The sequence below is a fragment of the Astatotilapia calliptera genome, chromosome 5 (assembly GCF_964374335.1).
Source record: "Astatotilapia calliptera chromosome 5, fAstCal68.1, whole genome shotgun sequence".
Taxonomy (NCBI): domain Eukaryota; kingdom Metazoa; phylum Chordata; class Actinopteri; order Cichliformes; family Cichlidae; genus Astatotilapia; species Astatotilapia calliptera.
In genome coordinates this window covers 31,024,707-31,313,064 of record NC_137426.1, presented here as the reverse complement: position 1 = coordinate 31,313,064, position 288,358 = coordinate 31,024,707, and the positions used below count along the sequence as shown (strand labels likewise).

At 40.9% G+C, this 288,358-nt stretch overlaps 6 protein-coding genes and 1 non-coding gene across 20 annotated transcripts; 6 read left to right on the top strand and 1 right to left on the bottom strand.

Annotated features, from left to right (window-relative positions):
• Nucleotides 1-54,181: 54,181 nt before the first annotated feature.
• lrrn1 (leucine rich repeat neuronal 1) lies at nt 54,182-68,672 on the top strand. 3 transcript variants are annotated; one of them, XM_080302060.1, is made up of 3 exons: nt 54,182-54,648; nt 60,119-60,177; nt 65,536-68,672. In XM_080302060.1, the coding sequence occupies exon 3, from the start codon at nt 65,683-65,685 to the stop codon at nt 67,834-67,836; it is 2,154 nt and encodes a 717-aa protein (XP_080158186.1). In that variant the 5' UTR covers nt 54,182-54,648; nt 60,119-60,177; nt 65,536-65,682; the 3' UTR covers nt 67,837-68,672. The 3 variants fall into 3 exon arrangements, with proteins under 3 accessions (XP_080158186.1, XP_026024659.2, XP_080158187.1); XM_026168874.2 differs by lacking the exon at nt 60,119-60,177; XM_080302061.1 differs by lacking the exons at nt 54,182-54,648; nt 60,119-60,177 and adding an exon at nt 55,252-55,380.
• A 12,996-nt stretch (nt 68,673-81,668) lies between these two features.
• On the top strand, nt 81,669-85,425 carry setmar (SET domain and mariner transposase fusion gene). Its single transcript, XM_026168873.2, has 2 exons — nt 81,669-81,827; nt 84,030-85,425. Exons 1-2 carry the CDS (start codon nt 81,669-81,671, stop codon nt 84,825-84,827), a joined length of 957 nt encoding a protein of 318 aa, XP_026024658.2. The 3' UTR covers nt 84,828-85,425.
• A 9,319-nt stretch (nt 85,426-94,744) lies between these two features.
• Nucleotides 94,745-179,072, top strand: itpr1b (inositol 1,4,5-trisphosphate receptor, type 1b). Of its 12 annotated transcripts, none has more exons than XM_026168865.2 (64): nt 94,745-94,948; nt 95,983-96,096; nt 102,161-102,231; nt 109,619-109,734; nt 109,859-109,945; nt 110,421-110,579; nt 112,764-112,862; nt 112,978-113,061; nt 113,329-113,475; nt 113,643-113,747; nt 113,965-114,009; nt 114,124-114,153; nt 114,648-114,802; nt 116,867-116,966; nt 117,044-117,204; nt 117,350-117,491; nt 117,579-117,737; nt 117,826-117,998; nt 118,974-119,093; nt 119,176-119,367; nt 119,451-119,702; nt 119,798-119,939; nt 120,033-120,186; nt 120,391-120,584; nt 120,664-120,802; nt 120,901-120,955; nt 121,066-121,231; nt 121,358-121,525; nt 121,611-121,673; nt 121,765-121,902; nt 122,033-122,158; nt 122,268-122,468; nt 122,562-122,813; nt 122,963-123,088; nt 123,239-123,367; nt 123,541-123,558; nt 124,051-124,077; nt 124,411-124,531; nt 124,617-124,801; nt 126,457-126,605; nt 127,257-127,368; nt 129,154-129,189; nt 134,842-134,877; nt 135,794-135,841; nt 136,609-136,738; nt 144,668-144,852; nt 150,656-150,839; nt 151,183-151,445; nt 152,547-152,747; nt 154,191-154,301; nt 154,662-154,757; nt 154,828-154,962; nt 155,329-155,436; nt 156,351-156,543; nt 159,928-160,050; nt 166,707-166,882; nt 167,146-167,310; nt 167,414-167,603; nt 167,908-168,000; nt 168,805-168,953; nt 169,941-170,106; nt 171,820-171,980; nt 176,273-176,434; nt 177,797-179,072. In XM_026168865.2, exons 2-64 carry the CDS (start codon nt 96,005-96,007, stop codon nt 177,881-177,883), a joined length of 8,352 nt encoding a protein of 2,783 aa, XP_026024650.1. In that variant the 5' UTR covers nt 94,745-94,948; nt 95,983-96,004; the 3' UTR covers nt 177,884-179,072. The 12 variants fall into 12 exon arrangements, with proteins under 12 accessions (XP_026024650.1, XP_026024647.1, XP_080158197.1 ...); XM_026168862.2 differs by having other exon boundaries at nt 156,351-156,582; XM_080302071.1 differs by lacking the exon at nt 123,541-123,558.
• A 1,850-nt stretch (nt 179,073-180,922) lies between these two features.
• bhlhe40 (basic helix-loop-helix family, member e40) lies at nt 180,923-184,726 on the top strand. The gene is made up of 5 exons (XM_026168872.2): nt 180,923-181,597; nt 181,692-181,755; nt 181,843-181,950; nt 182,350-182,473; nt 182,638-184,726. Exons 1-5 carry the CDS (start codon nt 181,521-181,523, stop codon nt 183,501-183,503), a joined length of 1,239 nt encoding a protein of 412 aa, XP_026024657.1. The 5' UTR covers nt 180,923-181,520; the 3' UTR covers nt 183,504-184,726.
• A 29,160-nt stretch (nt 184,727-213,886) lies between these two features.
• LOC113022924 (N-acylethanolamine-hydrolyzing acid amidase) lies at nt 213,887-219,825 on the top strand. Its single transcript, XM_026168861.2, has 11 exons — nt 213,887-214,141; nt 216,942-217,106; nt 217,189-217,312; nt 217,415-217,505; nt 217,582-217,667; nt 217,753-217,925; nt 218,019-218,081; nt 218,162-218,228; nt 218,321-218,349; nt 219,406-219,475; nt 219,583-219,825. The coding sequence occupies exons 1-11, from the start codon at nt 213,969-213,971 to the stop codon at nt 219,601-219,603; spliced, it is 1,062 nt and encodes a 353-aa protein (XP_026024646.1). The 5' UTR covers nt 213,887-213,968; the 3' UTR covers nt 219,604-219,825.
• Nucleotides 219,826-221,386: 1,561 nt separating this feature from the next.
• arl8bb (ADP-ribosylation factor-like 8Bb) lies at nt 221,387-228,165 on the top strand. Its single transcript, XM_026168859.2, has 7 exons — nt 221,387-221,631; nt 223,920-224,000; nt 224,128-224,201; nt 224,334-224,427; nt 224,844-224,911; nt 225,548-225,618; nt 226,242-228,165. Exons 1-7 carry the CDS (start codon nt 221,509-221,511, stop codon nt 226,289-226,291), a joined length of 561 nt encoding a protein of 186 aa, XP_026024644.1. The 5' UTR covers nt 221,387-221,508; the 3' UTR covers nt 226,292-228,165.
• A 23,444-nt stretch (nt 228,166-251,609) lies between these two features.
• On the bottom strand, nt 251,610-251,682 carry trnah-aug (transfer RNA histidin (anticodon AUG)). The gene has a single exon. It is a non-coding gene; the product is annotated as a tRNA-His (tRNA).
• Nucleotides 251,683-288,358: the final 36,676 nt, after the last annotated feature.

Genomic DNA, 288,358 nt, shown 5'->3' with positions numbered 1-288,358 from the left:
CACATAGGTTGCTCTCCCTGCTCCACTACTCTCTGTGTTTCTGTTCAAGTTGTGCTGAGTGGAAACACACCTGTGCTCTATATACAGCGTGGCGTCTATCTCCATACAAGGCCACACTGGTTTCATTTCCCCAATCACTGTTCAATGCCTTCTCTCTAAGCGTTACATCAGGCACCAGCAAATTTCTGGGGTAACCCAGGTGATTTTTTTCAGGTTCTCCAACAGTTGCAGTACGGCTGATTACCTATCTGTGGAGGGTGCAGTTGTATTGGCTTCAGCAGCTGGATATGGCGTCTTTTTAATTCTGGGGACTTGACTGCAGCCAGCCATAACCTCCATAACCGCGTTTCGGCCCAGTCAAATTAAAGGAAACACCTGCAGCAGCTGTTTTATGGCCCATCCTTTGCCTACACTCCTGTCTTGCTCATACTCCTGTTTTGTCCGTTATTGCCTGTGTGTCGTGATAGTGTTTAACTGCATCATTTGGTTATTTTTATTAGCTTGTTTAGTGATTCGCTCCAGTCACCACAGAGAGCATCGAACAGAAAGATCTTTTTGGAGTGTTTGAGCTCAGATTACCGTATTTCCCAGACTACAAAGCGCACCTGAATATTAGCCGCACAAGCTAAAATCAGTGGAAAATCCTGTTTTGTACATGCATTAGCCGCACCTGACCAAAAGCCGCAGGTGTTTCAATGTTGACTTATCATATGTAAGAGAATATGCACAAAGGGAATTGTCAGGAAAGAGATGGCTGTTTGGAGACATCACTTTTATTAATATTTTGAAAAACAAGTTATGGGTACATATTTGCATAACTTTTTAGGTATATGTACAAGTAGCGGTAATTACAAGTACGAAACATGTACTGTGCTTCATAAATGAGTAACAAATGTAGTACATAACCTACAGCACACCAGAAAAATAGATTCGGCCTACCTTTTAGGCTCAGGTGCAGTGACACGGCTTTAACAAGAAGAAAAGTCAGTCATTCACCACCATCTTCCTGCGCACTAAAACCACCAAAGTCCTCTCCTCCAGTGTCGGATACGAACAGGCTCAGGATGGCTACGTCATCCACTCTCAGCTTCTTTCATTCGTTGTCACTTACAAAACCAAAGAAATTCTCGTTGTCAGTGTCAGAGTCGAACCCCCTCTGAAGGGCCGTGGCGGTGTCTTCCTCTCCATAATGCAGCAGTCCAGCCCTTCGAAATCCGTTGGTGATCGTGGATGTTTTCACACTTTTCCACGCTGTCAGATTCCACCGGTGGAGTTGAGCATAACTTGCTTTTCGCAAGTTTATCGCCGCTCGTCATCCACGACTCCCGCTGAACGCATAGCGTTAATTTGAAGTTTATTTTTCGCGCTACTTGTACGGCACTATGTTGCCTGGCGGATGGACACGTGACCAACATACCACTCTTGAACCCCGATACTGTGTGTCTGATCACATGCCCTCCTGCCAGTCAACGTAGTGCCGTACAACAGCGGAACAAACAAAATAAATCCTCTTACGATATGACAAAAATCATGGACAATCCATAGAAAAGCCGCACCTGACTAAAAGCCGCAGGGTTCAAAGCTTGTGCAAAAAGTAGCGGCTTATAGCCCGACAATTACGGTAACTGGTATAACGACCATCACCGGTGCAGGAGACAGCTTGTGGAGTGTGTATCACTATTTGGCTTGTGTACTGTCTTTTATTGTTTTGTTTTTTACTGTGTGTGACATTTTAAGACTGTTTGTGGGTCCTTTTCCACACTCCTTTAGTTGTACAGCACTTTGGGGTTAAAGTTGGTTGGTTTGTATGTGTGCTCCTTATCTTTTCATGGTCCTCAGCTGCTGGTAAGTCCAGTTCAGTATTTCTCTGTTTTATTTAATCTAGGACACTACTAAAGCTGATAGGCTGTGCTACAGTCAACTTTTAGTACTGCATTTTTGAACCTGTGTATTTTTTGGTTATTTAAACACGTCATTTTGTATTTCCCAGGGGTGACATTCCCCTAGGTGGCGTTGTTGCAAACTAAATCACAACCCCCTGACCACCACGCCATACTACATTATAAGCCTTTAACATGTTTTCTTTTTTGAAGCTAGAAGGCGCCATATTTGGAGACTGAGCATCAGTTATCAGCTAATGCTAGCAAGCTTAGTTAGCAAGCTGCATAAATGTAATAATTAGTTCTAACACACAGACATAATAGTCGTTTAACAAAATTGAAACACAAACCTCTGACAGGCTGTACCTGACATGACACTCTAGTATTTACATGGAGGAGAAGTCCAGTTTGGTGACTTTAACAGGCCTAGCAGACTGCTACACCCACAGCTTCCTGTGTCAGGACATTTATCAATCAAAGTGGTAGGGCTTGTAACTCCAGCATGGATGGATGTGCTATAAAACAATTAAGCCCAGAGTTGTTACAAAGTGGGAAACTATCCACAAAAGGTACCGGGCCATAAACATGCTTTTTCTTGCTGCTTAGTCAAACACTTTAACATGGAAATCAATGGGGACTGATACCGGTCTGTGGCCCAGGGGGTTGGAGACCGCTGTTGTAGAGAGAAAATGGACTCTGCTCACATGTGGTATATAACATAAACAGACGATCAGCACTGACAGGATAAAAGTGACGGTAAAAGTGGACAATAAATCCTAACCATTAACTCAGTCCTTTTGATGAACTCAAATTCTAACTAAAAGCACATAGCTCTAGCTAATACCTAGGTCAGCTATTTGATAGTTTTATTACACAATTACATAGTTTTCAAGATTCTAATACATATTAGAAATAGGTTTTCCTCTGAAAATACAAAGGTAAACATCAGTTTTAGGAGTAACTACAGTGAACCCAATAGTTATTAAAGCTAGTCGGTGGTGCAGCAGTTTAGAAAAACATGATTTAGCTCTCTACAGTGTTTTCCTACCTAAATTGTTTAGTCACGCAGCTTTCCCCCCATTTTTGCGGCGCTGTCTCGTATGGAAACAGACGAGTCAAGCAGCTTTCTCACCTTTTTCCTGCCTCAAATGTGGAGACAGGAAAAACAACTCCCTATTAAAATCACCGTGGAGGGTCCCCTTTGGATAACTAAAACAGAACGCTTTCTCTCTTTTGGTGGAGCCACCGGAGATACAAGCTAAATTACATGTGGGCCAGAGTGAGATCACAGTGAATTATTTATGTGCTTCCCGCCCTGTGACCTGCTCATCTCAGTATAGCAGAGTCAGGCCAGAACATGCCTTCAAGCTGTTATGAGAACATAGTATTCCTCAGGCAGCCATCACTGCAATCGATATGGTCTTTCCCCGGCAGGGTTTTACTTGACTTCACAAGCAATACAGGGAGGGTGAGCTGCATTTAAAACAAAAAAGCTGCCCTTCAAAGACAGGTGTGGTGGTTTTAAAAAGGTAAGAATTGGATTGTAATTTTTTAGCCTGGAGCAGGTGACAAAGTCTTTGTTTTGCAGCTGTTTACCACCAGCAGTCAGATTAGCTATTTAGTGTGCTATTGAATTATAATTTCCAAGCAGTCCGTGGTATTTTAAAGATCACTGGCCACAAGTTTCCTCTCCCTCAGACACTGACACAGATGCATTGTAGAAGTGATTGGATTGTTGGATGTGGTTAAATTGGTTTGGCTGCGAGTGTTGTTTCCCCAGAGCAAAGCTGGAGGACAGACGCTGAGGGAAGATGATAAGGGACAATGGCACCTGATGAAGATGATGTCTGTGGGGGAAGTCTTCGGAAAGAACACAACATGTTAGGTTTGTCTCCTTGAGACCACGGCTAATCCGATTACTGTCTCCATGCACTGTGGGATGTCATCTGAGTTGGGTGCAATAACAGAGCCCAGATGTGCGCGGCTCAGGCTTAGAGCTGTCTTTTGATGCCTGCGTGTTGTTTGAAGGGAGTGCAGATAAAAAAATTTTAGACCCACGAGAAGACTTAATTCTCAAAGGGAAATTCTTAAGTAAACCAGTAGATTTGTGGGTAAGAAACTATTTGTTCTCATGATATCAGGTCCAGTAAAATGAATAAAAAGTAGGTGTGCATTTATAAGCCTTTTTAAGTGACTAATAAAAAAGTGCCATTACATGTTAGAAAGCTACTGGGGAGCAGTTTGAATGTCACTTTTTGAAAATGAGTATAAACTAGATGTTAGCCTAGTATGTAAATTAATTTAGCATAACTGTCTCTGTTCACTGGTATGGCAGCATATGGAAATTATATGTAATTTATAAAATTAAGTTTGATTCAAAGTTGCAAAATAAAAGTGATGATCTTGAGGGGTTTTTTTATTACCACAAAGTTTCTCTTTTAGAGTTCTGACTTTAATTTTGCAGTCATCATGATTGCTTAGTTTTTTGCATATTTGCAACATTTACATTTTTCATATCAAACAAATTTTAATATTTTAATTTTTAATTTTTATTTTGTTTAGTTATTTAGTTTTTATTCTTTGTTTGCTTTTTTATTATTATTTATTAAAGGAAAGACTTCCAAACACTATTTAAAGAAAATTAGATCAACTAAACTATCTGATGTCAAACGTCCTGTGCTAAAGTAAATTGTTAGTTAGAGATAATTATTCAGAATTATAACACAATTAATATTACAAATATTATATTATGAAACCTTTGAAAGCCCAGTTTCCCAGTCCACAGGAGACAGGAGTTGAACAGAAAGGGATCATTTAATGCTGATAAATTCAGCAATAAAGAAAGAAAGAATCCAAATATAAGAAAGCATTAGAGAAACAAGTTTAGCATAGGAAATACAGAGCTACACACACAAGACACAGGAGAACAGAGTCAATATATACATAAGAAGTAATGAGCGGGACTAAACATCTGGAACCCATGAAGTGTGAGGATACAAGGAGAGTAAAACCAGGAATAACTTTGGGTTTTTTTGTGTTTTTCATGAATTGCGTCCTGCATGATCACATTAGCACATGGGTAAGATAAGGGAAATTCTGTGGCCTCGGTTAAAGAGTCGAAATCTTAGTCGTGTTAGAGATGATGAGTTCTGGATTTCTGATTGACCTTCACTGCCTTCTTTCTTTTTTGATCTTGGCTCCACAAAGGGTGAAGTGTTTTCTGCATGGACAGAAAATAGTTGTGTGCAGAACTATCAAACAGTAACATAATTGCTAAAATACCAACCTGACCAATGACACGGGAGCAGTCAAAAGAAAGCTGCCGTTAAAGACGCTCTAAGCAATTTTTTAACATGCAGCGGAATAAATGATTTTAGAAGAAGTAGAGGTCATATGTAATGAACCACAGGTCCTCTATGATAGTGATAAAGCTGTGGCAAACTAATTACAAACACAACTATTTGTCACGGCACAGTGGCCCGTGGGAATGGGATGGACTCAAGTGCAGATGCAAAATCGGAGGCTCGAAGTGCGATGCAAAAAAAAAACTTTATTCACAACTGAAAACTCAGACTATTATGTAGAATAAACATAAACTAGAACTGGCCAGGAAAATTTTCACCTCTGCATCTCTGCTGAAAATCTCAGACAATGCTTTTTTCTTTCTATGGTGACCAGATCATTTTTTATTCCAGTTATATTTTCTTTGTTCCTATTTAATATTTTACTTTTAAATCCCGATTCACTAAATTTTTTATTCTTCTTTGTATTTATTTGATGCATTTCACCAGATACATTTAGAAAAAGGATGTTTACCTTGGGCCTGATGCTGCCTTCAAAATTCCCACTCTTTTTCTTACAGGATTACAGCTTGATTGTTCCTGTATCAGATTCAGACCTGAAAAAGTTGGATGGATGCATCCCCAGCCCTCCTGTTGTGTTTTTTTTTTTTCACCACCAAATTCAGTTCAATGGGTCATTCAGTGGGTTGTTCAGTGGGTCAGAGACCAAAGGGGTGGGTGGGGGTGGATTCATTTTCTTTGACCGGGAACACCACAGATGTAACAAAGTTGATTAACACACTCAAAATTCAACGAAAGAGGTGCTCATCACTTTTATATAAGTGCATAGTGTGGAGGATGTCATAAGGCCTCAAGGCAATCAGATGTAAAACACAATATTTATGAGTTTTTTAATTTGTAAATCGGTCAGATTTAACCCAAACATGACAGGAAGGCTGGTTTAAATAACAGAATGTAAAGGCAGAATATGAGCATATAGTCACATTTGTCTCTATTTGCGTAAGTTAAGTGCAGCTATATATGACTTATCTGCAACTTTGACGTTTATTTGGGTTTTGTTTCAGTTCTGTTTTTTACAAGCATAAAATGTTGCTGCTTCTTTACATTTACACAAATGGCGAAGCTTGAAAAACACACTCACACAAAACAAAAGCAAAACAAACTAAAGCAATATTTAGATCGCTTCAATTTCAGGGCGCTGACAGTTTTTCTTGTGTGCTCCACTTTCTTTGACTGCCTGTCAACAGATATTGCTATATTTGGCGACGACTCACATTGTGCTAAAATTGAAATGGTCTTTTTGATCCTTGAAATGTGCGGAGATGTATCAGAAGTACTGGCACAGTTCCCCTTAGTAGAAGAAAAATAAAAGCTACACTTTAAATGACTGACTGACATTAAATGATCCAATAAAGAGTCTTTTTTATTGTTCACACAATGAAGACGAATAAGAACAGACGAGAATACACAGCATGTATATAACACTTGCATTTATAGAAACATTGTTGCTTCATTTTCACTCATTTTCAAGGTTTTAGTAATTACCCCCAAAGATTTAATGATGCAGTTTTCCGCTGTTGAAAATTGACTATAGGAAGCCTGTCATACTTATTGCTTTGCATGAAATCAGCATCACTGAACAAAGATTTCAGAACAACACAGTGAAATCTCATTAAAACTTTTAACAAAGTGCTCTAACACTTCAACAGTCTACCACCCCGCAAAGATGAAAATTGCCAACATGGATCACATCTGCTGAATGTATTAATCAGCTCCATCTGATTATGCATGTACCCGCTACTCATTCACTTAGATGAATATGGAAAAAAAAAGTTCTGACACAGAACATTAGCTGTCACGGAGAAGAACATTTGCTCAAAACTTTATAATAAAACCCAAAAGTCTCTCAGACTCTCCACTGTTCTGATTACATTAAGTTCATTAAGCTAGTGAAAGTGAGCTCACCTTTGCAAAAAAAATGTGGTTAATCACAGTTAATTCATCAATCATCACACAGGGCCAGGGAGGTGTAGATAGCTTTCACCCCGTATAAAAGACATTGTTTCAAAACTGCATTATGTGTTTTCTCTGTTATCTTTGTTTAAAACCTGTTTGATGATCTGAAACTTTTAAGTGTGACGAATGTCCAAAAAAAGCAACAAATACTTTTTCACAACACCGTATACACCACAAACTGTTCAATAAGTTTGCGAGATATTGCAGACAGTTAAGATAAACACTGGATATATTGGAAAGTGTGGTTGCATCATTGCTTGGGTCTCTTTGTGCACAGATTCTCAGTGTGCATCTATGGCTAGCTTTTTGGGTGTTGTGTCATAAAGATTAGCACCCACAGTATGCTGCTATCAGACAAAACACTATGCCAGTATTGAAGTGTTAACATAGTAGAGAAGAAGCTAACAATGAGGTATTATTAGCAGTATGGCAATCTTCCACTCATTTTATGCTAACAAGTTCTGCTTGTTTGCGGTAGTTTAATACTGTGATTAAAGGCAGATCGTGGTCAAGTAAGTTACTGACCAAAAATCAGTGTGACTTTTTGTGTTGCCTGCTCCCTCTCACACTCTTCTTCACTTGTTATGCTGGCTTTAATACTTGTTTTACACTATACAACAGTGTAATGTAACACGTTACTGTACTAAGCTCAGTAATTACATGACAGTAACAATTATGTCGTTACTTAGGTTACGATCTTCAGTTTTCTGCAAGCCAGGTGGATAGAAAGAAGAAAACATCAAACAAACATGCTTTTTACTACTTGCGCACTTGTGCTACATTTAGTTTGTGTGCGTTTGTAGGAAAATTGCAGCTTTTATTGCGCAGTTGTAAAGTGGAAACTGTATATAGGACAGAAACAACTGGTTTTTACTGATAACACATTTTAGTTTCTTTGCAAGTTTCCAAACAGACAACATCCTGACACAAAGCTAGCAAAGAACCAAGAGTGGCGTTGTAGCTTGCAAAACACATTCTCCTGCAAGTAATTTAGTAAAGTGCTGCATTACTTCTAAGTAACGAGTAATGTGTAATGCATTATGTTTTTGACGACCGAGCACTGACACCACCAACGTGTTGCCAATTAAAACCAGATTTAGAAAATGCTCCGATCATAATCTTTGTGAATAAACAGAAAGTGTAGTGAATATGTAGTGAATATGAACAATACAGTTCACTCACGCATACGCACACAGACGACGCACACAGGTAAAGTTTGGCCTAGGCTCCATCTGAGAAGCCCCGGCTGACAGTTTTTCCAATTATAGCAACAGAAAGACTGGTTACAGGGGAGTCAACTCAAAAATTGCCTGGTGTGATTCAATGTGGCCCATGCGACATGTGTAAAACTGACAGTATGATTTCTGACTGGGCTCCCAACAGAGATTACATCCCACAGGACATTTCTTTTACAGAACCATGGGTTCTCAGCCAGACGGAGAATGTGAATATTGTATAGTACTGTGGGCTGTTTGCTTTTTCAGCTGAAATTTCTAATAAAAGCCTCTTAAAGCAGCGTGACTGATCTATAAATATAGAAAAACACTTTTGAAAGCATTTGTTGCATAAGGTGTGCTAGATGCTATCTGTCTGGATGTTAGCTCAAAGCAAAGTAAACAAAGCAGAAACAAAGGCCATGTCTGTGTGTTTGTTCACCAAGCCCTGATAAGTGGTCATGTGAGTGATTCGTGCGGAGCACCTCAAAAGGCCACGTCCACTGTCGTCTCTCTTCACTTGCTGTACAAACACTTGCATCTGATGCAACTTCCACAGTGATACAAAAAGTGTATGCTGTTGCCGAGCTGTATTATTGACTCTTAACATGTGTTTGACCAAGGGAAGCAAGCAGAGCCTCTCATAAACCTGATCTGTCTCTGTTTCCCCATTCAAATATTTATATTAGCTTTTCTATCCTCTTAAGATATTCACATGGTGCTGAGCAGCCCCACTCATAACTACTTGACGGTGACGGTGAGCAGAAACTGGTGCCGGAGTCGGTATCAGGCTGAGACTGATGGAGGCTGAATTCTTTTTGTCACAGCTGCCTTTGGTTACAAACTTCCACTGCAAACTAACAGAAGTTGACTTCTGGTTCTTGAAAGCAACAAACACGAAACAAGAATTATTTTTATGCAACTTGTGGCCTAGTCGGTTAATTAAAACAGTATTTATTTACTGCCATACTCCTAGTGAAGACCGTAAAAGAAACAAAAGGCGAGGAGTGAATGAATTACTACATTTTTTTCTTGTCACAAGCCCATTTAACTGTAAACAAGTGAAACATAGCTCGCGGTCCCACTGTAATTAGTTTGCATTCGGGTAATGGATGGGCTTGTTTTCAGCCAAAACAATCTTGAACTGGATTTTGAACAATCTAAAATAAGCCTTGACACAGGCATAACTCTTGTTGCAAACAGACTTCTTTTTCTCAAAGCCTGTGCAGAGAAGGTAAGGCCAAGGCCAGGAAGCAATTTCTTTCCATTTCCGCGGCTAACTTCTCTGAAGCAAACCGTAGAAGTTAAATGGACAAAGCACTGCAGAAAGACTTGGAAACACTCTGAAACGAGGTCATGGGGTCGCTCAGCACAGAAAATGCTGCTTTTGTTTTATTCCTGGTAACAGCAGCACCAACTTTTTTAAAAATACTAGAGATTGAAACCTCTTCCTTTTGGTGCAAGTTAAATTTTGACCCAATAAAACTTACCTAACTTAATAAAAGTCAGTTCAGTGCTATTGATTATGGTGCAGAAAGCGACTGGTTGAACTCCATATTGTTTCAGATGTATCAAAGTGCTCTTTCAGGTCAGCTTAACTGCCAAAACAAGTTTTATTGACCACAAATTCCTCTGTTTGTCATTCAGCCCTGTGTCGCTATCTTGCATTTTCACTGAAGCTGGGTGAAAGTTTAAAGAATGTACAAGCGACAAGTTAGACTGTTATGAAATGAAAATCCTAACCTGGCATATAATAACTCAGCAGCACATCTTCTGCGAGCTTCTAGAAAATGTACGAGTAGCTGTTCCAGCAGCTCCAAACTCCCATCTTCTTTGGTAATAAATAATGTGGTTTGCTGTGAGGCTGACATGCAGCAAGCACGGCTCACTTTGAAAAAGTGCTTTTTTTTTTCCTGCTTTAGTCAAAGTCGCAGTTGCCATGCAGAATATTCATCAGTTTGCCTCAAATATGACACCCCTTTTGATGTGCCTAAAGCTTACACTGATTTGCTGTGAAGACGTTCCTCTCATTAGAAATTCTTTAAACTCACGGCTTCAAATCGCATTAGCCGAGCATGACAGAATCCCTGGTGATGCAACCCCACGCAGTTACTGTACGAGTACACCTATTGTGCGGATGGTGAAGCACTATTTATCATAACAGGCCCTTAAGACACAAGCAAGGAAGTTTTACCCTCTCAAGGTCAGCAGAGTCAGACATCAGACATGCATATTGATGATGGACATGATAGGCTATCCTGTGCGTTGCATCTGCCACAGAGCAAGTAAAAATGAGTCTTGGGATGAAAACTAATTAGCTTGCCAAAATGTGTGGTGATTGACAGCAATTAAAGCATGCTCACTCACTCACTCCCTCACACAGAACCATTCCGTAATATGTCTTTAATATACTTTTCTGCAAAGTCATCCAAGGAAGCCCAAGTGCAATGTCTGCAGCTTTTTCCTTGTTTTTGTCATACAAACACAGAAAACAAAGTCCCAATAAATGTTCCAGCTTGCCGAGTCAATAATGCACGGAGCTGGGTAAATAATTGATCACACGCTTCTTATACTTTCTGTTCTTGCCTGTATTGAATAATTAAGGGAGGGGAATTGTTATCTTCTGGGGTACCCCAGGGTTTCTGCTTCCCTGCAGCGGATGGAGATGTAATTACATTTCCAAGTGCAAGTAGACCTGTGTTGGGGATTAAATGGCACCTCGTAGTTGGGAAGAGTTACATCACTGTTGGCAGAATGTGTGAATGAGCGTGGGTCAAGTAGAGTAATGTGACACGAGAGGATCATTCACAGCGAATTAAAAAGAAAATAATAAGGAAAACTACAGAAACCTCCAGATTATCAGACATTTCTCTTCCCAGCTTTATGTTCTTTTCTGCATTTCACTTGGAGTGTATGATGGTGAAGAATATTGTAGCTTCCAGCTGTGAGGTGTGCAACAAGGATTTGAGTGAATCTTTTCTCGTGGAGCACTTCAGTGAGATCCAGCTTTTTAAAGATTTCTTTATGCTTTCTTGTGTGATGAAAATTAAAGTTTCTGTGTTAAACACGACAAGCTTTTCGAGCTGTGCAGATGTTTCCTCATTGTGTAAAAAAAATCTGTGTAAATATCTCAGCTTGGCAGCCCATACAACTCATAGCAATAATCATAACGTTTCAGTCACTGTAGCCAGCTTTTCTTATCCAACAGTCCCGTAACCCTGTCTGATTAAAAATGCTACTTTTAAGATTTGTTTGTTTATTCATGTCTTTCTTTCTCAGCTTTCCTCCTGACCACACTTTTCGCTGTGTTTCTGGGTTTTTCACTCAATGTTTCCACTGTTAATTTATTATCGTTGTATATTTTATATCTCATCTTTCATAGCTCATCTCCTGTTTATCGTCTCCTTTTGTGCAAAATCTTGATTTCGTGCATGCAGACGAAAATTTGTAGATATGAGGCGAGTCAGATGAGAAACTGGATTTGTATAAATGAAAAGGGAAGGAGGGCATTTGTGTCCAGGAATGTAGAAATGGGGGGGAACTCAAGGATCAGACTGGAATGAGAGTGTGTTGGGTTTATAAGGTACTTTAGCTCACTGGGTGTTTTGAGTTGTGTTTTTTGGTTTTCTAATTTAAATATAAGTGAACTGAAAGGTACATTTATTGCTAAAAGGCACCTTACCACTTTATGCTTTATAATCAGACCATCAAAGTTTTTCCTTTATGTCCAGAAATCTATGTTGAATCATGATTTTAAAAAAATACCTCTGTTCAGAGTAGGGGTGGGTTTAAAAAACAGATTACCCGATTCAGATTATTCTCAGATCAGATTATCTGCTATAAAAAGCCAGGCCAGGAAAATCTCCTTCATGTTTTATCCTCAGTTACTTTGACACAAAGACATCTGCTGTGATGCTCACACCTCTGATGAAGTCTCCCAAGTGTCAGCTTCGTTTTTATACATAGATATAAAAATGTGGATATGATACTCCACACACAAAGGCCCCAGCCAGGTGGTGGGATTGAACTCACAACCTTCTTGAAGTGAAGCAACACTGCTCGTGACCGTGCAACTTTATGCTTTTATAAATATAATATTTCTGACGCTCTGAATCAAACTTGAATCACATCGAATCGAATCTGGATCTTGTGAATCAGAATAGAATCAGCTGTAGAAATCAGTGATGACACCCAGTCCTAGTTCAAGTGTGTGAATGTGTGTGTGAATTTGTGGATGACTGCATGTCACATCAACACCCTGGTTAAGAAAGCCCGTCAGCGTCTCTTCTTCCTCAGAAGACTTAGAGACTTCCATCTGCCACTGAAGGTGCTCAAGAACTTCTACTCCTGCACCATCGAGAGCGTCCTGACGTCAAACATCTGCACCTGGTTTGGGAACAGCACCAAGCAGGACAGACGAGATCTGCAAAGGGTGGTGCGCTCGGCAGAACGCATCATTCAATCAGAGCTCCCTGACCTGCTGTCCATCTACACCAAGCGGTGCAAGTCCAAAGCTAGGAAGATTATGATGGACCTCTCCCATCCCAACAATGGACTCTTCTCACTGTTGAGGTCTGGGAAGCGCTTCTGCTCCCTTAAGGCCAAAACAGAGAGAATGAGGAGGAGCTTCTTCCCCCAGGCTATTCGGGCCCTGAACCAGGTGTAGGACTGGACTCTCCCAAACACGTCACTATAAGACTGGACTCTCACACACGTCACCACACGCACCACCACACATTTCCTATAATCCTATAATTCCTATATTATAGGAATTTAATGGTCGGGCATTGTACAGCTACAAGCATTTCACCCCCATGTCATACTGTGTATGGTTGTGTGTGTGTGTGTGACAAATAAAATTTGAATTTGAATTTGAATGTGTAAAGGGCTTTGGGGTCCTTAGGGACTAGTAAAGCGCTATACAAATACAGGCCATTTACCATTTAGTTCAGAGTGATTACTGAGGGGTGTACATTGAATCAAGAGTAACAGTAGTTTATGCTTAACACAAAGCCTGGTTGGGTGCAGATTATGTTCTGAGTTAAAAATGGGCGGAGGCACCAAGTTTTCATTGATTCTTTTATTTCTTATGTAGAGTCCCCGCTGCAGGAACGAATGCAACGTGTTACTGTAAGTCGTACCACAGTAAAAGTATATATGGAATGAAGCTCAGTTGTAAAGATAAGACAGAACATCGGCGTTCCCACCGGAATGTGCATTTATTTGTTGGGTGATGCAGAAATTGTAAAAGTATTTTTATGCCTAATTTTAATCTGCTGCTGAATCTCTTTTAAACTGTTGAAAATGCAGCTGCTACAGCACAGAGAAGAAAATTGATCAGGAGAGAGGAGATGGTTATTGATTTTAAGAAGGGTGCATTTTGCCCTTACCCACAATCATCATTAAAGATCAGAAGATTGATATGCTTGGTGCCTACAAGTATCTGGGCACCATTATTGACAATAAATTGAATTTTAATGCAGGCACTGAGTCAATTTATAAAAAGGGGCCATCAAAGAATATATTTTTACAGAGATTACTTGTCTCCAATGTTGACAGAAAAATGGTGGCACTGTCTTTTATTGAATCTATGCTTTCCCTTTCTCTAATCCCTTGGTTTCCACCTGATTTCCACATCTCCTTTGTTAGGCTATGGGACTGTAACATTTAATGCTGTGTGAGAATTCTTCAATAAACTAATAAAATACATTTTTTAACTATGTGTGTTTGCTATATTAGTGTGAAGACTTCTCAGTGGGAAGATGGCAGCCACTAAAAAGATGCTTCTCACACATATTAATATCTACACTTTCCAACATATGAAATAACTCCTACTACCAATAGAATTAACTACAGTTGTGTTACGACTGCCTATTGTAGTACAAGTGATTAAGATTCTGCATCTTTCTACTATCAGTCTCAAGAACTGCTGCAGCACAGTAAAGTGCTTTATAGGGCCATATTGATCTATAATGTCATGCATTTAGAACCGTCTGGCTCAAATTTAAATATACAATAATAAAAGTTCCTTATTTTGAGTCATACTCATGTCTGGAGAGACAAAACAATTTTTTTTCTTTTCTTTTAATATACATATGTATGTATACTTCTGAGGATGTCACTGTATATTCTTGGCGCACCAATCACAATGTTGCAGTTCCAAGATTTACAAAAGCAGTCGACTTGGGAGGTTTCCAAGCACAGAGGCTTGTTTCTATTCTGTGAATTTATGATACGATACAATAAAACATTTTTAATTGGGTGCCAAAATTCATTGCTGCCTCTGTGATAAAACACTAAAAAAAACAGCTATTCTAAATCTAACTACATTGTCATAAAAACAAACAAGAAAACAAATTGTTATATATGGAGAGAATATTCAGCTTTTTTAACATCACCTGTGATGTTTGCAGCATTGAAGCATATGCCATAGGAACACAGCCTCACAGCAAGAAGGTTCTGGATTAGACTGGCAGCTGACTGAGGCCTTTCAATGAGGAGTTTGGATCTTTTACAGCGTGGGTGCTTTCCAGGTACTCTGGCTTTTCCCCACAGCTCAAAGGCATACATGTTAGTTTAATTAGCGCTTCTAGGAAGGTGAGCATGAATGGTTGCCTTAATGTGTTAGTCCTGTGATGGCCCGGCAACCTATGCAAGGTGTACCTAACCTCTCGTCTACTTGGGATAGGCTCCAAAGCCAATACGCACAAAAGCCTACGCTGATGGATGGAAATTGCACAGGTGCAGGTCTCGAGTTTTACAGAACATCCAGATCAAACTTCAGAACAGTCAAAGGAGAAGACCCAGACGTACAGAGAGAAAGTGTGATGGGGCTGTCTAGCACAGACCCACCGCTGGAACGAGGCAATTCTACTACAACAGCAAAAAGCATTGGACACCAAGCAGAGCTCTTTGTTTGATCTTGTGCACAAGGGAGAGAACTGTGACGAGCGCCGCTCTTTCCACTCGAACCCCAGTCGCTCTCGTCTGCTCCCTCGTAGCACTGCTCTTTATTGCAGTTACATGACTATGCATAAGTTCATTAACATATGACGTCTTACATAGGCATACATGTGAACAAAGAGTACCTTGTCTGTGTGTATGTATAGGCACGCAGACAAGGTGGGTGTGCGTGTGTGTGTGGGGTCAAGATGTGACCCTGTGAAGACTCCCCAAAGCTGGTGCCAGGAGTCCAGCGGTCCACCTAAACAAAGGGCTCTTATACTTAAACAGATACAGAGTAGGTGACCTCCTATAGTATAAGTCTCATGACCTTAGTGTGTGTGTGTGTGTGTGTGTGTGTGTGTGTGTGTGTGTGTGTGTGTGTGTGTGTGTGTGTGTGTGCATGCCAGAACACTCTGGAAGGCACACAGAGTCTTTACAGACTGCTAAGGATCAAACCTCAATCTACAAACATTTATATACTTCTAAGCATAAATTATTATGAATTTCTAAGCATAAATGACAATAATAAAACATAAACCCAACAACGTGCAAACCTAATAACGAACATGGGAATCAGTCTTCAGAAAGTAACTGTGGCGTGAATAAGACACGGCGGGACCACGGAGCAACGTTCAGAGTCATCTTTATTTACATCTCACCACACCACAACACCCCCAAACCCCTCAGTCCCCGTGTTTTTAACTAGGCGGGCGTGATTAAGGATGCCGTGCAGGTGCGTCCGCCCTCCCTGCACGGCACCGCAGACCACGCCCCACCACAGTAACCAAACTACCATATCTGACATCTGTATTACGGAGCTTGGGTCATCCAAGTCATGCGCTTTCTCTCCTTCGCAGCCCAAAGAACCTCTGTGTTTGCCTGCTTTCCATATTCCATATTATGGCGTTTGTCAAGAGAAAACTCTTAGGAGGCAAGAAACTCAGACTCAAAGATATTGCATGTACATGGGCGACGCCCCGAAACGATCTGTTCTGCACAAAAGTGTGCACTAGATGTGTCACGGAGTAATTGCGCGGGGCGTCAGTACATCCTTTATTTTATACTCAGACAGCCTACATAACATTAATAGGTGTGGCATATATAGAATTCAATAACAACTCCTTAATAGGAGAAACCGTTAGCTTAGCTGGTTTATGTTGAAACAGGACGTAGGCGTTTAAATGTCATAGCACATATTCTCTGCATGCAATGTCTTACTTCCCTATTCTGCAGTTGTACAACTCATAAGCTCTTCTTCCTTTAAATGAAGCTACAAAATAAACATGACACAAAGCTCAAAAAATCTCCCAACAGCGTTGGACAACCAAGGCCACTTTCTTAGCACTAGATTTACTAAACCTGCGCAAATTTGCGTAAATCCCCTGAACCTAAAACCTCCTAGAATTACTGACTTTTTTATTTTCTGGCGCAATTCCCAAGGTGTTATTCACCCCTGCTGAGATTTTCACAGGTCGTCAGCTCGATTCTCCTCCTGCTTTTGTTGTGCAAACCACCCATTATCTTTGAGGCCTGGCACATTTGCATTTGTTGACTCAGACTAGCTCAGATCCAAGGCAGGAGTAAAATCTGTGTTACAACCCTCAAAAATGCCTGCCGTATCTATACAAAATATCCCACACATTGACTGACCTGCAAATATGAAAGACACGCATTCACAATATATGGAAATACAAGTCTGTTTAATTTATAAAAAAATGCAATGACATGAGTGACATCAGAATCAGAATCAGAATCAGAATGGGTTTATTGCCAGATGTTGAGGTTTACAACATTAGGAAATTGCTGCGGTGCTTCAGTGCAGACAATAAGAATTAAAGTGCTATGTAGAAAGAAAGATATGTGCATGAGATATACATGAGATATATACATGAGAATAAGAATTATGAGTGCTACGTAGAAAGATATATACATGAGTGCAGGTGGTGATCAGTGCCAAACATGAAATGATGCAGTGACACAGCGTAGGGTCATGTGTTAGTGGCGGGGACAATCATGTGGTTATTGTTCATGAGTCCAACAGCAGAGGGGAAGAAACTGTTCTTATGGCGAGAGGTTCTGGTGCGAATGGACCGGAGCCTCCTGCCTGAGGGGAGCAGGTCAAACAGACTGTGTCCAGGGTGAGAAGGGTCAGCTGAGATCCGGGCTGCACGCCGCAATGTCCTGGAGGTGTACAGGTCCTGCAGAGATGGGAGTCTGCAGCCAATCACCTTCTCAGCAGAGCGCACAACACGCTGCAGTCTCTGTTTGTCCCTGATAGTGGCTCCAGCGTACCACACGGTGATGGAGGTGGTGAGGATGGACTCGATGATTGCAGTGTAGAATTGCATCATCGTCCGTGTTGGCAGGTTGAATTTCTTCAGCTGCCTCAGGAAGTACATCCTCTGCTGGGCTTTCTTGATGACGGAGGTGATGGTGGGCTCCCACTTCAGGTCCTGGGTGATGGTGGTACCCAGGAAGCGGAATGAGTCCACAGAGGTGATGGGGGTGTCAGTCAGGATGATGGGGGGGAGTGGGGCTGTGTGCTTCCTGAAGTCCACAATAATCTCCACTGTCTTCTGGGCATTCAGCACCAGGTTGTTGTGGCTGCACCAAGACACCAGACGTTCAACCTCCCTCCTGTAGGCAGACTCGTCCCCGTCCGAGATGAGCCCAATGACGGTGGTGTCATCTGCGAACTTGATTAGCTTGACAGACTGGTGGGTGGAGGTGCAGCAGTTGGTGTACAGGGAGAAGAGCAGAGGAGAAAGAACACAGCCCTGAGGGGAGCCGGTGCTGATGGTCCGGGAGTCCGAGACATTCTTTCCCAGCCTCACGTGCTGCTTCCTGTCCGTCAGGAAGTCAGTGATCCACCGGCAGATGGGATCAGGCACATTCATCTGGGAAAGCTTGCCTCGGAGATCTGCGTACATGTGTAATCTCTCCAGCTTTGCACGTTCTCTCCTCTGCCTGTTCATGTAAAAATAGCAAAAATAAAAAAATAAACTCTATCTCTCAGTTCCCTCAGTTCAGTTCTTTTGCAACACGGCAAAAGACGGCACTGTATGGGTAGAGGAGGACATTGGAATGCCCAGTGCAGTAGTCGCTCGTGTTTCACTGCGCAAGCTGGGCCCACAGAGGTCTGCTAAGGTTTGTCATTGCCATAGTACATATGATATTTATATAAACCCATTTAGAGTGAGGTTCATGTAAATTGACCATTCTCTATTTATTTATTTATTTACTCCCCATCAGGGAGTGTACGGTCAATCAATCCCACGGAACACAGCAGGACTGGAATTTGTCAATTAATGAACTGATGGCATTCATTTCAATTCTGTTTGTAAAAGCAATCATGTGTCCCGTTGGTGCCATTGTGGATTGCTGGTCAGAAAGATTTCTGGTGCCAGTAATCAAAGAGACAATGATAGATAGAGATAGAGTCAATTCAATTATGCGATTTGATGACAAGGACACGCAGAAAGGGTAAAAACAGAGAAATTTGTGGTGATCTCTGACATCTGGACACGCTTCGACGAAAACTTTGCTAAGAGTTTCACGCCAGGAGAACACATGACCATAGATGAACAGCTGTTCCCTCCCATATGGAAAAAATATATATAAATCTTACAAAGTTTGTATCTGTCTTGTGTGAAACTTGAATGAAAAGCATACAAGAGTGAAAACAGATATAAGATCCCTTGAAAAATTCTATAAATGAAACTTGTATGTTTTGGATACTTACTAAAACTGGCAGAGAACGTGGTCATCAAACTGATGGAGTCGTTTTTGGATGATGGGAGAAATGTCACAATGGACAATTTATTTCACTGTCAATGTCACACAGACTGTTGCAGCGCAAAACAACATTGCTGGGCATGGTGAATAGAGCCCGGCGTGAAGTTACTCAATTTGCAAAAGACACTGCACAGCGAGAGGTACTGTCTCCTTGACAATTTATGCACCTAAAAAAAAAAAACAAGACTGTGTGTTCTCAGTTCCATGCACCAAGACGTGACGATCGGTGAAAGAGGAAAGAGGAAACCTAACACGATAACAGACTATAACCACATGAAGGTATGTGAATGTGTGTATAATTTTACACCAGTGCTACAATGTTTTTTGATGTGTGCTATACAGGCCTATAGAAAAAAAAGCATATATACTCACGACTCTCTCTCTCTCTGCTTTTACAGTGTGGTGTAGACGTGTTGGACCAAATGGCACGGATGCATTCCATAAGAGCAACAAGCAGGTGGCCAGTAGCGGTTTTCTACAATATGCTGGACCTGGTGGCGGTGACCTGCCGATTCATGCAGCACAAGGAAATATTAGCACAGAGGCAGGCTGCTGAAGCTGCTGCAGCTGCTGCTGTGCCTGGGACTGTAAAGACAACGCAGTGCCAGGTGCAAGAGAGCTGCAACAGAAATCGCAGCAGGCTTACCTGTGCAACATGTCACAAATTCACCTGTGCCAAATGCAGGGATGATGGACACTGGCTCTGCAAACGCTGTAAAGTTTGAAACACTTTGAAATAAAACATACGTGTGTACCAATATATATTGTGAATGTGTGTCTTTTGTATCGATACAGCAGGAATTTCTGAAGGTTGTAACACAGAGGTTTGGCCTTGTTACGGCCGCTGGCCTCAGGTGGCCCCGCCTTCCTCCATGGAAGCTACAGTGCTCCAGGACTCACGGGGGATTGGCTGGCCCGGACATATGCCCGCCCCAACTTCATGCGGATCCGAGCCTGTCAGACTACGCACACCATTGGCTGCCGCAGGAGCCTGGAGTACGACGGACAAGTGACACAGCTGTCTGCAGTTATGACAAGTGACACAGCTGACTGCAGTTACCTGATAGTATAAAAGGCTGAGGAGTCTTCATTCGTCGAGGGACTTGTTGATTTGAACAGACTGTACAGAGAGTCCCTCCCTTTTCTCTTGCAAACTCCACATAAGTCTGACCCCCACTCCCAGGAACAAAGACCCCCTATGAGGGATCCCGGACGAGCCCCCACTTATGTTACGGCCCGGCTCTGCTAGGCGGCAGCGGACGTAACATAAACGAGCCCAGAGACCAAGGAGTTAGATAGCAAGACAAACATAAGGTTTATTAACACAACTGAAATCCGTTAGTGAAACAACTCACTAGGCAGCAGAGAAACTTTAAGCAAACACCACGATTAATAACACCAGTAGAGCACTGCTCTACTAAACGTCTCGCAGGAGGCAACACAAAACACAGGCAAAAGGCAAAAGGGAGGGACTCTCTGTACAGTCTGTTCAAATCAACAAGTCCCTCGACGAATGAAGACTCCTCAGCCTTTTATACTATCAGGTAACTGCAGTCAGCTGTGTCACTTGTCATAACTGCAGACAGCTGTGTCACTTGTCCGTCGTACTCCAGGCTCCTGCGGCAGCCAATGGTGTGCGTAGTCTGACAGGCTCGGATCCGCATGAAGTTGGGGCGGGCATATGTCCGGGCCAGCCAATCCCCCGTGAGTCCTGGAGCACTGTAGCTTCCATGGAGGAAGGCGGGGCCACCTGAGGCCAGCGGCCGTAACAGCCTGCCTTGGATCTGAATAAACAAATGCAAATGTTGCGCACGCACGCACACACACACAAACGCAGCAAATCTGCATTGATTAGTCCCACAAGTGGAAAATCTGCGTTGTCATTGCAGAAAAGTGGACAGTGCAAGACAAAAGCAGCAAAAATACAAACTGTACCAAGAGTACAGTATAAAAAGTGGACTATACAAACAATCTGGAGACATAAATATGGACACGTGCATATTGTGTATATGCACAACACTGTGTATATATCTTTATGGACAGGCATGCAATGTAGTGACAAAGATTGACAATAACTAATATTGCATATGAGAAATATTGCACATAGAATCTACCAAGGTGTATTGAAGGCTGCAGGTACTTTGAGTCTGACAACGATTGGAAGGAAAGACCTTCTGGATCTCTCCTGGTTGGGGGTTGGGAAGGGTGTGTTTGCACAACAAAAGCAGGAGAACAATGGAACTGAAGGCCTGTGAAAATCTCAGCGGGGTGCTAGGAGGTGTTAGGTTCAGGGAATTTACGTAAATTTGCGCAGGGTTAGTAAATCTAGTAGTAGGGACTTGCACCAAGGAAAAAAAGGGTCAGTAATTCTAATGTTAGAGGGGGAGTGTATAGTGGTAATGATAAAAGAGGCCGTCCACTAACAGAGTATCATGAGCATACTCCACCCAAAAGGTGTAGTGAGCTCCAGGAGTTGGTGTTACATGCAATAACACAACAGATGGACGTCACAAGGACAATGTGAGAGCCCATGTTTAGTTTTCCTTTAAGTCATAATATTTTAAGATGGTCTACAGAGATTTGTAGGGCAGAGTGTCTGCTGAAACTTGATGGGGGAAAGTTTAGCTCTCCCCTTCTGCAAAGCCTGAGGTAGAGTGGGCGACCGTGGTTCAGGGGGTTGGGAAGCTCATCTTGTTTCGATCCCCAGTTCTGTCTGTCTTGGTCGTTGTGTCCTTGGGCAAGACACTTCGCCTACTGTTGAGGGGCCGATGGCGTGATATGGCAGCCTCACTTCCGTCAGTCTGCCCCAGCGCAGCTGTGGCTACAACTGTAGCTTGCCTCCACCAGTGTGTGAGAGTGAATGAATAGTGGAATTGTAAAGTACTTTGAGGGTCTCGAAAAGCGCTATATAAACGTAATCCATTATTATGGGATACATTTTACAAATGGGGAAGATATCTAACGAGCTTGGGAATTCCAAGATTGTCGTCTCGGAGAATACGAGTGAATAACACATACAGGTGTCATCATAGAAAACATCCTGAGGAGCGATGTGGACTCTACAGAGAACACAGCCGCTCTTCAGAGATCCTGGTGGACATTTAATCTTTTAGTAGTACTGTCCGTGCCTTTTCTTAACCTCCATTAGCTCCAATGCTCAGGATTGCTGTACAGATAAGTATTGACTAAATCAAATCAAAATCAAATCAAATCAAATCACTTTTATTGTCACATCACATGTGCAGGCACACTGGCACAGCACATGCGAGTGAAATTCTTGTGTGCGAGCCCCACAAGCAACAGAGATGTGCAAACACAACAACACAAACGAGCAAAATACAAGAATGGCCAACCTGAAACTAATAAATATATGTACAATATATAATAGTGTATGCATTTCTGGATGTGTATACTAAATATTTTCCTACGTGTGTGTGTGTGTGTGTGTGTGTATACATTTTTACAAATTAAATAGTAAATAATAATAATAATAATAATAATAATAATAATAATAAAATATATAAAATATACAGAGTTGAATATGTGCAAAACAAGTGGCATTTATATACAGTGTGGAGTGCATAATGTTGAAGTTCCAGTAGTGAAGCTGAGGTGTCTATGACGTGTTCAGCAGTCTGATGGCCTGATGGAAAAAGCTGTCTCTCAGTCTGCTGGTACGGGACCGGATGCTGCAGAACCTCCTTCCTGATGGAAGCAGTATGAACAGTTTATGGCTGGGGTGACTGGAGTCCTTGATGATCCTCCCCGCTTTCCTCAGGCACCGCTTCCTGTAGATGTCTTGGAGGGAGGGAAGCTCACCTCCAATTATCCGTTCAGAGCACCGCACTACTCGCTGGAGAGCTTTGCAGTTGTAGGCGGTGCTGTTGCCATACCAGGTGGTGATGCATCCAGTGAGGATGCTCTCAATGGCACAGTGATAGAAGGTCCTGAGGATGCGGGGGCTCATGCCGAATCTTTTCAGTCTCCTGAGAAAGAAGAGGCGCTGCTGCGCCTTCTTCACTGTTTTGTTTGTGTGTACTGACCACGTAAGATCCTCAGCCAGGTGTACACCAAGGAACCGGAAGCTGCTCACTCTCTCCACAGCAGCGCCGTTGATGGTGATGGGGGTGTGTACTTCTCTGCACCTCCGGAAGTCCACTATCAACTCCTTTGTCTTTGCGACGTTGAGGGTGAGATGGTTGTCTTGACACCAGTGGGTCAGGGCGCTGACCTCCTCCCTGTAAGCCGTCTCATCACCGTTGGTGATAAGACCCACCACTGTAGTGTCGTCCGCAAACTTCACAATGATGTTGGAGCTGTTAGTGCGCTGCAAGTAGGGCTTTTATTGTTGTTATTTATTATTTTATTATTTCGTTAGCTCTGCAATATTTAAAGTTAATTTCCTGAACAATAAATTAAACACAAAGGATTGAAAGCTATTTTCCACCTCTCAGCTTCTGTAGCCTAGAATAAGTTGGCCAGTTGCCATGCCTGATTTTATGTGGATAAATGTAACACTTCATCCCCCGCAGCAGCTTGTCCAGGCCTTTGCTGTAAATAACAACTCCTTCTCATATTGCTTGGTTAAGAGTTTTTCTTTATCCTCCTAATCCTGCCACATCTGTTTTTCTTGGAAGCCACAAAAATGGCTGTTTTGCTTTGTTATATTTCCTTTGTTTGGGTCTGGTGTACAGTAAGCATGTTCAGTTTGACTGATGTTTTCTCAAATATTTTCATCACACTCAGGTACACTCTGTTAGATTACACACCATAAAAACAACATTCAATGTATATGTAACATATGTCTTTACAGAACTTACAACACCATGTTACGCTGGAAAAAATTAATTAGGAATTTGCATTTCTTCATGGCACCAGTGTTATAGTTCGCTTTACTCAACTCACTGAAGAAGGAAAATGATACACATTGAAACAGTGAAGTGGCATCCATGCAGGCTCACATAACAAATCTTTGAGTACTTTCTGATGTGTGTGAAAAATGCCAGTAATATGGATTCCAGAGGGTTTAAAGACAATATTTAGTTCAGCTCAGAGGCTCTCTTTCAGTTCTTTTTTCACATATCTCAGGCTTTATCATCATCTTATTTTAGTTTGACTGATAAAAAAAGGCAACTTCAACATCTGATTTCTCATTTGGAGTATATTCTACAACAGTCATATGTACCCTGTCTGGTCTAATTAGTCATTTGGGATCCATAAACCCGCCAAATTATCTTTGTTTTCATGGTAATGGATTTTATACTTGCCTAAGTATATTTAGAAAGGGCTAGTTAAGCTTTTCAATTTAGGGAAAGGGGCAGTTAAGTGTTTCCATGTGGTCTGCTTGACAAACTGTGTGCCATTACCAGCCACCAAGGGAGCTTTTAAGACACATCCCTCTGTGCTCATCATCTGCCACTCACAGCAAAAAGCTGATATATATTGCAAATATCTGTAAGACACGTTTTTTTGTTGTTGGAGATGGAAAAATGTTCTTCATTTTGTCTGTATTAACAAATACTGCTGCCTGCAACCACTGATAACATTTTGTTCATTGTTTATTTATTTGCTATATCTTTGTAACAGCACAATTGTAGCATACTTATGTTTACATGTATGTATACATCCCTTTAACAGACGGGCCAATCTGAACAAAACTTTGCACAAACATCATCACCAATATAGCGATTATTGACATCTATATGTTGTTAGAAAATCCAGTTGTTTTCTTCAACTCCCTGCAAATCTGATGTTACCTTCTGAATTTGTCTTTTTCTGTTTCACATGTCACCCATACATAACTTAACAATGCAAAAGTTGCATCTGCAACAGAATTTTGTTCGATACACCATTAAAGGCAGAATGAAGAATGTGAAAAAGTGCCACAGGCCTTCATAAATCATATCATTATTATGAACATGGGCATTTTAAAGAAGATAAGAAAGGCAGAGTGGCTAAAGCTAAAGCTACCCAGACCTCAGACCCAGCCACAAGCCAGCAAGCTTGCTGCTGATCAAGGGATTAAAGCAGTTCTAAGGAAAATTATGGAGATAAGTGAGAAGGTAAAAGGGTGGATGCCCTGGAAAATTATTAAAATACCTATTAATGAATGTGTTTTTATTCTTATATATATCTATATCGATATATCTATATCTATATCTATCTCTCTATATATACAGTGGGGCAAAAAAGTATTTAGTCAGCCACCAATTGTGCAAGTTCCCCCACCTAAAATGATGACAGAGGTCAGTAATTTGCACCAGAGGTACACTTCAACTGTGAGAGACAGAATGTGAAAAAAAAAATCCATGAATCCACATGGTAGGATTTGTAAAGAATTTATTCGTAAATCAGGGTGGAAAATAAGTATTTGGTCAATAACAAAAATACAACTCAATACTTTGTAACATAACCTTTGTTGGCAATAACAGAGGTCAAACGTTTACTATAGGTCTTTACCAGGTTTGCACACACAGTAGCTGGTATTTTGGCCCATTCCTCCATGCAGATCTTCTTGAGAGCAGTGATGTTTTGGGGCTGTTGCCGAGCAACACGGACTTTCAACTCCCGCCACAGATTTTCTATGGGGTTGAGGTCTGGAGACTGGCTAGGCCACTCCAGGACTTTCAAATGCTTCTTACGGAGCCACTCCTTTGTTGCCCGGGCGATGTGTTGTGGATCATTGTCATGTTGGAAGACCCAGCCTCGTTTCATCTTCAAAGTTCTCACTGATGGAAGGAGGTTTTGGCTCAAAATCTCACGATACATGGCCCCATTCATTCTGTCCTTAACACGGATCAGTCGTCCTGTCCCCTTGGCAGAAAAACAGCCCCATAGCATGATGTTTCCACCCCCATGCTTCACAGTAGGTATGGTGTTCTTGGGATGCAACTCAGTATTCTTCTTCCTCCAAACACGACGAGTTGAGTTTATACCAAAAAGTTCTACTTTGGTTTCATCTGACCACATGACATTCTCCCAATCCTCTGCTGTATCATCCATGTGCTCTCTGGCAAACTTCAGACGGGCCTGGACATGCACTGGCTTCAGCAGCGGAACACGTCTGGCACTGCGGGATTTGATTCCCTGCCGTTGTAGTGTGTTACTGATGGTGACCTTTGTTACTTTGGTCCCAGCTCTCTGCAGGTCATTCACCAGGTCCCCCCGTGTGGTTCTGGGATCTTTGCTCACCGTTCTCATGATCATTTTGACCCCACGGGATGAGATCTTGCGTGGAGCCCTAGATCGAGGGAGATTATCAGTGGTCTTATATGTCTTCCATTTTCTGATGATTGCTCCCACAGTTGATTTTTTCACACCAAGCTGCTTGCCTATTGTAGATTCACTCTTCCCAGTCTGGTGCAGGTCTACAATACTTTTCCTGGTGTCCTTCGAGAGCTCTTTGGTCTTGGCCATGGCGGAGTTTGGAGTCTGACTGTTTGAGGCTGCGGACAGGTGTCTTTTATACAGATGATGAGTTCAAACAGGTGCCATTCATACAGGTAACGAGTGGGGGACAGAAAAGCTTCTTACAGAAGACGTTACAGGTCTGTGAGAGCCAGAGATTTTCCTTGTTTGAGGTGACCAAATACTTATTTTCCACCCTAATTTATGAATAAATTCTTTACAAATCCTACCATGTGAATTCATGGATTTCTTTTTCACATTCTGTCTCTCACAGTTGAAGTGTACCTCTGGTGCAAATTACTGACCTCTGTCATCATTTTAAGTGGGGGAACTTGCACAATCGGTGGCTGACTAAATACTTTTTTGCCCCACTGTATCTCTATCTCTATCTATCTGTTACACATTCTTCAGTTTCAGGTATTTGTACATATTTCCAGTAGCATTTCAATTTCAGTTACTTCAAAGACAGAAGAGCCTGTAAACTATTGTAGTTTGAGGCAGTCAAACTGGAATCAGCTGAGAAATTTTAGTTTGAGGATTTCTTTCATTACTGACTTTAACACAAAACTGAAGAGGGCCTTTACTAAAAAGCGGAGGCCTCAAAAGAGGTGCTCAGGTGATGCCCTGTAGAAGTTCGGGACTTGGCAAAAGAGCATGAATCAAATGATTATTATCAGCATGTTAAAGAGGAAGAAAATGGATGATCTCAAAGATGAAACTTCTGATCCAGAAGCAGAAAAACTTGAGGAACCAGATCATGAAAGGTAGCCTCAGAGAGTTTGGAGCCTCTGTGAGGAATCAGGAAATCTTCATGTAATGCTGGTGGGTTGATCCACGGCGTTTGTTCATATTGAAATATATAGGCAATAACTGGGTGGATTTGACATCACTTATGTGAGGTTGCTTAAATGTAACAGCAGCTAGATTCCAATTCATCGCTCAGGTGTCTTAACTCTGAGTGTTCACAAAGTGTTCTGTTTCTGTTGTAATAGCTATTCTTATATTTTTTCCCTGTCACCCTTGTACTATACTCAGACTACACGATTCACAGATTCACAAGATTCACAGATTCACAAGATTCACAGATTCACAGAGCTACTAACGTGGGCATACACGTGTAGCAGTGTAACAGCTGTTTCCTATTTCGAGTATTACTAATATTTTTGATATTTGATAAATGCCACTTTCGTCTTTCCACCTCACAACTGTAAAGCAGGCAGGTAGCTGACAATACTGTGTAAAAAATAGCAGTTACAAAAATAGACATTTTCCTATACATTTCAAAACCTGCAACACTTCAAATATTATTTTGATGATCTATTTGCGTCTCTTTAGTTCGAAGCCATCATCTATTTTTGGGAGGAAGTTAATTTTATGTTTCTTTTCTCCTTCGGCTTGTGTCGGTCCCATCTCAGTTGCTCTCCTTTTATGAAAACTTTCAAAGCCATCAGTGGGACACAAAGTGGAAGACATCATTTGAATTTCAAAGGCCTGACAGAACACATTGCCTCTATCGGCGGAGTAAAGGTCCTCTTGACAAGAAAGTGCCTTCAAAATTAATCATCCACGCTGAGAGTCCTCCTGGATGCTGCTTCCTGTGCCAGTGAGGCAAACAGCCAAAGAGATTTTTGGAGAGTACAGGAAGCCATAGCCAGACTTGATAAAAAAAATAGCTGAAACCCTCCCACCCTGATAGCTGCCATTCACACAGAGACCGAACATGTGTTTTTTTAAAGGGGTGAGCAGCATGAGGTCAACTTGTTTTGTGAAGACGGGTCTTAAATTGAGTCATTTTCAATCCACCCCAGAGAGAAGTAAAATGACCCATGAAAACACAAAGCTGGAGGTTCTTCGCCTCCAGAGCTCCTCTTTAGGAGACATACGGCACCAGTGAGCAGCAGACAGCCTCCAGTCATCATTGCTATGAGCTAATTAGCCATCACTAATGTGAAGCAGCTTCCATTTTTACTCACGTTGATTTACAGAGCCTGTCTCCATTACATCACCATGGAGACAATGCAGTCTCTATAGAGTGTTGTGGGCTCTGCACACTAAATAAAACCATTGAAAGAGCTCTTATGGCTGCTTAGGAAAGATACCTGAATGTCCTCATCACCAGGAAGACCTTGTTGTGAGGGTTTGTTTTGAGGACCTTGTCATATAGGTGGGTCCATAAGTATGATGCAATTTTTGTAATCTTCCATCTATGCAGCAGTGCACTGGATTTGTTGAATCATCTTTTTTTAATAACAAGAAAAACTTTTTCTTAGATAAGGAGAATCACTGGTGAATTCTAAATATAAATAATGAGCCATTTTTGTAGTCCATCTTCAGGATGTTGTAGTTTGACCACAGTAACCAACATCATATTATTAAGTGCTGTCGGATCCTCGCTCGAAGCTTCTCCCTTCTCATCTTCTCCAGACCTCATTGTGTTTTTAATAGATGAAGGAAAAGTGATTAAGGAAAGGCGGTTGGAGGTGTGTTTTTTTATATATCTATTCAATTCAATTTTATTTATATAGCGCCAAATCACAACAAAAGTTGCCTCAAGGCGCTTCGTAGATACAGAGAAAAACCCAACAATCAAATGACCCCCTATGAGCAAGCACTTTGGCGACAGTGGGAAGGAAAAACTCCCTTTTAACAGGAAGAAACCTCCGGCAGAACCAGGCTCAGGGAGGGGCGGGGCCATCTGCTGCGACCGGTTGGGGTGAGAGAAGGAAGACAGGATAAAAGACATGCTGTGGAAGAGAGACAGAGGTTAATAACAGATATAATTCAATGCAGAGAGGTTGCTGACTGCGAAACCACATGCCTATTGGCTAACAACTTGCGGTTAAAATCTCATTAACCAATGAGAAAACCCTGGATAGTCCTCATTTCTGATTAATAATAACAATCCCAAAACAAGGGAATAAAGCTAAAGGACAATTTCTAAAAGACAGAACTGCAAGTGTGTTTACAACCACAGGGGTCACCTCCTGCTGGCCATTAAATATAATTCCAGTGTCGGGCTCTTTGGAATAACTGTCTGTGGTGTGTTTGCCAGCCACAAATGTTACACCACATTTGTGGCTGGCAAAGGGTCTCTTAAGACTGTGGGTAAGTTGTGGGAACTGTTTGTAGCACCCTCAAGAATTGACGTAGGCACGATGTTGTCACGGACCCAGTTCCAGGGATTCGGGGTCCGTGAGCAGTCTGGACTACTATTGTAGTTATTATCATTATTATTGTGGTTATTGTTATTATGGTTGTGTCTGCTGTCCTGTTTTCCGTGTTGGTGTACTGTCAGGTGTTTATGGGTGTGTGCATGTGTGTGAGGGTGCGGTCGTGGCAGGCACTTCTAGGCCTGGTGGGTGTGGCCCTGCCAGCTGACCGGTCCCACCCAGGAATCCACACACACCTGGCGCCGATCAAGCCTCGTCAGAGGAGCTTCAAAACAGTGTGGCTGAGAGCTCCTCGACGCTGGATCGTTGAGTGACTTCCCGTCAGTCTTAGTTTATCGTGCAAGGTTAGTGCAAGTCTGCCGTTAGGTTTTGTACTCACGACTGCCTTTTGTATGCGTGTTTCCTCAGGAGGAATTGTGGCGACCAGGAGGCAGCACGGAGCACGGGATAGAGCACGGAGCACGGGATAAAGGAGAAGACACGGAACGGGAGTTGGGATCGCACGGGGAATTTATTGTTGTTTGGATTGTCACCACTGTAAATAAACGCACTGCCTTCAGCGCCAAGTCCTGCATTTTGGGTCCTCATTTCTCACATCCCCACGGTCTGCCAGCCAGACCGTGACAGATGTAGAGTTATAAAACAGGGTTTATTCTGGTCTTGACAACCAGTGAGAACTGCTCACGGACAAAAACAATAAAACAAAACATTACATCAAAAAGCACTCTTGTACTTAGTGTCAATCAATCAAAAGTCCTTAATTACAGACAATAAAACATTTAAAATACACAAACCTCGTGAGCTGACATCCAGGAGGGGCTTAATAGTCCTTTAAGGCCTTCTTTCTCACTTATTTCTTCTCTTTGAACGATATTTTATCCATGTGTGGAGCTTAACGCGAGCTGCAGCATGGAGACACAATGTGCGCTAGCATAAAGTGGCTGGGTGGAGACCCAAACAGTGTTGCCAACTCCTCAGTAAGTAAAATCGCCATTGGCTGTCCTAAAAGTCGCTAGAAGTCGCTAAATGACGTCATCGCCTAATTTGCATAATTGGTCATGCTAATATAATTGTAACCTACGTTGTTGGAGAGAGAAATAACATCGTGGAAGAGACATAAAGTGAGTAAAAAACGTCCTAAATGCATTTAGAATTTATTTAGAACTACAAATTAAATTTATTTTAGCAATTATTGTATTTTAATATCACAATTCCAACCCTGCTCTTTTATCCGGGCAAAAGTGACCCGAAATAGGCACTCTGGTGGAATTACTTTGTGTGTGTGTGTGTGTGTGTGTGTGTGTGTGTGTGTGTGTGTGTGTGTGGGTGGGTGGGTGGGTGCAAAAGAGTAAAATCTGGACATACAGCTCAACAAAATATAAAATGCAAAAGGCCGTTACACTGTTCTTATCAGTGATTTATATTTAGGACATTTTGGAAAATAATTTAACTTATTTTTAATTCTTTCTTCTTCTATAAATATTAAAATTTATACCAAAACTAAAATGTAACTAACAAATGACAATACATGAATGCATTCCTGACACAGTTCTGAAACTATCACATGAGACTCAGACTTATAAAACACAAATCCAGCACTAGTGAAAACAAAACAGATGCTACCACTCTTGGAGTGTGATTTGTGCAAATATGCTGTAGGAAGACTTTATAACCCGCTTCAACTTAAGGCTAGCTGGTAGTGTTTAGGGAGAGGGTGTAGGGCAGGAGAGGCAGAAATGTTTCTCAGTAAGCCACACTGAGTTAGATACAATAAGTGATAGTAAAAATTGACACAAGTGAAATATGAAATATGCTAAAATCCATTAATTTAGTGCCATAGCAGATTGCTTTAAGAGTAAAGCCTTGTTAAGAAAAATAATAATGTGTACTTTATTGATTCCCGTGGTGAAATTACTCTCTCTGCATTTAACCCATTCACTCAGTGAAGCAGTGGGCAGCCGCAAATCAGGCGCCCAGGGAGCAGTGTGTGGGGACGGTACCTTGCTCGGGGGTACCTCAGGGCGACCTTCCGATCATAGGGCGACCACGCTACCTACTGAGCTATCCCTGCTCCTGGATACCCAAGAATGGTTTTACTAGTGAGCAATCCCCACACTCTTATTTTGAAAAACATTTACTCATTGGCTGTAGACGGTATTAAGAGGCCAACGTAGCTACCATGACGTCACACACTGCTTTTTCCAAGTGTCATTCTGAAGCCTTGAGATTAGCGATTTCACCATTGCCATCTTGGTTGCAACAAAACAGGATGTGACAAGGAAGGGCAGATCTGACTGGGAAACTTCTGACTGGCTAATGGCATCTGATTGACAGCTTGTTAGCCAATAAGCACGTAGTTTCATACCACAAATATTATATCCATTTTAAGCCTTTTATGAATACGATAGACTTTAATTTTTTTTATTCAGTCTGACCAAAAATGAATGACTGAGCCATAAAGTCAGCAGGAAGGTGTTTACGGGGTTCAGGTCAAAAGGCTGTTTTCTCAGTGACTTCTATAGGTATAGAAGTCTTTTTGCAACTACAGCTATCGCCATCTGGTGGCCTTCAGATAGGATACAGGTTTAAGACACTTCACCACTGGTTTCATTTGTCAGACCTGGAAAATACATCAATATTTATATTATATAGCCTGATTATATTTATGTCAGGCACACAGACTGCCTTTAAAACATTAGAAATGTTCTTACAGTTTTTAGTGGTGCTGACTAATCTATGAAGCTAATCGTATGTATATGCATCCATTTTGTTCTGCTAATCATCAATTAACCTAACCCCACTTATTAACAGACTTGTTAAGAGGAAGCCAGAATACTGGGAGAGAACCCGCACAGAAAACCCCTTGGCCAATAATGGATTTGAACCCAGGACCTTCTTGCTGTGAGGCAACAGTCCTGTCAAAAGGTCACTGTGATGGACCGAGCAGTGAAGGAAACTTAGGCACAGGTTAAAGTCCAAAAAAATGATTTTTTTACTTAACCCAAAAAACATAATTGGTTAACTCATGCAAAAAGAATCAAAATCTTGGGCCCATAAAAGAGGTCAAAATAACAAAACTCTACTCAAAGTTGACAACACAACTGATAACTCAAACAAACTGACCTAACTTAAAGAGACAAAGGGGAAACTTAAATAGTGGCTGATCAGCCCACAAAAACAGGAGAAGGGGTAAAACACACAAAACCTAACTAAACCAAGCATAATGAACTCCAATTCCCCCCATGGTCCTGAGTTATGGCATGAACCAATTTGTAGTCTTCCTTTAAAGCTCGCTCCGCCCGTTTTCCACCTCTTGGCTCCTTAATAAAGGGACTGGAACAGCTGCAACTAAGGTAACTCAGAAAACAAAAAATTAATCATACATAACAGTGTAAACTAAAATGTGCGCACTTATTTTAGAATGCAGCGTTATGTGGATATGTGAATTAACTCTAAACCAAAACCAGTTATTTATTGTGCTGTAAATAAATTCCCATATTTAAAGAAAGAAATGTGAATGCAATGTTACTTATAAGCCTCTACACTAACATGGTGGGTATTACCACTGTGTGGCTGTAAGTGCAGCCATCACAGTCACCTAGTGAGGAATGTGCAGAAAGGGCTATCTGAAGTGTAGCTGTCCATTGTATACAACAGCCTCAAAATTAAATCACTGGCCTTTATTTTGAAGCACGCTTAATCAAAACACCACAACTTTTCTAGCATGTGTAAAAAAACAAACCACATAACGCATCAGTTTACGAAATTTTTAGTTATTCCTACATATACGTGCACAACATGCAGATTTCAATGAGTAAAGTCCTCAAACTCTAAACCTACTCAGCTTCTTTCAGCTGAATCCATGTCATGTCTGGGGGGGAGGGGAATCAATCTACAGGGTCAGGGAAGGGGAGGAATGACACAGCACCCATCGCTCACCCACGCAGCATCGCTCTGCTTGTGACAGTAAACCCTGCGATGATGGGAGGAGTGTGTGACAGAATGGGGAAGAAAAGCGATAGGGTCTCTCCATCACAGCCAGGCCCCTGTCAGCACGTCTCAACTGCTTTTTTATACTCAACTTCAACTTTCTGAAATCAAGCCCCTCCCCCAGCAAAAAATAAACTACCCATTGTAAACCAGCCACGTCATTTTCTGTCTCTCTCCACCTGCAGATGTCCGTGCTAATGAGAAAGTATTTACTGTGGTAATCATTTCCCAAAGACAAATCTGGGCTGTCTGGTGAGATCTCACGGTGGAAGGTAAAAGAGCAACGAAGAGCTGATAATTCAGATAAGCTGGAATTCTTTCTCACTGCAGCCCTCATCACCCTATCCTAAATCCAATCTAATTTCAATGAGTTTTGCATTCTCACAAGCCTGTAACTCATCTAATATGTGCAGCACCCTCTCTTTTGGGGAGAGCAGATAATCATTTTAGAAGCACCATCATTTCATCTCTCACTTTTTCCACCCTAGTGACTTTGAGCAATATTTCAAGAATCTTAAATGCGTGGACGTGAGGGGACTCCCTATTTCAAGTGTGAACCTTTGCTTCTGCTGTTAGAACAACTTTTTTTCCGCACTCTGCCAGTCAGTGGAAAAGCAGGTCTTCAACAGCAGCAGCATTTTTGATATTGTGAGCCAAGGTGGATTCTTAAAATGTGATTAAAAAAACCCCCCCAAAAAAATCACGTGAAGCACCCTGCTTAGTACGATGCAAGTGATCAGAGAGCAGTCTTTGCTTCTTAGCACTTCTCTGTTTATGGGCAGCAATCCATAAGCCTCAGCTGAATACTAAGTGGTTATCAGAGATGGTGGCAGTCTAAGGACCAGAAAGAAGCACAAGTAGCAGCTGTGTTGTGCTCTATCGCGTCTCAATGAGTCACAGAGCCACTAACTTTGACCACAAACCCAGCACTATTGCTTCAGAGCGCAGTGCGTCCCTTTGTACAGCCATTTTTCTTCATTATATAAACCCCAGATATCAGACAGTGGAACCATGTCAGCCACAGCCTACAATTGCCTGGCCATCATAATTTATTGGCCTTAACAAAGAACTATAGCTACAGAAATTAATAACACTTAAAAAGAAGTGGCTAGAATGAGCCAAACCTTAAACTACAGTTAAAATGTGACTGAATATGGCGACCTAAACGTATACATTTAATCCAGATACTTTTAAAACCGTTAAATCAAAAGAACCCTGACAGAACGCGTTAACGAGCTAACCACGCTAACGCGTTGAGTTTTCAATCTTGTGGGAAACAAATTAAACCCTATGATTCCATAATAGAACCACCTTTACCAGAAACAACTTGAATTTTGTAGGACATTTGTCCCACCGTTCTTTACAATGTTGCTTCAGTTCATTGAGGTTTACAGACATTCATTTATGCACAGCCCTCTTAATTTCCCACCACAGCAGCCAAGTCCATCTGAGGTCTGGACTTTGACTGGATCATGTTGAGTCTTTGTTGGGATGTCCTCTACTGGGAAGATTGTGGGGTTGTGTTAACACATACCTGAATGCTCCAGACCAACATATTGCCAAACCTCCAGCTTTTATAGAGGTGCTCACACTTGCTGATGATCAGTTAATTAAGTGCTTTTGAACAGCAACTCCTGGCTGCTACTTAAGATCTAAACTTCCCAATGCATTTTATTCTTTTTCACATGACTGCAAATGTCATTAGCATCTGATATTTTTAAGATTTTCTTGACTCATTATCAACAGTCAAAATAAAACGTTACAAGAGTCTTCGATGTAACAAAATGAAATGCACGAGTGAACATGGTATCACAACAAAGAAAAGAAATATGTGAAAGGTCAACAGTGAATCAAGGAACAAGATGAAATCTAACATTACTCAGCATATAGTGTATGTCCCATCTTTATTATATAAATCTACTCAGCACAGTTTATAGGCTTCATTCATATCTGATTGCCCATCAGTAGTAGAAACCCATTTCAAATGCAAATGCATTTGATATTAGAATTCAAAAGGGTCGGTATAGTCTTACATGTCGTATGCAGATTTATTCATTTATGCTGTTTGGCTGGTGAATAGATAGATAATGGTATCCTTTCAAAGCAGATAACGCAACATCAGCATTACATTGGTTGCTAGGAGGAAAGTATGTGAATAGTTGAAGCAAAGAAGACTAAGTGGATGTAAGGTGGATTTAGGGCTCCAGGGAAATATAGAGCCTCGGGTCATAGGCTGATGAAACTAGGCTCTAATACTGACGGTCTTAGTTTGTATGGGTACAGTATGTGTTTGCAATTGGTCTTACACTCCTTTTTGAACCCTTTAGGCTAAAAATTGCGAGATTTATTAATTAATACATTACAGTGAAAAAAATGAATTTCTAGTTCTGTGTGTTGTAATTAAATGAATATAAAGACTTTTACAGAAACACATGCTCAGATGTTCGAGTCAGTGGTGTTTTCTGTCCAAGCATCTAGTCACGTGTAAGAAAATAGCAGTTAAAAGAAAAATTACATGGTGAATCAGTGCCTTTTTCCACAAAGATTTTTGTTTTATTTCAAAAAGAGTATCTGAGAGTGTGTGACCCCAATCTCAAGTGCCTCTAATATTTTTTAAGTAGCAGTTCTGGTTTTCTAATTTTGCAAGTGTGTTGTCATCTTGTCAGCGGTCTGTAAGGATAAAGAATAAAGAAAATAATCTACAAGGATCTTAAATTTCAAATTGTTTCAAGTTGGTCCAGGGCAAGGTTGACATTAGAAAGTTCAGCCCTAATACAGCCCATTTTTCTGGCATCGTTGTATTTTTACTCAGTTGTATATAGCATTCGTATTCTATTTTTATCTTATTGTATATTTTTATTCTATTTTATTCTACTGAATATAGTATATTATTTTATTCTATTCTGTACAGTTGTGTACTGTATTTATTCTTATTGTATTCTAATTTTTGCGTCATAACTTTTGCACTGTCCACTTCCTGCTGTGACAAAACAAATTTCCCACGTGTGGGACTAATAAAGGTTATCTTATCTTATCTTATCTTATTTAATGCTAAATTACATGTCTCAGTATGGCAGGCCAGTATCACACACACTGGTGGGCAATAAATGGCTGCAAGAACCTACTTATGCTGAATACTAGTTTCTAAGGCCCAGGACGGATATTTTTCATATAAAGTATTATATCCAATAATATTTTTATTGATTTTATTTTTGAAAATGCTTGTTTCTGGTGATGTTTTTTTTAAAAGGTTTTATTGCTTACTTTTAAAATCGTAAACAATATTGCACCTAGCTACTTAACTGAACTCCTCAGCCTGTATACCCCTAGGAGAGCCCTAAGATCATTGGGCCAACTGCTCTTGGTACAACCTAGGTCCCGGCTGAAGACCAGAGGTGACCGTGCCTTTGCTGCACCTGGAACAATCTTGCAGCTGACAATGTCAGAGTTGGCTGTGTGGCAGGCAGGCAGGCAGGAGTGGGGGACTTAAAATGCAGGACTCAACACGGAAGTCAAACTTAAAGCGCAGCTTTATTGCTGGGACAAAAATTCCAAACATAACTCAAAATAACACCTTAAACTGAGAACGCAAAACAAACACTTGGAGCCAAGAGACAAACGACTGGAAACACGGCAGCAAAACACACAGCTAGTTGAGGGTATGGCACAACAGGGAACACAGGGCTTATATACACAGGGGAGTAATCAGGGAATGGAAAACAGGAGGGAGACACAGCTGGGAGGGTTTGGGCTAAGGAGACACGGGGAGCAAAGCTAGACACACTGACATGAGGCACAACCTTTCACAATAAAACAGGAAACAATTCACAAAGATGTAGACAAAGAAACAGACTTTACAAGGGCAGAACGAAACCAGAATGAGCTAAAACCTACTAAATAATACTCATCATCATCATCATACCATAGATCAAGAAAATACCCAAAAACACAAAATCAAACCAAAACGTGAGAACTGAAAATAGTGGGTCAAACTGACCCAGAACCGTGACAGACATTCGCGCATCTGAATCTATTCAATCTTTTAAACTACAGTTGAAAACTTGTTTATTTAATCTAGCATTCTCGGCTAGTTAGTTTTTATCAGGTAGTATTCTTTGTACTTTGCAATCGCACCTATATGCAATTTTAACTTATATTATTGTATTACCGGAATAATCTTCCAGTTGATAATCGCGTGTGTGCATATATTCAGTCCTTTAAATTGCGATTAATAACTTATTTATTTAACTTAGCATTGCCAATTAATTAGTGCTGTTTCATCTGGCAGTGCATTTTGCACTTTGCCATCGCATCCTTATGTAATTTAAAATTAATTTAAAACTATTGTATTATTGAGAAGCACTTTGGTGTACCTCTGGTCTTTAAATGAAAAATAAATTTGCGTTGTATTGTTGTTAAAGGAAGTTCAAATATTAACGCTCACTGTATTTATAATGAGTATACGTTTCCTACATTGTTTCTACTGTGACCTGTTCACAGAGAAGAGAGAATATGAAGTACATCTACTGATGTTTGCAAAAGGCTGTATGATCTCTCCAGGACCACCTGTACTGATGATGCTATTTGCATTTCTTACGCTCATTTTTTATGCGATTGTGGAAGCACGTGGGCCGGACATTCTTGGCACCTGCCTGGATAGCATGAGAGAAGACGGTGAATCTGCAGTGGTTTAGAATGAAGCAAACTCACACTTATGCTAAAGGGAAAAGGCAGCTGGGATTTCACAAACTGTAGAAACCCAAATGCTTCGATCGACCCCAGCCCAAGCTCGGATGACTTCACCAGTCAGAACACCAGTCCTTCCTAGAGGAAAAACACTGACTTTGAATTAAGAAAGTAGGACGGTCGACAGATGGGTAGCAGTTACAATATGTCCTTCCACGAGGTAAGAAGGAGCTGACAGTGATATTATTGATTATCTTTGAGCTTACTTAGCTTCTCTCTTTGATAGAATAATTGCTATCCTGGCAGGTCTCCAGTCTGCATGGTGTCCATGGACTGTACTGTCATTATATACTGTATATGCCCCCTGTATGACTTTGTAACCCTGATAAGCATACGTGCAAGCAATAGCTGCTCATATAACTGAGCTGCAAATCTACAGTAAGTCACTCAGCATATACTCTACACTCCAAGCCTACTGGTTTTTAAGCACCAGTACACAAAAATTGATTAAAAAAAATAGTTCATTTATTTTAATGCAGCCAGAGTTTAGAATCTAATCTCTGAGTTCATTACTTCCCACTAACATGATGCTTATATAATTGGGGAGTAATAAGTAAATATTCCCACCTGTAGGAGGATGTTGGGTTGATGGATGGGTTGAAAGAGAAGGTAGAGATACGGGAAATGACACATCTCAAATAGGCCACCAAATTATGAGAGTGTGATTTGTATATGATGTGAGGAGCGTGATGAAAGTTCCATTCACGATGCAGAGACACGTGACGTATCCAAATGTCTTTACTTCAGTAGTTTGATGGAAAAAAGAGGCGAAGCTGAGTTATAACTGAGTTCAAATTTGCCATTAGTAAGAGCTTTTCTGGTTTAACAAGTTAAAGTTTCATTCTTTGAGCCTTGAATTTGAGGAAATGCTCAAGTCATTTAAAATGGTGGTGTGTTTGATTTTAAAAAAGGGCTTTTTTTTATAGTACATAACCTTAAATAGACAACAATTTAGTCATTAGTCCTATGATAAACTAGCTGTCTGTCTAAGTCTTAGCTTGCCTTTATGCTGGGATGGCTCACCTCCCTGTGACTTCACACAGCATACATTTAATAGATGGAATAGCTTGGAGCTTTAACTGCTGTTGCTCTGGAAAATACCCTCTTCCACACTTAACCTGCACAGTCTGGGTCTTACTATTTATGACTGCTGTGATGCCATCTCAAGATTACTGTGGTGCTGGTATTAAACTGTGACAGGTAAAGCCTTTAGATGATGTATTTATGCAAGCCAAAAATACCAGTAGCACAGCTTTTAATTTTCTTATTAGATTATAATTTGTTCATTATGGCAAGACACCTGAGATACTGGAGACGCATTTTAACTAAAGAAAGCAGAGTCATGCGGGTTGTGGTGGCGACAGCAGCTTGATGAGACTGAGCCACGGCAACTGCAGAGAGAGGGGAGCGCACATGTACGGATATTCAGACCTCCTGGTGCATGCAGACAGTGAAAATCCTATTTGTCACAGAACTGTGTGGAGGCTTTAATTAATAAGGCTTGCGCTGCTGGAAAATTGAATTAGGTGATTACGGTAAATAATGTGGCGGTAATTCAAGGAATGGAATCGTAATCTGGGATGCAAGGAGATCGCCAGCTATGCAGGAAAAAGCCACACAGTACTCAGAGACTCTGACTTGACAAACAGTTCAACCAGTTCACACTGAACCCTTCACTAGCACCTAGTTAAGATGTCTGCGATCTGACTGAAACCCTAAACACATGACCGCAGCTTACAAAGACTCACAACAAAGATAAAGTTGTTACATATATGCAGCTCGTGATGGGCTGGTCATTGTCGTCATAGATTTGGCACAAGCCCGGATGCACTAATATGACACGTCAGCACAGTTTATCTTACAGATCTTTACATTAATCTGATTTCAGCTGGCTTCATGTAAGATAAGGCCCTTGGTCTCTTTTCTTATTATTCTAATGTCACTACATCAGACCAAGAAACATTTATGTATCACTGACGTTATTATAGTTAACTAAAACTAAACTAAAACAAAAAATAAAATAAAAACTAATAAGAGATAAAACCTCCCTTGCTCTTGTGCCTCTGAGAGCCTTAACCTGGTTATATACCTGGTAAGTTGTCTAAGGAGCTTGGAAAGAAAAGTGTCTGGACTTCTTTTTTAAAGACGTTTCACTTCTCATCTGAGAAGCTTCTTCAATGTTAAGGTCAAATGGTGGAGAGTCCCAGATTTAAGTCCTAGGGGGAGTGTCCCCCAAGAGGGTCATGAACCCCATGTTTGTCCTCTACCTAATCACAGGTGTAGGTCACAATCAGCCAAGGTTCCGGGTGAACCTGCTGTGAAACCTAGCCCCACCCTATCATGTGATATCCTGAGGTCAAATGGCCCAGGATGTGAGTGGCCGTTAAGACGTCTGGGATCTCAAAACTGGATTATAGATGGCAGACAGTTGGTGTCGTAAACCACCGCCTCTGTTCAAAGATGGTCGTTCACAGTGGACATCGATGGCTTCTTTCACTCCTCTTTCAAACCGTCTGTCTTCTCTGTCCAAAATGTGAACATTGGCATCCTCATCCAAAGGAATGACCTATGTCCTTAAATGCAGATGGGCTGCCGAGTCTTGTCCTGTCAAGGTAGCTGTTCTATGCTGTGCCTCGCGTTTATGAAGTGGTTGTTTGGTCTCTCCAATATGGAGGTCTGGTTTAGACCTCCAGGACTTAAATCTGGGACTCTCCACCATTTGACCTTAACATTGAAGAAGCTTCTCAGATGAGAAGTGAAACGTCTTTAAAAAAGAAGTCCAGACACTTTTCTTTCCAAGCTCCTTAGACAACTTACCAGGTATATAACCAGGTTAAGGCTCTCAGAGGCACAAGAGCAAGGGAGGTTTTATCTCTTATTAGTTTTTATTTTATTTTTTGTTTTAGTTTAGTTTTAGTTAACTATAATAACGTCAGTGATACATAAATGTTTCTTGGTCTGATGTAGTGACATGAGAGGTGAAACGTCTTCAAGCAACTCAGAGAAGTCCCGACGCTTTTCTTTCCAAGCTCCTTAGACTACGATGACCTGGATGACTGAGAACCTTCACAGACATACCTGATAAGTTACACTCACTAATTAAGTTCTTCTTAAAGTCATTCTGTCTGTGGTTCAGTGTACTCCTTCTAATATACCAACATGTTACTGTCTCTTCATGTTGGAAGTGTAAATTCATTCCCCATGTCCCCCTGCTCTCGCCTCATGTGTGTAAGGCTGCACATGTACAGCTCTGCTAGTCTGAGTCACCACACAATTAGCAATTAGCGTTTGGAGATATGTAACGAAAACATGTGCAACATTAAATTGTACCACGAAACTACGTGCTGCGCAGCAGGTGCTGCACATTTGTTGGCTGAACTCTTTGACGCCTCACACAGCATCATAACCCAGCTTCTATTTGCTGTCTCTTTATTCTGCTTACTTCAGCAACATTTTCAAGGAGACACACTCTGGTTCTCTCTCTCTCTCTCTCTCTCTCTCTCTCTCTCTCCGGAGAACTTCTCCCCTATACTCGCTGCCATGCAAACAGTCTCATTTTGGCGTGCATGCCCTCGTTTTCCCAACCAGCTCTCCTCTGCAGGAGGATTTCCGAGCAGAAATACTCTCTTCCTCCACATGGGAATCCCTCTGTTACAGTGACAAATGTGTTGTCAGTGTCTGAGCTGGGAATACTGACAAATAGGTGTGCTCAAAATAGTGATATACTGCAGCGGTTAAATAAAGTTAAGTGTATGAATCAGACGGGGAGCTTCTATGCTTTATGTTGCATCACTCTGAGGTAAGTTATAGGTCTTCATTAATCACCACAGAGCTCTGTAGTGATATAAGGAATATGTATAATCCTGATGGATAAGCAGGTTCATTGTGTGCTTATTTACCTTTTGCTGAGAGATACAGGTCTGGATTGGTCTAGGTAGTAAATCCTGGTTTCTCTTCATAATTTAAAACTTTACCCAGCTACAAATTTACACAACATGAAATTTAGCCGGATGCAGTCACACAGGGACTGCAGCGACCAGCAGCTGTCTTTAATAATCCTGTAACTGTTGGGTAGCTAGCATATTTTCTATTCTGAATTCAAAACAAAAAGGCAAAATTAAATGGAAATTCAAACAAAATGAAAAAACAAAACAAAAACCACCGTGTGGAAGTGTCTGCCTTCCTTTTAATGACAAGCTTTCTTTCACGTTAATAATAGACCATTGAGTACATTTTGTGAATTGTAATAGTAACAAAGAAAGCTCATGCTCGTAGGGCTAATGACTTGCCAATCACAAATCTGTCGCCTCTATGAGCGAGTGCTTTCACAGAGACGCCCCCCCTCCCTTCATAAAATCCAGTTTCAGCACAAAGATGGCATCGAGACAGTTATGACATTACAGTGGCTTCATTTAGTGAATAACTTGACGCTGAGTTGGAAGAAAGATGAACACAATTCATGTCGCGACACCAGGTGCGTCAGTTCCATGTCTCCGGGATGTTAATGTTTTGTCATCAGCTGACACATTTCGATAGATATCATTAATTTCTCTGGCGTGTCGTTACAAAATGGCATGTCATTGTGTTTCCATCTGTTTTTTTATGCAAAGGTCACCTACATTGGCATTCTGAGGCAGAATTAAATTCCCATCACTGAGAGAGAGAAATCAGTTTTCGCACAAGGGACCAAACAGGCCCAAGACGGCCCTGTGAAAAGTTCATTTAAATTATGGATTGCAGTCATTCCTGTAGCATTTTTCAACATAATTGTTTTGAGTTTCCCTGGTACAGAGTAAAGGTTAATTGTATAATTAAATAGCTGTTACTGCCATTGCTATTGTCAGTATACCAAATGGGAAAGCACTGCATCGGTGTTCGATTTCAAATAAATGATGATGAAAGAGATATGAACCTACATCACATTTTTCCACCTATTAAAATATTTGCAGTTACATTTGGACGAACTTGTCTGTTTAACAATTATTGGGGACTTCTAGGGACATCCTTTTGAGAAAAGCCAAAAAAAGTGTTGTTGTTTTTTTTTGTTTTTTCCCCAGCGTTCACCCCTCTCTGAAAGCCGTTCTCTTTTCCAAGGCATCTGCCTGAGATACAGAAGTGTCTTTGTGACATTTTCGCATGTCTCCTCCTCCCATACATCATTTACTAACATTGCATGCACCAAGGCAGGTGTTGGGGAGAGGATAGGCATTCCTTCATAGGCTCAGGCCCAGCCTGGAATACTGGAGTCACTTTTCCCACCCAAGGAATAAAGCCTTGCCATCGCAGCTCAGACTGGTCCCATTCTCTTCCATTGAGTCTCAAGGTCACAATCCCATAGCAAGGGGTCAAGGTGATAGGCTGGCAGCCGTATGCCTCATGCATATGGATGGCAGATGCTCCATCTGCTCTGCTGGAGAATGCAAATTTGCAAGCCTCTTTCTCTGCTCTCTTTTTCTGCCTCAAAGGGCAACCCTGCCAGACCTTACATGGCATCAGTTCCACTTGTTGGTCGCAGAGTGACGATTTATGCAAAACTGTAATAGAAATGCAAGTCATCGCCCCACACCAAGTCCTCCAACCCTCCCACTATAGCTCCTTCGCAGGCAACTCTTATTCATTTCTTCCCGACAGTGTGTATTGTCGCTTCAGAAAATTAAATCTAGGTTGTTTTATTCTATTGCTGCACTTATTCTGGGGAAAAAGAAAAGACTGTTGTTCAGTAACAGTCATCTGATATTGATTGGTAGTCTGGGCATGAATCAGACATATTAGAAAGAATAATGTTTCTCTTTGCCTTGACATATTCTAGCAAGAAACATTAATCACAGCGTTTGACCCTGGTGCGCTAGATCTGTTCTTCTTTGTGTTTTAAAGAATGAGATGAAGAATTAGAACAAGCACCCTTTGTCAGGAATACTCTGCTGTTTACACTTTCACATTTAGAAACTCCCAAGGTCAAAAGTACTTTTCTCTGGTTTCTACCTCATACCTAAACTGGACTAGTTAGAGGTTAAGTGGCTTCCTCTCTGATGGGACTGTGGCTGCTCACGGGGAACTCTGAACAAGTATCTGCTGAAGAACATAAAGAAATAAAATGCAGAAAAAGCAGCATCATGTTTTGTGCAGTCAGGTTATTTCTAAAACAATCCATACCAGCACTTTTGAGCTCCAGATGGGAATGAGCATGCTCAGAGCTGAGGTTTGTGGGCACAGTGTTCTGTGGCTTTGTCACTAAAGCAGCTGATTGGTGCACCATTTGACCGATTGCCTTCAAGGGGTCAATACTGTGATTATTTCTATGCAAAGCTCATTGCGGACTGTGGGCACCGGGCAGCGGTTCAAAGGTGATATCTAGAGGTCACTGCGTGTTGAGGCCTTTGTTCAGGCTGCCCTCGTGCCACACGAGCGCTCATGGACAAAAACGTCACAAGAAGTGGGGCGTGTGTCTTTAAAATGCAATACGTCAATAACCAAGATGGGCTTCAGTGGTGAGATTTCATGGTGTTAGCCAAGCTGCCACTTGGTCCACGGATTCTTGATCCCCATGTGGTTTGTCTTTAAGCTCCTTCTTACTGGGTGGATAGGGAGGGGGCATGCTGAGGATTGGCTGGTGAGCATCGACTCAATCCTCTTTTGCAGTTGTCACCCTGATGTGTTTAAGAGGACTGCATTGTCTCATTCCTACCAAAGGACAGCTGGTGTAGGCTTTTGTGAAGCATTTTCAGCAGAGCTTTGCTATTAATCTAATACAACATCCAAACTGAGACTTTCATGAATGCCTCCCTGTCTGCGTGTCTTCATAAAAGTTCGAGCAAGTAAATGCGTCTTCTGGTTTTTGTTTTCTTGTTCTGCTGGCTGTTGATGGGGAGGAGTCACGGGCAGGGATTTTATAAACAATCCCATCTTGTCTTTTCCAGAAACCCTCTCATCCAAGCTGATGTTCTGCGATGGCTGAGTGTACAAGCAAAATGTTCACTGGAGGGGAAAATGACAATAAAGATGACATGTTGACTCTAAATGAAAGTCATCTGCAGTCAGGTGATAATAATAGGCTCAGGACAGTGAGATCCAGGCCCTGCGAAGGACAAAAATCCCTGGAGTGAGGGTAGATAAAGGCAGATGAGAAGATAAAACGTCCTTTTCCCTTTGGTTTAGTAAGTGTTATTGAATATGTGAATATGCATGATCTTGAGAACATCTCAATATCACTTTGTAACTTTAGCCTGCTGAGACAAAGTTGGTCATTTTCTCTTACAGTTAATTTCATGATGCAGACTATGTGTGCTACAGTGTGGCTAACACTCTGTTTTATCCCTCAGTCCTTTACTGTGGAGGCTCCATGCAATACTAAGGCCTTTTTAGTATCATACACTAATTTATATCATAAAGAAGTCTGAGGGGAGGTTCCTGGGTGGGCTTGAATCTTGCTGTGGAGAGTTTGCATGCTTTCCCTGTGCTTGTGTGGACCCTCACCAGGTAATCCGACAACCTCAAACAGAACAAGATGCACATTTGTGAATCTAAACTGATCATGGATGTGAGGTAGGTCAAGTGTTTGAAGTGTATAGAATAAAATACTGCATGAGGGTGTGGTTAAAATGTAACTTGTAGTTTAAAGCTCTTTGACAATAAAGACAACCAAAGAAAAAAATGTGAGTACATTGATCTATTTATCTCGCCTACCTCGCACTTAGTATGTCCACCAGTGAAAATGTGTCTGCAGAGGACTATTTCCTGTTGTTGGCCACGTTCGGTGAATGTCCTGTGTTAAAGTTGCTGTGTAGAATCCAATTTTTCCAGGGTCAATAGTCTAATATCTAAACCTAATATCTTTTGAGTGAGGCATATACCCCCACAATCTGAGTACAGAAGATAACAATTTCTGCCATTAGAGGTTCAACATACACATCTGTGGATTATGCATCAAATGTTTCTCTCTGTCTGTTTTAGCTCTGACAACCAATCCAGGCGCACCTTATGACAGTGGGATAGACTCCAGAATACCCATGACCTTTAAGTGATAAGCAACAAAGAAGATTGACGGACGGACGGACGGAGAGAGGGATGGAGGAGGGATGATTATAGCAGATACTTCACTCTTGATCGATTAATTTACATGAGTACAGGAGATTCAATACATATTATTGAGCACTAAAGCTGAAATAGATTAGCCTTGAATTCACCTTTAAACTTTTACTTTGCTGAATCATATTTTCATTAACTACCCTGTTTTTTCTTTTAAAACAGCCACAGGCAGATGAATAATACAGTATGTGCACACAATAACAGCACATGACTCTGCCAGAAGTTATAACATGCACTAACATCAAACAAAGCAACACTTACAACTGGAGTCTCGAGAGAAGCTGATGAGATTATATGGATTAAGGGCATGCTGGTGGGACATTTGTATGCAAACACTATGACTGAAGCATGTATAAACACTGAAGACTATTTTTGCCTGAGAATCCATCTAGGGTTTTTTTTTTCTCCCAGAGAGAACCCCAAGAGAATAAAATGTGAGAAGTTTGAGAGTCAGAAAGAAAGATGGCTGTCATGTCTAGCATGAAGGTTACACAGGCAAGCTGTTTTGAGTGGGAACACTTTTCAAGCTGGGAAGAGTTCCTCATGGATTTTTTATTTTTTTTGTCTCTAAACCAGCAACTGAAATCACCTCCGAGCTCTCGGGCTGCTGGAACCTGATTATGAATCTTCACAGTGATTCCCGGCAGAGTGTCCCAGGAAATGAATCCATCCATTCGCAAATCAGTTTCACTCCCAGCTTTACCCTGCAGGTGCTCAGTGGCCACAGGAGGTTATCCACCACTGTACTTACCAAGAAATGGCAGAGAAGGCAAGAGCAGATTCTTGATCCGTCTTTGATGTCGCCCTACCCACATCCCCAAACTCTCCACCTCTCAGTGTTCCCGCCATAAATCCTTCCATTTGACTGAACGGCTGACCTCTCTCTCAAACTTGGGCAAAAGCTGCAGAGGATTCCACGGAGAGCTCATGCTTGGTTACTAGGCAGATATCATTAATATTTAAAGACTGTGTTCTTGTGCATGTTGTGGTGTAAATTCATTTCTTTAGTGGTGCAAAAGCTACACGCTCTCTTGGGATAAAATAGGGAGACTCCTCGGGATGTGAGATTGCTCCGCTGAAATTGTCACACACAGCTGACAGAATACAGAGGAACCCACTTACTCTGTGTTTGCTTATTCATATCCTGAAGCCAAAAACCTTTGAGCACATACACAAAGACACTCTGCAGCCTGTGGCAGGAATGTTTCTCAGCTGTTGTATGTGTGCTAGAAGTCTGAATTTAGTGCATACAGGTAGACTTAAAAAAGGCTGATAGGCATGTGTCCTATTGTTGGGATGCATGACTGAAGACGGTGAAGGAGGAGCGAGCGTAATGAAACACCTCTCAAATCTGTTACATTGGAAGAAGGCAGCTAGACGGGGAGAGAAGGAGGTGGAAAAAAGAAAAAGAACATGTGAGAAAGTGATCAGGGTGTGTGAGCAAGAAAATGCTGCCAAATCTGCCCAGCAACCACTTTTAGTTTAGCAACCACCAGCTGACTGACTAAGAGCTTTGTTGCTCCATTTGACCTTTTCAACCTGTAATGTCAGTGTTGCTGGTAAAAGCTGAGCTGCTACATTAGCTCCAGGAGCTGACTGTAGACTGTCATGTCTCTCTCACACACACACACACACACACACACACACACACACACACACAAATATATCTCTATGTAAATATACACGCATACTGTCATAACAGGCTGTCAGAAAGAAGAGAGCGTCAAAGGAGCACTGAATGATGAGTAATTACTGTCACTGTAGTAAGAGAGAAAACTACACTACAGCATCAGACTGTACATTGCTACACTGCCTGACAGGACAGGGAAAACAAAAAGGGAATATATATTTTCCTTATAATTTCAGATCTGGAATAATATTCCACCTGTAATGAAAAACTCCATTGATGAAAAGTAGCCTTTTTGGCTAATTACGCAGCCATGGATTGTTTTGTCTTCTGCTCTTAAACAAAAATTTCCCCATATTTAGCTACTCTGCAGATTAGTTTTCTATAATCTGTTTCTTGTTTTTTGGCCACTAACTTGGGCTACACCCGTGTCTAATAGCCAAAAATAAAGCTTTATTAAAGTTTCCTCTGTGTTATCAACGGGAGATGAAAGTAAAACTGATTTGCAGCAGCACCACAGTCCTCAGGTGACATGTTAGAAGACAGATTGGTCCCTGCATCCTTTAGTGGCTCAGCCTTCTTGTGCTGGACAATGCTCCCTCACTCAAACAAATCTCAATAACAAAAGTAGGGAAGGAGGAAGGGCAGGGCAGACTGCGTGAAAGGTGGGGCAAAAGATGGAGAACCCGTCCTCTCGAGGCAGATAGTTTATAAAAAGAATTCAGTTCTGGGAGCACGATTTGGCAAAAGGTTTGATGCAGCGGTTGAACGGTGCTGGAAAAAACACACCTTGGATTAAAACCCTCACCTTTTTGCTTTATCAGCTGGGTGCAAAGTGGGCTTACGAATCTGTTTTCTTCATCATAGCAGGCGACTCGCACTTTAACGAGAGTTGGGAGTTTGGTTCGCAGTGGCTCTGGCCAGCCAGCGCCTCAGCCTGCTCCCCGCAGCATCACTTGGCTCGTGCTCAGCTGACTGTCAGTTGTCCTGACAGCCTGACCTCCCGGAGGCTCACACAGCCAAATGCCACATCACACCAGGCTCGGCTCCGGCCCGCAATCATTTTCACACACACACTCCCCCAACCCCTGCTATTGACAATACCTGGAAATGAGAGCTATTTGATTGTTTATCTCTGTTTCTGCAGTGTACAGAGAGTAGAAAGAATAAAATGTTATCATTACACACACTGCCTCCACCGGGAGATCATAAGTATTTGTTCTATAAATCTAAAGCACTCCTACAGCTGCACATTCCTATGACAAGAGCTAATTTCAGTGATGCTTACTTGTCTCTAATTCTCTGTGCACCTGGCAGTCTTCAGAGCAAAAGTTTTTTTTGTTCCGTCCAGCAGCTGAGACATTAAAGTTTGGGTTTGTTGCTTTACCTCGCAGCCTGTTTTGAAGCTGGTTATGTTATCTAGAGCTCAGCAGACGCAGTGTTTCATTCTGTGATGAGATGACAAGCCCTGATAAACTGCAGTGTTTACTGCACAAGTTAACAGAGCCAATCAATAGCAGCACTCGATACCTTGAATACAGAACGGCTGAAGTAAGAGTATATCATCACCTGGGGTAATGAGAAGAAACGGAGGTCTTTATAGAATACATTATTATGATAAACAAGAAAAAAAGAAAGAAAACAAAGGCTTTTCATTAAACTTTTTTTCTCCATCAAGTGCTATGATCTTAATAGGTTACTACTGGAATCAGACCAGGAGCACAAATGATACAAAAAGAGGGACAAGGACATGAAGGCAGGACATGATGTGGTAAAAAAAAAAACACACAATAAGGAAAAAAGCATGAACAGAAGCATCAACTAGTTCAGGCCATCAACCCAAGGTAAATTGTATCACACAGAGGTGACATGCCTCAGTCACCTCAAGTCATGTGCAAACACACGTTCACAATTTGGAGATCTATTTAAGCAACAAAACCTCTCATCTCTTCCTCTAACATGCCAGCACAGCTGCTGCCCAGGACCCTCAGCCCACCTGCAGGCTCTGGGGAGATATTTACTCACACTTACCCTTCCATAGTTTTATATGCAATATATTTGGTGAGAATGAAGGATAGTTCACCGCTCTATCACATTGCTAATGTGGAAAAGCAGAGAGTTCCCAGGGCATAAAACATGAGGTATCCAAAAACAAAACAAAAAAACAACTGCCAATGCCAAAGTGGAGATTTGATTGTGGATCATAGCGAAATGTATATGTTTTTATACTATTTCTATCATGTACTTTCTATTTTGAATATAATAACCATTCTATTATTTTGAAGTGCACTTTACACAGTGTCCCAGCTGTTGTTTTCACACGTGTCTGGCCACAGACAAAAATAAGCGCAGACAGATGTGGCACAGACAGAATGTGTTTTTTTGCTGCTGCACTTGGAACCCTTCACACCTCTGTCATGATATAAGTGTGGATTCCAGTACAACCTTTTGGGGGCTTAATGGAGTCGAGTGCATTAGGTACAAGTGCAGTATCAAGGCTTCTTAAAAACTTGGGCCAGTGCAGGAGGACTTTTTGGCACTCTGGAGTTGCAATATGAGCACTTGAGGAGCAGATCAAACATGAGGAGGAGTGAGAAAAGATGAAGCAGTGTTTGGTGGACTTCCAGGATGCAGGCCTTGGAGTCTGTGTACTGTAGCCTGGATGCAAATATTCTACGAAACAGCATGTGATAGAGCTGATTAGCATGAATTTAAGAAAGCAGAGTGAAATATTTTCCAATGAGTGAATTATTCTCTGGTCACGGTAAATCCAAACAAACATGTCACTTTAAGCATGCCAGTGCTTTCAGTATATCTGTCTCATCTTTGGCTCTTGGCCCATAAGAGGGAAATCAAATTCTTTACAAGCCGGTCCTGTTTTTGTTTTGATTTTTTAAAGCTAGATGTGTCGTTTTTATCAAGCGGGAGAAATGAGGCATCTATATTTAACTTTGGAGAGCTATTGAGCAGGATGGTGCATGCGGGACTGACTCAAAATAAACTAGAATGACTGTGTTTGTGCCAGAGGAGGAACGTGTCACACTGTGCAACAGTATTTCTCATTAATGCGTTTTTAATAGCTTTTGGAAACAATGCACTTTTGCTTCCAAAAGCCACAATGTGGGAGGAATCCAGGCTGCAGTGGTCACATTTTTCAACACATTGTTTTACATATGCAAACCGAAGCTTTACAGAGAGACATAAACAAAGGCTACGCACTCATCGGATTAGCCATGATTTTAAAAAAAGGTGAGGGATTTCATTGTGAGTCTACTGTTGGAGAGCCACTGTCTGTGAGCTCTCTGTGGCACTGAAGTCACTGCTGCTCAATAAAGAAACTTTGATCTGTAGATACTTGGAGGTCCTGGTTTCATTTAGGACCTAACACACGTTTAAACAACTACTTATTTATTTAGTTATATATTTATTTTAAATGGTAGAGTGGTACATTGAGCCTTTCAGAAGTGCAGAGGTTTTCTTTGGCTGCAATGACCTGACTCATGAAGATAACTTAAATCAGATGATCTGACGCCTTAGAGTAGAAAGTATCAAAAACCCACTTTTTCTTGTGCGCATCCAATATGCAGACATCCTTGTATTTCCCTCCACCTTCATTAAGCGACTTGGAGTGTGTAGGTCCAGCAACACAACCCATCTGTCTCCATCTGTCTATGAGGACCAGAAAAGACATATAGACCTGCAGATAAGCCCTCTTCTTCCTGCCTGCCTATCTACCTCCTAATTTTCTCTTCATGTCACCAAAGGTGGCTTTGATGATAGACGCTCCTGCTCAGCCTGCAGCACAGTATGAATCCTGGTAGACATCTACAGCTGCTTTGAAAATCAAACTAACAAGGTGCTTGTGCAGCTCCTTATGTGCTTTGCGCTCATGTGATTTCTACCTTGTTGGAAATTAGCATTTGGCTAATGTGTCGTGTAATGTATGAACAGATCTCACGTTTTCTTGCCGTTATCGCCACATAAGTCACAGCTAGAATAAGTGTAAAAATTAGTGCCTAGCATGAGTGCTTGCACTTGCCTCCCAGGCACCCGGCTCTCTCGTGTGAAGCCCTGCATTAAGATGTTGGCGCTTCAAAGTGAAGGACACTCGTGGAGCAAATTGATTTTAGAGTACAGTGCTCGAAGCCTTCCAACAAAGACTTTTCCAACTAGTGAAAGCGAGCAATCGCTAGGAATGTGCTTTGACCGCACATGTTTAGGGCATATTTAATCGCAGATTGCGACACTGTTGCGGTGGATTTAAGGGAAACTTGAGGTGTTACCACTCTCTGCGCGAAGCCTTGTGGAAAGTAACCATTTTTCATTTAGGGTCTCCTCTTCAACCCCTTTACATCTCTCTCGGTTTTTTTCTTTTCTTTGATGCAGTTGCCATGCACTCTGAGATGTGACAACAGGCCTGAGAGGGAGCGGGAGCAGCACGCTGAGCTGCTGCGCGTAACGCTGGCTCCATAATCTCCTTGTCTTGCTGCAACCGTGAGCAAATGGATTCTGGAAATGCTAATGCTTCATCATACACGGTCGCACAGATGCTAATGGAGCCAATGTGCTTTCCAGCCTGCAAGCCAGTTTAATGATTCTGCATCCAGCTAAATTTATATTTAAAGGTCGCAGCATGAGATTACTCCTGCCCTTTGCACATTCTTCCTGTGTGTTCTCGATGTCATTATTTCACATGGGTGATGTAGGGTCGGTTTGGAATATTGCATCAATTAGGCCCCAGTGACCGGTAATTGTTAAAGAAGAGCATGGTGCCAGTGTGGTGATATTTGGTGATTTTGTTTTCAGTTTTCTCTTATCTTGTACTTTTAGAGCACTGGCTGGAACTGATTTGTCTTATAGAATTCTGTTAATGGAGGTGTGGAAAGCTTGGAAGAAGAGCAAGTGTCAACATTATTAAGAGTCTGAAAGGGAAAACTGGCAAAGTACTGTCAAAGCAAGCAAGAGAAGCAGACCCATCTGCTTCTGAACAAGTTATCTACCTGATAACTATGACCAAAACCTTTAATGCAATGACAGGACAATTACAAAGACAGGTTCATCTCTAAAGCCAGAAAAAGACCATGAGTGACTTTCAGTGCTGGTATGTGCTCCTGACTGAGACTATTGGACCATTCCTTTTTCTTACGATCATGCATTTCATCCACAAAAACTTGTTTTGTTTTGTTTTTTTGTTTTAATGAAGGGATAGGGGGTTATATATAATTGATACATGATTGTAACAATGGAAACATCCATTGCATTTGGGTTACTACCTCCCTATAACCAAGCCTGTATGACGTCCACTTGTGCCAAGAGAGTAGTGCAGATTATAGTGAGGTTAAAGAAAACCAGTTGGCATCATGTGTGCTTCATTGTTTAGTTGTTTAGGTTTTTTTATGGTATCATGGATTGCCCAATTTGCTTATTCTTCGTGGAACTCTTTCATTGCCATCTTACTATCTCAGAATGAACAAAAATTGTTTTATCAGCACTGTTTGTCTATATCACAGTATGCTTTACAGTATGTTTTGCAAGCCACGACGACATTTTTCATGATGACGAGGCTCCCATCTTAATTTCTTCCATCCACTAAAATTGAAATATTCCTGAGTTTTCATTAATATCTGTATCATAACTTATTTTAGGAACTTTAGAATCCTTTTTAGAATCGAACATTCAACTCAGGAGTCGATGTTCGGATTTAGAACATAATAATAATAATAATAATAATAATAATAATAATAATAATAATAATAATAATAATAATAATAATAATAATAATAATAATAATAATAATAATAATTCTCCCGTGTCCAGTAACACATTATATTGTCTTCGAGGTTTGCATCTAAAGGAGGCTAAAAGGGGAAGTTGTAGGTCCACCACTTCACCCGCAAACCCCCAACCCACACACATCCTCCCCCCATACCCCACGCCCCATGCTCCGCCACCCCGCCGCCCTCTCCTGCCTTTGTTCTCATCACAAGCCCGGAGCAGATGGTGCTCTGCTTTGCGTTGGCCGGCGGTGACAGACAGGCGCTCTCAGCCAATAGCCTGCTGGGTAATCAGCTGAGCGGTCTGGACAGCGCCAGGTGTTTTTATAATTTTTCTTCTCCCATCCGTAGGAGGAGGAGGTGCAGGCTGTGGCGGTGGTGATAGTGGTTGTGGCAGAGCGGAGGAATATCGGAGCGACAACGCAGTCGGTGGCGGGTTGCAGCAGGTTCAAGATCTCTGTGCAGACCACACCATGCCTCTCTCCGAGGCGCCCTGGGACTGATCGGATACTCGGAGCGACAAATCGCTGTAAACAGCCGCCAGCTGAACCCACCGGGATACCGGAATATGTGTTAGGACGCTGTTTGATGAGCCCCGTTCACTTGGCACCGGTGGCGTTTATTGTTGTGTGCTGACGCGTGTGTCTGGATAAAGGACCCCGTGCGCTCGGGAACATCAGACTGGAATGCCAACAAGGTGAGACCCGACAGGAGGAGGGGAAGGAGAGGTTCCCTCTGCTTTATCGCGTTAGTTTCCTCTCATGAACTGTAATTTCTATAAGAAAGAAATGAAAGCGAAGATGCCAGAAAGAGATTAGTGATGTTTGATGTGTGTAGTGATTCACAGAGTGTGGATATCCGTCTCCCCCTGCAAGAGACACGCAACGAGTTTGGGTATATTTAGGATGCAGACGCACTCAAGGGCATTTTTTTATGCATGCAGTCTGGTTTCAGCCCATCAGTTCAGGTTTGCAGTCTTCTCTGAACACACGTGAGAGCGTTTAACCTTACAGTGCACGACACGTTTCGACTCTTATTACGCCTCGAATCTTATTCCACCGAAAACAAACTTTGATCTCGTTGCGGCACTTGCCGTGCCAGCGGGGGCTAAGTGCGGCGTGCTCGGCGATGCGCGTGGATGTGATTTGCATATTAATGTTAAAGTGTGTCGGCAGATGTCTCGATCCCTCCGGTTTAAGCGAGAAAAAAAAATAGTCGCCAGAGTCTCCTTATGAGGGAGGGGAGGGGGCCCACTGCGAAAGATGCTGTGCTGAGAATGGGGTTGCAATAGCGGGGGGTCCATTGTGGCTCACAAACGCTGCTTGTGTCGCTGCAGCTGTTGCGCTTTTGTGACGGGAGACTGCTGCCGCTTCCTTGCATCACTCAACGAAACTTCAGGCAGACGTGGGGTTCGCTGTAGAGAGTTCAGGTTTGTTTTTGAGTGTTTTAATGCGTGGAGTCTTGCGTAATCGCCTCACTTTTTCTTTATTTTTATTATTATTTATATTTCTGCTGTCTATGGCCTCTTCCCGAACCCAAAGCGCCCAGAGTCGTGTTTCCTCGCAGAGAGCTGTGGGTCAAATTAAAGTGCCGCCTCAGCAATTTAACATTAGAGGCTTCTCTGTGCAGTTTTTTTAGTAGAGTTAATAGTGTTTAAAGGTTGGACATTCGCTTGGCCTTCTTCAGTTGATTCTTTCACTCAGATTTGCAAAGCAAACAGAAGGTCAAATCGTTCATCACAACCGAGTGAGCTGGATGAGGCAGGATCACCTGATTGATTTTCTTTTTCATGCCAAGGGAGCATCTGGTCTCACATGGACAAAGTGCGCACACACCACCAGGCTCTCTTTTTCACACACACACACACACACACACACACACACACACACACACACACACACACACACACACACACACACACACACACACACACACACACACACACACAGTCTCCTACTGTGCATATGTTGCAGGTGTCTTTCTCTACATCTATCTCTGTGTAGGGTTTTTAGGAGACATCGAAACTCATGGGAGGGAGGTTAAAGCCCCCACCCCCACCACCGACAGTTAGGTCACTATTATTCCTGTAAGAAGGGCTGAGGCGTTGAAGCTTTGTCTTCCACAGACACTTTGGTAAAGACATTAGTATACAGGCTGCGTGCATGGTATGGTGGGAGGGCTTAAGTGATAGGTGGTAGTGTGTTATTAAAGTCCCAGTGTGGAGAACAGACGAGTGATAACAGAAGTTGGTTGGAGTGAATGGAAACTGAGTGCTAATCATAGTGAAAATCTGCGACAGCTGTTTTTGGTCTTCAGTGTCTCTCTTTCTTTTTTTAAACTTATTTTGTCCTGTTGTTGTTCCTTTTCTTCCAGCACTCCTCTCCGACCTGTCAGGGGCTTGACAGGAAAGAGTCTATTTGCTTACATAACACACTTAACTGTCATTCAACTAACATCATCTTTTGAAATAATTTAACTCCAAGTGCTGCAGGTTAGGTGTCACAGGTGCAGTTTAAGCTTTTAACTAGGCAGATTTACCAGCTTGGTGAAAGTAGGATCGTCATAGCAGGAAGCTCTGGGATTGCTTTCCAAATTCTAAAATAGCTTTGCTGGAGAGCTTCTGTAAAATTAACAAAAGCATAAAAGGTTGTATTTACTAGAATATCTGCCTTGCACCCAGTGCAGTTAAGGGAATTGGTGTAAAAAAATGATGGCAGAAAATGACTCTTCTGTTGACCTTCAGTCTCAGTTTCATGTGAATCAGCGCTTAAACCACAGCATCCTGCTTTTCCCAGAATGTAGCTTGATATCAGGGATTTTTTTGTGTATGTAAGTGTTCAAAAGCATGTTTCAGAGTTACAAAATATATTGTTTGCCACATTTCCCCAGCTAAGTAAAGCTTTTTGTGTCCATAAACTGAAATCCATGTGTAAAATTTATGGTGCGCACCTTTAATCAGCTTTGTAACTATAAAACATATTTTATATTTGCACGCTTTGATCATTTATGCTCTTATCACTTCCTCTTTGACCAGATAAATGGCATGTATTCCCACATGTAAGAGTTTAATAAAACATTTGTGCATCTGGTGTGATCACAGTTGAATAAGAAGTCTTTAGGATCATAGAGGAAGACCTGAAAAAAAAAAAGCTTTGACAAAACAAAGTATGAAAAAGGTAAAAAAAAAAAAAAAAGAGAGAAAAAGTTCTTCTCCCCCCAAAAAACCCTGGAATTTTTCAGGACAGTCAGGCTTTGATGTTATCCACTGATTTCCTTTATAAAACGTAGAACACAGCAGTAAGCAGCCCGCAACAGACGTGTGTAGTTTTGGCAAAGTTGACAGGAGTTGCCAGGCTAGAGCGTGCAGAAGGCAGCAATCCAACATCACACAGTCTTCGTACCAGGGACTTGGCTGATTAAAAGCTGATCCAACAGCACTGGACACTGTGTTCTCTCATACACCTGTCGGGTGATATTTAGAACATTTGTAGGAAGGTGTGTCACTGTGACTTTTGTGGAAATTAAATGAAAAGCACAGTCCTTTTTGACTTTTTTCAGTCAGCACTTTGAGATCTTTAACAAACACATTGCTGCTGCAGCAGTAGCTTATAGGAACATCATCCAGTTATAACAGGTCATCAGTCATTGGTGAATTGCTTTTAGTCTTCCCATAAATAGATACATATGTAGAGGTGAGAAAAAAGTAGACAAAAGTGACATCAGTAACTGAACAAAGATCATCATTAAAAATAATTATCAGCACTAATGTCCTTGCAGCTTTACTGTCACTCTTTACTGCTTCAAAGTTGATATCTGTCATTCTCTTTGCTATTAAAAAGCCCATAAACAGGCTCAAGTTTAATTCGGTCCATGGAGACGTTTTATTTTAAAAAATTTCTTCCCTATTATTTTTCTCATCGGCTGTTTTAAAAGTCAGGGGAAAAGCTGGTTTAAAAAGTGGCAATTATCGTTTTCCATCCTCAGAGGTGACATTGCTGATAATCCCATTTTCAGAAGACACTCCAAAACCCAAATATATTCAGTTAGCTAAGATTTAAATCATCACTTTGGAGACAGTTTCTGGTTAATTTTCTATTGATTGACTATTCATTTGACTGTTTAGTTGTTTCAGCTTTTGTCTGGGTAATTTATCCTGTACTGGGGGGGTTTTTTGGGATCAGTAGCAAGTTCAAACCGCCTGTTTTGTGCCATTTCAACGTCTGCATGTCCCGCTTACTATAAGATCTCACTCACTGTTGTTCCTCCGAGACTCTGTTGTGTAATTCAGACTTGCAGTATGCATCAAATGCACTAAATGCAGATTTCTACACACTGGAAATCGTGGGCTCTCTGGCTGAAGGTGAAACAATTTTAAGAAGTGTAGAAATGAAGCTGTTGTAAAATAAATAATGCGTACATTCCTGGTGATGAAGTAGCCCTGTCATTTCCAGCCAGGGAAACCCTAAAGTGAGTCATCTGCTATGAAATCACTTGAGCCTTCACACTTGCTCATATGTTAATATATGGCAGAAATCCAGCATGGTGACTAATTTGTCACAGTGCTCTCCAAAAATACATGAACGTGTACGTAACACCGGCTATTTGAGACCCTGCAAGGAAGGCAAGTGAAAAGTGCGGATGACCTCATCATCCTAATAATAATAATAATAATAATAATAATAATAAAAAGTTTACATTGCAAGAGCCGCCGAGGAAGGTTTAACCATTATTATTATTATTACATTATACAATATTATTATAATATATAATTATCATTATTTTGTTAACTGACATTTTAGGTAGATTATATTTTTCACTTCGACCTCTTGTTGTGTTATTTGTAGAACATATCGCTTCCCGTCACTCAGGTTCTCTCATCTAATTCAGGAGTGTTTTTGTCACCTCACTTTGGTTCCCTTTGTGTCATGATGTGTTTATAGCCACCCTGGGGTTGTTTATCTCACCTGCTCCGCCTGTAATTTGTTTTCCCTCATTTCTGTTTTATCTGTTTTTTTGTTTTGTTTTGTCTTTTTAATCCGTGCACACTAATAAAGTAAAACTTAAAAGGTGAACCTGGACCAGAAGGGAGAGTTCTATTTCAGGCTCCCGAGAGAGCCCTAATGCAAAACTCTTGTTATCCATTTATTAAATCTCCTTTTCATATTTTGCATGTTACGCTCAGTTGATGTTACATTTAAGGGGAAAAATGCAATCAGACAGACATCATAATTTAGTAGCTTGAACGTTTTCAGAGAGAGACCTTTTGTACTTTATGACAGCGGTCCCCAACCCCCGGGCCTCGGACCAGTACTGGTCCATGAGTCATTTGGTACCGGGCCGCGAGAGTTGAGGCTCAGGTGTGAAATGTATGGTTTTCAGGGTTTTTATCGGTTTTCAGCTTTATTTTGTTATCGTTTTTATCGTTAACTCGGTTTTCCTGGGTCTTTTCTCGTGTGTTATGAATAAATCTTCTTTTTTTCGGTACCGGTACTGGTTTTATTTTGTTGCATTTATCCGCGACACCTTAAAGGCCGGTCCGTGAAAATAATGTCAGGCATAAACCGGTCCATGGCGCAAAAAAGGTTGTGGACCGCTGCTTTATGACATATTCCACTGCACACACAGGAACCACGATTAAGTGCTCATCACAGACACGTTCTACAGATATTGATGCAGGGAAACTGGATGCATTATCAAACACAGTCTTAGCATATTAGCCAGGTCATGACCTGTGGCTCACCAGTTCCTGCAGACAAATGTGATATTTTTAGGGATGTGTGAGGTCAGATGTAAATGCCATGTGTCCCAGTTCCCATTAGAGTGTGAAATTTTAAGTATTGCATCAAAAGTTTCTAAACTGACCGGGGTCGGCTTTTACAGCATGACAGACTCTGTTGTACTGACAGACTCTGTACCTGCCGCTATCCATGCTAAGTGGATGAGCTTCGAAGTTAGCCAAATAAATGGGACCCATCATAATAACAATGGGGAAATTATTCGTTAAAATGTTTTTGATTTAGAGCATATGAAACAAATTAATAAATTGCCTGTTGGTTTCAGCTTTTCTTTTGTATGTTTTTTAATCTTTGAGAGCTTTTATTGAAGCACACATGTGCAGCTGGTGAAAACGAGCTGTAATTGTTTTTTTTTTTTCTTTCTTTTTTCAGATTTATTTTTGTCTTTTGCCTTTATTAAAAAGTGACAAGACAGGAAAGAAGACAGGAAGGTGAGGAAACAGAGTTACAAAAAAACATGATTTGGCACCTGCGTGTACTTATTAATTTAATTATGCATGTAACAATTTGAACAAATGTTATAAAAGCCTCCTTTTCACATTCTATGTAATCTACATGTGAGCTATGCGCCCTGTTGTGATGCTTGAGTATCCACTGAGGTATCAGTGGATTGAGGGCTAACTAAACGGCGGGGTCAGCTCACTTTTTTTGAAAGGAGGAAGCTGAGTAACCGTGAGATACTGTGATGCAAAAGATGGATGTGCTTTGCATTAGACACAGCTTAAATAACCAACAAATGCCTAAATTTCATCTTAATAATGTCTTGTCTTTGTGATGTGTCTCACCAGAGCATTGCACAGCAGAAATCAAGTCTTCCATAGATAATGTGCAGCTGTTTTCACAGGTGTCCGTTTGTGCCCACCCGGGGTAATTAAGTTAATTTCTTTTGGCACTATGAAAAAGTTCTGCCCTACCACGAGATGAGCTTAATGCATTTTGTCAAATCCCAGGAAATGAATCATTAAAGGACACTGCCAAGATCTGAAATTTAGAAAGCAAGCCACAATCCCCCATTAGCGTTAATAGGTGCATCTGGCTTCACTCTAAGGGCTGCTGTGATTACCATAAGATCACTTTGCTAACTGCGTAGATATTGTATTAATAGACTTAACCCACTAATGATGAAGGTGGCAGAGAAAATCATTCAGTTTCCTGTGGAAGGAATTGTGAAACTGATCTTTTTTTTTCTTTTTTGCAGTCATTGCATTGAAACCTATCTGAAGTGTGCCTGTGTGGGTAAAATGTGTAATTATACAGCAAAAGTAGTCATGAGAGCTGAAATGAAAAAGAGTCAAGCAGACTAATGAAAAATAAATGTGTGTCTGTCGAAGAGTTGAGAAGTTTTGCAGTTCAGGTTACCGATGCATTTCTGTGAGCTGTGATGTTAAAACACCTACCCATCGGTGTGATGAGAAGGTGACACAAAACACTTCATAACAAACTGCTATTAATGTCTGAGGTGACAGAGCTGAAATCTCAAGCTGTGGCGTTTGGTTCAAGTGTCCCATTCACAGGTTCAGAGGTACCTGTGGTTAAAACCTGGTTTTTCCTCTTTCCTGCCTTTGCTGTTGTGTTGTTGATTTTTCCTCCACCTCCTGGGTTCTTTAAGCTTCCCTGTGTATTTGTGCTCACAATTGACTTGTGCAACCTTTATCAGTTTTGGCCCCAGACATCTTTCACCCTGTGTTTGGAAAAAAAATCAGGATTCTGATATTTATGTAATTTTCACCTTTTACATGGTTGTAGGTGTATCAAAACAGCATTTAAAGTATTAGTTGTGTTTTATGTACAGTACCAAAAGGGATAAGAAACTTCTTAATCTTACATTGTATAAAGAGGACAAAGCTGACAAAGTTGTCAGCATTCAGCAGGCGGGGAGAATTTAAGATTATCCCCATTTGTGTTTGTTAGGGAAAATGTTCTAAAACACTTCTTCAGTAAAGACTCAGAGAAGAGAAACACACAGAAGTTCTTGCTAGCAAGGGCAGTCTCCACACTAAGAGACTCCAGTGAGAGAACTGCCCTGGTCTTTATTTATACTCTTGAGCGTATGTGTGTGTGTGGTGTGTGTGTGTGTGTGTGTGTGTGTGTGTGTGTGTGTGTGTGTGTGTGTGTGTGTGTGTGTGTGTGTGTGTGTGTGTGTCACTGCTGATCAAAAGGGTCATATAACATACAAACACAAAAGGTACATCCTTGGTCATAAAGAGGGTAGTCTCCCCCAGCAGTTAAAGCACTTAGACTAAAACAGACATAGCTACGTTAAAACAATAAAACAAGGTGCGACCTCTCCCACGCTCCCAGGATGTGGGGGGTGAACCAAGCCTGCAGCCTGCTAGAGATCACACATCTTGTCACTACACAATTGATTATATGCCTCTAAGTATACATGGTTAAACATTTCCTAATACAAATAACTACAAACAGCATCCTACCATAAGCAAACTTATATCACTAAAAGATTATACTGACTACTAAATACAATTTTCCATTGACAGTGTTAAATACAGGAGGGCAGACAATAATATATTCCTACATCTGCCTTATAATGTTGATGTGTGGCATATTTTAAACATGTTTTGCAGTCGTATGTCGTGGATATGGATTTAAACACTGCTTTGAAACACGTCATTTCATTAGGATGACACTGATCTAACAGTGTCAGAATGGACCTTTATCATTAATTGTGCTCTTTTATGCAAAACAATTTCAATATTTACAGAACAAGTTTAAAAAGGTTACATATACTGTCATCATCTTTATCCATGTTTCTGAAGATATTCCCATGAACTCAGCTAAATCATTTTAAATACTGTATAACAACAGAACATTTAGTCATTGACCAAGTGACAAACAAGCACTTAAACAATTCTTTCTGTAACGAGATTATCCGTGCATTAACGCTGCTCTCGCGCTCTCTAGTCTTAGATTCCACTGATGTGCTGCTATTAATTAAAGTGCCAAGTGACCTGTTTCTCTCCTCTGGGTCTGATTCCAGTACACTACACCCAGCTAATCTGCACTTCATCATCTCCATCTGCCAAACCCCGACTGCGTACGCAGCAATCGTCACAAAATACCAGCCTTTAGCTTAAAAACAAGATCTGTCTCACCAATGCTCCGCCCTGTCCAAGGGGAATCCCTGGTATAGGCGGAACAGAGTCGCGTTGCTGTCTCCTTGGTGCTGTTGCCAGGCAGTTTGCATTCAGATGTATTACTCAGCTTTCTTGCTCGAAAGCCTCTTAAGCGGTATCTTCTTAAGCTGGTGTTGACCACAAAGAAGGTGGAACCATTGTGAAGGCTGCTGTGTGGCTCTACACTGGGTGGGTGGAGTCCTAAATAGACCTAATTAACTTAGGGGGTAGCTTAAGTGTCTCTGTGGTTTACTGAAAAACCACTGAGGACAACCTAATATTACTAATTAGCATTAGTAAAGATACAGCAGTGACAATAGTTATTTGTGCTGTAAAGATGTAAACAAATCGAAAATAGAAGAAAGGATGTTGAATGTAAAGCTGCGCAGCATCGCTTTAAGCCAAGTGCTAAAGTTGATGTGCTTACATTAATAACAGAGACAATGATAATGTAGTATTATCATAGCTATCATATTGGTAAGCCTTCCCATATCTTAGTTTAGCTTTTAAGTATGTTAGCATTTGCTAACAGGCAGTAAGCACAGCTGAAGCTGATGGGAATTTCTTTACCTTTGTGTCTGATTTTGAGAGAAAATACTCGACAAATAAATGAATAAAAAAACAGCGTTGGATTTTAAAAAGTTGTGGCTGCACAAAAAATCTTACATTTCATCTCCAGAGGCAAAAGGGCAAGTTAGATATATTTTATTGGCAGTGCATCCAATGATTATTGAGACAATTCACTCAAAACAGCAACCGTGGGTGCACTAAAAGAACTGCCTGGAGCATCACCAACATAATCTGAATTCATCCAGTGGAAAAGTCAAGGAGTCAGAGTAAAGTTTCTGTAGGGTAGCTGCAATATTGAAGTCCACACCAAAGTCAGCATTATCAGTCCTAGATAAAAATGTAATGACTGTATTTCACTTGCTGTCATACACAATGAGGGGTCTAAAACGTGGCAGTGCTTTCAAGTAAAAGCTGCCAGATTTAATGCTCTATCTTCCAACTCCGTGAAGTAGGTGTTACTGCCATATGGGCTAGCAGATGCCCATCACACCACTTAAAGCTCCTACTCCTTAAACAAAGCGACTGCATGGCCAGATCAAGGTTTCTCTTCTTCTCACAACTAACAACCCACTCCTTGAATTTGTAGTCTTAAGCCTTGTTAGAGCTGAACAAATAAACTTTTGACATTCTTCTTTCTATATTCAGCTATTTGTGAAAAAAAAAAAAATCCTAGGCCCGCTGAAATCATTTTTTTTCATGTTTGCCCCAAATTCTGAATGCTGAAGACACTGCATTAAAAATTAAGCAGTGCATCTTTTTTTTGTTTTCTTTGAGGCTTGGCATGTACCAATATCTCACAGGGTGTAATGATGTTCGGAGAAGCTAATGATCGAGTCCTTATGGGCCTGTTGGAGAGATGAAAGCCCTCGATGGAATATGAGCTGTTTCCAAGTAGTTCAGAGCAGTGTTTTGTGCATGCATTGTAATGAGCTGAAATTGCATTTTCTCAAAACTGTTGATGCTGCACATAATGACAAGTCTCACAAGGATAGTGGAGAGGCAGTTGTTCTTACTTAATCTTCTGTCTTGTGTAATTGCTGCATTTATGAGAGACATTAACGATCTTTGATATTTCATTAATTCCTACAGATAACAAGATTAAGCAGAGGGTACATCCATGTCGGGGTAACTGTGAGGTGTACTGTGACACAGTAGCGCTTTGACCTAAATGCTAATATCAGCATACTAACACGCCCACGGCAGCAACAATACTGATCTTTAGCGGGTATAATCTTTACCATGTACCATGTTATAATATAGGCTCACTTAAGTTTTAACATAAATTTCTGTATCATGTTTCATCCAATAGTGAGTGAGATATGCAAAAAGAACAGTCAGAGAGGCACAAAAGTCATTAAGGATATACTAGGCTGGTCTCAGTTGCACCTGTACCTTGCCCAAGCACAATTGCTATCCCCTCCTCCCATCCCCCCACTGGTAAGTGCTCACACTGCACCTAATGATTCTGGCCTGAGCACACTTCACGTTGTCTCAGCATTTCAACCCATTCTCTCCCACGCACATTCACGCTTTTGAGAAGTGCTCTTGCAGAGCTTAAGGAAGTTTCTGATTTTCTTTTAACATTTTGTGGCTTAATTGAGTCCATATTTGGAAGCAGTGACACACTGTCCTCTCACATGCCTTATAGATTTGTTAATTACTTCATTTTTACAAGGGCAGCTGTCATTGAGGAAGGATTTGGGTTCTGTGTTTGGTTGCTCAGTAATCACACTACGTGTATACTATGCTCAAGTCCAACTGAACATCATCTGGGCCAACATCTTCAAGAACTCTGGAGTGCAGTACAAAGATCAGAGGTGCTCGGACACAGTACCCATAGTGGGGATACACCCTAAGATCCATTTTCGGGGCAACAAAGATATTTGTAAAGCTTGAATTAGCACCAGTGTCTGGATATGGAAATAGTTGCTATTCCAGTCTGGACAACAAACCGGTACTGGTGTTGTCTTTTCAAATCTTAGGGCCAAGATAACAAGCTAGCTAAAAAGTATCAATCCTTTATATTCTAAAAATGAGATGGAGATTATTTTCAGTATAATGACATACATGTTTTCTTCTTCTTTTCAGGTTATCCTGAAACTCAAAGATCCTGCTGTGAATTTCCTGAGCATTTGATTTCATGGACTTAAGGACATAATCTGTGGAAAGTCTGGTTGATGACTGTAACACACCGTTTTCCCAAGTCATTGGACCCACCTGCTGTCCCTCTCCATCATGGCTAGATGGAGGTTAGACTGCCTTTTTCTGGGCCAGGTGTTTATTGGCCTGATCCTGGTATCAGCAGGGTTATCTTTTGTCCAGAGCAATGAGTGCCCCCAGCTGTGCGTGTGTGAGATCCGACCCTGGTTTACCCCCCAGTCCACGTACAGAGAAGCCATCACTGTAGACTGCAATGATCTTCGTCTGACACGCATTCCAGGAAATCTTTCCAGTGACACTCAGGTTCTCCTCTTACAGAGCAACTATATTGCCAGGACCAGTGAGGAGCTAGAGCAGCTGTTTAACCTAACTGAGTTGGACCTATCCCAGAACAATTTCAGTAGCATTCGAGATGTTGGTCTTACCAATATGTCCCAGCTCACCACACTTCACCTGGAGGAGAACCAGATCACTGAAATGCCCGATTACTGTCTGCAGGATCTCAGCAACCTGCAGGAACTCTACATCAACCATAATCAGATCAACACGATCTCTGCCAATGCCTTCTCTGGGCTCCATAATCTGCTCAGGCTTCACCTCAACTCCAACAAACTCAAGACCATCAACAGCCAGTGGTTTGAATCTACACCCAATCTAGAGATCCTAATGATTGGGGAGAATCCTGTTGTTGGAATAATGGACTTTAATTTCAAACCACTGGGCAATCTGAGAAGCCTTGTATTGGCTGGAATGGATTTGACAGACATTCCTGGAAATGCTTTAGTAGGACTTGACAATCTTGAGAGTCTCTCGTTCTATGATAACAAGCTTGTCCGAGTTCCTCAGAGAGCACTTCAGAAACTACCTAACCTTAAGTTCTTGGATTTGAACAAAAACCCAGTGCACAAGATCCAAGAAGGAGATTTCAAGAACATCCTGAGACTGAAGGAGCTTGGTATAAACAACATGGGAGAGCTAGTTTCAATTGACCGTTATGCTTTGGATAATCTTCCTGAACTCACTAAGTTGGAGGCTACAAACAACCCTAAATTCTCTTACATCCACCGCCAGGCCTTTCGTGATGTTCCAGCTTTGGAGAGCCTTATGCTGAACAATAACGCTCTGAATGCCCTCTATCAGTCCACAGTGGACTCACTGCCCAACTTACGAGAGATCAGCATCCATAGCAACCCTCTGCGCTGTGACTGTGTCATCCAGTGGATGAGCTCCAACAAAACAACAGTCCGCTTTATGGAACCTCTTTCCATGTTTTGTGCCATGCCAACAGAGTTCAGGGGTATGCATGTGCGTGAAGTTTTGCAGAATAACTTAGCAAACCAGTGCTTGCCCATGATTTCTCACGATACCTTCCCCAGCCACCAAAATTTGGACATTGGAGTGACTGTGGACTTGGACTGCAGAGCCATGTCCCAGCCAGAGCCTGAAATCTACTGGGTGACGCCCATGGGAAACAAGATATCCATCGACACCATATCTGACAAGTACAGCCTCAGTAGTGAAGGTACACTGAGAATTTCTCATATCCAAGTAGAAGACTCTGGCAGATATACCTGTGTGGCCGAAAACTCAGAGGGAGCTGACACTAGAGTGACTGCCATAAGGGTGAACGGCACCCTGTTAGACAGCACGCAGCTTATGAAGATCAATGTCAAACAGACCGAATCTCACTCAATTCTCGTTGCCTGGAAAATAAACTCCAATGTAATGACCTCTAACCTCAAGTGGTCATCTGCAACCATGAAAATAGACAACCCACATATTACTTACACTGCCAGAGTACCCGTGGATGTTCATGAATACAACCTGACACATTTACAGCCAGCAACGGAGTATGAGGTGTGCCTCACTGTCTCAAACATCCACCAGCAAACGCAAAAGTCATGCGTTAATGTGACGACAAAGCAGGCTACCTTCGCCGTTGAAATGTCAGACCAAGGGACCAACACTGCTCTTGCAGCAGTCATGGGATCAGTGTTTGCAGTCATCAGCCTGGCCTCCCTGGGTGTCTACATTGCCAAGAGGTGGAAGAGGAAAAATTATCACCATTCCCTGAAAAAGTATATGCAGAAAACCTCATCAATACCACTAAATGAGCTGTACCCCCCCCTTATCAATCTTTGGGAGGCAGACAGTGAGAAGGACAAAGAGGGTTCTTCTGAGACCAAACCCAGCCAGGTGGACACCACACGCAGTTATTACATGTGGTGAGAGCAGCTTTGCAAGTGGGACACTGTTTTAGGAGCACAAATATACATATTTGCTTCTTTGTGTAAAAGTGAACTGAGCATTTTTTTTTTCCTTTTCCTTTTCTTGTTTCTTGATTTATTTATTTTTTGTTCTCTCAGACTGAAGTGGGCGATGAACCGCCATTTTCAAATCTCTAGTTTAGCATACTGCCTTTTTACCCAGTTTGACACACAACACGGCAGCTTTGTTTAGCTTCCTGGACTTAGTAGTCACTGTGCTTTACTTTTAGTACTCGTTTCGATGAACACAGCATGAGCATCGTCACGGATTCGGTACGCGTGAGCAAAGGAAAAAAAACTGAAATCCAAGATGTTTTTGATTCGTTTCTCTGGCAAAACTGTTAGAGACTGTAATCTTTCTTTCTCTTGTAAAACAGTTTCACCGTTGACTGTTGTGCACTGAAATATATATATATATATATACTAATTTGTCTATCAACTCAAATATAAGCTGACAAAGTATGTTTAGACTTGATATACTGTCTATTGAATAATGTTAGAAATTCTTCCGTAACGTTGTATCAGCTATGATTTAAGTTTCTTTTTGTCCGTTAAAATAACCATATGTTTAATTTAGAGTTTAAGTTTGCAGAGCCACTGCTGTAAGCCAGCAATAGAAATATGAATGTTATAAACTAGGTAACTAGATGTAAGGCTTTTTAACTTTCTTAAATACTTTGTTTCTTATTTTGCTATAATATGTCTACAATCACTGGTTTTGTTGTGGTTTACACACACCAACATGTTGTTCGTTGAGGAACAAGTTAAATAAAATCTTTTTTCCTCACATTTTCTAAACCATGATTTCAACACCAAGCCTTTTTTTTTATTGCAATACCATTCATTTACCATTGTGTGGTGCATGCAGCCATCGATTAATTGATGAATGACAGACCGAAGCAAAGGTTTAACAGCCGAAATTATTCTTAAAGGGGAAAACTCATCATCTATTAATATCCTATGTTGGGTTTTATTAATATCAGTATGATGAGAATAGCTGTAGGTGTTAGGCTGTAACCCAAGTCTGTCAACACTTAGACTTGGGCTGTGTTGATGGGAAGAAAATTGAAGATGCAGTTATCATAGAACAATTTAAATTCTTCTCTCAGAAGACTATAATTACTGCACAATATGCCTTAGAGTAGGTACAGTAACTTGAAAAACCAAGAATTTAGTCAATCAAACCCAAGACAGTGGATGTTTTTGTTGCCATAGCATTCCCAAGTCCATAATAGAAAGAAAACACCCCAGGAAGTATAACATAATCGAGACAAACCAAAGGAAATGGGGACTGTGGATAATCAACAATTACAGTAAAGGCTGCAGCACTGTTTTCCACCAGGCAACCGTTCTAATAATTACCCAACTGTCTCATATTCTCATTTTGCATGTTGTGCTTCATAAATTATACATCATTTCTCAGGCTGAAAATTATTAATCAGTGTGCCATGTTGGATTTTCATTCGCTGGAATATTATTAGCATCATCTGTGCTTCTCCGTCAGTAAAATTATGCAGTGCCCTTTCTGCAAAAAACAAAACAAAACAGAGAAATTCATGTTGAGTAATGTGCAGCCCAGCACTGTCCTAGCGAGGTCCAGAACTACATCGCAATGCAAATCCAAAATGGGATGGCTCTGTGTCTAGAAAAAGTGTCTTTCCGGTGGGAGTCCTGAAGCTCTGTTTGTTTCTGATGTTGACTGACAGCTCTGGGCCTTGTGGTGCAATCAGACGATCTCCGTTTAGTCTCCCCTGACAACATGTTCATTCTCCTGCATGCTCTCTCCGCCCCTTTTCGCCTCAATTATTGCTGCAATGGAGACAAATCTCCTACGCTGCAGGGGGAAAAACAATGGACAGTTCATCAGCCATTCATTACTTTATGTGTAGCAGCTGTTTCTCTGTCATCAATTATAGTTTTCAATGAACAGATATCATCACAGGACACTTACACAATCATTATAGATTGTGCAAGGAAATATCAGGAATGTTGTTCATGCTGCAAGAAGAAGACACCTCATGAGTGGTCGGGCATTTGTAAAACCTGAGCATTGAAAGTGCTACTTTGAAACATCCGCTGCAGTCCTTTAATCTGCAGGAAATGGGCGAGCCTTTATACAGACTCAGCGGGTAGCCTAGTAACAGACCGGAAATCAGCTCATTGGGACAGCTATCAATGAAAGCTTTTCAAAGCGTGCGGCGGAGCCTGCACCGTGTCCCATCCCAGTGGCCGGTTTCCATGACAACTCCTCCCTTCATCCACCTGCAGGCTGTGGCAGCCAAGTGAGAGAAGTCCCCGGAGCCTGAAATACCACTGACAAGGTCAACACCCTGCAGGTGGGAAACCACTAAAACATCATGTACGCTTTCAAAGGTGCGGAGCGAGAGAAGCTCAGTCTTTGCGCTGAAGGTGAAGCAAAATGACATGGGGGAGTCTATGGCTTCCTTTTTCTTTTGTTACACTCGAGGTGAACGATGTAAAACTCCAGCTGAAGTGGATGAATACTGTATGAGAACCACAATGTCAGTGTGCAAATATTTGTGCAGGTTCTAATTCTTTTGGGGGCCATTGGATGATCTCTGTTTCTTTGCTTGAAGAGGTTTTGTCTAATTTATTTTCCATATTACGTCAAGTATTGTAAATGGGTCTATCTTAAAGCAATGCACAGAAGTGAGCTTAGCTTTTGTTAGACAAGTAAAGTAAAGTGTGCGTGTTAGTCCCCATAGGGAAAATAGTTCCTCTGCATTTAACCCATTTACCCAGTGAAGCAGTGGGCAGCCACCAGTGCAGCACCCGGGGAGCAGTGTGTAGGGACGGTACCTTGCTCAGGGGTACCTCAGGGTAGCCGTTCAGTGGAGTCGAACCCCCGACCTTCCGATCATGGGGCCACCACTCTACCTACTGAGCTATCCCTGCCCTTTTTATTTACAGACACTGTGATTTCACATTCAAGATGAGAAGAAACACCATTTTTGATGTCTACTAACCAATGTGTTTGGAAAATGTTGAACATATTTCACAGCATATACTAGCTGTGAGAAATGATGGCATTGGGGATACATATACTTACAACTGAAGACATATGTTTTTCTTATGTGAAATTTCTATTTCTATTTCTATTTCTATTTAGCATTTCTATTATGCTAAATAGAAATCTCCACTCTACATGACTCCTGCTCACCTGGCAAATTAGATATGTTAGCATCATCCAGTAATGACCAAGTTTAACCCCAACGAAGGCCACTGTTGAAAGCAAAGTACTAGCATATATTGAGAGCCCTTAAGATAAGTGCAGTAAGAGTTCTCACAACCCAGGCTTCTCTCTGCCTGTATTTGAACAAAGTGATGAGCTCACAGGCATACATAACCACCATGGCTCCATGTTGGACGTTCTGGGGAGATTTTGGGTGTGACTTCACACCTCCTCTGGAAAGTGAGTGGCTCTCCTGCAGAGACAGCACCTGTGAGGGTTTTTTACTGCTATCCCCAAACTCTCAGACATGAAATTTTCACTACCAGTAAAGTGCTCTTTATCTAGATTGCATATGGCGAACAATGCTATCCAGCTGATAGAATGAAGCTAAGCAAATTAACAAAAACACATCTTTTATCCCTTATTACGACAGAACACTGGAGAGACGCTAATGGCAGTGAATTTAGGTGAGCTGAGGCAGGATTTGTAACAGTGGGGATGCAGACATTTAAAATGCATGTAGCTTGATAGTTAAGCTGCGATTTCTTTCATATACTAGATGCTGATTACATACACCTTGTATCTCACATTCAGTATTGGGGCAACTTGGGGTTCAGTATATTGCCCAAGGATAATTTGAGACATGCACAGGAGAAGCTGGGGACTGATGGCCCACTCTACCACCTGAGCCACAGCTAATTAGCCTGGGAGTTTTTAATATTAAAATGAATGCACTAAACTACGGTAAAGACACAAACAGAACCTTAAGCTCTCAGAACCTTTATAGAAGCCTATGATAGAAAAGAAAATCACACCTTACCCCTCAAGGATGACTGAACACAGCTAACTGCAATGGTTAAAAATAGTTAATTTATCTTGTGTTCAATAATTGTTCTTTGAAATTAATCTACTGTGTGACAGTAAGGGGTTTCTTGCCATGGACTTAATTAGTCATTCATTCCATCTGGATGTTTACTGTGTTATTCCTCCAGTCCTCCGCTCCCCCATTTTCCTCCTCCTGCACATAAACTGAAATCTGCTGATTGTAGCGCAAATACACAAGAAAAAAGAAACTTGTTTGATTGTTTTTTTCTTTCTTTCCACCTGCCACGGAGATAACAGAAGAACAGAAAAACGTAGTGTAGCAAATTACTTTGTAACACAACACACCACACTGTAGTTATGAACCCCTCACTGATATGAGAGTGTGTTATAAAGCCCTTTATGTTGAAGGGCTTTATAACACACTCCCAATTAAACCTTACAGGTTTTAGGGTGCTGGTTTAGCTCAGACAGATGCGCAGGCAACCATATGCCACATGGCCAGAGTTCGAGTCCAACCTGTGGCCTTTTGCTGCATGACTTTCCTGGCGATCTTTACTGTATCTATCCAATAAAGCCAGTTAAAAGGCCAAAAAATATATTTGTCCTTTTAACTGGCTTTATAGACCACATCAGCTTTTCTTTGTCCTTGTTTCTCTTGGTGCTAACATTAGCATGCTAACTGTATAGTGGTAAACATAGCTGATGAACTTCAGCATGTTCACAATGTCCTTGCAAATTCATAGCATACATGCTCAGTTTCATCATTGGTGCACACCATTAAATCAACATACTCTAAATTTCCATTTCTTTCTTCTACATTGAGTCACACAAAGCCTTTCCTTGTTAGGTAAACTCCAAAGAACATCCAGATCTATGTTTTCAATGCAGCTTCTATTAGTTTTTCAAATGGCCACGAACGGTCGCCGAACAGCAGAAATGAAAAACTGAAATTATGGTAAACAAATGCTGTCTCTGAAGTATTGGGGCAATGAGGCAATGAGCTCCACCAGTGCCAACACAATATCAATTTGCTCGTTGAATAGTGGTGAGAACATCGCTTCGCAGCCCGTACACTGATGTCACCGTGTGATGTTAAACAAACTGAAATTCATAATGCGGAATACAATCAACAAGAAAGAAAGTGATTTGCTTCACTTGTTCTTGTCGTGTACTTGTTGGACTCGACTGTGATGAGATTATTACTTCTGTAGTGTCTGAATGATGGCACACAAAAACACAATAACAGCGTGGAACCATAATGTATTTCAGTAATGTTAATCATCTGTTAAATGCATAATGAATTGTTGGATGGATTGTTCCGCTGTTTTCTCTGAGGGCCCAATTAAAGCGCTACGCTTTTTGCCTGCAGCCTACTGTGAGCATGAATGTGTGTTAAGTCTCGGGGCTCACACAGAGGATTCAAGCTCATTTCCATCTTCTTAGATGTAGCTCCTACTATTACAGTTGTGTCTTAATTCAAACAGGCTCGGCAATGAAAGTCAGCATCCATGTGAAAAATAGCCCAAAATAAGCAAATAACGAAAGCAGAGACAGATGAAACTTTGAGGGTCATGAAGGTGAAACAATGTGTATGTCATCAATGTACTGATTGCTTTGTTAAAACAATGTGAAATGTACTCATACTCATATTAACTGGTGTGTGGGAGTGGCCATTTTTATCTGTGTATTAAAGTTAAACTAAAACAAAAAGCAGTGGATTTCCACCTTGGTTTACATCTGACCTTACGCTGCTTCCGACTTTTCCTCCAGCACAACTCTGACATTAGAAAGCAGGTTGGAAAAGGTCAGCCATCTGTTGACTAACACAAACCCAAATGGGTCTCACCTTTATGAAGCTCCTCCTTTACTTCAAATCCTGAATGGTAAAGGGTAAAGGAGGTGGGGGTTTGTTACTTTATCAGGGCGGCAGTTTCAAGTTCTCCTGTACAATGACTAGAGGTTTACTTTTTATTGATAGGCATTTCTGTGCAAAGATTTATGAACACATCGGTCAGGCCTGATTATGTTGATGCCTACCTGACTAGTCCCTCAGGAATGAAAAGTGCGAAACAAACAGCAGTTCCTCTAGTAGCCATTTGAAGCTCATCCCAAAATGTTAAAATGCCCAATTTTGCAATAAAATTAGCAAATGTATCATCTGGTATCAAAAAGGAATTTAGTAATCTTTTTGGTAACACTTTATAACACCACCTGTGAATAATGCCTCTTTTTTAAATAACTCATCATGTGATCTGACACAGGCAGCTGTATCCTCTGTTACCTGTGCCACAGTTTTGGTAGGCAGGGGTACCTGTGTTTGTGGGATAGTTTGCCAACAAAGCTGGCCAGTGTTAAAACTTCAATCCTTCATCCAAATATGGGCACGTTTGGATTAAAAAATATGGCAGCAGCCAAAAATGCTAAGCTAAGCTTGGTAAGAAAAAGGAAATAGATGGGCCGTCTTGGTTTATATTATAATCTGTGGAGCCATTAGCACTGGTGGTGCAGCAGGATTAACATCACATATGAAGTAATCTAACATCTAAATTCAGTAATTACGTGACACTGACAATTATATTGCTGCTTGCTTAAAAGCAGGGGGGCTTCAGTTATCTGCACCGTGAGCGGGTTAAAAGAGAAAAACTGAGCACAATGAACAGATTTCAGTTTGTGCGCAGGAGGTAAATAACAGAGTGGCCTACAGTGGCAATATGAACATTACTTTAAACCAACAAGAGCAGGGTGGTGAAATCCAAACTGCATCCAGGACTGTAGCCTACGATTTATGTTGCTAACCAGAAATTATAGGACAGTTCAGTTCAACTCAATTTTACTTGCCATATAGTGCCAAATCACAATAACTGTCGCTTTTATATCCTGTTGTAGTGCATTTTGGATCGTTTCAGTGAATAACGAAAAATTATTGTAACAATCAGTGTGATAAATGACTTTCTCAGAGTAAGTAATTAAATAATGTACTGCTGTTATAAAAAAGATTAACCTTTTTTTTTTTAGCAATGGCCATCAGCAGGTGAAAGTGTCTGACTATTATGAATATATCAAAAATCTTTGTATAGTCACAGTTTCCAAGTGACACAGCATGATGGCCTCATGATTCACTGATTTCTTATTTATTTATTTTCATTGTATATAAGAGGTTGGCAGCCATGGTTTTCACTCAAATTAAAATTAAGAACTTTCCTCCAGGTCGAGAATCAGTTGGAAATGCTCTCATACCAGCATGTTTATATACACAGTAAATAATACACCTGGGAGATATACAATGAAGCATGTTTGACATAGACAAGCTTAAAACTTGAGCTTTGGATTAACAGTTATCACGATGGTGTTTGCCAGCTTTCATTTCGGACACACGCTTTCTGCTCCAGGTTATGTGCACTCTCACATAAAAGGGGGCACTTGACGTGTCATTTGACAGTTCTGCTGTACAAAATGGATTGATTGAGCACTCCTTACTCCAGTCAGAGACATTACCAGAGGAACAGCTGATAGAGATCTATAAAAAATGCAACTGTCAAATACAACACTATAAATAAAACAGGAGCGCAGACCTAATATTGCAGAAACTCAGCTTCATTGGCGATTTGACCATCAAAAGTGTGCACAGAGGTAAAATAAATATATTGATATCTTTATAGTAGTGCTCACTGTGCTTTTAGTGCTGCTTTTTATTTCTAAGATGAAAGCTGCACATTAAAGCTGTGAAAAAGGCATATAGTTGAAAGGTAAAGGTTAGTCTGTGTGTTCAGCTCTGATACCACCCCGCTGTCTCTAAAGGAGACACGAAAATCACTTTAGTCTGTAGCCAGCTCAAAGTTGAATGAATTTTATTGATTGAATAGGTATTCTTATTGGCCTACAAATGTAATTTATCAGTTTAGTAATCTGGGTTCTAATAGCTGAAATTCCAGCAGTGTAACAAGAAAAGTGTTGGCAGCAGATTTGAACCAAAAAAATGTACATTTTTTATTTAAAAAAAAATACATTTTCTGCATCACAATCTGAATGTGAATAAATGCAAATTCCAGTGACAAAGTGAAACACAGTTTATGCTGTAGTAGTTTTGCAGTAGTAGTTTTTAGTTTTGTAGTTTTTAACCTCAACAGGTTGCACCTACAATACATTTCTTCAACAGAGAATCTACATTGCTCTATATTAATAAACCTGTCACTTTCAGCTGATTTAAACTCTGAGCATAGCCTGCTTAAGATCAGGTAATATCTGCAGTATATGGAAAAGATATATATAAATCTTATAAAGTTTGTATCTGTCTTGTGTGAAACTTGTATGAAAAGCATACAAGAGTGAAAACAGATATAAGATCCCTTGAAAAATGATATAATGAAACTTGTATGTTTTGGATACTTACTAAAACAATATATGAAAGTAATGAGAAAGTGGCCACTTTCATGAGTAAATCATATAAGTTTTTACTGTTTCTTTTCCATATGGATTACTTTGGTGCTGAACACATAAAAAGAGAGCCTTTTCGTAGTGGCCAACGCTCACAGTTAGCATTTAGCTTACATCATCATTCCACTTAAGAACAGCTTTGCAGACTCGCATGGCTCGAGAGAGGCGTGCAGTCATTCGGCACTTTAAGTTTTAACATCAAATTCAATTTTACCAGCAAATATTTGCCGAGAATCATATAACCTAGCTTCTTTTTTATTCAAGGAAACAAGGCTAGTTTGCAACTGTTTTTTTCACTTGCTGTGATAATAACACACCATTAAAAAATATTCACTGCTGAGTATTGGATTCATTCTCTGCAAGCTGACATCTCACAGACAGCCCATTTCATGCCCGTGTGCATGCAAAGACAGCATGCATATGGCTTTCAGAAATATGGAGCCCGTTTGGCTGCATGATAGTTACTGATCAAGGACTGAACATCAGCAGTGAACAGTGAGCACACCCACTGTTTTATACTCTGACAGTTACAATTTACAAGGCAGAAGCTGAAGAAACGCAACATGTGCATAGACACGAGCTAATGTGAAATCTGCGCCATGGTATTGTTCTAATGATTTCTTTGAACTTAACACTGACACGTTCTAATTCCATGGACGTGAAGTGAACGGCTACGTTTAAGGGAACATGCTTTTAGACCCTTATTAATGTAGGTACCTACCTAAACTTTTGACCTGTCTGTCAAAGAAGGCTAAATGCAAACAAATCGTCTTCAGTGAGAAATTCTTTCTTTTCTCTCCAGAGTGGAAGAGGTCCTGCTGAGAAAGTGTCCACTGGTTATTACACCCATTTAAAACACAGGGACTGACCCCGTAGCAGGCTAAGTGGAAATTGACAAAGGGTATCGATTTGATTTAGAAGAATGGAACCTCTTGAGAGATTCAGCATCTTTACAGGGATCCTGCTTGGCTGAGTTCATTTGTGAAAGCTGTGCATTGATTGCAGTGCTCTTATTCCCATTTTTACTCTGTAAAACACCGAAACACTTTTGCTACCGCGTGTTATTCTTGAGAGTGACAGGAATTTAATTATAGTAACTAAATGTGACTACAATACAGATCTGAGTTCGTTATAATCATACTTAAAAGTCAGATTTCACTCTTTTACCATCTTAGCAATGTATTATTTTTCCATTTCTTTTTCTGGTGTAATTATTGTTATTATTGCCTCCTGTTACCTTTGTAATCATATCTTGCGTGATACTTTTGCTGGTCTGCTCAAACCAACATTGCACAGGATTAGAAAATGAAGAAGAATCATAAAGAATTAAAATAAAATAAAACTTTTATGTCAATATACTGATACAGACTGGTGCAAAAGTCTTGAGTCAACCCTAGTTTCTTTATAGTTCCCTATCTGAAAGTCTTAAAGCTATTCTTTGGCTGCTTTTTCACTCATTTTAGTCCAATCTTTGTACCTGAGCCAAAGTCATCTAACACTGACCTATCAATCATTCAATTATAAAAAAAAAGACACCTCACTCAAACTTATTCAAGAAGAGTAGGATCATCTTGAAATCTCAAATGCTCTTCATGAAACCTGGGGAACTATTCTTGAAGACTACCTATAGAAACAACAAGAAAGTCCGGGCTGTGATGATGAATAAAGGCGGTCATACCAAATATTCACTCTTAAAAACTCTGTTTTACCCTATATATTTTATTTCCAGGTATGTTTGCACGTTTCAATAATTCACGGCATCGATTTCTAATCGTTCTAACAAAATATAAAGAAATGAGGGTTGGCATGAGATTTTAGGACATTACTTTTTCACTTTTTCATTACTTTACTAGGCCGACACATCTGGGATCACTTTGACTTTTATGTGAATGAACTAAAACAAGTTTGACACCACTGCCTCATTAACAGGTCCAGTATTCTGTAAACAGAGAAAGTATTCAGTATTTAACTTAGACCAAGATTTTCTCTTATTTAATGCTGACAGTATTGAGGGTTTTAGTAAAGGCCAATTTTATTTATTTATTAACTAGTTTTAATCATTTTGGCCTGCGACATTCTTAATATAGCAGGTCTTGACTGTAATTTAGGATGACAGGAGCATCTTGTTTGTGCGTCTTTCAGATGCCTGCAAAAACAAAAAAGTTTCAATCAAAACCTGGAGCTCTGTCTAACTTATTGTCTTCTTGTAAACTTCTCACTAACTTTATTCATTCTTCAAACTCAGAGTGAAGAGCTAAATATGAAGCTTGCCTCAGGAGGCTGATGAACTCCTCTGACTCCTTGCTTAATTGGTTTTGCAAAATCTTGCCATTTGAGTGAAACACATTGTAACTGCTGTTGCCTGGCAGCAGAGGAAGGCACATCGAAGTCTCGTGGGATTACAGCTAAAGGGTGCGTGAATGCGACCCGAAGTTACCTGTTTTCAACCACCCAAATCCGAAAAAACACAAACACGACTCTCCCAACTGCCTCTGCGACTGATCCAAACACGCCGCTTTCCCTGTTTGCTTCACCGCCTTTGATGGCCTCTGAGTAACTTGGAGGAGCAGTTGGAAGAAGCCCCTTTGAAACCTCTCGGGTCAGCTTGTCATAATCACGCCTTCTCGCGCTGACACAGACAGATGAGGAAAACCTTTGAAAATTTCTTTGTTCTCCACTGTCAGAGTCGACAACAGGGCATCCAGCAGGCCAGGCCACGGCACAGCTTTCCTCGCAATCTGGAAGAAGGATCGCAGCCAATTTGAGGCCAAGTCAATCAGCACAGTATCAGAGGGAGTGCCTCACCGTGGTTGATAATCTCCCCGGAGAACATGCTCTTTTCAAGCCTTTGGTTCATTAACTCTCGAACCAGTTGCGGTCCAGCCTCGGCTCCTTTGTGTTGGGACGCGTGTGTGTTCTCATTAAAATCAAAGGATCCCGAACAATGGCGCCTACCACGGACCCCCATCAACCTGCCTCATCTGGAACAAGTGAAGCTGTTTCACTCCTTTATAAACCAGCACAAGTACAACCACAATGCCAAGTCATATTATGTCCTCCTCTGGATGTGAGAGAGAAAAAAAATACCACATTCATATTTAATTATTTAAAAGCAACATTTTTCAAATGTAAGCTTGGAGATATACAGCTTGTTGTTTAATTAGGGCATCAGACTATGCGCCCTATATACACTGCTCAAAAAAAAATTAAAAGGGACATTTTGAGAACAGAAGAAAAAAAAATCATGCTGATATCTGTACTGGTTAGGACTGGGTAGTGCTTTAGGAATGAATGAATGCCACAGTGTGTAAGCAGAGTTGAAAACTATCAGCCTACAAAGTGAAAAATAAACAAAAGTGATCACATAATTCGACCATCATTGATGCTGACAGCAGCCAAATGAAAAAGTGGTGGAATACAGTCAAAAAGTTCCTCAGAGGATGAATTATGAGTTTGTAATTCCCTGATTTTCACCATTTAGTCAAACGTTTTTTCTTGGCCTTTGCATTATTTAAACAGCAACAAGCTAACAATTGTGCCACTTAAAATTAATTGTAAGAGCACTGCTCTGATCCACTGCACTGTGGCCTTTTCAGCATCTCTTTTAGTGTCAAACACAAAGGTGTTTGTAGCAAATCCTATAAGTCCTGTAAGTTGCGAAGTGGGGTCTTTGTGGATCAAACTTGCTTTTCCAGCGTATCCAAGCAGTGGGGAATATGGAGGATAATAAACACTCTTAGAGCTCTTAGTCATGTTCTTCAGACTATCCCAGAACAGCATCTGCAGTGCAGCCTAGCAGATTATCCTGCAGCAAGACACCCCTTCCATAAGACAGTATTCATGGTCATGTAGACAGTAGGTATCAAGGTAATATACAAAAATCTCCCAGCAGAATATTGCACTGAGCCTTATTCTTGAAATACAGTCAGTGTGGACACTTGACTAGTATTTGTCTGCAGTCCCAAATGCTCTGCTCTGTTTTTACAACCTTTCCACAGGCTTGGCTTTCCTTGGACCGCATTTGGTACATCATACCAAAATAAGTGTTATATTACAGCATCTATCAGTGAGGTTTTTTTAACCAAAACCATTCATTTATACTCCACAATGTATGCTTGCCCACCACTGAAAAAGCAAAAGGGCCTCTTTGGTTTGGTTTGTCTGTTCTTGGGTACTTGAGAAACACGGCAGTGCAACACAGTCGACTAAAAGAAGAGAACCTGTTCCCTCCTTAGAAAGAAAGGACTCATTCAGAGGTAAGAGTAACACAGTGATTCTCATTCTCAGGTGATTACAAACTAATAAAAATTTAACTGAATATTAAATTAATTTTCTGCCAATATATTCTTCTAAATTCTGCACACTGGACCAAAATAGCACTTGCCATTGCATGACCTCATAGAGATCAAATGGATGAAAACTCATATATTTTGGATAATTAAGGGGAATTCTAAATCTGTTCAATAGAACTGATCAAATTGACAGATTTTACAATTTGCACAAATAAACAGATAAAGGAGATCTCGTGGTACATGTTTCAAAAGCTTTTATATTTGTCAGTCCCTCATGTTGTCCACTTAGTCAATTTGTCAATTAGTTTATTGTCAAAAGCTTGCATTTCACTTCAGTTGATTCAATATGCAGTCCCAACTCTTGATGCAGGCTTACTGACAGCACTAATTTCGCCCAAGGACAAAGATGAAGGCTGGTTCTCAAAGGAAAATCCTCGGTCACTTGTGTGCACCATGGAAATGCCAGCTGACAATGTGACCTCCCTCCATCTGCTTCTGATAACCACCACAGAATAAAGCACTGCATATCAATTACACATGCCAGTGTAACACCACAGAAAGGTTAAACATGGAATCTCTGCATGGTTGAAGAGATGGAAGATGAGGATGCAGATGAAAAGTCCCATCGCAGAAAACAGAAGGTATAGCACATTAAGCACATAAGGTTGTTCAGCACTTTAAATGCACTTTAAAATGTTTGGCTTCTGTTAAAACAAGTGCTTTCCTCTCTTGCAAATGTGTTGGAGATGAGGACTCAAAAGAGTCATACTAGTGCTTTCCTGGTGAAATACTGCCATCTGCAGGCAATACTGGAAGCAACTGTAGGATGAAGTGCAAAGGATGCAAGAACAACTGAAGACCAAAGACGGAAAGAAGTTTTTTTTTCTCAGTAATAAGAAAAAAAAATAATGTCATAAAACTGATTGATTTTGTGTTTGAACTCTTCATTTTCACGTGGAAAAATAAGTGTCCTTGTCCAGCTGGTCAATAATGGCCATCAGGCTTTAATTGCTGTGGTGTAATGCCACCACTAGAGGGCGAAAGTTGCTAATGAAGCCACCGGAAGTTGGTTTGTTGACATCTGTAGCAGATTCGCTGTTTCAGGCAGCTACAGGAATGAATGTGACTGACGCGCACGGCGGTGATCTGAGTCGAGGTCTGGAGGAGGTTCCCGTTTTATTTGAAGGACTGGCATTTCATACTTTTCAGGTAACGATACTTTAACTCGCTTTTCTCTCTATTTGAACACGTTTGAGCATTTCAAAACACTGCACCGATATTTTAGCCGCTATGTTTAGCTAGCTTAGTGTAAGGGTGGTTAAAATAGAAGTAGTTCTTGCCTATTAATGTGGTGACACTAAAACTTTAATTAAACGTGTTGTAAGTTAAGACAAACAGCAACGATACAGGCCAATTACTATTTTTCCTAGTGGTGTTTAGATTAATCATGGGACATCGGAATTTTTAATTAAACTTGGTGGGAACACAAAAAACATAACATAAAAAGCTTTTTAAAACATCTCAGATTAACTGTCCTGTGGATATGTAACTATAAATAAGTAGTACGTAGCTGTACAATATATGGACAAAACCGCCTGGGCAACTTTTATACACTATGATCCTCAGCACTTAGTGACGTGGCCTGTCACTTAATGGCGTTAGTAAGTTCCTAAACCCTTGCACTTTGCAGCATCAACACTACTTACAGTTGATCATGGAATATCTTTAAAAGAAGAAATTTCAAGAACTGACGTGTTGCAATGATGGTATCCTGTTGCAATACCACACCGGAATTTATTGAGGTCTTTACAAAGACCCATTCATTCACAAATGTTTTTAACAGCAGACAGCATGGCTAGAAGCATGATTTTTATACACCTGTGGTCATGAGATTCAGATATTAAGAGGTAGTGTCCAATACTTTGGTCCGTATAACGTATTTTGGATGAGACACACACAAAAATATGCAAATATAATCAAAATGTGAGCACTAATATTCCCTCCATTTCTCAGAAACTCGTCCTTTTAGTTTTACGTCAATGCTCGAGCCTGTGCCAGCTGTCATAAAGGCACAGGTACAACATGAACGCATAAAATAGTGTTTTTAGTTTGCTGTAACAGGTAGCCACACACCATTATCCAAAAGTAGTCATTAGCAATTCTAATCGCTAATGCTGCCATCAGCTGTTTACTGGGTGGTTAATATTTTAACACCTTGCAATTATAACACTTCATTTCAGTCTTGACACAAATGAAAAACTAATGTTACTGTCTGTGTGTCTTGTTTAAACCGAAACTGCTGGAACTACATATTTTTTAATAATAAATAAAGGGCCAGTAATTACCAGGAGTGGAAGGAAAGTGTTTTGGTCAAAATGTAATGATTAAGCCATCGTTAACATTAGCTTTCAAAGTTGAGTTCAAGCTTCATATTCACCACGCATCATACGAACAGTTGTATTCAGCCAACATGAGTGTTTTTATTATGTTCTAATCATCAGAAAGCTCACAAGATGTCCGAGTGAAGTGCCAATCACCGTATGTGTAGGTTGTTACATTACACATTTATATAGTGTACATGCTTATTAGATGGAATTTGAATACATTTGTATTACACTGGAATTACTTCTACAATTCCCCTCCCCTAATATTGACTTTGTGGCCGTGGCCTCGATGACAGCTCAAACTGAGATCACAAATTAAAACTGACGTGCAGTGAGAGTGGACTTTGAATCACAGCTCCTCTCTCTACCTTCTGTTCATGCCCTGTGCAAACATGGACATAAAGTAGATGCATGCCAAAGAGATGTATGGTGGTGCTGCTCCAGGTCACCAGTGTAACTCTCATTTATATGATTTTGAGTGTTGATACCAATGTTATGTTATTTTAGAGTTTCAAAAAAGACTAATACTGTGTAAACGGATCAGCCAAACAAACAGAAACAATGCTGTAATTCATTTATGCCATTTAAAAGATGAGTATAAAAGTAACCGAGTGATCTAGAAAACCCTCAGTGTCAAAAACCTCCTAAAATCCTGGTGGTTTTTAGCACTTTTAAATGCAACACATTGTTTTACCAACAGATGGCAGCAAAGCATCACAGCCACATTACCAACACGCAGTACAAGAAATAACTGCCTCCTAAACTTCAACTCCTTACTCGTGATGCTCCAGAGGACATATTATGATTGTGTGTGTGGATGTGGTTGTTAATGGAGGTTGACAGTTTTCAGATACTTAAAAGTCTTGTATGCTTAAACAAACTGTCCAAAAAAAACAAAAGAATTTGATTACTATCTGTGGATTGTCTTCTTCATCTGTATTGTTTTACACAATTTCCACAAGTTGTTGTTTTTTTTGTTTTGTTTTTTAAATTGCAACGCTCATTGTATCTTTATGTTGTCTTTCAGTACTCTCCAGATAACGTTCAGGGGCCAGGATCCACTGAAGACCCCAGTGAAGTTACCCTTCCTGGATGCTCCTGCCTTTCCCACTCGTGCTGCATTGACAGCTGTTCCTGCCTGCAGACCCATGGCCAGACGTATGACGGCACAGGCACGCTGCTCAACCTCAACAGAACAGACTTGGGTTTCTGCTCACCTGTATTTGAGTGTAATGCCCTTTGCACCTGCAGTGACGATTGCTCTAACCGGGTGGTGCAGAGAGGGCTGCGGTTTAGGTTGCAAGTGTACAAAACCCGGGACAGGGGCTGGGGAGCCCGGACACTAGAGAAAATCTCACACGGGGCATTTGTATGTGAGTATGCAGGGGAGGTGATCAGTTTTGAGGAGGCCAGGCGCCGACAGCTTGCCCAGAGGTCTGAAGAAAATAATTACATTATCGCTGTAAGGGAGCACGCGGGCACGGGCTCCGTCACTGAGACGTTTGTGGACCCCGCCCAGGTGGGAAACGTGGGTCGCTTTCTTAACCACTCCTGCATGCCCAATCTGGTCATGGTGCCAGTGCGTGTGCACTCTGTAATTCCCAGATTGGCGCTGTTTGCTGGACGGGACATTGAAGCTCAGGAGGAGCTGACATTCGACTACTCAGGAGGATACAGTAACCAGCGTCCTGCAGAGCTGCTGCCCATGCAAAGCGATGGCGCCGCACAGGCCAGGAGGACAGATGGACTCCAGAAGAAAGTGTGTCGCTGTGGTTCCAACAACTGCACACAATTCCTTCCTCTGGATTTATCCATTCTCAGCTGAAAGATTACTGTAAAACAAGAGACCTTCAGCTTTTCTTTTCTTTTGTTCTGATGCTTATTAATTCATGTCTTTGTGTTCTTAAAATCTTCATTAATTCAGCTGCTTGTTAGCACAAGACAACGCAGCATGTTGGTGGCTCCATGAACACAATGAGCTGGATGAGTCATGTCTGTGCCCATCTCTGCTTCCTTCCTGTTTGGTCCCCTGAGTGTCTGCTGACCTGCCACTGTCTTAATGCCGTCTCCCACTAACTGCGAGATGATGCAATGAAAACAAGAACAATTAGATTCTTGCTGACATTCTTATCTGTTCTTTCACTTGTATAATCTATTTCATGTATTAGGACAGGCTTGTTCCCAGGTGATTTACAGTCTTATAGTTATTGTCCTGTCCTGGCCCATTTCTCACACCATACATGATTCTGGAAGAAGTAGTGAAGTCATTTGCACTGGCAGGTGTGAAAGAATGATGTTTAATAGGTTTCCTTTTATAGTCACATAGGATCGAGATTGGAACCTCTGGTAGAGCTCAGTGCAAGTAAAGACGTGAGATGTTTTATTCCAAAAAGGAAAACTCACATAAAAGGTGATAATTGTCATTTGTCTCCATCTGCTTGACATGTCTCTGTTGTCGTTGTGCTACACAGCCACCTTTTATAGATATCCTCAGCTTCTCATAGCACTCAAACCTCAAGAGAAGTGGGACCAATTAAAAAGAGCCGCGGGGTATAGTTTATATAGAAACAGACCTTATTCCCCTGTCGGAGGGGGGGCAAGGTGTCCCACTTAAGTGTGACCATTCTGAAATCAGAACCTTCTCTCAATCTGCCCCATTTCTAGTCTAGACCTGCTTTCATCTTATTAATATCCACATCTGGGTTAATTAGGATGGAGACCATGTTTCATCCAGAAATGGGACCAGTACTCCAGCCACAGTGGGGCTGAGAAAGACTAGCGGCAGTGGTGGTGGTGGTGGAAGGAGTGGCAGTCTTCTGTTAATTGGAGACCGCTGTCAAGTTGATTGGTTTTCGTGTCACCCAGTGGAGAAGCAAAGTGCCGTATCAACCTATATTCCTTCCTCTCTTAGGGTTACCTGGAATTCTTTCTGTTCGTTGAGCCTAATCTGATCCACGTTCAAACTTAAAGGAGTCATTTGGATTTCTAATATTTTTCTTCCAAAGAGTTGGATGAGAAGATCCCTTGCATCAGTCTGGACATTTGAAAAACACCCCAGCTTTAAAGCATTTTTAAAATGTGCTAAATTAAACTTTGGGTATTATAAAAAAAAATACACAACATGTCTGACACCTCCCCTGTCTGACTCCAGTAACACAGTACAAATGTCCAGTGTTATACAGCAGATGCTAACATGTAGCATGTAGTCAGAAATAGCCAGGCAAAGTGTCTGGATGCTGCTGAGCCTGTGGCCTTGGACTCAACATTAACAGAGAAATGCAGAACAGGAGTAATTGTGCATATGTAACATAAAAGAGAAGAGTGTACAAAGTTATACATCATATTATATATCATTTGTATAACTCGTGTGTGCAGCATCTGCTATGTCTTTAGTTTAAGGTCAAGTCCTTAGAATTCTTCTGGTCTTTTCTTTGTTTTGCCTTTGTGAAAAATTAGATTCCACTGTCAGTGCAAACAAAAAAAGACAAAAAACAAAAAAAAGAACAGAGTGTAAGAAGAAAAACAATCGGTCTTCAAAATCATGACTCATGTCATTTTATTTTGAGTCAATGTCCCTGGAATCCCCATGGCAACCGGCTGTGTGTACAGGCGGTGGTTTGGACAGCAGCGGTTGGTTCGGAGGTGCACGATGGATGAGCTCAAATCCTGGCTGCTACATGTATGGCTCCTTTCCAGGGTTGTCACCTAGCAACCAGCAGTTAATCACATGAGGTGAACTTCCCTACCAGACACCCTCCCAGCTCCCTCCACCAGTCGGGGGAAAAAAATAAGCCAAACATGCTTTACAGTGCCATGTCACTGTGGGACTGGATTTTGACCGTAGACTGCAGTCATTGTTTCTGCATGTGTGTGGTAGCGGCTTGAATCAGTGTTCAGGACAAATCAAGAAACTGGAATGTCCAAAAAATTCCACAATAGGATGACGTGCTGTTTCATACCAGTGTGACTAAAATGTACTCTTTTGGATCTTTTCGAGAATTTTTGGTATTTATTTTATGAAATGTTACTTGGATATCTGCATAAAGAACTTCTGCTAACATAACTTCAAAGTGAGACTGTGCAACCTTTGACAGTACACATTCTTTTTTGTAGCGGGTCATTCATAAATTAAATAGCTCTGAATACTAAAAACATGCACTACAGCTCTATATTGGGTTTCTATGTGGTGTCAGAATCCTAAATTGGGAAATTTAAGAACATGTCAAAATACAGCATTCAAGTTATTGCTGTGTAACTGAAATTAGTTAACCGACTCCAAGAATTTATTGCTGCGTTAGAATGGCGCAGATAAACATGTCATGGGTTATCGCTGAAGTAAAACAAAAAGCAAACACTGTAGCTGGGTAGATGGCATGTTTGTACCTTCCTGTTTATGATCTTTGTTATCTCAGAGTGCCTCATGATGATGGATTTAGTAACGGTTAATTCATCATAGAAATAAGTTTCATGTCTTTTCTGTAGAAAGTTCAGTGACAATTTTAACACTGTCTCTTTTGCAAAGGGTAAACAAGCAGTTAGTCACCATACTTAGCATTAGGACAGAAAATGGCTTCCCGCAATGCACTATTTCTTCTTCACTCATCTCTTTGTCACTCTGTGTTTATACAAAACTCTGCTCAGAATCAGAAAGGGTTTTATTGCCAAATGTTGAGCAGGTTTACAACATTAGGAAATTGCTGCGGTACTTAGTGCAAACATACTGTCATATAACGCTTAAATAAACATAAAAATAAGAATTAAAAGTGCTAACTAGATAGATATATATACATGAGTGCAGGTGATGATCAGTGCCAAACATGGAATGATGCAGTGAACACAGTGTAGGGTCATGTGTTAGGGGTGGGAACAGTCATACGGTTATTGTTCATGAGTCCAACAGCAGAGGGGAAGAAACTGTTCTTATGGCGAGAGGTTCTGGTGCGAATGGACCGGAGCCTCCTGCCTGAGGGGAGCAGGTCAAACAGACTGTGTCCAGGGTGAGAAGGGTCAGCTGAGATCCGAGCTGCACGCCCCAGTGTCCTGGAGGTGTACAGGTCCTGCAGAGATGGGAGTCTGCAGCCAATCACCTTCTCAGCAGAGCGCACAACACGCTGCAGTCTCTGTTTGTCCCTGATAGTGGCTCCAGCGTACCACACGGTGATGGAGGAGGTGAGGATGGACTCGATGATTGCAGTGTAGAATTGCATCATCGTCCGTGTTGGCAGGTTGAATTTCTTCAGCTGCCTCAGGAAGTACATCCTCTGCTGGGCTTTCTTAATCACGGAGGTGATGGTGGGCTCACACTTCAGGTCCTGGGTGATGGTGGTATCCAGGAAGCGGAATGAGTCCACAGAGGTGATGAGGGTGTCAGTCAGGATGATGGGGGGGAGTGGGGCTGTGTGCTTCCTGAAGTCCACAATAATCTCCACTGTCTTCTGGGCATTCAGCACCAGGTTGTTGTGGCTGCACCCGGACACCAGACATTCAACCTCCCTCCTGTAGGCAGACTCATCCCCGTCCGAGATGAGTCCAATAACGGTGGTGTCATCTGCAAACTTGATTAGCTTGACAGACTGGTGGGTGGAGGTGCAGCAGTTGGTGTACAGGGAGAAGGGAGAATCATTAGTTATGTTTAATTCTTCGCTCCCTTCTTCCACGAGTCTTTTGTCCTGTCTCTCTCCCCTCACCCCCAACCATTCCCAGCTGATGCCCCTCCCTGAGCCTGGTTCTGCTGGAGGTTTCTTCCTGTTAAAAGTGAGTTTTTCCTTCCCACTGCTGCCAAGTGCTTGCCCATAAGTTGGGGTTTTCTCTCTGTTATTGTAGGGTCTCCACCTTACAGAATAAAGCAGCTTGAGGTGACTCATGCTGCGATTTGGCGCTATATAAATAGACTAGAATTGAACTCAGAGATGAATAGAAGAGTACAGTGCTGTCAGAGCACTCAGTCTTCCTTTAAGAACAATTCTTCATTCTTCTATATAATATGTCTGTTTTCATCATGACACCTCTGCTTCACTGCCCCCACTTTGATTTGGCCTGATAGGCTTTACCTAAATGTCTTGCCTGGTGTAGCTCGAAAGGACAAAAGATAAGGTACACCTTGATCCTTATGTGAGCAATGCATCACATTGATAAAGGAGCGAGACACTATTTAAGGGTGAATGAACAGTGGAGAAATTACAACTGGCAGTCCATTTGTTCAGAAGTGGGGCACCTCTCTGATGAGGGAGCAGATGTCCTTGTCTTGAATCCCGCAGCCAAATCAAGGGGAAAAGAAAAAATGACAGATATCTGCGGGGCCTCATATGTCAAAGGCATTTCAAATTCCAGTTTGGGACACATTTTAAAACTCTTGACTTTGTTGTTTCAGTGTTAAGAGAAGACATATTTTAATCTGCAGTCTCTTTCAACAACACGTCATTAATTCTAATGTGTTTTAAAGAACTTGACAACACCTGACTAGCTGTGCTCTCTCAGGTTGTAGCAGAACACATAAAACATTGGCCTTTGTGCTGACATAATTGTCGAATGTGTGAAATAAGTTGTTTTTTGTTCTCATTGAAGCCATCAGAGCAAAGTATCTCAACGTTCAATAGGACTGCTGGCTGCTCTTCTAAGGAGTCACAGTAGTTTTTTTCCTTCCCTCCCCCTGTCGTGCTCTGATCTAGCGGAGTAAATTGCAATTTGCAGTTTCACTTCAGTGTTAAAGGAAGGTAGCGTTAAAGAGGGTTTTCAACGTGGCTCCTCCCTTCACAGATGTGAAGTTAAATTTGGCCCAGGGCACCTGCAGCAAGCTCAGCAGGAAGTTCTGGAGCCCAAGAAGCACCCGCCTCCACAGCTGCACTCAGTACTGATCAGAACACCACATATGTGCATTTTTTCTACTCTTACATACAACAAGTTGTTAACCAGACCTGTTCTTTGGAGTGTATTATTACTTTAGGAAATGCTTCAGCGAAACGTCACACCATTATTAGTGTGACTTAAATTGAAGGGCGACTCTTGAAAGGATGGATATCAGTTTTAGAGAACCTGAAAATAACCGGTTTAATCACAACCTCACTTATGCCAAGGATTTCCACTGATATAATCACTGTCATTATTTTCCACTGCAATCACAAGCTTTGCTTAATGACCCGCTGTTTCACAGGTTTAAACGCTTGGTTGAGCAAGAGTGCGTGTCGGCATAAGACGACTCATCTGCAGGCTATTACACTTAAGGATATTTAAATCATGTGCAGCAGTTCACTGAAAAATATAAGCCCCAGTTCCATTATTGGTCTTGTCATATCTTTCCACCATATAACAGAGACTAAGTTTAGTAAGCTGCTACTTTATAGCATGCAGTGAAAGTGAAGCTGGAGTCCTCCCATCCTCCTGATCCTAATGATTACCCGTCTTTAAAACAGCTTATGGAACATGTTCTCCAGGTTAAATAAGTGACTTCAGACCACTGTCTCCTCCTCCAGATATTGTTTCCCTCAGTGGGACTGGGTCACACAGGAAACTCTGCTAACGTCCACCTGTGCACATCAGACGCCTGGGAGACATATGGATACGGAGTGTCATATTGATTATGCCGTAACCAAGGTGACGTGGTGAAGTGATCCTCTGGTCTGGGCACATTGCTTTTGAAGAGGAGACTCATCGGCCATGAAATATCCAAAGCACACTTCTATCTAGATGCTATCAGACTCACTGTTACATTTTTTTTTTAGAGTGAGTGGGTTACATTTGCTATAAATTGAATATAGATCCAGCACAAAATGATTTTTCTTATATGAAAAAAAAATCACAAGGCCTAATTAGAAAATCTCTGCAGCTGGTCTAATCAGACTATTTCCATTGGGGATATGCAGGCCATTATACCAGCATAATTATCTGGTATTTTTAGGGAGGTAGATCTCTACTTTATGCCCCAGTGTCTTACTAATACCTGTTGTCTTACAGGCTATAAAATAGCTAGGATCTGTATTTCTTTACAGCTTTGAGATGAAAAAAAATCTCTTATCTTATCTCCTTCTGGTTAATTATGTTCTCCTATTTCACTTCTTTTGCTGTCATTGGTCAACCACTAAGCACGTACAGGAAGCTTCCTCCGAGCAGCTTGCTTTCATGCATCGTTGGGGCTGCCAACTACCCTGCTTACCACTTGTCTGCATGTGGTTCTGTGTGTGCAATCTGACTAAAACTGAAGTACCATGTGTGGACTCGACTCCACGGGGGTGTGATGTCATTCACAGCCTGCATACGTCACGTACTGAAAAAGGCTGGGAGACCAGGAGAGGAAAGCAGATTGTTGTCTCTTTTCAGACTTTGCAAGAAGATCCTGTGCTCAGTTAGTGTGTTTTTACACCACATTTGTTTACGGCACATTTGTTTACGCCATCTGCCGCACAGTTGTGCATGTTGCATGCTGATATTGACTAAGCTATTGGTTTAGGAAGTCCAATAAAAATAATTTCCGTTGGGATTCAGAAGTAGTATTAAAAAAGCACCAGGAGTCAGCCAACCTAAAACAGAAATGAGCCTTTATAAGCTGATGCAACAAACTGAGAAACACAAAGCAAGAACCTGGTACAGGAACACTGGAGAGGCTACACAAAACAGGGTAAAGAAGGGACTAGTACATGCACACACATACACACTGGGTGACTGGTGATTAGGCATAGGTGGGAAATAAATACGTGAAGCTAAGACAGTGGGACAGGCAGTCATGGAGGATGGAAAGGAAGAAATAGTATCACAACAGGACACATAATAAAACATGCCGTCAAAGTAAAAACAGGAAATAACTAACTTCACTTCTTAGTGTTAGAAAATACCACTGCAAGAGAATCTCGAAACAAAACCAAACAAAGAAGTATAACAGGAACCATGACAGTGAAGTTCTACCAGTATTCTACATTTAGCTTGAAATTGCTAATAAGTCATTATCTGTGGTTCTTGCTCCCAGTGGCTTCAGTGTCCCAGATCCACAACACCAATAAGAGAGTGATAGGGTTACAGAGCCCTCCTTTCCTCCTTTTTTCAACACTGTAGAGCTGATGTGGACTTGGGAACTTAACGTTATAACAGTGAACACTCTGTCACCAAGAAATGATCTAAACTGAGCTGTTGCCTTTTAATATATCTTTTCCTCAATTTCCCCTATTTTGCTTGTATACCATCATTTCTGATGAATGCAAGGCTTGGTTTCGCAAGCGTGGCCCACACAGGGCCTATCAGAGGCTCAGAAGAGAATACTACCAGCCATTGTGCCTACACATTGCTGTAAAGGGAAGGCCTGGAATCTGCATGAGAATACTCGCTGTAACACATGCACAATGATGAGTCTCACAATCTCTGCTCCCACACAGATGGTCGCTGCATTTTGTCATCCCACTGTCTCCTTTGCACTCCCAGCATGCAGATGTTGTATTTGCTAATTTGATAGTCATTTGTAAATTTAGTGCATCTCCGTCAGCTACGAGATGAATCACCCGTCCTTCCAACCAATCTTGGGTTCTTGTCCACGACCCTTAAATTACACGAGAGATCAAGCTGTCTCCACACCTATCCTGCCTCATATCTATCTATACCGCGGAGTCTGTTGTGTTCATGCATCCTATGTGTGAGTGTGTGTGTGTCTTCCTGGAGCACGTGACTTCTTCACGTTAAAGGAGGCTACTAGAATTAAAACGCTGACCAAAGGAACCCAGAGAATAAAGAGGGCACTGTGTTAACCAAGCTACAAATCAAGCCATTTCTGACATCGTTTTCTGCAATTCACAAAACACAGCAGCAGTTGTGTCCAGTTTTATATTTATAAACTTCCTCCCTAGCCAGTCGTCTGTACAGTGTATCCATGACAACTGAGTACTCAGTGATTTGTGTTCAACTTCACTTAATGTCAAATTCAACCAAAGCTTCTAAATATTTTAGAGTAAAGAAAGGTTAGTGTCTGATGTCGTGAAGTCCTGACAGTGATGCTGAGAGACAAGTCACCCACCTCCCATCTGTCCCCCAATGATTCGGGCCGTCTGTTTTTACATTGTGGTTTTTAATGCTCTTTTGATCGAGATTGTTTCATAGTTGGGTAACGATGATGGATTGGACAGCCGTTAAGCTGGAAGAGCAATTCACTGTACAGAAAGTGACGTAACACACGCAGTAATAATAAGTGGTTTTGTACAAGTAGACTGCGAGATGTGGTCAACACAAAGAATACAGAGCATAAGAGCATGAATATCAGAGGGGTTTTGGCCTTAGATAGCTCTACTACATAACAACATGCAGCCATTTACATCTGAAAGACCCCAATGTGTGTGTAAAAAGCAAATGTGGAATGTAGAAAGTGAAAAGAAGCACTTTTATGGTAATGGACACTTATCCAACCCCATTTAGTCCTCTTACAATCTCTCCACATCCGGTAGCTAAGAAACCAAATCAAGAGCTAATTGATGGGCTTGGTTAATACCACTGGGCCCATTTTTGGGATGAAAGTGCTCTTTCTCCTCGTACATCTCTTGCTTCCTCATTGAAATTGCAATTATGACTCATTATGAATTAATCAAGCTTTTAAGGATTTTCAGATATTCGTGTTTTGGAAGAATTGCTAGGATCACTTTAAGGACTTTCTCCTTCCTATTTTTTTTATTAATCTTTGTAAATTTGGCATCTGGCAGTGCTTACAACTATTTCAGTGCACAGAAGAGTCTGTTCCAGTTCAGTAGCCTAAAATGACACACTGTGGTTTTACTGGGTCGCTGCAAAAAAAAAATAAAAAAAATAGATCACTCAAAATTGACTGAGAGAGACTGAGGTTGTGAGGTTGCCAAAGCTTACCTTACAAATTTAAAAACTTGTTGGCAAGTAGGCAGGTCCATCTCTGTTTCTAGGATGCATAGACCATTTAATTTAATGGAAGCAAAGCAAATAAATACATTACAAACCCAGGAATCTGACTGCTTGCGACTGAATCAGTGTTCCTGACAGGAGGCTGCCCACACAATGGATGTCTTTATCTCGTGTCCTTTCACTTTGGCATGCACAGCATGACCCCCTCTTTACAAGGCAGTGTGGTTGCCTCTGTTTTTGACATCATATACGTAAAATAATGTAGACACTAAAAAATCAAACAAACAAAAAAACAAGTCACATGGATGTGACCCCCCCCCAGAGATATGTTTACTAGTCCAGAACACGTGTCTATGGGTTTTATTTGTATTCAAAAGGCTTACGGCATGTGATATTACAGACGTTTTATCAGTGTTAGTTATGGGGTGGCTGTAGCTCAGGCGGTAGAGCAGGTCGTTTGCTTATCGGAAGGTTGTAAGTTCGATATCCTGACTGCTCCAGTCTACATGCCAAATGGGCAGGATGCTAACCCTGAGTTGCTCTCTGATGCATCTCTTGGAATATCAATGTTAGATAGAAAGAGTGTTTGTGTTAGGCAAGTTACATAATGTACTTTGAGTGCTCGGATAGAGTACCATTTATCTACAGAGTATTTAGAAGACACCATAGTTTCTTCATTCTTATGGCTAATTATACATTTTTAAAATATATACATATTTTACTTTTTTATTATTATGCCACTGGGCATGAATACATTGTATTTATTTACAATAATTAAGGTCACGTATTTCCGCTCCAGGTTGAAAATTGTTTCTGTTTTTGAGTTAAATGCCTAAAGAACTACATTACCCAAGAAGCACTGCCGTATTATAAATAGTAACGAAAGGGGCGTTCCTGCGGTGACATGTGGAGGAGGTAAGAAGAGGATTGTTGCCGAGGACGCATTCAGCTGTCAGAGATAACGTCGCTCAGGCTGCTCTTACCTGGAGTTTCACTGCCATGGACTTAACCGAGGATAGGACTGTGGAAATTATCCCGTGCTGACCCACTTCTTCCCGCGGTTCTCTCTGCCTCTATCCTTTGACGCCTTCATTTTAGTTCTGTCAGGTAAAGTCCTTGCCTGTGCGCGCTAGTTTTTTTTTTCCAGGCTCGGGCTTTGTTCATTTTGTCACTGAGATGCAAGCATCCCTGTCAAGGAAGTAGCCCACGCGCTCGTTTGTTTCTGTTGTCTTGCTGCAGCTCGTGCGACCTGACATGTAATGTAGCTAGAATGCTCGTGCAACTCGGTTCAAATGTGCCACGAGACGTTTAAATTAGTTTACGTGCTTTGACACAGGGCAGTAGAGAAGGGAATAGAAAGTTTACATGTCTAGCGTGGATTGAGACTTCTGATTTCATTTTTTAAAATTTTAATCTTTTATTATTTTTGTTAAATGTCTCTGTTCCTTCACAATCACATCCAGGACTATAAATATGTTTGCCCCTTAGTGATGTTTGATGCTACAGTGTTACAGACAATGAGCTTCTCAGTCTGAAATGATGGTGACATAGCTTTTGGGTGGTTCTTAGTAACTGCAAAAATCACAGATTATATAGACCACAGAAGGTATAGCTGGTGGTCTTTCATTCGAGCTGAGGTCTCGTAGCCTGAAAACAAACAGGTCACCTAAATACCAGACCTATTGCTTTCACCCAGCTATAACAGCACAATACACATGAAGCTTTTTACTGTTTCATTTCTAACAAATCTATGAACGAATATTGCATAAATATGTACAAGCTGTACTGTTAGGCAGAACTGGCAACAAAATAAAGCCATGCAAGGGGAATGGACGGCTTTGTAGTTCAGTTATTTGTGGTTAATGTTTATAATAGTAGTTTTTGTTATAGCCATTGGTGATTTTGCAGTAGGTGGTGCTCTGAGAATGGCCTAAAAAATCAAGTAGACAAACAATGGGTAGCAAAATCATAAAGGTAATAATAGTTTAAATAGGTGATCATAACCACTGCAGCTTACAGTATAGGTACACCTGAATTGTATTACTGCATGAAATGATTTAAATGTCTTAAATAAGTATGGCTTGCTTGTATTTGCTGTCTGTCATGATTCTTTAAATTCTCATGTTGTCAACTTTTTGCAGGTGTTATCACCACAGAGAAACCATGTCAGACAAAATGTCCAGTTTCCTCCATATCGGGGACATCTGTTCCCTGTATGCAGAAGGCTCCACCAGTGGATTTATCAGCACTTTAGGGTAAGCCTTCCTGTGTTTATCTTAATTTTCATGACTCCTCCACCATCTCCCTATTCCAACACACTGCAAAACGAACAAACTAACCCATGTAATGAATGAGTTGTTTCGAGCCAAGGCCAAAAGACCCAAGTGTTGTTTTTCTTTAAGTATCTCACCCAATTTTCTTTCATAAGCTTCACTTATAATGTACAACATGAATGGCGATACCAATGTATATATTGGCCTCTAACAAATATCAGATTGGCCAGTCTTTAGTCAACATAAAAAAGGTGATAGTGAATAACTGATTTAACCAAAATTAATGAAAAAGAAAGATGAGGTTTTTTCAGGTGTTTCCAGTTCAGTTGATGTATTGCAGAGACTGGGATAGAAAAATATTTGGACTAGGCAGGAAAACGTAACAGGGTTTGGTCCTTTGGAGGCTTTATTTTGCACACTGTTTAGCCTGTCTTGCAGATGGCCAGGCATCAATATTTTAGCTCAAATATTAGTACAGTAATGGGTAGAACTTGTTCGTTATGCTGCAGTTTTGTTGCTTGGTTTTACCAGCAGTGGCTGGTAAATGCTGTCTCTTAGTAAATTATTTAAAATAGAACACAGTATCTACCAGCTCTAGCAGCTTTTACAGAAGACGCTGATACACCGTGCTTGTAATCTTCAAATTTAAGGCCATCTATGCTGTGTGTACCTGATGTGTTGCAACTTATTTCAGTCAAATGTGTAGCTTTTCTTATCTATGAATACACAGCAACATACCATGTCACTCTGGATAACTGTGTCAGTCCAGTGTTCTCTCTGAGAAGTGCTAGGTCCTGTAGTTGTAGCTTTATTTATTTATTTTGTGTTTGCTTGCTGTTCTGTGCCTGAAATTACTCTCCCGGTACATGCTGAGTACCATGTTTTCAACTAGTTGACATCTCCACTCCTTCCTAATTGTAGGCAGTGAGTTAAAAGTGCATCTCATTATGTGGAAATTGAGAAAGTCTTGACACACAACTGGCACACAGAGGAAAAACAGAAGGCTAAAAGAGGAACAGCGGGCGATCATTGATGTGAATGTTCCTGTCCAGCGTCTGGCATCTTAGGCTTCAGCACCCAGAATTAGCCTGTTTCTCTCCCTCCTGCTTCTTTCTGTTTGCTGTCCTGGGGAGTTTGTTTTTCTTCTCCTGAGGTGAAAATGGGCACAGCATCTGTATTGTCCTGTCCTCCCTCTCCCTTTTAAGAGCTGCAGTTTTTCTGCTCTTGCCTTGTCACTATTTCAGTTTGCCGTTTACCAGAGGATGAGTCGAGCCCTTCTCCTTGCCTTCAGACGCTATGCTCTTAAACAATTTTAGTGTTATGCGTCACCTACCATAGCAACAAATGTGAGCACAGCTTTGAAGGCTACCACCATGACGGAGCTTGTCAATTTTCCTATCTTGTGTTGTTATGCCAAGTAATCCCCCCTCCCAGCCCATCCGCTTCTGTGAGCGCTCTCTGTTAAAGGGAATAGCTTAGAGGACGTACCTATAAATAGATTTATTGTATTAAGTGTTGCACTCCTGAGAGACAGGTGCATTTACCTGGATCACGACTGGTGCGGGAAGGCTGACAATCAATGATAGTGTAGCCCTGAAGGCCACTTTCTGCCCTTGGATTTCACTGACTCCTGAGTTTCATGTTTCTTTTGGAGCTCGGCCCATCGGTGCATCAGTGTGATCGAGGTGATCAGCTTTTCATTTCTGCAGCGAAGTTTCTCACGACATGTGACTTCTGCATCGTCACAGGGCTCCTGCAGTGTGCAAGTGTGTACAGAATGACCTATAAAAAGATGCACCTGAATCAACCTGCTCGTGCATCCTACACAAGTGTCCTCTTTGTGCCGATATACTGTCTTATAGTTATCCCAGGGGCTTCCCCTGAATTGTAATTATCGTACTACTGACTTTAAATTTGTGCTTTCACTGGAGGTTGATGATTTAGAAAACTATGATTCAAAGAGGAATAATGTTCCCAAAATAGAGGCCCTGAAAGACAGGAGAATTGCTTACAGCTTATAATTTTAAGCTACAGGAATGATTTCAGCAACTTCTCAAACCCCTTTGAAATGTGGTGGTTTACACTGTTTGGATTCTAAAAAAAGGCTTTCAGACACCTAATATCTGTCCAGTTCTTTGAACTCAGGTGTCACATCTGAACTTGGACAGATTTCTCTTTTGCAGCAAAGGGAGTGCTGACAGTAAGGCTGAAACTGTCAATGTACTGGTCAGTCTGTGTTCCCACCTTCACCTATGGTGATAAATTGTGGATGGTACCCCAAATGATACGATAAATAGATACAAAGCAGCAAAAATATCTGCAAAGATTACCTGGGCTCAGCCTTAGGTTGAGGAGCTTAGTTATTTGTGAGTGGGTAAGAATAGATTTGCTTCTCCTCTGCATCAGAAGAAATTTGAGGTAGCTAGGATGCCTCCAGGGACATCATCTAGATGAGGTCATTAAAGTGAGTCCCACTGGAAGGAGACTCTGGGGCAGACCCAAGACATGCTGGAGAGATTGTGTGTCTTTGCTTGCTTGGGAACATTTTGGGGACATCATAAAAAAGATTTGTCATGACAATGAAACTTGTATTTCTTCTGACTGACAGAGCTGTGACAGAGCAGAATTAATATTGCATATACTGTTGTGTCAGATTAATTCATCTATGATTGTAGAAGCATGTAAAATACGGAGGAAAGTAGCAGTTAGTAATTAGTTTCAAGCAACCAATTTATTTATATAGCACTTTCAGACAACTCCCAGCTGAAAACAAAGTGCTGTACACTTGACACACCAAAAAACAATACCTTGAATAAGTTAAAAAATTTGTATTATTACAAGCTACTAATGCTGGGATGGGGCTCCTCTGTTATATTTGAGCTGGCAAGACATTAAGTGTTTACACCTTGGACGTCTACTAGAGTTAACCTTGCTTCTCTATTCTGAACTGAGCAGTTGCTTTCACATTTCAGGTCTGCTTTCAGAACAGAATGATTGGGTGTGCATCAAAAGTCATAGTGAGAGCAGCCTCTGCCTATATACACATTATTGCCAAAATTATTCTCCCACCCATCCAAATCATTGAATTCAGGTGTTCCAATCACATCCATGGTCACAGGTGCATTACATCAACCTAGTACCTAGGCATCAGCTCAGTGAATTCCAGCGTGGTACCGTGATAGGACGTCACCTGCGCAACATGTCCATTCATGACATTTCCTTGCTACTAAATATTCTACAGTCAGCTGTTAGTGGTAGTGGGAGTGATTGGGAACAACAACAACCCAGCCACTAACTTGTAGACCACGTAAAATCACAGACTAGGATCAGAAGATGTTGAGGAACATCATGTGTAGAGGTCACCAATTTTCTGCAGAGTGAGTTGCTATAGACCTGCAAACTTCATGTGGCCTTCAGATTACTTCAAGAACAGTGTGTAGAGAACTTTATGGAATTGGTTTCCATGGCTGAGCAGCTGCATCCAAGCCTTACATCACCATTGCAATGCAAAGTGTTGAATGCAGTGGTGTAAAGCATGTTGCCGCTGGACTCTAGAGCAGTGGAGAGATGTTCTCTGCAGTAATGAATCACAATTCTTCAACTGGCAATCTGATGGCCGAGTCTGGGTTTGCTGGTACGAGGATTGGTATAAGAATAATTTCAGACTGCATTGTGCCAAGTATAAAGTTTGGTGGAGGGTGTGTTTTTCAGGAGTTAGCCTCAGCCCCTTCTGTAAAAGAAACTCTTAATCCTTTGTCATTTAGAGACATTTTGTACAATTTCATTCTCCCAACTTTGTGGGATCAGTTTGGGGATGGCCCCTTCTTTTTACCACAACACTATTCACTAGTGCACAAAGCAAGGTCCATGAAGACATGGATGGGTGAGATTGGTGTAAAAGACTTCACTGGCCTGCACAGAGTCCTGACCTCAACCTTAGAACACATTTGGGATGAATTAGAGCGGACTCAGGCCTTCTTGTCCAACATCAGTGTCTAACCTCACAAATGTATTTCTGGAAGAGTGGTCAAAAATTCCCAGCAACCCACTCCTGAACCTTGTGGAACAGCTAAGGCTGATATAGCTGCAAAGGTCGGACTGACAACATATTAAGCCCTATGGATTAAGAATGGGATGTCACTCAAGTTCATATGGCTGTGAAGGCAGATGAGCGAATATTTTTGGCAATATAGTGTAGATTACTGGAGCTATCATCTGGAATCTATTCTAATGGTCATCAAACAATCTTTATTGATAAATACAAAAGTGTTAAAACTCATCATTAAGGGTACAGTGGAGTCTAAAACAGTGTACGGTGAACTTTGACCGGTCAGTGCAGTACCCCTAAGTTAAGTCAATTTCAGGGTTTTGTTTGTGTGTCTATTTTTCTTTTTTCTTTTTTTTCTTTTTGATGTTCTGCGCATTCGCACTGAGGTGATTAAAGTTGGTCAGCACATGCTTAAGTATCCCACAAATCCAGGCCAGTGAGTCAACATTCACAGCACTCATAGATTCTGGATATTTGGTCGAGGGATGTACACTAGTAGTTAAGTCCATGTTTAAAAGTTGCTACCTTTGGGAGTTGGCACCAGAAATACTACAAATATAAACAAATTATTCTATAAATGCATAAAAGCATTAGAGCATTGGTTTTAAGATTTTATGATGCCACTGTCTCTATAAGGGGTTGCAGCCCTGACTGAAGGCTATGCCCCCTACTCTTTGTGTGAAGGCTTTAAACAAGCTAGGTGAAGAGTAAGTGCATGACACTTGTGTAAACCAGCACAGCTCTGCAGTACTTTAAATGAAGAAAATGAGAGCATCTATATAGGCTGTGTCAGGGTAAAGCAGCAATATGACCAGTCAACTAAAGCAATTCGTAACCACCTTTGATACAGCTATGTTGATGCTAGCATGCAAGAAAAGCGGGATACTGCTGCTAGCATTCCTTACATTTGCACACTTGGGGTGTTTGTTCCTGTGTGTGTGTTTGTGTGTGTGCGTGCCTGCATAATTCTGTGATGGCATAAACAGAAACATGTGTGGCCTATATTCCATACATTTAAAGCATTAAATTTGATTATTAAAGTATGTCTCTTGAATACTCATGCACTGTTTGCATGGTCAGTATTTAACCTTTTCCGGTAGATTATGCTTTTCGGTATTTTGAGTGTTTTGCTGTTAGACTTCTTCTCCATTTTTGGCTTGTTTAAACGATTTTTGAATTGTTAAGACATCAGAAAGCCTTTAATTGTCATTGTACTTGGCATTACAGTGAATTTAGGTGTTCTGCTCTAATGTGGTGCTTTAAAATAAACACATACATAAAATATATTTAAAATACATAAAATGACATGTGTTTAAGGGCACAGTATAAAACCGTTATGGAGCTATCTTTATTTGTTGGGAGCGATTACTGGATTTGGAAGCTGTGAGTGAATCTGGTACCTCTGGATTTCATGGATCAGTAACGCCTACAGAAGGCAGCAGTTCAAACAGATGGTGACCTGGGTGAGACGGTCTTTGATAATGTTTTGGGCTCTGCAGAGAATGTGGCTGTTCAAAATGCCTGTCCCAAGCAGCATCCCTAATTTTGACTATAAACAGTTAAGATACAGCCACAAGATTTGCATACCTCATTCCCATGAAACGCCAACTTGTGGCCAGACGTTATTGAGTTGGTAGCTATATGTTACTAGTTCAAGGCCACACAATAACCATTTTTGTCTCTACAGGGCTCCATAGAATATGCTACAGTAAAAAGTGTTGGAAACACAATACTTTGCTTATTTAAGAAAAGTTTTTTTTTGTTTGTTTTTGTATTCAGTCATATTTTGGGTACATGAGCTGCATGAATTAGAATAATCCAGATAGTGATGGGTTTTACCTGAATTATCGCCCTAATTTAATATGACTCTCTCATAATATCGTAATATCATTAGGAATGCTGTTATTCAAAAAGTTATTAAACCCTTCTGAGGATTAAAGCAAATTTCATTTGCATATGTCCTTATTGACTCACTCATAATGATGGCTGTCTGTGCAGGCTTGTGGATGATCGCTGTGTGGTACAACCAGATACAGGTGACCTCAACAACCCCCCTAAGAAATTCAGAGGTAAGGTCTAAAAATCACTCGCTTCTCTCTTGATGAACATTTCATGAAATGAGTCTGTGTTGCTGCCATTTTATGCTCACTGCTGCCTTACATTCAAACTGAAAGATGCCGTAGAAACATGCAGGAGAACGCATCAGTCTCACCTGTTACTCATGAGCAAATTGTTTTGTGGTCATTTGTGCCCATGCTCAGGATGGATTATATGCATACATTTTCTGCTTGGATCTTTTATTTAACTATTTAGAAAATGCAGAGTATAATACAACCCCAATAAGTTATATAAGCCCTGTTTGTTTTCAGAACAACTAACAATATATTTTAAATGGTTTGAAATAGTCTTTACTCTTTTTTTTGGATATTAACCCTCACAATTAAAGGTGACTAACTTGGAAGTTGTGTGCACAACTTTTTTTGTGCTTGTGAAATAATTTCGAGATGGAAAGGGCAATGGTTATACTAGGATGTCGAGTAGGGAAAACCTAGAAGGACTGCGTTGCCATAATTACCTGAAGCAGTTGAGTACTGTTCAGATATACTCTCTTGGCAGCAAAGGGAGTAAGAATACATTTGACATATCATTGTACAGCAAACCCTTTTTAGCTGTGATGGATTCATGAATTTTGCTGTTCATATTACAAATTCTGACCCTATTTTGAGTTGTTTTGCAAGTGAAATGGCACAGCTGCCAAGGACACATCCACTGACTTGTAGCAGTGCTCCTTCCAAACAGATTAAATTGGTCTCATTAGACATGAGAAGCCTAGCAGGACTTCAAGTGTCCCTGTCATGTCTCAATTGATGATCTCTTATGTCAGGTCATCCCTGAGTGATGATATCCAGGAGGAGAATAGTCTGTGCCCAGAGCCAAAAAGCCAAAGATAAACCTGCACATTATTTGACCAAAAGAAAAATCAAGAATGAATAAAAAGAAGTGTCATTTTGATGGTTATCTTCATATAGTGTCAGTACCAGGCAGCCAGAAATGGCTGATCCTTTATATCTACTGGCCTAGGGTAAGCAGTTTCCCGACTAGTACGCTGATGGTTTCAGATTCAAGTCTTCTAGTCTAGCAAGTGTTGTTGTGTGGACATAATAGCTTTGTCTCTATCACGTGTGGTTGTGTTATTGTTCTTATATGTAGTTTCTTTCAGGCAGAATGCCAGGCAGCTGTAAACAAAAAGCTTGTCACAGGAACTTGCCGTCCCTGCTAAATAGCAGGGTCTAAACTGACAGCGTGAACACATGCACAGATTAACTAGGAGGCATGTGTCTAAAAATACAATAAGACTGTGTTTTGCTTTTGAACACCAAGTATAGTTCTGCTTTTGATTGTATGCCAACGCTATCAAAGAGGATTTATACATCACCTTCCTCATTCATTGAGATCAGACTGGCTTTGTTAAGAGCTGCGTGAGCTCCAACAGTGTTTACAAAATATAACCAAAGCCTTTATGATGGGCATTCATGGGCCAACCTATTGTTAGGTACAACAAAAGACTTTCAGTCTTATCATATTTCTTTTTTTTTATGCAGATGGTGTTCAGTGTACCTCTCGGATGTAGATAATTTGTGTCACATGCTCTGAATCACTGAGTTTAGCTTCTTCTAGCTTCTCTTTCAGTTTTCATACACATTCTTTAATCGCTGACTTTATTTCTGTGTTTCCTGAAATTAGTCTTAATGCATAACTAAGATTTTTTTAAAAAGCACAGAATATTTTCACTTTAGTGCTTAGAACTCGTCCTGTTCTTCCTTCTAAAACCTGTGAATACCTGATTCAAACTAATTTAGTTCTTTAAATCATGGTATTCTTTTGAAAATGCATTATGCTTTTCATCAGTGTAGCTGTATTGTCTGTTTGGCACTGTGTAGGAAAACACCACACACCACATGCGTGAACCATTTCTTTGTTCAGTTATATTCATAGTTTAGCTATAATTGCTTTCCACATAGCATGCTAACCATAGACTGACCTGATTTACTGAAGCATCAGATTCAAAGTAGAACATTTGCAGCTGTGTGTGATGACATGGGGATCTGATTGAGTCACTATTGGGGGAGTGGAGCATTTTAGGTTTAATAAAATGGTGTAATTTTCATAACCACTTAGTGGGAGCAGTCAACCAGGAACTGCTCCAGCCACAATATAAAGTAAATTGTCCTTAGCGGGTCCTATTCATGTTTTTAACACTTCAGGAATCATGCAGATCTTTTGATTTCTTTACGACAACATTGCCCTCAGGCTACTGCAGTAAAAGTGGCCACAGTTCTGTGGTGGAAATGACAGCTTAGGTTCGGGAACACATTTTGTTTCTGTGAAGTTGGAAGTTAAAACTAGTACACAGAAAAAAATATCCAGAGACGCTGTCTTCTTCTCACAGTCTGAATTACTTTTGTCGTCAGCACACAGTTCAGACACACTACCCTTATGAGTCTTGCACATTTAAAGCCTTATATGCTGCTTTTCTGTACCAGGGAAAATTTGGATGAATAGCAGATAGGCAGCAGTCTTTTATGAGTTTAAACAAGGCCTGCTTTTCCAGCTGAGGATGCAAAGAAATGTGTTCATGTCTGACTGACCTATTCAAATCATATTCAGAGATGTGGTTAATGAATACACTGCAGTAACTGCACAGGGGAACTGTATAAATGTACTTCTGGTATCATGCTAGGGTTCCTTTTATGACATAAACTTACATATATTATCCTAAATAAAATGGTATATTTAGATTACAGATCATTTTTATGAGTCAAGGAAGCAATAAAGAGATTTTTTTTTTGGAGGGGGGGGGGGGGGGGTGGTATTGTGAAGTAATACATAATCCAGCCACAGACAGTAGTATCACCTCTTCTATTAAGGCGAGTGTTCAATAGAAACAGAGTGAAACCAGAGCTAAATCCTGACGTCTTGGTTTGGTAATAATAGAACCTGTAAGCTGTTTAAAAAGTCTTTATCTCAAGGATGTATGTAGGGAACCAGTTTTATTTTAAATCTACGTGTATGTCAGTCTATGTTCACATACAGGTTAACTCCATGATTGCATGTCATTTTACCTGTGCATATAAAACTTTGTGGGTACAGGAAAGCTTGGCGCTCAGCTCTGCTCAGTCGTCCTCTCGTGCACAATATTATGACTGTTTTTGTTGTTAGAAACACAAAATCCAGAAAACTGATAAATATTATATAATTTGAGATGCCATCCAAGCTGCACTTTGCATATAATTAGTAAAAACTGGAATGTGTTGTTGGACTCATTTGTTATTTACCTGAGAAAGAACAGGTAGCAAGATGCTCTAAGAGGAAAAAAGGCAAGAGCAAAAAGCCATGGTTAGCAGGGGAAACGTTTGGTTTTGGCATTTATGTGAATTCTATGCTTCAGACCGCATACTGCATGGGATGTTTTAAAAATGTAAATTTACCTGCCCTGCCACACTGTAAGAAACTGTTCATGACTGCTTTGGGAATTGATGTGATGTAGCATCAGCTGTCTGTGGCATGTGCTGGACAAGCAAGTCAAATCCCTGGAGGCCTCATCTTCTTCTTAACCACCGGACACCTTCAGAGCTCGTTGAGAAGTCTACAATGCAGTGGATCAGAGCTGTTTTGGTGCCCAAAATGTACGTCATGCACCAAATGTGCAAGTAAAATATTTGAAATAAATGTCCCCATTTCTGTTCTACCTGCTGTTTTAAATACAGCCAAATATTAACTAATGTGTAAGAAAACCCACAAAGAGCTTTTGGCCTTTTAGAATTTCATTTATTACCCTGACTTCTTTCACTTTACTGCTTTTTTTTTTTTTTTTTAATTAATTTACCATCAAGTCAGTTAACTTTTGAGCTATTTAACGGTACAGTTAAGTAGGAGAGGGGGTTTTAATCAGTTTCAGCTGCTTTGGTGTTAATGAAATTAACAGGTGCACTAGAGGGGCAACACTGAAACAACACCCAAAATGATTTAGAGCTGACATGTTTCCTCCTCATCATCTTTGACTGTTTTTGCTAGTTTGCATTTGGCTAGGGTCTGTGTCGCTGCTACATTTCTATCAAAAAATGTGGTATCTTTTAATTCCTAACACATTACTCAGTCCCTATCAGGATAAGGGAGTTTTTTCCCCCTATTGAGATGTTTTGAAAATTTTCCCTTTAATTTTTTTCAAGAATGTATGTATACCAATCTTGTTCTTTTTTTCCAGGCTCAGAGTAAACATATTATTTCTTCACAAGTATTTTCAGTAGGGCTTGAGTGCGCATGAGGAATGAAAAATGTGAATTTAAACCATTTAAATGAATGAAAAAGGTTGTTATTTATGACAGCTTTCAGTTGGGAATTAGGAAACCAAAGTCATGAAATCAAGCAAGAGATTGAATTAGAGATGTTTAAGAACCATCACTCAGGCACTGACATCTCCTTTTGAAGTTTGTCATGATTAGCTTGTTAAAGAAACAGGAAATGTTAAGTAATCAGTTGGGAAAACACCTACTCTGAGGGTTTTGTTTTGCTCTGTTACATTAGGATGCCTGGGGGAACTACACTGGTAGGCTTAACAGAGCTAAGGCAGAGAGACAGGGACCAATAAAAGAGAAAGAAGCAGTGGTCTTTATGAGTGGAAAAATTACTCACTTGCCCTCATGTTAGCGTAAAAGGGTAATGCATGGGTATTGTACTGGATGCACTGTGTAAGGCCTTCATTTTTTGAAAATATGATTCTCTGTAGAAGTCTCTGTAGCTTCGTCTTACTTCCTAAACCCAGATAAAATTCACAGTTATTACTATGAATCAGGGATCAGGGTTGCCTCACTTCACTCTGTTGGAGCAAATTGCGAGCTTTAAATCAGAGGCCAAATGTGAAATTCATTTTCTACAAAGCAGTATTTCTAAAACAGGAAATACTGCTTTACCTATTTTTTTTCTTTCATTATTCACTGATGTTACAGAGTAGAATGACGCTACCATTCAGTAAAATGGATCCACTTGTAGTTTTCTGCTATGACAACTCGTGATGCTCTCTAAAATGCCAATGATGACAGGAAAGTGTATATAAATGTCTTTATTTTGTTATTTCAGTGATTTTCCCTTAAAAACCTACATACTTATTACTCTTTGCATAATAATTGGTTAAGTGTGCAAAAGGTGTGCTTTAGAGTTTTATTGTTCAAAGATTGGATTTGGAGCAGTTAAAAATTCAAATTTTTAACTGCTCTAAAAGAAAGGACTCAATTTCGTTGCTCGTTAGCGATTGTAATGTGTTAGTTTCTTACTTCCATCTCTTTTTGTTTTTCTTTCGCTTTTGGTTGAGCCTAATTGTGGTAAATGCTGTAAAAAATGTAGTCTTTTAGGTAAATTACACTATTTTCTCATGTTATTATCGTTCCTTCAAGCAAATACTTCTCTGCCCGTAATATTTAGGTTCTTCCCAGTCTATTTTTGTCTTTTCCTGGCTGCCTACCCCATCAGACAGATGTTTTTGCCACAGCCCACTTTTCTCTGTTGGTCCTTGGCCTCCTGTCATCCTGTCCTCCCTCTTCTACCCATGCCACATGATAGATAACTCTGGGACGCTCCTGCAGTGGCTGCATTTCCAACAGCAGCATCCACTCGGGCTTTAAAAAAACTGTACCACATTTATAGCTCACTGGGTCTCCTGTTCCACTTAGCATATACAGTACAGTGTCTACAGTATACTATAAAGAATTGAGCATGTTTGCTTCTAGTGGGTAATTCAGTCTGACCAGATAAAAGACGATTAATTTACTTCATGTTGCAAACATTATCTATAAATACCTGCAACACAAGTAAATTTTATTTTGTTCTACTGTTATAATCATTACTATTTGTGGATTTAGTAGTTCACTGTTTTGAGGTGTTGTTTTTGAGAGACTGGCAAGTTATCCTTAATCTTGACATGAACAGCTAAATGTGAAGATGCTCAGGTCGTCGGTGTCACAGTGAAATCAACCACTGGTTCTTAGATTTAGCAATTTGCAAGCTTCTGTGTTAGCATTTTGTCCATCACTGTGTTACTTGGAGCCACAATTTACCATGTTTGGATGAAATGTTGGATAAGTCATCAGCCAATACTAGCAGCCTGTCCATGTACCGCACAGTCACACATAGCTGATTATTATTGCTATGTAACACTCTAAAAATATTTGTTTATGCCAGCTGAATCTGCCCATATTCCTAACTCTCACATTCTTTAGGAAGTAGGTGTCCATAAAATTCAAAGCTTTTTATACCTAAAGCTTTAAACATGTTTAATGTTGTAAACTTTGAGGGCACTTTAGTGTGTACGTCTGTAGGGATTAACTCTGTTATGGAGCCAAACTGTTTTGGCAATCGGGCCAATCAGCTGACCAGCATTCATTGTGACAGTGGGGGAAATTTATGTTCATACTCGTATCTTACATCAACCTATTGAGTTCCTGTTTCTTTATTCTTTGCTCCCTTTTAACCATTCAAATTTTAAACTGTTCTGTTATTTCTGCTAATGCCAGGTACATCTTTTGTTGCTCATAACTTTTATAGTTTTTAAAATATTAAGCTTTATAACATTTCAACTCGTCATATCTCTTAAACTCCAGAGACATGAGCCATGTGCCAGTATAGCTTCAGACACTACTGACACTGAAAGAACTTTTTTGATACCGTTTACCGTTTTTCCATGAATTACGTTTGTTTCAGGATAGGAAACCTGTCCTTCTCTCAGATTTCAAACTCTGGATTTGAAGCAGTTTTTTCTTTCGTCATATTTCTCTCTGGGATGAGTGCGGGTTTGCCTCATTGGGACAAGCAGGCAACCAGAGAGCGGGCGGTGCAGGTTCGAGTCCTACCTGCATGTTTTCCCCGCTCTTGCTCCCTCTGCTTTCTTGACACTCTTCAGTGTACCCTTTCAAATAAAGCCATCTTCAGCAGGCAGTTCAGCTTCTTCAGCTGTTTTCGGGACATGATTTCTGCTACACGGCATTTTAGCAGGAAATGCAACTTTTTCTAGTATGATATTGTATTAAGGTTATATCTTGTAAAACGAATGCAGGGTAAAGTACTATATTGTATTGAACATCTTGCACAAACTCTGGAGAGGAGTGTCCTGTGCCATTTGTGTTGACAAGATAACTTGTGTATATATATATATTTTTTTTTTTTTCAAAATTAAACTCAGGAGCGTACAGTGTTTGGTGCGACTCTGTAAGACTTCTAGTCTTTCAACATTTAAAACTATCAAACTAAATTGCACACAGGTCATCATTTTCAGTTCCACAGTGTGCCAAAACCTTGCTTTGTTCTACTGACACATTCCTCTGTTTGCTGAGGTCAAGCAGACCACTGCTGATATGAAAAGATGAAGTGTAACTTTTCACCTTCCTCTTCTTATTTCCCCCCTAGATTGCCTTTTCAAACTGTGTCCTATGAACAGATACTCGGCACAGAAACAGTTCTGGAAGGCAGCAAAACCTGGAGGCAACAGCACTACTGACACAGTCCTCCTCACTAAACTTCATGTAAGTCTGACATCACCATTCCAACATCTTGCAGTGCTGTGTAACTTTGTGCTGTTGTGTAGAAAATGTGCACAGACAAAAATGCTGCATGTTTCCATCTCTGTACCTCTGTTCTGTGCATTAGCATGCTGCTGATCTTGAGAAGAAGCAGAATGAGTCTGAAAACCGAAAGCTGCTGGGGACAGTTATCCAGTATGGAAATGTCATTCAGGTGCGTTTAAGGCCCAGTGAGATAAGGTTCTTTGCTTAACAGAAAAGCTGCAGTATTTAAGATTGAAGATAACTCTATTTAATGAAAGAGGCATTTTAAATAACTGCTACAGCACAAAGATGTGCTGTAAAGTTATCTGTTGCAGGCTCTATTATCTTTACACATTACAAAGGAATGTTTTGCACTCGAGTATGAGGTCATCGGCAACTAGAAATGTAGTCTATGACACCCACAAGGACTACAGTATATACAGTAGGTCATGGATAAATAGCTATACAGTGTATATGTTAGTATATCAGTGACTTGTTGGTTAACTGGTTTCAGGGGAGATCATTTTAAAAATATTAATAAATAAAAGGCTTTTGTATCAGTCAGCTTATATGATCCATGCTCTGTAATTCTTTCCACTGTCTCATTATGATAGTAGCTGTGGGGGTTGTGACCGTGTGATTCTGTTTTTTCTTGTTGCCAACAGTTGCTGCACTTGAAAAGCAATAAATACCTGACAGTGAACAAGCGCTTACCTGCACTGTTGGAGAAGAATGCCATGAGAGTGACGCTGGACTCTGCAGGAAACGAGGGATCCTGGTTCTACATCCAGCCTTTCTACAAGCTCAGATCCCTGGGAGACAGTGTGGGTAGAGCAGGGTGTGGGAGTCAAGTTAATTATGCTCAGCAAGAGAAATCAAGGATATATTTTTAGACTTTTAAAGAGGTTTGAAAACAGGAGTTACGTAGACTGATGTGTAGCGCAGAAAATTGGAACGCCAGAATAGGTTTACATTTAGCAATTGTACACTCACCTGCTGACTACTAAACTACTGATAAACTTTTTCAAGTCCTCCCAGTTTGTTTCTGGGTTCTTGCAGTTGTTTTTGCAGTATCCAAAAAAACAAACAAACAAACAAACATTCAGCAACCTGCTTTAGACGGCTCAGGTTTATTTATTTACTTATTTATTTATTTATTTTTAATGTATAGCCCCAAATTATGTCAGTACTGTAAACATTTGCTTCAGTTTTACTAGTTTACAATGATAATGTTAAATACTTAAAAGCCAGTTCTTATTAAATATATAACTACATAGTAATAAATTATTATATCCACTCACTGGACATTTTATTAGGTATCAGGCTGAACCCTGTTTCCCTTTGACCTACCGTAATTAATTGTGGCAGATATTCAGCCTGGTGAGGGACATTTCTTAGAGATTTTGGTCCTTATTGACATGATGGCATCACAAAGTTGCTGAAGATTTGTCTCCTTCCGCCACATCTTAAAGGTGCTTTAATGATTTAAGCCAAGATTGGTGCACTGTGCTCCTAAAGCTCATGGTCAGCAGCAATACTCAGGTTAGATGTGACAATGTTTATGCCAAATTCTGACCCCACTGTGCAAATGTTGCAGCAGATATTAAGACTCAGATCAAGCAACATTTTTCCAATATTCTGCAGTCCAATCCTGATGAGCGCTCGTTAAATGTAGCGTCAGTTTCCTGTTCTAGGCTGACTAGAATTTGGTCTTTTACTGCTGTAGCCCATCTGCGTGCTGCGTATTCAGCGATGTCCTGTTGTCTTCCTGTCAGCTCGAAGTTGAATGGTTTGAACATCAGCAGGCTGTGCTGTCTATGTCCATTGACTTGAGTTGCTAACATTTGATTGGCTGGTTAGCATTGTATTAGTGATTAGTATTACAGTTAAAGTGGTATACCTAATAAAGTGACCAGTGAGTGCATATCAGTTAATGTCCTTCTTTAAGTGGATTTAATGGAAAACTATAGATTTTATTGTTTTTGTATTTGTGTTTGGGAGTTTTAGGTGCAAGAAATCTGAAATATTAAAATAAAAAATATTCATGTAACTGCACTCAACCTCTTAAGAAGTCTGCAGGTTTAGGTGTGTGCAGTTAAATAGAAGTGGATTTACCTTACCTGGCCTTACCTGTGGTACACTTGCCTCTAGCAGCTACATTGGAGGCTACTGGTTTAACACACTTTAACTATTAGTAGTGTAGTTATGTTGTGGATATTGTTGGTGCCAGGTTTTGACCTGGAAAGTAAGATGCGGTGATATGGAAAGAGCACACACTACACTGACATAACCTCTAATCCTCCGGCTCCTTTTTCTACTCCTGGTGGATGGAAGCTAATAGAGTTAAGACGACTGATCAGCTAATTAAGTTGCATTTTATTAATCCTCTTGGACCAGTTTTTCTTCTGCATGATTCATCCTCCCTACACAGGAACAGGGGCTGCTCCAGTGCAGAACTTATACATTCCACCAGCGCCACCAGTGGAAATGACAGGAGAGGCTAAAGGCTTTAACTATTCTGTTTGAATATGAAGGTTTTTCTTTGAGGGACAAATGTCTCATACTTGTCAGCTGGACTGGTTGCAGAAAGTAGAAGTTTGTCTATTAAAGTTGATCTGGTTCCTTGCCTGAAAGGCAGAGATTTCAAACTTGTTGTGAGACTGTTTTTTAAATTACTTCACCTAATTCAAATTTCTTTTAATGTTCAGATTGTGTGCAGCAAAAACGAATCAGCTGTTGATCAAAAGATGTTTGTTAGACTGAAGTTTCTTTTTATTATTTTCTAATACCTGCTCTCATATGTCATATGTGGTGAATATGTAATGTTAGAGACAAGGGCTACAATTTCATTATTTTCCTCAGGCTCTTTCCCACACAGTATGGTCTACAGCACCACCTAGTGGTTGACTGGAAGCTTGTTTCAGTATTGCAAAATAATATACAGTAGTTATCCCAACCATCCTCCATTTAATGCACCATTTTCTTTGTTTCTCTTGTTGCTCCTGCAGGTGGTGATTGGAGATAAAGTAGTCCTTAACCCCGTCAATGCTGGACAACCTCTGCATGCAAGCAGCCACCAGCTAGTTGACAACCCAGGGTGCAATGAGGTACAAAACACACAGTTTTGTTAAACTTCATTTCTGTCCATCCAATTCTGGGTGAATGCACATACACTTTATTTTATATATATATGAAGTAAAATAAAATACTCCTATCTTTCAGGTTAATTCTGTGAATTGCAACACAAGTTGGAAAGTTGTTCTCTTCATGAAATGGAGCGACAACAAGGAAACGATACTCAAGGGGGTCAGTGAGCTCAGATTTCTGCATGTGGTTGTTTTTTTGTGGGGTTGTTTTTTTTTGTTTTGTTTTTTTTTTACATTAAGCATTTTTTCCCCAAATGTACATATAACATCCTTACTGGCTACAAAGCAGGCGTATTAGAACACATGAAACGCAGTTTAATAGGAACAACAATAACCTAAAAACACCATTTAGGTTTGAAAATAAAACAGTCAAAAGAGAATAAAAACCATGGTAACTGTCCACGTGTGTTTATCAATGTAACTGCAGGGCGATGTAGTCCGGTTGTTCCATGCGGAGCAGGAGAAGTTTCTCACTTGTGACGACTATAGGAAGAAGCAATATGTTTTTCTTAGGACAACCGGCCGGCAGTCTGCGACTTCTGCCACAAGCAGCAAAGCACTGTGGGAAGTTGAGGTCAGTAATTATGTAAATGCACAATGCCTTTGAAGCTCAGTTTTCTGATAATTGAGTACTTAAAACTTAATGTTCACCACTATCTTTGAGCACAGTAAAAGTGATGTTGCTCAAATAAATAATGCGGGTTTATTGTAATTTGTGTTTGCGTGTTTTGCCATTGCCAGGTGGTTCACCATGACCCATGCAGGGGAGGTGCAGGCTACTGGAACAGCCTTTTCAGGTTTAAACATTTGGCCACAGGGTGCTATTTGGCTGCTGAGATGGGTGAGGTGTGTGTCACCATGTTTACTTTCGTATTTTTGATTTGCAGTTATCACTTTGTACCCATGCTACTTTGTCATGAGCTTCCAGAACAATACTGTGAAATGTTTGGTTCAAAGCTTTGTTACTGTATATACACATGCTGGGATGTTGAAAGCACAGCAAAGGGACAGCAATATGAAAAGTAATAATGCTGAGGAGGCTGTTTTAATGTATGTTTGCCAGGTTAATCCCGACTTTGAGGAGGAGAATGCCGAGCAGCGGCCCTCTGTAAGTAAGCCTGATCGCTTCCCCCCTGAGTGCTCTGCAATGCCCTGCTGGTTGCCTCACCGTTATTAATCTTGCTTGTTAAAATCTCTGCTGGGTCTGTGCTTCCTGCTCTAGGTGGTGGACTTTACACCCTTTAATTTCCAGGTACTGTCACACAGTCTTTACATAGTTGCAGCAACGTATTTCAAACATTTCTTGTTGTCTCAATGTTGATCATGCATGCTTGTTGCCTTTTTGTTCGCTGCAGTTTTTGTGGCACCCTGTTCATTTTTTTTGTGTGTGTTTAGTTGCACTTGATAACCACATGGTGTCACCATTCTAGCATCCTACCTGATGCATGTCTTAAGTGAAATTGCCATTAGGTGTCAGTGTTGTTATCTATGGTTTGATCATGCTGTTGGTCCAGCAAAGTCCAGCTGTATGATCAATTGTTTGTTTTTTTTTCAACTTCCATCAGATATTAAATCTAATTTGTAAAATCAGATTAGCTGGTGATTAGTGGGTTGACGTAAGAAGACAACCTGGATATGCCTTTGCCTCAGTATAGTTGAATAGTGTAGCCATATTTTTTCCGTAAGCTGCAATCATTTTGTGTTTTAGTGGTTTGCTCCTCCTCACTGCATGCTTTCTTCCTTTAGCTGGATGGAGATAATGAAGCTTTACGTGGTCGCCTGCGGGGTCCACAGGAGAAAATCATGTACACTTTGGTGCCTGTTCCTGATGGTATGGATATTTCCTCCATCTTTGAGCTGGACCCTACCACTCTGAGAGGCGGGGACTCCATGGTGCCCAGGTTTGGCATTTAACACAAACTTTTTTATTCACATAAGCATGCCACAAATACTGCTTCTGAAGCCACTGAATTTATGCAAGTTCACAGTATGCAGAAATCAAAAGTAAAATGTTCCTAGTGTACAATCATAAAAGATGTTAAGATTAGTGTTCAGACACGTCCAATCAGACCAATAAGTGGTTTCATAGATGCCTCAGTAGAGTTTTTTTTGTTTGTTATTTCAGTGGGGGGAAAAAGCATCAGGAATGTTGTAAAATATGGGGGAAATATGCAGATGACAAATATCTCAACAACACCTTGGCTAATCAAAAAGACCGCAATGATGTCAAGACTTCAGCAGTTCAAACAGTGACAATAGTAAACTTTTGACTCATGTGCATTGTGAGGGGGAATTTGGAACGGCAGTGGAAAGGGAGTTTCTGAGGTGATGACTGCGTTTTGCAAGGCTGGACAAGGGCCAGTTTTGTTATGAGTGGTCTGACACATCTTTCAAACCAGAGACAAAGACGTAGTTGTGTTGTTTGGGTAAATTTTTGTTGTTGTTTTTTTTGTTTTATTTACTTTCAGAAATCATGGAGCCTGTGTGTGTGCGTGTGTGTGCGTGTGTGTGTGTCACACTGGTAAGCTTGAGATTGTGTGACACTTACCAAGGAGAGTTAGGAAAGTCCCAGTATGGCATGAAACAGGAAACCGCTGAGGTTTGGATAGTGTTCACAATAAGGGAAAAACTTTCAGTTTTCTAAGATGACATGCACTATCACTTAAAAACACACTTTAAAAAAAAAACAAAAACATCTGGCAGAAATGTTTTTTGGATTTATTTTCTTAGATTAAAATTTGATGATACAAAAGCAGTCGCACGATGCAATATATCATGTAGTTTCTGTCCTAAGGTTGGTGATAAGCCTCTGGCTTATTCGTAATGAGCCTCAGTTTGGTTTCTCAATTCCAGCTGACATCACTGTGTTAAAGAGAGAATGTGTCGTTCTAACATTACAATTGTGTAATCGTCATTGTCACTGCACATAAGGTGAGCTTAGATTCTCCCCACCTTCTATCAAAGCCTCTATTGTGTGGCATAGTCAGGTGTGTGTCTGCATGATGCAGGCTACTACTACGCCTCCCACTCCAACCTAAAATAACCTTGTCCCTCAAACTTCAGCCAGGGGACTAACTAATGCCTGGCAGAACCAGTACACAAAGGTAAGCCTGTTAGCCTCAGTAGGCGGTTATGTAATGCCTGCCAAGAATATGGCTGCTGTCTGTGCTGAAGACCTCTCTCTCTCACACACACACACACACACACACACACACACACACACACACGCTTACTCACTCACACACGTGGAGCTGGCTGGATGCTTTGAGAATGAAGGACGTAGTTGGCTCAAACTTTACTATGTGTAAAGGTTGAGTGCTTAATGTAAGAGAGATAATACTGTACAGGTCACTGCTGGCTAATCTGTACAAACAACACACTTTCCTGAGGAAGCCACTGTAAGCAGCCTTTTCCAGAACCAGGAAGCTTGTTTACAATTATCAGCTGCACGTTTGTCACATAACAGCGTCCAATAATAAATCTAATCAGAGTGCTTATGGTCTTCTGTGTTTTTTCAGACAGGAGTTGATTTATGGTCTTTTGTAGGTCTTAATTGTGAGCCATGTTGTGAGCTGAAAATGGAGGTCTTGGCCTGAGAGTGGAATAAAAGCTTGTTGAATGGAGCTGTCTGTCTTATTGAACGCTCAAAGCCTCCTTAAATCTGTCTAATATTCATAAAACACAACGGGATTTAAAACAGAAGATTTAGAAAGTTATTAAAGAAAGAAAATATAATGTGCCTTCGTATCTATTCTTGATCACAGAATGCCCACAACATTAAAACAAGGTTGCGTTTGTAGCTGTTGATAGCACCAAAGGCTTATACATGGGCTAACAATGATTTTACTCCATGATTAGTCTGATTATTGAAGCGCTATGCTAACTTGTCCCCATCCACTCCACTTCGCAGCTTCTGTTTGTCTTTTGTTTTATTTCATCACATCAGCTTCCTCTCTTATTTACAGGAGCTCCTATGTGAGGCTACGACATCTGTGCACCAACACATGGGTTCATAGCACCAACCTCCCCATTGACAAAGAGGAGGAGAAGCCTGTTATGCTACGGGTGAGTAGTTGCTGTGGATCAACATGCGAATGAGTCTTTATTAACAGTTACAGTGATTGATTTGATGTTTTTTCCAGATTGGAACATCAGCAGTAAAGGAAGACAAAGAAGCGTTTGCCATTGTCCCAGTGCCACCAGCAGAAGTGCGTGATTTAGACTTTGCTAACGATGCAAGTAAAGTGTTGGCGTCCATTGCTGGAAAGCTGGAAAAGGGTACCATTACACAAAATGAAAGGAGGTATGTATGACACCAGACTGCTAACTTTCTTATTGGGCTTTATATTTTATTTGTAAGTTGTTTATTTGGATAGTATAAGTATAGAAGGACATTTTTCACTGAAATTAAGACTAAACTGTTGAGTTGGAACTTGTACCCTCTCCAGGTTTGTGACAAAGCTCCTGGAAGATTTAGTTTTTTTCGTGGTAGACATCCCCAACAGTGGGCAGGATGTCTTGGAGATCATGGTCAACAAACCTAACAGGGAAAGACAGAAACTCATGAGAGAGCAGAATATTCTTAAACAGGTAGGCCTTAAACCTATGAGACAGTTTATGTACTGGTTTAAAATGTTCACTTTAGGCACTAAAACAAATCCCTGTTGCCTTTTACAGATTTTCAAACTTCTTCAAGCCCCTTTCACTGACAGTGGTGATGGTCCCATGCTGCGACTGGAAGAGCTGGGAGACCAGCGCCACGCACCGTTTAGACATATTTGCAGGCTTTGCTACAGAGTGCTCCGCCATTCCCAGCAAGATTACAGGAAGAACCAAGTAGGTTCAACACCACAGCTTCACTCAGAGCTTGGGTAGTGTGGCATTTTCTCTGCATTGATTACCCCCTCCTTTGTCTGATTTGCAGGAATATATAGCCAAACAGTTTCGCTTCATGCAGAAACAGATAGGATATGATGTGTTGGCAGAAGACACAATAACTGCTTTACTTCACAACAACCGGAAGCTGCTGGAAAAACACATAACTGCTGCTGAGATAGACACATTCGTCACACTAGTGAGGAAGAACCGGGAACCAAGGTAAGGCTTACAGAAAGACACGCCCTGGCTGCTCTCTTCAAACTGTAACACAAGGAGCCCCTGTGGCTAGACTGGGTCAGATTTGCTTATTTAGCAGCTCTGAAGGAATGCAAATCTATGTAAACGTATTCAAATGAGTGAAGTACGAATATGAGTGGAATTGCTTGTGCAGGACCTCGGTACTAGAGGGAATATGCTGACAGCTAGTGCGTAAATGTATTTTGTTTATGTCATGTAAATTGCTGTTAATGATGTGTGAATGAGGTGGATCCAGTGGTTCAAACAGAGAGGACTGTTTGAAATGTTAGAGTACTGAGGCAGGGGGAACGGCCAAGAACATTTTAATATACAGTAGTTTATTTATTCTTCCTCACATAGGATAGTATGTACAGTGGCACCCCGGCTTACGAAGACCCCATTTAACGAAAAATTCAAGTTACGAAGGCACTTAACGGCAATATTTTTGCCCGTGGTACGACAAAATGCCCGTGTAACGAAATCAGTTTGCGAAATGCGTTTCGCTGTTCCACGTGAAAGACGTATTGTTGTTTGCAGTGCGCTATTTTGTGTGCTTTTCGTTTGCAATTAGCCTATCGTTCATTCATAATGGGGCCGGCATAAGGCATAAATATGAGCGAGTTTAAAAAAATGTAAAAAAAATGTCATTGCACAGTGTACGTACGTACATTAATTAACGTAAATGTAAGTTTTAGTTTTGATGTTTAGAATTAAATTCCCTAATGTTATGTACATATGCACGTACGTATGCATGCATGCATACATATGCTTTCTTCAGCCTCCACCAAGACCTTCGTCTTCAGCCGCATCGCCTCACTCAAAAGGTGCTTCGACTTACGAAACCTTTGACTTACGAAAGACCCTCTGGAACGAATTAATTTCGTAAGTCGGGGTTCCACTGTAGTCTGAAATTTGTTTCTTTATTTTTTAATTTAATATATTGTCATCTGTCACCAGGTTTCTGGACTACCTGTCAGATCTCTGTGTGTCCATGAACAAATCCATCCCTGTGACACAGGAGCTCATCTGCAATGCTGTGCTGGACTCTAGCAATGCTGACATCCTCATTGAAACCAAGTGAGATGCTCATTTTCATCAGGTGCTTTAATGTGGTAAACTGAAATGAGAGCTTACAAAAAATGTTGGTGTTGTGTACCAGATTGGTTCTGTCGAGGTTTGAGATTGAGGTGGCGACAAACGAGGACAATCCAGTGGAGGCGGAAGATGAAGAGGAGGTGTGGCTCTTCTGGAAAGATAACTCTAAGGAGATCCGGAGTAAGAGCATCCGGGAGTTGGCCCAGGATGCAAAGGAAGGCCAGAAGGAGGATCAGGAGGTGGTCAGCTACTACAGGTGTCGTGTCTTTATGATGATAATTTTAATAAAAAGATTACAGCTCAGATTTAGAAAGGACTAAGAATCCATTTTCTTCCCAGGTGCCAGCTGAACCTTTTTGCCCGGATGTGTCTGGACCGTCAATATCTCGCCATCAACAAGATCTCCGGTCAGCTGGACGTGGATTTGATCCTGCGCTGTATGTCCGATGAAGACCTGCCGTACGACTTGAGAGCATCTTTCTGCCGTCTGATGCTGCACATGCATGTCGACCGTGACCCTCAGGAGCAGGTCACGCCTGTCAAATATGCTCGTCTGTGGTCTGAGATTCCATCTAAAATCGCTATTGATGAGTGAGTTCATATCATAAACCCTTTAAAGGGGCGTGTATCGCCATTTCAGAAACGACGCAGTGTCTTTTAAAAGCGATTCTCCTCTAATTATCCAGCTATGACAACGATGGGACCACACGGGATGAGATCAAAGAGCGCTTCAGCCTCACCATGGATTTTGTGGAGAACTACCTGAGAGAGGTGGTGTCGCAGAATATTCCCTTCTCTGACAAGGAGAAAAACAAGCTTACTTTCGAGGTAACGCTTCTTTGTTTGTGGTATGAACAGATGAGAAGTGACATCCGTTTATTAAAGTTGTAAATCATTTGTTGGTTCTTTTCCTGCTTGTAGGTCGTGAACCTGGCAAGGAACCTCATATACTTTGGTTTTTACAACTTCAGTGACCTGCTTCGACTGACAAAGATCTTACTGAACATTTTAGACTGTGTACATGTCAACACCATCTACCCCATTAACAAGATAGAGAAGGAAGAAGAAAACAAAGGTAAAGAGTGAATGTTTTCCCTTAGCCTGAATACTTTCTTGCAGCAACGATTTTATCAAGCTCTCACTTTTCCAGGTGTGTAGAGTTTTAAGGAGAAATAGTATCAACAAATAACATCTGACCTAAAATTAAATAGAGTTTCATTTCACTATTTTTTTTCCTTCATGCAGATTTGAATGTTTTCTTGCTCTGTCTGTATTATAGGTGGCAGTAATGTGATGAAGTCCATTCACGGAGTTGGGGAGCTGATGACCCAGGTGGTGCTGCGAGGAGGCGGTTTGCTGCCCACCACACCAACTCATCAGCCTGAGGGCGATGTGGTTAAAACTCAGACTGAACCGGAGAGAGAAGATATCATGGTCATGGACACAAAGCTCAAGATCATTGAGATTCTGCAGGCACGACATCAGGATCATTATCATTATTATTTTTTAAAAATCCTTCGACTATATTGTAACTTTTATCTGTTTTATTCAGTTCATTTTGAACGTTCGGCTAGACTACAGGATCTCCTGCCTGCTCTGTATTTTCAAACGAGAATTTGATGAGAACAACCCACAAGGAGACAACACTGCTATTCAGAATGGATCCAATAATGTCACAGGTCCGATGCCAGGTGTGAAACTCTTAACCTTGTTAATTACATTATTTAACATATATGTATATAATTATAAAGAACTTATTTGAAGTATTTTTTCTTTTCTTTTTTTTAAGGAAATTTTGACTTTGAAAACATTGAGGAACAAGCAGAAGGGATCTTTGGAGGAAGGTGATTCTTAAATTGGATTCTTAAGTTTTTTAATGGGCTTTAATTGCCTGTAGTAAGTTTTTTTTTAATAAAGTAAAATTGAGGTAGTGTTTGTCATTTTTTTTGTTTAGTGAAGAAAACACCCCACTAGACCTGGATGACCATGGTGGTCGCACTTTCCTGCGGGTCCTTCTGCACCTGACCATGCATGACTACCCGCCCCTCGTGTCTGGAGCGCTTCACCTGCTCTTCAGACACTTCAGCCAGAGACAAGAGGTCCTCATGGCCTTCAAACAAGTAAGTCATCCACACCTGATTTTAATAGCAAGTCCTCTGAAATAATTCTAATAACTTGACTTTTTACAGATGAAGTTAAATTTGATGAAAACATTAAAAAAAAATTTTTTTGTTAAACCTTAAAAGGTCCAGCTCCTGGTGACCAGTCAGGATGTTGAGAACTACAAGCAGATCAAGTCAGATCTGGACCAGCTGCGTTCTATTGTGGAGAAGTCTGAACTGTGGGTTTACAAAAGGCAAGGAGAAGATGGGATGGACGGAGATGGCCCCTCAGAATCTGACAACAAAAAGAAGGTACGCTGAAAATTTGAATGTGGAAAGGTTTTCCTGAATGTAGAGTTATTATTGAAAGGACTCATAATTGATTCTTGATTTACAGGGAGATTCAGACAAGAAGAAGACTGAAAGTACCAGCAGTTACAACTACAGAGTTGTAAAAGAGGTATAATTGTTTGCCTTTTAAGTTATATTTTCATTTTAGATTTACTGCTGATTATTAAAATGTTGCTTCTGTGTGTGTCTGTGTTTTTTAGATCCTGCTGCGCCTCAGTAAGCTGTGTGTCCAGGAGGGAAGCTCAGGGAAAAAGAGCAGGAAACAGCAGCAGAGGCTGCTGAGGAACATGGGAGCTCACAGTGTGGTGCTAGAACTCCTACAGATCCCCTATGAGAAGGTCAGACACTGAAACAGAATACAAATGCAGAATCGTTAAAAAGCTTTAAAGATCCTCATTGCTTTCCTTTGCTTGCAATTGTCCATTAATGTTACATAACTGAAAAGAAGCTCTGTATTATCTGCACCAGGGTGAGGATGTACGGATGCAGGAAATCATGAAATTGGCCCACGAGTTCCTGCAGAATTTCTGTGCAGGAAATCAGCAGAACCAGGCTCTTCTCCACAAGCATATAAACTTATTTCTCAACCCGGGGGTAAGCATCACAAGCATCTCACAGCTACTCCTTGAGCGAGTCGAAGACTTAAATATCCCAAAATACCACATATTGGGAAAATGTATGTTCTCTTCTGTTTCATTCCCAGATCCTGGAGGCTGTCACCATGCAGCACATCTTCATGAATAACTTCCAGCTCTGCAGCGAGATTAACGAGCGTGTGGTTCAGCACTTTGTCCACTGTACTGAGTCGCATGGTCGGCATGTCCAGTATCTCAAGTTTCTGCAAACCATTGTCAAGGCCGAGAACAAATTCATCAAGAAGTGTCAGGACATTGTCATGGCAGAGGTCTGTTGTTTGAGTAATGCTTGTGGTGTCTAATACAGGGGCGACAGTTTGGGAATAACACTGTACACTTGACTGTGACTCTCTCCCACTCAGCTGGTAAACTCCGGCGAAGATGTCCTGGTGTTCTACAACGACCGTGCCTCATTTCAGACCCTTGTCCAGATGATGCGTTCAGAGCGGGATCGCATGGATGAAAACAGTCCCCTGATGTACCACATACACCTGGTCGAACTGCTGGCTGTTTGCACTGAGGGCAAGAACGTCTACACCGAGATCAAGTGCAACTCTCTGCTGCCCCTGGATGATATTGTGCGGGTTGTCACCCATGAAGATTGCATTCCTGAGGTATGGAAGACTTTTTCTTCACTCACTTTAAAGTTGAGTGAATACACTTTATTCTAGTTTATTCTGATCGAGAAGAGCATTGGGAATACATGTTTTTAAAAACTACCTTGATTACCAGTGCACTCATTTAGTTTCCAACAATCCAACAGGTGAAGATTGCCTATATCAACTTCCTGAACCACTGCTATGTGGATACAGAGGTGGAGATGAAGGAGATTTATACATCCAACCACATGTGGAAGCTGTTTGAGAACTTCCTGGTGGACATTTGTAGGGTAAGCCACAAAATATTTGACAATAAATAGACAGAGAATCCAGTCAGCACATCGTGAAGTGAACACACAGCAAGTTACCCGTCGGCCACATGCAGGAAGTCCGATCCAGTGGCCGTGTGTCATGCTAACGTCTCTTCTATCCTTGCTTAGGTGTGCAACAACACCAGTGACAGGAAGCACGCGGACACCATGCTGGAGCGTTATGTAACCGAAACAGTCATGAGCATTGTCACATGTTTCTTCAGCTCTCCTTTTTCTGACCAGAGCACAAGCCTTCAGGTAAAATGGGCATGTCTTTTTAATGTATTTTCCAAGCAGTTTTGCTACTGCGAGTCCTTTGTGCAGACTAGAAATCAGACACTTTCTCAGCACTGTTTGGGGGGAAAAAAAGGAACTGTACTCATGCATGTACCGTACATACCATGAAATGTAACGTTTTTCCCTTTACATAGCTGGCTCGTCATATATATGTAAGTAATGCTAGCACTTCCCCAAATTTGATTTCCCAACTTTTGGCTGTGAATGTGAAGAAGTATTCAGTGTGTGGGTTTTTATATGGTCATAGTTTAGTCAGCACACAGACTCTGTTCTTCCCAGATCTGTGGGTGTGTTGCACAAGGTTTTGCTGGGACTTTGCTGGTGCAGATGATGTACTGATGCAATGTGGTTACTGTGTTTCTTAGACCTTGTTCTAGCCCTGTTTCTTCTCCCCCACGACTTTCCAATAAGTCATGACCAATAACCTCCTTCAATTTCCAAATCCTTGGTACAGTAACTTTGAGGTTTTTTGTGTTAGACACTTGTTTCCTGTTATCTGTGTATGGAGCTTTTTTGTTGCTATTTGGTTCCACTAGAAAATGGCGATTATCCTTTATGCAACTGCACTTCCTGGGAACTACGCTCGCTAAAGTGTACCATTACGTGATAATTCCGCAACCCTTTTCCTTTTTCTCTTGCAACAGGCAGCCATTGTTGGAAAGATGACTGAGGTACTTATTGTACTTTAGGGCTGTGGCCAGGTAGAAATCTGTTGTACTCTCTGTTAAACACCGGTTTGGTTTGTTTTAAGGGGAATGCATGTGATTAGGAAGCTTGCCCAATGGATCTTAAGCTGTTAACCCGTCTGCCTTTGATGCCCTTATATGCACACGTTGTCACATCTACCACAAACTGGGTTATGAATTCAAGCTATTCAGAGAGCACAATAGTCACTCTGTGTGTTATTAAATATTTGTTAACAGTTTCCCTCCTTTACACCACGATTCCTCCTTCCTTCTTTTGTTGAAAGGCAAGATGTAATTAGTTTTCCCCCTGTCTTACAGACCCGTCAGCCCGTTTTTGTTCAGCTTCTTCAAGGAGTGTTTAGGGTTTACCACTGTAACTGGCTTAACCCTGTCCAGAAGGCCTCAGTTGAGGCTTGCATTAAAGTACTGTCAGACGTGGGTAAGATATTAAGACTAACACAGACTATGAACCTCTCAGTGTTAAAAAGTGGCGCATATTATATGTACTTTCTGCTTCTGCCTAGCTAAGAGCAGAGCCATTGCTATCCCAGTGGACCTGGACAGTCAGGTGAACAACTTGTTTGTCAAGTCCAACAATGTCGTGCAGAAGAGCATCCTCAACTGGAGACTGTCTGCTAAGAACACATCCAGGCGAGACTCCGGCCTGACCACCTCAAAAGACTACAGAAACATCATTGAGAGGCTACAGGTCAGTAGACGGTCTGTTGCTGTTTCAGTGTAATAAACTTAATCCATTTTCATCCATTTAAATTTTTTGTCTGCTTTATTTAATCGTAAGCCAAAAATCCTGTAAAATGAAACATAAACATCAATGAAAGCAATAAAAGCTATAAAAAAATAATGCAAACATAGACAGAAAAAAACACTGACTGCATTAAACATTGCTAAAGTAAATGCATTGCCTTTTTTTTTTTTTTTTAAACCAATCTTTTGAAAACGTTATTTTTAGATTGTGTACCTGTGTGTTCATAAAGAAGGCCAATATATCAGGGGGCACAGAAAGCAGTAAGTGCTTTTATGAAGCCCATTATCGACACATCAGATGGCATGGTGGTACGGGACATCCAGTTCTGTTAGTTGTGGTAATATGACCATTTGTGCCATTGTCAGTCTGGCACACAGGAGCTCTCTAAACAGGGTGTAGATGTCCTACATTTCCAAATGCACAGCATAAACATGCAGCTTTTTTGCTTTTCTCTCCAGACTGATTACATAAATGGATCTGTACTGATTCATTGTTTATAGTATTTGTGTTTTGCAGTAAAATTCAAATTTTCAAAAATGAAAGTTTTGCTCTAATATTGATGTCTTATCTTTTAGGGTATTTGGTATTTCTCTGAAGAAGAAGTGATTAAAATCTATAAAAGTCTCTTAAAGCAACATGACTGTCTGATATTCACCACAGGTTTCTACCTATCAGGTAGTAGAATGAGTGCAGTGAATCTCCACTTCCTCTTTGGGGTTTTTTGTGGAAGAAAGTTAACACTATATGAAGACAGCTCGGTCTGCCTTTTTATCATAACTGAAAACTCCAATGTGAAAGTACAATGGGTTAATTAAGCCCCCTCACCATTGCTGTTAATTGTTGCCAGTATGCACAGGGTGATATAATGTTTTTGGTAACTGTGTGGCAATCAAAAACCATAAAAGATGTGTCCAATTACATCCTAGAAAAATATGTGGTTTTAGCAGCAGACCATGTTGCTCCACCTTATTCTCTAGTAAGACATGACTCAGTATTCACTGGAAGACTGAAAAATCAAGCCAAGGATCAGTCTGCACTCTGCTGATACTACTTATGAAACCTTAGGACTTTTTTATCCTGTAATTCCAACGATAAAGCAAAGCTGTTTTGTTATGGAAATACATTTTCAGTGATGTTTTAGATGTTTCGTTCCTAATCCACCCATTTCTAGACGGGGTTTTATGTGGTTCCCACAACTGTGTACTTCCCAAATTCCTGTTGTCTTTGCAAAGACTGCTGGAGTTTCACAGCTTTAGTGGTTTTTCCCACCTCTTGATGTTCTCAAACTTCTTTAATCAGCACCCAACACGGAATCACTCATTTTCACAGTAATCATCACCAGGCGTGACAGGAAGTGCACTGCAAAAGGTGGCACGGTGGTGTTTATTATAGTGTGATTTGATGTGTAATGCACTGGATGTGTCCCTTCCTGTTTCTATATTAAATTAATATTAAAGCAAAATAATGTGAGGCTGACTGTAGCTGGATGTCTTTGAACGAAATGCAGGAATAGGAAGACTGTTTTAATTATAACAGTGTAGCTGTTTGCCATAAAACACAGTTCTGGGTTATTTCTAACCTTTGGTTCTGCTCAATAGGACATCGTGTCTGCCCTAGAGGACCGTTTGAGACCTCTGGTCCAGGCTGAGCTCTCGGTGCTGGTGGATGTCCTGCATCGTCCGGAACTGCTCTTCCCTGAAAACACGGACGCTCGCAAGAAATGTGAAAGTGGAGGATTCATATCAAAGTGAGTCTAAAGTTGTCTGAACCACTTCCAGTGCTGTTGCTATTTTTGGAACGCTTTTGGAAGTCCCCTTGTAACCACTCGCATGTGTGCATTTGTAGTTTTGTCGTGTACCTCAAACGTGAATGGAGACAAGCATCTTTGTCAACCTGATGAGACTAGTTTTTCAGCAGAGGAGGGTCTGTAGAAGGGCCAGGAGCGTGCTTGTTGTTGTTTTATTTCCTAGATATTCATGTGGTTCTGCACAGTAAATTTGTTCCTCATAATCAGTTCTACTGTAACATTCTGAAACGTCTGAAGGTGAAAAAGCAGAGAAAACTATCTCAACTGTGGCTGCTGGCATCAGCCTGCACTGGCTTTGGGGAATCACTTAGTCTTTAAGTTTTCTGTGAACATGAAGCATCTGCTGTAGTCAGCTGAAGTCATTTTCTTAAATCACCGTTTTCAGTTATGCCCAAGGCACCTAAATATGCTTTAAACCCATAACTTCCAAGTCTCTTGTTTAGAACGAGGATAATCACTGTGTCATAGAAATGATTTCTGTCACTGTGAGACTTGAAGTATATAGAGTTTTGGAGGAAGGTGATGAGTTCATCAGTCTATTTCTATTGTTTGTGCTGATTCTGCCCCCCCGCCCCTGTTCTCTTTGATCAGACTGATCAAACACACCAAACAGTTGCTAGAAGAGAACGAGGAGCGCCTGTGCATCAAAGTACTGCAGACACTGAGGGAAATGATGTCAAAAGACCGGGGCTATGGGGAGAAGGTATGTTCCTCCTTCATTCCTGTTTCTCATTCTCTGGTTCTAGTGTTGCACAAGATTCTCCCACACACAAGTTAAAATGTTACAACACTTTTCTGACATGTCAGGATGTTCTGCGTCAAAACCTAGGGTAAGACACGACATCACAGAGCAAAAAACAAAACTGAGTGTTCTCTGCTTACCTCTGGAGCCTCTGTAGAACACAAAAAAGTAAATGACTCATACACAGCGAACGTCATCAAGTCTTTCATTTGATATTCCTGCAGCCAGGGCAGTTTGTGATTTTTCTTTTCTAGTTTTAGTGCTTTTAAGAGTCTGCAAAAAGTAATGATAAAAAGATTCCCATGTTGCTTTTCTCCTTAAATTAAAAAAACAAACAAAAAAAACAGTGTTATGTGTATCAGCTTTATTAACTCTATTAACAATGTGCATGATCCAACATTGTCTCTCAACCATTTTACGCACCATTCATTGGCTACTAATGATCACTTATACTAATCCTAAATAAATTGTCTCAACTGTGCCAACTTGTTTTCCAGTAAAAGGAGTAAAAGCGCTTTAATATCAGATGAAAACATTAAAACAACTTTCAAAAATCTTTTTGCTGTTTTTAACTGCTAAAATAAAACTATTTTTATCTAGATTTGCTGCCAGGGAATTTGTTGTACGTTACCCTGTGATTTATTCACTTTTTTTAATTAGTTTTTTTGAGTGCTTAGTAATGACTGGATTGTGTGTGTGTGTGTGTGTGTGTGTGTGTGTGTGTGTGTGTGTGTGTGTGTGTGTGTGTGTGTGTGTGTGTGTGTGTGTGTGTGTGTGTGTGTGTGTGTGTGTGTGTGTGTGTGTGTGTGTGTGTGTGGCAAGCAGAAAAAGTAAGAAGCTTGTAAGGGATCAGGTCCTAATTGTTGCATGGGAATGGTTCCTCAACAGATGGATAATTGAACATCAACATATGGTTATTTCAAATCGGGGCTCCTCTTTGCCTTTTTTTAGAGATTAATAGAGATTAAAAAAATAGTTAAATCTGATATTTAACAGGGAATGATGGCTAACGTCCCTTTGAGTTAGGTGTAAGAATCTATGAAGCTTCAAGAACATTTTAATCAGGCCAAGTAAGATTAACAGGAGAGCGTACTTTAATCACAACAGTCTCATTTTATTGGTTTGCATACTGAACCTGTTTGGTCCATTACAGACTGAGCTCATTCTGGAAAGAAATCTGCTTGCTTTCTTTGTGATGAAAGCCCTTCAGAAAGGGCTTTATTTTTTTTTTGTTAGTTAGTTTTTTTGGGGGGGGTTGTGGTGTTTGAAAATGGTTAAACTTTTTTAATTAGATCTTCAATTTCAACTTCAAAATCTGCTGGATGGACTATTTCATGTTTTATTGTTTAACAAAACTCAACCATAACTGATAAAATGAAGACATTATTTTTGTGTTGATAAACGGGGAGGGAAAGAAAGCAACTGGTTGGGGGAAAGATACTAAATATTTCACCTTCTCAACCAAACTGTGTTTAAAAACAAAGACTTGCACTTTTATAGTCAGTTCTCTTAACATGAAAATATTTGATGCAATGATGATGTAAAAAAGGTGTCTTTACTGCAATTAACTTGTTCTGTTTTTGAGCCTTGACAGCCCTTTCTTCGCCCTTTTTCACTAACCTGACATGCTGCGTGTGTGTCTGTGTGTGGGTTTCAGAGGCTTTACATTTGCACACTTGTTACAGAGCTCTAACTCACTAATCTAGCTCTACTAACTCTCTGCCTCCTATACTTCTTCTCTTGCAGCTGATTGCCTTTGATGATGAAATGGATGTGGCTGAGGTTGATCACTTTACTTACTATTGCGATGTTCATTTGTCTCCCACTAACAGCATAGATGTGCTTGTGTTTCACGTAGGCTTTCTAGCGTTTCAATCCCCCATCTGTGTCAGCAGCTTAGTCCATTTCCCCGCCGTGTGCCTGTTAAGAGTTGCTCCTGAATTTCATGGAAATAAGTAGCATAATGCTAAAATGTCTGCCTCACAAACTCTATATGGCCAATAGTACTGGGCCACCAACACAGCTGCCGGGCCATGGAAACCCACGAAGCTCACGGTGCACAGTTTTTGTGCTGATGTTAATGCCAGAGGTGCATTGATCTCTGAAGTTAGTGAGTCATGTATCTTTTATGCACGTCAGCACTTGGTGAAGTTACAGAGTGCAGCTACCAAGTACTGCAGCTCAGCAACTTCATGGCTGAGTTTTTGTGGTTCCTAAACACTTCCACTTTGCAGTGATACCATGTGCAGTTAATGCTGGAATATACAGCAGGGGAAAAATTTCACTTGTTGCAACTGCTTTTTGCAATGGTGGCTTCCTATTACAGTACCACACGTGAATTCAGTAAGCTTGTAATATATATAAATATTTGTAAAGGCAGACTGCATTTTATTCAGCTGTGGTAATGGGACTGAGGTGTGGCCCAGTGCTTTTGTCAGTATACTGTATGTGCTTTTGTGCCATGCTGTACTTTGTTCTATATTTTTTTTGAGTGAACTGTTTAGGTAAAGACGTGTTACATTTGTAGAATATATCCTACAGGATTTTACTGTTACTGTTATTTTTAAATAACATAAGTTAACATATTTTGGTTAGACCCTGGATTGGTCGTGTTAATTTTGGGGTCTCAAGACGAGACTGTGCTTATTGAATAGATCTTTTGTGCATGTGGTTTAAAGCTGGGTGTGAAGCATCCACCTGCTAGAATTTGAATCGTCTTCCTCGTTGCATTGTGCCCTTTTTAAAGCACTGTCTGCTGTCATTGCTACAAGTTTGTGGACTGTCAGAACTGCATATCCAGTAGAAGTCTGCAGAGACATGGATGTAAAGCATAACTTGGTTCAAACTTTCTTGAAGTAGTTGAGAAATTCGAGAGACATTTTATAATCAATAGTTACTAATGTTTGGATATAGCATGTATACAAAAGTTATCCATCCATCAAACAACGATTATATTTTTGTGCAGGTTAAATTTTTTGTTTAACTCTGTACTCGTATTTTTTTAAAGATAGCTAATACAGGCTCCTCGATAAATGTATTCATTCAGTGCGTCACTGTCAGCACACAGGCGGCTTAGCAGTAACATTTGTAAGGCCATTTTGTTACACTGCATTACATCGTAGAGCTGTTTCTATTTGTGGCACGAGTCACTCTAAATGTCGCACAGCCACCTGATGATGGATGGTGATAAGATGGCATATTTTTTCCTCTAAGCCCTTTGCCACAATTACAAGAGCAGGTGTGAGTGTATATTTAGCTGGGGATACTCCATCTATTAGCTTTGTAAAACAGGCCATCGGGCCGTGTGGCCTTTTAAAATAGCTGATGAAACATGTTTCTGCTCTCTGAAGATTATGGGTGCCGCCACAACCACAACATATCTGAAATGTTACTTCAGACCAGTATTGCGAAAAGATTACTATTTTACACGAATGTAGATGTTTTGTGAGGAGTTTCGTTTTATTTGATGTTTACAGCTAAACTTACAAATCTTTTAAGCTCATTTTGTAGGAGTTATTCACACTTTGCTCTCTCTCCTACTGACCTATTGCCAGATCTTTACTCATACTAGATGTCTGTTCACCAGCCTTCAGCTTTCTCAGGCTAGCTGCTATAGTTTAGCCATTTTAAGTATAGAACTGTGGGTTCTAGACTCAGTTTTAGGGCTATAGTATTGCTTTAATGACTGTATTGTTGCTTTAAATTGGTACAGTCTTCTTCGGTTTCTGGCCAGGGTTATTGAGCGTTTCAACATGTGCCTCCTAGCATTGGAATTTCTTTAAATATTTAAAAGAACTGGAACCAGATTTAAAGTGTTTTATTGTAAAGCACTTTGTATTTTTTTCCAATTCTGCTCTAATTGGATAAAAAGACCTGAACCCATTTCTCTGCTTCACTGGGTTTTTATCGGGACTTCTGCTGGCTTTCATCAAAGCATCAAAGTTAATTCTTGACCTTGTGATTCATGGTTTGATTTAAAATGTACTGAAACCTTAATGTTCTGAATAATAGAAAGCTTATATATCTATATGTTTAGCCTAGTTGGGAGCTTGTATTGTAATCACTAAATTGATTAAAACTGAAAGTATTGCACGGGAGGAAGCGTTTCTGTGGCAGCAGGAAACACTGAAGTTAAAAGCACGCCAACATCACAATAGCCACTTAATCCAGAGTGTGGTGCAGGGCGTGCGTCTGTGTGTAAGAGAAGTGAACAAAGCTGTTAAGTAAGGAAATGGAGAAATTGTCGGAAAGGGTCTTTCCAGAGTTGCAGGAAGCAGCATGCTCTCAGTTTCTCTGTTATGTCTCTGTCTTGCTTTCCCTCCTTCCCTCTCTCCCCGTATATACTGCTCAAGTGATGGAAATCCCCAGCTTCCACAAAAACAGGGCTGTTCTCACAGAGCACCACTTTGTTTCATCAACTCCTCCCACGTGCAGCATCCTAAGAATGTCCACACACTCGGCACATGTTCTCTGCCACTCATTCGCGTTAACAACAGCATGAAGCGGCGTGGCTGATGGCTGGCAGCACGTCTCTGGGTACTCAGATTGGTGGCAGGAAGGCAGACGGGCCAAAACCCCAACTTCCCCTCATCAGCAGCAAGATAAACTGCCATTATAGCAGTTACGTAACTCAAGTGTGTAGCCTGCTGCTGCTCCCTGACCTTTTACAACACACCCCCTCTCTTTCAGAATCACCCACCCAGAGACCTCTAGGAATGAGTGCAGCTGTTAGTTCACTACTGTCTGACAGACTCCATCGTGCTTCTTGTTGCTGCACGCCCAGACGCTGTACTGGATTTTGCATATCCAGTCAGGCTGATGAGGGAGCAGGATCAAGTGGAATGACTTTTCACCCATTAGGAATAGCTTATCTCATTCTTCCAGAAATAGCAACGTGATCAAATGCAAGCCGGGAGAAAACAAGACCTGACCAGCTAGGCGGACTCATTGTCAGGCCTTATCGCATCAATCGCTGCGCGTTTGTTCTCGCTTCGTGTGCACGGCTTTCGTTTGAGAGGCTGCACGAGCATAAGGGGGCGAGATGGAGATCATTTCTCCTTCTAATTCAGGTGATACAGAGAGATTAGCTGAGGCCGAGCGTGTAACCGGACACGAAGGTTATATAAGGGAACTATTTCTTTGCGGTCTCTGTGTGTGGGCGCAAATGTCTTTTTCCAGTTCGCCAAATTCTTTTTGTCCACCGTCAACCCATAACAGTCTCTTCATTATCTCAGCCAATCAGAGTTTGTTTTTGGGAGGTTTTGAGTTTACTATTTCCTCTATTTTTCTTGTGCATTTTTTTTTGTCACCACATTGTTTCCAATCCCCACACAAACATTGTTTTGTCTCTTTGCCTTTACCTACTTCCTCTTTTAGCCTTCTCTGTATTTACCAGTTGCCACTCCCATCATTCTCTCTGCCAAGCTGCCTCAGATAGCCTGCTCCTGTCCTCATTTATCCTTCTGCCCACTACAGTGACTGAATTCTGGAGACTCCGAGCTGCTCTGCTTTTTCTTCTCAACAGGGGGAGCTGCGGACGTTTCTCAGCAACAGGCTGCGCTGTCCCAGTTTCCTTAACTTAAGTTGCACGATTCTTGGGCTCAAGCCAGCTATCAAGCAGCAGTTACATAAGAGCCAAAAGCATTTTTTCCCCCTCTCTGTTTTCCTGGAATTTCAAACTCTCCACTGATGTGTGATCTCCAGTGGTAATTGGAAATAAAAGCACTTCAGACACGTCTTCCAGGAGACAGTAGGATTGCTGGAGCTCAAGTTAGGTTAGACGGACTGCCATGAGAAAATTGAGGCCTTAACTTGGGTAGTAATGAGCACATGGTACAGGGCCAGCTTTCTACTCCCGGTAAACTTATAAAAATATAGAAAAAATAGATAATATAGCTCCATCTAATCCTATGTAGGTTTAGGCTTTTAGTTCTAATATTCTTAATAGAGAGATGGTTTGAAAACTGACTCTCGAGAGAAAGTGCAACAGATTTTCCTGGTCACTGAGACCATGTGACCCTTGCTGCCACTATTTACTGCAAGTGTTCACAGTGCCATTGTGTTTATTTGCCAGGCCTCGCCTCTGTAGTCATTTTAATCACACATTCTGGAAACGTTAAAAATGCTGGCAATTATAGGGTCGGGCTGTCCTCACGGTCAGATTTCGATGCACGTGTTAGTTTTTGAAGTATATTAAGAGAAGTTAGTTTTGCTACTAACTAGCTGCTGAATATAACTTAAGTTGCATGATGTGTGATGCATCACCGTTCTTCTGTGGAAGTCAGTGTGTTGACATTAAAGGAGGCTTGATGCAGGGAAATTCCTGTCCAGTTGCACAATTAATCAGCATAAAGCAGCATGACTGGTAACCCAGTCATGACCGAGAGAGACAGAAACAACCCATGTTTGGTTGTGTATTTGTTATTTAGTCTTTTTTTTTCTTGCATTATCTGCAGTGAGGTGTGTGTGTGTGTGTGTGTGTGTGTAGACTTTTATTTTTTTAAATAGCCGTTCACAGAAAATAATCATCTACTGGGTAGGCTAGCATTAGCACTTTATTTTGTTTTAACTCATTTAAGGTAAATGTCTACAAAGCGTCTCTGTACAATTATGCCATCAAAGTATTCATTGTTTTACTATGTGGTAGGAAATTATTAGCATTTCTGTTATTTTTTTTATTTATTCTTTTTTACTCTTTCTCTCTCTCTGAATTTATTATGTATCTGTTGGTTTGAGTTGGTTTCATTACTTTAAGATATGTATTGAAAATATGTTGTACTTTTTGCATCTCTGACCATGCAATACATACATTTACTGTTCAAACAGCTAGCATGGGAAAGGTTTTGTAATTTTTTACTTTTTTAATTACTTTTTTAATTTATTAATTTATTTTTAGGCAATTTTCCAATTGTAACAATATGATTGTAACAATATGATTGTAGTCAAACCAAGCATATCATGACTATGGTTTGAAAACACGCTCAGTCATAAATATCTCTTGTTATTTCTTTTTATCCTTAGAAGAATCAAAGTGTGCATATTTGCTTCTGCCATCTTTGGTTTGTAATGTTATTATCATTTTATTAAGAGGGAACCACAGAATACCAAACACACCAGTGTTGCTTTAATAACCAGCAGTCTGTGGTGAGGTGGGGGCAACTGAGCTTTTGCTGTTTTGCTGCGATGTGGTAATGCTGCTTATCACTCATGCTCTGTCATCAAGCAAACCCTGAGAAACACTTAAAAAAAACAAAAAACAAACATCATTTTGTGTCTGCTTTCTCTGCTCCTGGCTCTTTGCACATTGATGATGAATCGTTGACGTTACTGGTAATAGAAAGTTTTGGTTTTGGAAGCTGCTCTTGGAGATGGAGTGACCTAACTAATCCGACTACTTCTAACCCCAACTAACTGCGTCCTTTTATTTCCAATCAGCTGGCACCGCCACCTGAGCCCGAAATCCCGGCCGAGGTGTGTTTTACTCATATTGGCCCATTGCCCACTAACATGCGTCAGTACTGATCATCACTCATACTCATGATTGGCCACCATCCTGTATTATTTGTGCTGTGCGTTTTCCAGATCCTTATTTAAACAAAGAAAAGTCACAACCTTTCCTTATGCATTTCCACTTTTATCTCCACCCCCCGCCCTTCCTGCATCACCCCTCTGCCGCTGCTGCTTCTGTGGAACTTGCTACATATGTGCCCTTGTTTGCATACAGTCTTCCGCTTCTCTACTCATCCTTTCCTCTCTGCCTCCGTCATTTCTCCCATCCGCTCATCTGTCCTTCTAGCTCTTTGATGAAAGTCCAATTCACTGACCTCCTTTCATTGGGGTTGCTGTAAGGGTGGGGTGGGGGTTGGAGTCATGGGTGAGGTGTTTTTCCATGCCAGATTGGTGCTTACAGTGTGTGTCAGTAGCTCACTGCTCTGTTATGTAACCTGAAGTGTTTCTTTTCTCATGGCTCATGGCTTGTTTCTTTCCCTCCAGCAGTCTATCATTCTTTTATGTAAATAATTTAGGCACTTTTTCCACTGTGAGCGTAAAGTAATGAGGGAGGTAGTCTGACAAATGGTTATAATTTTAGATTTTAAAAATGTACGATTTTTACTTCAAAAACTTCTTGAAGGTGTTAAAAAAAAAGCATGTCAGTCCTCCTCTGCATGAAGCCCTGCACGCCTTTGACTCGACCTCACATCTTCCCTGACACAACCACTTCCCTCTTAACTGCATGATCAATTTTGCACCCAGTTTCCTGCATGCTTGTAAAGTAACTAATTTGCACTGTATTGACACCCTACTTTTGTTTTCCCCAACTTTCCTTTCCAACCTTTTTGTTTCTTTCTTATTTTAATGCTTTCTGCTAACTCACCTCACCTTTAAGGAGCTTGATCCCAACCAGCCGCTGAAGCAACTGGAGGATCAAAGGAGGGTAGGTAAAGAGTTTGGTTTGCTGTGGTCTGGCACAGGCCTGCATCTTACTGACTGACTGATTGTGATGCCCTCACTGTTGCACTGCTGCTACAGCATGGCACTCACTCACTCCCCTCCCAGTTGTGACACAAAACATGTGACAGAGATCAGCCAGGAAACACTAATATGGGTTCTCAGTCTGCGCTTTGTGTTTGCTACAGACTGACACAGAGGTGACACACTGCTGTGATTTACATACAAGGCCGAGGGTTAATGCATATGTTGAGACCGAGAAAGAGCACAATGTCAACTCTGAACATCACTGAGGTCAGAGTGCAAGGATCAAATAAAAAATGTGTGTGTGTGTGTGTGTGTGTGCTCTATTTTTTCCCAGGTGGACATCTTGATAAGATTTATCTTTATTTAATTTTTTTTTCTCTTTCTTTCTAAGTTTTGTTTTACTTGCACAAAAGTTCAAGGCACGTGTATGGCCATAAAATGCCATAAAACACCAAGATGACATGAAAAACCAAAAGGAAACCTTTCAAGTGAAGCGAGGAGATTTCAGAAATTCATTTTACAAAATGAAGTTTCATTTTTGGTTTATGTGGAATCTTGTAACCCTTTATGGCTTTATGTTGTGGCTTTGTGTATGTAGGACATACTACTATGAGTGCAATTCTGTATCAATTTGATAGTCTTGTGTCAGCATGGTAACTCTGGGTTCAACTTCCATTTCTATAGCAGAAATAGATCTTCATCTCCTAACATTCATTTTCCTGGTAGGGAGAGGCTCTGCGGCAGATTTTGGTCAATCGATACTATGGTAATATCAAAGCTGGCCAGAGGAGAGATAGCCTTACAACCTTCAGTAACGGCCCACTCACGCCTGGAGCGCAAGGGAAATCACCTACAGGTTTGTGTAACGATGCTCTACGTGTCTGTGTGTCTACATGGTTATGCTGTAAAGATAAGATGAAATGAAATGATTTACTTGGGGAAGGTGGGACAGCGCTGCACACCCAACATAAAAATTAGATCCCTAATAGTTTTTAGCCTGCCAGCTATAATATATGACTGCTAGCTAGAAACACATGAAAATTTTCAGCTTCAGTTGTGCAATTATGGAAATGTGGTTTTAAAATAAAGTTCAATAATTGGGTAGAGCTATTAAATAATTAGGTTTTCAGCTCCTGTAATGAAATCTTTCAACCATTGCAGTCTGCTTCAGCTATTTATCTCCATCTATCGCTGCATAGCTCCATCTAGTTCTATTAAACCGTTTGTTTTGATAGCTGCAGTCATTACAGTTTCATTAGGAAATAATTATTTATATCCAAGTCAAAGCATGTGTGCAGAAGCTTCTGTAAAAGTAATTTTATTTATTTTTTATTCAGATATTTTTTTTAAACTAAACAAGCTGCTTAAAAATTACTGTTTTGATGAATTACATGGGAAAATACAGTAACAATGCTCACACAGAGTTTTAACCTAATTAAAAATAAATAAGTAAATTGATCATAGACTAATCTGACCACATTTTGTTTGTCAGTATTCAAAATAACTTTACCCAGAAAGACTTTCTCTCTCCCCCTCCTTTTTTTTATTATTCAGTATTTTTTTAAATAGGTTAATTGCTACTTATTACAACCAGATGCTCATGTACATAAATGAAATGTTATCAAATGTACCTTCTTAAGGAGGAAAACTTTTAACTTTGACAATAATAAAAGAGTTTGTGTCATTTAACTCTTTACAGAGTAATTGGTTTTTGTCAACAGTCTAAATTATTTACAAATTCGCAACAAAGTATTTACTGATTATTTTACATTCCTTATAATGCTGGAAATATTTCTGTTAGTTGCACAGATTACAAGGAAAAGTGAGTGAGTGACAGTTTCCAGTGGGTAGCAGTCAACAGAGCGTGCTCCGAGCATTGTGTTGGAACATACTTTGTAAATGTTGTATTTTAAACTCAGCGCCCACATTCACAGTCATTTACCTGATAGACGCTGTGCATTTGCTTGAAAATAGTAAAGGACAACACGGCAAATGTTGAATCTGTAATGAATTTTGAAATTGACATTTACCACTGTCTTAAGTCTTCAGTGTTTAGGAACTGAAGAGACTCATTGCTGTAGTACTGAAAGTGATTTCAGGTGCTCAGGCTGTCTTGGTCCTCCGTTGTCATACTGCTTCGGATTTTTTGTGAAGCAGTGGAAACGGGTAGGCTGAACTGTGGCTCTTTAACTTTGGATACATTTTAGAGGTTGAGAATGTGGGTTGGCGTTGTGTTGTCAAAAAAAGCAAGCGCTTAACTGAAAAAGCCATCATCTGAATGTTAGCATATTTAAAAAAAAATAACAAAAAAAACCTGTTTATTAGGTCAAATTAAAGCCATCAAGGTCATCTTCTGCTGCCACTCTGGACTCTGAGCTTTGCTTATTTTCCCATTGCATCTGTCTGCTTGCACTTGTACCACTGCCATGCCTGTTTCTTCTCCACTGTGGCTAAATAGTGAGCCTTAAACTTGAATTTCATTTCTGGAAAATGGACATAGTTACAGGGAGGCAAATCTGGTGAGTAAGGCAAGTGGTGAACGACATTTGGGCCAAGGAAGTTGCAGTAAAACTCTTCTTGGCTGTCTGAATTTCTGCTTCTGGTTAAGCTTCTGACCAGTGGGCCTAATTAGTAAAAATATAGTTATTCACTTCACCTTAGTTAGGCCTAAATGACAGAGAAAAAGCAGCAGTACTTCCGGAACTGTCATATGTGTATACATTTTTTTTTAACTTACCGTAACAATAAATAAATAAATAAGTAAATAACCTTTGTATTTTTTTTTATGGTCCATTTAAAAAAAAAAAAAAAAAAAAAGTACATATAATTTATTGTAATATATACTGCTGGCATCCGATTTGAAAATGCCTCAGTTTGCCTCAATGAAACTGAATAAAATGTCCCTTTATCAACATTTAATATTTTGCCATTTTAATATTTGCAAAGAAATATACAGTAAAGTATAAAGGATTTGCAAATGTGTCCTTAGTTATTTACCAAGGGTCTCACCAAATCAGGAATTTGTACAGGAAACGGTTAAAGTGGTATTTTTATCCCCCCTCACTCTTTTTGCTTACATGAGATTGACATTCATAAATTTTATAGATTATTAGTAAGTGACATTTACCTATTCCAGTGAGTCACGCCGTGTCTCTCATCAGCGATGACTCATATTTGGTCTATAATGCTTTAGAAGGCATGAAAAAAAAAAAAAAAAGATCTTATTCACAGCTGTGGCCTTGCACTGCTTTAAGCCCTTGGACCTGAGGGGCTCTGCTATTGAGCGTACTGGCTCTGTCTCCCGCATAACGCAGGTCGTGTTGTTGCCAGGCGACCAAAGAGCCAAGCTCCATCTAGAATGGGATGTGTTGTTGATTCAGTGACTCGCCCAGCCAGAGACAGCTCTGATGGGTGCTGTTATCTCACCAGTTCTTCTCTTACTGGCTATGGTTGGCAGCAGTAGGAGTTAAAGTACCTCAGTGGATTAGAGACACATCTAACGTGCTTTTTTTTTCTTTTCTTTTCTTTGAGTGTGTGGTGGCTGAAAAGACACCTGTGGCTTATTACATGACTCAAAATCGCCTTACTTCCTCCTTACCCAATAGCATCTTAAATAAAACTAGAAAAATTTGCATTTCCTGCGAAAATGCTGTGTGGATGCCTTAACGCTGAAGATGTCTGCTGAAAAAAGCTGAAAAAGTTGAAAAAACAAAAAACTCTTTCTCACAAAGAAGAGGTGGAGAGACTGACAATTGTGCTGAAATGAGCAGAAGAGGCTCAGAATTGTGCTGATAAGAGGTGGAAAGGCTGAAGACTTTGCAGAAAAGAGGTGAATCAGAAGAATTTCTGCTGAAAAGAGGTAAAGAAGCAAAAAGATGAGCTGAAAAGAGGTGTAGAAGCAGAAGTGCTTGCTGCAGATGGCTGTATGTGTAATGACACACTGGAGAGTGTCAAGAAAGCAGAGCGCATGCAAGCAGGGAACATGTGTAGCAACTGTCACAGGTAGGATTCGAACTTCTGCCACCGGGTCTCACGGCAGCTGCCCTACCCTCTGAGCCAAACGAGTTCTGGTCACAAGCAAAGATATGATGAGACGGAAAATGTGCACTGTGGAGCAGAAGCTCAAATTAGCAGAAAAGAGGTGAAGAGGAAGAACTTTGTTGTGAAATGAGGTAAAGAAACTGAAATCTGTGCTTAAAACAAGTGAAAAAGCTGAACTCTGAAATCCTGCTAAAACAGCACAAGAGGCTGATATTTTTCAGCTACTCATTGAGCCAAACTGGTTCTCACGTAACTGAAAAAAGGTGGAAAAGCTTCAAATTCTAATGAAAACAGCAGAAGAGGCAGAGATTTGTGCTGATAAGAGGTGAAAATGCTGAACCAATCAGAGGTACTGCTTCTGTCTGCTTCATCAGGCTGTGTACTTGTATGTATTTCTGCCATAGACTGTTAACAAGAATCTGAGGTCCATATTAGAAAAGCTGCTAAAATTATTAAACTTTGCAGAATTGTAATAAATTATCAATATGAATTACCGGTCTGTGATAGTGTATAAATTTGTAGTTTAAAAAAAACATGTGGGCCAAAGTGGAATCGAACCCATAACCTTTGGTCTGAAGAGCCGTGTCATTACCAATCGCGGCGCCTCTAAGGGGGCAGGGCGCCTCGAAAAAAAGGGTGATGAGGAGTCAGAATTAGATCGCGGTGAGATGCGAAAAACGCCGTTTTTTGGAGTTACAAAACGTTGTGTAACTCAAAAACTAGGTGGGATAGAAGCATAATTCTTGCACTGGGTGAATCAGCGGACTTTGGTGTACTTTGACTGCGATTTACATAGCTCTTTGTATATCCGTCGCGGAGATATGACGAGAGAAGAAACGGCTTCATTTTTGGAGTTTGAAAAATGAGAGGAGGACATATTTCCACCCCTCAAACATGTTTTTGTGTTGTTATAGCACAAATACTATAACAACGCAGAAATACTATGACTTAGTAGTAATACTATAACATAACAGTTCAATGTTCTTGCACAAATACCACAATATGGCAGAAACACTATGTTTTAGCACAAATACTGTGATTTGGTATAAATACTACGATTTGGCACACATACTATATTCCGCAGATACACTATAACATAACAGATATTCTACGACTTAGTAGTAATACTATAACATAACAGAATTATTAATTGGGCACAAATACCACGATTTGGCAAAAATACTATGATTGGGTACAAATACTATGATTTGGCAATAATACTGCATTTTAACACAACTACTGATATTTGATTGAAATACTATGATTTAGAAGAAATACTATTACTCCATACAAATACGATGCTTTGGGACAAATACTATGTTTTGGTTCCAATACTATGATGTGCAACAAATACTATGATTTGGCACAAGTACTATGATTTAGTACAAATACTATGATTTGGCAGAAATACTATGCCTTAGTAGTAATACTATAACATAAGAGATATACTATGGTTTTGCAGACATACTATGTTTTTGCACAAATACCATGATTTGGCACAAATGCTATGATTTAGCAGAAATACTATGATTGGGTACAAATACTATGATTTGGCAATAATACTGCGTTTTAACAACAACTACTGAGATTTGATTGAAATACTATGATTTAGAAAAAATACTATGACTCCATACAAATACGATGCTTTGGCACAAATACTATGATTTGGCACAAGTACTATCATTTAGTACAAATACTATGATTGGGCAGAAGTACTATGTTTCAGTACAAATACTATGATTTAGCAGAAATACTATGTTTTAACATAAATACTATCTTTTGGCAGAAATTCCTGCTAAAAAGGACTATTTCTGCTTTTTAGCAGAAATACTGTAATTTGGCATAAATACTATAATTTGGGATAAATACTATGATTTGGCACATATAATATATTCAGCACATATATTATAAAATAACAGAAATATTATGATTTGGCCTCAAAACCATAATTTTGCACAAATACCATGATTTTTGCAAAAATACTATGAATTAGCAGAAATACTATGATTTAGCAGAAGTACTAAGATGTAGTAGAAGTACTTTGCTTTAGCAGAAATACTATGATTGAGGAGTAATACTTAAACATAGGAGAAATACTGATACACAGACACACATACATAGACAGTAAAGGGAACAGGAGCTGTGGAGAGTCTGGGCTTGGTATATGTAGGTCAGTTAAATTAGCTGCACCTGCTGTAGTCAGCCCTTACACACACAGACACAGAGAGAGGTGTGAGTTTTCTTCAGTGTATTTCTGACATTCAGGATTCCCCTCGAACAAATGGCCATAATTTCCTAACCGTAGAGGCTAGAACGGTCATTCAGACATCGTTTTGTTCAGAAGAGATGGGGGAATCTTCAGGTCTTCATAATTCAGAGATAAAATATAAATTATTAAAGATATATGACTTGTAATACATTGTAACTGAGTAGAGGCGAAGCAAAAACTGCCTTGACTTGCTCTCAAACAACCTTTGGTTACTCTAAATCTATATGGAGCATCAAAATCATTCTTTCACCGTAAGAAACAGCAGGCTTTGGTGAACAGTCATGGAAATTTTCAGGGCTCTGTGGAAATCCATCAAAAAGATATGATGAGAGAAAAAAGTGCCTCATTTCCAGAGTTTGAAATCTGATGAAATCTGAGCGAGGGACAAATTTCCTTCCCTCAAACAAGTCTAACTCATCTCAGAACGGTAATAGGTGAGAAAATAATTCTTGAATTGTGAGCATCAGGAGTGTCTGAAGATATATCGGGACAAGCCTTATGTCTTAACTTTGCTTCGTTAAGGAGATATGACGATTCGAATATGCCTCTCATTACAGAAATCAAGCGGTGATTTTGAACAAGCTCTCCATTGACTTTCTATGGAGAGTTTTGCGACTTTGTGTTGGTCTGAGGAGATTTGCCAAAATTCTATAAACCCCACAACAATGATAGTGACATTTTCGGAAACCCAGCAAAAATACCTACGTTTTGATGTATAATTTGTGGAAGTTGAGTGAAGATTGAGCAAGTAGCAAGAAGTTGTTCGGACATGAAGAGAAGACTGCAAAACCTTCAGTGGCAGACTGGAAGCCAAGTGCATAGCAACCATAACAACGCATGTATTTTGTGAAAAATCACAATTTTGCAACTGAAAACTTTAAGAGGCATAAAGGTAAAACGGTAAAAGATTTGAAAAAGCTGAATCATACCTGAATAGCCCAATAATTTGAGAACATTTTAAAGTTTGAATGGTTGTTCTACGTGAAAATATGAGGAAGTAGTTAAGTTTCAGAAACAAGCAAATTTTAGCAGAATTGCAGAAGTTTCCCATTCATTTCAATGGGACAAATTAAGCTTAATGTTTTAAAAAGTATAATAGTGAAAAATACCAAAAGACATAGCAGGAATTAGCAGAAATAGCAGAATATTTTAAAATTTGAACGGTGAAAATCGGCTGAAAATTGTGGAAGTAGTTAAGTGCCAAAAAGTGTACGGAAGTCCCAAGAGGAACTCAATAGTGTGGATGCTTAAAGCATCCACACAATAAACCGAACTGAAACAATCGCTCGTGATTGAATCAACCACATGTAGATTTTTAAAAATATAATTATTAGGAATTTCCCAAATGTCATTGTGATTTTAGCTATATTTATAAGCTAAATGCACAGCACTGTCCGCCGTGTCCACCTTTTAAAAACACACAAAAAGATACAAATCCTGAAATTAAAAAAACAAATACCTGTGCAACCAACAAATATCCAAACAAGGACTCAAAGAACACAAACCTCCGCCACAGTAGCTCACTGTCTCTGCAGTATTTACTTTTAAGGGAATAATTAATTAATTTGTGTGTGTGTGTGTGTGTGTGTGTGTGTGTGTGTGTGTGTGTGTGTACATACACATACACATATATTGACAATACACAAGAAGAAGTAAGCTATAAGGCTTTTTTTGTTTTTGCCGGTCATTGTCGGTCATTCAGTTGCCCTTGAATACCTTGGTGGGGCTAAAAACTTTACATCCCTACAAAGTTTTAGCAGACTTCAGTCAAAACTTTTTAAGCTGTCATGTTTACAGACATAATGTCAGAATGATGTTCACACTAAAACATAATGTCCTTGGTAGAGGTAATAAGGGTATAACCCAGTGTTTATAGTATCTCTCTGGTTATTCAGGTTGGTCTGAAGGCCAGCAGTAAACTGTTTTGCGTATGCACTAAATACCTGATACTAACAGTCACAGTAATCCACCTGTATTCATGTTTGATATCCCACTCTCTTTGTTAGTTGAGCTAGTTTACAGAGTTCCTAAATAAATTCTGCACTAAATGTTCCCTTTCACTCAGTGTCTAGATCATAGGTGTCAAACTCTGGCCCGCGGGCCAAATGTAATTAGGCTGCGGGCCAAATTTGGCCATACCAAAGCCATACCAAATTACTATTAGAGCTGGCCTACTGGTATTATACAGATAATATATATATATATATTGTTTAGTATTAAGCTTTGCTTGTTCCATATTCAGTTTTCCAGCAAAACTTATTTGAGTCCATAAGAAAAGATTCATTCTTATATCTGGAGGAAGATTTTTTTTTTCAATAAATATTAATGTTCGCCCACGACTTTGTTCCAGTTTTGAATTTTGGCCCACTGTGTATTTGAGTTTGACACCCCTGGTCTAGATAAAACTGCTGCTCTTTGTACTTTGATGGAAACAGTGAAGGGGAATGATCGGGCTTCTGACTTCTTTGCCCTTAGTTGTCAGCTCTGGGGTCGGAGGTCGAGGGGAGCTGAGCTTAGCGGAGGTCCAGTGTCACCTGGACAAAGAAGGGGCTTCTGATCTGGTCATTGACCTCATCATGAACGCCACCAGCGATCGGATTTTCCAAGAGAGCATATTGTTAGCCATTGCACTCCTGGAGGGTGGAAACACAGTCATTCAGGTAAGTGGGGGGGAGTGGGTCACAGGGTTCACAAGTAAAAGTTCACCACTTACAAGTCTAACCAGCAATTAAATGCACTGAAGCCTTTCCCTACACAGAGGCATGAGCAGAATCTCAATAAGATGCTATCTCATGTGTTCACCCGCAATGTCAAGAATTTAAGTCGGTGCTGCTCTGCTGCTGTCAACATAAAACAACACAGGCTAAAGATGCCTTCAGGAAAAGGGCGCATATTTGTTGTCAGAGTATCCGCCTGACTGTATTTTAAAAGCTCGACTTCACAACAATACAGAAAGCATGTTGTTGTCACATTTTCTATGTTTAAAAAAAAAAAAAAAAGCTCAGGCCAAGAACCAGAAAGGAAGATGAACAGTAGCCTGCTGGGAGATGTCCGAGCTGTGCAGCCAAGCACGTCATCACCTCTCTACTGTCAGGCAGGGGTTGCTACGGCAACACTAACTCTTTGCAAACCTCACAGAAAGCAGGATGAGAGTGGAGAAAACCACTGTGTACTATTGCATTATTTCAGCCTTGCGGTGTGTCTGTATGTCTGTGTGTCTGTGCATGTGTGTGTGTGTGTTTGTATGTGCATGCTGCTCATAAGCTGTCTATCAGAATATTCTGGTTTTGTGGTTTATGCATGTGTGCTCTAGTATTTGTGTTGCATAAACAAGGCTGTTGCATAATAGCCTCCTATTTGCATAGTATCGTTACCTGACAAGGCCTGACTTTGTATGCAAAGGCTCTCACATGACTCCTGTTACAAAAGCTGCTGCCTCTCTCTGTGTCTAGGTGAATAATACACAGAGCCCCAGTCCTTCTAACAGACTCCTATCTGGGTCATGTTTTGCTCCTTTTAAGAGGGCAATGAAAGGTGTGATCCTTAAAGGCCTTGAAAGAGAGCCGTTAAATTTCATACAGTCTTTGCTGCTACCTTTGGAAAGACCTGTAGCCTTCTTTAGGATTGCTTTTGTAACTTTTTAAATTCTGGGCATAATTAAAAAGCTTGATGTCCACTACTGAAAGCAGTCTGTAGCTTACTTTTGTTGCTTTAACTGCAGCTTTCAGTGAGTCTCTTGTGCACATTACAAGTGTAGAAGCAGTTTTGAGCCGTTAGTAAATGTATACATTTCTACCTGTGACACCTACTGTGACGAGGCCTACACTTGCTGGTACAGAAGCACCTCAAAGTGAACCTGATAAGCAAAGCAGTTCATGATCTTAAATAAGAACATTTTTATCAAGTAAGGTCCTGTTTTGAGTTAATGTGTTTTTCTGCTTCCTTGGAATGATGCTGGGACAAGTAAGCTTTGTTGAGGAGTCATGTATGATCCAAAGTTAATTTACAGCATATCAGCAGATGCATCACATTTTCCTGTCTTACACAACGATTGGTTGCCTGCCCTTCTTTTAGGACAGAAGGGTTCTTGTTGTCTAAATGAAAAGCAGGACAACAACATGGCCCCAGATTTCTCCAAGAAGGCTGCTTGTTTGTTTTCTAGGTAATCCAGGTTTGTAGCCTAGCCAATGGAATTTCTAGAAAATAAATAAATGAAAGAGGGAGAGAGACACAGAGAGAGCGCACGCTTCCTTTGCTTCAGAAAGGGTTCACACAGGGCCCAGAGCTCTGTGCTAGCTGGACTTAATATCACAGCCCTGAGAGAAGGAGTCAATGTCTTAGTAAAGACAGAAAGAAATGGGTCATAGCACAGTCCTACCTGTCTTTTCTTCTACCCAGGCGTGTCTGTCTGATGAAAATAGAGCTTTAGAAACTGGAGATCTGAAACATCATGCTTTCACCGAGTCATGGGAATCCAATCTAGGCCTGTCAAGATATGCCAACTTTGTTTAGTAACACCTAGGACTCACTGATGTCACCGATGCACCTCATCAAACACGCAACTATTGGTAGACGAACAAAAGATGTTTTTGATGCATTGTCAGTACATTTTTAAGCCTTTTTGTATCTACTTATCTACATATCTACCCAAAGGGCAGAGCTGTCACCAGTAAGTAAGTCAACCCCGCATGTGTTCATACTCATGTTCAGCAGTCACGTAGCAGGCGTCTCACTATGTTGGTCTAAGTGAGAATAAGATCTTCACTTTCAAATACATAAAGTAACAACATTTATTTTAAGTAAACAAAATCTGCCAACTTTACTTCTGTCAATTTTGTCTGACAATAAAATGACGCACTGCCTGTCTTGTGCAGCATACATGCTGTAGGTCTAACATTACTTTTTGACCTACATAACTCTCATATTATGACCAAAACCTGCACAGCTCACCCTGGACAGGATAACATGTTGCCTGACACGTATGCTCGTGCCCTCCAGGTGGTTCAGAGATGAGCAGTAAAACACTGTGACAGCCCCTGAGTAATTTTCAGCTTGCACACAGCAAAACTAGAGCGATCATAAAACCTCACTCGTGCATACTCAAATGCCCACTTCATGAACACATGTACGCAGCCATACTGCAGGTTATACTTAGAGACTATAAAGCTTATTTGATAAACAGCCTTAGAGTTTGTGGGAGTGTGTGCCTATGTGTTATGTAAGAGACGAAGTGTAAAGTCTCTGCTTCTCCGAGCCCCCCATCCATCTTGTGATCGCTGTCATCAGGACCTCAGATCCCTAACTGTCACAGGCACGAACAGGTGCGACTGCTCTTACTCAATAGGCTTGTTGTGGCACACCGCTGCCCTCAGCCCCCTCCAAGTGTGATTTTACCCCCTCCCGCCTCTTCTCGGTTCAGTTTCACTTCACAGCTACCTCTTGGAAAGCTTTAAAAAGATTCTGCAAAGTGAGTTTCCAGGCATCGGTGCCCTCAGCATACCAGCTCTCGTTTAACTGCGGCGTGGGCAAGGAAATTACTGTTTAGATCCCAGTTTATAGTTTATGGAGGTCCAATTATTTCAGTCCTGCCATGTGTACCTTTTTCTTTCAATCATTACTTGCTGAAGTCACTGCATACATTTTTAGACTGTGTGGATGGTTGCCCGTGCAGATTTCTGAGAAAACGCAATCACGTGTAGATTGCTTTGATTTAAACCTGCTATCTGGAAGTCTTGTTATAGCTTCAAAGAGCAGATCTCTGTGGATACCAGCTGGGCGGTGGCAGAGTACGCAACTGAAGCCCTCCAATAAGCACAGAGATGGCTTTGTCACTCACCAAGGTGTCAGGCTGCAAAGGCGGGAGATGGATAAAAAGAAAGGGAGAGCTGGTGGTATAAACAGGCCTTACATAACCGGCTCGTGTTGATGCCAGAAGCTGGGGTAGCAGCTGACGGGAAATGGAGGGAAAAGTAGAAGTGCAGAATAATCAGACAGGAGGGCCTGCTGTGCTGTCCTATTGATTCTGTAAGATAGGAGGAAGATTTCAAGTCAACCTAAAGCAGCAGAATCAAAACTGCTTCCAGGAGGCTTATTGGCTCTTTAGTGGGAGACGTTTAAACTGCCTCAGATGGCAAACAGAGACTCACTAGGTGATGGCAGTTTTCTCTACAGAATGACTCAGCAGTCAGCAAAGAAGCTGCAGCTAGGCACAATCTTCAAAGGGTTATAAAAGTTGTAACCGGGACTTTTTTTTAAAGTTAAAATCTTTCAATTCTATCTCATCGTGGCACACGATAGCTAGCTCTGCTCTCTCTCTGCTAGGAAGTAAGCCACAATGTGGCAGTTAGCATGTGGTTGGACCTGTACTCTTACTCTCTGACTGCTTCCCAAGTACACAGATAAGACAAAACTTGAGTTCACACCCACCTAATTTACTGTTTGCTCCACCTCCAACAAGCTGTAGCTACTCAGCACCGATAACCAGATCTAAAGCCTTATTGTTTATGAGGTCCTACAATCCAGCAATAAAGATGCGATCCATGCCAAAGTGTTGCAGTACAAGTGTAAGAAAGGATTTAAGTCTTTATACAAACCCATTTCATTGTCTAGGTGTATCCTTATTAGTGTTACTAATTTAGCCTGCAACATGTGTATAAATGATTATCTGAGTTAGGCTTGAGATCCTGTCATATTGAAGGAAATTGGACTCACTTATTGAGTGAATTGCCATCTAACAATGCTGATTTACATCTTCCTGTCAGCTACAGAGCTGTAGAGTTGATTAGCAAAACAGCCTTTAACTTCTAAAAAATTGGAAATATCTAACAAAGGAGTGTGAGTAAGCAACTTGTGCTGTCTTTTGACAGTTTTTAATGTTTTTAACATGTCACAGGTGTCCAACCCTGACTGTGTGCAGACAGGAAAACAGCTGCTGCTTGCTGTTCAGTAAAAATAACAAGCAAGTGTTGACAAAATACTTTTCTTCACATTAGTGGAGAAATTGAGTTTTTATGGCCGCAGTCATGAGTTCTGTTTAATATAGTTATCTTGTAAAGCTGCTGTCCTGGAGCTGTTGTTGGGAGAAGTCTGCCTGCTTGCATAAGTCTGACTTTTAATCAGATCACTATCAGTGAATGACCCTCGTCAACAACACGATGTTAACGGCTTGAAAAAGAAACTGTTGCATAAAGGAAGGGAGGGAAACAACTTAATACACTGAGTGCTCTGCTCCTCTTGGGATTTGAGTCAGGTGATTTTTGCAGAAAGATGTCTCAACAGTTGTCTTGATTTCCTGCGCATATGTTGCTTATCTCATGCAGCGTAATGCACTGCTGATGTTGTACTGTTTCTATGCTTTGCTCCTTTTTCCTCAAACTTAACTGAGTTTAGCTAAACCTGGAGAGAGTCTTATGTAACAGACTTTGAAAGCTGCCCCAGAATCTCAGTACGTGATAACTCCTGCTTGCATCAACCCCACCTCCCACTTTCGGACCCTTTCTCCACCTCCCTCTCACACCACACGCTCACTTCGTGCCGCTCTGGCAGTGAAAAGTAGGGCAGGGTTTTCCTCTCTTCCTCTCCTGCTCCCATTTTCTTTCTCCCTCACTGCTCGCCCTCTGCGGCTGATGTAACAGTGTTGGCGCTCTGTGCCCTCACTGTAACCACTCAGCTGATTACAGGTCTTATGTAAGGAGGGATTGTTGAGAGGAAAATGGGACATAACATATGAGCCTGTTGCAGAAAAACAACAGCTCCATGTAACAGGGCTTTCAAGCCAGATTGGCCTTTGCGTAGCTGTAGGTTGCAGAATATTTCCTTTGCTCCAGTATGAGTAAGAAGTTTTTGAGGAAAACGTCTCGTGTTTCATGTTTGAATGCTTATAAAAGCAAAAAGTAATTGCTTTTTTGCCGTTAAACAAATGCACTCAGCACGAGTGAGCCCTACTCTATGAACACGTTTATACAGCTGTGTGCATTTTCCTGCTTACATGTACGCTCGTGTGAAGTACAGGTTGCACGACAGGTTGTGTAGTTGCTTCTTTTGGTGTGTGCATGTTTTTAAATGTGGCTGCATGCTAATCCCAGAGCTCGTCTTCGTTTCTGCCCTTGGTCATGTACTTGTGCATGTTAAGACCCATCTGAGTACTCTGGGTGCCAGAAGCAAGTTCTGATAAGGAGCAGAGAGCAGATAGTGTAAAATCAGGTGAGCCTTTAGAGCATGTTTTCCTGGCACTGTGAGAGCAGGATTATATAACTAATTCTCACTAAACCTCTGGCTAAAAGCGCTGCAGAACAATTAGCAGAGACAATGATAAGAAATGCCAATAAGAGATTAAAATGCGTTTAAAATATTGGTGTAAATGCCGATTTTTATGTAAACACTATAAGGTAATTAAAAACCTATAAGGATATTGTCTGAGCGACTCGTATTATTTAATTTCTTTCTTTTGTGTCTCCACCCCAGAGGTCATTTTTCCATCGTTTAACGGGAGACAACAAGTCTGAGAAATTCTTTAAAGTGTTTTATGAGCGGATGAAGCTGGCCCAGCAGGAGATCAAAGCCACTGTGACTGTCAATACCAGTGACCTGGGCAGCAAGAAAAAGGACGAGGAACCACCAGACAAAGACACACCGGCACGCAAGAAAGGTCAGCGGACAAGTGTTGGCGTTACCAACATAACAATAGGCTAGAGAAGGAAGTGTTTGACTGCATTGTCAAATAAGTCACATATGACACTATGAAAAACTGGAAAAGCAAACCTCTGCTGCACTCTTCGTACGAGGCAGTAGATCCGTTTCTTCATTATTAATTATAGCCGTGTACAAAATTATTATTTATCACATGTATCATTTCTACATGTCTCTGTATGTGTAAATGACAGCAAGGATCAGTACATAAATTCTTAACTTGTCAAGTGAACAGTCATTGTAACCGTTGTCTTGTCCAATGGTCTGTGGTGTTTGACTGCCTCTTCTTTACCTGTGGTTAGTGAAAGATATGCCGGTAGTGGCGATGGTGACTGAGGAAGTGAAGGAGCAGCTAGTTGAGGCCTCTGCGGTCACCAAGAAGGCTTACACAACTTATCGTCGTGAGGCCGAAGCCGAAGAGCACCAAGCTGCAGCTGATGGCTCTCCTGTTCCAACTGCTGATAAGAGCCAGGAAGAGGGCGAGATGAGCGTTACCATCACTATCATGCAGCCCATCTTGCGCCTCATGCAGCTGCTGTGTGAGAACCACAACAGAGAGCTGCAGGTCAGCCATCATCAGACCAGCTTGTGATTATAAGTCCTTTATTTATATATACGACACTTACTGACACTGTCACTTTATCAGTGCTGGTCATCATGCCCTTTGCTGCTAAAGTATTTATACCATTCTCGATACTGGTACTCAGGTTGTTTCACTCCTACTTATTATATTATTTTATTACTTGCTATTCTGTTTGTTTAAAAATATATATATATTTATTACTTTAAAAAAAAAAGCTGTTTCTTCATTATTTTGGTTCTTTTCGCTCGACCGTGTGTACATAATTTTGTTCCACCTCATCTTAACATGATGCGAATGACAATAAAGCTCCTTGAATCCTTGAATATATATACATATAATATATAGGCTGCCATGGGCTGATGGGAGCAGGGTTAACTTTTTCTGTCCCGTGTTCTGAATTTCAGTCATCACACCATCTTATACAGAAATGAAACTGTTGAAAATAGGCACCAGTTGCAGAACTTCCTGACACAGTCTTGTATGTGCTGGTCTGGTTTCACTATGATGAGTGTGCTCGTGTTTGGTAGTGGCTAGCTCCGGCAGCCCAGACAGAAAACTTCCTGCTTGCACTGATTCTTGCACTCCAAACTGGGACAGGCCTTCATTAAATGCTGGTTGGCTCTGTGCTGTCTCTCCCATTCTGAACCTGTGTAGGAGCCAGATATTGATTTACCGCTAGCCTCGCTGCACAGATGATCAGTTCACTGAGATGTTTGTGTTCTTTCCAAAGACGTCACTGCAGTAATTGTCTTGCTGCCGTATACAGTAGGTTTGGAAAAGCCATCACGACTTTTTATATTTAGTTCTTACGTCAGCGAGAAAGAGAAAATGGTTTAGATTACCTAAGTAGAGGAATTTCTCTTTTGCCAACCATCTCTGCAGATTCCAACACTCTCGTGAATCATCTCATATTAAATCTCTTGGTTTTACCTCATGCCACATCACATATATTTTAATTTTGTGACTAACTGTTAACAAAGTGTTTATGTTTCCCTACAGGGGCTTTTAAAGTTTTTGATGAGATGAGTCCAAGTAAAGAAAGATTCCATGTTGAGTGTTTATTTTCATGTTGTCCTTCTGTAGAATTTTCTACGCAACCAGAATAACAAGAACAACTATAATCTGGTGTGTGAGACTCTTCAGTTCTTGGACTGCATCTGTGGCAGCACCACAGGAGGACTGGGGCTTCTGGGACTTTACATCAATGAGAAGAATGTAGGACTTATCAACCAGACTGTGGAGAGCCTTACTGAATACTGCCAAGGCCCCTGCCACGAGAACCAGGTAACACACTGTACACCTGTGTGCAAGATGAGCTTTTTATATTCTGTAGCTATCAAATCGATGACCGGCTGTGATCGTGATGCTAGTTTTGTTTGAGTTCTCTGTAGTCAGGAATGTGTCAGGCTCTTGTCTTTCCTAAGCACGCTAACACCAGCCTACTCCGGGTAGGACGCCTCTGTTCTTTGGCATAGGTTAGTAGTCTTCTCACATGATGGCGGCATCCTCTGTTCCTGCCGCTGTGAGGTCATTTTTATAACAAGTGTGAAACTGGCATGACTAAACAAGCAACTGGCTAAATACAGTCTCTGTTTGAATTGATTCCAGTTCCTTTACACAGTGCCAGAGGGGCATTGCCAGACTAAATACAGCGTTTTGTTCACAAAGAGAGAATAAACGGGAACAAGTGCTGGAATTCTTTTTATTTGTGCTTTGCATGTCCTGTTTGTAAAATTGTATCAAGTCACTCCAAACCATTTGGCTTCCACACTTATTGTTCAGTTCTGAGGTGTGGTACATGTTTGACAGCTCGTGTGATTTATGAGTGTGAAGCCTCCGAAACTTGGCCAGTATTTATGATATGTGACCTGCCTCGTCACTACCTTACCGTGCCGGGAATAAAAACCTGAGGGCAATCTGGCTTCAAATGAAATCTGGAACAAAGTTGTTTTGTTTTTGTTTGTTTGTTTTTTATGCCCTTTTTTTTGTCATCCCACCTGTTTTCTCCAGGATGTTGATTGTACCCTCTGCCCATGACGCTCTCAGAAAAGTGATTCTTAATCTCAGTAGTTTCACTTCCTGGTTAAATAAAGATTAAGAAACTTAATTGAGTGTTTTATAACACTGCGTGAAATTTACAGTCCCTGAAATTAGAGTGAGAATTCCTTCAAAGAACATATGAGATGTAAATAATGTTGCCACTCCCGCCTTCAGAATGGTGCTGGTTGTTTTCTAGATACCACCTGATAGATGGTTCCAGATTTCTTGGATAACTTACTGTTGTTTCCTCTTCTTGTAATTCCACTTTCTTAGTGAATACGTAATCTGTTGAGAGACCCGGTTAATGTTGTCTTTGAAGTTGGCACCTTATAACTGGCTGTAGGTTTGTGACAGCTGTCACATTGCATGAATTTGTGATGCACTATCAAATTTGCCATTTCAGACATAAAACCCTCCAATTCGTCCATCTCGCACTTATTAAAATCTTTATTTGTAAGTGTGCATAAGTACAAATAATAGATGCAGAAAAAAGAGAAGAGCTTGACTTACAGGAAAATGGATCAGACTCTTATCTTATTACTGCTAAAGAAAAAACAATTGGTCTGCTGTCCTGCTGGTTTTACTGATTATATCATGAAAAACACCAACAGCAGAGATTAAACATTCTTTTAACCCAGAACTACTGTCAAGCTTGTGTTTTGCCATTTCTTTTTCTTTGCTCCTTAGAACTGCATTGCCACACATGAGTGCAATGGCATTGACATCATCATTGCTCTCATCCTGAATGACATCAACCCCCTTGGCAAGAAGAGGATGGATCTGGTGTTGGAACTCAAAGTGAGTGTTCTGAAGTGGTGTGATACTTTTAGTAATCCGTCTAAAAGGTGTTATTTGATTTGATTATGCAGGTGTTACATGTCTGTAGGAGAAGTAATGTGGTAGTTGTGTCATTACAGTGTCAAAAGCTTTAGATACAACATTCAAATTCATGGAATTGCAGTTTCACTGACAGTAGCTGAAAGTAGAATCAGCTACCCAAAATCAGGGCTGGCCAGCACGGGTTTTTCCTGTGCTCCATCACAAATTGCAGAAGTAAAGCGTGAAAGAACACTTGCATTTGATTTACTGTCTCTGGAAGTCTGGAATGCTGACAAGCAGGTAAAAAAGCCAATCTGTCTCTTGTCATCTTTTGCCCAGAATAATGCCTCCAAGCTGCTTCTTGCAATTATGGAGAGTCGCCATGACAGCGAGAATGCCGAGAGGATACTGTATAACATGAGACCTAAAGAGCTGGTATGTGTGCAGTGCAAACAGTTGCATAGTAACAAGCAGGTGCTGTTATGACAGTCAACTTTTTCTGCAGGTGGAGGTGATCAAAAAGGCCTACATGCAGGGAGAGATAGAGGTTGAGGAGCCGCAGGAGGGTGAGGATGGAGAGGAGGAGCACTCCGCGTCTCCACGCAATGTTGGTCATAACATCTACATCTTGGCACATCAAGTAAGCCGCTATAAAATAGGTGTGGAAAGGGGAACACACCATGAGCAAATAAGACCAGTGGATTTCCAGTAACTCCTGAAAACACATGATACTTTTCATTTTATAATCATTTCCTCTTTGAAAGCTTTCAGGCTGTGGGCTGCTCGGTAACAGAGGGCCTGTTTATACAATCAATTAGTGGAATGACGGTAATCATGGGGCTAAACAGCCCCACCCTGCAACCTTGCTGGGGAATGAAAGCTGACACATTCAAAAAAAGGAAAAGTATCATGTAGAGTTAACCTAAATACAAGCAGTGTTGCCCAACCTTTTTGACATGCTGGAAGTAACACTTGTGACGAGTGTCTGTCAATCATCTGTTTTCAGTTAGCCCGCCACAACAAGGAGCTGCAAGCTATGTTAAAGCCAGGAGGGACATATGGCGAGGGCGACGAGGCCCTGGAGTTCTATGCTAAACACACCGCTCAGATTGAGGTCAGTGTCTGGCTCCATGTCGTAAATAAACTCCGCTAATGTTCACCTGCTGCCGTCTGTCTTGTATTTTATTTTCAATTCATCATTTTCCCACAGTTTTATTTCTGGATGAACTCTATCTAACATCTCTGTTGCAAGATGCCAGTGTTGGTTTAAGGGGACTGTGACATGTTTTGGCCTAACTATTGACTTGGAGCATGTGATACTTTTTTTTCTTGGCTTGTTTTTGTGTTTCTTTGTGTCGTGTGACAGAATGACGAGTACCTTTGGCATGTTTGGTGCACTTGATGAGTAAGAGGAATGCAGATTGCTGGCAGTATTCCAAGCTCAAGTTGTTGGTTCAGTTCATGAGCTGCTTTTGGAAAGAAAACAACCCTGTTTTTGTTTTTTTCCTCTAAAGAGCAGTTTATGCCAGGCAGTCCATTTGAATCAGAGGTGTCATGGTGGTTATATTTTTCATTTTAAAAAATATAACCACTATTTTTACTTTTTGCTTTTAGTTCAGTTCAGCTTCAGCGAGTTTCCAGAGTGGGTTTGCTTGTTTCAGTTTAGTTCATATTGTTTGAAAATGTTTAGATTTACTTTAATTTTTATTAGCTTCAGTGTTTTAGTTTTTTTTTTTTTTGGTTTTAGTCTCAATAAACTTATCCATCAAAGCCTCGTCAGTCAAGTTATGATAGATTTTGCCAAACTAATAAATAAAACTGTTTTTTTATTTATTTTGTTTAGCTCATAAAATCTTTTTTTTTTCCACAGTATTGTTTTAGTTTTCAGTTTCTTTTTACTATAACTACAATAATCTTGACTTCTTTAAGGATACAAACTGTTTTCATATAAGAAAAGAATAAGGAATTATTTACCTGCTGCAGTCACAGATGTTTTGATCGGTGACTGTTGCTCTGTTTGGTGTCCAGATTGTGCGGCTGGATCGCACAATGGAGCAGATCGTCTTCCCTGTGCCCAACATCTGCGAGTTCCTCACTCAAGAGTCCAAGCTGCGTGTATACTACACCACAGAGCGAGATGAGCAAGGTAGCAAGATCAATGACTTCTTCCTGCGCTCTGAGGATCTCTTCAATGAGATGAATTGGCAGAAGAAGCTGCGAGGTACTCAAGAGGCTACTGGTAACACAAACACCGTTCCCTGTGCGTCTTTCTCCTCAACTCTTTATGAACTAGTGCCTGGTTTACGCTCTTTCTTCTTGCATCCCTCCAGGCCCCAAGCCCCTTTCTGACACATACACTGCATACAGGTTATGTTTTACATATTGGCATGAGGGATAAGCACAAAGTTTCCCTCCCTCTCACTCTAGTAGGATTACTCCAAATGTGTCCTCCACATATAACATTATTACAAAAACGCATATCCCAATAAAGAATATAAAGGCCTCAACTACCACAGCATTTATGGGGGTTTTCAAATGTTTTATCAGCAGACAGAACCTCACAGCTATATTGTACCCTCAGACAGGTCTCACTCATAGCTTCAACTTTGAATTGTGCTAACCACTGATCTGTCAGAGATTAGCTGCAGCAGCATTACAAGATCTGTTGCATCAGAGTAAATTGGACCTACTTCGCACAAACACGAAGAAAACACAAAAACTCAAAAATGAGTTTGGTTCAAAGTTTTGCAAGAACGGTTCTTTCTTGGTAGCAGAATAAAGTTGACCCATAGAGACATGTTGTGATGAGGGTCCACGTCTGAAAGAGGCTGCCAAAATGCTGAACCCTGGAGAGATGAAAGTCGAGAGAGCATGTAAACTTTTATAAGCTGCTTATATTTAAATTGCACTGTAATCACTGAGTTGGTTTGTTAATAATAAATATTAGTAGCAAAGCATACAGCATATAGCTCCCAATGTTGTGATATTATCACATCTTCTAATCTCGATAAAAACAAAAGTATACTGCTGTGATATTACAATGTTCAGGTTCCTGTATTTTGTTTTTCTGGGAACTAAAAGCCTCAACTTCCCAACATAATGGGATTAATGGTTTGATGTACTTTACCTGCATACCAGCTGTAAGGTTATTCTCACATTGACATCAATCAAAGCTGGGCTAAAAGAAAGCAGGAACAGGACACAAAGGCAAAGCATTAAAAACTCAGCCCTGATGTCATTTTCACTTTAATCTTTTGTTGTTCATTAATCTTAAGTTATTTTAGTTATGCACTCAATAGCACTACTTTGACTTTCCCTTTAAGGTCAGGTCCGGTTCCTGACGACTGCCTACCTGACTCTGCCAGTTTTTGCTTTTGTTTGTCTTTGCTGGTTAAAGAAAAGGTTGTGGTTCGTCATACGGTCAGGCCAGAAGAGACAGCGTTAGCCTATAATGTGGAAAAAAAAATATGAAGAGACCAGCCTCTTTCCTATGTGAATGAATCAGCACAGCTGGAGACTGTGCTGTTCCACTGGTGCTAACCGCTTGTCATCAATATAGTGACTTCTGTTGCCAAAAGTCCCCACCCGCAGTTCTTCTTTTCTAATGAATAGCCGACCTCAAAATAGCATTAGCCACGATACTGATCTCCTGACCAAGGTCTAATATGCTGTGTCTGTGTGAGTGTGCGGGCAAATATGTGCGTGCAAGTTGTTTTTACTCAAAAGAGGAAAAGCGTTTAGTGCGAAACCCTGTTTCCAAAAAAAACTCTGTCGCTGTCTAAAATGGAAAATAAACAAAAAGAATCAACAGCAAAATAATTTGCATTATTATTTAAACTTCAACGCTTTAGCACAAACCGCATATTAAGTGTTAAGACTAAGAAGCTATTTGTTAACCTGTGCTTCGATTGAGCAAAACCCGGCCCAAAACAGGACGCTGACATCACCATGCTTCACATATGAGATGTCGTGCTGTCCTTTTTCCAAATGCAAAGATTCTCGTTTATAACAAAGGTTCTGTGCAAGGTCTTATTTGTCAAACCAGTAGCAGTGTTGTTTTTGAAGATCAGTGGCTTTCCCCTTGATCTGTTTACGCTCACACACACACACACACACACACACACACACACACTCACACTCACACTCACTCACACACACTCACACTATTGTTTTTGGTGCATTCATTAACATGAACATAAGCCGATGCGTCGCCTTTAATTGCTCGGATGTTACTTGCAGTTCAGTTGTGACCTTGCATATGACCTTTTCTTCTTTTTACACAAAGTCTGGTGCTCAGACTTTTAAGTTAGGTTTTGCAAACACACTTCTTTTCCTTTTTGTGCTGTGAATCACTTCCCTAAATGTATGAAAGTCAGACTTTGATAAATCCCCATTCGTTGAATAAAACCGAGCCCCCACCCACACCTGACTGAAACATGTGACTCTGATTTCACCTTCAAAATAACTCCGATCCTAAACTTCAGTGAGGCTTTAGGACATATAAAGCAGAAATACGGCAAATTTAAAAGGATTCACCAACTTTGAAATAGTATGTCTATGTGTGGAAGTAGTTTGGTTGATGAGCAGATTGTCAGTAAATTACTGGGTCACTAAATGCAGCAGTGCACAGAGGTTATAATGATTTGGAAAACTGAGGAGAATTTCCAGATTTCATCATCTATGATAAATCATAAAAATGTTGAGAATCCAGAGAAATCCCTGAAAACAAGGGACAGTGTGAAAACCTACAGGTGTAAATCACTTGAAAGCCTCGGCGATACTTCAGAAAACATTCAGCATCCAAAAATTCCAAATGTTCATACTACCGTGCAACAACATCAAATAAAATAAACTGAGCAAAACACTAGTATCTGCTGTGTGCCTTAGGTAATTCGGGATGGTCTGAGCAGAAGTGAAAAATGTCCTGTGGTCTGATGAATCATAATTTGAAATTCTATTCAGATGCTTATTGTTTAAATGATTTGCAGATTGTTGCATTCTTTTGTTTACATTTTCCACAGAGTCCCAAGTTTGTTTGGGCTTTTTTGAGGGTATTTTTTTCCTTTTTCAAATGTGAAATGTGTGTGATTTTTGAGTACTTAAATGGATTTGAGGTGTCCCAGATTATTCTGTTTAGGTGGTTATGTTAGCAGTAAATGTACACACTCGCATTCTGACTTGTTTGACTGTGTTTCACACCAAATTTACTAACCAAATCAAATATCCAGAGTATTCACTCAGCGAGTTTTGGTTCTTCTAAACCAAAGAAGCAGAGCTGCTCGCTGTGGTTGCCACTTGTGACAAGGGAGTAGCTGGAATTGGCTTTACGAAAGAAACTATTAATGGCACCAGTTTTATAGTTGCCATGCTCAGTGTTTGTCGACAGCGACAGAGAGAGTTCAAGCAGTTCATGTAATTTAGGGTTGGTGCAAAGTTGGTTATCTGTATAAATCTTTTTTTTCAGCTTTGACTCAAAGGTATTGAAAGTGAAACTTGGTTGGTCTGAAACACTGGACAGTTTTTGGAGTACAAACATGTACGCACTACATCTGAGTGCTTTAGCATAGCCATCTGTGTTAATGTGCTTCACTATGCTGTCCTCTAGCCCAGCCCATCCTGTACTGGTGCTCCAGGAACATGTCATTCTGGAGCAGCATCTCCTTCAACCTGGCTGTGCTCATGAACCTCCTCGTGGCCTTCTTCTACCCTCTGGAAGGCATCCGTGGAGGTCAGTCACTCTCAGTCTTTCTCTGTGTATGATACCCAGTCATTGCCATTGCCCTGTTAAGATGACTTCTGTCAGTTTTCTTTTGGATCAGAGTTTAAAACACACAAACAAAAAGTCATTCTGCAGCTGAGATCATGCTATAATATTCTTAAACACAGAACAAATATTGTAAATATTCTGTGTAGGTACTGCCATCTGGTTCATAGTGTATGGCTACTAACAGTAGAAACGATTCATCGACTCGATCCTCGGAGCTGCTTATGGTCGAACACCCAGCAGTAGAGGTGGTGTGCTGTAGCAGAAGTGTCCGAGGTGAAATGTGAGATAAGCTTTGCTGTGTAGGTCAATTTGAAGCAGCATTATGAGAAATCTACAGCTTGTAGACAGATAAACAGAGTTTTGTTTTATGTGAACATCCTGTTAGCATGTCTCAGTTCATGGCTGCTTATATTCTCGTGCCTGAGCTGAAGATTACACATGTGGACACCATGACAGACCCTTCGTCTTACAACTTACAACTTTAACACTTGAGAATAACAGATTGCTTATGCCCTGATTGTTATCCGCGTGTGTGTGTGTGTGTACGTGCGTGTGTGTGTGTGTATGTGTGTGCGTGTGTGTGTACGTGCGTGCGTGCGTGTGTGTGTGTGTGTGTGTGTGTGTGTGTGTGTGTGTGTGTGTGTGTGTGTGTGTGTGTGTGCACTGTGGTTAACACAATGAGTGTGACTACTACAACACAGGAAATGGGAGTGAGTGACACAAGCATTACTGCTGAGATCAGGGGTGGGGCGGGATGCAGAGAGTGCAACATGTGTGTTATCAGAGACCTGGTTAAAAAGAACAGGAAAGAAACTGAGTGTTTACTCTTCAATTTCTTCATTTTATGATCAGGTGTATCGCAACACCTCAGCATATTTAGACCTTCCAGCTCACAGAAAGTAGTCCTCGACCACTCGAGGCAAACTGTGATCTAAAAAGTGTAGATTAGCCTGTAAAGTTATGGCAGGAATCTTTTTGATATATGCAGAGAAATGCAATAGTTTATTTTTTCCTTCACCAAGTTTCTGTTACTGGCACAGAGCAATTAAAAAAGGTGTTGTGTGTGCTGGAGTCACAGATGTTAGAAGTGGAAAAACTAGTGTTATCAGAAATCTGATTAATGTTAGCAACTCTTGGTTATATTAGCATCTACCAAGGAATGTGGATATCTGCAGCAACAATTAAATACCTTTAGCTGTCCAATGTCTCAAAAAATTACATAATGTCACATTTGCTTATTTTCTGTCTTTTAATCTGAAGTAAAAACAAAAAAACTAAAATCTATTTGAGATCTGGCTGCTGTTCAGAGATGTATGAGGGGTGTCTGGCTTGTTGATTTGCGTCCCAATTTTCACATCCTTTACGAAATGCTCTATGTTTAGACCTTTTTAATATTCATTTCCACAGTTGCAGCCAGTACTTGATCAGATTAAAGGAATTGTGAGTGCATAGCTTTAAAGGACCTTACAGAATGCTGTATGTTCCCGTGCTTGTGGTTTGGGTGTAGCCTCACACCTCCCTAACCAAAGTTGGGGAGGTGTGAGCATCGCTACAGCTGTGAAGAGAATGCAATCCCGGTTGAAGAGCTGGATCTTGAACTGCAGTGGTGTCATAAAATATTGATTTTGCACTTCTTTTCCTCTGAGGTCTTTTTTTTTTTTCTCTCTTTGCGTGACTTCTGGTAATTATGGTATGTGATAGATTCACCCAGACTATTAATACTGTGACCACCTTAAAAAGCCAGAATCACGTCAGGGACACATACAGCAAGATTTCAAATGGCAGATGTCTTGCTTTACAACTGATAAATATTTGTCCAAGCAGTGATCTGTTTTAAATGAAGTTTTAAATGTAAAAGCGAACTCATAATGCTTTACAGTACAAACCATTTTTTAAGGTCAATTTACAATCACAAATGAACTGAACATGAATGTCTGTAGACTGTGGGAGGCAGTACCCAGAGAGGTCCTACGCAGCACAGGGAAAACATGACACGAGATTTCACCCAGGAGCCTTCTTGCTGCTTCTTGCGCAGAGAAAGTGCAAACTACTGCATCAATGCCAGTCATAGTGAATTTTAGTATTTAGTGTTTAGTTCAACACCAAGCGCTATTATGCTATTATTTATTGATCAAAATGACTGTATGTATAAGTGTGAACGTAGTTGAGCATGAAATGCTATCAGAACACATTATGACAGAAATCATAAAGTTTCCCTATTAAAGTGGAAGACTGCACCACGGTGTCCTTCACTCACACACAACATGACTTGCTAACTGTGATAAAGCTGTTTCACATGTGCTCACATGACAAATGACACTGATGACTGATCATTGTCTTCTCACAGACATGTTTTATCTAAACGGTTATCAGTAAAGTAAGCTCTGGTGTATGATTCAGTGATATCTGCAGAGCTATAAAGAAGGAAGATTTAAAGGTTGTATTCACAGCTAAAAATTGGTCAGCAGCATTTGTCATCACATTGGTGGCCGATTCTTCATAAAAGCTGTCATTTTAAAGCAATTCTGTGGTAACAGCTTGATGTTTATAAAGACATGCACTTGGTGTTAAAGTTTTTGTATCAATGAGGAAACCAATCAAGTTTCACACAGCTGCTTCAGACTAGGAAAAGGGAAGACATCGCAAAGAAACTCTGTGTTTGTTGAAGAAAACCTGCCAAGGAACAGGTGGATTCAGACTCCATTAATAACTGATGAGTAACCCAGAGTTTTATTTAGCTCTGTCTGAAACAAAAAACCCAGTGGATCGTCATCTCTCAGTTTCACTAAACCCATTTTCTGAAACGGACCTCTGCATTTTGATACAGCCAGACAGCAGTGGTCACAACTTTAACCCTCTCAGGCTCAAATTAAGTTTTTTGTTGCTAATGCACAACCAAGTCCTGCAGTGGTACTTCTGAGTAAAAAAACCTCATAAAATATGTATGTGGGGTAATCAGGTTGTTGTTTTAACTGTTGCAAATCTGCAACGTCTGCCTGGAGAGGGTTAAGACGAGAGCGGACTTTGTGATTGATACACACACCCCCACCCCACAAAACCAGAACTACACAACAAATGCTACAAGGCATCTAGAAGCATTTATGTTTTTACAAAACCAAACTGAGATCCAATCTTAGCCAGAATTTAAAAACTGAGGCCATTCATTTCGATACTGAAACTACAGATGGTGTTATTCATTCCTTAACATCGGTATTTTCTGTGTGCCATCCTTCTTTTAGAGTCACCGTTTGCCGACGCTGATTAGATTTAAACGTGTTTCCAAACAGTTTTTTTTTCTTCTCTTTTGTTTTTAGCAAAAAGTGTCTTCAGAGTGATGCTCCATTCATGCCCTATCAGTTTCTGACATGGGTTATGGTTAGGTTTTGTTATGTCAACCAAAGTCCATCATCCATCATGCATTTACTTAACCCCGTGTTCACAACTATGGAAATTATGTAAGCATATAAGCACCTACAGAAATTCAGTGCTCTGCTGATTTAATTGATTTGCTCTAAAGCTGTCGTGTCTCTTGTGCCTAAAGTGTAGATTTTGGCACTACAAAGTATGAAGTAATCACCCTGAAGAATATATGTCAGTTTAATGCCTACAAACAATTGAATGTATTGAGTAAAAAGGACAAAAAAGTGGGAAAAAACCCCAAAACAAACCAGCGTAATGAATATTGATCTTCATTTAAAATACATTAAATACACTCCTTTTCTTTTAACCAACAAGGATGTGGACATAAAAAGTTATTATCCCTGAGATCTCCAGATTTGACCTTCTTCCCCAAATGATTATAATCCCAGATCATTCTGGGCTGTCACGAGGCTTTCATTTCTAAATTTAGGGGTAGGGAAAACTCTGTCTGGTGTTTGGTCACAAGTTGTAACTTCAAAGACTGAATATTCATTCAAACAGAGATTCTGAGTGATTACAGGAGATTCTTCACAAGCCAAAGGAATAAGCAGACCTGAGCATGTTTTTGTGTGAAGTTTCAGTTTTCTTTTTGATTTGCCGTCTCTTATTCCCTTCCGTTTTTTTTCTCAGTTCTGCTTCAGGGCAATATTTGTGGGGACGCAAAAAGCCTCAGCCGTTAAGGCCTCCATTGTTCCAGTGCAAAGAGAAGACGCACATTGTTTTTCGCATAAACTTTCAATTGTTCTGTCTGGGGTCAAACGGCGAGGTCCCTTTTGTTTGAACTTCCTTGCAGTGGTGTAGAGCAGACAAAAAAAGAGGTTGTTAGCTTAGCTTCAGAAACCTGATGTGGTTTTCAGTGTTAAAGGCCTTCTGAGAGCTTAGAGGTTCATTCCAGGATACACCACTCACTGCAAAATTAGGTGATTTAGGCATTTAAGAGATAAGATAAGATAAAACTTTATTTATCCCTCGGGTGGGTTCCTCTGGGAAATTCGGTCTCCAAAAGCACAGCACCGACAGAAGTTACAGAGTTACAGAAAATAATATATATATATATATATATATATATATATATATATATATATATATATATATATATATATATATATATATATATATATATATATATATATATATATATATATATATATATATATATATATATATATATATATATATATACACATACACATACACATACACATACACATACACATACACATACACACACACACATATACAGATAAAATATACGAAGGGGATAAATAGAATAAATAGAAATAAAAATACAAGTGAATTGCACATTTAAAGTATTGAGTCTATTGCACCATTGACTATTAACAAAAGTATTGCACAAAAGGTATTGCACAGTGAAGTGAGGAGGCACTACAGCTTAGTTGTTCCCCCCTCCTTTGTCCTCCTGTTTCCCCTCCCTCTCCCCTGCAGAGAGGAGTTAAACAGTCTGATGGCGTGTGGGACAAAGGAGTTTTTAAGTCTGTTGGTTCTTGTCTTGGGGAGAAGCAACCTGTCACTGAACAGACTCTTCTGGTTGTTAATGGCCGTGTGCAGAGGATGCCCATCATTGTTCATAATGTCCAGCAGTTTTTTAGTGTCCTTTTCTCTGCCACTGTCACCAGAGTGTCCAGCTTCATGCCGACCACAGAGCTAGCCTTCCTGATCAGTTTCTCCAGCCTGGATGAGTGTGAAATGGTGAATGCTTACCGCCACACAGATGCGTGCATGAAAACATAACATGCCCTATTTTCTTACCAGCTGAGATGCTTCATTTAAATATTAAAACCAGCTTCTTGCAAAGAAATATCAAATTTTACCAGTGAAGCTAAATTGGTCAGAAATGTTGTTTATTGCAAGTTTGCCATTGAGACATAGCAGGCCTCACTTTCATACTGTCTTAAGCTACATGGAATCCCCTTAAATACTATTGAAAACCTCACTTACAGTGACCGTGGATGGTTCGCTGTAAGCGGTTTGTTTGGAGAGAAACTGTGGTTGCGAACTTCTAGTAGCAAGCAGAAGTGTGTAAGCCTTAAAAATAAACACCCGGAATAACTACAAGTGGAGGAGCTCGATGACGAGGTCCGAGTCAGGTGGTCAAACTGCCAGAGCCTCCACCCTGTCACAGGTGGCTGCTATAATATGAGGAGAAACGGATTGTTTTTGTCTGTCAACAATGCAAGCCATGTGGATATGTGAAGTGTAGTGCAAGTAGTTCAATGTGAAGGTCAGTCTCGCTTCTCTTCTTATAACTGCAGAGTAAGCAAGTAAGAGAGATGAATGGCCTTAGACAGTAGGTGTGTGACGTCAAAGCTGCTGTGTCTGGGATGGCTGCCAAGTCTGAGCGCCCAGGCTGCCTGTTACGATGCAGTACCTGGGATGCATCGCTGATACATTTGGCGGGAACAAAGTATATTTTTAGCCAGTGGGAGGTTATGTAACAACCTGTCATGTGATTGGTATACACGGAGAGACGAGAAGGAGGCTTCAGAAAGACGGGAATGGAGGGAGACATCGAAAGTGCTCTTCGTCCTTGCTCAGAGAAAAGCAAACCTGACACAAAAGTTGTTTTTCGTTTTTTGTTTTCATGAAGAAATCAGATTATGGGGTGATGCCAGTGCACCATGAGCTCATAATACTGCTTTCCTGAACCACATTAACTGATATAGAACAAATAATAAATGTGAGTTAGATTTCTGTAAGGCATCAACATTCACAACTAAAAATAAGTGAGCTTCAACTTTTCACCTGATGTCCACTTTGTGTCATTTACTTTTTGATGTAGTGGCACAAATGTTTTGTTCAATGTAGCAATTGTTCTGATACCACAGTTAGCACAAACAACTCTTGTTCCTTCTGTAAAAATGAAAGGCTTACTATTCTGTTTCCTGAAGCTTTTTTATGAATGAATACATCTGAAAGATGACCTTGTTGAAAAGGGCTTGTGTGTTTGCTTCACTGCAACGATCACACAGCTGCTTTCATGTTTAAACAGATAAACTGATGCATTTATGTCATGGCGCACCGATGTTGGCGAGTGTGACTTGCCTCACTCCCGACTGACTGGATTATCATTTGACTTGATAAAAGAATTAATAACTACTTAAAATAGTTGGCTGTGATGGAAAAGATTGAGTGAAAGCTTTCTCATCTCGCCCTAATGACGTCTCCTTCATCCTCAGGCACTCTGGAGCCCCATCTGTCTGCCCTGCTGTGGATGGCTATGCTGGTTTCACTGGCTATTGTCATAGTGCTGCCTCAGCCTCACGGTATCAGGGCACTCATTGCCTCCACCATCCTGCGCCTGATCTTCTCGGTGGGCCTCGAGCCCACATTGCTCCTACTAGGAGGCTTTAATGTAAGTGGGCATGAACCTGACATTTAATTTTCATGCAGTACAGAAACACGGACTCTGTTCAAGCAAGATTTTGCCTTCAAACAGCCACTAATACAAATGTCACTCATTAAATCCATTAAATTCCACACTACGCTGACAATGCAGCACTTGCACTATATATTTAGTAGTCTGAACAATGACTGTTTGAAATTCTTCTTGCACTGCCTTTGAACAAACCTTACCATACTGATTATACATGCTGTGTGTTTTCCATTGTTCTTCAGTTATGTAATAAGGTCATCTTCCTGATGAGCTTCGTTGGAAACAGAGGAACCTTTACACGTGGATACACAGCCATGATTATGGATGTCGAGTTCTTGTACCACCTGCTCTATTTGATTATCTGCAGCTTGGGGGTCTTTGTCCATGTCTTCTTTTACAGTCTACTAGTATGTGAGCTCACACATACTTCATCCTATACACATTTCATATATGAGATTTAACCCAGTTCCAGATGTTCCACACACATCTCTAAACCCTTGTTCTTTCCAGCTCTTTGACCTGGTTTACCGAGAAGAAACCCTGCTGAACGTAATAAAGAGCGTAACCCGCAATGGCCGCTCAATTGTTCTGACAGCTGTGTTGGCGCTTATCCTCGTCTACCTCTTCTCTATTGTGGGATACATCTTCTTCAAGGACGACTTTATTTTGGCTGTGGACCGGATACCCAACAAAACTCTCGGTAAGTTGAAATACAGGCTTCTTGCCATTTCCTTGCTGGAACCAAAATGCATGTCATGCCTTACCCAGATGCCAGAATGCATGGAATGTTTTTCCTCATTCATTCTGAATCACTAAAAAAACCAAAGATGAAAAATATTAAGTGTGGAGGATCTTTGTACATTCACTTGCTCTTAGCATCCAGCTACACTATCACTATTCGTTGCCACAAAAATGCATTGCATAAAAATGAGTGTTTGACTCTCAAATGTGAACCTTGTATAGTTTAGATACTTGCATAATTTCTTCCGTTCCCAACTGAACAGAGCATGGAGCCAGCATGGTGGGAGAGTTCCTCTCTGGTGGAGTTTGTCAGAAAGAAAATGGAGAAAACTGCTCAGCAGAGGCCACGATGGATGGTAGGTTGACAAAGTGAAAGGTAAATGTGAGTGCGTGTACATGGGGTGGAGGCTTGGGTCGAAGGTTTCTTTTTAAGTGTAAATCCATGTTTGTTTGTGAATCTCTTGAATTTTTCCACGAGGCTGGGTGCACGTGTTTGTGTGAAGGGCTTTATGTTCTCACACATTTCTGACTTGCCCAGAAGAGATTCGTCCCACCGAGCTACAAATCTAGGCGACTGGGTGGTCATGGGATTAAAACTGACTGGGCCAACTGGGGGCTTTCAGGGAGCTGGGTCATACACCAGGGGTTTAGACTCTTTAGACTTTGTGGTCTCACAGTACCAAGCCTAAGACTTGATGTAGGGGCCCATAGCTGAAAGGTCAGAGATTAGAGCAGGTCGATAGGTCCACCCAGGGATGGTGCGGGGACTCTCTAACTGCAAACAATGAGTTTTTGCAAACCATCCGACCTTGTTGGGATAAAGCCATCGTTCAAAGGTGAACACGTAGCACCTTTAAATTGATCGGCCAACCATGTCGAATCCTCAAACTGCTGGAGCTTGACCTTGTCTGAGCTTCCCATCCGTCATCACCAGGCGGGCTAATTAGGGTAGTCTGGTGACTAGCCTTTGTGTGGGAAGTTGAAGAATGTCCTCAGTCACATTAAAACCTCCTAATTTATTTTGGTAATATAATTGAATCTTTAAGTAAGGTAGCCACTTATTTTATTGAAACCATATATAAAGGTATTTTTGCTGGATGATAGAAATGCAGAGTAAACTTTAAAGGATCCTACAGTAACACTTCGCTGTGTCTTTGTAGCTTCCCTTGCCATCCAGCCGTCAGCGGTAGTGATTGAGGACAAGGAGCGGACGTGCGATTCCTTGCTCATGTGCATTGTCACAGTACTGAGCCACGGCCTCAGGAGTGGGGGAGGTGTCGGGGACGTCCTACGGAAACCATCCAAAGAGGTATAAAAAACAGGAACCCAACAATGAGGAGAGATCACACCTTTGAGGGTGTGAAGAAGAGTCATAAAATGACCAAATATCGGTTTTCCTGTTTTTACTTTAAAGTCTAGCAACACAGATGAGACGTACTGGCACATCCCCCTACCATGCACAATAAGTCTAACTCGAGTTCAGCTAAATTGAGAAGATAACAGATATTTAAAGGTGTATTTAGTCTTGTAATAAGGAATTTAATATTAAACATTATAAGTAAAAGTAGACATGCTGTCAATTTAATATGTGTTGGATGAGGTAATAAGTGTAGTAGAGGATACGAAGCACTTTGAGTGCTCCAGTAGAGTAGAAAAGCGCTATATAAGAACCAGTCCATTTATCAGGAGTCCAGTATGTCTGAAAGTCTGTGATTGAAAGTTGTCCTTTACAAGGAGGATGTTTTCAAAGCTCCAAACATAGCAAAAACACACAGGATGAAGACAAGTTTGTAACGACCACGCATTAGACCTGCAACTCAACCCACAAGATGGCACAAAGAATTATGAATCATTCACACTTTTATTAACTTCATATAACTTATTGCTCATTTGCATTGATGTCACAACTGTTTTCAGTTGTTCAGAAGCCTGCCAAACACAACCTTACAGCTGGATTGTACCCATGCAAAAGGGCACTGAGTCATACCAATATGTTAACTTAGTTCTTATATATGTATATACACTCCTCTCAAAGGACATAATATTTTTATGCATTCTCTTAGAAGTTTTCAGAATCACAGGTCAGTGCTTGTACTTGTAAGACTGCTTTGAAAACTTGTTCAGCTTCATCTGTGAGTAATGATTTAGTAACATGTGTTTGTTTGTTTTTTCTCTCTGCTCCTCACTGACCTTCTAAACTGAAAAATGCTCTCATTGGCTGACATAACGTGCGAGCTTTCATTGCCTGTCTCAATCCCCCCCCCCCCCCCCCCCCCAATTTCTTTGGCTTCAACAGGAACCACTTTTTGCAGCAAGGGTTATCTACGACCTGCTCTTCTTCTTCATGGTCATCATTATTGTCCTTAACCTCATCTTTGGTGTCATTATTGACACATTTGCTGACCTGAGAAGTGAGAAGCAGAAGAAAGAGGAAATTCTGAAGACAACATGTTTTATTTGCGGTGAGGAAAGAAGCAAAATAACTTTTTAAAATAGTTAAGACTGTTTAAGTGCTGCTATTTATGCTTTCAATGGCCCCATTTTAATTTGTGCTCAAGGTTACTGTCCTATTCTCATGAAAGTGAGAATTGTTTAATTTGGGAGGTATTTATACGTTTCGCTGGTGTTCTCACAGACTTCAGTGTGAACTGATTAGATTTGGGTTATGAAACATTACATGACCTCACATCAGTCCTGCTCTTGTGTTAGTTTCAAACATATGGTTACCTGGACTCAAAGCACACTTCTTTCACACAAAGTTAAACGCACAGCTTAACATTTTCTTTCATCCAGTGTGTGGATGTGACTGGATATGTAAGGCGCTTTGGGGTCCTTAGGGACTAGTAAAACGCTATATAAATACGGGCCATTATTTTGGATGTGATATTTTTATTCTGAAGGTTCTGCCCAAACTGTGGGTCTTTGTCTTTGTCCATCATGCTATCTTCAGTTTATAAATAAAGTTACACATCCAATAGTGCTGAAATGATGAAGGCAAGGAAATTTATGTATGTGCATCCCCAATTTAGTATATCAGGAAGGCTTGGACTGAATTTCTTGACATCTAGGACCTCTTTTGAATGAAATAATTAGAAATTAGTGTCAAAGGTGAGGCTTGCCATGACAAACACTGATATCTAATGGAATGAGTCGATGAAGTTGGTGAGAATTCAAACACATTCAAACAAAGGTGGGAAGGGAAACTTGTTTAGTTGGAGGAGGCCTACAACAGCTAGGTGGTAATTCTAGTTTTACTTTTAGAGCCATTCTGCCTACTCGGCAAACGCTGTAATATGTCAGCATTATGGGAATATGACTCATGACCTTTGACACTTCTTTTCCTGTCTTTTTAACCCTCATTTCTATGTACTAGTAGCACTCCATTCTTCAAGTTTAAAAGAAAAAGCGGAAATGCCTTTTTAGTTCCATTCGAGTCGAAGCTACAGTCAATACGCAACACGTTTCGCTACAGACTCGGTAATTTTGCGGGTGTGAACGATGCAAATGGATGATGATGATGAAATTAAGGGAAATCAAACGAGTGCCCTGTTCTCAGCTCTCATATGAGCATGCTCCTGCTATGATGCAACTTCACATCAGGTCTGTTTTCAAATGGGGGCTTTTTTTCTTTCTTCTTTTTTTTCTTCTGGGTAAACAACCAAACGCCTCCTCTTCCCAGAATGAATGGTTAGTCATGGCAGGTGCTGATGTGGAGGAGGAGTGTTTCTTCCTGTTACCATATGGGTCTTGACCATGTTAGACAGTACACATACTCAGACACTGGCCTCATCTGTCACTGCACCGCCACTTTTTTTTCTTCTTTTCTTCTTTTTTTATGTCAGGAGGGTAATTTCAACTAAATAATCAGTAGTAAGTTGAAATTGTGCTCGCTTGTTTTGTCTGCCCATTCCCTCATACCCCCATTTCCTGTCTTTAAAAAAAAAAAAAAGATCATCATCTGTCATTATTTAGGTCACAAAAATGATGATGCAGGCTTGCATAAGAAAATTTATTTCCTCACTTTTCCTAAGAAGTAAAGAGGACAGATTATTTGGTGTGTGTGTGTGTGCGTGTGTGCGTGCGTGTGTGTGTGTGTGTGTGTGTGTGTGTGTGTGTGTGTGTGTGTGTGTGAGAAATTATGTCATTTATTTATTTATTTATTTATTTATTTTTAGGTTTGGAAAGAGATAAGTTTGACAACAAGACGGTCACCTTTGAAGAGCACATCAAAGTTGAGCACAACATGTGGCACTACTTGTTCTTCATTGTCCTGGTGAAGGTCAAGGACTCAACAGAGTACACTGGCCCAGAGAGCTATGTGGCTGAAATGATCCGGGTAAGGATGTTGTCACTGACATGCACTAGTTTAATGAGGGTCTTATTGGAGTAAATACTAGTGTAGCTGCAAGTCTTCCGAGTCTTGATTTCAGTTGCGTTAAAAAAAACCCCAAAGAAGATGTTGAAAGACCTTTATTTTAATTAGGTACGTTGTGGATATTTTCTTTCTTTGCTTTAGACGTTAATTAAATTATTGCTAAAGCTACTTCAGTAAGGTAGTATGCGAGTCCCAGTTCCTAATAATATGAATTTACTTAAATTTGTTTTTCAACAGTGTATATTTCCATCTATTTGCTTTCTGCTTTGTTGGGGTTGATACTAATTAAGAACTGAGCTACTAGGTACTTATATTACAGACTGATACATCTACCTGATCGTCAATCTTTTTTTCTTTTTTTTTTATATCCTTCAAATTCACAGACACTCCGGAAATTCTGTAATCGACTTGTTTTTCACTTTCTTCTAGCTGCCTTCCTCTCAAAATAGAGCTCTCGCTCATCTTCTTCAGTGCTACAGGTGTGCCTCAAAGCCTACATTAGCAAAACGTACGGTGCAACACTGTATCTGCTACCGCTGTGGTCTTAACTGAGGTTAACCTTCACTCGTGAAGAACACTGTAGGCGCTTCGACTAGGCGTAAAGGTTTATATGGGTTCGGACAGAAGTGATTACTGCAGTCTTTTTCGCTTCCTGCACTGTGACAGGCAGTAATATTTATTTTTTTTCACCTCGTGTGCTCTAGTGTACCAGCTCTGCTTTTATGTAATCCCTACCTCTGTGACCTTGAATCCTTCCAAAGCATTATCACATCAGTCCATTTTATGAATGGACAATTAACATTCAGGCACAGTCTGCCATTGGCATAAAAGGTTTTAATCCTCCGAAGGAGGCATGCATTGTTTTAATCATTAAACACACATGCATGCACCCTTTACATCACCACATGACAGCCACTTTGGCATGCAAACACACTGAAACCTTGGGTTATTTATTTTACTTTTTTCTATCCTGACATAATGCATATTTCTATGTGTTGTATAGAAAGTACGTCATCACTGTTATTAGTTCCAACAAAGGCTTTGCTATCATAAAATACTATAAGATAGCAAATGCCAAGTGCTCGTGTTTATGCCAATCAGATAAATGTACAGCCAGCGGAGAAAGTGATTCAAGTGGATATCTGTAGAATTGTGCCTTTCAGAAAAATAAAAGGGTCTGAAAAGTGATTGTTTTGATTGCTGCATCATACCTGTAGTCTGTGAGCAATTAGAAAGCATTTTAACTGCCACAGGAAAGCCCCTGTTTCTGAAGTGGTTGCTCCCCTGACGCACTTGTGCTGCTGTCAGTTTTTGACCCAGTTTCTCATTCGATGCCATTTAGCCCACTTTCCTGCTTTTTGCCTTGATCTGCTACCCTTAGTCTTGTGAGGAACCACCTGATTTGGGATTAACTCCCTGTCCTCTCGCTCATTAGCGGTGTACTCCCACTGAGCCAAAATACGTTTGTCAAGGGTTCATTCCGACTGGGTTAAGGGTCTTAGCCAAACAGAAGAAGTTGCACATTGTTTGAAAGATGCTGGCGTGCCCAGTCATCCTTAACATCAACTCTCAGCAAGTGTCCTTGTGTCTCGTTACAAAGAGTATATCATTCATAGAGCGTCTGTCATAAAACACATTCAGTAAATCATTCACAGAGGTTAAATTGAGTCACGTTGTGTGCAAGGAGATCGTTTTATCAGCTTTTAAAATGGGATGAGGTTTATTGGAGTTTTTTGGTTTTATTTTTTGGTTGGGTGGCAGACGGAAAACCATACAACTTATTTAACTTATTTTTTAGATATTAAAAAAATCCTGCATGAAAAAATGTAAGTAAACATGTAATGTTATCTACATTAAATAAAACTTCACAATAATATTCATATTTTTTAAACCATAATAATGTAGAGTGCAGTAGTGCCAATAAATTATCGTACAGTCATACATACATCTATTTTTTTATACAACATACAGCTAATTTCAACTGTGCTGGTTTCTGATTTTTCTCCAATTTTTGGATACTTGCTGTGTTAAACTTTATTTGAATGCACAAAAGTTGCATGACGATAATAATAATAATAATAATAATGAATATAATTTCTGCCAACAGTAATAGGAGTTATTAATGAATTATTTTGTTATAGCTTTTTCAGTTGTTAGCTCTTGTTTTTTCTTTTCTTTTATTACAGACATATTCCACTGTATTTACCAGTGATTTGATTAGCAGATGGTATATTTTCAGGCTCTTGTGTTTCAATCTGAGCTGCCTCTCTCCCACTGTGTTTCGATTTTTTTGATGCTGCACTAACGTGGAAGAAGCAGCGGGACATAAGGGGGTGTAGAAGTCAGACTACTCTGACAATGACTGGGACTGACGTCAATGGTGGAGGGCTCTGGGTGAAATGTCATATCTAAGGTGTTAAAAAGAAAACAGTAAAAAAAAGACGATGCTCAGTTTGCACCCATTGTCCTACTTCTAATTATGTCCGACGCTTAAAAAAAAAAATGACACCCATGCTCTATTTGCTCTATTTCCAATCATCCGCTGCCGTAAACGTTCAAGACTGTGATAATTCTGGGAGGGGGGAGAAGGGGGGGCCTTTATTTGCATATTTGTAAAGTGAGTGGGTCGTCAGCTCATCAGGTGGCTTGTGGCATGACTGTGACGTTTTGTGTTGCTATTTTAACCACACAGCATCCTGTTTCTCTGTCATGGCCCGTGCGGTTTTAATAATGAAAAATGTACTTCCGTCATTTCCATTGAACCAGCACGTTGTAGACTCTTAAGTCATGCCTGCACTTCTCAGTTTACTGGAAGTGCTTTCATATGTAAACACTGGGGATGGAAAGAAGGCTAGGCCGTTAAGTGATAAAGTCGTCAAACAAACACACGTGTGGCTGCAACCTGCGGGCTACATCCAAATGGGGGAAATGACCTCTGTCGTGTTTAGGTGATTTTTTTGTTTTGTTTTGCTTTTGTTTTTTTTAAGCAGAGCCGAGTCTGGGAACAGGAAGGTGTTTTCAAATTATTATATCTGTGACAGTCAGCGAGAGATGACAATCTTTCTTAGAGAAACTGGAGCGTTCCAATAATCAAAATGGCACATTTGTATCTTTTTATTTAATTTAATTTCTTACACGTACCAAATATTGCAGTAGCTGTCCTCAGATATAGAAGTGCGTGTTAGAGTGGGAGGAGGCAGGTAAACTAGTAAACACAGCCTCTGTCTCTTTGCATTCAGGAAGTGGAACTTGCTCACAGCCGTCCTCTCCTCCTTTCAGAATGACTGTTTGCTGCTCATTATTTTAGTGTTGTGTGATTCCCCCTCGGGCTACCGTCTGACCCAGGGCTGGTTTGCGGTATGCACGGCCACCTCACTTGCGTCGATGTCTCCAAATCGACCACTGAAACGCGGGGACTTTTTCAGCCCAGTTCTTTGGCACTGCACGATTTCTGGACAGTGCCTGCAGTGCCGCACACTTGCATTTCATTCATGCAGCATTAGGGCAGATCGTTGTGCTGATTTAAGGAACATGACATGCCTTTCTGTATGCTGCTTCATCTAAATAACATTATTAACATTTTATTTTTTTTATATATTAGTATTGCTATCTATCTATATATCTATATATCTATATATATATCTATCTATATATCTATATATATATATCTATATATCTATATAGATATATATATATCTATATATCTATATATATATCTATCTATATATATACCTATATATATATCTCAGAGAGCATTTTGAAGTAGTGATGAGAACATTCGAGATCTCGGTGTTTATCTGTGTATATGATGCAAAGAATGTGGAGTCATATGAGAAAATTTCTGTACGCCTGCCAGTGTGATCGTCTGTTCTTTAAGATTAGGCGTGATAGAAACAGATCAAACAAGTGAGCTGCCTCGTGTGAGTGATTTCAAGAATGCCTGCGTATCCCATGTGATTCTAATATGGAAAGTCCCATTCTAATTAGTTTGATTCCACTTTTAGAGTCAGCTTTAAATCACTGCACACAAGCCAGACACTAAAACTGGGCATTAGATGGGGGGGAGTACAAATTTCATATGGCCTTTTGCCATTTAAGCTTGTTCTGGTGAGTTAAAATTAGAATGAGAAGTGAAAAACTTCCTAGAAAATTGCAAAGGTTCCAGCACCCTGAAGGCAGTCACGGGGAATGTGATAAATACATTTCATTGTGTCTTCATACCTCTCCTAACAAATCAAATTTCTGTTTACCAGGAGCACAACTTGGACTGGTTTCCACGAATGCGGGCCATGTCTTTGGTCAGCAGTGACGCAGATGGGGAGCAAAATGAGATCAGAAATCTGCAGGAGAAACTGGAGTCCACAATGAAACTGGTGTCCAACCTCTCAGGCCAGCTGACCGAGCTCAAGGAACAGGTCGGTTTGAGCTAAAGTTGATCAAAAGACCGAGAATCTGATTTTGATGTCTGACACTTTGTCAGGGGGAGAAAACATGAAGCATTAGAGGGGTTTTTTCTTTTTCTTTTTGTAAAGAGCAAAGCTGACGTTTTTTCAGTTTTGTTTGTTTGTTTGCTCCTCATTGCCCTTTAGATGCAAAGCTTTCTAAATGCAAAAGGTGGTGAGTCATAGTTCACAGCACCGCTCATGAGATTCTCAATCTGATTTTATTTTCATCACTGAGTTATAAGCACATTTTTGTTTCTCTGGATTATAGACCCGTTAGCTAAGCTTTTTTCTTTGTATCTGTCTTATTTCGGTGCGTTATTAAACCAAACTTCAGTTCAGTTTGGTTATTCTGTAAAAGATTTTACTTTTTGCATTCAGCAGACACACTAGAAGTTGTGTAAGGATACAGTTCTGCTGGTATTGCATATCCAGGAAAACAAGACGATTGTTGCACAATCTGCTGTTTCTAGTAAACAGAATTGTAAAAAGCCTTTTACCCTCGAAATGAGAACTATTTGTGAGGAAGTGAATGTTTCAGAGACATTTTGACCCAGACAGTGGGGGAAATGATTATTGTGCCTCCAAGAGCGATGACGGGCACAGGAACATCTGTCACATCGCGCTGCAACGCACAAATGCTCGCACAGCCTGCTTTGATTTCTTTTCCTTCGCTTGATGAATTTAAACTCTTTACTTTCTCAGGAACAAACCAACGTTTATTCACCGGAGAGTGAAAATTATGCCATGAGCGCTCTCCATGTTGAGTCACTCAAAAGATTGCCATAATTAGCAAATTATAGCGCAAAAAGGACAGCATGCTATTGCTGTCTGACTTTAAATGATATTTTTGTCTAACACGTCCCTCTGCGCAGAATTATTTCTGCTGGAACACTCATTACAGGACCACTTTGTCTTCTCACTTTTAATATTGTTGTGTTTCACTGCCGAGGTGCAAATCACCACTTTATGTCAATTAAAGTAAATTCTTAGCAGAAAACCCTCTCTTGTTCCTGCTCGTATAAAGGTTAGCACCTGCGTTTTGACTCATGCGCTTCTCTTGATCTCTGAAATTTCTCTTGACTGAGTTTCAGGATTAGTAGTTTGTATTCGGCTGCTTTCGTCAGAAGACACAGCAAAGTGGATGACAAGGCTGGCAGGATTTCAGAAGAATGTGTTTCAGTTGAGCTGCATGCAGAGTTTGCTGCTGCATTTTGTCAGTTTCTATAAGGTGCTACGAAAGACTGAATCGATTAAGACTGCAGAGCAGAGAAGGTGGAATAATTTTTTCTTTTTTCTTCTTTTAACAAAACGAGCCCTCTCTGTTCCCCTCAGATGACAGAGCAGAGGAAGCAGAAGCAGCGGATCGGCCTTTTGGGACACCCTCAGCACATGAACGTCAACCCTCAGCAGCCTGCGTGAGGTCGACCGGCACACAGCCCTGAAGGAGCTCCGCGTCGGCTTTGCGCCCAGGTGGAGCGCGCACTCCTCACGCCGAGGTTGCACATAATGTATACTGCACTGAGTGTAACTTATAACGGTAGGGAAACACTGTAACATAGGTAGTCATAAGGCGATGTGTAGCTCTACCCACCACGCATGTGTTACTCTAGAACGTGACACTCACCCACCTCATTCTGTTCAGGCCTGTCAGAACTGGTGCCAAATGTTTCCTAGGTAGAAATCATTTGGATTTCTGACCACAAGGCCTTCACTGGTTGAACTTGAAATGGGGGGAAAAAGCTGACTGGACAAGAGGGAATAGTCCCATTTGTTGTTCTTTTTTTTATGTTATTGTTCTCTATTTATATTTCTAGAATAATGAGCAGTATTACACGTCTTATTTTTGTATGTTGTGCAATATATTAACTTAAATATGCAACCTCATTGGTGTGTGGGTTGAAATTCCATCATTTTTGTCTTATTTAAAAGCACAGCCCGATGTTTTGTCTCTGGATAAAATAGAGAGCTGTTGGTTGCCTGTACTTACACACAGATAGGGATAATACTTAATAAGCTGGCCTTCTCAGTTTTACTTTCTTCTTTTATTTCTTGAAAATGTGCGTACTTGTTGAGGGGCAACGGCACTCAGTATAGATAGCATATTGTTTGAGAGCAATATATACGGATAGTTTACTTTCACCTGTGTAAAGCCAACAGTGTCATATCTCAGCGCTAACTAATTTTATGATATATTTGCTTTCTTATTTAACTGGGTCGTAAAGGACATTTAGTGCCACTCATGCTAATATTTGCTCAGGAGTTGTGTCATTTTTACAATAATAAATTTGTCCAGTTTTTGCAGCAGACTTCTTCCATTTGTGCCCGTTTTTGGTCCTCGAGTTAAGTCTGAGACATGTTTGCTGCTTGTGCTGAGTCACTTTTATTTCCACCAAAACTCATTAGTTGCTACTGTTAGACTTCTCTCATTTTTGGACTACCTATGTGTATATACAATTTGTTGCTTACCTTCGCTTTTGTATAGAAAAATGACAAGAGGGGGGAAAAAACGGTTACTTATGAATATTATAATTACTTTAAAAAATTTAGGCGCTATCAATTTGTATACTGGAGTAGAATTATTTATTAAAATTGATGTAATTATCCTTTACTCCCTTTGCTGTGTTTGTTATTGATGTGCTTTTACAGGATTTATAATGTGTTTTTGTTTACAAATGCACACATTCGTACATTACCACATGACTCATTTCTTTTAATACTGCCTTTGTATCTTTATTTCAGTAACTGCAGACTTATAAAGCAGAAAAATGTATGAATTTGTCTTCATCTGATCACACAAATGGATACTGAAATACAAATGCCGCTCACTGGCAATAAGCAAAATGTTCTATATGGGTTCACACGGAAAGTTTGGTTTAAAAATTAAACTGGGCCACGTCCCGAATTATTCTTCTGGCTTTCAGAGAATCTGTATATGCTGACTGGAAACGAGGAACATCTGAGTAGAATATATCCTCATTGATCAGGGACTTTCCTGATTCTCTGACAGCCAAGTATATGTTCACCAAGCTCTACTTAATGTGTAACTGTCCAGGTTCAATCAGTTGGTGTCCTGATATTTAGATTTTTTTTTAATTCATTTTTTAATGAAATGTCTGCATACAAGAGCCATTCATTTGTCAGTCATTTCCAGAAAAATGTAAACAATTTTCTACAAAATTATCCCTCCAAAACCCTTAAACGAGTCCCTCGGTGCAAAATCAGCATTCTTGCTTGAGTGTTTTTCAGCAGATAAACTGTGGTCAGAGAAGCTCATGCTTCATAATGCCGATTCTTGCATAAAGAAGGTGGTAGTAGGTGCAGACTTTATGCATCTGTAAATGCAAACTTTAAGGGTGCAGCGTGGTTACAATGATTCTTAAACAACTTATATTGACTTATATCAACTAATATTTTAGGGCACGGAGAACGAGTGCAAATTTTCTACACTAATGGGAGTAGGCTATATGCACACAGTTCGGGGTAATCAGATACTGTTAATATTATTTTAAAACCACACAGTTTGGCACCTAATTGTGTGAAATGATAAGAAATGCAGACAGTTGCATCTCCACAGAACAGTGAAAACGGAAAGATGAGTTGAAAACAGTAGTTGGCACCCCCTCCCCCCCTTATCGGAATTAAGTGCAAAATCTTATCTGCAACCCCTTCCCGTTCCCTCCTCTCCGTTGTTTTGAAGCTGTTTCTATATTTAGTCTGTCTGCTTCGGGACGTCGGCGGGTGGAACCGACCGACCAGTCGGGCATTCTCGGTCGTCTGCTGGACTTACGTCACCGACAGGGATCCGCTCTTCGGCTCTCTCCCGGCCATGAGGAGCTCAACGTGACAGCGCGCTGGGTACAAGCAGGTCTAATAAGTACCAGCACGGTGCGGGTATGTAGAAAGAAAACGCTCCACCACAGGGACTCTGTCATCCTGCCGCAGGTGCACGTGCACGTGCCGCACACCAGACCCGTACAGAATGAAATTACACGGGTGTCCACGCCACATTGAGCGCGTGACACTTGGCAGGCTCTGAAAATGCGGAGAGTTAAAATGAGTGGCCCGCTGGCCGCACTGAAACGTTGAGACCCCATAGATAATTATCGCGTGACTCATCGTGTCGCAACTGTTTGTCTCGCCCGCATTGAGCCCAGTGTAAGTATGTTAGCGTGAGAAAATAAAGCGTCTAAAATGAGCAAAGTCTTGGAAGAGTTTTTGTAAACAAGTGTTGCAACTTAATGATAAAAGCTTCTTCTGCGTTATAATTTCTACATGTTAACTAGTTTCGCTTAATTTTACCACACTTTTTGTTTCATCTCAAAATGTAGGCCTTTTGCTAATACCCAATAATAAAAAATAAAAAAGTTGTATTTCAGCGTCGAGGCTATAGTATTTTATGCTAGTGTTTCTATAGTGCAGCTTACTATGAAGCTTACTATGCCAGTTAACATGGGGAAAACGGCTCCACACTTCCTAACTGTCCAGGGGAAATCTGTTGCTCTACTTTCTGCCTCCATAAACACGCTCTGCTCTGCAAACACGACTCAACCCCCGAGATCCGAAGCGTGGTGGTACACGGGACTCGGCCCCGGTGGAGGAGTACTACACAAATGGGTGTGCTCCAGCAGCAGAGAGAGGGGGCGGAGCGAGCGGGGAGGTGAGGAGTTGAAAGCACCGTCCAACACGTGAGGCTCATGTGACGGAGCGGAGTCTGTTTCTGTAGCTGAGAGACGTGCCTGCAGTCACAGGGTTTATTTAACACGTAGTCAGAAATCCACCCAGCTCTCACACATTGCGCCGGGCGTGGAGCCTCCCTAGACATACTACTGAGTCCCGGACCTAAGGGCGACAAAACTCCAGCTGCGCTCGACTGCAGCTCACAACAGGAAAACACACTCACACTGGATAAGAGGAAATAATTTTTTCTCATTTATTTCTTTTATCTTGGAAAGTTTTTTTTTTTTTTCATTTTGAATTGCGGCTGCTGGGACAAATTTTGGAGTTTTTTAAAAAAAAAAAAAAAAAGCATTTTCTTCAGGTTTTACATTTAATCGACATGGAGAGGATTACCAGCGCGCAACCACCTCCCTGTATGCCAAAACACCCCTCTCTGGATATAGCTGACATGCAAGGGTAAACGAAGCAATTTCTATTACATAAAAAAATGTCATTCTGCACTTTATACTGAAGCTCTGTGAAATCAACTAATTTAATCTTCTCTCCAAAGAGTGGATTTTCCAATTTATGTGTATAAACCCAGGAGGGGCATGAAGCGAGATAATGAGAGCAAGGTAAGTTCTAGTTTTTACAAGTGTAATATATTTAAACAGTTAAATCTGAGCAGAATTTCACTGACCACCTTTCACAACCCTCTCCAGGAGACCTACAAGTTGCCCCACCGACTTATCGAGAAGAAGAGACGCGACAGAATAAACGAATGCATTGCCCAACTGAAAGATTTATTGCCAGAACATCTTAAGCTTACAGTGAGTATTATTTCAGCATATGGCAGGTTTGCTAACAGCCAGAGAATCTGAGACGCCACATGGTTCTGCTGAGCAGTTTGTTTGCGCCATATTTTCAGTTCAGCTTTGAAGCCTTAAAAAATATATATTTATATACATATATCTATATTTATTTTTTATTAAGAGAAGAACCGAATAATAATAATTTTTAAAAAGTTTTATTTTTTAAATTTTAATTGCAATCGTACTTAAAAAAATTCATTTAATTGCTGTTATTTTAAAATTTGTTACTAGAAGTTTTTGTACGTGTGTACATGGACTGCATGACTTCCCGGGTGTTCCAGACTTGTTCTCTGTTCAGCTGCAGAATGTGTTACATAAGAAAGATCAACATGCTTATTGAAGGTCTTCCTGTTTTAGACGCTGGGTCATTTGGAGAAAGCTGTGGTGCTGGAACTCACTCTCAAGCATGTGAAAGCCCTGAGTTCTCTCCTGGAGCAGCAGCAGCAGAAAATTATCGCTCTACAGAAGGACCTGCAGCTTGGTAAGTTTGAGTTTTCATTTTTATTTTTCTTATTTGTTTAGGCTGTGAAGTGGAAATGGTACAGAGGCATCACTGGGGCTGGCACTGTGTGGTCTGTTGTGTTTTATTGAGGTAAAACTTGCTGTAAAGAGGATTTAAACTTTTTTTTTTTTTTAATCACCTAGGTGATCATGGAGTTGACAGCGCTGAGAGCAGTGAGGAGATGTTCCGCTCTGGCTTTCACTTATGCGCCAAAGAGGTTCTGCACTATATGGCCACCCAAGAAAGCAGCAGGGACTTGACTCCTTCGCACGTAATCACTCACATCCAAAAGGTAGCAGCGGAAGTCCTGCAGCATCGAAGCAGCCTTCGGCCGGATGAGGATGTGGGCTCTTCTGAAAAAGTGAAGAAATCCGCCGGACAGCCACAAAGGGCCTCTGAAGGCCCTGCTAAGAACTGCGTCCCAGTCATTCAAAGGACTTATCCCCACGGGACAGGGGAGCTGAGCGGTAGTGACACAGACACTGACAGTGGCTATGGGGGAGAACATGACAAGCGGGACCCCAAAGCCCAGTGGTCAGAAAGCCACTCGATGGAGGGGGAGCTCAACCATTCGGGATCTGAGCGCATGGCCAGTGCCATCAAGCAGGAGGATGATGAGCCTCGGGCCAAGAAGCTGAGATCGGACTCCCCGGAAGATGAAATTCTCTCCAGTCACACGACAGGAGTTCCTGGTAGTTACCTGAGCTTCTCCCCTAACCAGAACCCGTTTTGCCTTCCCTTCTACCTCATCCCCCCCGCAGCAGCGGCAGCAGCAGCATATCTGCCCATGCTGGAGAAATGCTGGTACCCTGGGGGCTTGCCTGTCATGTACCCAGGCATGAGCGGTTCTGCAGCAGGCCTACCCCCAGAGGCACTTCCCTCGTCTCTGATGATGTCCATGTCCCCGAGGGCAGGATCTCCAGTACACCACCAGAGTCGCATGGACTCCCCCACGTTTCACAAAGCTTTAAAGCAGGTCGCTCCCTTGAATCTGGAAACCAAAGACTGAGCAGATGTGTCACAAATCGTGTCCTCTGAATGTCGAATGGGATAAACGAACACGAAAGCACTGGTATCCCATTAAACAGCAGCTGTAGTTTGACCCATTGTGTCCCACCTCCATCTATCATGAGCTCCTGAAGTGAAATGAGACTTTCTGTGGGGATTCTGGCATGGCCACGAGAAGGCTCATGTTAGACCTTTTGCATGGCTCTGAAATACTGTGAGTTTTAATACGGTCAGTTTAGAGTGCACGAGGGAGCGCGCAAGTGTTTTTCTGCAATACCTGTCATCTCAGCACTTATTGTTGAATGTCAAAGGTTAACCTAGAATGTAAGGTGTAGACTAACCCTTCCACACACAAACACACACCCCATTTAAAAACATTTTGGAGCTATTTTCTTTGCGCGCGCACACAAACACACACGCCAGTCTGTAATGAATGTAAAGATTGAACAAAAGCTCCGTCGTAGATGCTGCTTGAATGACTTTTAAGGATGATCTACTTTCAGTGTTTGTTGCTCCTGTAAATGCAACAAACTATTGTTTTAGACCTACCACAAAAAACAAAACAAAAAAAAAATATTGCCCCTTTAACTCCTTCAGTTATGGCAAAGCTAAATGAACGCAGAGTTTAGAGTTCAAAGAATTCAGGGCGTTGTCGCCGTACGAGGTGTGTCACTCATGTCTGTCGATGAATGATGTGGCCATACACGCTTTTATGATTTCATTTGTTGCTCATGACTGTTTCTGCATTTTTTTAGGTGGAGTTCCTGTGAAGCAGTGTCTTGTAATTATTTCTTTTGCTTATACTACTCGTACATCTCTATTTTTGATACGTGACCCACTGAGTGTATTTTGTAGGGAAAGGCTGAGGGAGCGATTGGCTGTACGTTGCGACATCGTGTACAGTATACATATGGCGTCAGCCTGATTTGCATATTGCCCACTGCTTTCCAGTCGAGTCCAGGCCTGTTTTTAGCTCACGCTGTTGCCTTTACTCGTTTTAACACAGACACAAACAGTGGCAGGTGATTCAAACATATTTGCTTTAAATGTGTCTGTGGCAAAGAGAGTGAATGTAAAGTAAAACAAATATAATAGTTTTGTATAGAAAGAGGTACTTGGGATTTTTATTTTGAAATGTAATGCAAAGGATGTACATATTTTGTATATAAAGTATTATTGATATATATTAAAGTATTAATAAAGCTTTTTCCCCTCCCTGTGGAATTTGTGTTGGACTGCCTGTTGGCTTAAACGTGTTGTAGCCAGCCACCCTGACAGTTTCTCATAACAAGGCATACTTACATAACACTTACATAACCCATAAAGCAGCACAGTCTCTGTAAATCAATAGCGTGTCTTAGACTACTGTAAAGGTTGTGAACATTTTCAATTTCGAAGGATATCTACAGAAATGTGCAAAGGAATCGTTCATATTTATTTAACCGTCGGCTATTACAGATGAGTAACAGTGGAAAGGAAGAACTTGCCATTATAACCCACTAGTATGACGATCCATAGTGTGAGTCTGAAACCTGGAGATACTGTTCCTAAAAAAGAATAAAGTGGGCATGAACTTCGTGTTCACCGAATTACGAGAAGTTTACCTTTTGTGGTTTAATTCTCAAGTGGGCCATACCTATGTCTGGAGATAAGATGTGTCTGGCAGCTTTAGAAGACCACACTGAAAATGGTATTTGAGGTTAAGGGAAAGGACTTTTAAGCCTTTGATTTACTTTCGTGTTTAATATGGAATACGTGTCTCCGCCGACCTTCTGCCGCTCGTTTGGGGGCTGTTTCCTGCGTGGTAATGCAGCTGTAGCTGTAGTAATAGTGAAAATAACAAGGCCGATATCATGAGCCGCTTACCACAGACTACGTCTCCATGAGGCGCGTGGAAATGACAGTTTTTCTTTTCTTGTAAACAGTATGTTGATTTTTTTTTAAATTTAGTCTACAAAGACTGTTAAGGTTGCAAATGCGCCTGACTAATCCAACCATGCGACACAAGCGCCACCTTATGGAATTAGAGCTTCATTTCGTGTGATAAATTTTAATAAGAGCAAAATATTTCAGGGAACGTTTCAGTAACGATTACATTTTATAGAAGTTTGCTGAAAGCACTCATCAAAATAAAATACATTCTCACTGTTGCCTTGGTCAGCGTGTGTTTGCAGAATTTGCAGAAAACTGCACTAATCAATGAATAGTAAGTCTCTCAGATTACTTCATGGGGTGTGAAATGGGTTTCCATTAGTAATGAAATTCAAATACTTTTCTTTTACCCAACTCATTGGTGAGGTCAATTTTTTCCACCTGTAGCTAACAGCTGTTCACCAGCACCAAACAACGAGCAAATAAAATGACAACAGCTGACCGATTTAGCCGTTACTATACTTCAGATATTTTTCTCATGATTTGGTGGAACCAGACCAGAGTCTAATAAGCCTTGGATATAATCAAAAACAACATTTAATTGTGCCAGTGTGTTTTTAATTGGTTTATTTACTCAGCGCATTCTTAAATTAAAATAGGATGAATACCTGACAAAACAGGCGGAAGAATGTGGAGCTCTGTCTGATTTTTGTTGGTGTGCTGTACAGAAGATCCACAAGGGACTGTGTTGTCTCTATTTCCGTTCACCTTGTACACCTCAGACTTTCAGTACAAATCCAGGTCATCCTACTTACAGAAGTACTCTGATAATTCTGTAGTGGTTGAACATATTAATGATGGGCAGAGGAGGAGTGTAGAGCACTAGTGGATGATTTATGGAGTTGTCTGAAAGGAATCGTGTGCTTCTTAATGTGAATAAAACTTTAAAAAAAAAGAGATGGCGATGGACTTTAAAAGAAAGAGGACGGGTACGTGGCCCGTGTCTATCCTGGGACAGGATGCTGACTTGGGGTGAAGAGGACAAGCCTGAAATGAAAGACTAACACAGATGCTGTGTACTCACAAGGGACGAGCAGGCTGCCCCTAAAATGATGATTTATTTTATTTTATTTTATTTTATTTTATTTTATTTTATTTTATTTTATTTTCTTTTCTTTTCTTTTCTTTTCTTTTCTTTTCTTTTCTTTTCTTTTCTTTTCTTTTCTTTTCTTTTCTTTTCTTTTCTTTTCTTTTCTTTTCTTTTATTCTGCCTGTCCCGTTTGGTACTTTAGCAATCAGAATTATTGTCTGAAGGCCAAGAAAGATGCCCAATGAATTAATTTTACCAAGTGGATCATTATGGTAACTTGATTGACCTTTGTTATTATTATTATTATTATTATTATTATTATCCATCCATCCATCTTCATCCGCTTTGTCCGGGGCCGGGTCGCGGGGGCGGCAGCCTAAGCAAGGAGGCCCAGACCTCCCTCTCCCCAGCCACCTCCTCCAGCTTGTCCGGGGGAATACCAAGGCGTTCCCAGGCCAGCCGAGAGATATAATCTCTCCAGCATGTCCTGGGTCTGCCCCGGGGCCTCCTCCCGGTGGGACATGCCTGGAACACCTCACCCAGGAGGCGCCCAGGGGGCATCCTTGTCAGATGCCCGAACCACCTCAGCTGGCTCCTTTCGATGTGGAGCAGCAGCTGCTCTACTCTGAGCCCCTCCCGGATGGCCGAACTTCTCACCCTATCTCTAAGGGAGAGGCCAGCCACCCTTCGGAGGAAGCTCATTTCTGCCGCTTGTATCCGCGATCTCGTTCTTTCGGTCACTACCCACAGCTCGTGGCCATAGGTGAGGGTAGGGACGTAGATCGACCGGTAAATTGAGAGCTTCGCTTTTACACTCAGCTCCCTCTTCACCACGACGGACCGGTGCAGCGTCCGCATTACTGCGGCTGCAGCCCCAATCCGTCTGTCGATCTCCGGCTCCCTTCTCCCATCACTCGCGAACAAGACCCCGAGATACTTGAACTCCTCCACTTGGGGCAGGAACTCATCCCCGACCCGGAGTGGGCACTCCACCCTTTTCCGGCTGAGAACCATGGCCTCAGATTTGGAGGTGCTGATCCTCATTCCCGCTGCTTCACACTCGGCTGCGAACCGTTCCAGTGCGAGCTGAAGGCCCTCACCCGATGAAGCCAACAGAACCACATCATCTGCAAAAATCAGAGATGAGATTCTGAGGCCACCAAAGCGAATTATTATTATTATTATTATTATTATTATTATTATTATTTTTATTATTATTATTATTATTATTGTTGTTGTTGTTGTTGTTGTTGTTGTTGTTGTTGTTATTTTATTTACTACAGACTGGACAGACATGACTGGGGGATGGGAAAGGGAGAAAGAAAGGGAGGGAAAGAAAAACAGAGAGGAAGAGGGACAGTGAGAGAAGAGAAAAAAAAGAAGAAAACAAGCAAAAAGAGAGCAAAACAATATGAAGACCACAGCAATAACCTAGACAAGTGTAAGTAACAATAAATACTAAATAGTGAATGTTATTTTGCAGCACACAAGACCGACAGCGCACGATAGCAGCCAAGATAGATATAGTTTGTGTCCGTGATCACCCGTGTGCACACCTGTGTAGATGAGTGCGCTTGTATTCAAAAGGTTTCTCCATGTGAATTTCTGCTAGAGGTTGTGGGGAGCCATAGCCCTGCCCCCCAGGGCATGAAGCAGGCATGCAGGAGATCCAGGCCCCAGACATCCAGAAGCCCCCAGAGCGCGAGAGCCCAAGGAGGACCATCGGCGGGGCAGCCGCGCCACCCTCCCGGAAGGAGCTGAGGAGAGCCCGAGATGTGGGGTCACGCAGCAGGGACGGTGCAGAAGCCACAGGGAGCTGCAGTGACGTGTCCGTGGGCTCCGCCAGCTGCCAGAGCAGACTGAGGCCTGGGGTCCGAGAACCCCCCCACCCCCCAGAGGGGACCCAACTGAGCCACAGGCGCCAGACCCTGCAAAGCAGGTACCGGTAGTGAACCGGTACATACCTGAGCGCCCAGTCCTGGACAGCAAGAACCACCAATGCACCGATGTCTGAGGGTACCTGAGATGTTCCCAGATTGTCTAAGACCCGACCTGACACAGACACACACATACACAAACATGCATTCCCACCCTCATGCACACATATAAATACTCGACACTCGCCCAACATGGAGACAAAACGAAATGGACACTGTACACACACTCAAACTCCCCACACATACTCTTTACCCAAGAGCTGCATCTGAGACCAAAGTGGAGGTTTGGCCATAATGCACAGCAGGACCTTCAGCAAGAATCAAACACCTCAAACCAACTGTCAACTATGCTGGTTCAAGGGTGGTGATTTTTTCAAAAAGAGCTTGTTCTGCAGCCACAAGAGATAGTAAGCTTGCAGGTGACAAACTCCTCTGCATGACAAAGTTTTCTAGAGTCAAATATGAGGCCATTTGTCCGACAGCTAAAGCTTCTCCTAAATTAGGCCATGCAACAGGATAATGACCCCAGGTACAGAAGCAAATCTGCAGCATGGAAGCCCAGACCTCAACCTGACTGAAATGTTGTGTATAAAGGAATGCTTGCATGCTTGAATTGAAGCAGCAGAGTTGTAGCTGCTAACTGCTGGTTCTGTAAACTACTCAAACATAGAATGATTGCTATATTGAACTAATAAAACGCCTAACGAAGACTGTCATGAAAAGTATTTGGCATCTGATCTCCTGTAACCTGCGGAGCTAAGCTGTTTTACCAGCTCTGCTCTCTGATTTTTCTTTTTTCTTTTATGAAAAAACACAAGTTGTCAAAGTTATTTGTTTGCAAATGTATTTCAGAAATATCGACATACTTTTTTTAATCAGCAGAAACTTTATGTCAGTAGTGCAAAAACCTGCACTGATCTGACCTCATTTCTTCCTCATCCTGATTCCTGACCTGGGAAGGGAGAGAAATATTTGTTTTTGTTTGTCTTCTTGTTTTATTTAATTCCTTGTGGGATTTGGATCCAACATGTAAAGTATGCATATTATGCACACACACAAACACACATGCAGCTATTACCCATTTCTTGTATTCTTGAATAAAGACATTGATTTGACACATTTAATTAGTGACCAATTGTTTTTATTGTTCAATTATTAAGAAAAAAGAAAAGGTGGGGGTGGGTGGGATGGAAAGTAAAGGGAGAGAGGAGAGAAAACCCCAACAATCCCCTCTGAGCAAGCACTAGGCGACAGTGGATAGGAAAAACTCCCTTTAAAGGAAGAAACCTATGACAGAACCAGGCTCTAGAGGGGGCAGTCAACTGTCGGGACTGGTTGGGGGGTGATTGTGAAAAGAGGGGAGGGAGATGGGAGAGGTGTTAGTAGTTAAGGGGGGGGGGGGGGGGGATTAAGCTGGAACAGAGGTGGGAGAGGAAGAGGCGACATTGGCAGTACTGAAAGAAGGAGTGTTCCTCCTCCAGAAGAAGCAGAAGCGTTTTTTCTTTTTCTTCAGCTGCTTTTCCACGAGCACCTTTTTCTCGAGGATGAGGATTTTCAGCTCCTCGATTGTTTCTGTGTTTTGCTTCTGCAGCTTGTTGCATTTTTTCTCCACTTCTTCTATTTCAGCTTGTTTTTCTTCCAACCTTTCTTTCAGCACTTTAGATGTTGCCTCCTGTTTCTCAAACTCCTGGAGAAGAAGTTTTTCTTCTCTCTGCTTACTGACCAGCTGTTCTCTCTCTTGAAGCAGGTCTTGATATTTGTGCAGTGTCTCTTCGAACTTTACCTGCAGCATCCTGTTGTTTCCGTCCATGAGCTGGAGTTGGCACTCCATGTCTCCCTGCTTTCTGTCCAGCTGCTCTTTCTCTTGAAGGATTTCTTTATTTTGTCGCAGAGCTTCATCAAGCTTTCGTTGCAAGCTTTCATTTTGTTGCTTGATGCTCTGCAGATTGGAATCCATTTCTTTTTGTTTGATTTCTTGTTCCCTTTTCTCTTGGAGAAGCTTTTCATTTGCTTGCTCTGTGCGATCAAGCCTTTTTTTGTCAACATTGTACATTAGCTCCATGTCTCGGAGATTGGAGTGCAGCCCTCTCTTCTTCGTGCTGTCTTTCATCTTCTCCTGGAGGAGTTTTCTATTTTGCCGCAGAGCTTGATCAAGCTTTCCTTGCAAGCTTTCGTTGTGTTGCTTGATGCTCTGAAGCTTGGAAAGCATTTCTTTTTCTTTTAACTCCTGTTGCCTTTTCTCTTGGAGGAGCTTCTCATTTGCTTGCTCTGTGCGATCAAGCCTTTTTTTGTCTACACTGTACATTAGCTCCATTTCTTGGAGATTGCTGTGCAGCCCTCTCTTCTTCATGCCGTCTTGTTTCTTCTCTTGGACAAGTTTTTCATTTTGTTGCAGGGCTTCATCAAGTTTTCCTTGGAGCTCCTGGTTCTTTTTGTCCATGTCATGGAGATCCTGTTGTTTCCCCTCAATAATAGCTTCCTTTTCTTGAAGCTGGAATGACAACTTTTTTAGTTGAGCGCTCTTTTGCTCATTTTCCTCCATCAAGAACTTAATCTTCTCTGCGTTTCTGAGCGCTTCATCCTCCAGTTCTTCCAAACGCTTTTCCTCTAGTTCCACTTGGTCACACCAGGGAAGAGAGGAAAGGGAAGAGTCTAGTGGCTCATCCCAAGGAAGAGCGTATGGGTCAACTTCTTGTCCCTTTGGATTTTTTTGAGACATGTTGGGTCTGGATACAGTTACAATTGCAAAGGATCCAAATATTTCAAAAGGCTTTTCTGGCGAACGGTTCAATGCTGCACACATCAAGGCTGCGAGAAACGGACTAAAAGTCGTTGCGCTTCACCCCTATTTATAGGTTTTTGGATCAAAGGAAAGAATGGTGGTAAGATTCTACGTGTGTGACGTCATAATTCTGTAAGGCAATGAGGTTGTCACGTGATATTTTTGGAGGAGGGCATTTTTCAACTTGGACAAATTATCAGTAAAGTTTCAATCTCTGTTATTTTCCCCAAAAAACGTGTTGTCGCAATCATGTTTTCTACTGTAATTGGTGCCAACAGATGGCGCAGTTTAAAGTTGGCTGTTACTCTGCCCAGGCTGCTACCATAGAAGAAGAATGTAGACCAATAGTACTTTAACGATGTCCGCTGATCGTTTCCGTGTAAATCTTAGCATTGCTTTAGCCGTCAAGCTAAAGGTTTAGCTTCATACTGCCATATTTTCAGAGCAACAAAATATTTAAACGGTCTCAGATCATGGTGAGTATTTGAAAAAATGTTTATTTAATGTGAAGCCTGTGATGTGGAAAGGTTAGCAAGCGTAATTTTGCCTATTGTGTTATACACGGGTGCTTACATCCGAGTAGTGTTGATCTTTTCTAAGGTCCATGGGTTTATCCAACGAGCAGCTAAGTCACCGTTATATCTGTAATTTTGTGTGCAACGTCTTAATGCAAAAAAACAAAACAAAAAACCCCACAATGCGTTTTTAAGCTCTCTCTGCGTTCACTGCCTCTGCAAGTGTCAAACTTCCTCGCTTTAGCTGATGCTAACCAACATTAGCGCTTACGGTTCGTATATAAACACAACTGTCAGCCCTTCACTTTTGGTGCCGACCACATTTTGAGCATTTTCTACAGTTTGTGAAATGGTCGCCATTGGCATTACATGCCAGTAGTGTTCGCTAATTGACTTTACCGGGGATTATATTTATTACAACGTTACTGCGTGGAAGTGATCATAGTGTATGCTTATGAACGTGAGTGGTAGGTGTTATTAGTGCGACTTTACCCTTAATTAGTTTTCCCACCGGAAGTAGAGTTGTTTATGCGACGTGATGGCTAGAGCAGTCCCAAACAATCGATTGCGTTTCTTAACAGACCAATTCTCTCCAAACTTTTAGGGTAAGCTAGACTCGAGATATGGTTGCAATAATACGAACAAGAGCGCAACAGCATATTGACAATGGCGAGAACTTTAATATTTACATTGTGTTAGTGCACCCATCGCTCCGCATCCTTAACGCTACATTGATGTCGAGAGTCTCTGACACAGCTGTGCTCTGCAGCACAGACACCCTGCTTATCTGTGATTCGGCCAGACTGGTGTTGAACTCCAAAGACATGCGCGGGGTTAGGTTAGTTGGCTGTTGGTGTGAGTGGTTGTCTGAGTCTCTCTAATAACCCTCCAACAGACTGGCGACCTGTCCAGGGTGTACTTTTGCCCTATGACAGCTGAAATACAACCTGAATAAAATAAGTAGGAGAAAATGAATGATGTTTATGAACTGTAGTTAATGTAGTCAGACAATAAGTTACCGAGCAACAGGCCACAAGTCTTGGTGCAGAATCATACTAAGATTTAAAAAATAAAATGTTGGCACTGGTGTTTGAAACAGTATACTGTCAGTAAGACTGGAGCAACTGCACACATCTGGAAACTAATAACTAGAGTAGTTAGTAACATTTTGTTACTGCATCCATTTAGCCAGGTATAATTAGCATGTCTACATACATGTCATTTCTAATGTGGTCCTATGTGGTATGTTGTAGGACAGTGAAGTGTCTGACACTGACCATGTAGCAGTGCCTGAGAACACTGGTATGGAGGGGGAGAACGCACCTCTTTACTGTATTTGTCGGAAACCAGACATCAACTGCTCCATGATGTAAGTATATATCAGTTTTATATTTGCAGTATGCGCAGTAGGGGTGGGCGCTAGCTTCAGCAATGTTATCAGAGGTTTTTTTTTTTAAAATGAAGAGCTTCTATTTCGAGAAAACTACCAATAAGGATATATGCACAGATATAGAAAACAATACTGTAACATTTTATTGATGCTTGCAGTTTGGAGGAAGCAGTATTTGCAAGTGTAACTAAATTCCAGGCATTTTCCATCCTTCTTTTCCTATCAGCTTTTTTCTAGTTGTCAGTGTGAACCAAGGTGTCAGCAGCAGCATTATAGTGCAAAAGTAGTGACCCAGCATAGATCAAATGTAAGCACAAAAGTAGCCAAGGTAGTGTTTTTCCTGGAAATTTTAAGTGAAAGGATAAAGTAACTGCTTACCACTTTAGTTTAACAATGATTAATGAAATGTAACCGTGTAACTCATCAGCAGTCTGCACAGTATGGTCACATATTAAAACTGAAGAATATGTTGTACTTGTTGTAGTGTTTCATCATGGGTCCAGTTTTTACCCAGGTGCTTAAAGCCCTTCTTTACCCTCATGTAACACCAACAGTAATTTCCAACCACTATTTCCTGTTCCTGTCAGTCAAACAAACAGACGACAAACATCTTCTATAAACAGGAATAATGTCATTTTATCGGATTAGAAAACATCTAATCTAGCGTTGATATTACACTGCTGTTTAGTGTCTGGCTGATCTCAGTGTCACCAAAATATCTGCCCTACATGTCAAACAATGAGAGAACTTGAAACAGTAACATCACCTAGCAGCTTATTTTAATTAGTGCTAACGTTTTGTTTGCTGGCTAACATTGCTATTATTATAGTCACAGTTAATTGACTTTGAATAGCTTTATTTCAAAAGTAATTTTACAATTTCACAGCCATTTAGCTGTGTTAACTGTACATGCTGTAGGTCATAAGGCGTGCATGGATCATTTTTATAATCAGCCTCTTGTCTTTTGTCCACCACAGACTTTGCCATGATAAATTGGTCAGTTGACAACCAGGAGCCGTACACCTTAACCTCAGAGGCCAGGACATCCAGGGGCAGTGTGAACACGCACTTGCTTAAATGGGATGCAAGACGGACTATAGAGGGCCACCCGCTTGCCAGACAACCAAGTGCTGTCCCTGTCCACGGCCAGTGTGAGAAGGACTCTCACTAAAGTCAACCCACACAAAGCTGCTGGACCAGACAATATACCTGGACGCGTGCTCGGAGCCCGTGCTGACCAGCTGACTGATGTCCTAGCGGGCATCTTTAACATCTCCCTGAGTCAAGCTGTTGTGCCACAGTGCTTTAAAACCACCACCATCATACCTGTCCCCAGACCTTCCCAAAGCCTAATTCCACAATGATTGCCTGAGCCTATTCTTGTTAAATGATGAAAAACTCAAAGGCACGTTTGGGCAGTGGATCTGTGTGAAATCAGCAGCTTGCAAAACGAAATCAAAATGTGTGCTATTGATTCTAAAAATAGAAATCACAATAAAGTTCAACATTTACTAAAACCGCCATTCAGTCATCTGAGAGTCTTTACTCATGAAATTATAACGGTTAGATGAATGTATATGCAGTGATTTACTGATCAATGATAAAAGGGGAGATTTATGCAATAACGAAGACTGTCATGAAAAGTATTTGGCATCTGATCTCCTGTAACCTGCGGAGCTAAGCTGTTTTACCAGCTCTGCTCTCTGATTTTTCTTTTTTCTTTTATGAAAAAACACAAGTTGTCAAAGTTATTTGTTTGCAAATGTATTTCAGAAATATCGACATACTTTTTTTAATCAGCAGAAACTTTATGTCAGTAGTGCAAAAACCTGCACTGATCTGACCTCATTTCTTCCTCATCCTGATTCCTGACCTGGGAAGGGAGAGAAATATTTGTTTTTGTTTGTCTTCTTGTTTTATTTAATTCCTTGTGGGATTTGGATCCAACACGTAAAGTATGCATATTATGCACACACACAAACACACATGCAGCTATTACCCATTTCTTGTATTCTTGAATAAAGACATTGATTTGACACATTTAATTAGTGACCAATTGTTTTTATTGTTCAATTATTAAGAAAAAAGAAAAGGTGGGGGTGGGTGGGATGGAAAGTAAAGGGAGAGAGGAGAGAAAACCCCAACAATCCCCTCTGAGCAAGCACTAGGCGACAGTGGATAGGAAAAACTCCCTTTAAAGGAAGAAACCTATGACAGAACCAGGCTCTAGAGGGGGCAGTCAACTGTCGGGACTGGTTGGGGGGTGATTGTGAAAAGAGGGGAGGGAGATGGGAGAGGTGTTAGTAGTTAAGGGGGGGGGGGGGGGATTAAGCTGGAACAGAGGTGGGAGAGGAAGAGGCGACATTGGCAGTACTGAAAGAAGGAGTGTTCCTCCTCCAGAAGAAGCAGAAGCGTTTTTTCTGTTTCTTCAGCTGCTTTTCCACGAGCACCTTTTTCTCGAGGATGAGGATTTTCAGCTCCTCGATTGTTTCGGTGTTTTGCTTCTGCAGCTTGTTGCATTTTTTCTCCACTTCTTCTATTTCAGCTTGTTTTTCTTCCAACCTTTCTTTCAGCACTTTAGATGTTGCCTCCTGTTTCTCAAACTCCTGGAGAAGAAGTTTTTCTTCTCTCTGCTTATTGACCAGCTGTTCTCTCTCTTGAAGCAGGTCTTGATATTTGTGCAGTGTCTCTTCGAACTTTACCTGCAGCATCCTGTTGTTTCCCTCCTTGAGCTGGAGTTGGCACTCCATGTCTCCCTGCTTTCTGTCCAGCTGCTCTTTCTCTTGAAGGATTTCTTTATTTTGTCGCAGAGCTTCATCAAGCTTTCGTTGCAAGCTTTCATTTTGTTGCTTGATGCTCTGCAGATTGGAATCCATTTCTTTTTGTTTGATTTCTTGTTCCCTTTTCTCTTGGAGAAGCTTTTCATTTGCTTGCTCTGTGCGATCAAGCCTTTTTTTGTCAACATTGTACATTAGCTCCATGTCTCGGAGATTGGAGTGCAGCCCTCTCTTCTTCGTGCTGTCTTTCATCTTCTCCTGGAGGAGTTTTCTATTTTGCCGCAGAGCTTGATCAAGCTTTCCTTGCAAGCTTTCGTTGTGTTGCTTGATGCTCTGAAGCTTGGAAAGCATTTCTTTTTCTTTTAACTCCTGTTGCCTTTTCTCTTGGAGGAGCTTCTCATTTGCTTGCTCTGTGCGATCAAGCCTTTTTTTGTCAACATTGTACATTAGCTCCATGTCTCTGAGATTGCTGTGCAGCCCTCTCTTCTTCATGCCGTCTTGTTTCTTCTCTTGGACAAGTTTTTCATTTTGTTGCAGGGCTTCATCAAGTTTTCCTTGGAGCTCCTGGTTCTTTTTGTCCATGTCATGGAGATCCTGTTGTTTCCCCTCAATAATAGCTTCCTTTTCTTGAAGCTGGAATGACAACTTTTTTAGTTGAGCGCTCTTTTGCTCATTTTCCTCCATCAAGAACTTAATCTTCTCTGCGTTTCTGAGCGCTTCATCCTCCAGTTCTTCCAAACGCTTTTCCTCTAGTTCCACTTGGTCACACCAGGGAAGAGAGGAAAGGGAAGAGTCTAGTGGCTCATCCCAAGGAAGAGCGTATGGGTCAACTTCTTGTCCCTTTGGATTTTTTTGAGACATGTTGGGTCTGGATACAGTTACAATTGCAAAGGATCCAAATATTTCAAAAGGCTTTTCTGGCGAACGGTTCAATGCTGCACACATCAAGGCTGCGAGAAACGGACTAAAAGTCGTTGCGCTTCACCCCTATTTATAGGTTTTTGGATCAAAGGAAAGAATGGTGGTAAGATTCTACGTGTGTGACGTCATAATTCTGTAAGGCAATGAGGTTGTCACGTGATATTTTTGGAGGAGGGCATTTTTCAACTTGGACAAATTATCAGTAAAGTTTCAATCTCTGTTATTTTCCCCAAAAAACGTGTTGTCGCAATCATGTTTTCTACTGTAATTGGTGCCAACAGATGGCGCAGTTTAAAGTTGGCTGTTACTCTGCCCAGGCTGCTACCATAGAAGAAGAATGTAGACCAATAGTACTTTAACGATGTCCGCTGATCGTTTCCGTGTAAATCTTAGCATTGCTTTAGCCGTCAAGCTAAAGGTTTAGCTTCATACTGCCATATTTTCAGAGCAACAAAATATTTAAACGGTCTCAGATCATGGTGAGTATTTGAAAAAATGTTTATTTAATGTGAAGCCTGTGATGTGGAAAGGTTAGCAAGCGTAATTTTGCCTATTGTGTTATACACGGGTGCTTACATCCGAGTAGTGTTGATCTTTTCTAAGGTCCATGGGTTTATCCAACGAGCAGCTAAGTCACCGTTATATCTGTAATTTTGTGTGCAACGTCTTAATGCAAAAAAACAAAACAAAAAACCCCACAATGCGTTTTTAAGCTCTCTCTGCGTTCACTGCCTCTGCAAGTGTCAAACTTCCTCGCTTTAGCTGATGCTAACCAACATTAGCGCTTACGGTTCGTATATAAACACAACTGTCAGCCCTTCACTTTTGGTGCCGACCACATTTTGAGCATTTTCTACAGTTTGTGAAATGGTCGCCATTGGCATTACATGCCAGTAGTGTTCGCTAATTGACTTTACCGGGGATTATATTTATTACAACGTTACTGCGCGGAAGTGATCATAGTGTATGCTTATGAACGTGAGTGGTAGGTGTTATTAGTGCGACTTTACCCTTAATTAGTTTTCCCACCGGAAGTAGAGTTGTTTATGCGACGTGATGGCTAGAGCAGTCCCAAACAATCGATTGCGTTTCTTAACAGACCAATTCTCTCCAAACTTTTAGGGTAAGCTAGACTCGAGATATGGTTGCAATAATACGAACAAGAGCGCAACAGCATATTGACAATGGCGAGAACTTTAATATTTACATTGTGTTAGTGCACCCATCGCTCCGCATCCTTAACGCTACATTGATGTCGAGAGTCTCTGACACAGCTGTGCTCTGCAGCACAGACACCCTGCTTATCTGTGATTCGGCCAGACTGGTGTTGAACTCCAAAGACATGCGCGGGGTTAGGTTAGTTGGCTGTTGGTGTGAGTGGTTGTCTGAGTCTCTCTAATAACCCTCCAACAGACTGGCGACCTGTCCAGGGTGTACTTTTGCCCTATGACAGCTGAAATACAACCTGAATAAAATAAGTAGGAGAAAATGAATGATGTTTATGAACTGTAGTTAATGTAGTCAGACAATAAGTTACCGAGCAACAGGCCACAAGTCTTGGTGCAGAATCATACTAAGATTTAAAAAATAAAATGTTGGCACTGGTGTTTGAAACAGTATACTGTCAGTAAGACTGGAGCAACTGCACACATCTGGAAACTAATAACTAGAGTAGTTAGTAACATTTTGTTACTGCATCCATTTAGCCAGGTATAATTAGCATGTCTACATACATGTCATTTCTAATGTGGTCCTATGTGGTATGTTGTAGGACAGTGAAGTGTCTGACACTGACCATGTAGCAGTGCCTGAGAACACTGGTATGGAGGGGGAGAACGCACCTCTTTACTGTATTTGTCGGAAACCAGACATCAACTGCTCCATGATGTAAGTATATATCAGTTTTATATTTGCAGTATGCGCAGTAGGGGTGGGCGCTAGCTTCAGCAATGTTATCAGAGGTTTTTTTTTTTAAAATGAAGAGCTTCTATTTCGAGAAAACTACCAATAAGGATATATGCACAGATCTAGAAAACAATACTGTAACATTTTATTGATGCTTGCAGTTTGGAGGAAGCAGTATTTGCAAGTGTAACTAAATTCCAGGCATTTTCCATCCTTCTTTTCCTATCAGCTTTTTTCTAGTTGTCAGTGTGAACCAAGGTGTCAGCAGCAGCATTATAGTGCAAAAGTAGTGACCCAGCATAGATCAAATGTAAGCACAAAAGTAGCCAAGGTAGTGTTTTTCCTGGAAATTTTAAGTGAAAGGATAAAGTAACTGCTTACCACTTTAGTTTAACAATGATTAATGAAATGTAACCGTGTAACTCATCAGCAGTCTGCACAGTATGGTCACATATTAAAACTGAAGAATATGTTGTACTTGTTGTAGTGTTTCATCATGGGTCCAGTTTTTACCCAGGTGCTTAAAGCCCTTCTTTACCCTCATGTAACACCAACAGTAATTTCCAACCACTATTTCCTGTTCCTGTCAGTCAAACAAACAGACGACAAACATCTTCTATAAACAGGAATAATGTCATTTTATCGGATTAGAAAACATCTAATCTAGCGTTGATATTACACTGCTGTTTAGTGTCTGGCTGATCTCAGTGTCACCAAAATATCTGCCCTACATGTCAAACAATGAGAGAACTTGAAACAGTAACATCACCTAGCAGCTTATTTTAATTAGTGCTAACGTTTTGTTTGCTGGCTAACATTGCTATTATTATAGTCACAGTTAATTGACTTTGAATAGCTTTATTTCAAAAGTAATTTTACAATTTCACAGCCATTTAGCTGTGTTAACTGTACATGCTGTAGGTCATAAGGCGTGCATGGATCATTTTTATAATCAGCCTCTTGTCTTTTGTCCACCACAGACTTTGCCATGATAAATTGGTCAGTTGACAACCAGGAGCCGTACACCTTAACCTCAGAGGCCAGGACATCCAGGGGCAGTGTGAACACGCACTTGTTTAAATGGGACGCAAGACGGACTATAGAGGGCCACCCGCTTGCCAGACAACCAAGTGCTGTCCCTGTCCACGGCCAGTGTGAGAAGGACTCTCACTAAAGTCAACCCACACAAAGCTGCTGGACCAGACAATATACCTGGACGCGTGCTCGGAGCCCGTGCTGACCAGCTGACTGATGTCCTAGCGGGCATCTTTAACATCTCCCTGAGTCAAGCTGTTGTGCCACAGTGCTTTAAAACCACCACCATCATACCTGTCCCCAGACCTTCCCAAAGCCTAATTCCACAATGATTGCCTGAGCCTATTCTTGTTAAATGATGAAAAACTCAAAGGCACGTTTGGGCAGTGGATCTGTGTGAAATCAGCAGCTTGCAAAACGAAATCAAAATGTGTGCAATTGATTCTAAAAATAGAAATCACAATAAAGTTCAACATTTACTAAAACCGCCATTCAGTCATCTGAGAATCTTTACTCATGAAATTATAACGGTTAGATGAATGTATATGCAGTGATTTACTGATCAATGATAAAAGGGGAGATTTATGCAATAACGAAGACTGTCATGAAAAGTATTTGGCATCTGATCTCCTGTAACCTGCGGAGCTAAGCTGTTTTACCAGCTCTGCTCTCTGATTTTTCTTTTTTCTTTTATGAAAAAACACAAGTTGTCAAAGTTATTTGTTTGCAAATGTATTTCAGAAATATCGACATACTTTTTTTAATCAGCAGAAACTTTATGTCAGTAGTGCAAAAACCTGCACTGATCTGACCTCATTTCTTCCTCATCCTGATTCCTGACCTGGGAAGGGAGAGAAATATTTGTTTTTGTTTGTCTTCTTGTTTTATTTAATTCCTTGTGGGATTTGGATCCAACACGTAAAGTATGCATATTATGCACACACACAAACACACATGCAGCTATTACCCATTTCTTGTATTCTTGAATAAAGACATTGATTTGACACATTTAATTAGTGACCAATTGTTTTTATTGTTCAATTATTAAGAAAAAAGAAAAGGTGGGGGTGGGTGGGATGGAAAGTAAAGGGAGAGAGGAGAGAAAACCCCAACAATCCCCTCTGAGCAAGCACTAGGCGACAGTGGATAGGAAAAACTCCCTTTAAAGGAAGAAACCTATGACAGAACCAGGCTCTAGAGGGGGCAGTCAACTGTCGGGACTGGTTGGGGGGTGATTGTGAAAAGAGGGGAGGGAGATGGGAGAGGTGTTAGTAGTTAAGGGGGGGGGGGGGGATTAAGCTGGAACAGAGGTGGGAGAGGAAGAGGTGACATTGGCAGTACTGAAAGAAGGAGTGTTCCTCCTCCAGAAGAAGCAGAAGCGTTTTTTCTGTTTCTTCAGCTGCTTTTCCACGAGCACCTTTTTCTCGAGGATGAGGATTTTCAGCTCCTCGATTGTTTCGGTGTTTTGCTTCTGCAGCTTGTTGCATTTTTTCTCCACTTCTTCTATTACGGCTTGTTTTTCTTCCAACCTTTCTTTCAGCACTTTAGATGTTGCCTCCTGTTTCTCAAACTCCTGGAGAAGAAGTTTTTCTTCTCTCTGCTTACTGACCAGCTGTTCTCTCTCTTGAAGCAGGTCTTGATATTTGTGCAGTGTCTCTTCGAACTTTACCTGCAGCATCCTGTTGTTTCCCTCCTTGAGCTGGAGTTGGCACTCCATGTCTCCCTGCTTTCTGTCCAGCTGCTCTTTCTCTTGAAGGATTTCTTTATTTTGTCGCAGAGCTTCATCAAGCTTTCGTTGCAAGCTTTCATTTTGTTGCTTGATGCTCTGCAGATTGGAATCCATTTCTTTTTGTTTGATTTCTTGTTCCCTTTTCTCTTGGAGAAGCTTTTCATTTGCTTGCTCTGTGCGATCAAGCCTTTTTTTGTCAACATTGTACATTAGCTCCATGTCTCGGAGATTGGAGTGCAGCCCTCTCTTCTTCGTGCTGTCTTTCATCTTCTCCTGGAGGAGTTTTCTATTTTGCCGCAGAGCTTGATCAAGCTTTCCTTGCAAGCTTTCGTTGTGTTGCTTGATGCTCTGAAGCTTGGAAAGCATTTCTTTTTCTTTTAACTCCTGTTGCCTTTTCTCTTGGAGGAGCTTCTCATTTGCTTGCTCTGTGCGATCAAGCCTTTTTTTGTCAACATTGTACATTAGCTCCATGTCTCTGAGATTGCTGTGCAGCCCTCTCTTCTTCATGCCGTCTTGTTTCTTCTCTTGGACAAGTTTTTCATTTTGTTGCAGGGCTTCATCAAGTTTTCCTTGGAGCTCCTGGTTCTTTTTGTCCATGTCATGGAGATCCTGTTGTTTCCCCTCAATAATAGCTTCCTTTTCTTGAAGCTGGAATGACAACTTTTTTAGTTGAGCGCTCTTTCGCTCATTTTCCTCCATCAAGAACTTAATCTTCTCTGCGTTTCTGAGCGCTTCATCCTCCAGTTCTTCCAAACGCTTTTCCTCTAGTTCCACTTGGTCACACCAGGGAAGAGAGGAAAGGGAAGAGTCTAGTGGCTCATCCCAAGGAAGAGCGTATGGGTCAACTTCTTGTCCCTTTGGATTTTTTTGAGACATGTTGGGTCTGGATACAGTTACAACTGCAAAGGATCCAAATATTTCAAAAGGCTTTTCTGGCGAACGGTTCAATGCTGCACACATCAAGGCTGCGAGAAACGGACTAAAAGTCGTTGCGCTTCACCCCTATTTATAGGTTTTTGGATCAAAGGAAAGAATGGTGGTAAGATTCTACGTGTGTGACGTCATAATTCTGTAAGGCAATGAGGTTGTCACGTGATATTTTTGGAGGAGGGCATTTTTCAACTTGGACAAATTATCAGTAAAGTTTCAATCTCTGTTATTTTCCCCAAAAAACGTGTTGTCGCAATCATGTTTTCTACTGTAATTGGTGCCAACAGATGGCGCAGTTTAAAGTTGGCTGTTACTCTGCCCAGGCTGCTACCATAGAAGAAGAATGTAGACCAATAGTACTTTAACGATGTCCGCTGATCGTTTCCGTGTAAATCTTAGCATTGCTTTAGCCGTCAAGCTAAAGGTTTAGCTTCATACTGCCATATTTTCAGAGCAACAAAATATTTAAACGGTCTCAGATCATGGTGAGTATTTGAAAAAATGTTTATTTAATGTGAAGCCTGTGATGTGGAAAGGTTAGCAAGCGTAATTTTGCCTATTGTGTTATACACGGGTGCTTACATCCGAGTAGTGTTGATCTTTTCTAAGGTCCATGGGTTTATCCAACGAGCAGCTAAGTCACCGTTATATCTGTAATTTTGTGTGCAACGTCTTAATGCAAAAAAACAAAACAAAAAACCCCACAATGCGTTTTTAAGCTCTCTCTGCGTTCACTGCCTCTGCAAGTGTCAAACTTCCTCGCTTTAGCTGATGCTAACCAACATTAGCGCTTACGGTTCGTATATAAACACAACTGTCAGCCCTTCACTTTTGGTGCCGACCACATTTTGAGCATTTTCTACAGTTTGTGAAATGGTCGCCATTGGCATTACATGCCAGTAGTGTTCGCTAATTGACTTTACCGGGGATTATATTTATTACAACGTTACTGCGTGGAAGTGATCATAGTGTATGCTTATGAACGTGAGTGGTAGGTGTTATTAGTGCGACTTTACCCTTAATTAGTTTTCCCACCGGAAGTAGAGTTGTTTATGCGACGTGATGGCTAGAGCAGTCCCAAACAATCGATTGCGTTTCTTAACAGACCAATTCTCTCCAAACTTTTAGGGTAAGCTAGACTCGAGATATGGTTGCAATAATACGAACAAGAGCGCAACAGCATATTGACAATGGCGAGAACTTTAATATTTACATTGTGTTAGTGCACCCATCGCTCCGCATCCTTAACGCTACATTGATGTCGAGAGTCTCTGACACAGCTGTGCTCTGCAGCACAGACACCCTGCTTATCTGTGATTCGGCCAGACTGGTGTTGAACTCCAAAGACATGCGCGGGGTTAGGTTAGTTGGCTGTTGGTGTGAGTGGTTGTCTGAGTCTCTCTAATAACCCTCCAACAGACTGGCGACCTGTCCAGGGTGTACTTTTGCCCTATGACAGCTGAAATACAACCTGAATAAAATAAGTAGGAGAAAATGAATGATGTTTATGAACTGTAGTTAATGTAGTCAGACAATAAGTTACCGAGCAACAGGCCACAAGTCTTGGTGCAGAATCATACTAAGATTTAAAAAATAAAATGTTGGCACTGGTGTTTGAAACAGTATACTGTCAGTAAGACTGGAGCAACTGCACACATCTGGAAACTAATAACTAGAGTAGTTAGTAACATTTTGTTACTGCATCCATTTAGCCAGGTATAATTAGCATGTCTACATACATGTCATTTCTAATGTGGTCCTATGTGGTATGTTGTAGGACAGTGAAGTGTCTGACACTGACCATGTAGCAGTGCCTGAGAACACTGGTATGGAGGGGGAGAACGCACCTCTTTACTGTATTTGTCGGAAACCAGACATCAACTGCTCCATGATGTAAGTATATATCAGTTTTATATTTGCAGTATGCGCAGTAGGGGTGGGCGCTAGCTTCAGCAATGTTATCAGAGGTTTTTTTTTTTAAAATGAAGAGCTTCTATTTCGAGAAAACTACCAATAAGGATATATGCACAGATCTAGAAAACAATACTGTAACATTTTATTGATGCTTGCAGTTTGGAGGAAGCAGTATTTGCAAGTGTAACTAAATTCCAGGCATTTTCCATCCTTCTTTTCCTATCAGCTTTTTTCTAGTTGTCAGTGTGAACCAAGGTGTCAGCAGCAGCATTATAGTGCAAAAGTAGTGACCCAGCATAGATCAAATGTAAGCACAAAAGTAGCCAAGGTAGTGTTTTTCCTGGAAATTTTAAGTGAAAGGATAAAGTAACTGCTTACCACTTTAGTTTAACAATGATTAATGAAATGTAACCGTGTAACTCATCAGCAGTCTGCACAGTATGGTCACATATTAAAACTGAAGAATATGTTGTACTTGTTGTAGTGTTTCATCATGGGTCCAGTTTTTACCCAGGTGCTTAAAGCCCTTCTTTACCCTCATGTAACACCAACAGTAATTTCCAACCACTATTTCCTGTTCCTGTCAGTCAAACAAACAGACGACAAACATCTTCTATAAACAGGAATAATGTCATTTTATCGGATTAGAAAACATCTAATCTAGCGTTGATATTACACTGCTGTTTAGTGTCTGGCTGATCTCAGTGTCACCAAAATATCTGCCCTACATGTCAAACAATGAGAGAACTTGAAACAGTAACATCACCTAGCAGCTTATTTTAATTAGTGCTAACGTTTTGTTTGCTGGCTAACATTGCTATTATTATAGTCACAGTTAATTGACTTTGAATAGCTTTATTTCAAAAGTAATTTTACAATTTCACAGCCATTTAGCTGTGTTAACTGTACATGCTGTAGGTCATAAGGCGTGCATGGATCATTTTTATAATCAGCCTCTTGTCTTTTGTCCACCACAGACTTTGCCATGATAAATTGGTCAGTTGACAACCAGGAGCCGTACACCTTAACCTCAGAGGCCAGGACATCCAGGGGCAGTGTGAACACGCACTTGTTTAAATGGGACGCAAGACGGACTATAGAGGGCCACCCGCTTGCCAGACAACCAAGTGCTGTCCCTGTCCACGGCCAGTGTGAGAAGGACTCTCACTAAAGTCAACCCACACAAAGCTGCTGGACCAGACAATATACCTGGACGCGTGCTCGGAGCCCGTGCTGACCAGCTGACTGATGTCCTAGCGGGCATCTTTAACATCTCCCTGAGTCAAGCTGTTGTGCCACAGTGCTTTAAAACCACCACCATCATACCTGTCCCCAGACCTTCCCAAAGCCTAATTCCACAATGATTGCCTGAGCCTATTCTTGTTAAATGATGAAAAACTCAAAGGCACGTTTGGGCAGTGGATCTGTGTGAAATCAGCAGCTTGCAAAACGAAATCAAAATGTGTGCAATTGATTCTAAAAATAGAAATCACAATAAAGTTCAACATTTACTAAAACCGCCATTCAGTCATCTGAGAATCTTTACTCATGAAATTATAACGGTTAGATGAATGTATATGCAGTGATTTACTGATCAATGATAAAAGGGGAGATTTATGCAATAACGAAGACTGTCATGAAAAGTATTTGGCATCTGATCTCCTGTAACCTGCGGAGCTAAGCTGTTTTACCAGCTCTGCTCTCTGATTTTTCTTTTTTCTTTTATGAAAAAACACAAGTTGTCAAAGTTATTTGTTTGCAAATGTATTTCAGAAATATCGACATACTTTTTTTAATCAGCAGAAACTTTATGTCAGTAGTGCAAAAACCTGCACTGATCTGACCTCATTTCTTCCTCATCCTGATTCCTGACCTGGGAAGGGAGAGAAATATTTGTTTTTGTTTGTCTTCTTGTTTTATTTAATTCCTTGTGGGATTTGGATCCAACACGTAAAGTATGCATATTATGCACACACACAAACACACATGCAGCTATTACCCATTTCTTGTATTCTTGAATAAAGACATTGATTTGACACATTTAATTAGTGACCAATTGTTTTTATTGTTCAATTATTAAGAAAAAAGAAAAGGTGGGGGTGGGTGGGATGGAAAGTAAAGGGAGAGAGGAGAGAAAACCCCAACAATCCCCTCTGAGCAAGCACTAGGCGACAGTGGATAGGAAAAACTCCCTTTAAAGGAAGAAACCTATGACAGAACCAGGCTCTAGAGGGGGCAGTCAACTGTCGGGACTGGTTGGGGGGTGATTGTGAAAAGAGGGGAGGGAGATGGGAGAGGTGTTAGTAGTTAAGGGGGGGGGGGGGATTAAGCTGGAACAGAGGTGGGAGAGGAAGAGGTGACATTGGCAGTACTGAAAGAAGGAGTGTTCCTCCTCCAGAAGAAGCAGAAGCGTTTTTTCTGTTTCTTCAGCTGCTTTTCCACGAGCACCTTTTTCTCGAGGATGAGGATTTTCAGCTCCTCGATTGTTTCGGTGTTTTGCTTCTGCAGCTTGTTGCATTTTTTCTCCACTTCTTCTATTACGGCTTGTTTTTCTTCCAACCTTTCTTTCAGCACTTTAGATGTTGCCTCCTGTTTCTCAAACTCCTGGAGAAGAAGTTTTTCTTCTCTCTGCTTACTGACCAGCTGTTCTCTCTCTTGAAGCAGGTCTTGATATTTGTGCAGTGTCTCTTCGAACTTTACCTGCAGCATCCTGTTGTTTCCCTCCTTGAGCTGGAGTTGGCACTCCATGTCTCCCTGCTTTCTGTCCAGCTGCTCTTTCTCTTGAAGGATTTCTTTATTTTGTCGCAGAGCTTCATCAAGCTTTCGTTGCAAGCTTTCATTTTGTTGCTTGATGCTCTGCAGATTGGAATCCATTTCTTTTTGTTTGATTTCTTGTTCCCTTTTCTCTTGGAGAAGCTTTTCATTTGCTTGCTCTGTGCGATCAAGCCTTTTTTTGTCAACATTGTACATTAGCTCCATGTCTCGGAGATTGGAGTGCAGCCCTCTCTTCTTCGTGCTGTCTTTCATCTTCTCCTGGAGGAGTTTTCTATTTTGCCGCAGAGCTTGATCAAGCTTTCCTTGCAAGCTTTCGTTGTGTTGCTTGATGCTCTGAAGCTTGGAAAGCATTTCTTTTTCTTTTAACTCCTGTTGCCTTTTCTCTTGGAGGAGCTTCTCATTTGCTTGCTCTGTGCGATCAAGCCTTTTTTTGTCAACATTGTACATTAGCTCCATGTCTCTGAGATTGCTGTGCAGCCCTCTCTTCTTCATGCCGTCTTGTTTCTTCTCTTGGACAAGTTTTTCATTTTGTTGCAGGGCTTCATCAAGTTTTCCTTGGAGCTCCTGGTTCTTTTTGTCCATGTCATGGAGATCCTGTTGTTTCCCCTCAATAATAGCTTCCTTTTCTTGAAGCTGGAATGACAACTTTTTTAGTTGAGCGCTCTTTCGCTCATTTTCCTCCATCAAGAACTTAATCTTCTCTGCGTTTCTGAGCGCTTCATCCTCCAGTTCTTCCAAACGCTTTTCCTCTAGTTCCACTTGGTCACACCAGGGAAGAGAGGAAAGGGAAGAGTCTAGTGGCTCATCCCAAGGAAGAGCGTATGGGTCAACTTCTTGTCCCTTTGGATTTTTTTGAGACATGTTGGGTCTGGATACAGTTACAACTGCAAAGGATCCAAATATTTCAAAAGGCTTTTCTGGCGAACGGTTCAATGCTGCACACATCAAGGCTGCGAGAAACGGACTAAAAGTCGTTGCGCTTCACCCCTATTTATAGGTTTTTGGATCAAAGGAAAGAATGGTGGTAAGATTCTACGTGTGTGACGTCATAATTCTGTAAGGCAATGAGGTTGTCACGTGATATTTTTGGAGGAGGGCATTTTTCAACTTGGACAAATTATCAGTAAAGTTTCAATCTCTGTTATTTTCCCCAAAAAACGTGTTGTCGCAATCATGTTTTCTACTGTAATTGGTGCCAACAGATGGCGCAGTTTAAAGTTGGCTGTTACTCTGCCCAGGCTGCTACCATAGAAGAAGAATGTAGACCAATAGTACTTTAACGATGTCCGCTGATCGTTTCCGTGTAAATCTTAGCATTGCTTTAGCCGTCAAGCTAAAGGTTTAGCTTCATACTGCCATATTTTCAGAGCAACAAAATATTTAAACGGTCTCAGATCATGGTGAGTATTTGAAAAAATGTTTATTTAATGTGAAGCCTGTGATGTGGAAAGGTTAGCAAGCGTAATTTTGCCTATTGTGTTATACACGGGTGCTTACATCCGAGTAGTGTTGATCTTTTCTAAGGTCCATGGGTTTATCCAACGAGCAGCTAAGTCACCGTTATATCTGTAATTTTGTGTGCAACGTCTTAATGCAAAAAAACAAAACAAAAAACCCCACAATGCGTTTTTAAGCTCTCTCTGCGTTCACTGCCTCTGCAAGTGTCAAACTTCCTCGCTTTAGCTGATGCTAACCAACATTAGCGCTTACGGTTCGTATATAAACACAACTGTCAGCCCTTCACTTTTGGTGCCGACCACATTTTGAGCATTTTCTACAGTTTGTGAAATGGTCGCCATTGGCATTACATGCCAGTAGTGTTCGCTAATTGACTTTACCGGGGATTATATTTATTACAACGTTACTGCGTGGAAGTGATCATAGTGTATGCTTATGAACGTGAGTGGTAGGTGTTATTAGTGCGACTTTACCCTTAATTAGTTTTCCCACCGGAAGTAGAGTTGTTTATGCGACGTGATGGCTAGAGCAGTCCCAAACAATCGATTGCGTTTCTTAACAGACCAATTCTCTCCAAACTTTTAGGGTAAGCTAGACTCGAGATATGGTTGCAATAATACGAACAAGAGCGCAACAGCATATTGACAATGGCGAGAACTTTAATATTTACATTGTGTTAGTGCACCCATCGCTCCGCATCCTTAACGCTACATTGATGTCGAGAGTCTCTGACACAGCTGTGCTCTGCAGCACAGACACCCTGCTTATCTGTGATTCGGCCAGACTGGTGTTGAACTCCAAAGACATGCGCGGGGTTAGGTTAGTTGGCTGTTGGTGTGAGTGGTTGTCTGAGTCTCTCTAATAACCCTCCAACAGACTGGCGACCTGTCCAGGGTGTACTTTTGCCCTATGACAGCTGAAATACAACCTGAATAAAATAAGTAGGAGAAAATGAATGATGTTTATGAACTGTAGTTAATGTAGTCAGACAATAAGTTACCGAGCAACAGGCCACAAGTCTTGGTGCAGAATCATACTAAGATTTAAAAAATAAAATGTTGGCACTGGTGTTTGAAACAGTATACTGTCAGTAAGACTGGAGCAACTGCACACATCTGGAAACTAATAACTAGAGTAGTTAGTAACATTTTGTTACTGCATCCATTTAGCCAGGTATAATTAGCATGTCTACATACATGTCATTTCTAATGTGGTCCTATGTGGTATGTTGTAGGACAGTGAAGTGTCTGACACTGACCATGTAGCAGTGCCTGAGAACACTGGTATGGAGGGGGAGAACGCACCTCTTTACTGTATTTGTCGGAAACCAGACATCAACTGCTCCATGATGTAAGTATATATCAGTTTTATATTTGCAGTATGCGCAGTAGGGGTGGGCGCTAGCTTCAGCAATGTTATCAGAGGTTTTTTTTTTTAAAATGAAGAGCTTCTATTTCGAGAAAACTACCAATAAGGATATATGCACAGATCTAGAAAACAATACTGTAACATTTTATTGATGCTTGCAGTTTGGAGGAAGCAGTATTTGCAAGTGTAACTAAATTCCAGGCATTTTCCATCCTTCTTTTCCTATCAGCTTTTTTCTAGTTGTCAGTGTGAACCAAGGTGTCAGCAGCAGCATTATAGTGCAAAAGTAGTGACCCAGCATAGATCAAATGTAAGCACAAAAGTAGCCAAGGTAGTGTTTTTCCTGGAAATTTTAAGTGAAAGGATAAAGTAACTGCTTACCACTTTAGTTTAACAATGATTAATGAAATGTAACCGTGTAACTCATCAGCAGTCTGCACAGTATGGTCACATATTAAAACTGAAGAATATGTTGTACTTGTTGTAGTGTTTCATCATGGGTCCAGTTTTTACCCAGGTGCTTAAAGCCCTTCTTTACCCTCATGTAACACCAACAGTAATTTCCAACCACTATTTCCTGTTCCTGTCAGTCAAACAAACAGACGACAAACATCTTCTATAAACAGGAATAATGTCATTTTATCGGATTAGAAAACATCTAATCTAGCGTTGATATTACACTGCTGTTTAGTGTCTGGCTGATCTCAGTGTCACCAAAATATCTGCCCTACATGTCAAACAATGAGAGAACTTGAAACAGTAACATCACCTAGCAGCTTATTTTAATTAGTGCTAACGTTTTGTTTGCTGGCTAACATTGCTATTATTATAGTCACAGTTAATTGACTTTGAATAGCTTTATTTCAAAAGTAATTTTACAATTTCACAGCCATTTAGCTGTGTTAACTGTACATGCTGTAGGTCATAAGGCGTGCATGGATCATTTTTATAATCAGCCTCTTGTCTTTTGTCCACCACAGACTTTGCCATGATAAATTGGTCAGTTGACAACCAGGAGCCGTACACCTTAACCTCAGAGGCCAGGACATCCAGGGGCAGTGTGAACACGCACTTGCTTAAATGGGATGCAAGACGGACTATAGAGGGCCACCCGCTTGCCAGACAACCAAGTGCTGTCCCTGTCCACGGCCAGTGTGAGAAGGACTCTCACTAAAGTCAACCCACACAAAGCTGCTGGACCAGACAATATACCTGGACGCGTGCTCGGAGCCCGTGCTGACCAGCTGACTGATGTCCTAGCGGGCATCTTTAACATCTCCCTGAGTCAAGCTGTTGTGCCACAGTGCTTTAAAACCACCACCATCATACCTGTCCCCAGACCTTCCCAAAGCCTAATTCCACAATGATTGCCTGAGCCTATTCTTGTTAAATGATGAAAAACTCAAAGGCACGTTTGGGCAGTGGATCTGTGTGAAATCAGCAGCTTGCAAAACGAAATCAAAATGTGTGCTATTGATTCTAAAAATAGAAATCACAATAAAGTTCAACATTTACTAAAACCGGAGTCTCGGAGTTTTAAGACAATGGATGATTCGATCTCATTGGCACTCCACATAGCCCTATCACAACTGGATCAACGCAACACCCACCTAAGAATGCTGTTCACTGATTTCATCTTAGCATTCAACACCATCATTGCCCAGCAGCTGATCGGCAAGCTGGACCTGCTCAGACTAAGCAACTCCACCTTCAACAGGATGCTGGACTTTCTTACTTTGTATGAAAACGTAATAAATTGGTATTAGTATGTAAAACCTATGTTTGTCTGGCGTTAGAGCATTTTTTTTTGTAAATTAGCATTTTCGATCCCTTTTCACTGTGTGTATATTGTCCACTGCAGCAGCCTGGTAGGGGTGAGAAGCCATTTCTGTTGACTCGGTTTTCTCCTGTTTTTCACTTAGGTCAGGTAAGTCTTTTGGTTGGTGTTTTGTTTTTTTTTTATAGGGAAGTTTAGGGATGTTTAGGGGTTTGTTATTTTGGCATTGCTCACTGCCAATGTAAGTAAATGTCTTCATAGTGCTTTGAAAAGTACCGTAGTTTTCGGGTCATAAGCCGATACTTTTTTTTCCCACACCGTGAACACTTATACTGACGTGCGGCTAATGCATTTTTTTTTTCATGCGGCCAAAAAATTTTTGCCTGGTAACAGTAGACTAGTAAAACCTGGACCTGCATGCATCCACATTCCTCTCATTAAGCAGGCATTAAAATCAAAAGTTACAATTCCATGAACAGCGTAAACATGTCCAAAACCAGTCAAGCCTACAGTCATTTTACATGAATGAAAATCAGTTAATAAAGGTGGGCGGATTGATCTGAGGTTGATCCCAACCTATAAGAATAATATAATCTTGATATAATATCCTTAAGTTGTTTGACAACATTCATTTCTGTACAATATAGTCTGGCTTTACCACAGTCTGCTAGAGGCGGGCGGATCAATCGATTGATACCAACCAGTTTCAATAGTGTTATCGGCAATATTGATCCTGCATTTACTTGGTATTGGATCAATAATTGGCAGAAAGATTGCACCAGCTGTGGACTCATAACCCCTTTTGTGAGTGATTATCTAACATGCCAACATATCCTGCTGCTTTGGGCACATCTGTGATATGAAGATCACGCAGTGATGTGTTTAAACAGAGAAGACTGAAGCCCAAAAGTCATATTTTAGATCACATATTCTCTTCCAGATCTCTGCCACTTTTTGATTAGTGGCAACTGACCCATGTAGGGTTGCTATAGTTTGATAGTAGTTTCAAGTTTATTTATTTATATAGTACTTTTAAAAACAACAGTTGTTGACCAAAGTACTGTACAGTAAAATAGTCAAAGCAGAAGACATACCAAATAAAATAGAATATAGATTAAGAGAAAATTGAATCATGGAATGAACAATAGAAACAGAGCCATCTTGATTTAAAAGCCAGAGAATAAAAGTGAGTCTTTTGACATGTTTTGAAAGTCTCAAGTGTTGGAGAGGTCCTGATATGCAAGAGCAATGAGTACACTGCTGTGGCATAATAAACCGTTTCAACTTATAATAATAATATGATCTTTGTATAATATCCTTGAGTTGTTTGACAACATTTGTATGATGTGTATAACCACTGTCGATCCAGATATTGATATTATCAGTACCAGTGTTGGTATTAGTAGACTGATATACTTTGTTTGTATCCTCTAAGTTAGTATGTGTACTACTGAACAGGGTCAAATACATAAAAAAGACTACCTCAAACATCTACTATGAAAAAAGCCTTTTTGTCTTGACTGCAGTGTTTTTTTTAATTTATTATTATTTACAGCCTATATCACATTTAAACAACAGAAGCTGAATGAAAGTGTGTTAGTGACAGGCACATTTAAATTCCAGGTCTCCAAAAAACAACAACAGAGTTTCGAAATACACAAAAAGCTAAAAGGAGTGTTTCTGTTCCTGTTTTTGCTTATGAGACTATATATAGATGACATTTAGTGCTGAATGAAATGGCTATGTAGGAGTTTAAATTGGTTTATCCACTCAAAATCGGGGACAAGCTGGAATCTCAGTGACCTTGACATTAAGGTCAGGGCAGAGGTCAAATTTTCTGAAGATCTTGTGAATGTGATTACTCCAGAAGGGGATCACTTAGGATTCACAAAATGATACCACAGATGGAGTTTGAATCCTGCTGACATCCACGTCAAGGTCAGAGGTCAGCTTACTGAAAATCAACCAAATCACCACTGGGTTTACTTTTACTGTCTTCCTGTTTCTAGCTGGGAAGAATGGTAACTGCGGGTGAGAGAACATTATTATTATTAGTAGTAGAAGTAGTTGGAGGAGAAGGAGCAGTACTTAATGTATGCTAGTTGTCCATTGATGTTCCAATATTGTGATCAAGTTCAACGCCTTCGTTTTGCGGAAGCGCTGCTCAGTTTGCATGAGTAAGTTCGCCGTTTCTTTCTTTTGTTGTGAAAAGCTTGAAGCGGAAATGTCGTCGTTATCGTTGCCCGCCAGAGGCAGAGGAGTCGGCTGTCTCCGGTGCAGACGATCGAAAGATGGAGCGGACAACGCTGCTGCTGCTGCTCGGACTCGCTGTGTCGTGCCGTGCACAGTTTGCTCCACCCACGGTGAACATCAGTCTGGATGAAGATCCAGCAGTGCGATGGATGCCTCTTGCGAAAGTCTTCGACATAGACTACGTGAATAAAGCTGCTGTAGAGGTCATTGAGTAAGTTTGCCAGAAAGTATGCAACAAAAAAGTGCCACTTGCGAACTTTATCTTCGAAGTGGGTTTCGGGGGGTTTGAAGGGTTACTTCAAACATGCCTCTGTTTCAGCGCAGATTACAAAATCCGTGGTTTTAAATGTGGTTGGTGACGTATTGCGTTAGGTTGCTCAAAGCGATTAACATGTTTAAAGTACTCGGTAATTCTACATCATTGTTTGCTTGATCTTGTGTAACGATGCGATTTAAAAGCGATCTTCACATAATATTGCTACCGGAAGAAAGCAGGGGTCGCTCTCATGAGGTCCGCCTGGCAGATTTTCTGAAGTTTTTCTTGACCTTTTGTTTGCGACAGTACTTACTATTTTTTTTATTTAGGTTGTGCAATCAAAAAGTGGTTGCCGGGAGGCGTAGGCAGTCAAAACAATAACTGCCTATGCCTCCAAGCAGTTATTGTTTTAACTGACATCAACCTCATTGGCAGGAGAACCAGGCTTACAAGGAAAACTGGGTTTCTATACCCGGTTTTTACCAACGTTTCAATTCTGTGAAATTTTAAGAATGCATGTCAGTATTAAAAGTTGCCACATTATGTTTTAATTAAACCTGGGATCTGTTTAACATGAATGACTGGGTGGCCGGTAACACTGATGTTATAGAGTGTTACCAGAGTAAAAGGGCAGAGCAGCTAGTTGTTACTGTTTTATTACTTTATCGAGCACACACCTGTAAATTTATGACTGGATGTTGTGAAAGGCAGTTTTATTCAAAGGGGGGAAGTGGGAGTCCCTTTTACATGAGGTGTCTTCAAGGTTGTGATTGCTCTCACAAACACGTTCACACTTACAAGTAAAGATCTGCTAGTATACTTGTCACCCATCAACTGTCAGCGCCTGCAGCACCTCTGTTTTCCTGATAGTTGGAAATTCGAGCAGCAAGAATCCAGTTAAACTAGAAACTGCTTTTCAATTTTAGTATCATGGTCCTTTGAATGTTCTTGGATTTGTGTTGATTCTTTTTGGTTTCACTGCTGCTTTAGTGCTCTTAGCTTCTGATAGTTGTCAGGAGTTTTTTGGTTTATGTTTTGTTTTCATCATCATTCTGTTCATTTGGATTTTGCTTCTTGTTGCATTTAGAGGTCTAGTTAATGTTTAAGTCAGATTCTTGGTAATGTAACAAGATTAGAATTTTACGGCTCTGGTCTGGTGACATTACTATCTTCCTGGGTGTGTGTTTTGCTTTATGTCTTATTTAAGTTTTGGTTTCTGTCACGTTTTTTTGTTCCTCCTTCTGTCTGATCTTTCTGTTAGTGATATATTAACATGTTCAGTGTGAACCCTCTCGTTTTGTGGGCTGTTTCCTGTTCTTTGTTCTTTGTTCTTTGTTTCCTGTTCCTGTTCTTTGTTCTTTGGCTTTCTCTCGAGCCATGTTTCGGTGTTATTTCCCGTTTGTCCAGTTGTGGTTGTTACTTTTGCCTGTGTCTCCTTCAGCTTGTGTTTATCAGCCCCGGTCAGCCCTCTGGTTTTGAAAACATTTTGTTGTGTCCTTTGTGGACTCTATTATCAGCTATTATCTACAGTGGTCCTGAGAGATCAAATGTACTGCAGCTTAAGAAAACACCAGCAAATAGAAAAAGGCTGTAGAAGAACAAAACACAGTGGAAGTTGAATAAGACACAAAAATGTCTCAAAAGCTCACAAAAATAAATGAATACAAAAAGAAAAGTTCACAAAAAAATGTAACTTTTTGTGCGTTTGTTTTCTTCTGTTGTATTTATTTCACTTTTGTTGTGTTCTGTTTTGTCTCCATAAACCTCTATTGCATTTTATTCAGCTTTCACTGTGTTTTTTTGCTTTTGCAGCATTTTTCTGTTGCCTGGTGTTTCTTTAATTTACAGTATGTTTGACCCCTTAGGACCACTGTACCCAAGTGTACCCCAGCATTTGGGCATTTTAACTTAATCGTGATTTTCATACATAATACAGACTTTAATAGAGTAAACTGTAAAATTGAATTTTGTAGTCTGCTTACTACCTGTTTTTGGGGGGGGTTGGATTCTTAATACTTAGCTCTAACATATAACGGTTTCCAGTGAAAATCGAAAACTTTATTGATTCGTTGACTTTATTGACTTTATCGGACTCGTGTCTCCTTCATTTGCCTGTGATCTAAAAATAGCAGCAGCCCTGCGTTCCACAGGCGTATGAGAAAATTAACTTGAAGGGGAGGACGGACAAAATGTAATCATAATGGCTTTTGATTTCCTTACGCCACACCACTTTAAGCTACATGTAGTTGGTGTATTAGAAAGTGGAAGATACTGATGCGAGCAGTGCCTAAGCTAAGCAATGCACTGTAGTGCATGTATGTAGGGAACCACTGTTAGCCACTTAAACACAGGCTGCCTGAAAAACGCCAAGGCAGTCAGTCCAGGGGAAGCATTGCAGGCACTACACACAACTAGCTCTACAGCAGAAAAGCAGAGTATCTTCAGAGATTGACACCATCAAACTCGCACTATGTTGCTTTGAGACACCAAAACACAAAGAGCATTGAGCCTCACAAAGGATTATTTTATGTACAGTGTTTTTTTATTGTGTTTTTGTTGCTTTTTCCCCATCCATTGTTTGAGTAGTTGCAAAGGACAACTCACTGAAACCCTCACAGCACAGATTAAACTTAACCTTCTCTCTCATTGCTTTATCTTATTTCTTCCTTTGCTGTGTTGTCATGTTTATCTTCCACTACATCTCTGCTGACAGGGATTGCAGACCAACATGCTAAAGTTGCTTTGTTTGCTCCAGTTCCACGATTCCAAAATGGTTGCATCATGCAGTCAAACCTATTGTGATGGCCCTGGAAAAGTACGTTCCTCAGCCATATGCGGGGGAGATCCGCGGCCTGGCCTCACACTTGGGAGGAACGCTGTCCGATGTCATCCTGCTCAACTTTGCCTATGAAGTATCTGCGTATGTGTGATTTTTAAATCCACCTAGACATTTGTAGTGAAGCCCCACAGTGAGCACACTAAACAACTTCATCCACTTCCAGATTCTGCACAAGCATCGTGGCTCAGGACACAAAGGGGCACGTGTACCACGGCAGGAACCTCGATTACCCGCATCCTGTTCTGAAGAATCTGACTTTTAACGCAGTCTTCCTCAAGAATGGAAAGGTACATCATGCATTAGCAGGTGCACAGCTAAAGTAATTACGTAGCAACTTTAATTTTTCAGACATTAAATCCAGTTTGTGTTTTATTGACACACCATTTCAGGAGGTATACCGTGGAACTTCGTTTGCGGGCTATGTCGGGCTATGGACGGGACAAAGCCCTAACAAGTTTACTGTCTCAGGTGACCAGCGAGGTAAGACCACACATGGCTGTGGAAAAGGTAGCATCTTCATTTTTCTTCTTGTCTCCAAGCTTGTTTTTTTCCTAAGGAACTGAACACTGGTATAACTGGTGGAAGAACATCGTCTCTGCTTTCCTGTATAAGAGATCCCCCGTTAGTTGGCTGGTGAGGGAGGTGAGAAAAATTAGTGTAGGGAAAAAGAAAAAAGAAAAAGTTGACAATATGCGGAAGTGAAAGTATTCTTTGTGTGGCCTGACAGACACTGGAGGAAGCAGAGGACTTTCAGGATGCAGTCATGCGTCTTTCAAAAGTCCCCATCATCACTGGGGTGTATTACATAGTCGGCGGGGTGCGAGCCGGGGAAGGGGTCGTGATCACCAGAGATCGAGAGGGCCCTGCTGATATCTGGCCTCTGGAAACTGCAAAGGGAGGGTAGGTGAAAAAAAAAAGATCTGAGGAGGAGGATGGAAAATGATTGTATCGCTCAGTAAGCATTTCAATGTGTGTTTTGGGGATTGCTTTCAGATGGTTCAGAGTGGAGACAAACTTTGACCACTGGCTTCCTCCTCCTGCTAAAGATCATCGGAGGTGAGTCATGTCTCATGATGAGCAGGCTTGCTGTGTTGCTGCTGCTGTTATTACACCGCTGCTGTGTGCTCATTTCTTAGAGAAGCGGCTAACAAAGCTCTAAATGCTACTGGCCAGGCGCACATCAATATGAATACACTCTATCAGGTAAGTCAATTAACCTCAACCTTGGTTCACGAAGTCACACTTCTGGTAATCGGAGACGATGTATGGGCTTATAACTCTGTCTCTTCCTCCAGGTTTTGTCCCTGAATCCAGTGTGTAATGGGTAAGAAGGACGTTATTCCTGTTTGATGCCCTTATTTGTCCTCCAGCAACTCTATAAATGCTGGTGTTGCTTAGATGGGATAGTTCACTTAGTGTGTTCATCACATACTTCCCCTTTTCCGACTTCAGCAGTTATGTCAGTGGGCCCTTCGTTGACATGTAGCACATACACTGTATTGCCAAACGAATTCGATCACCCATCCAAATGATTGAGTTCAGGTGTTCCAATCACGTCCATGGCCACAGGTGTATAAAATCAAACACCTAGACATGGAGGCCGCTTCTACAAACATTTGTGAAAGAATGGCTCCCTCTCAGGAGCTCAGTGAATCCCAGTGTGGTACTGTGATAGGATGCCAGCTGTGCAACAAGTCCAGACGTGAAATTTCCTCAGAATTCAAAATTCCACAGTCAACTGTTAGTGGTATTATTAACAGTGTGTAAATGATTGGGAACGACGGCAGCTCAGCCATGAAGTGATAGGCCACGCACTGTTGGGATTGTGGGATCGTTGTTTAGAAGTTGGGCTCAACTCTTTACTTCCAGTGAAAGGAACTCTTCATGCTCCAACATACCAAGAGATTTTGGATGATTCCATACGCCCAACTTTGAGGGGACAGTTTGGGGATAGCTCCTTCCTGTTACAACATGACTGTGCACCAGCACACAAAACAATGTCCATGAAGACACGGATGAGCGAGTTTTGTGTGGGAGATCTTAACTGGCCTGCACAGAGTCCCGACCAAATCTGATAGGACACCTTTGGGTTGAATGAGAGTGGAGAGTGCGAGCCAGGCCTTCTCATCCAACATCAATGTCTGACTTCACTGACATCACATTAAACCCTATGGATTAAGAATGGGATGTCACTCAAATTCATATGTGTGTTAAAGCAGAAGAGTGAATACTTTTGACGGTATAGTGTAGCGAGTAGATTACAGAGAAACAATAGCTGAATGAATATCTCGATGTCTATTTTTCTGCTTTTTAAAAAATAAAACCTCACGCAATGAATCGCATTAAATAGTGACCGTCGTCTGTCTTAATATCCTCCCAGAATTACTATTTACACGACAGTGATGAGCGCAGCAGCCCCTGAGAAGTACATCACACTCCTTAGGCTGCAGGTAATTCAGTTTACACCTTAAACATTTATGCTCAATGAGGCGGTGATAATGTCAATGAAAAAAAAAATATAACATTTACTCAATTGTCTCTTCAAATCTTTTTCAAGGACTGCAACAAGACAGACTGAGCTGACAGAGGTGGAGCAGTAAAGGACGCAGACTCCTTTTTCTTGCGGCAGGCGGCGATCTTCACGACTACTTGGAGGCTGCGCGATCAATGAGATGACAAGGGAATGCACCTGAAATATTCAATGACACTGTGCTAGTGCCTTTAATAAAATAACATTTGCTGTGATTGTTTTTGCCATTTTATGCACCTTATCTTCCAATAAAACGTGGCTTTATTTTAATTATTGTCCTTACTTTATAAGCATGACGAGAAGGACGCCCTGCCGGTTTCACGTCGTTAACTGCCAAGTGCAACAGATTATGCGATGCAGTGCGCTCATGTTGTTTGCATGTTGTTTGTTATTTAAATGAAAACCATGCACGCACACTCAAACCCTATTAGTTTGTGTTTCTAATGTGTCTATTCAGAAGGTGGCGGTGTACAGTTTTAGCTATCAGTTTATTGGTGTCCAGAACGTTTGGTCCTCTATTATAACCAGATCAAAGAATGGAAGGTGAAGAGAAATGCTTTTCTAGTCTTGTTTTTTGTGCTGATCTATCACCGCATAATGTGTAAAATGTACCTGCAGGGCGCACTTTGAAGTGCACATGTTCATGTTCGTTACTAAAATTAACATTACCGCGCTAGCGAGAGGTTGCGGGTGGAAAAATCAGAGTCAGCTTTCATGTTTTGGTGACCCAAAACATACTAAAACCCTGGTGCCAGCTGGAGGAAAGACGCCTATGCTCTAACCTTTATTCCAGAGAGTTGATCAAGATCTGCTAAATCCTGAGATAAGACACGCGAAAAATGATAACTTCTGCATTTCCAAATAGCGCAATAGTGAGTCATCTGGCACACAACAAGCAAATTCACATATTTCTAAGTTAAAAAAGGTGAGCCCAGCAGGCTTAAACGTGTGAGGAAACACACGCATGAGTGGAGGACGAAAGAGTGCGATCACAGGCACACACATTTGTTTATTAAAATCAGACGGAGAGGAGACTGTGGAAAGGCTGGGAACAGAACTGGGCTTGCTAGATTATAGTGAGACAACTGCATTCAACGATGAGGTAGGAGAGAAAAGAGGATACGAGGGATGCCAAGCTCATTTTATGTCACCGGCCACATACAGCCCACTTTGAAACCCCCCTTTCTGTCAGTGTAAAGAAGTTTAACTACTCATTTAATTGATGGGATATCGTCTTTTTTTTTTTATAATATAAAAAGTGTAATTTCAGCAGTACGTCTTACTTTTTATTGCACGATAAAGATGTGCCTCTGTAGTAGATGAAAGAAATCTGTCAGCGTGGTTCTTTGAGCTTAAATGTAAGAAGTAAATTTTAAAATACAGAAATTAATTATTTTGGTTTAGTATGAATGCTCACGGGGAGGTCTTTATTGATAGGAAAAGCTGTAAGCCCTGTGAAAGTACAGTTAAAATTAAAAAAAAAAATTATGTCCTCCTTCATGATGATGTTATTTGAGTCTTTGCTGGGCTGATTTTGCCCCCTGGGCCCTCTGTTGTATGATACAGTCATAATCAGTAAGGCTGAACACTGGGGAAAGTAATGTTTTCGTAACTACTGTCAGGTGTCATAAACAACAGAGCACGCGCATGTTAGTCACAGGAACTTTGACTGTGACATGATACAAGGAAAGAGTAGCAGGAGTAAAGATCATACCGGAGCAGGAAGGGCATCACTGTGCACCAGACCTGACAACCTGGACAGGGTTTCTCCAGGAGATGGCAGTAGTGCACCACATAAGGTGCCATTAAAACCCCTCAGAAGAAGAAGAGAATCACTTCTCCTGTCGCCAGGATCACATGATATGACAAAGCAGCTAGCTGCTTCCTGTGAACGCCGCTTCCCAATTTCCATCCTGACGGCCGCATAGACTTGCGACTACAGTTTCATACGAGATGCTGGCCCTTATAAACAGGCTCTTGGACTGGTTCAGGTCCCTCTTTTGGAAAGAAGAGATGGAGCTTACTTTAGTGGGACTTCAGTACTCCGGAAAAACCACATTCGTCAATGTGATAGCGGTAAGCAGCTGACGATTGCGAAGTCGCACAGTCACAGTGCGGGCCCAGGCTGTTACCTTATATAGGTCGCAGAAGGAGGTTTCAGTACGTGCTGTGTATAACTTTAACTTGTCTGCATTTCTACACCGTAACTTCTAAAGACAATGCGACATGGCTGCTTAGCCGGGTCGCAAAGCTACAAGTGTACCGCAGTAGCTGCAGCATTAGCTGCGGTACTCCCTGTCGTTGTTTTGCTAGCTGCGGTGACGAACTTGGTTGGTATGATATGCGCTTACGTGTGAAACGGTCATGTGAACGGAGCCGTCAGTGCTTTCGTTGCTGCCAATGTGTCAACACAAGCGGTATGTCGACAACACGGGCTGTTATTTGGTTTTGAACACAGTCTGCCTCGTCATGTTGCTAGCAGGGTGTACCGGGGACGACGACACTTGAGTAATCATGGCTGCAGGCTGCCAGCTGCGAATACTTGCATAGTCTGTCATCAAAATATTTCCTAATCTTTCAAAGTGACATCCTCTAAGCTAACAAGAGCAGTCCTCCCACTTTCGTTTGAGTTGTATTTTTATGGCTTGTTGTCATGCAGCAGGCAGCGTGGACGCTATAAAAGTTAACCCCTCACTTTGTTGTTGTGTCTGACAGTCACAGTGACAGCTGTGGGCGGATGTGAGGTTAGTGATGATTCCACGTTTGATTGTGTCATTTTAAGGTCTCGAGCCATTTCCCCTCACACATTGATTGCATACATGACAGTTTAGACCTTTTTGCATATGTAAATCTGTTGACCTCTTATACATTTTCCTCGCTTCTTTCTAAACGTACAAAGTTCTCACTGCTGAGTCATGACCTCAGTCGATGTAAGACTGTGTTGTACTGACCAAAACAGTTTCCCATTTAGAATTAAGGTATTTGGTGCTTTAAACCTGTGGAATGTGTGATCACGGTGCAAAGGTTGGTATCAGAAAGCGTGGTTATTACAGGAGGTATGTGAGCAGTTTACACATTTTTGTTGTTTTGGTTCTCTGTTCCTGCATGTTTAGTTTGAAATAATAACGTACATCCAAGTGCCACGTCATAGTGTGTCAGAGTTGAGGGCTTCAAAAGTATTTGGATTCTTGGATATTAAGTTAAAAGTGGCCAGGCTAAAGATGTGAATATACATAAACAAAGGACAATGAAAAGTCTGTCAAAGGTTGGTTGTTGGGCATAATCACCAGGTCAGGTGATCACATCTTGTGGCTGCATGGGACAAGAATGCTCTTCAGGATGTAGACTACATAAATGTTTTTTTTTCTTTGTCAGTGGGTGAAACAAATCTTTGAGATCAGAACCTCATGGGACTCAGTACAGAATGCAACCTCATGCTAAGCATTCAAAAACACACAGATTGGGTAAAGCTGTGAAACAAAGTACATTGAAAGGCAAGTGTGAAGAAAGTGGGAGACCTTGAGAGCCAAAGCATACCACCCCTCATTTGGAAAGCCTGATGGTGCTGTTATGGTTGCCTGGGGAACTGGCACACTGACATTTATTGATGATTTCTCTGCTGTCAGAAGCAGCAGTGTTAATGTAGAAGCTTATAGGAGGATTTTTGTGTTTTTTAGATCCCACCAGTTTCACTGGACCTCTATTCATAATTAAATGTAAAGAGGTGCAATATCCATGCCTGGCTGAGTCACACCTGATCTCGATGACTGGCCAAAGAGCAGAGTAAAGAGAGAAAGACCTTGTAGCAACCCAAAGCTGTTAGCTGCAGTGAAGGCCTGGGAGAATCACCAGGGAAGATGCAAGCAGTGTGCTTGTGTCTGTGGGTTCAGATACTGGCTGCAGTAAAGTTTGTCTTCATGTAAATGTGTCCAATTTTTTTATTTTTTTTATTTAACCTTTAGACCATTTCCATCCAATTTCGTTTTCCAGTGATGCAAACCCACTCCAATTACAGCTGAAACCTCATGACTTTATTCTTTCGCCATTATTGTATTTCATATTGATTGAGCTGAAACAAAACACGAAGCAGTCCGATTACTTGTGATGTGAACTTTGTGCTGACACATAGATGGCACCATCTTATGATTCATGTAGTTAAAATGGCAAATGCTCAAATTCAGCTAGAAGAAAATAACCCTTGTAATTCAATTATTTCCTAATTTAATCGTGCACAGAAGTGACTAGTGTGCACAGTGTTTTTCATGTGGCTTTTAGATCAGATTAAAGCATGCTGACTTCAAAAAGGAAGCATGCAGTCTTGACTAATATGAGATTGTCCTTTGTCTGCTATTTGTCTCGTGCAGTCAGGACAGTTCAGTGAAGACATGATCCCCACAGTTGGTTTCAACATGCGGAAGGTTACTAAAGGCAACGTGACAATAAAGGTAAGCTAGCAAAAATGGGTATGCAGCTGGTTGCTAAGTAAAAATGTAAATGGGACTATTTACAATGTTTACAGATAAAATGGTGTGTGTGTCGTTTCTGACTCAATTTTGTGCTTTCTTGCGTCAGATATGGGACATAGGTGGACAGCCCCGCTTCAGAAGCATGTGGGAGCGCTACTGTAGAGGAGTCAATGCTATTGTGTAAGTGTGTTGCCAAAAAGGTACAACATGTTCCCTTTGTGGCTGCATGAAAAATGTAGCAAATTGCACATTAATATTCAGAAATGCCTTGTTTCAGTGAGCTCTAATTTGATTATCTCTCCCCATCCTTAGTTACATGGTGGACGCAGCAGACCGAGAGAAGATAGAAGCTTCCAGAAATGAACTGCACAACCTTTTAGACAAACCACAGCTACAAGGAATTCCAGTAAGAGACCTCTTGTTAATTTTTATTTTTTTTTTAAAAACACCAGAAGCTTGTGGTGTTACAGCAAGCACTCGATGATCAGGATCCAGTGACAGTCACAAGCAGTCATTAAAGTCATAGTTAGCAATTGCAGAAAGCCATTAGATGCAGTGACTCAGGCTTGATGATGTTACACTTGTTGGTAATATGAAACAGAGCTTGAATTATGGATGTATTTTTTATTTTTTTTTTCATTGAGTTGACGGAGTGCGATTTGATGAATCCATAAGATTTCCTGCTTCCTCGACTCAGCACTTCACGCAGGCAGTTTATTTTGCCTTAACAATAAAGATTGTGTGATGGTTGAGGCATCTGAAGAGAGAGATGCTGATACATTGCTGCATTAGGTATTGATCAGCCCTGTCTTTCTTTTCCAGGTGCTAGTCCTTGGTAACAAACGAGACCTACCCAATGCACTTGATGAGAAGCAGCTTATTGAAAAAATGTAAGAAATGAACTCCTGCCAAATGTTCTGTTAGTGGTGTTTTTACATAATAAGTGTCTACTTGACCAGTGTTTGATGATTCCTAATAACCCCATAGACTTTTTCTAAGATGAGCATGAAGTACAAGTTTGAAAATTGAGGCCACTGCATTCTTTCTGATAGCCAGCAGGGGTCCTTGTTTGCAAAAATATATCATGTACAGAGGTCCATGAGAACATTTCCATACTCCTCAATTGCTGTGACCTGAGTAAACAATTTTCTTATGAATTTATGATCCCCTCACTAGTTTCATTAAAATAATTCAATCCACTTTCATGTAAAATTTGTAATTTACGGTCACAATTATTAATTTGTATGATAAAGTAGGGTGTGCTTTAGGGCGGGGCTTCACACTGTACATGCGTACAGTGTGCTTGGTTTCTCAGTCAGATCTACCTCTTGCTCATCATGGTTCAAGAAACCAAACCAGGTCAATTCTTGAAAACTGGACTTGAGAAGTTGATGGGTAACATTGCAGTTTATACAGTCTATGGGATTTTTTGCGAATGTCAATCTGTAAGATAAGCTAGTGACTGATGCGGTGGTCACGTGTCCATGGACTACTACCACACACATTTCTCACTTTCCTCATTACAGGAATCTATCTGCCATTCAGGACCGAGAGATCTGCTGCTACTCTGTGTCCTGCAAAGAGAAAGACAACATAGGTAAGTATCGGAGGATTTGTGGAAGTCATGAAATGATCATTCAGGGGTTTAAAAGAACTTGAATCAACTTAACCTTCATTTTCAGTCTCAGGTTAATGTCAGGCATTGTTGGCAGTGCTGTGACTATTCTGTTGAAAATGACGTTATCTTGGCATTATCTTTAATGCAGCATAACTGAAATGAAGCTCGGTATACACGGGATGTAGGCAGTTACATAAAGTATTTAGTCTGTTGATATGGATTATGATTTGTTCTCATATTCTAACCAGGTATTATTCTAGATGATAGAGAGGCATAGCATGCAGAACTACTCTTTATAGTTGTCAGTTAGGTCCTCTTTCAGCCTTCAGGGTGGATTTGGTTGATATCTTGTGGTTTCCTTTTGTCTGTCATGCTGATTAAAGTGCTGTGCAGAAGACAGCTTAAACAGCAAAACAATCTGATGTAGAAGGGATGAACACATGCATAAAGGAATAGCATTTATGATACAAAGAAATTAATAAAGTGAGCAGACCAAGAAATCCATTGTGGCCCTCATCAGTTTAAGTGTACTGCCTAATGCTTCACAGATAGTGTTTGCTTGGGTGTTAAAGATCTGTTGACTGTTCCTCCTCCACCTGCAGATATCACACTGCAGTGGCTCATCCAGCATTCAAAGTCACGGAGAAGCTGAAAGTAAAGCCCCGCCCTCCTCTCCCTCCCGGTCGCAGCTCTGGCCTCAGCCCCACTTTACGGTCATGGGTCCTTGACAGTCAACCCCTTCCACTGCCTCTGTGACGTATTCCAGCTCTCTCCGCTCACTACTGTCGCCACGCGCACCATCCACTACACTACCATAGATGTGTAGCCTCCCCCTGTACAGCACTACCACCACCCCAAAACCACCTGGAGTCTTGAAAAGTTGTCTCACTACTGTGCTAGCAGGTGGATTGTTCATACCCATCATGCCTTATCGCTCATCATTACAGACATGATGTGGGTCTGTGTACATCATGGAGTTTTTCTTTTAAATGTTGCAGTATACTGTTCCCCAGCTACATTAGGATGGAGCTCCTCTAATCCCACAATCAAACATGTGCTCTGTTGCCTGTCAACATTTGGTGTTTACGTGACATTGTGCGATTGTAGTTTTTAAACAGTTATTTGCCAAATGGTGATGATGATGATGGTCACTTGTGCTAAATGCCTTCAATTCCTGATAATCTCTTTAGCAATGTAGCCTGCGTTTTTATTTGCTGGTGTATGGAAGCACTGTTCTAATAAATGACTTGAATCAAAGTTTACACGTAACATAACGATCAATAGAAGGTAAGACTTTAAGTGGCGGCTGCGTCTGGGGCAACAATCCTGAGCAAAGTTTTAAGTGCCTTCAGCTGAGAGCGTTCCCGATCAGACAGTTATTGCCCAACGCACTTTTTGAAGCCTCTATTATAAACAAACACTCAGTACAGACACAGCAGAAATCCCTTGATTACACTTAACGCCGCCTCTCGACAATCTCATTCTGTTTTGTAATCACACAAACGCATTACGACGTCTGAGAAAAAGGCAGTGGCGGGCTAACGCTGAGGATGAAGTAATGAATGAGTGACGAGCGAGTGAGACAATGTTACATGTTTGGTTGCTGGGTACTTTGAAGCCTGCAGGCTGTGAATTCTTATGTAGCTTTTTGAAGCGTAACTTTTGCTTGCAGTTCTCAGGTCGTTCTCAGTCTGAGCGCAGCGTGGGCGTGCCCGAGTCTGTGTGTCCATAATCTTCTTGTTTGAGTTGGATAAGTGGAAGGCAGTGTTAGCTGTGATGATGGAGCACACTGAGAACAGAGGGCAGTCTATGAGTTCAGAGTGTTGAATGCTTGATGTCGTCCATTCTTTGCGATACTCTTATCCGAGTCCTGATGTCTGATTTTCTTTTTTCTTGCTCTTGTGAAAGCCTTAGCAGTCCAAGGACAGTACTGTGTCCTCAGAAAACGACATATTGATTGACGAGCAGTGTCCTTGCAGCGAAAAGACAATGACCCCCCACCCCCCGGTTAAAGAAAACAAAAAGTATGAGCACTGTATACTATTAATCCACCCCCTGCTTGGCCAGTACATCACTATGAAATGTCTTTTTCTTCTGGTTTTCTATGCCCCCCTCCCCCCAGTTTAAAGTGACCTATTCCTTCTGCTCCCATATTTGTATGTAGGCCTGCTCGGCTCGTGTATTTCACTGCAATACCGTCGACAAGTCCATCACGCTCCGTCGTCTCACATTGTTTTTCAGCGTCTGTTGGAAATCGTCGTAATCATAGATGTCGATTGTTGGGACCACAGCAGCGGTGAGGGGCTGTATAATCTGGTGACTGTATGGGAAATTTGGGGAAAGCTTTTGTTAACTGTGTAATAATCTAGCCTATTTGCAATTTGTATGTGCATGTGCTCAACTTATTCACATTCAACTGCAGACTTTGTAAATAAGAAGTTGGCGTTTTTATTCCAACAAATGCTCTGTAGATGTCATGCATTCTTTCCCTGTGATTGCTAATAAATTTGTTTTTATTTTTAAGGATTTCAAGTGTGGCATCACTTATTTTGTGCGTGTGTGTGGATTGTCTATAAATGTTTTGCCACTAGATGGAAGCAGAGGACTTTGCAAAGCTGGAGGTTTAGTGTTTCTTAAACACTCCTAGGTTTGTCAGAGGGTTTGTTCTGCTGCATTGTGCTGTGGCTTTCCTCTGCCCTGGGACTCTGGAGTAAACTCTTAACTCAAAGGTTATTTCTTTGAGTCGTCCATAGCACTGGAAATATATATTTATTATTGGCAGACATTTAGAATGAGACAAAGTGTATGTGATCACAATAATCATGCCATATTTTTCATCTTTCATTCAGTTAAATTTGATTTTATTTACATAGCACTAAATCACAACAACAGTCACCTCAAAGATCTTTATATATTAAGGTAGAGACCCTACAGTAATAGAGAGGAAACCCCAACAATCAGCTGTCCCCAATGAGCAAGCACTTGGTGATGGTGAGAAGGAAAAACTCCCTTTTAATGGTAAAAATGGTAAATGGCCTGTATTTGTATAGCGCTTTTCTAGTCCCTAAGGACCCCAAAGCGCTTTACACAACCTGTCATCCACACATTCACACACTGGTGATGGCAAGCTACAATGTAGCCACAGCCACCCTGGGGCGCACTGACAGAGGCGAGGCTGCCGGACACTGGCGCCACCGGGCCCTCTGACCACCACCAGTAGGCAACGGGTGAAGTGTCTTGCCCAAGGACACAACGACCGAGACTGTCCAAGCCGGGGCTCGAACCGGCAACCTTCTGATTACAAGGCGAACTCCCAACTCTTGAGCCACGATCGCCCACATAGGAAGGAACCTCCAGCAGAACCAGGCTCAGGGAGGAGTGGCCATCTGGCTGAAGGAGAGGAGACCCTGTGGAAGAGAGCAAGACATTAATAATGACTAATGATTAAATCTAGAGTGGTGTATAAACATACAGTGAGTTTAGAAGAAACACTCTGGGCTGGTGGCTTCCCATGATGCACTAAATATAAGTTTTATCAAAACAAAGTTTTAAGCGTAATCTTAAAAGTAGAGAAGATTTGGGAACTGGTTTCACAGAAGAGAGGCTCCTATATAAAAACAAAATAAAACTCGATCCCCCTAATGTACAAAAGAAAAACTTGGTGCTACGTTTGTGGATATATTGTTTTACCGCTATTGTGTAATAGAAGATTAGCACCTCTGTGTTTCTTGGCAGCAAATTAACTATTATGCAAAGAAATGTAACACCCATAACGTTAAGGCAAACGCCGGGAGGGCGTTGCAAACTAGGGGGCAATAAAGCGAACGGTGATCGCGGGCCTGTGCCGTTCAAGCTGGAACACCTTAATTAATCTCATTTCTTAAATGCAGCGTTTAATGAACACCATCTGGCATTTACTGCAGTCAGAAGGTGCGGAGAGATCCAGGTGTTTTCCGGCGGAGAAACGCAGGGTGTGCGTGTCCACATGGGGTCTTTAGGTATGTGCGTCTGCGGTTTACAGTTGCTGTTGGGATTGTGCAGTGCTTACAAACCACAGAGGAAAGGTCACACAGACGACCTAAAGGCGTGGAAAACTCTTAGCGTAGCTGCATCCTGTTACTAGTTCACCCATGCTGTAATACACCACCCGCCACTGCAGCATTGTTGGCATTTCTTGTGTGTACAAACTTGTGAGCTTGCCCTGTGAATGATCGTCAGCCAAATTACAGGAGCTCTAATGAGAAGAATTCCCCAGTGTTCCTGCAAATATGATTTGCTTTCTCTCTACTTCACAGCTACAACTCTGAGCTTAATGAGCTTAAACTTTCCTAATTAATGACAATGCAACTGGGCTGCTCTACAGCTATCTGACATCCATTCAGCGTCTTGTCTATAAAATACTCCATGTATAAATGTGAATAACAGGTTCACTTTGAAGCATACTGCATGTGTATGGAATCCTGCGCTTTCCTTTCCAAACATGGAGACAGTGTTGCACTTTTATCCGTTTTAAAAAGGGGAAATATTAAATATCTGCCCAGTTACAGGATAACTTCCTCCTGACGTACAGTCATAAGCACGCTGAGTTTATTTAGCTGGTTCCACTGAAGCATTAGTGACGACTGAACTATCCCTATAAAAGCAAGAGCGTTCCCATTTCCTTCCTTCCTTCCTTCTTCCTCTACCTTGGTGTCATTATAAACTGTTTTTATGTCTTCCAGACAGGGCTGTAATAATATTTAGTTCACTTCCAGCATTTAGACTTTTAGGTCATGCTGTTTATAATATACAGCATTTGCAGCGCACCCATGGAGCATCTCACTAAATCCTGGAGCTGAGAACATGTAGTTCAAGGAGGTCACGGTTGTTTCGTGTCTGATTTACAGCATCTGTGTTGATATGAGTTTTAAACAACAAGCTATTAAATCTAAACTTCAGCTCAGTTACAAAGATGTATGGCATGAAAATGATAGAAAACTCAAATTCAAACCACCACACGCTGAGTACGTATGTAAGTCAACCAACTCCTGGACTCCTGACTTTCATATTTCAGATTTTTTTTCCAGGTCTTTGTCAGACTGCTTTGTTCATGTGACAGCAGCGAGGGCAGAGTATCACTGTGTTTAGCTGAGCTAAGTGTGGGGCAATTTGTCCAGGGATCTGAAAAGCTTGTTTTATGATACATAAATAATGTGTTCCAAAGTTGTTAAAACTATAGTGTTGGGATTAGAGGTTTGGAGCTCAGCATTGACAGGCATCTGCAAGCACTTCATTCAGTTCCCTGTGCGGACCGTAATTTGGCACTAATCACTATGTGTGGAATGTCACATGATTCATACAGAGCTGCATGGTACATATCACCATCCTTAGTGCTCGGCACCCTGTAAAAGACAGATGGTGACGTGCACACACACACACCCTGTAGTAACCCAGCTTAATGGGGCTCCATAGACAACTGCATTCCTGCACTTAGCTGTTTTACCCCAGCCTTTTATGAATGTTTATTAGTGTGGATACATGAGTGAGTGTTTGAGTCAAATTAGCTGTGGTTAAGCAATCTCATTAGACTTTTTTTCTCTTTAATGAAACTTTGTTAGATAAATGAAAGCTCCTCTCAGGAGATACTTATTCACAAGCAGGCACCACAGCAGGTAGAGCCATATATTTGATTTGGCAGATCTTTACATCCTGATATAACCTCCAGGGGATTTGAGTCTCCTCCAGGGACTGAGTATGGGATCCCTCACTTGTTTGTTAAATATGTAAAGTACTACACTATGAAGCCACTGATTACTTGGTTAAATTAAATACAAAATTAAATTTTCACACCAAAAGAATTTATTGTATGTAGAAGTGACCCACCTTGCTTTCTTTTTAATATCCAGAAGGGGGCGACTCCTGGGATGCAAAAGAATTTGGTCGTATTGTCTGTGAAAAAAAGGCATTGCGCTCCCTCATTCTGTAAGCTAAGTTAATGTTTCCTGTTTTTATTTATTGTCTTTATTCTCTATTTTATATTGTTGACTGAATTTGTTATATTGACTGAATATGAAATTCATTTAGGAAATTATGGTTATTATTAGAATCAGAAGGGAGATTTCCCAGTGTGTGCTCAATAAATAATAACTTTACAGTAATAACCAGTGAACGTTTCACAGTCAGAACCACCACTCATTCATCATGCCTGGTTTCTCGTTTACGCCATAGATGACACTAAATGATAGATGTAGCTACTATGATTCATTTATTAGTTCATTTCCCTGTGTGGACCTGCATTCTATTTCATGGCCAGCAGGGGGCGATCCCTCTGGTTGCAAAAGAATTCTGGTTGTATAGAAGTCTGTGGAGAAAACCTTGTTTAAGCGAGTGAGTGTGTCCTCTTGGTGTTTTTTAAATCAAATGTGGTGATGAGGGTGGGTCTGACTGAAGCTATATGCTCATTAGCTGCCAACTTGTCAGTTACAAGTTGGCATTCAGTGAGTATATCTTGGATAATCCTCTTTTCTCAAACTTAGACTGACTAAAATTTTAAAAATAGCTCATTGTTATATATAATATAAACCGAAATTAGCAACTGAAAACACGAACCGAGCTGCAAAGTGTTTATGGAGGTCCTGGCAATTTCCTATAGACTTCTATAGGACCTAAAGTCTTTTTGCAACCCCACTTATTGCCTACTGGTGGCCATTAACTAGAATAGCTTGACTTTTGAGCTCTGGAAGCTATGCCAATCTTTTACACCATAACCATGTTAGCAAGCTATTACTAGCGTCGGGCGAGGTACTGCAAGCATGGTTGTACGCAGGCATTGTTAATAATAGGCATATTATTTTATATTAATACTTATCTGTTCAAGGCTCTTTTTTTTTTGTAATTTTTGTGAAACAACCAAGTTTTCTTTCATTACTATTTTTTCAACCAATTAATCAGGTAAAACGTAAAAATATATGACAAAAACTGCTTCAACCAACACACATGCTTTATACTTGAAACAGAGATTTTCATTAGTCACATAGTTAAGAGTGTACTCGAGCTGCAAGTGAGAAACTTGTTTTTGATTTGACATAAACCTTTTTTTTGCGTGATTGTAGGAGTCCGAAAAAGCTGCTGAGACCTTCAAATGCAATAATTCCATTTCCACTCAGTGAGAGTAATCTTTCAGGTCCATTCTGTTATCCGGTGTCCTCTCAGATAGCCAGCTCCCCTGTGAATGCTTTCATACTCTCACCTCCCTGCCTCGGCTCTGACACTCTCCCCTCCTCTGATTCCATTAAAAATCATAACTTCAGCTCCTGGGACTCTGATCAAACAGGGCGGCTAATGCATTTTTACTGCGTTTTGATTTTTTTTTTTCCTGTGTACCTCATATTTACATATAGATTGAGTATTTATCAGTCTGCGTTTTAAGGCAGATTCACTGTAGTCCACTTTATTAAACCATGTTGGATTTATGTATATTTAATGAAAAGTTGGTGTAGGGAGTGTAATTCTTTGAACAAGGGAGTGTATTTGCTATGTGGGGTGAATAGTAATGCAGGGACTGAGCACAAGCCTGAACCTCTTCTCTCAGGAGCTCCACACATGTGCAACCTTCAACATGTGATTAATAATGCAAAACAATACATCAAAATCTTCCTCCGAGCGCAAAAATCTTTATTGGTTGTCTGGACTCCAGGAAGTCATTGCACCTGGCTAAGACATAGTCCCACACATAATTCACTACTGTTTTTTTAGGCATGTGTTACATATATAGATTTATAACATCTAATAATTTGAGGTGCTGACATCTAATTTTGCTGTGTTTGGGCCAATCTGGCTCCTTTCATCTCCTTCCGGTCTGTAGCTAAGCTAAATTAAGTAGCTAGCAGCACAGCAATAGTAGAAAGCAAGAGGTAATATGCTAACTGTTACATAGCACACAGGAGAGGAGAAAAAAAAAGGCTTTTTTTAGTTGAAAACCAAGGGTAGATATTGGGTAATTGCTACCCACACAATGCATACAATTAGTTTCCAGTAGTGCAAACACAACACTGTTCTCTATCTCACCGTAATTAGGCGGGTTTATTCATTAACATGCCCTGGGAGGTCTTTAAACCATGACAAACACAATTGTGAAGAGTGGAATAAAAGAGCATGTCGCCATAAAATGTGTCTTTTCTGATAAATGTTGTCCAAATCCCTACAAAGGAAGTCTTCACTGTGCGCTTCCAGCGTTCATAGCTGAAGGCTTGAAGAATCCGCTGCTCTTTGTTTGCCTTAGCACCAGGTATGAGTGTGTTAGAGGACTTTGCAGGGGCCGTGTGACTCCTTTATCCTCCAGTCACCGTAACTTCAGGTTGACAATGGCTGTAAACCCCCATGGATCATGAATAGATAGCACTGACAGGACAAATGGTGCACTGTAGGCTGGAATGTTGAGGGGGAAAAAAAAGATTAACAATAGGGGCAAAATAATGTGGTGCAGACAATGTAGCAAATGAGCAAAGGGTCAGCCGTGCTGATTTTTTCCCCCTTTCAAAAACATGGAGCGTTGTTTCACTTCCATTGCTCCAAGCACTAAGCCTGGCTGCCAGAAAGAGTTAAATATCATAGGCCACCTTTATTCCTCTAAATAAGGCCTTGATGAGACTTTGGACTCAGTTCAGTGAGAGGGACAGATGTTCTCAAACGAATTGGAAACCAAGCGACAGCTGGATTTAGACCAGGTAGCCTGCCTTTGATATCAGCACTGCAGGTAGCCTTGGCAGAGAACATGAGGCCAATCAGATGTAAGTACAGCCTTACCTTGGTTTGATCCCCTGCCAGGGCACACCCTACACCTCCAAGCTGACACGGTGTGCATATTCATCCTTACTGCGTGTCAAGTTGCATCGGCAGCAATGATGGAGTTAGCATAGCTCCAGATAAAAAGTGATTTATGAAGAAGCCTCCAGTGTTTTGTGAGATGGCGATCTGTTGCTCTTCTTCTGACTCAGTCTTCTTGGCTACATTTGTTTGAATTCTATTTTTTTCAGATTACCTTAGGGAAATATCTACAGCACTGTCTCTCGAGCACCATGATTTATTCTTGCTCATACAGTACAAGTAACATTTGTCCCCCTGGGTTTGGGCTCCATTATAAACTATGAAGAGGCTGAAGTTTTGCTGATGAGAAACAGCTGCAGCACAAGTTACCTCAGTCGCATGAAGACATAGGAAAAAATAGCAACTTGGCAACTTTTAGCCAGCTACCTGGACATGCACACTTTTCAGCTACAAGCAGCCTGCAGAGGGAAACAGAGAAAAGCGTGCTATGGGACAGCAACGTCTCTCAAATGCATACTAGATACTGAGTTTTGCTATGACATCCTTTTTTCCTTCCTGTAACATGTTCATGTTTTCCACACTGTATTCTAAGTGTGTGACTTTAATGGATTGTCCGTTTTAATTATGCTGACTTGCTTGCACTGGTTTGCAAATGGTAGTTTTGCTTTAGCAGTGCTGTTGTTGAGATTTTTCCAAAGCAAACTTTCCAGTCATTAATTCGCTCGCCTATACAACCACTTCTATGTGTTATGGTGTAATTAAAGAAGTGTTTGAACATGATCTGATGAAGAAAAGTGTTTGGCTACACAGAAAAGGAGATGAGGCATGGCAATCACAGCCGGAGAAAGAATTACATTCTTTGACATAGTTAGCATGTCCTTCACACTCACTCCGTTGCCAAGTTAAAAGCATTTCTGGGAGCCTGATTAAAGGTTGCATACAGAACAGCACTGGAGCACAGCATATGCAGGTCTTTGAGAGCAGAGTCCTTCAATAAAAAAGCATGATGAAGCAGGACTGGAACGCTATTGTTTTTTCAGGAATGTTGTTTCCTTGCTGCTGGCATTCGCCTCCGAAATGAGAACATGTTACTATTTCTGGTGCAGAATGTCTCATTGTGTCAGACCACAATGAGGACAATGCCCTCTGAAGGTGACACTTCATAAAGGTTGGTTGGTGGTAAACAATAACCCGGGCCAGGGATCCAATGCCTGGGAGCTCAAAACTAAATGCCAGTTCAGATGAGAACTCAGAGGCAATAAAAAAGCCCTGTACCTTACACTCCATTTATACCTCCTCATATTATTCTTAAAGGAGTTTGAACTGTTGGAAAAATTTATTTTTTAAAATCAGACGTTTAATTATTTGTAAATGAGCTACTTTAAAGTATGTGGTATTTAGGTATTTGCTTGGTTACTAAACTACAAAAATTTAAAGATCAGACACCGTTTGACACCTTCAAGTTAAACTGACTGGTTCTTACATAGTCTGTCTGAGAACACAAAGCACTTTTTTCCCTATATAAATGCTTTCTGTCTAACATACACACACACACAGAGCAAAGTGCAGTTAGTATCTTGCCCGAGGACACATTCCACACAAACTGGAGCAGCTGGGATCGAACCACTAACCTTCCAGATAGTAGATGACCTGCTCTATTTCCTGAGCTGCAGCCACCCCAAAAGCAGAGAAATTTAACAAGTAAGTAAAATCTGTTTTCTGCATGTTAATCTAGAAGTTTTGAAATTTTAGGTATCATATAAAAGTAAAAAACTGACATTTAAGATGGTAGTCTAGTCTCTCGCATGCATCATATTTTAGGCTGTTAAGAAAATGAGTGCAATGAATTCTGACTTAAACATAATAATGAACTCTGTTATAAACAGAAATTGATGCGTTATTATTTGTCATAAAACACTTTTTTCCTTCACTTAGAGAACATACAGTAAAATTTCAGGTTGCTATGTCGACAGCAGGCTAGCTGTCTCTTTCAGTTTCCACTCTTTCAGGCACTAGCTGTAGCTTTGCACTTGGCTTGCTAGCTAATAAGCGAGCGGCACAAATCTTCTATTCTAACTGTTGCACAGAATACAAATAAAACAATAAACAAAAAAACAAAAGAAAAAATGGAGTGATGAGATTTTTTTTCACCAGCAGCCCTAAGTCGGGTCATTTCCAGCTTCCATCAACTTAGCATTAACATTGTCCAGACACTACACATGCTGAGGTAACTTATTTTAAGCATGCAAACAAATCTAATGCTTGGAAACAATTAAAAGCACTATCTTTTTATGTCAATAGAAAAGAGAATTAAATCATGTTTGCAGACTTCCTGTTCTCCTCCCATCATGTGCACCTGCAAGAGGCTAATTCTGAGTAAACATGAGAGGGAAATTATTATTTGTTCTTGTGAAATTGGTTATATTTTCTTTGGAGCCACACAGACAAGTTCCTGGCTTGAGCCCACAGTATGAGCCTGAGAGGATATGGACACAGAGAGAGGTTGTCCATACTGACAAGCTGCAGAACAGGTTTTCCAGTTTATATGTTTGCACTGAATAGTTTACAGTCTTGGCTATTTCTCACTTTAAAAGAAATGTTTTTGTGGATTTTTTTTTCAGTCTCCAAGCATATCCTATTTTTATGTCTGAAATGTGGCCTATAGTTGTAAAAAAGGAGGGCTTTCATTTTCCTGTGACACTTGCATTGTGTGCCTTGTTTACAGGCCTGGCGTGTGGAATGCATGTGTAGCTTTCTCTGGCTTATTGCATTCTCATTAAGCTATAAAGGTTCTCTGGAGCTGGCCTGTTTTCTGCAGCTACGGTGGTCTTCTCAGCGAAAGACGTGTCATGTCCCACGTCATTGTGAACTACCGTCTCCACCCTTTCACTCAGAGACACGTCACCTCTGCCTCTCAACATGCGAAACGTCACAAACTCCTAATAATCGCCATGCATGATTTCTCTGGAGAGGGTTGACAACTATCTTTGTGTCCTTAGCGCTGCCTCTCGCTCTCGAGAGGCTCTGTGCATTCCTGCAGCCGTTGGTCACTGAGTCGTTTCCATTGTGGCTGGAGAGCATGGGAGAGCTGTGCGTCTCCGGACTGATGGATGGCCTGTCTGACTTTATCTGAGCAGGACGGACGCTGCGTTGGCTGTGACCCAGAGATTGTCACTTCTGACTGCTTTATCAAGGCCTGACTTATAGAGCTGTCATCCTCTTAGAGCAAGGTTCCCAGGCACCTCGTCCAGCCATTCCCTCCTTCTGTCTGTCACAGTGCCACCCAGGGACCTTGGCCTGTATGGCTTCATGCTTGACTGGATGCCTGCATCCTACCCACCCAGGGACTCATTCATTAAAAAAAAACAAAAAAACTTGTCTTGATCCATCAGCCCCACCCTTACTTGTTGTAAGAGCCACTCTATTGCCAAGTGGTTTAGATGTTCACATTTTAGATATACAGCAGATAGACTGAGTGTAAGTAAAAGATGTTTCCTGAGCAATTTCATAAGATGCCCGTTCCTGTTACATCTTCCTTGTCTTATGTGCTCAAAAGACATGACTTTCAAACACTTTCAGTACCATGGTGGATATGCCTCTTTTTCTGCTCTTCACACTACAAAGCCCGAGTGTAAAAAAAAAAGAAGAGAGAGAGAAAAAAGATGGCAATTTTTCAAACATATTCTTAAAAGCTCAGTCCAAGCTCGAGCTTGCTATGAAACCACAGCGGAGTTCCTTCCTTATTCTCACTTTGATGAGCCATTGGAGAGCTTGGCAGGAAGCCAGGCGAAGTCTGGGGCCCTCTTGCACATTCTGATGTTTTGTTTCAAACAGAGCAGCTTTTGTTCAGCTGTCGGAAAGGGAGGGATTGGCAGCACGTCGGAGTGTGTTTAGCAACCACAAACACACTGCGTGTGTTTATTTTTCTTTTTAATTTTTTTTTACCAAGGTAATAAAGATGCAGTTACACGTGTTTCATACCGCCACCATGAGCATCATCAATTAAGAATGTGAGGAATCGTGCCCGTGTTTGCGTGCGTGTGTGTACGCTCATCTCTAACAGATAAATGGGCTCAAGGATATTCCAGAGGGTAAAAGATCAGTTACAGAGTTTCGTCTTCAGATCTGTCCTTTGACTTCTGTTGACAAAACCTGATGTCCTTTGAGCAAATCCATAAATAAAATATAAAAATGACCATTAAATTCTTTTCAGCATGGTTTGTCACTTGGAGGCTACCTATGGCAGGGTCTTTTGGTTACTTTGCTCATCGTAGACTTTACTTGTACAAACTGTATAAACTGTAAATAAGGCACATGCCATTCAGCTCACTGCTCATCAGTACTTTGCTGTAATGCATATTGTGACCATCAAAACTGAGACACCAGGGACTCGTTAGGACCACTCGGCATTTTGACTCCAGATGTGAGGCCGTTTGAGTGCATTCACACTAATTTCCCCAAGAGACTGAGAGTGTAAATGACTGCGGTTTCACTGAGAGTGGCTTTCTGAACAGTAATGGCAAAAACAAAACCTTCCCCCCCCCCACAAACTGTGTTTATCCTATTCGTAGCCATGGCTACAGGTGTGTTAATCTGTCAGTGTGTTGCTGCTTTATCATCTGGCATAATGGCGTATCATATATCTAACTTCTGTGGGACGCCTGAGAGCGCAGATACAAACTTGGCTTTTCACGTCGAGTCCTATTTCACTACGTGGGTGAATGGGCTGTTACATTATCATGCATTTATAGATACACTGTGATCCTTCACTTAAATGTGATGTATAGCACTAGACTGGATTTTGACCATCTGAAATCAAAAGCACCAGCATCCCTATGGTAATAAACCTTGAGAGTGGAGAATGGGGCCAGTGTGTCAGCCAGAGTCATTCCAGGCAAGCTGGAGTCTTTCCTGTAGCCCCCTCCATTGCTCTGCTTTCCATCCAATCTGGATCATATGCCTTTAATAGCGTGTAATCTCTTAAAGGGTGAGATTTATGTCCTCCTCCTCTAGTAGGGGTCTGCAATCTTTTAGGAAGAGTGAGCGAATGCTCCTGTGGGAAGAAACGATCAACCTTCTGTAAATTTGTGTGGGAAAAATTTCAAGCAAAGCATCTATAGTATTTAAGAACGAGCTTAAGCTGGACACATTTTTCATGTACCTTTCTCACTTTTAACGCACTGGTCGAGATTCCACATTATACAGAGCAGGTAACAAATATGTGGACAGCTTGGCCATCAGCTTGCAGCTTATATAACCTCAATAGCTGTATTGTGCCAGTTTATTTCCTGAAACTGTTGCTGTGATGGTTCTGTGAAACTTAGTATTGTGTTAGATGATGGAATTCATGCAGAAACAATGCACATTTGTTGAGCTTATAAAAGAACAATGCCTTTGCTGATTTATGGCAACTCTCTTTGGTGGGCTGAAGTTGCTCATAGTTTTGATATACTGGCTAGTTCCTCGATAAGCTGCTCTGCTACTCCAGCTTCAGTGTGTATGGAACATATTAACTCTGGGAAAATCTCAGATCAGAATTAAATGCTCAGTCAAAAAGTGCGCTTCCAAAATTGAAATTTCAGTTCTTGTCAAATTAAATGCTCAAACCTTCACTTTAATATGACTAAAGGTTATCAGCTCTGTATTTATCTGCCTGTACTAAGCCCATAGACGGTATAAACGATGCATGTAACTACCATGACACTCACTGATTTGTGGTGTCCCTTCCTGGAGCCTTGAGGTGAACGTTTCCACTGTTGCGGTCCCAAAAATCTGGATGCAACTCAACTCAGAGAGCTATTTTACCATTACTGTTACAATTTAGGGTGTTAGCATTTTCTGTTTGGCCATAAACACAAATTACAACTGTAGGCTCCAACAGTTGCAGGTCACTGAGCAATGTTTGGGACAAAGTTGGTGAGCTGTGTAAAAAAAAACTAATCATGCTTGTGCAAATTGCCTCAATGAATATCCAATAGATGCTGAGGCCTTTCAAGAGAAAAGCATGCTGTCAGCACAATGCCATAACTTTTTTTTTAACGTGTTTTAATATATCAGGTTAATCTGTCCGGTCCCTGTTGCCACTATGTAGCCGTTTTACAGACTTCAGTATCTTTCTTTGATCAAGCTCGTGTTGCATTTCTCAGAAGAACAAATGAGCCACTTAACATACTAATCTAAGCCAGCCTGTTGAAGTTAACCAGGAGAATATTTCTTGCAATGGCAGCTCACAGCCCACATACATCATGACAAGCACATTTCTGGATGTGTAACATGTAACATTAACTGGGCTTTTCTACGCATTAGCTTGTCCAGCTTGTGAAATTCTAGCCTTTCTTGATTATAGCTGATGCATAAATCAAGGATGACTTTATCTTGTGAAAGCAACACAGTCTCGATGAGCGAAAAGGTTATTGGATTAATGGTACCGGCAGCAGCATTTACAAGGCTGCAGTACCTTTGATGTCTCTCTTAATGCAAGCCTCATGGATGAAGGACATACATCTATCATCACAGACTGATGAGTTTGTTTGGCTGAAATATAGAAGCCAAGTAAGATTCAGTGGCCTTACCTCACTCTCTGTGCTGAGGTCAGACTTTGAAGTAGATGCAGGTCCTTTCAGATGAAACTTTGCCATTATTTTCAATGATTTATGCATTGTTTGCATCAAAGAAATAATTGTGAATGTATTCATATGGTGCTGGTGAAGGATTACTTCAAGTATCATGTCCTGCTGATTTATCTACATATCTGCCGCAGGGATTTAATGACCTGAAGAAGAAACTTTTCAGCTGAAAGCATAGCAGCTGTGGCAACAGATGCTTCAAGAATTACTTGTATTTGTTTTAGATAAATGCTGATTGGTTGAGCCCATTTCTTGTACTCAGCTGCATTTATGCCTACTCACGGTCCCATTTTTAAAAGAAGCCAAACTTCCTTCTGTGAACAGTACTGCAGCAAAGACACTAAGACATTCTGAGTTCAAAGTCTTAGATGCTTACCAGCTGTTTTGTCTTTCACTCCAGCAATGCCCTGTCGCTGAGGTTACATGTCTGTACGCAGAACTGACCCATGTGACCTGGCAGAGTGCCCAGGTAGACAGTGCCACCCTCTGCCAAGGTGACCTGTCACCACAGGCTTTTATACCAGTCTGCCATGGGCCTTGCATTGCCCAGGGGAGCTGTAAAAGTGTTAACACCATGCTCACTTGGAGCACTGGTATTAATGAAAGGCCTGGTTACAAGAATAGCCACCTGTTCTCATCTGGTCTGGGATGACTGCCCCGACTGTCCCCAAGGACCCCATTCCAACCACAGCTTCCACAGACACACTGACAGGAGAGGCAAAGCAAAACAAACACACCACTGTGGCTCATTGTGGAACTCAGTTTGTGGACTGTCACTCAAAGTAGTATTGCACTGCAATTTGCAAGGCCTCTGACAGAATATCTACGATAGCTGAAATCCTATTATCCAAACTGATTCTTCTGTTCAATGCTATTATTTGTTTAGGCTACTTAAAAAAAACAACACAATTTTGTAGTCATAACTATACACTGATTAGTTTGTAATTACGTATTCCAATATAGCGATGAGTTTTTGTAAACGTATATTATTGCATTAAAAATAGAAGTCACCAAGTTTCCCCAACATCCTTAATACAGTGGCTGAGATGGGCATCGCTGTTCAGCCTGAACATGTTTTATTTATGCAACTAGACAGTGGCCACAGATATATGTTACTTATAAAGAACAATTAATAGCTTTTTCCAAATATATATGACCATTTAACATTTGTACATCATCTCTTCCTCATTATGTCTTTCATGTCCTCCACCACAGCTTTCTCTCCTCTCTCTTCCTCATTACCTCAAGCATCATCCCCTAAACTGAAGTCAAGGATCTCGTTCCTGAAAATGTGCATACAAATGCTTATTTATTTCCAATATTGTTGCAATTACTGTCAGCAGATTAGACAGGCAACCGTCCTGACTCTGGAAAGCTAACAACAAGCCAGCTAAAAAACAGCTGCTGGTTGTAAGCTAACATTTTGTTAGCTAATACTAGGCTAGAGTGTCCTAAAGATCACATGTTCTCTCTGATAAACAGTTTGACTCACGTCATGTGAGAGTTTATATGCTAAGTGTTTGAGTCCAACAATTCTAGATCCACTTCAAAGAAAGTTTCACTAATGCCAGCTAACAGCAGCTAACAGCGACAAACACAACAGCGCTTACCAACAGAAAAGTTGGGGATATCATCAACAACTCACCTCATTATCACTGTAATTGGACAGAAGTGATATTCACTGACTCCTCAACTCATATTGGACTCATTTTGCAAAGTTTTATAGCCTCCTCGAGATGAAATAGCTGGTCAATTGAAGCTAATAGCGGACTGACAGCCTACTCTACAGAAGAATGGTTGCCAGAGTTGTTTGTCCTACATTGTGGCCACTATAGCTAGGATCATGCACATAAATTGGGAAAGGTAAGAAAACAAAATCACGATGACTGCACTCTGCAGTCTACCAACACCTAGTGGTGAACCTTTACACACTACAACCTAAATGTGAATTCCTACTACAGTACTTGATTTTCCCTCAAACACACAGTTGTACCAGCTGCTGACTTCCACTCTATATTCACAAATGTACTGTATATGTGTAGGATATTTAATATAATTTTTATTTGTATTTTTAAGGCATCACACAGGAACATTTAATGTAATCTAAAGCCTAATTAGCTATTCATAACTTTAAAACCTTGTTTTAAAATGATCAGGGATTTCTAGCATGACTATTGAAATTGACACGTAGCCAGCTTTTTCACTGGTAGTCTGAGCACTCAGCAAAATGGCCAAGAATATTTTAAACAGCTGTCAACTTGTCACAATGCTGGCCTAACTACACAACAGTCTAAACTGGCAAAACCAAAACACACTCCAGCTTTCACACTTATGCAGCAGCAATAGGAGGTTCCTCCACATCACAACAGGTTTTGTTTTGGTTACAATAGAAGAAATGTCCTGATATGTAGTGACAAAACCAAGAAAAAGGGAATTATATGTTACAAGTGCTTCCAAGCTTTCACTGCACCAACCATGTTTGGAGTTTATAAAGTACAGTTTAAGCTAACACAACTGATATCAAGTGAAGACAAAATGCTTTAAGATGGCGCAGTTATCTGCACACCTCTATAAGTTTAATCATAAACAGGTTGATAAAAACATGCGTAAATCTCTTTCTTAAACAATCATGTAAGCTTTAAATTAATTATTAAGCCTTTTATATAACCAGATTTTAAGCAAATATATAAAGTGGAACCAATTTTCCAATGCTCTCTAGACGTTTTTCTCAACATAAGGAAACCATATTGGCAACATCAATGGGGAATTATGTTGGGTCGAAACCAGACATCTGTCTCAAAGAACTGGAAGTGAGCCATAACTGTTATTTCAGTTTGTTCAGTGGTCACTGGAAGCCTTACCTGCATGTAAAGGCTCGTCAAAAAAGGCTGTTGTCAACACCACTATAGTTGGCTGAGCAGGTGACTTCCTGCCATTTCCCCCCCTTTCCCCCCCTTCTCATTCCCCAGTCAAATAAAAGCCAAAAACGCACCCAAAATAATAATCAAAAATTGTCCCAAATAAAGTTTCTATGTGCAGTTTCACAGTATTTTTACTTCATTTATGGCTTTGTCCCTTACTGTTTGGATATATTTACAAATCTATATATTCTGAACTTTTCTTCTTGTTTTTCTTTCCCGTCCCCGAGTCCAGTCTGGCCTGATTACAATAACTTAGAATGAAAATAACTAATAAAGATCAAATAAACTATGACAATCAAGTGGACCAGTATAGCAAAAAGCCCACTTGGGAAAGTAAATCTGTTGGACATTTTTCTTGGCCTTCAGACAATAATTCTGATTGCTACAGTGCCAGACAGGACACAAAAAAAAACCAAATCTATAAAGCACTTCAGAAATAACAACTAATAAAACTGACAGTTCAGGGATGGGCAGGATCCAACAAGGTGCGTATGTACAGGTTAAGTTGCCTTATCTCTGTTGGCTGCGAAGTCAAGACTACAAATGGTAAATGGCCTGTATTTATATAGCGCTTTACCAGTCCTTAAGGACCCCAAAGCGCTTTACATATCCAGTCATCCACCCATTTACTCACAATGGCAAGCTACATTGTAGCCACAGCCACCCTGGGGCGCACTGACAGAGGCGGGGCTGCCGGACACTGGCGCCACCGGGCCCTCTGACCACCACCAGTAGGCAACGGGTGAAGTGTCTTGCCCAAGGACACAACGACCGAGACTGTCCAAGCCGGGGCTCGAACCAGTAACCTTCCATTTACAAGGCGAACTCCCAACTCTTGAGCCACGATCGCCCACTACAAGGTTATTGTGGGTCATTTATGTCAACTGATGAAAAACATTTCATGAAATAAGGACTATGGTATTTCTAGTTCTGCTACATTACTTTTGATTCCTGAGGCTGACAGTGTAGCACTCATTTAATAGAAACAGGCTGCGATTGCCTTGTCATTTGCTCCCCTCCTCCTCGTTCACCACACACACGCACGCACGCACGTGTTTCAGGTGTTCAGCTAAACGGCACACAGATGGAGACAAAACCTCTGGGCACTGTTTCCATTTACCTTTCAAAATAAAGATCTTGCACTGTGTTTATTTTATGCATGATGGCTGATTACATATAAGTAATGTATATTTAGATGGCTGCAGACCAAAGCGAGATTTCCTGAGCTGTTTTTTTTCACAATTTATTATCTCAGTCTCGTAAGGGCATCATTAAGCTGTTTGTCAGAGTCAGTTTAGAGTATTAATGGCTAATTATATGACCGCTTTTCCAGCTCAAAGTCGCTTACAAGTGCAATAATTAATTCATCGTCTTTTTTTTCAGTGAAGGCACATATTTAATCATTCTGTCATCAGTGCTCTTTTCTGTGGGCCTTTTGGAAAGTATTGTAAGGGAGGAAATGAAGGCACATTTTCAAACCCACCATGCCTTTGTTCCTTCTTTTTACACCCGCAACTTTCTGCACTTCTACATCTGGGGCAGCTACTCAGAATAAAGGAGGTGCTGTTCAGTTTGCATGTAGAACTCCACACTTTTAAAGCCCAATGCTGACTAGTGGCTTGGGTCAGAATGACAGTTTTTCCATTCGGTCAGTCCATTGTGGATTCTGTGCAAAAAGAAAAAAAACCCTAGGTGTAAGGAAAAGGGTGCAGTCCCTTTTAGATTCCAGGATCTGCAGCCAATGTCATCCTCACTGCAGCTGTTGGTGGAGGCCTTCCTTTATAGCTGATTACCTCACCATAACCGGGTTATGAAAATATCATCACTCGTTATACTTGTGCGTAAGGACATAGCGTGGCACTTCCCTCGCTGCTAAATCGAGAATGGTCAGCAATGATTGTGTGTCACTTACAAGAGGTAGAAAGCTTCCAAGGAATCTCTAATATCCAGCTGTGATTTGAACGTTTCTGTGCTTGTTGTCTTTTAAATCGTTGCATTTCAAATGAATTCATTTAACCTCTTTTCTTTTTTTTATAGGCGGTAAACCCATCGCTGTGTAAGAAAGACCTGACTTATGCCTATTTCAAGCCACATCTATTTCTCTTCCCTGAAGTTTCCATCCTCCACTTTGACATCCCTCACTGAAAAGCTGATGTCACTCCAATTTTCTTTTCACGCTCTCGTTTTCTTTTCTAAAACTTGTTGTCAAAACCTTCCACACTTTCAGAAAAAGCTTGTTTACTGGAGCAGAAAGTGCAGCGAGAGCGGCTCAAAGGGGGTCTGAGTTTCTTTTTGTACAGAGGTAATTATGTCAAAACAGAGGACTCTTTTTTTTTTGTTTTTCTTTTCCACCTAAATTATCTTCCAAGTTTGCCAGCAGCTGTCACGGGCAATTTTTGCTCTTGAAAAGATGAGGAGGGGAAAAAAGAAAAAAGGAGAGAAAGAAAAGGGCCCAGGAGACATATTTAGACATAAAGCAGAGAGGCGCAGAACAGATGATAAGTTCCTCGTGAAACAGTATCCAGTAGTTTTACCCAGTGCCTGTTTGCCTTTTTACACACCTGTTCTCCTCACCTTTCTCCTGAATGAGTCTTTAAGATTCTTCCTTATTCATTCATATCAGCAAATTTGACTCATCTGTGCAGCATGCGACCATCCTGAATCTCAGCGTTAATGGATCAGCGTCCTTTTCTGTCCTCCTGGTAAAGATTTAAAACTACTTTTATTGCTTCTAGAGAACTGAGCTCGCACCATGCGGGAACTCAAAGCGTAGAGGTCCCTGCCGGCTGCTTCCTCATAAACAACATGAACGGGCGCGTGGCCTCGCAACAAAGTTGAGCATAAATTAGACAGAGGTTATGATCTGGGGCCCCAACGCTTGTCAGACGGTGGAGGTGAGTGCGTGTTCGGGTGAAGAGGTGAGCAATAGATTGTTTAGAGGCAGACGGAGACAGGAGAGGTCAGAACCGGCAGAACAGCGAGAACGTGGACACCAGAACTTGCCTTGGCTCACACATTCTGTTTAGTACTGTAAGCGCATGTTGTGAGTTAAGGACAAATTTTCAGGTGAAGAGCTGATTTGAGGTTAGGTTAGGTAAGCTGCTAAACTGTGTGTGTGTGCTTGTGTGTGTGTGGGTTCCATTCAGGTTGGTTATGAGACATCCTGTGTGAGGAGCACAGAGGCTTCTCTATTTATTGTAATGGCTAACATTAAAGTGCACAACACTTTAAATAGACTAATACAACAGCTGTGCGGGAGAAAAAAGTTGGGAAAAACATGCGCAATCTGATTATAATGTGTAAAATCTGATTATGAACCAAAATTAGATTATGGTGCATAATCTCTTTTTTGTTGGAGAAAGCATTACAACTAAGAAAAGTAAGAAGTATTTCCATAGCAAGAAATCAACCACATCTTTCAGTCTTTTAGTTTTTCTTTTTGTCTGTTTTCAGTGAACAGAAGGATGAAAATGCAGAAAATGTGAAAGAATCTGGTAAAAACAGAAAATGATCTTTTCATGTTTTCACTCAGATTTGACACAGGGATTAAAAATACACATAGAGGAAATCTGCAAATGTAAATGCAAATGAACAAGTCCTGCTGTTCCACAAGTATTCGGGACACTATTGAGACACTATGCAGTCAGAACTCATTATCAATATGGAACTGCATGTACCACAAAAACGTAATACTTCTTCTCATTGCTCCACCCAGATCTAAAGTTGATTCCCTCTGGACATTTTCCTATTTCATTAGTTTTTCTTATGACCTGAAGGATTTCTTCCTCATTTATCCAACTCCAGTTTTTATCACAATCACCATCCATACGTCTGTCTAATAGGTTCATTACAAAACTGATACAAAAAAGTCAGTTTTGTAATTGCAAGGGAAATTTTTTTTATAGTATTGTTAAGATGAGGATTTTCTGTTAGCTGTTGCAGTCATAGATCTCATCCAGTCAGTTTTAATTACCAGTGAGACCGGCTGGATGAGTGCTCGGGGTGCACTGGGCTAAATTGACCTTAGCAGTTGAGTCTCCAGTTTGACTCTTGAGTGCCCCATCTCACCACATTCTCTGTCTTTCTATGCAGCTACTACCTTGAATAAAGGGAAGTAAAAGGACTGGTTCTTAGATATTGCTGCTCTACTGTACTTTAACATTCAGAGCACTTTATACATCAAGCCTCATTCGCAGAGTCATACTACAGCTTTGTGTCTACTCCTAAGTACTTTCTAACATTCACACTCTGATGAACACATCAGAGAGCAACTTGGGACTCCGTATGTTGCCAAAAAGTATGCTGGCATGCAGAGTGGAGCAATCAGGGATATAACCACCAACCATCTGACTTGTAGATGACCGACTCGACCTTCTGCCTGCCTGTCTACCAAAAAGTAAATGGGTATGAAAGGAGAAGATCTCTTTCCTAGTAAAAAAAAGAAAGAAAGAAAGAAAGAAAGAAAGAAAGAGTTAAAAATGAAAAATGGGTTGGTGAAAAGATGTCTCTGCAGATGACCAGCAAATTAAAACCCAGAACCTTTTTGCTATTATGAGGCAGCGTTAATCCCTGACACACTAGCATGTAGGAGGAGAGTTGCTACTTTCTGGAGGCTAACCATGCAAAACAGGACAAAACAAAACAAAACAGACAATAAAAAAACTGATAAATATGGCTTTTATATTTCAAAGTAATTCCCAGTGTAGTCTGGTAATGCAGTTCTTTTATTTGGTCACAACCAAAAAAATATGAAATGTATTCCTTAAAAAAAACATTCATAAATTTGTGATTTCTCACCTTTCAAACTAATTTAAATGTAAAACAACTGGATTTGACCCAGAACACATTCCCCATGCGTACTTTTTGGGGAAAGTTATGTAGCAGTCTGTAAATAAGTAGCTCATTTAGCACTTGGGAGTGATTTTCAGACCCAGTGAAATACTTGTTTTATCTCTGGTAACTGCAGTATTTCCAATAACATTGAAATTTGCTGAAAAATGATCATATTAACAAATTCCCTGAACAGAATGATGTCCCTTTGGATATTACACTGGATGTTCTCATACATATACAGTGAAACTCAAGTTATGACTCATGTGTAAAGTCCACTTGCTATGTAGTGAAACAGAGAAAGGAACGCATGTACTGACAAATAACTTTGTGAGTCACCTGCAGTGAGCCTTACTGTAACACAACCTAGGGATGGGTATCGAAAACCGGTTCTTGTTGAGAACCGGTTCCCACTGTTTCAATTCCTTGGAATTGTTTGCCATTTTTGCAAACGATTCCCTTATCGATTCCAGTCGCCCCGAATGACGTCACCACGTTGCGGAGCGTCATTTACCTGGCAGGAAACATGGTAACTAAGCGGCTCAAACGCTCAAAAGTTTGGTTATACTTTACGAGAACAGATGACAGCAGGGCAACTTGCAATACTTGAAAAGTAGATATTTCATTTAAGGGAGGAAACACTATGAATATGCAAAAGCATTTGCTCACAAAACACACGATGACCTTAAATGAATGTCGTGTTTTTAATTCCGCTCCGGACTCGTGAATCTCAACCCAGCAGCAGCGGTAACGTTTGCACGTCCTCTCCCGTTAATGCGGTAGGTAGGTAAATAATCAACTAACAGTGCATGTTATTAGGGCTGCTCAATTATGGCAAAAATGATAATCACGATTATTTTCACTGAAATTGAGATCTCGATTATTTGACGATATTTATTTAACCCTTTAAGACCTACTATAGAACCAAGTCCGCCAGAGCTTATATTATATTTTTACATGCTGTAGTGCCATTTGTGGGAGCATTTCAAGTTGCTATACAACTGTTATAGCCCATATTTTAATAATATGTATGCATTAAGTCCATAGTAACTGCATTAATTGCAAAAAAGTGCAATAAACTACAAAAAAATTGAAAATCGTTTTTGTTTTTTTAAAAAATATATTTCTACTTGGAGAAATTTAAGAGGTTTATCCCTCAAAACTTTAAATACAAAAAGTTGCAAAAAATATTTTACAACAACAGGAAATTTATTTTGAGTGTTTTCATAGTTTTAATTTGGAGATACACCAATTTTTATATACTGCAGGAAAAAGGCCTACAAGTAAAAAACTACATTTTCCGCGAAAATGACGTCACTTCCGGTTTCGGGCAGGAAATGGCGGACATGCGACAGTTCGCGCTGAGTCTGTTTCACTGTGGGAAGTGTTACCCTGAAAACCATACATTTCACACCTGAGCCTCAACTCTCGTGGCCTGGTACCAAACGACTCACGGACCGGTACCGGTCCAAGGCCCGGGGGTTGGGGACCGCTGCTCTTAATTGTTGTGACGCGTGTTCGAAATGCAGAGAGGTGCGCTGGATTTGCCAGACGGAGCAGCGCGAGAGTAAAGCATGAGGGAGGGGCTAATAATCGGCTCAGTCATTTTTAATGATCGTTGAAAGCCCAGATCGTAATCGTGATTAAAATTCGATTAATTGAGCAGCCCTACATATTATGTTAGCGTGATCTGCCTTATTTCAAAACCTGCCATTACTGTGCATTTAGGCGACCATGATGAGACAGACAGAGTCTGGTTGGCTCAGATGCTGGCAGTTCTCACTGCGTCTCCTTTCAGGCCAGGATAGACGAATGTCAACGAGCAGTGACTAAGTTTGTGGTCAAAGGCTTGAACCCATTTGCTACAGCAGATGCCCCCGATTTTCAGTAAGTGAATGTGTTTAATTGTAGGCAGGGACATTACTGGATATTCTTGTGTAATTTCTACAGAATAATTTATGTTATACTTTGTTATTGCTACAGAAGAAGATTTATTTTATTATTTTACATTTACAATTTTTTTTCCTGGGGACCCTGTGACACCCATTGAAGAGCCATAGGCTGTGGAGCTCTTAAGATCTCACTGTTGGGTTTGTAAGGCCATATTACTCCTAAATTTCTATCTTGTTCAAAGAGAAGATATAAAACAAAGTTCTAAGCTAATCAACCTTAGTGTTCCCCTTTTTAAAAAAAAAGAATCGATAAGAGAATCGAATCGTTAAACAGAATCGAAAATGGAATCGGAATCGTGAAAATCTTCTCAATACCAATCCCTAACACAACCTCTTACGTTTTATTTATTTTTGAGTTACAAAAAAAAGAAAAGAAAAAACACAAAGTTTATATTTAGATTAATCTATGCACATTAAGCACAGAGTTTTTATCAGTGCACTTTCTATGAAACATGAGACAATAATTGTAAGAACAGCAACCATGTCTGAAAAGCTGGAGCTGCTGATGAAAGGAAGTGGGTGATCTGACCTTGGGCCACTAATTTTACCTTCTTACCGGCATGTGAGAGCTCACTGTACATCTGTCATCTTGCCCAGGATCATTGTTATGATTTGAGAGTTGGATTACACGCTGGCAGTACCTTTTTCTTTGTTACTTTTTTCATGTGGGGCCCTAAAGTTGATACTCTGTGGTCCAGTCAGACCATTCTCATTCGCAGGGCATCAAACACTGCAACTTCAAAGCTGTATCACTGCGTTTAGATGTAGGATTACAGCAGTAAAGGGTTAAGCCACATGTGGTACACAAAGAGATATTAATCATTTGGGAAACAACTTGAGCCAGCCAGGAGTCGAACCTGGAAACTTCTGATCCATAGTCAGACGTGTTATCCATTGCACCACTGGCCCATGAGATGAGGAGCAACGCATCGCTCAATTAGCATCTACATCCTGAACACAGGCTATCCTGACATTTAGAAGAACTTTGTCTGTAGTTATAAAATGATATCATCCAATATCGCTGCAGCCAGTGCATCAAAACGTCAACAGACACCTCGTTCATGTTTCTGCAATGTCAGTATGAGACGTCTTTTTTTTTTTTTTTGGTTTTGTTTTGTTTTTGTTTTTTTGGCTTATTCAAAAGGCCACCCACTCCATGAGCTCCATATGAGGAGCTTTTGAAGTTTTGCTTCAGTACATCAGTCTGTGTCTTTGTAATCAGATTGTGGTTTGAGCTGTGTTGTTACTATATCCCTCCGCAAGACTACATGTCATGCACATTATGTCACTGACCACAATTATTGTTTTACATCATTCATCCCTTCACTGTAACCGCTTATATTTGGGATACATTATCAGGCTGGAACAAAGAGCGGCTCGTGCGCGGCTCGTTTTAGTTTTAGTTTCTCTTTTTTTTGTTCACCTAAATAGAATCCTGCACCTCATCAATCTACCTCTGTCTGTCGTGTTCATTCAAAATGTATGTTTGCATGACGATAAGACAAAACAAAAGATGCGTATCTTTTTCACATGATCTCATCACAGTTCAAGCTGATTAGGCCTGTCCCCACTTTATCCATTTTCCCCCTGCAGACAGGAAAGTTATGTATTTTAAATCAGTGTCATCTTGATTACGAAGAGGAAGAATCCAGTCTTTCATCTGTTTGAATGACGTGAAGCAGACGCTATTGTGTGTCGTGTCAGCTGATATCAGTCGGACCTCTGTAGCGGTCGGACGGATTCACCCTGTTTAGCTGAAGCTTTATCTCCCTGTCTCGTACCATCATTCTGGATCACTGCGTTACAAGACAACGTTATGTGGGTTGCCACTTCTCATTAAATGTGTCGCCACTTAGGGGAGGATGGAGATAAAAAGCGGCATGTTTTTGAAAAACTATCTGTGTACATACGCAAAAACATCCAGGGCGCTTACGGGGAAAACAAGTATGTACAGCTGCTTGATGGAAAAACAAGGTAATATGGAAATAAAATATTTTTAAAAACAGTGTGTTCATGTCTGCATGGTGAACTGCTTTCTCTAAATATAAAAAACTAAACTAAACTAAATATAACAGCAATTCTGTCCAATATTTGGTTCTTGGTTATGGAGCTAAAGTCTGGATTACCAAAGTTATTGAAATACATCCTGAGAGAAACATGAAAGTTGTAATGAACACAAAGGTTAACTTCATAATGGAATGATAGGAAAGTCATGTGAGAAGGATTTCTGTGCCAATCTGTCATGTAGCTGTTACATGGACCGATTCTTAATTCTTAAGCGCTTTCTACTCTGAGTACTTAAAGTGCTTTACATAAATTGTACATTCACCCAATGACTTCTTCCCCCCTTTTTCCTACATGCATCGTAGAGCAACATGGGGTTAATATCTGGCGCAAGGATGTTTAGCATGCAGACTGGGATCAAACCACCAAGCTTCCAGTTAGTAGGTGACCTGTTCTACCATCTGAGCTACACCCACACCATAGCAACAGAAAAGCTCAGGAAGCATCATAGCTATATATACAATAGTTGTCAAGAAGCAAACTATTTAAACTTCAACACTGGGCTTGAGTGAGTCCCTTCTTAGATAAAACTCTGTAACTGTGTCAGATTAGATGAAATAAGACTCATACAATCAAGTATAGCTTGCTGTTCTCTACATAGGAAGTGCCAAAAGCCAGTTACAAATAACAACTTAGTGAGCATTAGAATCAGTGAAACCAGCTAGATTTGTTTTATAAAAACCAGAAAAAAAAGAAAGTCTGATTAGGGACATATGCATGAGTAAAAAGGACCGTAAAAGGTTATTTGCCTTTAAGCATCTTTGAGTCATACTGTTTAATTTTGTTTTGGATCAAAATGAAAGTTTCAAAACCTTCTGGCATGCCAGTCCTTCTTTCTGGAAGTTTTGGGGGGTCCCACAGGCAGTGTTGGTCAAGTTACTTGAAAAAAGTAATCAGTAACTAATTACTGATTACTTCCCCCCAAAAGTAATCCCGTTACTTTACTGATTACTTATTTTCAAAAGTAATTAATTACTTAGTTACTCAGTTACTTAGTTACTTTTTTAAAACACGATTTACAACCTGAGGAGGTGATAAAGCGATAGATCTTTCAGCCCAATTCTACTTTTTCTGCATAATCCATCATACAAAATGGAAAAGTCTCTATAAAACTTGTTTTATTAGTTTTAATCTTTTAATTGTATGCATGAAGCAAAAATAAAATTATATGCACCATTCTCTGTCTTGAATAAATTTGTTTAACATTTAAACCTATTTTCTGCACATTCCAGCACATAAAATAAAATATTTTTTGTGTTTACACTCAGTCTTTCAAATAGATGCAAGTAAAACACAGCAGAAAATAAATAAAATCAAAGACTAGCGGTCCTTTTGCTCTATTTTCACCTGTAAAGCAGGAGTGGGGTAGGCGGAGGTTTACCCTGGTGCAGGTGTGCCGCGGTCAGTGGAAGAATCCGCGAGTTTCTCTGTGAGTTTCCCATTACCTCGTTGCGCACTCGGTGCTTGTTTAGGGTTTTTTTTTTTTCGCTGTGAAAAGAAGTTTTCTTCCCACACACAACGGACACTAATGTTTTTGCCACTTTTTATGGAATCAAACTCAAAGTAAGGTCAGTACTTCCACGCTTTAAACGCTGCACACTCATACTCTCTCCCACAATCGATATGTGATCCACTGTTGATCTGCACACAGCTGTTGTCATGAACGTTGCACTCGCTTACGTCACTGTCATGAGACATTCTCGCAAAAAAAATCACGGTTTTAGTAACGCAGTAACGCAGCGTTACTACGGAAAGTAACGTAATCTAATTACCGTTTTTGCAATAGTAATCCCTTATTTTACTAGTTACTTGAAAAAAGTAATCAGATTACAGTAACGCATTACAAGTAACGCGTTACTGTAATCTGATTACTTTACTGCCCATCTCTGCCCACAGGGGCCGTTGTCCGATACACCAAGTCTGTTGTTGTACCAACAGACTATATATAAAAGATGGATTCAGTGAACATGATGTCACCCACTAGTGTGACTGCCACCTTTTTAAACTAGATATCACCGTAGCAAGAGGAGGATCTGACTTACCCGGCACAGCACATTCATACAATAGCAGCTCATAAATCATCAAGTGAAATGTCCCAGTGAAAACTAGAAACTGATTCAATGAGTCGTTACTCATTGAATCAGTAAATCACTTTCTCTTTTATGCAACTAAACTTCCTTTTGCAGGCTTTGTACACCTTTGTATACAGTCTATGTTACTGCCGGATACTCGTTTGCTCTCCTGCTTCACATCGCAAAGACTTCTCAAGACTCTGGTTGTTTTCACCATATTGTGCAGTGTGACATCAACACAAAGCAATAACCACGTCAATAAGGTTCAGCGTCTGGGAACCGTGAACATCTCAGCTAAATTTCATGGGCGCTGAGCCGGTAGTTGTTGTTACTTTACTTATGTGAGAGATCATTGAGAGTCGTTTACACTTGCAAAGACAGAGAAAAAGGGAAAAAAGAAAAGAAAATTTGGTTGAGACATACGGCTGGGTGACATTTGGGTTTTAGAGAATATAGTTAATCATACGGAAAAGACATTTCTCTCCATGCACCACTGGAGTCACACAGCAATAACAAAGAACAGTTCAGCAGCTGTGGTCACATTTGGCGCATGATATGCCACTTTGTTTGTGTCCAGTATCCAACAGGACTACATAACTGAGTGAGGCGCAGAACAGGACCTGTTTTCATTAGAGCTTTTCCTGAAGGGAACTGCAATTTTCCTTTATTAAGCTTTAAAGTTAGAGATGAAGATGGATTGTGTTTCCTTCATACTGGGGAACGAGTGCCAGGCATGACTAACTTGAAGTCATTTTAAGGGTTCCCCCAGTGTGTACACACAGCATGTAGGCATGCACAATCTTGCACATACTGTGCGTGTGTATGTGCAGCGGAACATATTTAAATGCATATACACAAGTGGCAGCATTTATTTTCCTTTCACACACTTCGCACGCACGCCCAAAGCACTTCTGTTCTCTTTGAAAATCAAATTAGGGTTGTCAAAAAAACCAACCCCCCCCCCCCCAAAGAAAAAACAAAGAAAAAAACAGGCACTGTAAGTTAAAGAAGACTTTTAGACTCTGTGATGCAAAACAAATATCACCTTAACCTTTTCAAGCTGACAAGCTGTTTCAGCTGCACCTATTACTCTGAAAGGAAACCACATTTTTGATATTCATCTGACATGTGCTAATTTATCCGTCTTTACATGAGATGCAATGGAACATGATGCATTATTAACATGGAGAAAGGAGGATTTCAGGTTGGATTTACGCTTTTGATCCTTTTGGAGAGTCTTTTTTTTTTTTTCATTTTCAAAGCCAGTTGAGGAATATTTGGGAAGAAAGGAATTTTAATTTCCAGAAATTCAAACCAACACACAAAGTGAATATACTCCCCACTCCTTCTAGCCCCCTGCTGGTTAACTAATAGGTTAGGAGTGATTGACAGGAGAGATTCACGCCTCCTGCCTCTCATGCGTCTGCTTGTTAGGATCCATGGCTTTCTGCACATTTCAGCTTAAAATTAGGAAAGCACTGGGATGTGACCGGCTCTTTCTCTGAGATGCACAATTCAGTTTATCTTTTGGCTACCAACCTTTGAATCTCAGCGCTTTAATCTGAATTCCAGCCACTAAATAGCCATGAAAAGATATGATCTAGATTCCCCAAAGCGTTAACAACTATCTTCACGCTGTTTTACCTCTCATCGGCTTTTCTTTGCTTCCTGTGTAGCATGCTTCTGATCCCACATTTCCTGTTGTTTCATTATTATCCTGCTTCAAGATTTAATTCCCAGAAGGTTTATGAGCTCCGTACTCTGTTACCTGCTGACACTAATCTACATTGAAAGTCTCCAGCTGCTACAAGGCCCAACATCTAGCTGCAAAAAGCTTTTCAGGTCCCTCTGTACATCCACTTCCTTTCAGCTGAGTTGTAATGTGGCTTGTATGTCTGCAAATATGTCCTTGACATTGGTGGACCCGCTGGTGACATGCATGAGTGTGCATTTCCCTGCAGTCTGTGGTCTTTAGAGGATGAGTCCGTCAATAAAACAACAAATCTTTTTTTTAAGTTTTTCTAACATTTGTTGAATGCACCGTACATGTGTAATTTTCCTGATGAAAGCCTTGTGCTACCTCTGGACTGGCAACACTGCCAGATTCTGTCCCGGGATAGGCTTTCAGCCCCCTCAGTGACCCCATTAAGTGGTTAAGAAAATGGACTGATGGAAGTGACCTGACAACATGACACAAACACCTTTAAATGCTGTTTCACAAGTGCTGAGCAAATTTTAGTGTCTTGATTTGTGCGGCCTTGTGTGACAGCTCACAATCAGCCTTGAGAAGACTTCACCGTGTCTCTTAAAAGTCCCAAACTTCTAAAAAGTTTGTTTTTTTTACCATGACTGTTATAAATATGTCAGCACGCACAAGTTGTGTGTACAGGCATCAGGAGACCCGATACTGATCGATGAGGAGAAAGCGTTGCTGTGAAACAGGAGAGCTCGTGCATCACAGTGATGTTACGTCATCACAGTTTGGACGTGTTTTCAAGCTCTGTTTGCAAATTCTGCATCATAATCATGTGCAATTTGTTAGAGCTGGCATGGAAAAAATGTCCTTTTGTCAACAAAGGCCCAAAAAAAATCATCACGTTTTAGTTATACTGAATTAATTCGTAGCCATAAGTTCACTAAACATTCTCTGATTCGAAGCCTGACGAGGAAATGATGTGACGACGGGCGACAAACATGGCAGACACGACGTCAGCTAGAATGTTTTTTCAACATTAGCTTTCATCAGCCAACCAAAAATACCCACATTTTTTGCCTTGAAAGATTACAGAAATAGCGCACAGGGAAACATTGCCCAGCATGTAGATTGAGTGATAAGCCATACAGTGAAGCCATCCTCTTGGGTATAATCACTGTAACATTTGCTTTATGGGCACATGCTAAAGCTGGAAGCTGTCAGCTGAATGGACACAAACGCAACTCTTTCAGGCCTAATGACTTGTGGAAAATGATGCTGACTTTTTTGAATGGGATACTATTTGAGGCAGAAAATATTTTGGGTGAGCACCTAGAAACAATCAGTAGTATTTCACTTTAAGGTATTTTGCCACCGGCTTCACTTTTTAGACTTGGTGACTACATCTGATATTTTAAACACAGTCTCTTTGTGCTATTCATTAGACTAAGTTGTGCTTTCACACATCCTTCCATGGCCCAGAAGTTGTTTCCCTCCACCATCATGGAGAATTTCCAATTTCATAGACTGTACCTTGAGGACAATGGGAAATACTATGGGAAGAGTTTAGAGTGAGGAAACAAAGGTGTGTGTGTGTGTGTGATAAAGTGTTTTATCGTGTGAGGTGACGTAGATATAGATTTATCAGCTTCTCCACAAAATTCACTCAGTGTGATTTTGATATAGTCAAATATGAAAATATAAATGATTACCAGAGTACCTGAGTATTTTTTTTAATGTATAATATTATCTGCAGTGGGGACATTTCTAGTTGTGTTTTCTTTAACATATAGGTGGCTACTCATTACTTTTTCTATTTCAGCCATTGTGTTGTAGATTTGCTACTGTTCTTGGGATCATTGGCCTTTTGCATGAACCAGTTTGAGCCAAGCTTTATGTGTCAGACAGATGGCTTCACGTTTGGCTCTGGAATACTTTGGTATTCAGAGGAGTTCCTATCCGACTCAATCACTGCAAGACGCCCAGGTACTGTGACTGCAATACAAGCCCAAATCATCATCCCTCCACCACCGTGCTTGACAGACGCTGTGAGGTGCAGGTGCTGATATGTTATGGTCAAGCATGGCCGCTTTGATCTCATCTGTTCAAATGACATTGGTCCTGATCTTACAGTTCGTTCAGATGTTGCTTTTCAAAGGGAAGTCTTTTTCTTTTTTAAGAGAAGATGTTTTTCTCCTGGCAACTCTTTCAAGTAAGGCATACTTCAGTCTATTTCTACTTGTACTGTCATGAACTTTCATTTTTAACTTGCTAACCGAAGCTTTTAGAGTCTGCAATGTAACTCTTGGGTTTTTTACAGTTTCTATGAGCATTACTCGGTCTGACCATGGGGTGATTTTCCTGGGACACCCACTCCTGGGCTGATTGACAACTGCAGTGAATGTTTTGCACTTAAAAATGATCTTTTTCACTTTATTTTACTAACACATGTGCTCCAGAATAGAAAAACTGCCATAACCCCTGCTTTTATATGCGGTGCTCACACTTTCTGATCATCAGTGCATTTGATTAGCAGCACCTGGCTGCTACTTATCCTTGTAATTTCTATGGAAGCAGTAAGGCTGTTCTTAGTTTTTGCACACACCGCTTCTGCACTTTGTCTGAATTCTTGGTGAACAAATAATGACACTGTGTAATATGCCATGTGTTGTGCTTCACCTCAGGATGCACCTATTTTTACCACCTAATTTTAAGGATCGGATTATTTTCATTATGTTCTTATACATAAAACCATAGAATTTAAAGAGATTTACTTTCTTTTTACAATAACTATATTTTCACCACACAGCTTATTGCCAGTGGGGTTTTTTTGGATTAAAAAAATACCCAAAATAAATACAGTGAAGTGCTACAACAGTAATAGAGGCTACTGCTTTCTACATTGAAGTCTGAATGGTAAAGTGCATTTATATATAAATAGTCAACAGATTTGGATAATGGGTGCTTGCTTTATGGGAGTAAACGACTACACTAAAATTATCTTTTGAGCAGGGAATACCAGAATTATCGCTGTTGGTACTTGCACGTGCTTATTTATTGTAATTCAGGCATAAAAGTATTATAACACTTGCCCCAAACCATTTTAACACTCTCACTGGGCTCTTTTATTACATACATTATTAGGTGTATCTGCTGGGCCTGCATTTTCTCTCTGATTCCAAGGCTTCTCTTGGCACATAAATGTACCACGAGTCAAACAAACGTGGCGCAAAATGGATTAACTGTAATAATTTACCTGGTTTGAGCAATTTGCAGCAGGCCTCTGCAAGTTCATTTCCTCAGAGTAATCAAATAAAACAGAAACCAACGACTGCTTTTGAGGCTAAAAAAACACAAAAAACACAAACACAAGTTTGTAAATATATTACAAGTTTCGGAGAATAAATGGGAATATAAAGAATTTTTGATGTGTTGTTTAAACATGCAGGAGCACTGGTTTATGCAGAAAGAAAAAGTTGTTTGTCACTAGAGTATCTATGTTTTTCTCTGCTCATCGTGCAAATACAAATTGCTAAGCACACTGGGAAACTTCTTTGTGATTTATCATTTGTGCTTTGCGAACAAGCATGTTAGGATTTGGGAAAATGCATTTGTTGCTCAGAAACTGGCTGCATACTGTAGCTGCAATTAGAGTGTAATTTATCAAAGCAGAGCTCAGTCAAGCCATGGCAGAGGTAGTGTGTTGTACCCCCTGCTACCAGCTAAATTTCCACATTTTTGTTCAGCCAGAATGACTTCATCTGGATGAGGAAAAATATAAAAATATGGGGAAGGAACTCACTTTACTAGGCAGTCTTGGTAATTAAAAATGATTGACAGACAGCCAGGTTAATCCTTCAATCCAGCCTTTGCAAAAAAAAAGAAAAAAAGAAAACCTCCCCCAGAGCTGTTTTGGGTCCTGGCTTGGTTCCACCCAGGTCCTGAACACATGTGGTTTCCAGATGTGGCTCCTGGGATGGATGCAGTCAGGCACGTGGATGACTCTCTGTAGAGAAGCACTAAGGAGAGACTCAGTGGTTAAAACACTCACACATTTACATCCCTCATGTGTGTCCCTCAAGGGAGGATCCTCCTGCCAAGACACAGTGGTTTAAGGGGAGCTGCAGCTCTTATAATTGATATTTTGGTAAAAGCTCCCCCCCCAGGCTTTATAGAGCTTCACTGAGAGACTAAGTAACCAAATCTGTCATAAAGTTGTTTTTGGGCAGTTTAAATATCTGTGAAACACCACTGTAACACTACCCACTCACTGTCAGTCACTAGGTGGTTAAACTAGGAGAGCATACAGAGGTAAACATCTCCCTTGGGGGGTTTGAAGAGGACATCAACAGTTAAGGGATAGCTGGGTCCAGAAGTTTAATTTCCCCCAATTCTCTAGTCCTATTTTAGTTTTTTGTTTGACCAACATCCTTATCTCATAGATAAACCACGTACATTTATATGGCTTTTTCTTTCTTTCATGCTTTATATATCACTCTGGCATAGTGAACAGATTTCATCACTATAATACACACTGTACACGTTGTCCAGGACAACCTCTGGAAATGTAAAAAAAATGCAGTGAAACCTCAAACATCACTTTGGAGAAACGTTGCCAAACTTTTGATGTGGTTTGTATTTGATTAACTGGTGATTTTATACAGATGAGGACAAAATGATTACAGTCCCGTGTCCCACCCATTCAAAATTTCATTTTTTTTTTTTAAAGTTTTGAGGTTCTTTTAAACAGAGCTTAAAGAGAACACTGGTTTTCAAAAGGATGCTAACATTGTTTTACACAGAAAAACAAAAACTACCAGGTTTAAAATTATTAACTCGCCTGGTGCTAATAGTAAGTTGTTTTTCATTTTTTTACTGGATAACAGCCTGCAGTGATTTGTTATAGTTTTCAACACACCTCCTGAGCAATCCCAGCCCATTCTTCTTTGGCAAATCTTTCAAGCTCCTCCAGATTTGATGGTTATCTGACATGGACCTTGTCTTTAGTTCACCCCACAGATTTTCAAAGGGATACAAGTCAGGGCTTTGTGCAGTCCAGCCAGTAATGTTCACTCTGGTCTTCTGGAGGTAGTTTTCCACTAAGAATGATGTATGTTTTGGGCCGTTGTCATGTTGGGCTACAAAAGGAGTTTTGCTGCTGACTGCTTGAAGTTTTCTTTAGAAGTCTTCACACATCCTTCTTTCTTCATGATTAATTCAACTTTGACAAGGTTCCTGGTTGCAAATGTACTGAACCATCACCACAGCATAATACTCCCACCACCATGTTTCACAGTGGGGACCGTGCTCGTTGTATGGCTCTCTCTTCTAAACATAAGCAGGGTTTCTGTGACCAAAGAGCTCTAATTTTGTCTAATCTGGCCAAAGGACACACTTCTAGTATGCAATATCTTTCTCCAGGTTTTCCTTAGGATACTTTAGTCTGGCCTAAAAGGGTCTCTTCTGCAGACGGGGAGTTTTCTCAGCATGCAACCTCATAGTCCATTCCTGTGTAGAGGCTTGTTCAGTGCTGTGTGGCACTCTTTGAATTTTTGGATGTTATGTCTCACTCCAGTTCATCAAGTGCCCTGATAATTCGTTGTTTCTTTTCTGAAATTATTTTGTTACTGTGTGCAAATAATAATTTATGCTTTGTAAAGAAAACTAGTTTGTTTAGAAATGCTATGCTGAAAATCCCTCAAAAACTTCATTTTCAGAGGGAAACATCTAAGACAATATAACCTCAGCTTGTAGCCTGCCACCATGAGCGTTTGTGGACTGAGGGTGACAGGAAATACTTAAGGTTACATCTTACCAGAGTGGTCAAAAGCAAAAAGAGTGCTTTTCTTGAGGCCTTAGATGAAGGATGCTCCAGGCACAGAAATCATAGCTGTTATCTCTGGGACGAACGCATTAAAGAACTAATACTCCTTCCTCAAATTCAGACTTTTTAGTTTGGACAACTGGACAGCTCTCTCAGTTCAAGAGTTTGCAGTTCTGTTTGATCATTTTTTGAGTTTTTGCTAACCCTAGCAAGTCTTAGAGACATCCTCACCACGTGGCTCCATCACAGTTTGAGAGAAAAGAGTGCACATATCTCTGATCTCGACCAAAATCCCCAGAGAGCAGGTTTTCATCTCTATTCTTGATAAATCTCTGAACAAAAACAAGAGATTCTGATGTTCTTCAAAGCGGGCTGAGAAAATCTATAACCCGTCTGGGCGGAGCCTTTCATCAATATCACATGAGGATGTTAGAGCATTCTCATATGAAGCTGGCAAGGGGAGGTTTTGTTTCTCCGCTGAAACTCTGGCCACGCAATGCTGGCTTTTCTGTGTGGAGCTGTGGGAATGTGGCAGTAGAGGACACACTGTGGCCACTGAAAACCAAGCAGGTCTTGACAGGTTGAAGGTCTCGCTCAACGAGAGATCGTAAAGGTTTGCCTGCAGCTGTAGCTGTTTTAATTGGCTGGAACTTCCACGTGAGAAGAAGTAGTCGTCTTTTTCGATCGTCACAAGTTCTCCTTCAAAGGAACAGATCAAAGATCTTAACATACCTGCCTGTTGAGGGCTAAATGCTGGATTGATGGATGCAGACCTGTAACATTTACTGAAAGTTGTAGTCATTCAGTTTGGATTTCTGTACTGACAAGAAAAACAAAATAATTTGAATCATTAAATAAAATAAAATTGTAATTAAATACAATGAATTAACCGCATTATGAATCCCCCCCCCCTCCCTTGTTTCTGGAGGTCTGTTGAATTTTTGTCTCATATTTCACTCTTTGGTCAGCTCTGTTTTGCTTCAACCTACTAAATGTTCCAATTATTTTGAGCAGCAAGTTGGAAACATCAACTGTCTTCTGTTTGGAGTTGGACGGGCAATTAACATTTAGATTTTACAGGTTTTCCAGTGAAAATAGGTGCAAGCAGAAGTTTAATGTGTGTCACAGGCTGGAAATTCATAACACTGAGCTGACATGTTTTGTAAACGAAAACTCATAATTAAATGTGCATTCGTTACCCTTTGTACACGCTTGATCCTTTAAAGTGGGATTTTTTGTACTTGTAGAGTTTTTGCTCTATATTAAAGAATCACTTTGCTATAAAAGAAACTTTCTCAAGTGGAAACTCAAAGCTCCAGCTCCCTCCACAGATTTTCTCCAGGATTGAGATCCGGAAACTGACTGAGCCACTCAGTGACCTTAATGTGCTTCTTCTTTAACCATTCCTTTGTATGTTTTCAGGACCCATCTTCAGTGTCCTGGCTGAGGGAAGGAGGTTATTGTCCAAGACTTCACAGTACATGGCCCCATCCATTGGTCCTTAGCTGTTATCAGAAAAACACCCCCAAAGCATAATGTTTGCACCTGAGGGGATGATGTTCTTTCCACCAAAGAACTTGATTCTGATTTCACTTGACCACAGCATTTCAAACCAAGCCTTCTCTGAATCATTTAGATGCTTAAGAAGGTACAGCCACAATCGCGTGCCAGAATTGTGGCTGAGTTCAAGGAAACCAAGTACTTATTTCACTTAAGTTTTTTGTAATGTGTGTTTTTGTGGATTTTTGTTTGATATTCTGTCTGTCTCTATTAAAATTAAAGTATCATAAAAATGAGAGACTGTTTATTTCTTTGTGAGCAAATTTACAAATTTAGCAGGTTATCAAAAAACTGATCTCCATGTACATGTTTACATCAGGGTCCAGATGCATAAATCTGTGTGGGGTTTTATGTATGTCAGTGGATTCACTACCCTTGCTTGCACTCACACAATCAGCCACAAATGAACATGTAAACAGCGTTGTGGCAGCTCTACCACTCAGACCTGTCAGCAGGAAAAACAACAAATGAGGTAGAGTCAACCACATTGTGTCTTCACATCACCTGGTAGATGTGGTTGTGGTTTGCACCACTAATTTATCACTATGCATGCCTGGTCCGAGGTCTAAGTGACTCATTCTTACTGTGATTATTTTATAAATGTTAGTTTTTGTGTGGGAAAAGGTGCAAACATGCTGTATGCTTCAAGTTTTCTCTTGAAAATGTACGAAACAGTTTTCATATAAGTTATAAACACATATTTATCTCACAATTTGCCTCAAAATAATAAAAACAACCCCAACGAACAGTTCCTATCAGCCGTATGAATGCCTTTCCTTCTCCCTGTCATCTGTTAGTGAACCGTTATCTGTCTTTTCATACTTGGCAGCACCGCTCATCAACAGCAGCCACACCTGTACGTCTGTCAGTGTTCCTCCCTCTCCACTGCTCTCCTCTCATTACATACAAAGCATGCACTGTATGAACCAGTGCCCAAGGAACAACCACCTTTATTCATCTTCACTCATCTATTTGTTCTTCTGCTCCTCTACCCGCTTTGCAAAACACAGACACCAGAAGAAGGTTATTATCTGGAGGAAGGATGATGAAAATCACAACAAATCTTTCATTTCAGCAGTCCCGAGGACTAGTCTGGGTCTCGCAGGCAGGACATTCTGATCGCTTGATCTGGAACTGATACTGTTTAGGGAAAAACATGGAAGGAAATCCTTGAGTCTTACTGAGACAAAGCGAGGGAGTGCAGCATAAAGACCTCGTGTCAGATATGGAACATTTATGTTGCACAAAATCCTTAAGTCTTCGTGCTTCAGAGCACTTCCTGGCATTATCTATATGCACTGGTACACACATTGTCATCTTGTAGATTAAGCCAGGAAAGAATAACAACGCCTGACCACACATTATATACAGTGTTGCTTTCTTACTGATGGGTCCTGTGACACGACGGGATAAAGAGGACCAAGTGCACTGGCCCTATTTGTGGTTGCACAGAGTCTGGTATGTGCAGAATTTGTCTGAAAGTTTCTGTGTCAGTGCTGTGGCTTGACCTCTCTCTGGGTCTCATCAGGGGTCTCTCGGCCTGAGACGAGGAGGCAGGAGGGGACTGGCACTTCACTCCAGAGGAAATGAAAGAGCCAAAGGTACCCAGTCCCTGCTGACCTCTTACCCTTTACATTGTCACTCATAGTGACCTCATAGAACCTGCCAACAGCTTGCCCTGTTTTAAATGCTGCTGATTTAAAATGCATACTGTGGTGCCTCCCAGTGATTTCAATGGGAGGAATGAGCCTGATGTCTGTCAAAATGAGCGTTTCCTCTCTTGATTTGACAGATGAAAAAAATAACAGCTATGTGACACAAAACAAACCCCATAGCCGCCTTTTCAAACCATCAGGCATTTGGGTTGGTTGCATTTCCGACTCATATATAAAAAGCACCTTTCTGTGCCACATGTGCACGCACCATGACATTAAAACTGCACGTGTCCAGTCTAGCCAAAAGCACAACTCAGTTTACCATGACAGCGGCACCATATTTGTCACTCTGAATTTGTGGTCCTAGAAACTGGAAGTCCCTGATATCAGAGAGAAGGCTTACAAAAATAATAACTGGTCCAGGGAGCTTTTACTGTATTAGCAAATTGAAATTGAATGAAAATCAGTTTTCATTTGATCTTTGACATCATCCTTTTTCTAAGTTTAACATACAGATTTTAGGTCTGACCAACAGCCTCAGCTGTCAAAGATGATGTCTAGTGATAGTTATTAAAATATATATATATATATATATATATATATATATATATATATATATATATATATATATATATATATATATATATATATATATATATTATATGTTATTTTACATTTTTGAAATATAATTTATTATACAAATCTCACTAATCAAAATAGTCCCAGGTATAGTATTTGATGCATAAACTTAAGTGAGAAAACACAAAGTCTAAGGTCAGTGCAAGCTTTTGCCCCAGGTTGGCTAAACTCTTCAGTATCCTGAAAACTTCAGTTGCTGTCCTCCCTGATGGACCACCCTGTATGTGGCCTGCACAGAAAAACAGAAACATGTCCAAGTAGTCAGCTGGAACTTAATGATGCTCCTTTACAGAAACATGAATGAATGTCTACTATGAAATTTTTAAAAACCTAAATCATCTTAAATCAATACAACATACCTGCACAGAGGAACAGGAAAATGTGGCATCAGTGTTTGCAGTTTGAAATGGTAAATAGACTGGTTCTTGTATAGGACTCAAAATGCTTTATACAACATGTCTCATTAACCCACACATCTGTACAAGCACCTTTTTTTCTACATCTAAGTGCTTTCTATCTGATATTCTCATACATTCACACCCTGATGACTCAGGTCAACTCAGCGCCCTATATCTCACTCAGTTTTACAATGACGTGCAGACTGGAGCAGCCGGGGATTAGACCATCAACCTTCTGATTAGAATATGCCCTGCTCTACGTCTTAAGCCACAGTGTTGAGTATGAGTGCAATCAAATACACCTGCCTTTGATTAACCTAACCCAAGCACATCCATTGCCCACAGCAATTGGGAAACACACACAAAACCACTCTCAAATAATTGACAATTTCCTGCTGCAAAACAGAAGTGAGGCAGTGTGTTGGTCTACCACGTTATATGACTTTAAAACCCTTTCACCCCATCACAAGGTAGATGTTGGCATTTTCACAAGTTGTAGATCCGTAAAGAAGACACTGAAATAGAGCTGTAGCACTACAGAGCATCAATGTGTGAAAAAAACTTATCTCAGAAAAGAACATGGCAACATGGCAAAAACAAAACAACCAAGATTTCTTGAACAATGTCCTTTAGAAAGATGAGACAAAAGCAGAGATGATTGGCCATAATGCAGAGTGCTGCGTTTGGAGATAACCAACCACAGCACATCAGCACAAACACCTCACACCAACTGTCAAACACGGTTTTGGAGGGGTGATGATTTGGGTTTGTTTTGCAGCACAGGACCAGGGCATCTTTTAGTTGTTGAGCTGACCTTGAACTCCTCTGTATACCAAAATAGTCCATAGTCATACATGAGGCATAGAGTTTGGCCTAAAGTCATGCAACAGAATAATGATCCTAAAAGCAGCAGAAAGGGGGAAGAAGGCGTTGCAATGGTCCAGACCCACTGCTGTGGTGGGACCTTGACAAAGACCTGGGCATAAATGAAAGCCAGCAAACCTCGATGAACTGAAGCAGCATAAGAAGAGTGGGCCAGAGTTCCTCCACAACAATGTGAGAGACTCGATGAAGTCAAAAAGCTAAGTTAGTGCTGCTAAAGGTGGTTATACAAGCCTTTGAATCATGGTGTGTATTAAGTTTCACATGAATGTTTACCCCAGTATTAGTGACAGAGGAGACAATGAAACATTCAGAGGTCTGGTTCGATTTTGCTAGAATCCATTTAAAAATTTTGTGCATAGTGTGAGTTTTTCTGTCACTCTTGTGCGTTTAAATGAAACCGTGATGAACATTAAAACAAAAGTGACCAGTGTCTGAAAGAATGCTATCACTTTGCTAGCTTGAAGAGGCTAGCAGTACCACTGTGCCATGTCTGAAAAGGTCTACAGCAAGTCAGGTTAATATACTATAAACTGTTCCTGTCCTATGTCACAGGGTTAGTGGGGTGCAAAGAGGGTCTGAATGGAGCGTGTGTGTGTGTCCATGAGTAAACATGGAGTCATTAGCCACTTCCTCCTGTGTCTCCTTTGCACAGCCACAGCTACTTGACCCTCATAAAAGTGATTAACAGCGTGTCTAGAGATCCTTACTCATATGAACGCAGTGAAAGCTAAAAAAGTTTAAACTTTCACCCTGTAGGACACATTTACTGTTGGCTCACCTCATATTGACAGAGACAAACAATAACTTCTCAAACTCACATGACCTAACTCCCAGTGCCTCATCAAATCAGTCTATAAGGCTTCACGCACTTCCTTTGAGTCATGTAGAGGTTTTAAGATGTTTCAGGACAGAATAGCCCATCGCCCGACAAACATATGACATCGGTTAATGTGGAGCCAGGTTTGTTTCATGGGCTTCACTGTAACGTTACACCACAAGTTGGAGGGCATTTGCTGTGCTTGTGTGATTTTAATGGAACCAAGGGAGAATAGAGGCTCCGGCTTCCTACCTCAACTCTTCCAGTGCACAGACTAACAAGTTTGTTCAAACATTTTCCTTCCTTTCTCACAAAAGATGTATACAATTCCCATTAGTGTCTGCTAACAATGACTTTTATAGATTATAGATGTCAGCCAGCACATTGGTTTCTATATTGTGCTGCCTCATTTTTCATTCTTTAAAGCCTGTCATGCAGTATGGAGGGATGTGGTTAAAGTTTACCGTTTACTATAAGCATGTCAGCGATAGTATATGGGTCTACTCTAGTTATATCAACTTGAGTAAGTAACCCCCTCAACAACCACACGTTATGATAGTATTAAATCTTGAGATCTGTAAGTGACATACAATACCAGAAGAATGAGTGTGGAGACCACATTTTTATGATTTTCTTCAATAATTAATCCTCCTAATCCAGCTATCATCCTGTTGTATACCTTGAAAACAATTTTCAGTCTTTTATTTGACTTTAGGTTTGTTCAGCAGTCGGCCTGCACCATCCACACCTAATTAACATCGTTCACTTTAACGGTGGAGTAACTCGACACTAAGCAGAATACCCAATAAAGGCAAAACATTCCCACCCTTACCTGATCCAATAAGCAAGAAGTGGTAGGAGGGCTCATTACGGCTCACACGGGGCACAGTGTCATAGCACGACTCATAAAAAAACATGGCCACAGCAGCTGTGGGGGCTACACAGCTCACTTACACAGGCTTTATTTGTGTTTGGTGTGTTTGGGGGGTGGTAAGAGCATTTTGGTACACTGTCTGTCATGCTGCTGGAGGGGTCCAACCTGGGCTTCATTTTATAAGTCCTTGGTGCCAGGGGCCCCTGCTCACATCAGCGTGGGAACGACGCCTAGGTTATGTGGAAGTTTTTACAGTGTATTGTCCAAAGGAGTTGGAGGAGGGTGCCTCAGAGACCATGACCTTTATAACATCCATATAGCCATACAAAATTGCTCACAACCCGAAACTCAAACTTTCCTGGTCTTTGTGTTAATTAAAACATAAACAGAGACGATGATTTATATGCATGTTAGTTGTCTTGATGGTAAGCCATAGTTTTTCTTGCTCATCTCTGCCCTGTAATGGATGTATTCAGCCAGGATGTATGTGAGCAATGCGTCAGTGGGCTTGACAAATCCACATCTTAGAGTTTTAGTTGTATTTGCTCTGGTCCACCACTGAATCATTGGTCTTTGGTTAATGAATCAGCTTTGACCAAAACCCAGACATGCCTTTTATTATGTTGTCCACATTTTCAATTTAAGAGTCATTAAACATCATAAGCAAAGAATGTTATTTTGTTTTTGCTCATTATAAGAGCAAGACAAGTGAATCCCTGGATTATCTAGGGTTTCATTTTTAAAAGTTGCACATGGTTCAGCTTTTAATATTTGTTACATAAATGAAGTGGGAGGTTACAGACCAAAGGAAGTAAGAAACTGCTGTGAGGCTGTTTCTCAGTTACAGACAAAGAGCTTTTAGATAATATACTAACTCATCATATAAGTATATTAGCTAAAAGGTTAGCTTATATGCTAACTTAGATGTTAGCTTAAACATGATTTCAGTTTCAAAGTTGACCAGGATTTAAGAACTGCACTGCAGAATTAATGATAAAATAAAAAAACAAAGAAAGCATTAAAATATGTGTTGGCTTTGCCCCGCCTCCCGCCTGCCATGCTAATACATATTATTTTACTAAGGTGACAAGTAGGTATTTTCAGCCACCACACAGCTGAAACGACTCTACTGCGAGATTCTGTGCATCTGTGAAATACAGAGCAAAACAAGGTGTTTTACACTGGGATCCAATAACAATTAAATCCAGCATTGCAATAGAAGTAACTGCAACCACATTGTTAAGGAATTTGTCACCATTTAGTTTGTTATTCGCACTGTAAATCTCATCTTTACCCACACATGCAGTTATGGCACATTATTTTATGTAGTGATTTATGTGGAAACAGGACATTTTACTGGTGTGAGTTAAGAGGACACAGCTTAGCGTGTATCCTAGCAGGTGTCTCTTCTTCCAGCAGTCTCTTATGTCCCATGTGTCCACTCCATCAAAGCTTAACATTTGAATGGACCTCCCTGTTCTCATGAATGTACATATATAGAATTAGGTTCCCAGGGTAGAGCATGAAAAAGCCTTTAGCAAGATGTGTGCATGCACCTGTTGAGGGGTATGCTGGACTGTTTGCGAGTGTTTGTGTCTGTGAAGTGTATGTATGTGGTCATTGAAAGAATCTGCTAAATATGCCAGTTCAAGACAGGCTGAAGACTGATGTTGGAAGACATTTGTTTCAGGATTTAGATGTTTTTTTCACCTGCTATAGACATTACTTGTGTTACAACTGTCTTGTAATTGCAGTAGAAAGAGGAACCTCCAGCATTTTTTCTATTTTTATAGAATCAGATTAAAATATAAATATTTGATATTTTTGAATATTTTGTTATAAAGTCTCATAATTTTTAGCAGGTAATCGAGCAACCCTGTTGCCTTAAAAACATATTAAAATGTCTGTAGGTATTGTTCAGTGGGGCTTTTATTTTGATGTACTTGACATACTTTCTATAAAAGTTGGGAAATATTTAATATGGCAATTCTTTGTAATTTATCCAAATTGTTGTATTTGGAAGTATTTGTTGACAAAAGGAATTATTTTTTGAATAATATTATTTTATTAATTAAAATTTGCATAAATTTGACTCACACATGGATTATGCCTTGTTTCCACAGATGTTTCACGAGTCCCATCTGGTGATCTATATTACATTATAATAATCCTGCCAACTGCCACTTATCTACTTCTTAGGCTAAACAATCTAAGATATCCCCTGAGCTTTTAATTCATCTGTGTTTCATCATGACATACATCTGGGACCAGTTGTTTGTGGCATTTGAAGCCTCACGATGAGCGGATGGAACCTGAGACTGTGTACGTTCCCATGAGTTCAGGATGAGCTTCATCTCCACTGCTCTGCTGTGCTGCTTCAGCCCAAACCACAACAGATGTTACTGAGTGCACATTAGTAAATATTTACCCTGGTGAGGAGCCTATGATACTGAGGGAGGTGCACAGTCGATGGCGACGCTGACAGAGCAGCAGATTCTGGCCTCTGAATTAGCCCGGTGTTTTCAGTCTCAGAGGTCGTGTTGAAAACGCACTGTTGTTATGCAGCACGGTCCAATTTTGTAGAAAAGGCTCGGAGGAAGTCTAAACCCAAACTATGGGAGGCAGCCATTAGGGCTGATTTCAGAACTGGCAGAACATGCTCTGAGCTGAAGCCCACAGCCGGAGGAGACTAAGTGAAGAGAGCATTATGCTTCTGATAAGTACTTTCATAGTGCCCCCTATAGTGATTTCACATTACAGAGGTCCCTGCTGAGTGCTGAGTGGGGTGAGATGTAGTGATAAACTCTTTATGATATAAATCTTTGAGCTGATTAGGCTGATTTGAACAGCTAATGTCATGCTTACAAGGATTTTTTAATGAATGAAAGGAAAAGGCTTTGGAAAGTTTAAAAAAAGCGCTTTATTTAATATCTCCCAGGAGAGTTTTCAAGAAATATGTGCAATACATACAAGAAAAGGGAAAAAAAAGAAGATTTACTTTTAGTATGATATGAAACCTGACCTGCTGCCAAGTAATATCCCAGGAGAGGGGGGGTGTAAAAATGTGCCTCACTGCTCTCAGCCTCCTTCTTTCTAATGAAGATAAAACAGGCACGCTGCACTGAAGTCTGCCTGGATGCAAGTCATTACCAAAGCTAATTGGTAATTACTAGATTAATCAGCAAAAGAGGTACCTTTCAACATGTGGAAGTTTTGAATTGAGCGCTTGCTGTGTTTCTGCTAGTTGCCAGCATAAACGCATTGCAAAGTTAATGATAAGACAAGATAAAACAAGCCAGCGACGCTGGTTTTATCACATGTAAATGTGTACTGTGAGCATTTATATATGCAAACATAGGCTTCCGTGAATGTTTCTGAGATGATCCTTCTGCATGCCTTATGAATGTTTGGAGTGTTTCTGACATTCCTACATGGTGTTAGACATGATTTGCGTGTTGTGTCCATGTAGCCGGCAAAAAAAAACCACTCCTCTGCTTCCCAACGTGTATCTCCAGAAGGGAATAAAAGCATTAATTATGCATTATTTGAATGATTATACAAGCATATGAGATTAGGAAGTGCAGTGATCTTCCATGTTGCAATAACAGCCTGTCTATGTTGGTACAGCTCGTCTCATTAGCACCATTCCCACAGCTGGATGTGGGCTAACAAGATAGCCGACGTTCACTCTCTAATTAGCTCCTCTGGCACCCCACATTCGCCTCTTGGAGCTCGGCACCGGGCTTTGCTATTGGAGGGGGTGAGAGATATTGATCGCTTCTTTAATGATAAATTCCCTTTGTGCTACGGAAGCCAGTTAGTGAGGTCTGTAGGACTGGCCAGACCTTTTCCCTGTAAAATGGTTTCGGTAAAGAATGAGAAAAATATCTTTGGTGTTCAGAATAAGGAAAATCCAAGGCACCTTTCAATGTGTTGTCTTCAGCTGGCCTTGAGTCCTGAAGCAGAGTGACATAAAAGGGAGGAGGGTCAGTAGTTTCCTCATATGCAACAGGCAGAACATTTGCTTTAATTTTGCTTATGAGTACTGGATTGCAATGGCTGATGTGTTTTCTCAGCAAATCTGCAAAGTTCATGCTTTCATATTTTCCCTATTACTTATCTGCATCCTTGTTAATGACCATGACATTGCAGTTAGCAAGTCATTGTTGGCAGGTCAAACATGTCAGCGGCACTGGGCAAGACAGAATGATAGGTCTCAAAGAGAAAAGGGAACCAAGGGGTTAAAAGGGCACAAGGATGGTCAGAAAGTGGGTACCGGGAACAACTCTTGGTAAGGAACCCTTTCAGCCATGGTGTAGGGTGTCTCCAAACTACATGCCAGTGGTTTATTTAGCACCAGGCAACAAGTTGTGGGGAAACCCAATCTCCTTGCCGGCAAGCGGCTGCTCCGTCTTCAGAAAGGGCCGCCCTGATCTTCGTGGCGTCTTCTCTCTCACTTGTCTGTCTTTCCCTGCATGAAGTCCCCCATTAGGTGACGTCTGAAGCCTCTTATAGCCCACCGCTCAAGCTTTTTCTCCCGTGGCCAAGTTGAAACCTCTCATATTACACTGGATGGTGGGTATCCTGTCAATGATGGCCCAAGGGCAGATGCAACGTTGTAAGGAGGGAGGGTTCATCTGTTGGTTTCCAAGTATGGTAGTTTGAAAATACTCCAAAAGAAATGGGACCTGGTGGTAGACCTTGCTGGTCTATGGGCTTCTGGACCAGGTTAAACATACCAGACTGTGTACTTTTGACCATAATAATATAAATATTTTGAAGTTATTTAGAGGTTCGTAGCTGACCTCTTTAATATATATCCAAAATAAAAACAAGCACATAGCCAACATTTATCCAGGACGACATAACTGAGTCAAAAGCAGTAGTGTTAACCAGCAAGGACTGGACAGGAATGACCGTTTGGATTACTCATATCTCATTAGCATGCAATGAGAACACACGCATGGTCATGGCTGGACAGCGTGATTAATGATGGGAAAGGTCAGTCAAACATGTTCCCTGGCTTTCCACATCCAGACAACAATTAAGGGTGTAGGGTTCACTGTTTGCTATCACTGGTGGATTTATCAGTACTACGCTATCACTGCTGTCTGTTGTAAGGGCCAATGATGTGGCTACAGCTGGTGCCCCTAAATAGACTTGTGACATGAAATTGGATGATCAGAATGAAACTTGGATGGGCTGACCTATTGTTTTAAGACTATCACGTCTAGATAGTATGTGATGTATTACACTCTGCTGTTATTGGAAAAGAAACGTCACTATTTTGGTCTTAGTCAATAATGGCCTGAGAGATTAGTTACTATCTGCTTTGAGAATTGAAACTATGCATTACATGTGCCAGGATACTGATATACTGCACAAGGGCAGTTGCAGACATACTGGTGGTCCTGTGCTGGCCCATGTGTGGACTACCTCTGGCAAACCTAATCTGGGTCACCAAAGGGCCGTCATTCTTTGCTGTATGTGGGCCATGTGTAAGTTGTGTGCAGCCACGGGCCAGTTGCAGACACACTGCTGGCCTTGTGCTGGCCCAGAACAGTTTTAGCTCTGGCCCCAGATGTCAGCCTAATGTGTACCTTCATCAAGCTATGTAATAACAATATGTGCCGGAACATGATAGTGCAAAAGCAACTCTGTTCAGACAGTGAATGGACTGATTCTTATATAGCGCTTTTCTACTATCCCAGATTACTCTATACAACATGCCAAATTTACCCAATCACACACTTTCTCTAAACTAAGTGCTTCCTAACTACATTCATACACATTCACACTCTTGACATGCAGATTGGAGGAGCCAGGAATCGAACCACTAACCTTCCGATCAGTAGGTGACCTGCTCTACCGCCGGAGCTACAGCCTCTCACTGGCAAAGACGAGTAAACCCTCACCAGGTTTTGGATAAAGTGTACACACACAAACCTGGCAAACCTGCACAGTATTGCAACACAACATTTGGGTCTTCTAATTAAAATAGGAAAATAGGAACATAAAGAGTGCCATCATTGCCAAACCTGGCCCACATCTGGTTGACATACACTGTACCATGACACCAGTCAGTCTGAATTGCCAGCTTGACGCCGGATCTGGGCCAGACCTTTTTTCTATGCCTGGGCCACATAAACCAAACCACAATCGGGCCAGTTGTGGCATGCCATCACATAAACGGTGCCATCTATGCCAGGCCTGGCCTATATCTGGATGACATACCACTTACCATGCCAGAAGTCAGCCAGGAGTGCTGGCTTGACACCAGATCCGGGCCAGACTTGTCTGTTATGTGGGTATCTGTTGCTAGAACAATAGCTTTTGGGGAACTGGTTACTCAAAGATGATGTAAGTATAACACATTCCAAAGTATTACTATAACTGTAACAACTGTTGAGGATTTCTAATAAAGGCACTACTTTTATTGTATGAATGGACAAGAGAACGATAGTGGTGTTCAAACATCGTCTAGGAAAGAAACATCTGCACTGCTAACAAAACACTGACTCATGCTAACACAAAGCTAGCAAAGAACCTAGAGCAGGGGTGTCAAACTCAAATACACAGTGGGCCAAATTTCAAAACTGGAACAAAGTCGTGGGCTAACATTAATATTTATTGAAAAAAAAATCTTCCTCCAGATATAAGAATGAATCTTTTCTAATGGACTCAAACACGTTTTGCTGAAAAACTGAATATGGAACAAGCAAAGCTTAATACTAAACAATATACTGTATATATCAGAGGTGGGACCAAGTCATTGTTTTGCAAGTCTCAAGTCAAGTCTCAAGTAATGTCAGGCAAGTCAGAGTCGAGTCTCAAGTCACTGGTGTAAAAGTCCGAGTCAAGTCACAAGTCTGAAACGTTGAATTTCAAGTCCTTTCGAGTCTTTAAAAAAAACAAACGAAAAAATAATGTTGCAGTTATGCTAAATGTAAATATTAGACCATGTAATTTTAAAATCTGTGTTTTTCTCAACACATACAAAATAGTGAACTTAGAAAATATACACAAATTGTGAAATTGCACCTCTTTAAAATGCAGCTCAATTAAACTTAGCTCCAAGAATAATTTTCACCGACAGTTCTGAGATAAGCTGCATGTTATTCTTGGATGCGGTTGTAGGACCAGCTTTAAAATCGCATGACAAAAATATCATACACATTAAAAAAAACTGTATCACCAACGTAGCCTGGAAAACATTTGCTAGTTAGATGAAGTCAGCTATCTCATCGTAGCATATTTATATGCATATTTATAATTATACGGTTCTTGGAGTGAGTGCATACACTCATGAAGTTTAGTAACTTCCGGTCACTGCAACAAGCCCAGGTACAGTTTACCGACGGATGGGTGCAGGACCTTGAAATGCACCGTGTAGAACGAAAGACCATCGTATGTATCATAAGTTTACCAGTCTCACAAATCGTCTTCATAAATACACATTCGTTAACCGTTTATTAATATAACCTTTGAGCTCAACGGTAATTAATTAGTAGTGGAAATAATTTCTGGTAGCATCACAGAAATGTAGCAGTGACAATAATATTGTATGCTGTAATTGTACTGGGCAATTAGTGATACAAAAAACCTGTTTTATCCTGTGAATAAAAGTATGTGTTTTTGTCAGTGTACCATAATAACAGAAGCGAAACGCAATATTGTGTCAGGATAATTTACTATTTATGCACAATAAACACAATAAATAAAGGAGCATAGCGCGACAATTTCTGTTCAGCGCCAGACTTGCTTGTAACCTATATCACCAATTATGTTAAGAAAAATGACGTATTAACTACAACAGCAGACTGACCTTCGTGTAAATGCTTGGAGCAGACTAACCTGTGAGCTGGAGTGTTCTAGGACGTTATATTTGATCTTTGAATGGCTGCAATCCAGTCGCATCTTTGTTACTTCGGAAACATGGCTCGAACAATTTCTCTTCCACGACGTAATCCGATAACAACCGATCTCTTTACCCGTCGGCTTCCCGTGGCTGTCATGCGACCGGCTATTGCAGTTAATAATACAACGGCTTCTTGACATTTTTGTGTTTCTTTTTATCGCTGTGTGACTGATTTTAATTGAAAGCCTGCGTGCGCTAGTACCGCTTGCCACGAGTTCCCAGAATCCTTTGCGGTTCTACCCGTGAATGACGTCACATTTTCAATCTCTATATAATATGCATGTTAAATTTTGTATTTGGGGTAAAATATCAAGTCTTTTCAAGTAAACCGGTTCAAGTCCAATTCAAGTCCCAAGTCATTGGTGTAAAAGTCCAAGTCAAGTCACAAGTCTTAGAACATTTTTTCAAGTCAAGTCTAAAGTCATAAAATTAATGACTCGAGTCTGACTCGAGTCCAAGTCATGTGACTCGAGTCCACACCTCTGGTATATATTAGCTGTATAATACCAGTAGGCTAGCTCTAATAGTAATTTGGTATGGCTTCGCGGGCCAAATGTAATTAGGCTGCGGGCCAAATTTGGCCCGCGGGCCAGAGTTTGACACCTATGACCTAGAGTGAGCATATCCCAACCTAAACCCAAAAGCCAGAGTCGAATCTTCAACAGGTAACAAAGGCAATGATGAACAGTAATGTTCATAGCATTGTAGCCTCCATTTGTACATACACATATTTCTACACTAGAATTTAAATCACTTTGAAGTATCTTCAGGCTGGTTTTAAGCTTTACTTTGTGTTGTCAGCTTTGTGTTCAAATTTAAACATGTGTGCCATTAGTACAGGAATTTGATCCTAATGTTTATATTATTAACTTGTAATCATGTGCATTTCAGGTCGTGTTACAATGTAATGCAAAACCAATGAGTAGTGTAACAAATTACTATTTTTGGGGACTAATTAAGTACTTTAAAAAAAGTAATGTGGCAAGCTTAAGCATAAGAAGGAGACAGAGATCTCTATTCTGACTTCAGTTCCTGTGTTCCATACACTGTTCGGCTACAGGAATGCAGCTTTATTAGCATAACACTCCAAAATACAAACAGTGGTACAGCAGTCTCATTCGTGGTGACCATTGCTAGCAATACAGAACAAACAGCTACAATTTTCTTATAAATTAACAATAACAAGGAGAAATCAACATGAGATAACTGGAATAGCTGTTATAATACTGTAACTTAACACATGAACCTCAGCACGAACAGTCCCATGATTCTTTCGGCTAGTGGCCCCTCCCCTTGGCCCACTACATAGCACCCACCTGAAGGCGTCGGTCGTCCGCTACAGTAATGAGTAATGCGTAATTCATATTGTTTTGAGTAACGACCCCAATAATGCATGGAGTTGTTATCACCCCCCACCCATCCTACCCCCCAGAAATAAACTACTTCATGTTTTACAAAGACAAAAGTTCTCAAAAGAAAACAGACAAAAATAAAAACATGCACATTTGTGTAAATTGCGTGGTGTTACTTTTTTTTTTTTTTTTTTTTTTCTATAAATGACATCAGAAACAGCAGTATGCGACATTACGTGATGGCAGAGCTTCAGTTCATCCTTTGTCATTTTTTTTTTTTTTTTTTTTAAATAAATAGGACAGGGGGAATGAATGAGAGAGAGAGGGGGAGAGAAAGAAAGAAAACCAAAGGGGAGAAGAGACGGTGAGAAGGGGGGGGAAGAGAGAGAAAAAAAAAAAGAACTCCTGGGTCACCTGTATGGAGAAGAAAAAAAAACAAACAAACAAACAAAAACAAACAGAGGAGACAGCAAACAACAAAGAGCAACATAATAATAGAGAAAACAAAGCACCATCACAATAAACTAGCTAGTCATAGATATCAGTATTTACTAAGTAATAAACGATATTGTGCAGCACGCAAGATAGACAGCGCACAGTGTGCTTTGAGGCAGCAGCCAAGAAAGCTTTAGTCCGCGTCTGTGAATACCCATGTGTGCATACCTGTGTGGATCAGCATGCTTGCATTCCAAAGGTTTCTCCATGTAATGATCTGCTAAGGAGTGTGGGGGGGCCACAGCCCCGTCCTCCAGGGTGTGAAGCGGGTATGGAGGAGATCAAAACTCCAGACATCCAGAGGCCCCCAGAACACAAGAGACCATGGAAGACCAACAGAGGGGCAGCCGCGCCACTGTCCCAGTAAGAGCTGAGGAGAGTCCCAGATGAGGGCTCGCCCAGCAGCCGCGGAGCAGAAGTCAGGGGGAGTTGCAGTGACGCGCCCGTGAGCTCCGCCGGCCCCCAGCTGCGCCTGAGTGACCGAGCCCTAGGCCGAGAGGCCGGGGGCACCCCACCTCCAAAGGGGCCCGAGCGAGCCCCAGGCCCCAGGCCCCGACAAGCGGCCGCCAAGGAGTGAGCCGGTGTGTACCCGGACGCCCACCCCCAGACACAAAGAACCACCAACACACCGACACCTGAGGGAGTCCGCCACCGGCAGGGGAAGTGGTGGTGGGTGGAGATAGGCCTCCAAACCTTGGAGGGCCTGAGGTGTCCCCAGAGAGGTGGCGTCTGATACCCAACCTGACATATAGACACAGACATACAGGCACACACAGACACAAACATCCATTCCCACCCTCATGCTCTCATATGCACTCACTCCACACTCAACCAACGTGGAGACAGACATAAAGAGACGCTGTACACACAATCACACTCCCCAAGCGTACTCTACAAACCGGGTCTAGGTACCCTTGCCCCTGGAGGGGGGAATTGCACCCAGACCCAGGTGGTGTTACCCTTTTCCCTGCGGTGGGGAGAGGCAGACCACCCCGACTCCGCAGCAGCAGGGAGGCCCCACACCCCAGACCGCAGTCGGACGGCCAACTCCTCCTACTAGCCCTCCCGCTCCAGCAGGCCGCAGAGAATGGGGGTGGGGGAAGACTCCAAACCTCCCTCCACCCGCTCATTGTAGTGTTGATGCATATGTGTTCTAAGGTGCAATTAAAACCCAGGAGGGCATGGAGCTACCTGCCAAGGAGCAGCAGGTAAGCGCATAGTCCCTCCTGCTAACCCTCAATGTCTACGTGTATTTAAAATTGAGAGGTGGGCAACGACGTCAGGGGTGAGGTATACACCCTGATGGTGATTTGGACTCCGTGATTGTGCCCACCCCCAAGATCCTATATGTATGTGTAATGAGAGTGTGAATAATGTGAATGTCTAAGTTGTGGGATAAAATTGAGGCAGAGGCAGCCAGAAGGGGACAGGGGGGGGGGGGGGGTAGCCTCCTCTGCACCCTGGTGACATACCCCCACTCCAAGGCCCTGCATGTGTGGGTGGTTGTGGAGGAGCGGGAAGAGGGAGGCAGCTGGAGATGGGGAGGGAAGGAAGGGAGGGGCAGGTAACCCCTCCCTGGGGCCAGCTCCCCCGCTGACCCCAGTAGGCACTCCCACCCTCCGCGACCCGCCAGGGAAGGGGGGCCCAGGCCCATCAGACCGGGGCCCAGTGCAGTAGCGCCCCCCGGCTCCACAGAGCCCTGGACAGTCCACCCAACCCCACCACAGAGAAAACTGCACCCACCCCACCAACCACACATCTTCCAGACTACATAAGACGGTAAACACCCAGGCTGAGATCTTCCTCCACCTCTCCTGTATCTCCCCCTCCTGCAGAGAGTTCCTGAAGAGAAGAAAGCTCCTGCAAGATGTGACCATCCCCCCCACCAGTTGAAGAGCCCCCCAGGCGGCTCGACGCACCGGCGGCACCCTGCTCCAGGGCCGGGCCCCCATGCACCCACCCGCCCACAACCCCGGCAACACACCAACCAGGACCCAAGCCCCCGAGGCCCGGCCCGGGCCCCAGCCCAGAGACGGAGCGCCCCCAGAACCTCACGCCCATCCCGGACCCACCCAGGGGCAGCCAGGTTGCCAGGTCAGTAACCCACGTCCGTCAGCACAGACCCTCCCCTAGCCCCGCTGCACGCAGCCGCGAGGAAACAGTCACCTGAGAGCCAACAGAGCCCTCAACCGGACGTGACCGCTACCCCGGGTTGAGCCCCCCAAGGAAGATGCCTCCGGGGAACCCCCCGACGCCCTAAGCCTGTCCCAATTGCGTGGTGTTACTTACATGCAACTCAATAAACCTGGGTGGCCTGGGATAGCCCTGTATTTATAGAGTGTGATAATTGCTATAGATTCAAATCCAATTAAATTCAATTCTGTTTTATTAGATAGCGCCAAATCACAACAACACTTTCTTCAAGTTGCTTTATGTTGAATGGTAAAGACCCTACAAAAATGAGTCTGCGCGCTTCAAACATTCAGTGTTTTTCCTGTCATAAAATGTTCTGAGCTTACAATGATTGATGCATGGCACTAAAGCTATAAATACTATATGCACAGTATTAGTAGGAAATAAGAAGCAGACATGTAACATCCACAGCTTCCATTACATGTTGTACTGGAAATGTTCAGCATGGATATTTTCCTATTTTTTTCATGTTCAAAAACACTACTTCATCAGCAGTTTGCCATGAACCACACTTTTTCAATCATCCGCATACGACTTTTATTTTCACCTGATAATCTGTTAAGCACCGTTTGCAAATGTTGAATGGTGACCTGATACTGTGAAACTCTGTGAAAAAATCAAGCTTGAACAGCTGTCTGATGAAAAGCAGATGTACTGAAACAAAACAAAAAAGTGTGCTGTGAAGATGATGTACTATGTGGCAAAAACCCTTGCGGTCACATGACCCCATCTGACTGACATACAGTTAGCTTCTGAGCCAGATAACGGAGAAGCTCTGTGGATATGTGAGGCCTGAAACCTGTGTAAGAGTGCTTTAGTCAAACAGGGCTGCATGTGCAAGTGATAAGTGTAAAACCGTCTAAACAAAAAGAATATGAGACATATCTATCTGTGGGCACCTCGACATTCTAACAGTAATGATGAGCACTGGTTCCTTGTGTGACTAAAAAGTTGGGATCAGTCGTAGTACATAAGCCTAGGAACTCATAGAAGAATACACAGGCAGTCTGACATAACAATTAAGGATGATCTAAAAGAGATGTAAAGACATACAGCACTATTTTCAGTATAACGAAGTTTAATTTTAGAGTATATAACAACACTGGTGGTATACTGTATGCTCGGCTAGGAAATTAATAACGCTTGTGCTGAAAGCAGTGCTGATCCATGCATTCCACAGCAGAAAGCGATTGAGAGCTGCTGCAAATGGTGTGTAGCCACAGCCCACAAGCAATCATGGAGATCTAAGTCAAATACCCCTATTCCCTATCATGGCACAACAAAGGTTTTCCCAGCAGCCACTTGGTATTCCGTGCGGAGGACTTGTGTAAAGATGCCTCGACCCACAGTGGGGGAGAAGCCTCCCCTCTTTTATGTCAGGCATTGTTTTACATATGTCTGTTTTTTGTTTTGAAGTCCAGAGATTAAGGCTCGCTGTGAACAAGGCAGGTAATCCTCAAAGCAATACAGGCAATTAAGGTGATTAAATGATAAGATCAATTTATGAAATATGGTTGTTTAATGCCAGTTATCACGAGGGATATAACTGGCGACTCTGGAGACATGCAGGTAATTAACGGGGCATGAAGGGTGTAAACACCAAGTGGTCACGCGGGAGGCCTGCTCAGATGGAGCTGTGCTTTGTTCATTTACTCACACAAGCTCAAATCGCAGTGTTTTGATATCGTGCAGACCTCAGACATGGAGTAGGTTGCTTATTTGCTTTAAGCAGACGTTGTACAAACATTCACATTTGGTGATGCTCAAGTGCCAGGAAAGTCTGCTTTTGCAGAAGCCTGTCTTCAGTTTACTGTGCAATGAAGCAGTGGCAACTTACAGTGCATAACAGTAGTTAGATTCTTTGCTGGTGCAGCCCACCATACAGATGAAAGGTAAAAACCTTGGGATAATGTCCATTTTTGGACATCTATGGTTTATAATGTACGCTAGGGCAGTATTCATTTGCACTTGAATAAGTATGAAGTATACAAAAAAAAAGTCTCGTCCCCCGTGGAGCAAGAAATTAATAATAATTAATGATTAATTTTAAAGTTGTGTACTAGAGTGAAAACGGGTGAGTGAATGAGTGAGTGGCGTTGTGCGCAAGAGTTAATTGTGTATCTCGTGAGGCACAAAAACCCACACTGAATCAGTGATGATGCCTAGCATGTTTGAATTGTTTTGACTGTCTTACACTGGTAAGTTGAGCAATGTGAGCACAGAGCATCCTGCCAGCCACTGAGTTTTCTTCTATGGCTTGGCTGTGTACAACTGTAGACATGGCTAAGGTAATAGGGAATGATGTCGCCACTACAGGTAGCTGGAATTGTGAAAGGTGGTAACACAAGACCAGCCAGTAACACACACGCAGCTTTGTTTGTCTAGATTCTACCTGCCTGCGAATTACATCATGCAAGAAAGCAGCGAGACAAAAGCCCTGTGCTTCTTTTTGTAGTCCACTTACCATTTGAGTAGTGTTCACAATTTCTGTCTGAGCAGCCTTTGGGTATCAAGAGCAAAAGAAGAACACATTGGCAAAATTTGATACTGAAATCATCAGCCTCATGACACTGTAAAAAACTGCATGCCGCAGCCTAAGCTGCATTTATTAAGCCATTTTCTACCTTCTTTTCACTGCGTTTGTCACTTTGTCACCATTAAAGATATGTTGGAGGATGCAGGTACTCAAAAACCTGCATCACTGAACATATTTGTGTTGTTTTTGCAGGTTGGGGCGTGTGGATTGGTTTTCATCCCCGTGAGTTCTATTATTTAATAATGTTAAATTGGATAAATTAGCTCAAATTAACTCACAACAGATGGACATTTGTACACCTGCAAAGACCACCCACCTCAGATTATAGCAAAATTATCTATGATCAGAGAGTACAAAACTTACAATATTTTTAGAATAAGAATCCATCCAGATCATTAGGAATGTGCTCCAGTGGAGGTAATTGAACTTTGCATGCCAAGCATCATAAATATAGTAGCGTGAGTTGGATTTAGTCTTGAGTTGTTTTGCTTTCAGAGCACGCCTGACTGATAAGATTGTTGGAGAGATGGCGGTTGTGATAGCTAAAACCCTGTACTCCCAGTTTGGAGTTTTGCAACTTCACCTGAGTCATGGAGACTCATCTCGGCAAACTAGGAGCATTTACTCACTTTTCAGTCAGTTCTGTTCCGGGAATAACCTTCACACACTTGTGAGCAAACTCAGACACCTTATTTTCTGTTTGCGCTGGGAATGTCATTACTTTATCTGTGATTGAAATATGCATTATTTAGCACAGCACCATATATGTAATTCTTTGGTAAATATCTCTGAGGTTGCATAGGAGACATGGAGATTTTTTAATTTGAAGAGTATGGTGAATCATTTTATTTCCACAGAGAGAGTGAAAAGGTCTTTGTGTACATGTGTGTTTTCTCTGTTTGTGCATTTGTGTGAGTGGGTGAGAATGCATTAGCCAGACCCAGACCCATGGGTCTGACAAGTCTTTAGAAGGAACAGGAACCAAGGCCTGTCGTCACGGCACATTCAGCTGCCACCAGCTTACACTAAAATCAGCTCCGCTCTGCTCTACATCTACTGAGTTTAACTCTACAGGCTGCAGCCAAAGGTCAGTGTCTAAAAAGGCAGATATCCGCTGCACTGTAATATGATGAACTAAAAAAAAAAAAGTGGTCACCTTTTCTGTCAACATTAAACACCGAGACCTGCTTTGGCTCTTCTTTCTTTCCAGTCACACAGTGTGGAATTCACGCTCGCACCCTGATGAAAGGACGTGGAGGCTAACTCATCTAAATGCTAGGTCAGGCCTTCACTGTCAAGGCTGTTTTTCTGCTCGTTCCCTCATTGTGACCTGGCACCTTTCTCAAAGTTCACTTCTTTAAAAATCCCCCATTAAGCCCCTGCTGGCGTAGAATAGTTGGACCTCTACTCCAAATCACCCAGCGATGCCTATCCTCCACCTTTTATTTCATTCGTGAGTGACTCTGAATGCAAAGTATCTATTTATAGATTTGTCATTCATCCCTTTTCCTTAATCAAGCCGTGCTGTTTCGCCAACAGTTATGCTTCCCTACATCTGTTTCTAATTTCTTGGGGGGAAAGCGGGATAATAAATCCACCTCTATCAGTAAAGATTTAGAGAGAAGGGTTAATTGAGATATGTGGATATGGGCATCAGATTACTTCGCTAAAAGCCTTTATTTCAAGAAAGAATAATGGTTCACTTCAAGTACTTTAGTTCTAATTTTGATCTATGTATGGTGTTTAAATTATGTTGTTTGGGTTTTAGCCTTGCTGGAACTGCTGTTCCCCAAAATTCCTATGCTTTTCTTTGCATTACAATATGCTGAGCACTCACAAACAAATATGGTTTTATCGATCAGATACAGAAGCTGATTTTTTCAATTAAAGTTCAGTTCAATACAGTGTGAGCTCCACTGTATAGTGTGAGTCAAGATATTGAGCATGTTAATAAAATTGTCCAGTATTCAGTCAACAACAACTCATAAACTGTTTGATCCATAGGTACGTGGGCATAAAAGACTCAATTAATGAAAATCAAGCAACATACCTGATTTCAGTTTGGCTGTCCACCCCTTCAAGGTCATCCTCTTGTGCACCTCTGCACTGCTGCTATTTTCAGATTGCTCTGTAAAATCCTGCTCTGACTCCTTTTACTTGTGCACCTTTGATCAAGGTTATTATAATTAACTAAAACTAACAAAAAAAAAAAAATCAAAACTTTCCGTAACAGGCTTTGATAGATTTATAGAGATTTCGGATATCTACGACAGCGGTCCCCAACCCCCGGGCCGGTCCGTTAGTAATTTGGTACCGGGCCGCAAAAGTTGAGGCTCGGGTGTGAAATTCATGGTTTTCAGGGTTTTTGTCATTTTTAGCATCATTTTTTTAGCGTTTTTATCGCTAACTTGGTTTCCCTGGGTCCTTTCCCGTGTGTTATGAATGATTTTTTTTGGGGGGGGGACTTGGTTTTATTTTGTTGTATTAATCCGCGACACCTTAAAGGCGGATCCGTGAAAATATTGTCGGACAGAAACCGGTCAGTGGCGCAAAAAAGGTTGGAGACCGCTGATCAACGAGAGTGTGAGTCAAGTGCTTTCGAAAAGTTTGTGTTTTTATTGTAAAACTGATTTTCCTAAATCTTGACTCTGGCATATGCCCTACATCCAATAATAACTAAACTAAAATTAAGAGTAAAACTAATAAAAACTAAATTGAAACAAGCAAACTCACTCTGGAAACTTATTGAAATGAAAACGAATTAAAAGCAAATAATCAAAATGAACTAAAAATAAAAACTAATTACAGTTTATAAAACTTTAATAACTCTATCTGTGACCTCAAACTTTTGATTCAAACTGACCCTCCTTACTGTCACTGCCACTGCTTTTATAAATAAGATGTAAATCTTAAAAATGCAAAATTAAATTATCTTTAGAAAGCTGCAAACACAACTCAAACAGGACAAAGCGAGGCATTTGTTAGGGGATATTTATAGTACTGTTCCTTCAACAGGAACATTTTATGTGTGACTTAAGCAAAATAAACTGTTTCATCCCTCATTGTGATGAAGGAACACAGACTTCACTGTGTGTCATCCAAAGCACTGGGGAAATGTTGTCACAAGCTAAAAACAAGACACCTCCCTTTACCTGTTTCAAATTCTCTTGAGTCAACTGACCTTTAAGTTGACAGGAACCATGGCCTTATTCCTTCTTATTTATTTATTTAGTCAGAGGTCATAGCGATATTGTCCACTGGTGAATTATAAACTGAGATCCTATCAACCCAGCCACACTGGTCCCTCTCCTATCCCATTATGTCATATCTCTTCAACACACTATAACTCGCTTTACACTTTGCCTAGTAGTTTTTGTTGACCTGCACATCTGTATTTGATGATGTTTTCAAGCTGAGTTCAAAGTAAGGTCACTACAAATTACAAGGAAGGTCACCACAATGCTTTTCTGAAGAATGACACCTGGCATTTAAGCTGAAGAGTTACAACAACAAAGAAAAGCGGTTTTCTTTCAGGAAGATACCATCTTTGATAGGCTAATAGTCCACATTATTTCAGTGCATGGGACGCATTGCTGAAAAATGCTTACAGCTGTCACCACAGTATCCTGCGCATCTAACTTTGTGGAACAAGTGTGGATTTTAATTGCATCCAGGAATGGGGGGGGAGGGGGGGGGGGGGAGAAATGATGTCAATACAGTAGCATTAGTTCGTACAGTCTCCATAACAAGTAATTTTAGATGACATCAGCTTGCTCCTTTGAATAAATTATTTTATAATCCTTTCTCCTTTGGAAAAGGCTCACACTAAGCCTGGTGATAATAGGCTGCCATAAGTGAAAGTAGACAAGGACTGAGCTTGTGCAGATAAACAACCAGCTGAGGAAGACGGGAAAGTGAAGAAGGAAAAAGCTCTGACCAAATTCAGCACATTCAGCAATCTGCCTTTTGAGTTTCTTCATGTCTAAACAAGATCATTTTTCATATATACTCATGTTTATGCAGATAATAAATATAAGATAAATACATGCTTTTTTGGTACTTTAAGACAAGGATGGTCTCTCTACTAACATTATGGCCAGAAAAAGCAAATTGAAACGGCACGACCTGGATGAGAAACAATAGATTGCTCTTCACTGGTTTATTCTGTAGCTGGATGTACTATGGTTTCTATTTAATTGACATGTTGGATGCGTTAAAGTTAATGCTTTCACTTCAAAAATCACCACGGGCCAAAAATATGCTTTGAGAGTCTGAAATACAGAGAAAAGACACAGAAGCTCTATATTTATTGACATAACACTCAAACAAACCCCAGGCTGAAATGTTTCATTTCACTATATTGTTATAATGAAGACCAAAGCAAATCATCAGTAGGACTAAAGAACATGCGCATGAAGAAAGTTGTAACATAACAATAACACAAACAACACAATGGTTGTAATTTAAATCAACATCCTTGCTTTAGGACAGTGTTCATCCACACCCGTGTATTGATGTAGCTAGCTACACTAGGAATTTGTTCTCTCCAGATGATATTGTAACAGCTGTACTCATCTCCAGAGTAAATGTGTGAGAGATGCTGTCTTTTG

What these genes read in the sequence shown, in the direction of transcription:
- lrrn1 (XM_026168874.2), top strand. Translation starts at nt 65,683, where the DNA reads ATGGCTAGATGGAGGTTAGACTGCCTTTTTCTGGGCCAGGTGTTTATT.
- setmar (XM_026168873.2), top strand. Translation starts at nt 81,669, where the DNA reads ATGAAGCCACCGGAAGTTGGTTTGTTGACATCTGTAGCAGATTCGCTG. An exon ending in TGGCATTTCATACTTTTCAG is followed by an intron (nt 81,828 to 84,029) that starts GTAACGATACTT and finishes GTTGTCTTTCAG; the next exon opens with TACTCTCCAGATAACGTTCA.
- itpr1b (XM_026168862.2), top strand. Translation starts at nt 96,005, where the DNA reads ATGTCAGACAAAATGTCCAGTTTCCTCCATATCGGGGACATCTGTTCC. An exon ending in TCCTGGTGGACATTTGTAGG is followed by an intron (nt 123,089 to 123,238) that starts GTAAGCCACAAA and finishes ATCCTTGCTTAG; the next exon opens with GTGTGCAACAACACCAGTGA. An exon ending in TCTACATCTTGGCACATCAA is followed by an intron (nt 154,963 to 155,328) that starts GTAAGCCGCTAT and finishes ATCTGTTTTCAG; the next exon opens with TTAGCCCGCCACAACAAGGA.
- bhlhe40 (XM_026168872.2), top strand. Translation starts at nt 181,521, where the DNA reads ATGGAGAGGATTACCAGCGCGCAACCACCTCCCTGTATGCCAAAACAC. An exon ending in AGCGAGATAATGAGAGCAAG is followed by an intron (nt 181,756 to 181,842) that starts GTAAGTTCTAGT and finishes AACCCTCTCCAG; the next exon opens with GAGACCTACAAGTTGCCCCA. An exon ending in ACAGAAGGACCTGCAGCTTG is followed by an intron (nt 182,474 to 182,637) that starts GTAAGTTTGAGT and finishes TTAATCACCTAG; the next exon opens with GTGATCATGGAGTTGACAGC.
- LOC113022924 (XM_026168861.2), top strand. Translation starts at nt 213,969, where the DNA reads ATGGAGCGGACAACGCTGCTGCTGCTGCTCGGACTCGCTGTGTCGTGC. An exon ending in TCTTCCTCAAGAATGGAAAG is followed by an intron (nt 217,313 to 217,414) that starts GTACATCATGCA and finishes ACACCATTTCAG; the next exon opens with GAGGTATACCGTGGAACTTC. An exon ending in CTGGAAACTGCAAAGGGAGG is followed by an intron (nt 217,926 to 218,018) that starts GTAGGTGAAAAA and finishes GATTGCTTTCAG; the next exon opens with ATGGTTCAGAGTGGAGACAA.
- arl8bb (XM_026168859.2), top strand. Translation starts at nt 221,509, where the DNA reads ATGCTGGCCCTTATAAACAGGCTCTTGGACTGGTTCAGGTCCCTCTTT. An exon ending in AAGGCAACGTGACAATAAAG is followed by an intron (nt 224,001 to 224,127) that starts GTAAGCTAGCAA and finishes TTCTTGCGTCAG; the next exon opens with ATATGGGACATAGGTGGACA. An exon ending in CACAGCTACAAGGAATTCCA is followed by an intron (nt 224,428 to 224,843) that starts GTAAGAGACCTC and finishes TTTCTTTTCCAG; the next exon opens with GTGCTAGTCCTTGGTAACAA.